General features: G+C 37.2%; 17 protein-coding genes and 1 pseudogene across 26 annotated transcripts; 8 read left to right on the plus strand and 10 right to left on the minus strand.

The window, feature by feature from the left end:
- Positions 1–32,586: 32,586 nt before the first annotated feature.
- On the minus strand, positions 32,587–42,204 carry LOC132145178 (hepatic leukemia factor-like). Its single transcript, XM_059555976.1, has 4 exons — positions 41,213–42,204; positions 37,340–37,771; positions 34,379–34,623; positions 32,587–33,596 (listed from the first exon to the last, which is right to left on the minus strand). The coding sequence occupies exons 1-4, from the start codon at positions 41,403–41,405 to the stop codon at positions 33,381–33,383; spliced, it is 1,086 nt and encodes a 361-aa protein (XP_059411959.1). The 5' UTR covers positions 41,406–42,204; the 3' UTR covers positions 32,587–33,380.
- Positions 42,205–44,759: 2,555 nt separating this feature from the next.
- Positions 44,760–55,846, minus strand: LOC132145179 (uncharacterized). Its single transcript, XM_059555978.1, has 3 exons — positions 54,843–55,846; positions 54,420–54,536; positions 44,760–51,333 (listed from the first exon to the last, which is right to left on the minus strand). The coding sequence occupies exon 3, from the start codon at positions 50,566–50,568 to the stop codon at positions 46,033–46,035; it is 4,536 nt and encodes a 1,511-aa protein (XP_059411961.1). The 5' UTR covers positions 50,569–51,333; positions 54,420–54,536; positions 54,843–55,846; the 3' UTR covers positions 44,760–46,032.
- A 2,491-nt stretch (positions 55,847–58,337) lies between these two features.
- LOC132145180 (protein shisa-6-like) lies at positions 58,338–74,792 on the minus strand. 2 transcript variants are annotated; one of them, XM_059555979.1, is made up of 6 exons: positions 74,060–74,792; positions 67,812–70,953; positions 67,462–67,619; positions 65,851–65,907; positions 63,639–63,824; positions 58,338–60,909 (listed from the first exon to the last, which is right to left on the minus strand). In XM_059555979.1, the coding sequence occupies exons 2-6, from the start codon at positions 68,489–68,491 to the stop codon at positions 60,086–60,088; spliced, it is 1,905 nt and encodes a 634-aa protein (XP_059411962.1). In that variant the 5' UTR covers positions 68,492–70,953; positions 74,060–74,792; the 3' UTR covers positions 58,338–60,085. The 2 variants fall into 2 exon arrangements, with proteins under 2 accessions (XP_059411962.1, XP_059411963.1); XM_059555980.1 differs by lacking the exon at positions 65,851–65,907 and having other exon boundaries at positions 74,060–74,791.
- Positions 74,793–81,924: 7,132 nt separating this feature from the next.
- LOC132145181 (CCR4-NOT transcription complex subunit 3-like) lies at positions 81,925–104,098 on the minus strand. The gene is made up of 18 exons (XM_059555981.1): positions 103,939–104,098; positions 100,958–101,018; positions 100,686–100,753; positions 99,318–99,392; positions 98,948–99,037; positions 98,570–98,698; positions 97,640–97,735; positions 95,843–96,062; positions 95,625–95,749; positions 94,406–94,459; positions 93,423–94,320; positions 90,407–90,512; positions 89,670–89,811; positions 88,482–88,578; positions 88,193–88,391; positions 87,317–87,449; positions 86,971–87,096; positions 81,925–82,341 (listed from the first exon to the last, which is right to left on the minus strand). Exons 2-18 carry the CDS (start codon positions 100,980–100,982, stop codon positions 82,243–82,245), a joined length of 2,682 nt encoding a protein of 893 aa, XP_059411964.1. The 5' UTR covers positions 100,983–101,018; positions 103,939–104,098; the 3' UTR covers positions 81,925–82,242.
- Positions 104,099–105,812: 1,714 nt separating this feature from the next.
- On the minus strand, positions 105,813–117,112 carry LOC132145182 (splicing factor U2AF 65 kDa subunit). Of its 5 annotated transcripts, XM_059555982.1 has the most exons (13): positions 116,610–117,109; positions 115,920–115,940; positions 115,527–115,659; positions 115,140–115,175; positions 113,122–113,228; positions 112,671–112,822; positions 112,335–112,451; positions 112,112–112,250; positions 111,785–111,864; positions 110,846–110,968; positions 110,676–110,762; positions 106,867–107,118; positions 105,813–106,681 (listed from the first exon to the last, which is right to left on the minus strand). In XM_059555982.1, the coding sequence occupies exons 1-13, from the start codon at positions 116,656–116,658 to the stop codon at positions 106,547–106,549; spliced, it is 1,431 nt and encodes a 476-aa protein (XP_059411965.1). In that variant the 5' UTR covers positions 116,659–117,109; the 3' UTR covers positions 105,813–106,546. The 5 variants fall into 5 exon arrangements, with proteins under 5 accessions (XP_059411965.1, XP_059411967.1, XP_059411966.1 ...); XM_059555984.1 differs by lacking the exon at positions 115,140–115,175 and having other exon boundaries at positions 116,610–117,111; XM_059555983.1 differs by lacking the exon at positions 115,920–115,940 and having other exon boundaries at positions 116,610–117,110.
- A 13,109-nt stretch (positions 117,113–130,221) lies between these two features.
- Positions 130,222–135,307, plus strand: LOC132145183 (visinin-like). Its single transcript, XM_059555988.1, has 4 exons — positions 130,222–130,370; positions 131,300–131,687; positions 134,912–135,023; positions 135,123–135,307. Exons 2-4 carry the CDS (start codon positions 131,307–131,309, stop codon positions 135,203–135,205), a joined length of 576 nt encoding a protein of 191 aa, XP_059411971.1. The 5' UTR covers positions 130,222–130,370; positions 131,300–131,306; the 3' UTR covers positions 135,206–135,307.
- Positions 135,308–137,431: 2,124 nt separating this feature from the next.
- On the minus strand, positions 137,432–143,169 carry LOC132145184 (germ cell-specific gene 1-like protein). Of its 3 annotated transcripts, none has more exons than XM_059555991.1 (7): positions 142,708–143,169; positions 142,137–142,360; positions 140,164–140,358; positions 139,530–139,577; positions 138,947–139,105; positions 138,741–138,852; positions 137,432–138,136 (listed from the first exon to the last, which is right to left on the minus strand). In XM_059555991.1, exons 2-7 carry the CDS (start codon positions 142,330–142,332, stop codon positions 137,737–137,739), a joined length of 1,110 nt encoding a protein of 369 aa, XP_059411974.1. In that variant the 5' UTR covers positions 142,333–142,360; positions 142,708–143,169; the 3' UTR covers positions 137,432–137,736. The 3 variants fall into 3 exon arrangements, with proteins under 3 accessions (XP_059411974.1, XP_059411972.1, XP_059411973.1); XM_059555989.1 differs by having other exon boundaries at positions 140,158–140,358; XM_059555990.1 differs by having other exon boundaries at positions 140,158–140,358; positions 142,704–143,169.
- A 2,326-nt stretch (positions 143,170–145,495) lies between these two features.
- On the minus strand, positions 145,496–154,087 carry LOC132145185 (epsin-1-like). 2 transcript variants are annotated; one of them, XM_059555992.1, is made up of 11 exons: positions 153,953–154,087; positions 153,156–153,262; positions 152,445–152,534; positions 151,893–152,048; positions 150,902–151,030; positions 150,701–150,821; positions 149,785–149,951; positions 149,081–149,666; positions 148,589–148,699; positions 146,577–146,729; positions 145,496–146,267 (listed from the first exon to the last, which is right to left on the minus strand). In XM_059555992.1, the coding sequence occupies exons 3-11, from the start codon at positions 152,511–152,513 to the stop codon at positions 145,864–145,866; spliced, it is 1,896 nt and encodes a 631-aa protein (XP_059411975.1). In that variant the 5' UTR covers positions 152,514–152,534; positions 153,156–153,262; positions 153,953–154,087; the 3' UTR covers positions 145,496–145,863. The 2 variants fall into 2 exon arrangements, with proteins under 2 accessions (XP_059411975.1, XP_059411976.1); XM_059555993.1 differs by having other exon boundaries at positions 146,124–146,729.
- A 222-nt stretch (positions 154,088–154,309) lies between these two features.
- LOC132145187 (adaptin ear-binding coat-associated protein 1-like) lies at positions 154,310–158,062 on the plus strand. The gene is made up of 8 exons (XM_059555996.1): positions 154,310–154,623; positions 155,607–155,707; positions 155,813–155,917; positions 156,045–156,126; positions 156,588–156,693; positions 156,872–157,010; positions 157,591–157,684; positions 157,890–158,062. The coding sequence occupies exons 1-8, from the start codon at positions 154,529–154,531 to the stop codon at positions 157,948–157,950; spliced, it is 783 nt and encodes a 260-aa protein (XP_059411979.1). The 5' UTR covers positions 154,310–154,528; the 3' UTR covers positions 157,951–158,062.
- A 6,218-nt stretch (positions 158,063–164,280) lies between these two features.
- On the minus strand, positions 164,281–173,570 carry LOC132145186 (serine/threonine-protein kinase SBK1-like). Its single transcript, XM_059555994.1, has 4 exons — positions 173,320–173,570; positions 171,608–171,752; positions 171,255–171,457; positions 164,281–165,131 (listed from the first exon to the last, which is right to left on the minus strand). Exons 1-4 carry the CDS (start codon positions 173,323–173,325, stop codon positions 164,463–164,465), a joined length of 1,023 nt encoding a protein of 340 aa, XP_059411977.1. The 5' UTR covers positions 173,326–173,570; the 3' UTR covers positions 164,281–164,462.
- Positions 173,571–175,872: 2,302 nt separating this feature from the next.
- On the minus strand, positions 175,873–178,926 carry LOC132144665 (interleukin-11-like). The gene is made up of 5 exons (XM_059555225.1): positions 178,853–178,926; positions 176,884–177,050; positions 176,662–176,742; positions 176,237–176,395; positions 175,873–176,070 (listed from the first exon to the last, which is right to left on the minus strand). Exons 1-5 carry the CDS (start codon positions 178,857–178,859, stop codon positions 175,891–175,893), a joined length of 594 nt encoding a protein of 197 aa, XP_059411208.1. The 5' UTR covers positions 178,860–178,926; the 3' UTR covers positions 175,873–175,890.
- Positions 178,927–194,297: 15,371 nt separating this feature from the next.
- LOC132144666 (C3a anaphylatoxin chemotactic receptor-like) lies at positions 194,298–197,175 on the plus strand. The gene is made up of 3 exons (XM_059555226.1): positions 194,298–194,495; positions 195,693–196,230; positions 196,617–197,175. The coding sequence occupies exons 2-3, from the start codon at positions 195,694–195,696 to the stop codon at positions 197,127–197,129; spliced, it is 1,050 nt and encodes a 349-aa protein (XP_059411209.1). The 5' UTR covers positions 194,298–194,495; position 195,693; the 3' UTR covers positions 197,130–197,175.
- Positions 197,176–214,551: 17,376 nt separating this feature from the next.
- LOC132144667 (formyl peptide receptor 2-like) lies at positions 214,552–216,675 on the plus strand. The gene is made up of 3 exons (XM_059555227.1): positions 214,552–214,723; positions 215,287–215,812; positions 215,908–216,675. The coding sequence occupies exons 2-3, from the start codon at positions 215,288–215,290 to the stop codon at positions 216,415–216,417; spliced, it is 1,035 nt and encodes a 344-aa protein (XP_059411210.1). The 5' UTR covers positions 214,552–214,723; position 215,287; the 3' UTR covers positions 216,418–216,675.
- Positions 216,676–217,536: 861 nt separating this feature from the next.
- LOC132144668 (C3a anaphylatoxin chemotactic receptor-like) lies at positions 217,537–218,848 on the plus strand (annotated as a pseudogene).
- A 1,882-nt stretch (positions 218,849–220,730) lies between these two features.
- On the plus strand, positions 220,731–222,090 carry LOC132144669 (C3a anaphylatoxin chemotactic receptor-like). Its single transcript, XM_059555228.1, has 2 exons — positions 220,731–221,282; positions 221,387–222,090. Exons 1-2 carry the CDS (start codon positions 220,731–220,733, stop codon positions 221,873–221,875), a joined length of 1,041 nt encoding a protein of 346 aa, XP_059411211.1. The 3' UTR covers positions 221,876–222,090.
- A 16,811-nt stretch (positions 222,091–238,901) lies between these two features.
- LOC132144670 (C3a anaphylatoxin chemotactic receptor-like) lies at positions 238,902–240,050 on the plus strand. Its single transcript, XM_059555229.1, has 2 exons — positions 238,902–239,438; positions 239,534–240,050. The coding sequence occupies exons 1-2, from the start codon at positions 238,902–238,904 to the stop codon at positions 240,017–240,019; spliced, it is 1,023 nt and encodes a 340-aa protein (XP_059411212.1). The 3' UTR covers positions 240,020–240,050.
- A 4,229-nt stretch (positions 240,051–244,279) lies between these two features.
- lim2.4 (lens intrinsic membrane protein 2.4) lies at positions 244,280–248,318 on the minus strand. The gene is made up of 5 exons (XM_059555230.1): positions 248,088–248,318; positions 246,752–246,965; positions 246,159–246,308; positions 245,860–245,994; positions 244,280–244,501 (listed from the first exon to the last, which is right to left on the minus strand). The coding sequence occupies exons 2-5, from the start codon at positions 246,927–246,929 to the stop codon at positions 244,440–244,442; spliced, it is 525 nt and encodes a 174-aa protein (XP_059411213.1). The 5' UTR covers positions 246,930–246,965; positions 248,088–248,318; the 3' UTR covers positions 244,280–244,439.
- Positions 248,319–251,125: 2,807 nt separating this feature from the next.
- Positions 251,126–259,550, plus strand: usf2 (upstream transcription factor 2, c-fos interacting). Of its 2 annotated transcripts, XM_059555997.1 has the most exons (11): positions 251,126–251,574; positions 252,784–252,827; positions 252,921–253,039; positions 254,293–254,409; positions 254,508–254,670; positions 256,345–256,432; positions 256,745–256,789; positions 257,491–257,549; positions 257,888–257,982; positions 258,099–258,227; positions 258,344–259,550. In XM_059555997.1, the coding sequence occupies exons 1-11, from the start codon at positions 251,537–251,539 to the stop codon at positions 258,428–258,430; spliced, it is 984 nt and encodes a 327-aa protein (XP_059411980.1). In that variant the 5' UTR covers positions 251,126–251,536; the 3' UTR covers positions 258,431–259,550. The 2 variants fall into 2 exon arrangements, with proteins under 2 accessions (XP_059411980.1, XP_059411981.1); XM_059555998.1 differs by lacking the exon at positions 256,745–256,789 and having other exon boundaries at positions 251,127–251,574.
- Positions 259,551–265,505: the final 5,955 nt, after the last annotated feature.

Raw genomic sequence — 265,505 nt, forward strand, 5'->3', positions numbered from 1 at the left:
TATACAGTATATATATATATATATATATATATATATGGGCCTATATATATTTGAAGAGTTCATATGCAAAAGCCTCTAAATGCCATCTGAAATTTTCATCTAAAATTAGGATTTTTATCAAGCTCCTATGCTTAGGTTGAGTCATTTTACTTTAATGGCAATGTGCAGATCCTTTTCCAGGCTATTAAAGTGAAATAACTGAACATAAATATTAGGAGCCTGATAAAAATCCTAATTTTAGATGAAAATTTCAGATGGCACTTAGAGGCTTTTGCATCTGAACTCTTCATTTGTATATCTGTTAATCTATCTTTTGGACTGTTTGCAAAACTTACAGTAAAACATTGAAAAAATTTTTTTTAGAAACCTTCAAACAAACCTGTCAAGCCAAAAATTTTCATGACTAACTTTTCTCTTTCTGCAGTTCCTTTCATTTTAATGATGCTTCATTAAACTCAAATTGAGTTTCTGAATCCTGTTGTTCATTTCCTATTCAGAATTTAAAAGCCATTCTCAATTCATCTCTGAACAGCACACAACCCTGGTTTGCCTGTGTGTGTGTGTGTATGTGTGTGTGTGTGTGTGTGTGTGTGTGTGTGTGTGTGTGTGTGTGTGTGTGTGTGTGTGTGTGTGTGTGTGTGCAAGCAAGCAAGGGAGAGACACATGGGCCAAGAGGTGTGTATCTATGTGTTATATTTGTGTGGCAGATTGACAGCATGAGTGTGTGTGCACAAGTGTGACTGAGAGAAGGACTGTGGGTGTTTTTGTGTATTTTGAAAAGCTACACATGATTGTATTTCCACCTGTCTGTATTTGTCCATAAATACTCAGCAGCCTTGAGTTTCCTTCAAATATTAAAAATAGCTCTGATTAATTTAAAAGCGTAGGACTCGCATCCCATTTTTGTATAGTCTAGCCAGTAATTGGAGGACAGGGCAGTGACCTCTGTTGGCAGTAGCGGTATGAGAAACATTTAAATATTTTTATACAGTGCAGACTGAGTCCAAACATGGATACATAAATCAGCGAATATTCGTACAGTCAGCCCAATAACAGTTCTGAGATGAAAGCCCTTGTGTGGCACCAGGAAAAGGGATTATGTAGGACGAACTGTGTAGAACTAATGTGAATATTATGAAAATTGCAGTCTGCTTCCATAAAATCTGTATATAAGGCTTTTCTATCAACTTCCCTGCTATATTATTTTAGCTTGCACCAGAAGTGAATAATTTAGCTATACAGTCCAGTAAGCTCTCTGTATAATTATGAATCATTTATGTCATAATCATTCTTTATAGATACTCATTGAAATATTAGTGGTATAAATGACTCTTTTCTTATTTTTAGTGGCATTGGCTATTAAATACATGTCCATTCATGTGTATCAATATGGCTTGCTCATCTCTGAAGGTTTAAGTCATTACTTCAAGCCAATACCCAATTCAGCACTTTTCCAGGATTGCATTGGAGAACCATGTTATCAGCAGTCTTGCATTCCAGTAGAGAATGAGAGTGCTGTTTCTGTATAAGTTTTCCCCCTTACAAAGTCACTATATGTACAGAGGGGAAAACCCCAAATCAGCACCACTGTCTCTTGATGCATGCAGTCTTTGAGGCTGGGCATAGAGGTTTGGTTTGAGTTGTATATTTAAAGGTATTTTTGCCAACATTATACATAAGATGCCTTTTATTCTGTGGAACACAAAAGGTGTTGTTTTGCAGAATAGCCAAACTGTTTCATACAACAAAAATTAATCAGTGACTGTTTTTGAAAAAACATACCAAGGAAGTCATACTTAGTATAAAATATAGGGAATTTTCTGTTTTGTGTGAACTATTCCTTTAAGGCAAAGTAATATGAAAAGTAATATGCTAAAAAGGTGCATGTGAATACTTCATAGAAAAGTGTGACATTCTTTAATATGTTTAACATTCCTTCAGATCACTTGTATGTGCAATTTAGAATTATTATTTTACACGCTCCAACAGGAAGTATGTGATTTGAGTTACAGTCTCACTACCTATTCATTAGTTTTGATATCTTTTATTAGAAATGGCAGAAATTACTTTTTAAGGCTATTGATTTACTCAAATACAAACAGCTAGGGGGCTTTATTGCTTTGCATGAATCTTGTGCATATTATTTTGTTTACAGTGAGTATATTATTTATGAACCTTGGGATTGCAGTTACAGACAGAATCCCCAGAAGTGGATTTGATTTGGATATTATGGCAGCAGTTGGCAAGTGTGTCCTCTTCATAGATAAAACTTTTACGTGTATTCAGAGTTCTGAGAACAATATTTGATATATTGCCATTTTTACATTAAAGACATATTCAAGGGCTGTCAATGAAAAAACATGATTAACATTATGGTTCAGAGGCAAAAGCTCCTAAGTGCGTTTGAAATTTCCTTCTAAAATTTGCATTTTCCTCAGACTCCTATGTTTATGTTCAGTCATTTCACTTTAATGGAAATTAAAAGAACCTATTCATTCATTGTATATGTATATGGCAACACTTTAGTATAGGGTCCAATTCTCACTAATAAGTAGTTGCTTATTAGCATGCCTATTATTAACATTTATTTATATCTGTTTATTAGTGCTTATAAAGTACATATAATGCATGACATCCATAATCCTACCCAATATCCTAAACTTAACAACTACCTTATAAAGTATTAATAAGCAGCAAATTAGGAGTTAATTAAGGCAAAAGTCATAGTTAATGGTTAGTTAGTGAGAATTGGACCTTAAAATAAAGTTTGACCATATCTATCTATCTATCTATCTATCTATCTATCTATCTATCTATCTATCTATCTATCTATCTATCTATCTATCTATCTATCTATCTATCTATCTATCTATCTATATACAGTACAGACCAAAAGTTTGGACACACCTTCTCATTCAAAGAGTTTTCTTTATTTTCATGACTATGAAAATTGTAGAGTCACACTGAAGGCATCAAGGGCTATTTGACCAAGAAGAAGAGTGATGGGGTGCTGCGCCAGATGACCTGGCCTCCACAGTCACCGGACCTGAACCCAATCAAGATGGTTTAGGGGTGAGCTGGACTGCAGACAGAAGGCAAAAGGGCCAACAAGTGCTAAGCATCTCTCGGGGAACTCCTTCAAGACTGTTGGAAGACCATTTCAGGTGACTACCTCTTGAAGCTCATCAAGAGAATGCCAAGAGTGTGCAAAGCAGTAATCAAAGCAAAAGGTGGCTACTTTGAAGAACCTACAATATGACATATTTTCAGTTGTTTCACACTTTTTTGTTATGTATATAATTCCATATATAATTCCACATGTGTTAATTCATAGTTTTGATGCCTTCAGTGTGAATCTACAATTTTCATTGTCATGAAAATAAAGAAAACCCTTTGAATGAGAAGGTGTGTCCAAACTTTTGGTCTGTACTATATATGTATATATATATATATATATATATATATATATATATATATATATATACACATATATATATATATATATATATATATATATATATATATGGGTCAAAGACGTTAAGATGTCCGCATCAAAAGAAATGTACAAAAGTGATTTTGTGTCCATAGAAAGCACATTAAATGTAAGTAAAATGTCTTTTTGATTTTTGTTGTAAATATGCCTGACAAGCTTGTTACACTGAATGACATTTTACTGGGTGTCTTCTGTAAATCAGGGGAAAATGTATGATATTTATTTTTTGCTCAGAAAAACTAAATTGCAATTAAATAAAACAGAAAACTTTTTGCATTTTGGGGGGGGGGGGGGGGGGGGGGCGGGGGGACTACAACAGTTTAAAACCAGTATTACACTTTTTTTATGCTTAAACACTTTCTCGTCTTTGACCCATATATATATATATATATATATATACACACACACACATTATTTTTCTTTAATTTATGTATCATGAGTGGTACCAAACAGAATAATGAAAGATAATAATTGTTTAAAGATTGCCACTGACCGGCAATCCTGCTATTCACATTTCTATGAATCAGCATTTCTCTCTTGGGTATTTCACTTTGTGTGTGTGTGTGTGTGTGTGTGTGTGTGTGTGTGTGTGTGTGTGTGTGTGTGTGTGTGTGTGTTTGTGTGCGTGTGACACTTGCACTGTGGCTTTGTTCAGTACCATCAGTTTTTAGAAATCACAGAGAACAGAACAATTAAAAATTACTAAATATGTTAACGATGTAAAGGAAAAAAGGATTAACAGTGATTGCAGGTACTGTGCTATGAAGAAATGTTCTGGGTTGATTTTCCACAAGTGGTTTTGAATTATGGATTGCATCAAGTTGTGTTTTAATATTAAAATAAATGTGTGTAAACTTATAATGGAATTTTTCTAAATATCTTAGTCATTCCCATAGCTAAGTTTTTTAAACACTAAGTTACTTCAGTCTTTCTGACCCATCCCCAGCATAAGTTCTTCTCAAGAACTCTTCTTCTCCTCTGTATATTATCTCTGAGAGGCTCTTCAGAGAGTCAGTTTTATGCTCAAGCAACTTCTATTATGGACAGCCAACCAAAACTATCTCTCATTTTCCACACTCCATAACGGCCTCATGTGCATTACATGAACATGAATTCCGGATTTAGTGCATAAAAGTGATTTAGAGGTATGGGATTCAAGTAACACCTTATAGTTGATTGTTGAACAACTTCTCATTCTTGGTTTAGTATATAAACATATAATTTATACCTTTATTTAACTAAAGAAACATCAACTGAACCAAAAATAAATACTCTACACATGTGATGTGTTACAGAAAGCAGTGCCATGGCTGCATCCTTAATTAATTTAAAATGATGCAAACACCATTTATATAATGGTTCTAACCTCTTTTAGCTTTGTGATTGATTTTACAAACAAGGAAGAAAAGTTGTTTTAATTAGAGTTTCAGTTGAGCAAAGGCACATTTTTTTTCTGTGTTTTTTGCACATCCAAACATATTCCCAGAAATGCTCTGACTTGTCACCACCCAAGTGCTAATTACCAATGATCACATTCAATGAGCATAGAAAAAAAGAGCAATCGAGTGCTCTGGTGTAATGAAATTCACCACCGCAGAGAGTGATTTGCCCTGATAATTTGTCTTAGAAAATTAACACGGAACTAGGCAGCCATATTTGTCAAAGGCGCTCACAGCTTTATGCATCAGAGGCAGTCTCAAAGGTCTTGAACCTGTAACTGTATGCTGTAATAGCCTGATGGGCTTCATGATTAGCCCATCGAGCTGAAGACCCAGGCCTGTTCCCTCAGGGAATGCTGCTTAATCTGCCCCTTTCCCTCTGTTTTCTCTATCTCTCTTTCTTTACTTAGAGCAGTGCTCATCTTTATAATGCCGTCTGCTGTGGTTTCTATTAGGAGAGAGCTCATTTAAGTTCATGAGGAAAGTCTTCAGATAAGTATATTCTGAAGAGGAGTTTGTCAAAGGAGAATTAAACTGAAAACCCTGACAGGTGAGTTAGAGAATTAGCATTTCCTTAAAGGAGCCATATTCTATACTTTCATACAATGTTTTTCCATGCATGTAGATCCATCCATCCCTATACAGCATTTTTAATATGCTCATCCTTCTGACATCATAGCTATGATCATTTCTGAATGACCTGTTTTGGCAGCCCAATTTCCATTAATCAGCAGTGTGGACTGGGGAAAGGAGCTTTGCATCATGGATGTTAAAAGTATGAGGTACATTTAAATCTTTTATTTACCTCTTATTTGCTTCATAATGTCTTTAAGCAACACACCACTCAAAGGGTATTTTGTGTATTGAACTGTTGATCACAGAACAATGCCGTTGCTCTATAAAAGTAAATTCCTTGAAATGGTGCTATTACAAGGATGCTTTGCTGTCAAATGTCTAGTCTCCACTCCAGTGTGTTTTGTCAAGCCATATTCAATTCATTATATTGATTACAGTACTTAGGGGAGTGCCAGTTAGTGCCAGAATACCGAAATGAAATAATTCATATTCAAAGCAACAGCCCTTCCCTCAGCTCACCCCTTCAGTGAGAAGTATTTTTCCTCAGAGTCCATTTTAGCATCTGCCAGTGATGCTAAAATATTTATTAATATTTTAAATTATCTTTTATTTTTATATTTTCAGTTTACATTTTCATTTTATTTGCTTTTGTTTTTTTATATAAAGCCATAGTAAACTTTTATTTCAGTTTTAGTTATAGTAGTTATAGTCATTTTAGTACTTTAACTTACTTCAGTTAGCTGCCAAGACAACATTTTTAATTTTCTTTTTGTTGAGTTGTACATCTAATATTTATATAGTATTTTAGTTGAACTTAATTGCCAAACAATTTTAGTTAACAGCACTGCAATAAACTTCGGTATATTTCCAAGTTTTGTGTTTTTTACAGTGAACTTTCCCATTAGGTTTATCTCCAAATGACCATGCTCACCTAAAAATGAAAATTCTGTAATTTACTCACATTTATGTCGGCACCATATTTAAATTGAGAGCGGTGCTCTAGAGCTGCAAGAGATTCTGTGTGAAGGTTCTTAAAAAAATAAATAAATGTGTGTGTGTGTGTGTGTTCTACAGAAAAAACAAAACAAAAAACTACAGCAAAGGGATTTGGGACAACATGAGGTGAGTAGAAAATGACAGAATTTTAATTTTTGAGTGAAATATTCCTTGAAGGCCTGCTCCAACATGTTCCATTGTCATTTTTTACGGTTAGAGTAAACTATCTGCCACAGCCTCCTCTTTTATACGCATGGTTGTTCACATGATTCACAGGATTTTTCTATTGTTGGACACTGTTCGCTCCCAGGCCTTTTCCCCTCATTAATCTTAATTAACATCATGCTGGAAAGGATTCATTAGCATCTACCTCCGTGCACCTGCGATTCAAGTACGTCTCCATCTCCTCGCAGGGCAGACTGGCCGTAGCTGTGTGAGGGGACTGGAACAGAGCAGAACATAATCATGCATGTGTCACCTCCATCTCTCATCTCACAGTCCCCAAGAATGTTTTTCCTCCTCCCGCTCTCTCTCTCACGGAGTCTTTCTCTCTGACAGCTGCTGGAGGCATCCTGTGATTGATGGGTCGATATCCTTTGTCATTATCAGATAACAGCACAGATATCTTGTGAAGAGAGTACAGTGATGGTTTGATGGGAGATCTCGTCACACTCGCAGTGACACATTTTGCGAATGCCAGCCTTGTTCGGCTATTCACGGGGCAACGCTGTAATCAATATCTTATCATCACTCTTTTAAAATTTGATCCTTAAAGTGGGTCATTGGGTAGAGCATTTGAAATACAGCTAAGAAACACATGAGAGCCGTTAGACAGTCATAGACTTGCTGTAGTCGTAAATTAACTGTCAAATGGAGAACTCGCTTTTTAATTCAAGCAAATCTGAGCACCGCTTACAAGCTGCTCCAGAATTTTGTCTGGCAGCTCCAGGGAACTGACCTGCTCAGATGTGCATCAACCTCATACAGTTGCTTATGTATTGCTAGAGGGAATTTCACCTCTGTGGTTTCATTTCCTTCCATAAATCTCAGTACTGTCTTTATCATCTGTGAAGTGACTTGTACAGCAGATTGAAACGGTGGCACAGTGTTTGGATATTTACCGTCCCAAACTACATTAGCTGTCAATGACTAGTCCACTGCATCTCCAACTATTGTCTGATTCCATACTAGTAGCTTGTGCATTATTCACATCTACAATGTTCTCACTGAGGCTTAGTAGTTCTCTCCTCCACAGTGTGATTCTAATTATTTCTCCCATTGATCATAAAATGTTATTGCTTTGAAGTTTCTGCAGAGTCTTACCATATTACTAAGTATCAAATTAAGTCTATAATGTTGACTTTCATTTTGCACCATATTGAGCCAGACAGCTGCAATGCAGCAAACACACTGTAAACATGTCGAATGAATTGCATTAACTGAAAATCAATAGAAATGGACATCATGGGAGAGTGGCTCTCCTCTAGTATGGTCTTTCTTGTAGATTACTCAGGTGTGATTCTAACAGTCCAAAATACAAATTGGACTAGATTAAAAAGCATTAATAGAGAAAGCCTGCTGTCTTGCTGGCGGCAGCGTGCAATCGTTTATTCTTCCCCTGTGAAGATTAGAAATAGATAGGAATGGCATGCAGAGATGTTCTGAACAATACGGAGAGTGGGAGTAATGATGCTTTATTGGGTTTTCTGACATCTTGCAATTCAAAATGATCACAATAAAAACAGCCCTCCAAAACCGGCATGAATCTTAGATGAATTATATCTAAGATTCTTTGATATTGCTATTGCTGTTGCTCTGAGTCTGGAACATCAAGTGCTGACTCACACTTTAAACAAGGCAGCACACTTCATCATGCAATTAATCGTTTGCGTTTTAACACCATATTTTACTTTAAAGGCTACAACAGTTGTTTCGGTTATGTTACAGCTACATCTCTTGCTGTCTCTCACGCCATGTATCCTTAGGCTTCAGTCACACCACTCTCTATACAATCACATGTTTTCAGTCACGGTTTGTAGAGTATGTTGTATTCTCTTTGAACTGCAAAATGTGTGAAGAGCATTGCTAGGAAAAAAACATTGATTCTGCTTCCAGTGTTCAAAAGAGAGTCTACAGAGAGAGAGACGGCTGTGCAGAACAGCCTGTCCTCTTTATGTACAAAAGCACACCTTCCTCTGTCTGGATGGGGTGTCATTGACGCATTACTTACAGCAGGGGGCAGCACTGAACAACATACACTCTTGTGCCGCTCGGTACTCCGGCATTCTATAATAGAGTTTAATTATGCAGAGAATGGTGACGGTTTATAACTCATTCTCTTTTTTCCTCCATCTCTCTCTTCCATCGAATGCATTAATTTCTTCTCGTATCTGGCTTTCTATCCAACATAAGCACAGACATAATTCATGACTTCTTGCATTAACATTTGCACAGCAGATCATTTCCAAATAAATCAATACATACATCCCAGCAGACATTCTTTGCATATATATATATATATATATATATATATATATATATATATATATATATATATATATATCACATTCATTGAACACGCATACACACACATCCTCACTCCTCCTCATCCTCTGTCTGACAGATGGGACAGGCCACTGCCAGCTTGCATTCCCATGAGAGTGGCCAACACTATCTGATAAGAGAGAGCAAAAGAGAGAGAGAGAACAGGAAAAGAGAGTGGTGTGATAGAAGGATATCACAATGACATGTCGGTCTGTAATACAGAGAGACAGAGCAAAAGCATGAGACAGAGGCTTTGGTGATTATATGGTATTTTTCTGACAATACACATGTAAGCATGTGAGAATGATGATAGTTTATCAGCCAGTCTTCACACAGCCAACAAATCAATAGCTGTATCTTTGTTGCATGGTAAATGTGTAGCAAAATGTATAACTGTTAAAAAAAATTAATAAAATGATAAATTATGATGTCCTTAGAAATCTTTGAGGGGAGGTAGGAATGATCTTTTCATTCAGTGTTGTCACAGAGCTGCTTTGGCTGTGATTGTAATGAAACGGGATATTGGAATGTGACATTAAGCTGCAGAATGCTGCATTTGTGCTGATGGGATTTTCAAATTGCATGAGAGCATTTATAGGATTAGCATAATGAGCACCGGTAAATAAATATTCTGAATCAAATCTGATGCAAACAGGCCCAAAACAAAGACAGTTCTTACACACCTGTTATTTGTATTTATTTAATAGCCAGTGTTGTTTTGCCACAGCATGTCAATATATAACTTTTATATAAAAAAAATTTAATAGCTTATCTAATGCATACTTATTTTTTATAATAATTATTTAATAACATTATCTTGAAAAAGAATCATAAGTATTAGTCAAAATTGTAATATTGCAATATATATTTTACATATATATGGAATTAAGTTGTAATTAAAATAAATGTAGTTAAAGATATTCAAAAGTTTGATTTAATAAATTGTATTTTAATTAGATATATAGTATCGCAGTATGCAATATAGAAACTACAGTATATAAAAAATACAATTCTCAATGTAAACAATAGTGTTTGTAGAAAGCATGCAACATATGCACACATACACACACTCAACAAACTCGAAAACTCCCAAACCTATATTATTGAGGGTTTCACTGAAATCCCTTGTTATGTCAAGACAATCCACAGAAAATCTCCTTTACAAAGAGAGATAATGAAGCCCTATAGGTGTGTGGATGTGCTGGACTATAAGTGTGTGTGCTCAATAAAGCTGTGTAAGAAGGGGAAAAACTGCGTTGAGGGTAATGAATGTCTCATATCTCACATCTAACACCTAGAGAGCTCTGTAGCGCTGTGCGAGTGACTTTGTTAAAGGACTCAGTGACCTTTAGCACAGGTCAGTAGTCTTCTACATAAGTTCATATAGATTTCACCTGTCTTTCTGGAAGCAAATAAGTAGCAATGGGCTGAAGGAAATCATTTTCATAACACGGAGCTCAGTAATAAAAACAAAAAAATAAAAATACAAAATCTTTTGGGAAAGACGGCTCTTTAATAATTCATATTTGTTAAATATTTCTACGTTACTACAAAACGTGTGTTTGCTTGCCTGACGTGAGCACTGAATGTGCCTAATGTTTCATCCTATTCATAATATGTCAGCTGCATTATAAGCACATTTTATTGGCCTAGATTACAGAGAAAGAGTGAGAGAGCTGAAGAGAGAAAATAGAAAGGGATTGTGGAGGATTGTGGGAGGCTGCAGGGACTGGCTGTCACTGGTTGAGAAGACATTTGTGGTCTATGTTGTGTGGTTATTGATGTAGTTCCCCAACACCAGGGATCTGCCCACAGCAGGCCTCACGTACTCTATGAGAGCTCTCTCATCATGCTTACATCAGTGTCCCAGGCTTGGAGGGGATACATGCATACCATCAAACACAGACAAACAATGCATGCTCAATTAACTATAGACAAATACACGTGCACACACCTGAGCATACATCACACAATCTCTATGGGTTCAGTTGCTGAGCTAGAGAGTGGAACTATTTGTGTACGTGCACACCTCAAATACACAAAACACTGCTTAAACAGTACATATTGAATGTAGATTTTACATTTTATGTAGATTCCACGTTCACTAGAATTTGAAATCCTAATTTTAGAAGATAGACTGATCAACTTACAAATATTGATCTGATTTTGATTTTAATTACTGGCTTCCACAGTGCTTATTATTGTTGCAATTTATCTTAAAAAAAAACCACAGAGATCATGTTTTCAGGCCATTTTAAGTTTAATTTTCACATGACAAAGCAGTGATATGTAAGTGTCTGCATTGCTTACTTATGCCTTGTCCAAATACCCACACTTGCAGTCTTGGCCACTTGAAAGCACATGTACACAACAGGAAGTAAGTGTGCAAGACTTTCCCAGGTCTTAAAAACGCCAAAGTTCTGTGCCCTTAATGCACACTAAAGCCACACTATCTTGAATACCACTCCGGATGCCCACTTCAATTCTTAGTGTATCCCATAGGCAGATTTTCTGGTTCTAGTCAGAATCCTGGCAGCAGCGTTCTGGGTGAGCTGCAGCTGTCTAATGGTCTTCTTGTGAAGGCCGGTGAGGAGCCCATTACAATAGTCCACCCTGCTGGTGATAAAAGCATGAACAAGTTTTTCCAAGTCTTGGCTGGAAACAAAACATGTAATTCATAGATGTATATTATTCATAGCGTAATGCATCATGTTTTGGAATAAATCGTGAGAGGTCACAGAAACCTTTCCCATTTAAGTTAAATATTACTATAATAATTAGATATTATTACATGTAATTTGGTAGAAAAAGTGTTGCACGTTTTATTCGTGCAAACATGAGTAGTGGTGATATTTAATTTTTAAAACATTTGCAACTGTTTTTTTTTAATCACTTAATTAGAAGCACCACAAATTAAGTTGTGTCATATTATAGGGACTATATCCCTATAGACATTTAGGAATTGATTTTAAAATGCTAAATAAAGTTCTACACACTTGTGGTCTTCATCCTAACTTGGACACTTGGGCCAAATACAGGAAATATGTCATTTAAGTAGTCAAGAGGTCAATTGCAAAGACTGCAAGTGTGGGTATTTGGATAGGTGTCAAACTCAATTCCTGAAGCCCTGCAGACTTTTGTTCCAACCCTACTCCAACACACATGCCATGTAGTTTTCAAATAAGCCTGAAGGAATGGATTATGGTGTTTAATTAGGGTTGGAGCTAAACTTTGCTCCTCCTCCACTGATTCGATGGCTGGATAAAAAGTAACAGTGACAAGCGCTGTGTTTTACCCAAAGTTAAACAGTTTATTAATTATCAGCTACAAAAAGAAAAAAAAGAGCAAACAAACTTGTAAAATATTATAATGGCAGTGCATCAAAATTCAGTGAGGCCCAATGATTTTATATTCTCATCCAATTTTTTGGAGGAGACACTGTTTCCTATGCCGCCTCAGAGGAAACGGCTCTCATTTAAATGTACTGTACTTATAAACTTGGAAATGTGTGTAATTTTTGTTATGCACACAGAATTTTTTTTGTCTCTTATTATGCTCACCAAGGATGCACCAAAAATACAATAAAAGAGGTAATATTGTAAAAAATATTATAACTGTTCAAAATATAGCTATTTTCTATTTTATTTAAAAATGTACTTTATTCATGTAGTGATAATTAAAATACAGTACATGCACTTTCATATTATGGAACAGATCACTTAGAACATTCTGTAAAAATGACTCATTTTGTTTTCCACAAAGAAAACAACATCAAACAGGTGGGGAAATAACAAAAGAGAACTACTGCTTCAACTGTTTGAATTCCAGGCTCAATCAACAGTACTGAAACAATAGAATAATATGAAGTGACAACTCGAACACACAAATGGTTACATGACAGTTCTACTCCTTTTTGAGTTCAATCACTGCTTTTTGTTTGTCCAGAAAGATAGAGAAGGTTGGAAACTGTGCCCTAGTTTATTGAGCACCTAAGCAATAATGTATGATCAGACAGTACCAACAGGAGAAAGAAACTGCTCAGCAGAGAGCAATTCCTTTGATTCCAATTTGCAGTTTCCTTATGATGTTGAAGTGCAATGTCAGGTGTGGGACTCCTAATCACACTCTCTTATTATGTTTACGTTGAACTTGTGCATGTGTTTTATGTAAATGCGTGTTTTTGATGTGTGCACGTCCTCATGCCACAGGACTCCAATTAAACATGGACTCTCAGTGGAGATAATTAGGAAAGATGTTACATCTCAATATAGCCACCAATGAACCACAAATTATCTCTGTACAACACCCTCACAACCAACAACAAGCTCATTTATACACACCAGTGTATACATTCCTCACGGAGAAGTCATTATTTTCACCTTGCTTTGCATTCATTCATCAGTGCTTTATTCTCAAGCTTTCCATGTCAGAATTGTTGGTGCAACAAATTTCAAACAAACTAAAAGTGATGTTTGTATTTGGAACACTGCATAGTTTAAATCTTTAAAAGTCTCTGAAAATCGTTTTTAAAGCATGAATATTTTTATGCTTTGATTGCATTCAAATAATGAGTTACATTTTGAATGGGAATTGAATTACAATAGCAACCACATTTTCCTTGTTCTTTGAAAATAACTGCATGTAAAACTACACAGGGGACTTGTGATGTTGTGTTGCCCAAACCTGATTTGTATACGGTGGAACTCCAAATAAGCAGCATGCACAAATGGGAATTACAAGAACCAGAACTTTAAATTAATTCACCATCTGGCAGCCACAAAATCAAATCCCACTCTCCACAGTTTTTCCTGTGGCTGAGAAAGAACTGATGTGTTTGTCAAAGTGAGGTGATGATAAACAAAATCTTAATAAATACTGCCACTATAGTAATACAGTCGATAGTTCTTTTTCTTGGGGCACAACACATTTTGAAGAGAAGCTGACTCACAAGCTATATCTGCTTTTTTAAGTCCAAATTAGAATCCGAAAACTGTGTGAAAAGTTAGATAGCTTTTTTTTTTTGCTTTGCTTGCAGGACTGTATTACCAATTTGCCTTTCATTCTTGATACTCTGACCTTTCTTTTCACTGACCCTTTACCCCTTTTCTTTTTGCCTTTTTTCAAAGGGAAGGTACAGAGAATGTACCTTCCCCGCAGCAAAATATTTTTTACTTTCTGCCCTCCTCTCTATGGGGTACAGTAGAGCACTGCTCTCAGTAAGTAATAAGAAGCCAAAGTCTGGAACATGAAGCTGGCTTTCTTATATTATGGAGAGGAAAAGAACTGCTGGGGAGAATGACAATATTAATTTGGTAATATATATATATGTGTGTGTGTGTGTGTGTGTGTGGGTGTGTGTGTGTGTGTGTATTCCAAGAGCAAATCAAAATGTTTACTGAAACAAAGACATTGTTATCATATTATTGAATTTTACAGGGGCAATTGTAACACATAAATTATAATAATTTGCTGCATCTTGAAATACCATCAGACCTCAAAATTGTAATATCATTGAAATGTCAATAACAGTATACAGCCAAATACTTGAAGTGAAATAATGCTTATTACAAATTTACAATGTCCTGACATTTACAATTACATGCTTCTCTGTGTTTATCTTATTGGTAGTCAAAGCGGATAGACTACAGAACATGAAGGGGAACAGCATCAGAAAGCAAAGCAGGCTGTTAATACAGACTCCTATCCCACTTGGACCCCAAGGGGTAGCCATGCCTAATCAGAAATGTCTGCTGCATCATCCTGTTGTAACTGATTGCATAAATATCCTCATAATTAAACAGTACTTGAGTGTGGATAATGTATTTCACATACTGAATGTACATTGAATATTATGTTACGTAAGCTTTCTGTTGTCGATCGAACATCATTATTGGTTTTAAACAGGCAATATTCTATGATCCTCATCAGTATTGCCAACTATGCTGAACAGACAGTGGTTTTCCTAAATCATTTGAGAATGTTATTCATCATTTGCTAAGTATTTGTTGTTATAACATAAGTTTGCTCCTTTGCATGCAGATTTTGTTAAAAATATTTCAGGAAATGTTGAAGTCCTTCCAGTGACATTTATTTTTCAAGCTAAAGGTTTGTTTTTTTCAAAAGGTTTGTTTTAAAATGCCACTTCACCCAAATGACTTAAAAAAGAAAGTATAAAAATGTTAATGTCGCTGAAGTGAATATGAAGCTGTTTTCGCAACAGTGCACACAGTGTTTAAAAGATTTGCATAACCCTTTTACGATTAAAATAAAAGGGAACAAAATCAGTGTCATATTAGTTTTGCCATTACTATACTGTCATGGTGGTGCTTTAAACGAGTTTACTTAACAGATCAAGCTTCTCATGGATGATTTTAAGCACGCTGAATGTAAAGGATAGCAGACATGCTCTTTCAGAAGTTTGTTTGTTTGACACTCGAGCCTCCTTTAAATGCCCCATGAGTGAAAATATGATTTAAAATCACTAACCCAAAAATAAGACGGCGAAATTAAGTCACAACTCCAACGTCTAGGCCGGGTCCAAAATCGCATTCTCTCTGAGTAGGTACTTATTTTGACTAAGTAAATTGTGACTATTAAAAAAGTATTGTCTATTTAGTATGAATTGTGTAGTATGCATGTAAAACTGGACAAACTACATTTGTCATGTTGTCAATGACATGACCCTCCAGTGTCAGTTGTATCGCTTCATTACCATTTACAAATCCTTTCCCATGGCCTCATGGGACAGTGAAGTGTCCATCGGCACCAGTAGCCATGGTCGCAAGCTCCACTTAACTACATTGTGACCATAGTTTCTTTTGGGAAACACACCATGTGTCTCCAACCATATAATATTCACAACATCCAGAGAGCATGTAAAAATGATAAGCAGCAACTACTGTGAAAGAATTCTCCTATTATTATTAAATAAACAATTAATTTCAGACCTATAAGAATTTCTTTTTTTTTTATGTTTTTGAAAGAGGTCTGCATTTATTTGATCAAAACCTGTATAAAGTAAAAAAGTAATATTGTGAAATATTATAACAATTCCTAAATAACTGTTTTCTATTTGAATATATTTTAAAATGTAATTTATTCCTGTGATGCAAAGCAGAATTTTCAACATTATTATTATAGTCTTCAGAGTCACATGATCCTTCATAAATCATTCTAATGTGCTGGTTTGATGCACAAGAAACATTTCTTATTTTATATATATTAAAAACAGTTATGCTGATTCATATTTATGTAGAGATGTTGATACATTTTATCCTAGGATATTCTGATGAATACATATATATAGGCTTTTATTTGAAATGTGAATTTGTAACATATATGTTTTACTGTCACTTTTAAACAATTTAAAATATCCTTGCTGCATAGAAGTATTTATTTATTTTTAACAGTAGTGTTTGATTATCATAAGTAATTTGCACTAAATATGTTGACTTAGTTTGTAAGTTACCTGAAAACATGGAGAATAACATTTCATGTTTTTAGGGTACAAACTTGCGAATGTTTTAAACTAAAAACTAAAGAAATGTTTAATTTGATCTTTTGCTGAACCATTCATTGATTTCTTTTCCTAAACAGTAACTAAAACAGCCAATGAACTCGCTTTGGGAACCAAGGAGGATAGGATTTGTCCAGGGGTCGTCAAAACATCATGCAAAACTGTGTCTCCCATGTGAGCACCAAAGCTCAATCCATCTGGAGCACATGCTAATCACTAGACCACGGCGCCAACTAGTGCTTCCTGTTGGCACCTGCGGCATCAAGTGTTGGGTGTGCAGGTGGAGTGAAAGCACTGTAACTTTGCCAACCACTGGCAGTGCTACAGCACTGAGGATGTGCATGCGAGAGAGAAAAAAATTGCGAGTGAGACTGTGACAGTGTGTGTTGTGTTGTGTCTTGGAATGTCAGCAAAGTGCCAAGCTAAAGGACATCATAATTATCACAGGTTAATCATGTCATTTTGACAAGCCTATGATAGCTTTATTCATTAAATGCACTATATCTTACTGAGAGACGACAGGGAGAGAACTGATGTGCTCTGGTACTTATCTTGTCAGTCTATGTTGGGTTGTGTTGACTAGTGTGTGCCTGTGTAAATGTGTGTGCATTTGTGTGTTTGGGCAAGAGAAAGAGAGATAGATACAGTGAGAGGAGAGCTGCATAGTGCTTTAAATGAACAATCAGGCACTGAGCCTTGCTCAGCTACAGCTGCCACCCACACAAACACACTTATGCATTTCTCACTCAGGAACGTTCGGGTCACATGGGGCGCAAAAAAATTCAGATAGTGCTTAATTAAAATGCATGCCGAGATCTCTACAATCACACACCTTACCACATTTCCAGGCAGTCTAACACACACACGTACACACATGCTTTCGCTCATACTGTTGAGCAACAGTGATCAGCTGACAAATATAGCCTCATTACGCCCCTCTCCCGCTCTCTTTGGATCTTATTCTCACATTCTCTCTCTCACACTCTCATATACACACCAGCACACATTCACACAGGGCTCTTCACCTCATCCACCTAGGCAGAGGGAAACAGGCCCTCCCTACTACCATTCTGGTCTCCGTGGCAACAGCCAATCAAGTCATGTCTCTGAACAGGCCTGCCAGTAGAATAAGAGGAGATGAGAAACAGCACGAGGTGGTTGGGAAAGAGACTTTAAAAGAGAGAAATTATTTCGAAGCAACAAGGCAAAACCTGAGGTTGAAGAGCAAAGGTTCTTTTGTAGAACGCGATTGGCCAGTTTATATCTTAAACTCAGTCTGATGTACTGCTGATATGTATATAATACAGCTTATTTCATTAAATGTTTTATTTAATTGAAATAAAAATAAAATTTTACAATTATTATTTTTAATTATTATTTTTCATTTTATTTTTATTTTCTAATTATTATTGCTTTCATTATTTTTAGATAAAAATCATGTAACAACCCATAATTATTCAACTATATTTTTATTTTAAATCTTTCATTATTATTTTTATTAATATTTGTTTTTATTTTGTTAATCATTCAATTGTATATTAAAGGGAATTAAACCAAAATTCCCTTGATCTTTTGAAATATAAGAAGCCACTTGTACTATAAAAAAGTGGTTCTCAACTCCAGTCTTCAAGACCCAATGCGCTGAACATTTGGTTTCTGTGTATCTTGTCTAACACACTCAGTTCAGTTCATGAGAATCTCTCCTAATGAGCTGTCAAATGAAGGAGACATACAAAATGTGCAGACCAATGGTCCCAAGGACTGGAGTTGAGAACCACTGCTTTAAAAACATCCTGTAAGTTTCAGAACTCAAACTTTTTTTGTTAACTTATCTTTTTCTGGAGCGTACAGTGCATGTGACGCAAATTTTGTCATCAGAATAGCAATGGCTGGGCCATTGTTTCACAGTAGAAAATTAAACTTAAGAGACCGAACACAACAACAAAATAGCAGAGACTGCAACAACAACAGACGGCTGCATTGACAAACACTTGTGACTGAGAGGGTATGGGATAGACCAACTTTGGATAAAAAAAAAAGAGCAGACAGTGGACATGGATGAAGCTTTCAAAAGCGCATGTGTTGACTGCCCGCGTTAGTGCACAATATCAAATGGAGTATACTTTGAAAGACTATGTGTTCGATTGTAAGCATACACTAGTGTACACATACAAAAATGAAGTATACTTTGGTCTTTTTTAGAATGGTCTATGCTATGATGTAATAATGTGAATAAGCAATACCTCCGCAGAAAGAAGAGCAATGCCTGCTTCTACATCACTGTTTAGTTGTTAGTGTCTGTTTAGCCCCGCCCACCGATTTGTGGATGTTTACGAGAGAGGTGAACATGCAGATCTACGCAGAAACCAAACAATAAAGATGGCCCAAAAGACAACAAGACACTGTGAAGTGCCAAGTTTTGGAGAAAAAAAAATAGTCTTTGCATTGCCTTCCTTCTGATCCCAACATTCGGAAAGCGTGGATGAATTTTATTTTTAATTAAGATCCAGACCATGCAAGTAAGAACTCTGTCCTTCGTTCACCTAATTTTAGCATGGATTTGTTTACAAACAATGAAAAATTCTACACAGGATTTTAAAAAAAGATTTAAACTTTAAGACGATGCTGTGCTAACTATATTGGATCCGATCACCGCAAGCACTCGTCGCAAATGTAACGCCCCTTTCCATAATCGCGAGATTCATCTTTCAAAATAAATGTAAAGACAGTTAATAATGTCCTTAATTTTACCATCAGTTCAAGCATGAAAAGGGAATAGAGTCGCGTGACAGACACAGTGATGAAGCTCGTATGTGTTTGGAGTACACAAGTCATGGACGGTTAAGACAGCTGACTCAACTGTGTTACCCTGTCTCTCTATCTCTCATAGCGTGTGTGCTCCACATTTGAACAGTCAATAGCAAATACTTAAACTAATAACAAAACATACTTCCAGTAGCTGATTCAGAAGCACCAGATTGTCGCAGCAAAGTCAGAATTACCTCCTCTCCTAGGTTCATGTAATGGCCGTTGCTGTTCTGTTGTTAGTAACCTTAAAGATTCCTAAATGCATCTACTTTCAGAAGGGCAAATAAAATGATACACACAGCATCTCCCTGACATGGCTGCTTCAACACTAACTGATGTTACTGAAACCACGCCTTCTTTCTTTGCGTGAACATTTGGGTGACTTTAGGCACTTATTTCCACATAGTGACGTAGACATGTGGGGGCGTGTTTGAATGAGTCATTTTAGTGGGGCGAGGCAGAGTCTTAACTTAACTTATAAAGAATATCTCTGGGTTTGAGACTCTATAGTCTTTGCAACTTTACATTTACATTACATTTACATTTATTCATTAAGCAGACGCTTTTATTCAAAGCGACTTACAGATGAGGACAGTGGAAGCAATCAAAAACAAAAAAAAACAATGATATATAAGTGCTATAACAATTCTCGGTTAGGTTAACACAGTACACGTAGCATGGGATTTTAAATAATATAATAAATTAAAAGAAAACAGATATAATAAAAAAAGAATAGAGCAAGTGTTAGAGGTATTTACACATACACACACACATACAATTGCATAATAAATGAAAAGAAAATAGAATACAAAAAAATTAGAAATGTGGTTAGATTTTTTTTAAAGAATAGAATTAGAATAGTGAGTGTTAAAGTTAGAGGGTCAAATAAAGATGGAAGAGATGTGTTTTAAGCCGATTCTTGAAGATGGCTAAGGACTCAGCTGCCCGGATTGAGTTGGGGAGGTCATTCCACCAGGAGGGAACATTTAATTTAAAAGTCCGTAAAAGTGACTTTGTGCTTCTTTGGGATGGCACAATCAAGCGACGTTCACTTGCAGAACGCAAGCTTCTAGAGGGCACATAAGTCTGAAGTAACAAATTTAGGTAAATGGGTGCAGAGCCAGTGGTAGTTTTGTAGGCAAACATCAATGCCTTGAATTTTATGCGAGCAGCTATTGGAAGCCAGTGCAAATTGATTAACAGAGGTGTGACGTGTATTCTTTTTGGCTCATTAAAAATTAATCTTGCTGCCGCATTCTGAATTAATTGTAAAGGTTTGATAGAATTGGCTGGAAGACCTGCCAAGAGGGCATTGCAATAGTCCAGCCTGGACAGAAAAAGAGCTTGAACAAGGAGTTGTGCAGCATGTTCCGAAAGAAAGGGCTTGATCTTCTTGATGTTGAATAAAGCAAATCTGCAGGATCAGACCGTTTTAGCAATGTGGTCAGAGAAAGTCAGCTGATCATCAATCATAACTCCAAGGCTTCTAGCTGTTTTTGAAGGAGTTATAGTTTATGTGCCTAACTTGATGGTGAAATTGTGATGAAACGATGGGTTTGCTGGAATCACAAGCAGTTCTTTCTCTGCAAGGTTGAGTTGAAGGTGATGGTCCATCATCCATGAAGAACTGTCTGTTAGACAAGCTGAGATGCGAATAGCTACCGTCGGATCATCAGGATGGAATGAGAGATAGAGTTGTGAGAGTGTCATCAGCATAGCAGTGGTATGAAAAGCCATGTTTCTGAATGACAGAACCTAATAATGCCATGTAGACAGAGAAGTGAAGTGGTCCAAGAACTGAGCCCTGAGGCACCCCAGTAGTTAGATGTTGTGACTTGGACACCTCACCTCTCCAAGATACTTTGAAGGACCTATCTGATAGGTAAGACTCAAACCATTGAAGTGTGGTTCCTGAGATGCCTTTTGCCAGTAGGGTTGATAGTAGGATCTGGTGGTTAACTTTACACATCGTCTTCATGCACCTAAAGCTTGTTACACTCCAAAGAGAAAGGAAAAAATGAAATCGCATCATATGACCAGGGTTGCCAACTCTCACGCATCTGGCGTGACACTCACGCTTTCAGCATCAATCTCATACTAAAGTCCAACCGTGAGTGTCACGCCAGATGCGTGAGAGTTGGCAACCCTGTATGACCCCTTTAATGAAAAACACGCTAGGGCTAGGGGGGTTGCTATTCGATTGCTAAGGTGATTTAAGTGGTTTTAATATATTTCTGTGTGGTTGTTCATTGGCCTAAATTAAAAGTATGTGAGCCTAATATGATATTCTGATATACGACAGTATATCAGAAACAATAGCTTCTGTTAATCTGTGCTTACATCTTCAAAATGTCAAGATTTCTGCTCATTACTCTGCCTAGCCGATATATTGTTTTATCATTAATTTGCCCAGTCACAGTTCACAGAGTCTTACAGTTGTGGCTCTTTCTCACTCATGACCCGTGCATGGCTACCCTAGAAATGTGCCTTTTTCTCTAGGTTATTTGAAGGATAGAGGCTTTAGTATTGAGCTGAATATGCTTATACTTTCTGTTGCCGGTGCTCTAGAGACGCTGACTGAATAAATCTAGAAGAAGCAGATTTTTCAGGGAGTTTTTTTCTCCTGTTTGCCATGCAATTTGTTTCAGCCGCAAGCAAGAGGCCTTGTTGTTTGACCAGAGCTTCTTTAGTGAAGACAGACTCTGTAGCATTAGTGGTCGGTCTCTTGAGAGGCCTTTAATAAATCAAATAAAAATAAATCAAATAAAAAGAGAGCTGAAAAGGGTCATGAAACAATATAAAGTGTGATATTCTCATCGGATATGGGAAATGTGAAGGTCACGTTGAGCGGCGCAAAGCCAGGAGGTCATCGAGACCTCAAGGACAACTGGTGCGTGTAAGAAAAATACCTTTTTCCCAAGAGCGAGATGCAATGCAAGATTTATGACTGTGGTGACGAGGCATAATAAACATCACACGTGCTCCATCAAGTGCTGCCAGTATTGCGGCATTGTCATGCCCCTCCTCACCCGCTCCTGCTGAGATCTTGGACCTGGGCCGGCAACTAAATTTGGCAGCAAGCCATCAAATAATATTGAGTAAAAATTACATTCGACTCAAGTGTTTTAATATGGCATCAAAACAATAGTTTAATACAGATTTTTTTTCTTCCATGAATTAGAATGCATCATTTCATTTTAAATGTTTCATTTTGGCCTTTCTGAGCAAAAAAAGAATGACTATCATACATCTTACATTTTTTTTACAGAAAAAAATGTCATACAGTGTAGCAATAGTTTTTATAACCAAACATCAGCCATGTTTAGAACAAGAATCATTAGATGACATTGATTGCAATAGTATTTACACAATAGCAATAGTTTATTCATAATTATTTGCTTCTCCCCAATTCCTGTTCTTTCATCATTTAAATTTTCCTTTCTAAAGTAGCCTACTCAGAAAGTCTTCCAGTTCCGTAGACATTCACACATAGATCATTAGTCATTAGTCAGGTGGCTATATAGCTTTTGACAGCTGGATTTACAAAAATCATTTCAGGTTGCATACAGTGAAATATTTCAAATGATTCAGTACACGAGTCGTTTTGAAAAGTCAGTTATTATGAAATCACATGCTTGAAGTGCACGCAGACAGCTGAGCTCTGCTTGAAGGTTACACTCAAATCCAATAAAAGGACTAAATCTGCTTTCTTCATGTCGCTTGAGAGATTATCTGTTATAATATTGAAAATTAGATGGTATCAAGCAGACACTATGACTCAAACATGGTCGGTTGGTCACATTGTGAAACAACTTTGAAGACAACAATCTCTAGCTCTGTTTTCCCGAGCTCTCTTGCAATGACCGTGGAGTCCTAACAGCCCACTGTTACCAAGCAGTTGCTAAGGAGACAGGAATTTGAGGCAGAGAACCAGGATGAGGTGTGAGATGGAAAGAGAGATGAAGTAACAGAAAGAGAGGGAGGCAGGGTGAAAATTAATAAGTAGACTTGTATAGATTGCAGGAAGGGTATTTGAAGGTCTTACATATGGTTTCTATTGATTTAATTTCTAATGAATAGGACTTTTCAATCATTCCTGTCTCTTGTACATACAAAAGCATACATATAATCAATTATGCTTCCACACCAACGAAGGCCTAAATATGTTCACAATCATCTGCCCATAATAAAAATCTTCATGCTGTTTAGATTTGGCCTTCTGTGTGAAAATCTGTCTCCTTTGGGATCCATTTGAGCTGTTTAGATGTTTCACTGCAAGTCAAAACTATTATCTGTCAAGCCTGCACATTACTTACAGTGAGGGTTAGTAATTTAGAACCAGTTTCTTCCTCAGAGCAGTAGTGGAACCAGTGATTTTCATGACATTAATAGTTCTCGAATGCCTGTGTTCTTTTGCCAATGAAAAGATGGTAAAATACTCTGACAGTGTTTACTAAACTGCTACTGAATCTGCAGCGCCACAGCAAAAGAAAGGATGCGTTGTGAGCTTGTAGTTTGAATTTAATATGGTGAAAGAGAAAGACTACATGCATTGAAATAATAAAAAGACAATAAATAGGCATCCTCCTTTTGCATTCCCTTATGAAAAATAATTGTGCTATTAGTATACTTCTTTTAAACTAGAAATATGAAAGTATGCTTTTAGCTTTAATGTACTTCTCAGAAATGGGCTTTATGTACTCCTCAGAAATATACTTAAAATGACATTTAAGTATACTTGACTTATACTTACAAAAATTCTAAATATATTTGAGCTATTCTCCTAGAATCTGTGTTTTCATTATTACACTATAAAACTACTAAACTAGTAGTTTACTGAGACTATATTTCAAAGTGTACAAAGTACTTAATTTGTAAACTATCAGTAAACCTATAAATTCACTTTTAGAATAATTACAGTACAAACTACAAACATAGAGGTAAACTAGTTGTGTACTCAAAGTTACTACGGTCATACTTAAAGTATACTTAAAAGTATACTTTTATATACTAGAAAGTGGGCCCATTTAGTCCCAATGAGTATTGAAACAGTACACTTACAAGTATACTACTAGAACACTGATATTTGTATACTTGCTACATAAAGTATACTTAAAAATATTCTTGAACTTTACTTAAGTAAAATAAACTTGAAATATACTACTTTTTGGTAGTATTTCAAACAGTCGCCACTGGATGAAACAGCAAACACATGGCGTTAAGGTTGAGTCCGATTCACATTCTTTTTAAGCTCATTAAAAAGAACTGGCTCATAAGAGTCTTTCTTTATAATTGATTCATTACGAGCCTTTTTTATGAATCGAATAGCACTGTTTTGCAGTGGTATACACTGGCACGGCACCAACATACCTAAACTCACTGGTTAAATCTTATGTGCCCTCCAGAAGTTTGCGCTCTGCAAGTGAACGACGCCTTGTGGTGCCATCCCAAAGAAGTTCAAAATCACTCTCACGGACCTTTTCCTGGACTGTGCCGAGCTGGTGGAATGACCTCCCAATCTCAATTCGTACAGCTGAATCTTTACTCATTTTTAAGAAACATCTAAAGGCTCATCTTTTTCGCCTGCACTTAACCAACTAATACTAGCACTTTTCCTTTTCTTGTCTTTTCAAAAAAAAAAAAACTGGCAATGCGTCCTATACTAGACTAACTGAGACTTGTCGTGGCACTTGTATACATACTGTAGTTGTTCTCTTGTTGACCTGACTGCTTCTATTGTTCTCATTTGTAAGTCGCTTTGGATAAAAGCGTCTGCTAAATGATTAAATGTAAATTGTCTTTACCTGCTGTAAAGTCGTCCGAAACTTCATGTGCAATAAAGATGTCACTTTAAAAGTATAGAAGACTTTTCCAAGTTGTTTCATAAAAATAAAAATAAACATTCACCTCATCCGGCGCTCTTTTTTCTTTTCTGTCTCATAAAGTACCATATTTTCGATTTGAGAAACAGCTTTAAATTATTCAATGTTTGAGTGGACTTTTCGAATAAATCAAACTGAATAGTATACAATTTCAGACTAGTGATGGGTCATGCGTAAAAGATGCGGCTCTGAGAGCCGATGCTTTGTAGTGAATCAGAAGAGCCGGCTCGCATCGAGTGAGAGCCGGATCCCAGCTTTTTTCCTTTGGCTGCTTACCTCAAGGCAGAACTTTGTTTTGATTGGTCAGCAATCGCATCGCGGCCAATCAGATGTGAGTATATGGGATCATACCATTATGTACAAACAAAGAGGGGGGTGAAGTGAAGCGGTACTCCACTGCAAGTTAACGATTCGTAACAACGTTAATGGAGAGGAGACTGTGTATTGTGGAAACATCGGTTCCTTCAGAGAGAATCTTCTCAAAAATAGGGCAGATAATCACAGAAAAAAGAAATAGGATCAGTCCATCAAAGCGGAGGCATCTGATTTTTTTGAATGCCAATCTTCACTGAGGACATTAATACTGTTTGCTGGAGTTTGGTTCTAGCTCTGTGGATTGATTTGCTGTTTTGTTGTTAATTTGTGCAATAAAATGTTTGATTAAAATATTAAACAAAAGAATGGTTTTGTAGCAAAATAAATGCACAAAATTAGGCAATTATAAGGATTCTCATAAAAACACTGCACATGAATGAGTTTTCAACAAACAAACCATTAATTTTGGCAAAGTTATGGTAAAATAAAGGCCTACAAAAAATCCTAAATTAAGAGCCATTCAGGAGTCGAAAGAGCCGGCTCTTCTTTGGGAGCTGAGCCAAAAGAGCCGGCTCTCTGAAAAGAGCCGAACTTCCCATCACTATTTCTAAACAGCTGACTGAAAACTGGTGAAATGTTATTAGGTAAATTATTCTAAGAATGAATATATATTGATAGACATGGAATTATCCATATATATATATTTCACTGGGGCTCGCATCTTTTATCTTGTACATCGATATTCAAGTTGTGCACGGGCAGAAACTGTTAACAGAACCGAACGTCATTAGGTTCCGGTTTTTAATAGGTTTAAAATGTTATAAGACTAATGTCCTATCATATAACAACGTGTAGTTATATATCCGGAACAGAGTTTCGTTGCAATATATGGTATTATAATAAAACGATTGAAAAGAATTAGAAGAAGAAGAAAAACGATTTTGTTTACCTCACCCAGAAATGTGCTAGTTAAAGGGATAGATCATCTAAAATCTGTCATCATTTATTTATCCTCGTGTTGTTACAAATCTGACGTTTTCTCTTCTGTGGAACACAACATAAATATATTTAAAAGAATGTGATTGACTTAAAAAAAAAAAAAGAAAGAAAAAAGAAAGAAAAAAAGACATAGGAAAGGAAGCATTTCTCAAATGCTCCACAAAATGATGAATGTTCATTTTTGTACAAACTACCTCTTTAATATTCTGTCTTTTTCAATGACTGTGGACTCTTACCATAAAGCAATTTAAATACAACTCATATTCCTCCTCATTAATGGAGAACCAACATCTTTTTTCCATAAGATGATTCAAAACATCAACACAAGAGGCCTGAACTTCACTACCATCTTCAGGTAAGCAGAAGCTTGTTAGGACCAGCCTGTTCTGGGATATCATTGTAATCTCATTGTAAGGTCCTCAGACTGTCAGGGGCCTCCAAAGCCTCAGGCCTGAGACTGGAAACTGCCAAAGTAAGATGAGCAGCAGGGCTTCTGGTGCATATGCAACAAACTGACAACTACAGCCCCCGGCCTATTGGCGAATACAGTGTAAGATGACCACTATGGCTCCTTGGCAGACCAGCATGAGCTGGTCTCTGTTTACTATTTTTAGTTGTCTAATGTTAGCCTACCCAAACACTCATTTTTATCCGCATATCACTACAACCACAAGATCCAACAAAGCTTTTTCCTCAAATCTAGCTGCTCAACAGCACTGACTCATCACCTCCCCCAACCTCCCACCTGAAAAGTCTACTAGGCACTGAAAGGCATACATATGTGTATGAAATTACAATACCGACCTCAGTGTAAAAATTCTCCCTTCAACACTGCAAAAAAGCACTATACTGAGAACTAAATTTCATATTAATGTCCCATTTATTGCTGCCCACTCCTGGTAATGTTCTATTTACATTTACTGTTTAATGTTGCCTATATTATGCTAAATGTTCATAATGGAGAAAGTACATTTTGTTTAGTCTCCAATGCAGCAGAGGAGAGCAGTAATAAACTTTGACTCGAGTCGGTGATCCAATTCGAAGTCTAGACTGTTTCAATACATCTGTTAAATTGATTTGTACAGACATCGTTTTTCATACATATCCCTACCTTAATTAAAAGATGCAACTAGAGTCACAGTTATGGAAGCATATGGGTAGCGATATTCAATTTGGAATGTAATATGCAAAATGACAATGCAATATGTAAACTGGCAATGCAATTCTGTATTTACATTTACATTTTCCAATACATGTGTGCAACGTTTGGTACAAAATGAAAATGAAAAATAAATTACATAAGTTTAATTTGCCATTTCATACACCAGTTTTAATATGTAAAATGAATACTAATTTTAACGCTTTATAAGTTGCAAAATGAAAATGAAAATGTATTACAGAAATGATTAGATATGTCTAACATGTTCAAGCAAAAACTGTGGCAAAATTATCATTTAAATGCTATTTTTCTTAAATGCATTAACACTCACAGTCAAGACACTTACGATTGCATTTTCATTCAGTGTCCCGCAATGAATGTAGCAAAATTCAATGTGCACATTGAAAATGCATTCCGAGCCGATCACGTGTCCGCCCCCTCGCGCTATGTCAATCACTGCGTGAACAAGGCGGGGCTTGCAGAAGGTCTCAGACTCAAATCTCAAGAAGATGATTCAAGTGAGAGAACATGGACAAGACCGTTGGTCCGTGTACGTTTTGATCATTTCGGTTTATGGCTTCAATATTTCATTCGCACTTGAGGGCGGCGCTGAAGCGCTCCTTTCATCTGATTGGTCGAATCGCTCCACCTTCAGCACAGTCTTTTCATTCATTCAGGCAGAATAAGAGTCAGTGCGAGTGAAGCACTGTAATGTCTGAAACCACCGCTCACTGTTAATTAGCATAATATTTGAATCCGATGATGCTGGCCACATAATTCGTGCTGCTGCGACTTGCAAGAGACCCTGTTAAATTTTTTCTAGGATATAGTATTGTATAAATATTGTCCCACTGATAAAAAACAGTGCAAATAGTTCTGTCTCCTTGGATAACAGTGAAGTGGAAATAAATATAGTTAAATTTATGAAATAAAATTAAATAGGATTTTTTTGGGAAGGTAAGTCTGGCCAGTTATACAGCAACACAAGTCAGACGAGTCTGAAGATCTGAGCTGAATTTGGTGAAACATTAAAGTTCTAGTCTGTGTCAATTACTCTCATAGTAAATAATAATAATAATGTTACCCGTATTTTTCGGTATTAGTTGCATCAGTCCAAAAATACGTCATGACGAGGAAAGAAACATATATAAGTTGCATTTATTCAGAACCAAGAGAAAACATTACCGTCTACAGCCGCGAGAGGGCGCTCTGGGGTAGGCTACAGGAGCACTGAGCAGCACAGCATTTTACTATTTTTATTTTAGAAATGTAACAATATTAATTTTTACAATTATTTATTAATGTCACACACACATACCTAGTGCCTTATGACTTAATAGATGAGAGTGGTAAATGTTACAGACATGGAACTGTTCAGTCTATTATTGATTTTTATTTCCACTTCACTTTTTTCCAAAGAGACAGAACTATTTGCACTGTATTTATCATTGGGACAATATTCATACAATACTACAACCTAGAAATAATTTGCAGGTCTCAGCAGCACGAATTATGTGCCCAGCTACATCTGATTCAAATATTATGCTAATTACCAGTGAGCGGTGGTTTCAGACATTACAGTGCTTCGCTCGCACTGACTCTTATTCTGCCTGAAAGAATGAAAAGACTGTGCTGAAGGTGGAGCGATTCGACCAATCAGATGAAAGCAGCGTTTCAGCTCCGCCCAGCAGTGTGAATGAATTATTGAAGCCATAAACCGAAATGATCAAAACGTACACGGACCAACGGTCTCGTCCATGTTCTCTCACTTGAATCCTCTTCTTGAGATTTGAGTCTCTGACCTTCTGCAAGCCCCGCCTTGTTCACGCAGTGATTGACATAGCGCGAGGGGGCGGAGACGTGATCGGCTCGGAATGCATTTTCAATGTGCACATTTAATTTTGCTACATTCATTGCGGGACACTGAATGAAAATACAATCGTAAGTGTCTTGACTGTGAGTGTTAATGCATTTAAGAAAAATAGCATTTAAATGATAATTTTGCCACAGTTTTTTTCTTGAACATGTTATACATATCTAATCATTTCTGTAATACATTTTAATTTTGCAACTTATAAAGCGTTAAAATGAGTTTTCATTTTACATATTAAAACTGGTATATGAAATGGCAAATGAAAATTATGTAATTTCATTTTCATTTTGCACCAAACGTTGCCCAAATGTATTGGAAAATGTAAATGTAAATACAGAAATGCATTGTCACTCTACATATTGCATTGTCATTTTGCATATTACATCCCAAATTGAATATTGCTACCCATACGCGTCCATACACAGTGAGACGTTTCAGTAAGCGAAAACATTTCACTCTACAATTTAAAGCTTTTCACCTGCAGTCTGTTGAAGGCTACTTGGGAGAATGGATGCTATATTTGAATGCTTCTCAGAGATGAAGACGAGAAAGGTCATACTTCATGTGACCTTTTGGAGCGTTTTGGATTGGAACATGTTCAAACTTTCACCTACAGTTTAAGATACATCTATGAGAAGACTTAAGAGCATAATAGCCGTGTATTGACACAAGCATTCAGTGTGCAAGGCCAAACAGATGCCATGCAAGCAGGCTAAATGAGCCTTTTGCATGCCTGAAACTGGTTTGGATAGTTGGCTGATGGGGTGTGTGACACAGATGCTGTTAACCTTTATTCAATTAGCTTAGAGACTGACAATAACAGCGAGTAAACAAAACGCACAAGCAAGGGCTGAGCTGCTATTTCACTTCTATCAACATTCAGAGTCAGAGTTTGGCATAATGTTCTGGTTTACCAGTGGTTTATAACAAATCAGTATCTGATCAGATTCCAAGGCACTCATTCAAAATGGCCTATTTACAAATGATTTTGCTTTCAACCATCAATTCTGAAATAAATTGGTATTTACAGCACAAGGGATTCATTGTCAGTGAACAGGGGTAATTATTTATTGGTGTTTTGGGGGGAAACAAGCCAGACCACATTTCCCAGCATCCCTATAGGCAGGAACAGTAGACATTACCAAGTGATGTTTGGTAGTGGTGAGATTCATAGTTCATAACAGTCACAAACAGGGAGCTGTTCATAAACCACATGTGGAAAGGGGAAAAAATGATGAATACAATACCCGCAATATCATTTAGCAGCACACCATCACTGCAAAAGTGACGACAGGCTACCAATGCCCATGAAAGAGTATGTGCACACAGTTACATAGAAAAATAGCACTGTCAAAAGTTTTTTAAGCTCTTTAAGGTTTCAACCTTCACTTGCTTTAAGCTTCTTTTAAACAAACTGTACGTCTTTGAAATGTCATCAAAAAGTAGCGAGTCAAAGGTAGTAGAAGAAGAAGTTCTGTCAAGAGAAAGGAACAGTCAATCTATTAGTTGTTTGTTTCAGGTTCTATCAAATCCATACACACAAGGACAAGATTATGCCCCCCCCCCATTGCACTTGAGGCCTTGCACAGTCTCAGTGGATGGTTCCAACAGTGAACGGGCTCGACTGAGTAATTCAAGATGGTCTTGCAGTTACAAGGGAGGTAAGAGAGCAATACATTTCCTTTGAAAAGTAAGTTGAAATGCTGAAAAGAAACGTGAGAATTATAACCATAACAACAGCAATGATAATGCAAGCAATCATATAATAATAGAGCAACAAGCTTAAAAAGGAAAAGACATTTAATTCCTATCTGTAAAGTAATTAAGTTGTATATCCAGCACTGTTTTTTTTGTCCATTTCTTTTTTTAACAGAATCTTCTTCCAAAAATAGTCGATAGTGCACTATTCATTTCTGTGGAATTATACAGCCACCATTAACTGGCTTCAAAAGATTGGACAACAATCAAGCAAACAAAGCCACAGTATCGCTGATCAGTGTGGCGAGTTTTTTATAGTCATCCCAGACACCTGAGAAAACGGATAAGAAATCAGATCTGTCTTTTTTTATCTGAAAGATACTACATTTATATATTCAAGTTATGCAAATTACATCTATAATCACATATTCAAGCATATACTCATGTACACACATATATCTAGTGAGAGAATAGTTTCATATTTAATATACAATATAATATTGTACTTTGTATGGTACAGTAGTATTAGGGTGCATTTGGGGGGGGTTAATTTTGAGGAAATGTATAGATATACTCATGTAGGTCTATATATATATATATATATATATATATATATATATATATATACACACGATCCCTCATACAATGATCAATAATCATAAGAAATCATAATAGAGCAAAGGTTATAGGCAAACAGGTTATAACTGTGCGTCTGGGTCAAGAGACTGGGTGAGCACCATATAAAATGACAGTCATAAACAAGAAGAGTGTTTTTTCCTGCGGTGGAAAAATATGTAAGCATGCGCCAGCATGCAACCCACTTGCTGCCGACTCGACCTGGGTGAGAAATGCCAAACCAGTACCAATCACAACGTCAAAAGCTCGAGGAACAGAGAAAGAAAGAGAAAGGATATTGCTGTGCTGTGTACACACATATACATATAAACATGCTGGCCATGAAATCCCACGTCCAGTTTGTGTTCAAAAGAGTGTCTGTGTGCATGTGGACATATTTGCTTTAACATTAAAATCTATACACAGAAAAATCTTTTACACATTTCGTGACTCCCGAGACATAGTGACAGGATGTAATGCCATCTTTCTCTCTCTCTCTCTCTTTCTCTGTGTCTCTCTCACCTCAGGATAAAAAAACAAACACACACACTGAATTTGAAGAAAAGGAATCAAAGATACCAAAACAAGTGCTTGAACAAATCCATGATGAAAAATGTGAAACTATACAGTTTTCATGTTTGCTATTTTTAGTTTCTCATCAGATCCTTTTCTTTTCCTGACCAGCCTGACTGTCCCTGATGTTGAAAATATATCTTTTAAAGATAACGATCCTGACTTTCGGTCCAGCTCCCCGCAACATCCCACCCATATATAAAATATACAAAAAAGATTATTTCCAAAATCTCATCGCCTGCCTGCTTCTGCAAGTATAAAAATATACAGTTTTCCTATGTCAAAATCTCTTTTGTGCTCTCGCCGCCATCCGCGTTCCTCCTCCGCCTCTTCATCTACTCTATTATAGCTGACCCTAACAGTTCAAAAATATACAATGTGTTTTTTGTCATAGAAAAAAATTACATCTCTACCACCTCCTGTATAGTTCTCTCTCTGAGAAAATCATCCCGTTATAGAAAGAGGATGTTCACAAGGGCTACGTGACATTATAAATGATCTGCCTTTATGGTCCGTGAGTATTTAAGAGAGATTGGATTGCACATCCTCAGTCAAGGTTTGTGGTGTATCATAGGAAAAGAGCCGATGCTTATGAACTGCGCTTGTGCTTACAGTCCAGGTAGACCTTGTGCACATCCCTCACGCTGGGGCTGTTCAACTTTGAACCACAATTTTCAAGTATTTGTTTCAACCAAGCACCACACCAGCTAATTCAAAAACTATCCCTGCTCGTCCGGAAAGAAATGTAAATCAGTGAACAGAGTACCGTGGTGCTTATCTGAAGCAAACGCTATGAGAAAATGCCATTCCAGGATGAGTTGAACAGCCCTTGAAACGCTATTTCAAAATCAGTAATTGTGTCTTTCTCTTCTGTCTGTTCTTTGTTTCTTTTCTTCATAAGTCTCCGTGGCGGCTCTCGTATTTGCTGATGATGTTGCGACAGCGGCCCAGCTCTTTCCGCATATCAGCGACCTCCTGTCGAAGGGCAGCGTTCTCCCGTTCCAGGAACGCCGCTCGGAATGAAATCTGGTTCTCCTTCAGTCGGCGGGCATCGCGAGAACGCTTTGCTGCTTCGTTGTTTTTGTAGCGTCGGCTCCAGTACTTGTCATCCTTTGGAGGTAAAAAATGGGGAAAAGGGTCAGATCATAATTACGGATACATGATATATGAGTACCATAGGGTTTATTAGACAATATGCATTTTTTTAATCATATCAGTTGATATTCGATATTTAATTGCGCATGCTAATTTCCTCCAATTTTTACATTTAGATTAGCTTTATTGTCATGCTCACATTTATGTACACAAAAATTATTAATTTAATAATTACACGGTTAAAAGTAATCCTCATAAAATTATTTTTCTACTATACATCAATAAATTCATACATAATTCCACTTCACATTTATTCATTCACATTTAAACACTTTTTGTGTGTGTGTGTTCTATTATTAATTTATTGACACAAAATTTTATAAAATGTTAACATTGGCCATTTACCTGTTATTTACCATAATATTAATAATTACTGGCTTCATATCAATTGAAATATCAGCTAGAATGTTAATATCGGCATAGCAGCATGATAAGCAATCAAGTTTATCTGGAATTTGGAAAACAATCATCTATCTATCTATCAATCTATCTATTGTAATCAGTATTAATCAGAATAACAGCGACTTATTCACGCACAGAACCATAAAGATATAATGTTAATAACAATATGGTTGGAGTTTTTTTATAAAATGGACTTTTAGGATGCTGATTAAATCAGTATTATCCTTTAGAAGTTTTTATAATATTTAACTTCTATTGATTATTCATAGATGCTTGCCAGCAGCATAATAAGAAATTTGGAAAACAATCTCTAAAATTGAAATGATCTGTAGTACCTTCAGATCATCTGGCACCAGCATTTTGCGAGCCTTCTTGATCATGGGCTGAGGCTTCAGCTCATCCTCTGTGAAGCGATGCCTGCGTGGGTCGAACGCCTCCTGGCCTGGCACACTGGACAGGGCGAGGTCAGCAGGGTCAGGATCAAAGTTCACCATGACATCAGCCACATTGGTGGGCGGCACCACCGGCGGAGGTGGGCAGGAGGGGCTCGGAGAAGGGTCAGGTGGTACAGTTTGAGCCCCTGTTGAAAAAATAAAAGAAGTTTCAGGAAAAAATAGTCTCTCACATGTCGCAGACCACATGTTATCAGACAGATGAAAACACCACGCGTCTGGGCTAAAAGCAAAGAGGATTATGAACAATACAAGTGTATGCTCCCTGCCTAGATGCAGTGGCCTGTTTTGGCCACAAGGTTGCGCCAAAAGCCAACGTGGATTCTTGCCAATTTCAGCAGCTGGCAGGCAAGTTCGACAAGACAACCTGCAGTTTCAATTCATGTTATAAACATCCAGAGAAACACGATAAAGCTTACCCTGAAAACGCTCACAATTTGTTCACGGCCGAGATCGTTTAAATTCATTCGGCATGGTTTTCCAGCACTTTACAGCACTTAGCTTACTTCTCATATATTCTTCCTGTTTTTAGTGTCAAATATGCTTTTAGAGCAGCTGATTTAACGCTGCAATTGGAAGGCGAGCACTTGACGTTAATGATGATACATTAGCTGTAATGACAGTTTCTGCTTTAGTGCTTCTGAGCCGCTGCTTTAAATTGTTCCAGAGGAACTTCTTACACAGATATAACGTATTTTTGGATAAACACATACAATTAAGAGCTAATTATAAGCGAGTAGCATTTGCTGTTGTATGCACCTTTAAACATAGCCTGTAAACGTTGAAATAAGATAATTATGTTTATTTCAACAAAAGAACAATCCGGCTTCAGACTTAAAACCGCTCTCTAAAGCTCAATTTTCTCATGTAAACATAATCAAATTCTTTGTAATTTAATAATGAGCTTCTAAGGAGGCCTGCCAAAGTTTGTTTTCCATTCATTAAGACAACGCACAAAGACCAACACAAAGTGATATAGGAAGATCGTTACGTACAGCACGCTCCCAGCAAACCGACGTTTTGTTCAGTTCCTGTACTAATCCTCGTCTATCTGAAATCTAGCAAGGGAAAAAAAGTGTTTTTTCTCATGAGCATGTACAAGACCAGCTGTCCTTTGGGCCTCTTCCTTTCTATGCGGGAGAAGACATAAACAAGAGACACAGCTGTGTGCACAATTCACATAGTACAAGCTATTCAAACACACACAATGACATACAGTTCACATTGCCATACAAAGGAAAGCCCATCTATCTATTTATCTATTATCATCTATCATTTTATTATCTATCATTTTATCGTTCTATCGTTTTAACATTCTATATCATTCTATAATTCTATATATCATTTATTTTATACAAAAACAAAGCTGCAAATGTTGTCTGTCATCTTTCTGATCCTATCATTCTTTTTATCGTTCTATGATTCTATAAATTGTTCTGTCGTTTTATACAGACAAACAAAATGCAATCTATCTATCTATCGATCTATCTAGTTTTACAATTCTATCTATCTAACTATACATCTGTCTCTCTATCTATTTGTTTATATTTGCAAAGTAAAACCTAATGTAATCTCTGTCTCTCTCTGATTCGATCATCGATCTATCTATACAAAGGCAAACACAATGCAGTCTATCTCTCTCGTTTTATGTCTGTCTATCTATCTGTACACACAAGTTAATGCACTTTAAATATTCAATTATAACTATATGTATATGTATATTATTATTATCATTGGCACCACACATATCAATACACAGCACACACAACTTGATCTGTTTCAGATGTCCAAACACAATCAAACATTTGTTTTACCATGAAGAAATTACAAATACCCGGCAAATGCATACATATCTTTTAAAGCATATATCTTTTAAGCTTTCTCTTTCTATCCCTTCTGCCCCTCCTTCTCCTCCCCTGTCCGTTCTTTCCCTTCAGTCTCTCTTTCCATTGCTCTCTGCATCAGCACGTGACAAGTCTACTGCACATGGCCCCAATGTGTGAGAGAGCGGGAGGGAGGGGGAGCGAGAGAGAGAGAGAGAGAGAGATTTCAGAACATGCAATAGAAATGCACCCAGCGTCCTGTCTCTCCCTCTTTCTGTGCAGCATTTTGAAAATTCAAATGGATCTTTCTGTAAATAGTATACAGTGCAGAATTCAATTTGACAATGTCCAAAACTACAGGCATATTGGAAGTATTGCACTATGTTCAATCACTAATGCCATTACGTTGTTAGGTAGGATTTATTTTATATTTATATTATATATTTATTATATTTATTCATTTAGCAGACGCCAAACCGACTTACATTGCATTAAGGCTAACAATTTTTCCTAACATGTATTTTCTGGGATTCGAACCCCCAACCTCACGCTTGCTAACGCAATGCTCTACCACTTGAGCTACAGAAACACATTTTGTTTGATAAAGCTAAATTTGTTGCTTCCCCAAATATTAGATGAGGTTATTATCTGCTCTGATTATTATGCTGTAAGGAAACATTTACACTCTACAAACACACTCTCACACACAGCTGTGCCCTTAAAGCTTCAAAGCCTGCATTACCCTGGGCTTCAGATGCCAACCGTTTTAGACATCCCATCATGCCTCACTGCAGTCTACACGAGTTGCTGAAACTATCCTGTTCATGTTCACACCAATTCACACACAAAAATACACCAAAACAGTGGTGGAATCTAAATAAAGTTGTCGTACCGACACACACTAATCAATCTGCGGTATACAACTATTTAAGTCAGTTCATTAAAAAGACAGTATGCGACAACTAAACCATTAGCAAGCTATTATGATTCCTCAAAAAAATTGAGTAAAAAATATTCTTACCATGCAGACACTCTGGACCTCCCAGCAGTCCAGGACCCTGCGGCACGTCCAGACCCAGTAAAGAGGATGATGAAGACGATGAGGAGAGGGAAGAGATGGAGGAGGCGGAGGAAGAGCAGGGCGGAGAGGAAGAAGGTGGGCACTGGGAACTCTGGCAGGGTACGGCCGATTGCGTGCTCTGGGAAGGGACCTGAGCGGCCGTACTGCAGGTGTTTCCCGACGGCATGCACCCCATCCCATTCTCCGTCAAGAACTCCTCCAGGTCCATGTACTGTAGCTGGAACAGGCCGCCGTCACACGGCAACGTACGCTCCCATAGCAATGGGCCGAGGAAGGCGGACTGGTTAGTGGAACGCAGGGCGCCGTTCCCACCATTCATGCCCCCAACTCCACCCAATGAATCCTCATCAGATTCCAGAGGTTTGTCTTTATCTGAGTGTGGCAAAAAAAACAATAATCCATCAAATATGTTCTCTTTTTTATTTTATCATAAATAAATTAGCATATAAGATTCAGGATTTTTAAAGGTACACTATGCAACTTTTGGAGCTCTAGTGGTTAATTAACAAAACTGCATGTGTCTTGTGAAAGAATAGTCTGAATATAAATATAGGCATTCTGTAGTGATGAAGGATAAGACAAAAACATTGTTTGGAAGATTGCTTAATGTACTTGTATAAATTTTGTAAACTTTAACAAAAATTACACATTATTTTAATAGTAATTAATCATTTTACTGTTTTAGTGTTTATCAGCTTTTATCATTATTTCCATGTTTTAATCAAAATATTTATTACTTTTTTGTTTATTTTATTCACCACTAATAATTTATTTTAATTGTGCACAAACAATTATCAGTAGTTTAAGCTTAAGTTAACAACAACACTGCTGGATAATATGGAATACTTAATTCTGCATGCTCATGTCTATTATTTTTACTTTAAGATAATTACATTATCTTCGCCATCATCTAAAACTAACTTAAAGTCCATCTTTAAAACACTTATTATTTAATAATACTGTTGAATGTAATCTTAAGCAATCTCAAGATTATTATCCTTTTAACATAGTGTACATTATAATGTTTGGGGGGCGAAATTCACTTGTAGCATTTATAATAATAGTCTTTTTAGTGCTTTATTTTTTTATTTATGTAGATAAAACAGTATATCATTTTAATTGGAAGTAGTTTGATTGTGGAAAATAAAAATGGCTCCACGATCTGCTTTTGAAGAAATATCGTAACATCATGCTGTAGCGTACATTCTATCAACTGCAGTTCTGGCACCTCTGTCTCAGTTTACTGTACAATGCCACATGCATTGTACAGTATACTCAGCGGTAGAGTTACTCTCACAGGACACTGCTCTTATTGGCAATCACAAAAGTACATTATTTGCATGTGCTTTAAAGCCTTGTCAGTTTCATTCACGTGCTGGTCTGACGAGAGCATTTTTCTGAGCAAGTAAAACTGAAGCGCAAGCACTTAAAAAACTGTCAAACAGTGGCTGATTACTGAACTAAGTTATCTTTTGCACCAATACTGTCAAATCACACAAGGTTTACATATAGACAGATGTCTAAAATGACAAAATTAAACATACACACTGCACAGACATACAGACATACAGACTTAACATACTGTCTTTAAAGGGATAGTTCACCCTAAAATGAATTTCCTGTCATTATTTACTCACTCACATGTTGTCCCAAACCTGTATTATTATTTTTTCTTGTGTTGAACACAAAATAAAATATTTTGAAGAATGTTGATAACCAAACAGTTGCTGGTCCACATTGAAATTCATAGCAAGAAAAAAAATACTATGGAAGTCACTGTGGACCAGCAACTGTTTGGCTTTCCATGTTCCTCAAAATAGCATTTATGTTCAGAAGAAGAAAGAAACTCATTCAGGTTTAAGGGAAGTCGTGGCCTAGTGGTTAGAGAGTGTGTTCACGGGTGTGTTCACAGTGTGTGTGGGTGTGTGTTCACAGTGTGTGTGTTCACTGCTCTGTGTGTGTGCACTTTGGATGGGTTAAATGCAGAGCACAAATTCTGGGTATGGGTCACCATACTTGGCTGAATGTCATTTCACTTTAAACAGCTTTTGAGTAAATGGTGGTATAGAAATAAAACACTATGACAAAATTGATAGACATATGACAGTGTTTTGGGGGGGGGGGACTATTCCTTTAGCGTTAATAAAACACAAAGAGAAAAATCACTGACTATTCTTGATTGAAGAACTTTAATACAGTTGCTTTAGGAATCAAGTCTATATAAGTGTTTTATTTTTAGATTTGTTCATTCAGTTTCTTGAATGCTCCTGCTAAATACACAATATTGTACCTGAAAATAAATCCCTGTTTGTTTTATTTGCATGTCGTGTGTAGTTCTAATGTGTATCTTTGTTCTTATTTTTTAATTACAAAGATAAAATAATGTCAAAGATTTTTATCTTCGCCCACTTTGGCCTAAATATCTGCCATTCTTTTTTCTTTTCTTTTGTTACCTTAAAAGTCTTTGTATTTATAAAAGGGAAATTAATGCTCAGACAACTTACAAAGTAGTAGAACCAACATGACAAAGAATCGTGATAAAATCGTGAATCGTGATATTTCTTAAAAAAAAAAAAACAATTGTGATATGATATTTTTCTCCTATCACCCACCCCTTATTGGACGTTTATCGGTTTTCAACCATAACATTAAAATAATAAACAGTTGTAATATTAGTGCATCTCAACATATTTCCACAAATAAACATGGCGCCCATGCATACAGGCGTACAGTGTGCTTAATGAATAAACAAATTTCACGAGAACACGACCCTTGAACTGCTGGAGTATCACAGCTGCAATGAGCTTAGAAACACACAATGGCATGCACACGGATGGAATGCCATGGGCCAAGATGGAAGTCTCTTTCTCTCTGCCCATCGCTCAGATGAGAGATGAGCGATATGGGGGGCTGGGTGGGTGGGATGGTGGATCTGGCTGGCAAATGAGAGTGCTGCATGAGTGCTTCTGAGGAAAGCTGGGAGCTGAGCTGTCATCTCCAGCACAGGGGCTTTTGAAGACAGAGCTGGGGAATATGCGCTGCATGATGATAGCTGGGAAAAAGCTGTGTTTTTCTTTACAACAATGGGAAGTGGAGGAATGTTCAAGAGGCCGCAACAAATAAACTGGAAGAGGGAAACAATGGTAACAAATGGAAAGAGAAAGAGGATATTGATGGAGAGTGGGATTTTTCAACAAAGCACAGCAGCAAAGATGTCACTACACTGGAAAAAACTATTTTTTTTAATTTGTAATTAAGGAACAAACAAATACAATTTGATAATACAACACTGGACTTTTACTAAAAGTGCTGTCACAGTATTCATCCTCCTCTTCCTGATTACTTTTAACCTTTCTAAACCTGAACTGACGTGTATTATCCACAAGAGCGCGCATCTGAGCAAACAGTATTGTGTACATCCGTATTAAGACAACACCTCAATGCATTTTAGGATGGCATCCCTTTAATGGCAGCCATGGGAGCTTCAGAAATCCCTTTAAGAGAGGGGAGAGGCACTTAATTTTTTTAATTTATAATGAACCCGTCAATTCACATAATTTGTCAACGATTTAGCCATTAAGTCGAGGAAACAGCCTGACTGAGTGAAGAATGGAAGATGTTTCCTGGTTGCATAGAACTGAGGTAGACCAGCCTAGAGCTTGTGAGGCACCAAAAGTTATATTGCTCTTACCTATTGATGATTTACCTACACTATAAACTAAAATTATATTGTGGATAACAGATTATTTTAACAGAGACACTATTTAAGAGGTTGTAAGAGTGGATTATTGGGTGAGATAGAGAGAGAGTCACCTTTCATCTCAGCACAGCAGTCTTTCACTCTCTGGTCCCCTTTAATAGGCAGCTGTAGAAGAGATTTCAGACTGGCCATGGAATTATTCAGGTGGCCATTGGTGGTGGTACCTGCAGGGTTAGCAGGACCGAGCTGTGGACTGGTCCCTGGGGGAAGGTCAGCTGGCAATAGCTGAGAAATTGGCCTGGACATTCCTCAGTGTAACACCTAGTCCAGGTTTAACCAGTTAATAACTTTTCAGATCACTGGACAGTTGAGCTGGATGACTGAATCAAGTGTTTCAATCAAAAGTAGAAATGTACAAAAACACAAGAGTTTGGCAGTTGAGCGAACCGGGGTAGGTGTTTGAAAGTTAATGAGCATTTAAATTCGAATTCAAAGCCCTAATGCGTTCCCACTAGGAATCTGAAGTGAACTGGCGTTCTGTTTGGTCCGCTCAAGTGAGAAAGATGCAGGAGTTGTACTTCATCCTCTTCAAACGCGCTGGCTCCCTTTAAAAAATATTCTGCTGATTGTTTGGCGTTCAGTTCAGCTCATTTGTCGACGTATGTCATCGTATTAAACTGGTGCTCCTCGCGTCCAGGACAGAAATATTCCCCGAAAAAACGAATGAGTTGAATTAGACGGGCGTCCATGGAGGCAGAAACACCACTGAGTCCCACAGTCGGCAGGAAACTGCGAGTAAACTATAATATCAGACTGAATCGAATCAAGAGAGAGCTGGAAAAAACTCCCTGTGCAAATAAAAAAATGGGTCCTCTCTTCAGAATATAATAAACAATTAAACGTGAGCGGTGAGATGGCTGTTATTATTCCTCTGCCCTCTTTGTTGCTTTCCTCTCTCGTTATTATTTTTTTAGCTAACCTCCGCAACCTCTATCTTTCTTTCTCTTTTTCCCTCTCTTTCTTCAGGCACTCGGTAAAGCGAGCGCTTGGTATCGTAGCAAGAGTCAGCTGGAACGTACACGGGCAGCGCTCGTGACATCACCTCTCACGGGGGAACGGCACTGAAGGGCGGGGCTATCATTATTCATGATACACACCTCCTCGATCTACGCCCACGATATAATAAACGAGCCGCTCTGACCAATAGAAAGTGGCCCTGTTCACATATTAATGTCAGACCACCCCTGTTTTTCACTAACCTCTTCTGTGCCGTGTCATTTTCACAGATCGAACTAATTTGAACGGGAGGCTATGCATCCAAACAACAGCAAAAGGACGAAGGACAAAGTTCGATATAATACATATGCATGTCAATGTCAAAAATGAATTTAAAAAAGTGGCTGGTTTTTATAAATGTATTCTTTGTTATTTATGGTGGCGTCTTATATATATTTGCAGCATTCTCAACAAAAATCTCGATTTCGTTACTAGAAATGCATTACTTTGCTTCCTTTTTCATTGAACAATATTAATCATACGAATGAGTTTTCATATATGCACTAAAAATGTCAGTTACTTTTAAATCGGACTTTGAATTGATGACGCTATTCATAATAAATGTGTATTTAAGAATCATATTTGTAACTATGACAGCGTCATGTCATTTATCTTTATATGCGCTAAAGTTGCCTTGCAAGATCTGCTGGGCTGCAGAGATGCGTGTACAGTGGCAACGTTGTCTATGAGAACGTGCTTGCGAATATGTGTAAACACACAAGATCAAAATCATTAGACGCAAAAGCCTGTTATCGGAATTTCAATAACATCCGTCTGGCCCATCCAAGTTCAAACTGCGACTGCTTTTTCTAATCCTCAACATATTCATTCATCTCTTTTTTGTTAGAATAAGTCAAAAACGTGAGCATGTCTCTTTGGCCGACACAAATGTACCTTAAGGACAGCACTAGACCTCGTAGCACGCACATGGCTCAGGCACGCGCGATCGCTACCTGCCGGCGGCCTCTCCTTCACGCGATTGGTCTAAAGTAGGTCAGTATCTGCCCTTCGCCAGATCCGATTGGACAAAACTAGGCCAGTCGCTCCTCCCAGAGTTCTCCCCATGCTAGTGCCGCGTGAGATGGGAGTAAAACAACACGCAAAGGCGGCTTGGTGAGATCTTTGTGGATTAGTGCCGGTGTTCTGTCGATTTGTGCTGCCTTGTCGAAAAATGCTACCTCCCATTAAAACCAATGGTAGCATAATTCGATAGCGAAAAGTGTTACCTATCAGATTTTGCTTCATGCATGATATTAATAAGGTGTGAGGCTTTATTAACATGTACACCTACCCCAACCCTAAACCTACCCTTACAGTATGATAAATACAGTGTTGGTAGCATAATCTGATAGGTAGCATTATTTGTCAGAACACCGGCAACTCTTGTCAGACGCAGAGATCAAATGGAATCTGCCTTTGCGTGTATAAAAATTTTAACAAATACGAAGAAGGTTCCATCCATGGGGATTCTTTTGCACAGACTGCAGTTTCTGACCACACAGCTGATAGGTTTAATATGCACAATATAAAGTGTGTGAAATTATGATGATATCCATTTAAAATAATATTAAAACATCTGATCCTTATAAAATTGTGTGCACGTAAGGGCAAGATGTAAAAAAAATCTGGATCTGATTTAAAACTGCATAGTAAACAAGATAGTAACATATATATGAGTGAAGCCCCATAACTTTTGACAAGTTCATTTCCATGGCTTTCATTCTTTAATGATTCAGTGTTTGCAGAGTCACGAAGAACCTAGAAATATGAGATAATTTTGAAATGACTTTTTTTAGGCCTAAAAACAGCACTAATTTATTTATCGATGTACATTTCTATCACTTCACCTGAAATTGCTGATAAATCCAGGTTTTCTTTTACCAGGAAACCTGTATATGTAATATGTAAAGGAGAACAGTTCTAAACAAAACAATAATACAAAGGCTGTTACAGTAAGTTTAAATCAGACAATTCCTTCTACTTGTGTACAGAAAATATTAGTACAACGTAACAGATTTGGAAACAAATTAACTTAATATATGCGATCCTGAAGGGGGGGGGGGGGCACAGAATTGTTGGTATGGTGCATGATTCTGTTCAGCATTCTGCACTGCACAAGCCTTGCAAAGCAAAACGAGTTGATTTGATTTCGGAGGCCTCTCAGAGAACATTACTGCCACCTAGAGGACTTTGTTTGCAACTTGCAGTTTCATGTTAATTTCAATTAAGGTCATGTGAGACGATTTCCTGTATTGAACTCATTAAACTTTTGCTTGGAGAAACCCGAGAGAGAAAGCAAGTGAACAGACGGTTGTGTTCCTCTGACACAACAAACTAAAGTACCCTTAAGGGCATTCTTCCCTACACCTCTAATTGTGTAAGTCACTGCATAGTGCATGTGCCAACACATGTGAGAAGTAAACAGCATCATCCAGCAGAACTAGGCACCATGGCACCAGGTGCATAACACCTGGTCGTATCCTCTCATTTGATGTTTAGAAATCATTGAACTTTCAAGCCATAAATAACCAATTAACCCAATCTGCTAACCGTCACGAAGAGGCAAAACTCTGCTTCTCATAAACATTCAGAAGAAACAGTCTGTACATTTTCTCTTTTTTATTTGCTTTCTGAGAAACTCAACATTTCTGTTGACTCAGAAAAAGAAACAAGTTGTTTAGTATTTATATTTTGTATTTTAGTTTACTGAGAGGAAAACATTGGGACAGTAGAGCTAAGTAAAGTATTGAGAATGAATACAATAGTGTTGGGAAAGCTGGGCTAAACTGTGGTTTGGGTTTAACAGATCAAAGGGGCAGGGAACAGAAATCACACCGATACATATATTCCCCACATATTACAATGACAGCCCCTGCCACAAACCCACCCACCCCTAAAATAGTAAAAATTATATATATAAAAAAAAAAGTATACTTTGAATAATAAAAAAAGAAAGAACACAATTGTTACATAAAATATAATACGCATTGTACAATACAGACTGGCTATTCATCGCTCCTGCTAGCCAATCCCACAAACAAAGACATTAACACTTGCCATAGAAACACCTGCAAAGGTTTCTTTACATATTTCTTAAAAAAAAAAAAAAAAACAGATGACATTAGGAACACAGGAACATGGCATTAGCAACACCATTCTGTCCCCTCCGCATCAGCTCTGCAGAATATTTTGCACATTTTGACAGTTTCACTGCAGCGAGTCCTCTTTGAGACACTGTTCAATTCAACAATGGAGTGCCATAATTGAGGTTGTTCATAGGGAATACACACACTATGTACTTGATTCTCTTCCCAAAGCCAGTAACTTTCAGTTCCAGGTCAAACATTTGCATTTTAACATGAAGACAGCAAAAGTGGGAAAACAAAACACAACACCTCAATGAACAAAAAAGCCATGTATAATTGATAGTAAACAAAGGCTATACCGTTAAGCTCTGAAAACTGGGGGGAAACTAGTTTAGAGAATAGATTGTTACTGTTCAAATTAGTACACTTTCACTTGTATGCATCCATCATTGCAGCACAAATAAAGTTACGAAAATACATAATGAATGCATTTTTAGAGGATAGAGATGCTACCATTACAACAAATGTGCTACCAAAAAACAGTTCCAAAATCTAGAATATTCTTCCCCTTTGGAGAAACCGTGTTAGAGATCCATGTTGATAATGGATGGTTCTGTAGGTACAGGCTTGTTTTCACATCAACTGAGTCTTTTATTTTTCAGAGGCACTCCCTTGGTTATAATCTGACCACGGTTAAGGAGTTGAATGTGTGGCAATTAACACCAAAGTTCTCTATGCCTACTTTCACGTAATCCTTGCCTCCAAATCATCAGTTTTAGATGTCAATTTACTTAGTGCCTGTAACCTGTCACAACTGTTGATCTTTCAGTCTGGTCCTCTGCCTTCTGAACATTAGTCCCCTTTATTGACATTTTGATTCCTCTACTGACATGTCGACAAGCAAATTTGTGGCGCAGCAGGAGAGTGCCATTCCAGAATCGAGAGGGACATCGAGAGCAAGAGAACGCCTCTTGAGACAGGTGGTGGGCCCGATGACGGAGAGCTGTCAGTAGCCTTCGAGAACGTTTTCCACAGACTATGCAGCGCAGGCGAGTCTGATGGCCATGTTTTCTTGGCGGATGCCTGGTCACACGATGCACTGAAAGAGTTATGCGGCTTGAAAAAGTGGTAAGGGGACAGACAGGGCAAGAGTATGACTTTAAGGGAACGATGAGAGACTGCAGGCCTCTAATCCTTAACCGTCCCACACGCCATGTGCCTCCACCTACATTTAAACCAGGCCCTCCTCCAGTAAACTTGGCCCATTTCAGCTGAGCTATCCACTTCTTCCTCTTTAGCTGCTGCTGAAGCCTGCACTTCTTTCGTTTTAAATACATATGCCTCCTGGCAATTTCATAAGCACTGAATCCAGCAATCAATTGCATGCTCCTAGCCAGTTTATATTTTTTCTTTTTTTTTTTCTTCTTCCTCTGGGTGCCATCTGCCTGGGCCTGAGGGCTTTGCTGCAGATGTTGAGATTGCATCGAAAAGGGGTGCTGTTGGTGGTGGGGTTGAGAGTGCTGGGGTGGTGAAATGTGGATATGAGATGGAGTGGAATGAACAGTGTTACTTGGAACCCCTGAATAAATTAGCTGCTTCCCGTTGATTGGTTGCTGAAGCTGGAGGGGACCCATAGTGGGGTTTGAGTAGTGCAGATGTTGGGGGTGTGAAGTCACATTTGAACTGTGATGTCCTGATTCTGGAGTGTAGAACAGCGGAGAATAGCCAGCAGGCTGAGGATGCTGCGTGAGAGCAATAGTTGAATGGGGCTGTTGTACTCCATGACTTCCACTTTCAGGTGTTATATGAAGGAGTGCATTGGTTGCAGCCTCACTCTCTGAGATAGATGGGGTAGTTCCAATAGATTCACTTCCTGTTGGTTGTGTCGTTGGCCCAGTACGAGTCAAACCATGTTGAGATAATCTATGTCTGGTCAGGCTGTTGGAGTAGGAAAACTCCTTACCGCACACTTCACACGAAAACAATTTCTCCCCTCCGTGTTCGTGAATGGCTTGGTGATGGGCAGTCAGGTGGAAGTGATGGCGGAAAGATTTCCAGCAAATCTCACATGTATATAGTTTTGGAGAGGGTTGGTTGCTTGTGGTAGCATTAGATCCTTGAACTTTATCCTGAGAATAGGAGTAATAAGCACCAGGGTTGGTCTGATTGGTTTGATCGGGTTGATCTTGATTAGCCGGTGCCCCTTGATTTGCAGCAGACTTGGTTTTACTCCGCCTTGGCTTGAAATCTCCCCGTAGATGCAGCTTTTCATGCCTTTTCAGACTCTGTGCATATCCAAAATCTTTTCCACAAAGGGTGCATTTGTAGTTCTTCTCCCCCGAGTGAACAGTCTGATGTTTGGTAAGGTGAAATGGCTCCCGGAAATCTTTACCACAGATGTCACAATGAAATGGCTTTTCCCCTGTATGCACACGTTCATGCCGTCGTAAGGTCTCACGTCTGCTAAAGCCCCGCCCACAAACAGTGCATAAATAAGGCCTTTCAGAACCATCTCCAGCAGCACCATTGCTTCTCCGACGTTTCACTCCTTCTCCTGGAGCCCCACCAGGTCTCGGCTCTCTTTTCTGTCTGGGTTTCCGTGGCCGCTTGGGTTTGGCATTAGGATTGTTGGCATTCTGTGAGTTAGGTTGCTGCTGTTGGGTGGGGTGAGATAAAGGTATCATTGAACCACTCAGGCATTCTTCATTACCACCATTTCCTGCGGATGTAGATGAAGAGGCCCCCATAGACCCGAAACCAAGCCCTCCTAGCAGTCCTCCGATAATGTCTCTCCGTTCCTCTCGTCCCCCAGTATTGTTCATCTCAGCAGGCAAGACAGAGGCAGCGGCAGCTGCAGCAATGGCAGACATGGCACTACTGGTGACTTCATCCTCAGAGTCATCCAAAAGAGAGGAGAGAGGCAGATGAGACTGCGGTTGGTGATGATGCTGCTGATTTTGAGGGTGTGGATGAAGTGTGGGGGCTAAAGGAGCTTTTCTGAGGGCCGGACTCGACATGCTGTTGCCACAGGAGTCTCCAGAGTAGGATGATGGGTTGGCCTGTTGACGACGATAGTCATCGACTCTGTAGGAAGTTTGGTAAGGATCTCTTGAATATTCAGGATTATACTTCTCTTCTGTTTTGCCCACAGGGTTTTGATTAACACTTCTTCCCTGTGAATACATACTGTCACAAGACATCGCTGCTGTGCTATCCTCATTTTTGCAAAATACCAATTCTTTTGTGTCATCCATTTGTCCCCCTGGAAAGTCACTTTCAACCTTGCCCTCTACTGAACTTATTGAGCTACCATCGCTGCTTCTAGATCTCCTCCCTGGCTTGCCACAGTTACCTGATGCAGCATGGTTAAGCAAAGAAGTGCTCTCTCTAAAGCAGCGGCCACAAGCAGGGCAGCGGTAGGGCTTATCTTCGTGAATTTTCTCATGCCGAGTGAGAGATTCTCTGCGGTTGAATGAACGCTCACAGACGGAGCAGGCATATGGACGAGCTCCAGAGTGGATAACGCCATGCTGAAGGAGGTGCCCTCTCTTCTTGAACCCCTTTCCACATTCATTGCAACAGTATGACTTATCTGGACTTGAGCAAGCGGAAGACATGGGGTCTGTATTCTCATGCTGATGGTGAGCATTTTGCGAAATTCCATCTTGTGTTGAGTGGGGAAGATCTGGCTGATGCTGATGACTTGGGTTTGTGTTTGTGCTGCTGTTGGGACCACCACCATCTTCTTCATGACAGCGTATGTGTCGGCGAAGGCTTGGAAGATGGGAAAATGTCTTGCCACACTCTCCACAATGAAAGAGATGCTCTTGCTCTGACTGTGTGATATTGGGAGTCATTGATTGCTGATTTTCAGGCTTGGGGTTTTGAGAGATGTTTGATACCAGCACGGAAGCAGAATTTGAAGATGGGGCAGAGGAAGAAGAGGAGGAGACAGTTGAAGAAGTGGAGGACGGTGTTGTCGAGGAGAGGATGGAGGAGGGGTCACCACCAAGACCCCTCATACCAACCCCTCCACCTCCTCCCACAAGACTAGAGGACCCATCATGACCATGTGCCCCAGAGCTGGCATGGCAGTTAGCGCTGCTTGTACTGCTGCTACTGTTATTCTCTGACTTCCTCTGGGGCAGGTAGCCAGCCATGGCTTTCTTTCTCCTGCTGCCACTACCTCCACTTCCTCCAGCCCCAGATCCACTATCTCCTTTCCCATCATCTTTTGGTACTGAGAGATGGAGTGGAAGTGGCAAAGGCAGGCCTGCTTCTTGTTGCATTAGAGAAGCTAGCTGATTAGATGAAAGAACAGGAATACCTTGGAAATCAAAACCACCAAGAGGTGAAGGTTGGGGGGCAGGGTGTAGAGGATGGTGTGGATGCGCATGGCTGTGAGGGTGGGACAACCCATGAGGTGGCAGCTGCTGCTGCTGTTGCTGGGGCTGGGGAGTTGGATGGCCATGGGTGTGGGAAGGATGGAGGGCTGTAGGAGGAGCAAGACCTGTATTTGAATCTGCAAGGCCAAGATGATTATGGGGACCCTGCTGAACTAGAAACTGTTCTAAACTGGCATTTGTTGGCACTCCAGAAAACAGGTATTGGTTTGCAGCGAGCATGCAACTGAACTGCTGGTGTAAACTTCTAGCATCAGACTGGGCTCCGACTAATCCAGCCACTGAGCTACTACTGCTGGGGGGATTATTAGAAGTGGTGGTTGAACTCGAAGGGGAGGGTGATGACGAGGATGGCCCAGGAGATTGCTGAGGAACAGAGAGGCCAGGGTGCAAGGGTGGTGGCGGTGGCGCTGATGTTACAACTCCTCCAATTACCCCAGAACCTCCTCCAGTACTTCCTCCAGCAAAATCGAAACGCCCCATTCCTGAGTGAAGCTGCTCCTGTGCTAGCACAGCCTCAGCAGGGTGAAATGTGCGTAGGAACTGTGGATAGCCAGAGGCAGAACTGCCACTCCCGCTGCTGCCGCTCATCTTGCTTGATTTACGTGTGCTTTGTGAAGATGAGGATTGAGTTTGTTGTGGAAGAGGTGGAGGGGGTGCACTCATTTTGGCAAATAAGGATGAAGAATCCGCAAATGCATTACTTCTAGATCCTTGAAGGGAACCAAGGCCAAGCCCAGACAGGAGACCACCAGATGCTTCACTCTGTTGTTGCTGCTGCTGTTGAAGCTGCTGCTGGTGCTGAAGTTGGACCTGTTGTTGGTGCTGCAGCTGTCTTTCCAGCCCCAGTCCTTTGAACTGGTGAGCCTGGTGTCCACTAAGCATTTCTAGAATGTCCATAGGGTACTTTCCAAACTGGAACATCTCCCTCTCACTGTTGAGGGGTGTTCCAAGGATTTTTTGTCCTTGTTCACTTGTTACTGCAGAAAAGTGGACAATGTTGTCTAACCTAAAAGATGTGCAGAAAAAAAAATCTTCAAAGCTTTAAAGTAATCTGCTAGCAGCTCTAGTTTTTACAAAGAAATGCCTGTGTGGGAGTAATGTGTCTGATTTTATGACTGTCCATCCCAAACAAAGTTTTGGATATAGTAGTGGGCCACTACATGTGATAAAACTTTGGAAGTCTTGGATTAAATAATCATCTATAAATATAAAAAAGGGTAAAGGTTGTTTACAGTATCATGCAATAAACACAGGTCTGCATTACTCTTTCAAAATTACTATATCTACAGTTAAAACAGGTAAAAACATGTCTACTAATATCATATGAAAATTTGCTTCACAAAATGTATTTCACTAAAAAGAAAACCATTTAGTGTTGAAAGCCACTTAAAACTGAAGCAACGAGGGAATGTCTTTCTTTCTTGATATTGGTGTATTCCTTTGACAACTCCTGAATAATATGGTCCCACTTTTTGATTTCCTCAGTAATGTCTTCATTCAACAAGAAAATTCTGGTGAGCAACTTTTTTTTTTCAATTGTTCCAAGTTGGAGTGAAAAGGTGAAAGGTCAGATAGTCCACAGGGTGTATCCAACCTCGGTCTAGAACACCTCAGCTGGAAGACCACAAACAGCACAGTGGTATGACCAAGTTCTTCCTCCTCTCTGCCGTGGGCACCCTGTCAGACCTGATTTAAACAAAAGAGATCAACAATAGTAAGAAGATTTTTAATCAAAGGACAAATATTTCAGAAGAATATCAAGAGATGAAGACATGAGAAGCAATGACTCACAAAGCAAATGCAAAACATAACTTTCCTACCATTTCTTTAACATAACTTTCTACCACACAATAAATCCTAAAGACAAAAGACATAAAACAAAAAGATAAGACAAATTATATTAGAAAGAATTTTAGAACTCTAATGTAAAAAACAAAAAAAGAAACCTGAAGTAATTTTACTTTTGTACAACAATACCGAAATTACTAAAAAACAAACAAACAACGGCAACAAAAAACCTTACAGAAGCGTTTACTTAATAGAAAAATGTTTAACACTGCATAACCAGTGTTTTAATTTAATGTTTCAATTAACACATTAATATTTACCTACTTTACATTTATGCATTTAGCAGATGCTTTTATCCAAAGTGACTTACAGTGAATTCAGGCTATACATATATTTTTATTTTTTTCAGTATGCGTGTTCCCTTGGAATTAAACCCACGACCTTTTGCGCTGCTAACACAATGCTCTATCACTGAGCCACAGGAACACAGATTACTTACAGGAGCATGCTCAATGTAATTTTTCATTAATTCAATATTATTTTCCAGCGATGTTGAAAAGTATGGAAAGGTATGGAATAACAGAATTTCACTGGCATTTACGGGTGCAACGGATTATAGAGACTGTTAAGTTTAACCATCACAGAGTGACAGTTTATCATTTGAATGTTTTGTCTTGCCAGTTTATACATTCAAACAATTTTAACTTGTGCGCTGTTTTTTGTGCGCTTAGAAGCGTGCACATGCAGAAAGAGACACTGCATGAACACAGAATTGATTCCTCTTTCACATACACAAAAGTTATGATTAAAATACCAGTTTTGGCAAGTATCCTAGTAAACACAGTCGGCTGTCTTCAGTGAATGTAAACATCTGAGAAAGAAACCGGATGTCTGTCAGTATTTGGTCCGTGCATTTGGTCTAAAAGAGACAGCAGCCAATAAATACCTGCTTCCGTCTGCTAATCAAATAACACCACAGCTTATCAAAGATTAATCTCCATTTAACTTATGCAGTGAGCACTATTGTGTTATTTTACACTGAATTATTAAATTTCTGCACCAGAATACTAGCTTTCACTAAAATGTTATTTTATTTTTTTTGGTGGTCCAAAAAATTATCCAATCCGTGACTCAAAATCGGTAATCTGATCTGAACCGTGATTTTTATTATTCATTGCACCACTACTAGCATTGGTATCAACTTCTGCATTTTAATGACCTTAAAATAATATTGAGAGAAAACAAACCATAAACAGCTGACATCTAAGAGACAATTCTTTCACAATTTTAAATATTAGTATGAGGCTAATAACTTCATCTGTGTTTCAAAATAGCACTGCTATGACATGCAAACGTTATTCATGGATAACGTGCACACTGTAACTGAAAAAACAAGTAAATAAAAAGCACCTACATTAATATAAACGGTTCACATTCATTCACACATACCTGTAAAGAATGTAAGGTAACTGAGCTACTGTAACTGTTTGAAAAGACAGTTCTTATACTCAGTGTAAACAGAAAGCATAAATTTTACACTTTTCTAAGTTATTACTTTCTTTTGAACTTTCTATTCAAGGAATCTAAATTAGTCCTTCTAGGTTTCAAAAGGAAATAAGCTGCATCTATTTAAAAGACCACTAGTTGTTTTACTCAGTGTAAACAAATGTCACCAAATTAGTCACAAGCTCATGCATACCTAAAAATAAAAATGAAACTTTAATTATTTAGTTAAATAAAGTAATGTTATCATATAACATGCCTTGTAACAATTATATATTCTTTTTTTTTGTTGCTGTGTATGTTTTTGCTAGTATCACAACAAGACTTCAGTATAGTAATACTGAGATTACATTTGAGGGCTAAGCCAAATAACATGTTAACAAATTAAAATCAGTATGGTTATCAGGTGCACCTAGGTCTGAGATTAACTGTACAACCCGTTGTCGGATATGCAAGCTTTGTTATAAATGACAAGCTAAATGTATTCTAATCAACTACATAGTAAGATTTTTTCAAAATATACAATTAAGAACTAAGCAAATAAGAATCATTATAAATCAATAAATAAACTGTCCATATTCATACATTCCAAACAAAGTGGTCCTTAAAAATTCTAATAAGGACTTGATTTTGATAGATATTATATTTGTCAAAAGAAACTTTAAGTGACCACTGCTTGTTTTACTCAATGTACAAAAGCAGCCAAACTTGCACAGCAAGTTCTTTATTAAATAAACTAATAAATGAATGTCAACAGTGACCCAATTTACCTTGCATTGATTTCTAAAGACTGGTAGATAGAAATATACTGATGTAAAATCCACACCAGCCAGAACAGTTTGAAACATTCACCCATACGTTCCAATACAAACTGGTCATTACGAGTCCTTAAACCTGTCAATATCAAATGCTTATATCTGCACGAATCAAATCCTTCTTATAGTCAAAAGAAACTGAGCTGAAACTACTTAAAAATACCAATGGTTGTTTTATTCAATGTAAACAAAGGTGACCAAATTCACACTTGTACAGCAATTTATGTATGTATCAAACAAACAAATGGCTGCCATTTACATGAATTCACGTTGAATAAATATATAATTTTAATGTATATTGTAAATATAAAGAAAAACAGACAGTTAAATACTGTGCTATATTTTATATATATATATATATATATATATATATATATATATATATATATATATATATATATATATATATATATATATCCTAAAATATGACAATCAAATTTTTATACTTGTCAAATGTAACTGAAATGTACCAATAACTCCAATAAGAGAACATGCTTGGAAAAGTAATCAATAATCAGCAATTCACTGAAAAAACAAAACAAAAAAACCATAAAAATCAGGAGCCCAGCAGAGAAAATAAAATGATGACACAATGTCAACATAAAAGACAAAGGCAAAATCTCCACGCAACTACAATTAATTTCCATTGTATAACTGCAAACTTACCAAAGGCTCTGCAGGTTGAAGGAACAGCGCCGATTGTTCTCTCGGATGGTTGTGTGGACTGTGAAGGGGGATGAGGGAGAGGGGGAAAGACGAATTCCCTTTTTCAATCACATCCCTCTATGGCACAGCAAAAAGTTTCAAAATAAAAAAATTACAGCAAATCAAAGCTGTTAAATGTACAAACAACTTGGTGTTATCATGCACTAACTTAGCTAAATGTGCGCATGCTACTCGTTGCGTAGAGAATAACAACATGACAGAAAAACAGAAACATAAACAAGAAAGTGACTGTGAGTGCAGACAGCCGTCAGATTGATTCAGCCTATCAGCCCACTTCACTCGGCTAGCCTCTTAGCTAGCGAAATAAAGACGTCGTACCCTTTTACACTGCAACAGATGTATTTAAAAGCTTTAATATCCCACCTGCTCGTGAACGGAGAAAGTCCTCTCGAAGAGCAATGTGTGAAAATAATAAAGCTAAAAAGGGCGCCGAAAGCGTAGATGTGCACAAAGGCGGTTTCCGATTTCAGGTTAGCAGGTCATTTTTCCTCATCCCGTGGAAAAACACTCTCGCAGGCCTCTCCATCGCTTTCGATCCGTTAAACAAACCCCAATTTCCGCTGACTGCGCTCGCTAACGCTCAACCTCGCGCGAGATCGCTCTCATCCAAAGATTTCGACCGAAACTGGACTTCCAATCCGTTTTCCGCTGATTTCCTTTTTTTTTTTTTTTTTTGCGGATTATGGTCGGCCAAATATTTTCCGCCCCGTGTCAATTTTTAGTGCCCCCTTCTTCCTTTGGGTACTTCTGTTCGCCTCACAGTGGTCGTTTCCGGGCAGTGATACAAGTTCCGGGTGGTGTTACATGTTAAAACGTCCGATATTGTCCTGCTTAGCGCACTGAAATCAGTTTGTGACATAGTGGGGGCAAAAGAAGCGTTTGCATTCGATAATGTATTTGAGTTTATTAAGGTAGTATGATAGAGACATGGTGCGTCACTTAGTTTCAATAACGATAACACCCGAACCTTGTATTTGACGGCATTAAGTACATTAAGTAGTCGTAAAGCTACAGGGTTAGTAAACCAGCGTCTAAAAGCGCCAAAAACCAATGGCGTGCGGCACGTTCTAAATATTCCACTGCTGTGTGACGTAACACATTCTCAAAACGCACAATTCACGAACATCCTGCGCGAGACTCAAAAATATCACATTTCATCTCTCTCGCGCTGCGCGTTGACTGATAAAAAATAGGCAGTCGGGACAGCTGTTCCGCGCATATGCGAGCCAAATTAATTAGACGTTATTTCACGTTGCGAGAGAACGACAGAGAGAGAGAGAGAGAGAACGCGCGCAGCATTTTAAGACGGCACATATATTTTGGAAAGGATGCAGGGCACAGCACCTCTCTGAAGCCATTTTACCAACATGCCGCCGTCTCTCCCCCCACCCTACCCGAACATAAGGTCCTCGCCCACCCTGCCCCTCAAAATGGCGAATGTCGGTGATGCCTCGTCCGTCTCCCTCAGGAACCATTTAAGAACCTGAAACGGCCCATTTTAGACCAATAAATACAAAACAGAACATTATACTGCAAAAAAAGGATTTGATGTCAAATAGAAATATAATGTAGCCTACACCATAGCAATTTAACCTAAATAAAAAAGCTAGGTTTAAACAACATTTTAGACCACTAAATATAAAGAAAATTAAAAAGATGAGTGAGTGCAAGTGAATGAAAAGCTGAGATTTATGGCAAGCCTATGTAAATATGCAGAACCCACTTTGAACCTTTAGACAATAAATCAACCACTACATTCTTCTCTCTCTTTCATCGTTAATATAAACCATCCACACATTCTAACCCCAAGTCATATAGATGTCAAACTTTGCTAACTGAGTTGGCTGTTTTACCCAATGTAAAAAAATAATAATAATACTCACATAATATATTGAGATATGGGCTAAAAATCCCAAAACATATGGAGAGTGGGGACGATTGCAACATGGCTTATTTCTTCAAATCAGGAGTGATTAATCCTGGATGAAATCAGGCACATTTGACCATTCCTTCTACAAATAATAATTTTCATAGTAAAAAGGTATTTTTTTAATAATCAGATTTTTTGTCATACTGTTTGCGTGAAGCATTGTAAAAACATATGATTTATATCTGTGTTTTCTTAGCTTCTAATAGGCATAGATAGCATGTGTCAAAGATGTGTCAAGATAATACACCAAGTTTTGTCACAGCTGTCAGTGTCGCCACACATTGTTGCAACCGTCCCAACATGCTGTCCGTTACCACAACACTGATGTAAAAGCTTGCCATAACATTACAGAATTGTAATTTTATGGATTCATAAAGAACCCCTTTTAATAGTTAGGTATTATTCCTTTTTATTTAAAAACTTAACTTGGACTTATTTCAAAAGCGGACTCAAGTCAATTCCATGAAATGGTAGATTTGTCTAATTTGAATTTAAAAATGTAAGACTGACTTCCAATTGGTTAACTCCTAGTTGGTCAAACTAGTTCTTAGGCTATTATTAAATTTCAGTGTCTTGATTCTCATTAATATTTTGTAGTTCAAATGTATTGTAATAATTAACCAAGACATGGTTGTTATTTTAAAAGACCCCCTCCCCCCCATTTACTATTCTTTGTTTTTATACAGCCAATTTCACTTATTAAAGACCATGTCTACAAAGAAAATTAAGAAATTGCAAAATGATATATAAGAATGGTTTTAATTACATGTTAATGAATGTTGCAACTGCCCCTGTGGACTGTTGCAACTGTCTCCTGTTGTGGGGTCAGTTGCAACATTTGACTCTGTCTATTCAAGTATAAAATGTATGTATATAATCATATGTGCACGTGTTAAAGCAATGCGGGTGAGTAGCTGACTGATGTGGCTTCATTGTATTAAAATTCTGGCTTTCTAATGCAAACAGTCTCTTAGAAACTAAAACAAATGCAAAAAGTGTTGCAACTGTCCCCACTCTCCCCTAAACACAAACCAACATAATTAATAATTAATGAGAAAAAGTACACCAATCTTTCTTAATGATGAGGATTTTATTTAAAAATAATAATAAAGTTTTTGCTGTAAATATTTTATGCATGGCATTTTGGCATTTTCTCCCCAAAAATTTACAACAATGTTTATGTATTTCATGGGGAAAAACAAAAAATAAAATAAAGAATAAATAAAAACATATATATATATAAAGACACTAAATACTCTTGTGGTTATTTTGTTTTCCATAACTTTGGTGAATGCAGCAATGGAAAAAAAAATTCTTTATTTTTGTTTCTTTATTTTTTGTATTCTATTTTTTTGGATTTTTTTTATTTTTTGCATTCAGAGAGACAATCACTTAAAAAGAAAATAATATTTTGGGTTTTCTGAAATGCACATTCTCTGACTTCACACAAAGCAAAAGTCAGATAAATTGCGAGATAAAGCATTCCAAAATAGACACTGAAGTACACACAAGCACACAAATACAGACACACAAACTGGACACATACACACCTTGACATCAGAAGTCAGCAATATGACATCATCAACACTGGCTTTGACATCTTCATGCGTTTTGTCTTTTCACTATGATTGCATCTGTTTTTTTGTCGAGTTACAAAGGTTAGAATCCACTAGAAACTCAAATATAAACAGAAAAAGGAAACAAAAACAATTTCTAAAGTCACAGTGGAAAAAAACAAAACAATATGTTTATAATCAAGAATATGAATAATATTGATGAATATATATTTATATATATGCACAGAAATTGGCATGTGTACACATTTGACATTCGGGATTTAATTATATATATATATATATATATATATATATATATATATATATATATATATATATATATATATATATATATATATATATATATATATATATATATATATATATATAAAACCTTTTTCAATGCTTTTAAATTGAGTTAAAGTTACAGTAATGAAAGCTTAAACATTGCTGACTGATCTAAAATACTATATTATGGCCCAATAATTTTGCTCAGCCAGGTTGGTCTCAGACATTCCACCACAACAGTGTCCATTTGATGTGGAGAATGCTGAAAAACTGAAATTGCAAACAAAAAATACATTTTTCTTGAATATAGTATAGATAAACAAGACACCTTTTAATCCTAAATCCTAACTCATCGGTTAGATAATAATGTATCCTACAGTGAAAAAGACTGTTTGAAGTAGCTTTGCAGATTTTGTTCTATTTTTCTGTTTTGTACACTCATTGGCACGTAGCCTCGGGAAAAGATAAAAAGCCGTCAGAACACGGAAGCACAGACACAAATGAAGAAGTTTCAGAATAGCCCTTGGATTATATTGTCCATTGTATAACCAACCCTTTCCCCTCAATACAACAGCTTGAGTAGCAAATTAAGTGTGAAGAGTATGCTGTCTTATTTGACATTACCGCATGCCCATGAATAAATCTCAGCTCTTAACGCTTATAAATAACAGAACAACCGTAATAACTCCAGCTGTTCTCTGATTAGTCAAACATGCAAGAAAGAGGCATGACTTCTATCAGATTTCAATGGCTGAATTCATTTTCCAAATGTCTGTCTGCTCAAGCATTTTTAGTTCAGACTTGATTTCCCCATCTATCTGACAGCCTTTTGATCATATCATAAATAAGCCTAAATTTGATCCACAATGCAAAAAAAATCAAACTGACAAGTATTCATGTCAGCTTTGATTCAGTCTCAGTATACGAGGCTAAAAATCTCTGATCATCAGTATAACACCCGTCTCCCAATGAAGATGTTTTCCTCCATTATACTCCATATGAATAAGCTCTAATATGGCTGATAGCGTTTGGACTAATATTAACAGTGCAGACTAAAGAGTCAGGTCACAAAACGAGTGACATTTTTCAAGTCCTCAAGTTCTTCTCTGTGACGAATTACCAGTGTTTTCTTCACTTGTTGGCAAACTGCTTAACGTGCACAGTAATCCATTCCCAAGTCAAGTCAGATCTGATTTGAGAAAGGTCAAATCATAGTTTCCGTGAGGTAATTCAGTGTACTATTGGACACTTGTCAGTTTCATCCAGTTTATCTCATTGTTCCCTTAGTTGAATGATGACTGTGATGCACCTCTTTGAGAATAACACTTTGCATTGAATGAAGCCAAATATTCAGAGGCAAGGTCAACTGTATGATTGGATTCAGGAAAAATAAATTAACCCCTAAACCAACTGGCTTTTACATCAGCTTAAATGTACTAAATAGAGAAAACTTGGCCTATTCTAGTAATGAACCTTTTCTTTTTTGCATCTCCTCAGATCATGTCTAAATAGAGCCATTGAGACACTACATATTACTCCCAGGTCAGAGGAGACCTGGGCCCTTCTTTACATTCCTATTTATGGAGAATTTGCCAATTTAGGGATCAACAGAATCACTTATACTATGGTTTTTACATCCCTCTTTCTCGCAATAGCAACACACTGTGTATTCCATTCATTTGGGCCTGATTTCTGACCCCTTTCTTACTTACTTCCTCCTTTCCGTTCTTCAGCCTTCTTTACACTCCATCGTCTTCCCTCTCTTCGGCTTGCGCAATCACACCTGATCTATCCATTGTCTCCTTAACATCTTTTTTTTTTTTTTTTTGCGCTCACACGGTTACTTCGTTCTTGCTCCCCGTCCTCAGCGCCTGACCTCCACCCCCTGCACTCCCTCCCCCACCTCCTCCGGGAAGGAAATGCAGCTGTTCGATGGTGTTCTGGCGTTTCGTGGCGAAGGCCATCCGGCGAGCGCTGTGCGCCATCGCTCCGGGCCCTCCTCCGGAGCCGTGGACCTCACCCCATCCCAAAGTCCCGACCCCGTGGCCAGAGGACATGGTGGCGACTATGTGGTCCTGCTCACGGCCAGAGGTAGGGTGCGAATTCATTTTGATCATGTGATGGCGGTCGAGCGAGGGCGTCACGCACACGTTTTGCTGCGATTGCGCTTTCTGGTGGTGCGTGAGACGGGACATGGTGGGCACCATCCCGCCATAATCACCCATCATTCGCTCCTCCAGGCGGTCTGGAGAGACCAAGAGGCGTTCATGAGACTTGCGTAAAGTCTGAGTGTTGGAGCTCTTGCTGGTGGTCATGGGTTTGAAGTACTGTTGCTGCTGGTTCTTGGAGAGGCGTGAGAGAGTGTTCCCCTCCCCCAGCGCCAGAAGCTGGTCTTGGGACATCACCCGGCGAGGTGGTTTACTCATCATGTCAAACGTGGAGATGTACTGTGTCTGGGGTAGAGGGTAGGGGTTGGGGGTGGAAGTGGGCATGTGGATGCGCGTACGGGATGTGTTTAGCGGGAGGGTACCCCGGGCACCCAGTGTGAAGTCACCACCCCAAGGAAGGTGGTGCTGGGAGGAGTGAAAGCTGGGAGGAGCATTATCTGGCCGTCGCTTGGAGCTGTAATATCCAGAATATTCATCCAAGTTTTTCTCTGTAGTAAGGAAATATGAAAATGAGTATCTTTCATAAATTTGACCCATTACTCCAGTCATTAACAAGCATTTTGGTGATCAAATCACATTTGACTGCATTAAAATGATGCAATGTGACTGAATTTGGAAGTTGTCTGGCATAGATGTTAATCACATTTAATGACGGTGTAACATGCAAATGTGTTTGACACATTCAGCTATGCAAGTAATTTTATAATTCTAAAAATAATTGCTAAAAATGCTGCATTGCACATTTTTTGGTAAAACCCCACAATTAGACTCAGTTCGTTAACAGATTAGGCCTTATATAGCATTAGGCCTTATGAGCTAAAAATGAACAATACTTTTACAGCATTTATTAATGGTGGTTAATGCTAATTTTATATTTCTATACTTAATATTTAATATTAATAAAGCATATAATTAAATATTGACAAAGAATATATTAATATACAGGTGGTGGTCATATAATTAGAATAATCATCAAAAAGTTGATTTCACTAATTCCATTCAAAAAGTGAAACTTGTATATTATATTCAGTCATTACACACAGACTGATATATTTAAAATGTTTATTTCTTTTCATTTTGATGATTATAACTGACAAATAAGGAAAATCCCAAATTCAGTATCTCAGAAAATTTGAATTGTGAAAAGGTTCAATATTGAAGACACCTGGTGCCACACTCTAATCAGCTAATTAACTCAAAACACCTGCAAAGGCCTTTAAATGGTCTCTCAGTCTAGTTCTGTAGGCTACACAATCATGGGGAAGACTGCTGACTTGACAATTGTCCAAAATACGACCATTGGCACCTTACACAAGGAGGGCAAGACACAAAAGGTCATTGCAAAAGAGGCTGGCTGTTCACAGAGCTCTGTGTCCAAGCACATTAATAGAGAGGCGAAGGGAAGGAAAAGATGTGGTAAAAAAAGTGTACAAGCAATAGGGATAACCGCACCCTGGAGAGGATTGTGAAAGAAAACCTATTCAAAAATGTGGGGGAGATTCACAAAGAGTGGACTGCAGCTGGAGTCAGTGCTTCAAGAACCACTACACACAGACGTATGCAAGACATGGGTTTCAGCTGTCCCATTCTTTGTGTCAAGCCACTCTTGAACAACAGACAGTGTCAGAAGCGTCTAAAGACAAAAGGACTGGACTGCTGCTGAGTGTTCCAAAGTTATGTTCTCTGATGAAAGTAAATTTTGCATTTCCTTTGGAAATCAGGGTCCCAGAGTCTGTAGGAAGAGAGGAGAGGCACACAATCCACGTTGCTTGAGGTCCAGTGTAAAGTTTCCACAGTCAGTGATGGTTTGCGGTTCCATGTCATCTGCTGTTGTTGGTCCACTGTGTTTTCTGAAGTCCAAGGTCAACGCAGCCGTATACAAGGAAGTTTTAGAGCACTTCATGCTTCCTGCTGCTGACCAACTTTAGGGAGATGCAGATTTAATTTTCCCAAAGGACTTGGCACCTGCACACAGTGCCAAAGCTACCAGTACCTGGTTTAAGGATCATGGTATCCCTCTTCTTAATTGGCCAGCAAACACGCCTGACCTTAACCCCATAGAAAATCTATGGGGTATTTTGAAGAGGAAGATGCGATATGCCAGACCCAACAATGCAGAAGAGCTGAAGGCCACTATCAGAGCAACCTGGACTCTCATAACACCTGAGCAGTGCCACAGACTGATCGACTCCATGCCACGCCGCACTGCTGCAGTAATTCAGGCAAAAGGAGCCCCAACTAAGTATTGAGTGCAGTACATGCTCATACTTTTCATGTTAATACTCATCAGTTGGCCAAGATTTCTAAAATTTCTTTCTTTGTATTGGTCTTAAGTTATATTCTATTTTTCTGAGATACTGAATTTGGGATTTTTCTTAGTTGTAAGTTATAATCATCAAAATTAAAAGAAATAAACATTTGAAATATATCAGTCTGTGTGTAATGGATGAATATAATATACAAGTTTCACTTTTTGAATGGAATTAGTGAAATAAATAAACTTTTTGATGATATTCTAATTATATGACCAGCACCTGTAATACCTTAATATTTTAATAACAAAGAACAAGGATATATTAATGAATTATTTGAAACTAGATGCAGTAAAAAAATAAAAAAAATTATGGTCATGACACTAAATGCGTTATCTTTAGTTAATATCTAAAAACTTATTTATTTAAACAAACTACAGAGTTCATAAAGAAAGGAACAGCATGAGACGATGGAAATTCTGAACAATCCATTACTGTTTATTAAATTAATTTAACTTAATATTTAACTGACATAATTTCAGTTTAACATAACCTCTTTTGTATTTTGTATGTGGAGATTTGCATTTTGTGTGGTAAAGTGAGATCACACCATCCAATCACACTCAGATTGAATGTGTAAAATGTAATCTAGCTAAAATATACATATATAATATCTAATATACAAATGCTAGGTAAATAGAGGTTAATCTTGACCCTTTTTAAAAAGCCATTTTATTTAAATAAATTTTTGTCGTAGTAATTTCCAAATTCTTTCGATTATAGTTTTTAAGTGTTAATTGAATAGGAATATGATCAATTAAAATATTTCCCATTCATACTGATAAAATTAAACATGCAAAAACTACAACAGTAGCGGCTGACCCCATGCTACACTCCCTCACAGACACCCTCTGAGTAGTAGCAGATCTGAAATTACACACTCTCTTTTTCAGACGCACACTCACCTAGCCTCTTGAGGGAGCTGTAGCGGTTGAGCTCTGGTTTCATGACAGTCTCGTATGATGGAGGTAGCTGGGCGAGGTTGTGGAAGGAGTGAGAGAAGGAGGGGTGATAGCCAGAATTATTGTGCTTGCTGGACAGCAGTGTTCCTGTTGAGGCCAGCTGGGTGTTGTTCATGCGTGGAACTCGCTCTAGGAGAGGAGAACAAAAGACAATAAGACAAACACCAACAACTATGTGTTCAAAACATATCGATCTGGGTCGAATGTAGAATATGGGTAACTGGAACACTGAAGCTGCATCCTGAGTCTCTAAATGACAATGGCAGAATCACTTAGACTACAGTGGAACTGGAACGTTTGTGGAGAGATGTGTGACTAGAATATTGTCTTATTTGTTGTTTACTAAAATTTAAAACCCTTAATCCTTATATAATGATAACATCCTTTTTTTTTCTTTTTTTTTTAATGATCATATTTTAGATATTTTATTATGTTGTTTGTTCTCTCTTATAATGTATTTATGTATTAATGTACAGTAGTTTTGTTATATTATGTGTTACCACCATGGGAAGTGCAATTTTAAATTAATTTATAAGTAATTTGCAGTACACATACTACAGAGAGAGTCCCCCCCCCGGAGCTACCTTGGGTTAAGCACTTCAGATTAAACGTAGTCAAGGGTACAGTGGTCACAGGGGAACTCAGCAGCTCTCCAGTTGATAGATCATCCTTGCTGAGATTTGAACTTAAGTACCTTGGAGTTAGCAGTCCAGTTCAGTTCACCAGCCCCAATTCACCATGGCATGCAACATTTGCTATTTTGACTCATGGAGTCAAAGGCTTTTCAAAACTGTTATGATTCTCACATATATGTTACAAAATATAGTATACAAATGTGACCATGGACCACAAAACTATTCATAAGGGTTCATTCTTGAAATTGAAATTTTAAGATTTACATCATCTGAAAGCTGATTAAATAAGCGTCCTATGGTTTGTTAGGATATTACAATATTTGGCTGAGATACAACTATTTAAAAATCTGGAATCTAAAGGGGCACAGAAATAAAAAATATTGGGTCTAAATAAAGTCCTTAGCAATACATTACTAATCAAAAATAAAGTTTTATGTATTTACTATAGGGAATGTAAAAAAAAACTTCATGGAACATGATCTTTACTTAATATCCTAGTGATTATTGGGAAAACGATATCGATAATTTTTATCCATACAATGTATTATTGGCTATTGCTACAAATATACCCCAGCAACTTATGACTGGTTTTATGCTCCAGGGTCACAAACATCATATAGTACATAATATTATATGCTATATTTAATATTATGTATATACAGTAAATAAATAAAAAAATAAATAAATAAAAAAAACAGGAAGAACCCCCAAAAAACTAAATTATAATTGAAGTGTTAAAAAACTAAATTCCTCTTTTGGTTTTTACGATTTTCTTTCCACCACCCACACTAACAGGCAAAATAATTTTAAGGAAATAATTCTGTCTATCTGGGATGTGAGCCATTTAGAAACTGAAATGAGAATACATTTTAAGTTAGAATTCAATTTCTTAGTATGAATTTGAATTGAGTTAGCATTTCAAGAAATTAAATAATTCAACTTAAAAAAAAGTAAAGGGTCTTGACAGATCATAGATAGACAGAATGATAGAATGACAGAACGATAGATAGAACGATAGATAGATAGATAGATAGATAGACAGACAGACAGACAGACAGACAGATAGATAGATAGATAGATAGATAGAGAGAGAGAGAGAGAGAGAGAGAGAGAGAGAAAGGAAGGTGGAATCCAGAACATCTATATGTTTTTCTCCCAATCTATTGGTTAATTATAATATTCATGTACTTAAGATAAATATAAATGAATAACATACATAAACATGAAGAAAAGACACTTTTTTTCTTCATGATTTTGGCATTATGCTTCTAGGCATGCCAGCACATTTACTGAAGCTTTGGTGACTGGTGCAAACATTGCTGGGTGCAGGACAAACAGCAGGAAAATAGCTCAGGGTGGCGACAGAGTGGGAGGGCATGAACAAACACACTCGAACCAACGAGACCAAGCCAAAACATAGGCAGTGACAAATACACACAGACAAATCTGAAGCTTTTTTTTTACTGGTGCTCTCACACAAGCAACACATTTGCACACTCTGCCTAAGCTCCTTGGCTTACCGATAGTAGCTGTGTGTTTAGGACTGGACCCAGTCTGGCCAAAACTGTGTTTCCCAGCTGCAAGAGAGCAGAGTGAACACTGATCCACTCCCAGGTGCAAAATGCAAGGCCTCTTAGCATGTTTAATATCTCTTAAAAATGGTTTTCAGTGGCCTGCACCCCAATTTTTTTCACAAAATATCTATCAGTACTGCAAGTGAAAAACACGATGCAAAAATAACAGTCCAGTTATAATGGATGAAACCGTCTAGAATGCAAGCACTTATGTAAGTGATGCATTTTTCTTGCTTTTACCACATTGCTTGCTTGCAGTGCAGTCATATTTCAATTTCAATATTGGTGATATTCTTACAACTGATTGGTGCCACTAAAAGACTCTCCTCACTGATTGGACAGACCGCCTGCAGCACATTTAAAAAGTATGTGTTCTGTTAGCAACTGCAGCCAAACATTGAAACTTGAGAGTGAAAACAGAAATATCATGAAAAGATGGTCTCAACCATAAAAAGAACATCAACTGTGAAATTAGTGATAAATAGCACAAACAATGAAGGGTTCATCCCCATAATATTATTAATTTTATACATTTAGTACATTTTTACCTTTGGTATCCACAGTTTTAAATATTTGGTTACATAATTTAGATTAATTAAAGTGATTTTCTTCTTGCATATGAATTATTAAACAAAACATTTGGAAAGTATTGATGAATTTTATGAATATATATATATACACACCCACACACACACACACAATGTTCAAAATGATTTATTAAGCAAGGATGGAGTAAATTATTCAAAAGTTATAGTAAATTAATTTATAATGTTGTTACAAAAGATTTATATTTCAAATAAATGATGTTCTTTTAAACTTTATATTGATCAAAGAATCCTGAAAATATTTATTATGGTTTCTACAAAAATATTAAGATTCTTTCAGCATTGCTGATAATAAGTCTGAAAGATTTCAAATAAATGGAGCCTTGGTGAGAAAAAGAGACTTCTTTCCAGAACATTAAAACTAATCTTTATAGACCCCAAACTTCTGAACGTATAGCGTGAACGTGTTTTGAAGTGTAAACATTTCAATTTAAATTCACTAACGACTTTAGTGACATAGGACATTTAAGACATAGGTCTAATCGTTGGTTACTACGTACACTCCTCAAAACCAGCTGATAAACAACAAACATTATGGCAAGATTTGTATTTGTATTTTATTCACTGGCCGCTGATTACTTCCTAAACGCAGCCCCCGTGCTGCTTACGTTAAGCTTTCCTATTTTGGATGTTATTTGAAAATGCTTTAGCTTTAAAGGTGGAAAACACCTACTCCTTTATTTGTTGCTCTAGTTTCGTGTGGTTACATGGCATCTGAAGCAGAACGAATCTGACTCATTTCTGACACATCCTCTGTTCTACATTACCTCATACACTCAGGCTTGTCGATCTGTCGACAAAATCATGCCTCCAGATTTCATTTCTGCCCAGGTGATTCTATGATTCAAACCCCTCTTTCTCAATATCCATTCCCCTGCTAATGTATATGAGTTGTGCACTTTTAGCTTTTCATTCGTTCTGTAACTCTTATGTGTGGGTGAGATAGACTCACTCCGGTTGTCTTTGCTCTGGAGGACGGGAGTGTAGAAGTTTTTCGACGTCCGCCCCAGCATGCCCTCACTGGAGGTGGCGGTTGTGAGGACCGTGCTGTTGTTCCTCTCTCCTTGCTGGACCGGACTGGACTGGTGACGCAGAATATCCACCAGCGCCCTGAAGAGAGAGAGATAAACAGTAAAAACGCAGGATGAGGGTATGACAGAATCAAAAGGCAAAAGCTGAAAGAGCCTGACATTAAAATCACTGCAGATCTCTTCAGATGGCAGTCACTGATGCAGACTCAGATGTTTACAGCATTGTCTCCTTCCACATCGTGAGCCCGGTCATAATGGGCCTTTCATTTACCTAGGCATGTTGATGTCTCTGTTCCTCGGTCGTCGAGACAGTTTATGGAAGGCCACTTTAACCCCAATGGCCACGGCCATGGTAAACGAGATGACTCCTCCGATGACGTAAGGCGTGTTGTTGCTCTGTTGCTGCAGTGGGTCGAAGTCTGGGTCATGTCGGACTGGGGGCTGGGTGATGGGTCCCGCCGTGATGGCCCAGTCGGGTGAGCGGTAATTAGTGCAGGAGTCTTGATCTAGACGGTTGCGCTGGTGCTCACAGCAGAAGCGATAATGACAGGTGCCGCAGCAGTAAATGTAGGTGCCCTTGGTGCAGTTGAAAGTGTTGTCGAACTGTCCCATCACATCGTAGTAGCCCTGACACACGTCCACGTCCACCAGGCGCCGAGGAGGAGGTGCCACCTGCGCCGCGCCCAGCGGGGGCTTCAGGGCATCGGCCGTCACATTGCGGGGTAGCATAATTTGTGGCAGGGGTCTCAGAGGGACCTCAGCTGCCTCTGGCTCTGCCGCCATGGCTGCTGCCTCCTTGCCCCTCACATCCTGTTGAGGGAACTTGCGGCTGCGTCCTCGCAACAGAAGCAGCACTGGACCCCCGTTCACGGAGGAGCGTTCCGAGGTAATAGTCACTGTAGAGACCACAGGGCCAAACAGGAAGAAAAGCAAGATGGCAGCGGGTGGCATCTTGATACAATGGGCGTTGATTTTATCAAAGATGAAAAAAATGTGAAGCCTTCGTACAAAAGACTTCCGAGGACTACAAAAAGCTGAAGTCTATCAAAAGTTGCAAGTCAGTGTGCCAATATATAAGACATGTAGACAAGTTAATCTCTCTTTCACGTGTGCATACACTAGCATGCAAATTATTTAATATGCAAAGTGCACATCCAAGTGCGGGAGTTCGGGTTAAAGAAAATAAGCACGAGACTCTCAGTTAGGGTGTAAACATATTTCGGAGGAAATTATTAACTAGAATGAGGTAATCTATATATAAGTTTTATGCTTAATGGGTGAGAGCTGGAATGTTTGAAAATTTTGATTTGGCACAAAATTAAGTATTTGTAATCTTCTCAATGAGCAAATTCTATAAAATTAAATGAAAATTAAATGAACAACTATTTGACTCTTTTATTGTAAGCAATTTAGTCGTTATGTATATTTTGCCATTGTAAACCTTTAAAGTTTCACAAAATCATGGGCTTAGCTTTTTCTTAATTAAAGGTGGTTTTGTTTAAGTCTGTGTAACTGAACTGATCTATGGCACTAACAATTTATTCAAGACTCAATCTGACTTCACCTTATGGGCAACATGTAAACATTTCTGTTCAAGTGTAAACCAAATGTTTTCTATTCTGGTTGGCACTTCAGTTGTCGACTCACTAAACAACCGAATAGAAAGAAACAGTTTCTAGTGCTCAGCTATTCCGTGTGACTTGTAAACAATTGTCATCGTCAGTTCCAAGAACTGATATCGTCTTGTAAACAAATCTCAGTTGGTTGCCGCTTTAGGATTTAATTGTCAATGAGAATGTCTTGTGAGACTTACAAGGGTCGTTGAGGTTCTGTTGTGAAGTCCACATAATCAGACTAACAGTGTCAGTGGTACTTCATCTTTTTTCGAGTTTCAGGAGAAAGTCATTGAGGCTAGAGATAAAGGTAGGACGAAGCGATGAGCGAGAAACTATAAAGAGTTCAGAAATGGGGAAGAGCTGATCTTTTCTCTAAAGGCGGCACCACTGGACAAAGGCTCATTACGAAGGCTTTGGAAGAGTGTAGGTCGGTTAGGACACTCAAGAAGTGTAACAAGCAGCAGGTATATATTAGTTCCTGGTTTGGTGACACAAGTCAGGCCAGAAAGGAAGAAGTGTTCAGGAAAGGAAGAGAGGAAATGGAAGGATGGACTGAGTCTAGGTAAAGTGTGTGGGTCTATGTGTGTTGGACCCTCTTGTGTGAGTGTCTCTGCTCTGGATTTAGCTCAACCCAACAGAATAAAACAAACGGGGGCTTGGGCCCAGTTCTGGCAGGACAGCATGGTTGAGCCCACTGAACAGGCATGAACAAGTCAGGATTCATCCGTTAATGTGGAACACGTGAAGATCGTCAAGCAAGCGCACCAAAAGACCTATCCTAAGTGTTAAAGAGCGTCTTTTCAAGTAGTGGGACAACTTCGAACGTCATCCCACAGTCAAGACAGTAAATGCCTCAATGGCTCGCTGGTGAATATGGCAGATTACGGAACGTCAAACCTGGACCACCGTTGAACATGCACACCTCTAAAGATATTCCTGAATATACCCATGCACCTGCTCTTCCCGCCTGACCAAATCCTCGCAGTGATGGCAGAGATCTTGACGTTAATATGGCTATGAGACGTATGGCTTCAGTATCTAAACCCTTCAGAGACTTCTGAGGATTCTGTAGAGGAGGGAGGACCAAACGAGATGGATGACTAAAGAGATCTGATGGAGAGGATGAGTTAAACGGGCCTTAGTGAGAGGAACGGACGACTAATCAACAGAATTAGCAGCAACTCACTTTGGATAGTTTAATGAGGCTTGTGCCAGCCATCCATAAGCCCGTCCAGCCATCGATCAATCGATCAGGATCCAAACTCTCTCAGGCTAATGCATTCGTAACGGCCACTCTTACATAAAGCATGTTTAACCAATAATGCACTGTTTTCCCTATTTTGGGGAGTCAAAGCTGCTTGTTGTTTTTTGACTTGTACTAAGTGATGCACATATAAACTTTCCACCTTGGGAACTGTTACATGCTATTATTTTAAAAAACAAACTAATAGTGAAGGTAAGGTAACAATTGCAAACTAATGTCGGCGAAAATTTAGTTTCAATGGCTTAAATGGATCAATAAAACTGCAAAAATACTAATGAAATAATTTCTTGCTTCTGGTTGGCACGGTTAAGAGTTTGGCACTGGTTTTGGTAGCAAAAAGTCAAAGAGAAAATCTTCAATCTGTGCAAATCAACATCCTTTCAAAAAGCCCCTGGCACACAAAAACAGTGATAGTTCATCTGCTTTAGAAAAGAAGACGACTTGTATTCCTGGCCAGGACTCCAGTCGTTTTCATCCAGGCTGATGGCTCTTCGTCTTGGCTTCAGTTTTCCTTTGCTAGTCTTGGATTTTCTCTGAAAAACAAAAGGAAGTTAAGAATGAATCAAATACCTGATCTGCAATGAGCTAAAATGCCTAACATGATATATCACAAACGGCACAGTGCAAGAACATACAGGAAATTAACAGATGCAATACATATCAAGGTGCATATATTGACAACATCTAAATACATTTTTATGCATTAGTTAAATCCTTTTTTTATGTATTCACAACCCCAACGTCTTATTAGTATTCCTTCTACCACTGATTTTCAAAAATATCACATGCTGTATATGTTTCTTAATACAGCAAACAATATAATAATTAGGCATTAATTTCAGTGGGCAGCACTTCTTCATGTTAATGAAACTTGGAATAATATAGGATGGAATAGGATGATGAATGGAAGAAGATCTTGATATTAAGGAGTTTTAGGCACAATCAGAGCATTGCATTGTCTACAAGTGCCAATTCAGGTCACAACATACAATAATCCTTCTTTAAACATAACTCATCCTCTTAAAATGTAAATTTAGAAATAATAGTTTCACAGGTTTTTTTTTACTCACGTATTGCATTATGTGAAGCAGTAGCTGTATACTGATGCTAGACTTTTTTTTGTTTAAACAAAAGTGAAAATAAATCAAATTAAATAGTGTTGTTTAATGTAATTTACTTTACAGAATTACACATTACTATATAGTTATTTAATATATAAGCCATATTTCTTCCATTTTCCCATTTAAAATAATTATACTGTATAATAAAATAGCTTTGTATACACACCATAACAGTGATATAAAATTACTCGCTCTGTGATAAAAGATTTTGGTTATTATTCTGACACTGACATATCTGACCCTGGACCACAAAACCAGTCATAAGTAGCATGGCTATATTTGCAGCAATAGCCAAAATGACATTGTATGGGTCAAAATTATAGATTTTTCTTTTATGCCAAAATCATCAGGTTATTAAGTAAAGATCATGGTCTATGAAGATATTTTGCACATTTCCTGTCATATATATATATATATATATATATATATATATATATGAAAACTTAATTTTTGATTAGTAGTATGCATTGCTAAGGACTTGTGGTCCAGGGTCACATATACATATTCAACCATGCAATTATGACAATAAAGAAACTATCTAAAATCTATGACAATTATATAAAATTTGTGCATTCAGGTTCAATTACACTTGTATGTTGTTTCTATTCAACAAAACCAAAGTCAACCAAAATCATATGGCTGTGAATCACATCATCCTCCACAATCAACAAGGTGCTAAGCGTATGCAATATGCACAGCATATTTCCTGCATATAGTAGTGCGACCTCAGCTTTCTCACATATTGAGTCATACGTTACAGCAGTGAATAACATTATCATGTTAGCATAGCTGATGCAACACAGTGAATTTTTAACCCTCAATGACAGCACCAGGCTCAAAGTCTGGTACAAAACAGTGAAAAACGCCACTAAAAAGGCTTCTGGGAACATACTGAAGGTTTAATACATTCAAAGAGGTACAGCTTTGGACGAAGGGAGAGAGGAAGCGGGGGTGACACAGCCACAGATGTGTGCCGAGTGGGGGGTTGGCAGGGCCGAGAGAGACCCTATTGAGAGGAGAAGACAGGAAGGATGCAGGGATGGGGGAGGAAGGGTCTTTGGGACCCTTATGGAAGAAGGGACGAGTGGAAAAGAGCAAGGCTACGCACCTTTCAACGGTCCCTCACATGCAGCAACCAAGTGCATCTTATGCCCTTTCGTTTAACAGAGTGCTTTACGCCCACCGAGATGCCTCTTTTCATTTGCCATCGGCAATGCCTTGTGTGGCTAATGATGTGAAGCGGAGAGACAGGGTCCTGGAAGGACGGCCTGCCTCACAGATGTGCTGTACAGCATCTGCACATACTCCTCTGACACACATGCACACTAACTCTCCAAAGTCGGCCTGAGCGAGCCACATTACACGTCTCTCATCCTTCCTTCTCTCTCAAACACTCTTTATTTTTCCCAATCTGTTTGTCAGAGCGTGGGTCGAAAGTGTTCTCTTAGAATAGCTCTGCTGCAGTGAGTGAGATAGAGAGGGATGTGACATAGAGCCGGGCAGATGGATCACCTCGCTTAGCTCGCTCATTTCATCTTCGCTTTGCGGTAAATATCCTACATGCTTCTTCCTATAAGCGAGCACAGTACAGATCTTGGCTCAGCCGACTCTTCCTCTCCATTCCCCACCCCCTTCATCCTCCTCATCATCACCATCAGCTCTGTTTCTCTGACTCAGGAGGATGGGAGGCATCCGTCCCATCCACAAACAGGTGCAGATGACAGATGTCAGGCCAATATGCAGCCCATTACCATTCCAAGCGAGCACACACTGAAATGGGGATGGAGGGATGAAGGTTAGAAAGAGGACAGCAGGCCTTGGGAGACAAAATGAAAGTATTGTAGGATTTAGGAAAAGTGTCTGCAACAAGTCCTAGTGCATAAAAACCTGTGTGCTGGTATTAACAGATGGACATGAACAAAACATCTAATAGTCAACTGATATGTGAAGTATTTGCTTAATTATTGCATTTTGCGAAACTTGAATGCTGGTGTTCACAATGCGCCACAGAAGCCGTTAACAAACATGCTTATTTTTTTTTTTTTTTTTACAGCGAGCACTTTCCATTGACTTCTATTGTTGTTATATTGAGATATTACATTTTCGTTCCCTTAACCCTAAAGTTATCCTTTTAAGATACCTTGTTGCAGCTTTAGGTTTTCGTTTAGCATTATTTAGTCCACAAATCCTGACCCACACACACGCAAACACTACAGCAAGCTACACACACACACACACACACACAGCAGCAGCATCATGGCAGATCTCCGGGAGGAAATTAAAATTCCAGTGGCGGACGACACACGCTGTGCGACACCAATCCCCATGACATGTATCCATTCCCAAATCTTATGTTCGTTATGAATGCTCCCTATTTAGCTCACAAAAATTGATTAACACATAAAAACATAAGCAAAAACCGCAAAGCAAGGGCTATGATGAGAGACCTGTGTGTACGCGCTCCTTGCGCACGTTGCAGCATCAGATGGGAACAAAATGAAGGCACTTCTGTTCTTACCTGCGTGTGTTGCAACAGCTGCCCGCTTCGAATCTGTGGGAAATGATGCGGAGACCGAGGGAAATGAGACTCAATAACCGTTCAAAGTTATTGTTGCCCGTCTCTTGGCTGACAGCAAACTGAATGAGATGATGCAGCACTCGCACTATTCACAGAGATGGGGTCTTGCGCTTCTTTACAGCTCTTGGTTTGGAGAAAAAGACGCAGTTTTGTGGCACTGGCGATGGGAGAGCATCTCATTTAAAGGCGAATAAATCCTGGATGGTCTACAAAAAATGTCAGTTTCAAAATATAATTTTCAGTCATAAAAAGACGAAAGGAATAAGTGGACGTCCAAATACTAGCAAAAATATCGCCCATGCGTAATTTACACTCCAACGACAAAAGAAAACGCACAATACTCCGTGCATCCAGGTAATAATAGGTTCTTTTTCATATAAAACGCTATTGACTAGGCACAGTCTAATCCGTGTGTTGCCAAATAAGCATAAAACAGCTGATTAATTAGACGCGCCCGGTAATATCCGTTTCCCCACTATTTAAATGACCGTATTATTCCGCTTTCAGCACAAATTCAATGGGCTCCACACTCACTAATAGAGATCCACCTCCGCGCCACGGAAACGCAATTGCTCCCACAAAGGTCCGCTTCGCTCCGTTTACATCAGTTGATTGGAGCAAACAGATGCTTGCACGTGGTTTCATTTGCTAAATGTTGGAAATGATCTGCCAATCGCCGGCGCGGTATGAACGCTGAGAACGTCTTTTCTATGCGAGCTGGGTTTTTAGGGAAAATCAACAGACGCTCGTGCGCAGAATGGCACGCGCTCACGAGATTCTAGCGCGCGAGAATTCATAGAACTTCTAAACGCGGGCTAGATTTTAACTTAACGGTGCATGAGCGAAATGAAGAACAGGATGAGTTAAACTAATATAGTTTAGGTCTTCCATTTGTGCGACAGAAATGCATAGGCTCATAGGCGTCGATTTCGGGGGGTCCCCCCCAGATTTCGTCGTGAGTCATTTTGTACCCACCACTTTTTTTTTTTTTTTTGAAAACCTCGAGTTCAATTTAGCCGTTCTGCTGCTGCGCTGGCTAAACGCTTTTCTGTTCATTAAAACTGCAACAACTGTAACATTATTATCTCTATATTACTATCGCGCTTCTTTTTTTTTAAAGAATGTTTTTCAAATGAGTTGACAGCAGGGGCGTTGCTAGGGTCTTGATACATTGGGGGCTTAGCCCAGACCCCCCCACCCCCAGTTTGGTAACTTGGAAGCGTTGAGCATTAAACACTTCTTTTACAGCATTCAGGTGCATTTTTGTAGCATTTTAAATGATAGGTAAAAAGATAGAATGCTTTATTTGTAGAACTGTAACAGCTATTCACTGAAACACAAATAAATAATACATGAATATTAAAAAAATGAATATAAAACTATATATATACTGTGTATATAGATATTTATCTTTCTATATTTATCTATATCTATTTATCTATCTACACACACACACACACACACACATAAATCACTCCAACAGTCTGCTTGTATAAGTCTGGAAAAGGAACTATAGACAGTGCAGGTCCAGTAAAGAGGCCATTCAACAGACAGTAAACACAGGCACTCTGTATAGGTGTCATAAACATAAAAATCACTCGCGCCTGACGCGCTATTCGCGTCCGGTGTGAACGCACCATAGTCACCTGATTTAAAGTTCAATGATATGAATGAAACAATGAATGAGTTGTTGTTAATTCTCCATTTTCACTGTATGTTTCATTAAAAAAACGGCAGCAAAACAGCGATTAAAAGCCGTTTAGCTCGCGTCTCGCGAGATGAGAAAAGTGACATCGGTTGCTATAGGTAGCCTATCAGACAGAAAATTTGATGCTAGCGATGTTAGGATTTCCTAACCTGAAATAAAAAGAATGAAGCAAGATATGATTCCTAAAGTTATTTAGTATCTGCTTCGGTAATACCAATTGGGGAAAATCCTATCTTAGACTCTTTCTGTAATACGGCCCCTGGTATTCTAGCTAGCTATCCATCTGAGGGGAATAACGTTAATTTACACATTGTGTTTCAATCGCCAAATCAGATGTATAGGCTACTTCATCTACATTCTTCACGAGAAACGGATTATGGCACACAAAATGGATTAGTTATAGGCGAAATAGTAAGGTCCCACGTACTTTATATATACAGTACATGTTGTTCTGCATTAATACCACAGTAAGTACAGGGCTATGTACGTTAGACCAGGGTTTGCTAAACCGCCTTCACCGACCTGAGCTTAATGATGAGGGAACGGCGCCAGTAGATAACTCTTCTTGCCTCCTTATTTTACTTTTTAAAAAGTGTCTAATGTCCATAGCTACCACCAGAAGCCACAAACAACAATGATAGTAAGCCCAAAGCTCTTTCTCCTCAGGCGCGCACTCTAAGCTGTAACCATAGTAACTTTGATCTGCTTGAACACATTTTAATCGTCTTTAATACATGATTGATTCCGAAGGATAGATTAAAAGACCCGGTCATTTTTTAAAATAAATACAAATTATTAAAAAAATAATAATAATTATCAATAAAATAAATTTTTTTGAGATCCGGGGCTATAAAAAAAAACGACGCGCCTGGTTGACAGTTTGGAATGGACAGTGAACGAGCGGGAACGAGGCTACCTAGTCTTTGCTGGGATTGGCCAGAATTTCTGGCGAATGTATCATAGACGAGCAAGTCATTTAGCCTTCATACAATATCACAAGGTTGCATCCTAGTGCCATGGACTATAACATATCAAAGTGATAACCTGTAGAACAAATGGATGTTGTTGTACACACAGCATGGGTCTGCAGACCATTGACACAAAGGTAAGACGCGATAACTTATGTTTATTAAGATTTGCTGGTATTATGGCTAGGTCTTGTGCATTTGCACACAAGGGATCGGCTGTTTTAATTCTTCTCTTGCAATTAATGTTACGTTAGACTTCCTTAGCCACCAACTTAATTAGCTAGTTACGGTTTGCCTTCATACAGCAAGTATTGGGGGATATGATTGTTGAGTAGTCAGTATCTTGTTTAATTATTGCTTGAATCTATTGCTGAATTCTGGAATAGTTGTGATGATGATGATGATGATGATGACGAGGAATGGATCAAGTTTTAGTCAAAATGCCTGATGTAGATTGGATGGATGCATGTTGTTGTGAATTGAGAGCAGTCAGATCATGGTGTGATAGTCAATAGTGTTCATCTGTGCTACACGTATTTTTGCTTTTTCAATCTTGATAAAATTTGTAGTGCTTAAGTTGTGTTGTGTGTAGATATGGTAAATTGTACTGGGAATTAAATCAAATTATTACATGGCTTGGTTGAATTCCACTGTAGAATGAAGTCTGTTATTTCAGTCTGTTAAAACAGAGCGTTGCTATGGACGCGGCAGGATTCTAATCGTAGAGACGGAACTATTTTCTTTAGCGGAAGCAATACAATCGTGTTTAAATCAATAAACTCTTTTTTAAATCAATATTTTGTGTCAAATTATTGATTTATTTGGTGGGTAGCCATGTAATAAGCGGGATAATGTAGAGCGAGGCCCGATTTTGGGTTAGATTTTTTCCCCGTTTTCAGTGGTTATAACAAAGCAACATGAAAGAGAAATTTGGTAATCATTGTTTAGGTACATTAAACCACGTCATGGCCATGTCATATTGTCAACATGCTACTTATATGATGATATGAAGCAGATTAGTGGGTCATATATCATATGTCTAATGCTTTGTACGGCTTTCTTCTTCATAAAACGAGTCGGACATCATCACATTTTTGTATACATTTTTATTTATTTATATTAATAAGATACAGGACGTCTTTCAAAACATGACCTGCGCGAAAGAGAAAAAAAAATGCATCATTGTACCCAGCACTTCTGAAAATGCACTTCTGAATGCGTCTCTGTCCCCACCACATTTCAAACCAAACTGACGCCCATGCATAGGCTATAAAAAGTGTTGCGCTGATGGCTGCTGTGGTAACCGCAGCATCCCTTGACGGATCTGGATTGATAGTGAATCTTAAGAACATGTCCTGGTGACCAGGACATGTTCTCAGTTTGGAGTGTAAAAAAAAAAACTGGAAAAAAAAAGAAATTTGAAAAGAAATTATCCTGTTGCATTAATGAAAATTATTTGAATGAAAACAAGAATAAAAATTAGTGACATAAAACGTCAGAAAACATGATAATTAGGGTGGGTGCTGTCTTACAGACTTTTAAAAAATATTTTCATTACAGTGTAATTATATAGTGTTACATTACAGTGTATAATATATTGTTACAGTGTAATTATACGTTTAAGTTCTGAATAATATTAATTAACTACATGGTACTTCTGGTTAGGGTAAGGATTGGGGTTGGCTTGGGGTTACTTGCATGTAATTATGCATAATTAATTGTTATTATAATAGTAAGTACATGTAACATATTTAACAAGGACACCTTAAAAAGTGTAACTTTTTTTTAAATTATTTTTATTAATATTATTTTAAAATTTATTTAATATAATATAAAAATAATTATTATTAATACTATATTAAAATATGGTATTACTATAATTCTATCAAATTATTCTTCCGACAAAATTAAAGAATAAAAAAGCATTGCATATAGGATGTCAACATGTCAATCGTTGACTTCTTTGATCTATTATATTTATGCCGTTTTATCATATTAATTGAGAATTTTCCTAAAGAGGACACAGAATTATTAAACTGAACTCCAATACAGGTGATTAAAATTATTTAAATAAATGTTCACATCTGTTTTTAATATATATTTGATCTAGGTATATTATTACTACCTATATGTTACTAAAGAATGTCTCCTCCTAAGCGATTTAAATAACTGAATTTTGATTGTGAAGTCACTTGGCCTAAAGTGAACGTGTTACCTCTCTCACTATTGGCTTCTGCAGTAACAGAGATGCCATGCTGCATGCATGTGAAATCTTCAGAAGCTGGCACTGGTTACCACACATCATGGAAAAGGCTAGATGGTTTCAGGAGGCGTTCTGGAGGAGACAGCATTGTTCTCAAGTATCATACAGTATTCTGAAGGCAATAGACTTTAGGACATTGGGGTATGAGCATTCCGATCTGCAGTGACGTGAGAGCGAATGTTTGTATTTGGGGCATGACATGACTCCTTGTGTTGCTGGAGGCAATGGTGGGGTCAGTCTTGTCGCTGTGGGAGCTTCACGGTAGTGAACCTGCCAGAAGTGCTTGTAGCCTTCGCACACACATGTAAACACACACAAAGACGCTCTCACACACAGCCAGATGACTCAAACACTCCTGCAGCCACTGGCCCAAACCAAATGAGTCACAGAGCCACACACAAAAATGATCAGACACAAAAACACAGAATCACACGCTCACACATGTGTGAACGGATGAAAAATGTGAAAAACAGGTTCAGGTGTGGGACAAGTTCAAGGATGGTGTTTTGTTAAAGCGGTTCAACACCAAAGTATAAAGAATTTTGGTTGCAACTGAGAGGTTTTGCCAAGCACCAACATGATGTCAGTGCATTGATGTGTTTTACTGAAATATGTCTTTTACACAGTGAATACTATCCCACAAAAAAGCTTGGATTTCTAATGTCATTACATTAGGTAATAAAGTACTAAAAGCATTTATTTCAAAGACACGGCAAACATTTTAAGTAAAACATTTCACAAAAAAGATTAAGTTTGAAATGATAAAACATCAGATTTACTGTTCAAAATGCTAAAGAGAAGTGCATTGGACTGGATTGTGTTAGCATCATACTTTCACTAAAAAAAAAGTATGCATAAAAAGTTCAGATAATATGCTAAAACACAGCTCAGAAAAGCCAAGTTAGTTCTGAGAAAAGCTCTGTTTGTTTGCAGATGACATTTGGTTTGATATTTTACTTTCTAATGTAGTTACATTTTATTGACAAGTCTCCAATATTTCTGGTGCTACTGTAGATCCAAAAGTGTGTAACTCCAATTTGTACTTTACAGTCCAAAAGTTTGGGATGGGTAATATTTGTAAATGTTTTTATAAGTCTCTTATGTTCACAAAGGTTGCATTTTTTTTATCAGAAACACAGTAAACCGTAATATTGTGAAATGTTCTAACAATTATATACAAATAAACATTTTTTAAATCTATTTCAATACATTTTAAATGTCATTTATTCCTGTGATGGCAAAGCTGAAATTTAAGTAATTCCAGAATTTTTGAAACATCATAAATGTCTATACGGTCACTTTTGATGCATTTAATTCATCCTTGCAGACTATAAGTATTAATTTCTTTAAAAAAATATTACTGATCCTAAACTTTTGTATATGTAGTACAGTAGTTTATGCTTTCAGTGACTACAAGGTTCTGGGTAATGAAAAAGCAATGGAATTTTTTTTGGGAATATGGAATTTTTTTTTTTTACATTAAACCAATAACTGCCTTTTTTCTTAATGAGCCAAAGATTTAAGCATTGGCCATCACTGAGCAAAGCACAGACTGAAAGCCAGTCTAGAACAGTGTATGTGAGTGATGTGGAATGACAGATTTCTTCCCTGCACACTGAAGTACCACTGCTTATGCTCCATTTCCTAGTGAGAAACCAGAAACAACCATGAACCAAGAGAAAACACAGATGCTATGACTTTCAACACCTGCCCCTCGCTCTGTTCAATCCTGCAAACAAATACAAGCAAGAAGGATACGAACAGTGAAAAGTCCCAGAGCTGTTGTACAACTGTGTATCAACACTCTCAGAACGACACTCCAGGACCGGAACAAACTGAATCATAATGGGACTAAATTAAAATGATAATCAATTTCTTCACGAGGCAGTCAATAAATGATGTTACTGGAGACGGTCTCATGAGAACAATGTAATTCAAAACACATGCTCGGCGATGATGAAAACCCACAGACACTCTTTTTGAAAAGTAATTCTTTTATTTATATTTTACAGTCTTTACTTTCTTTGCAATGCTTTATTTACTATGTTTTTTTTTTACTCTAGAAAGTGTAATTTTCCATGCTGTTTAAATGGGGGGGGGGGGGGGGGGGGTGTCAACAGAAGGAGAACAAATGTTCTGTACAACACTTTTCCAGTTAGGAAAAATATATATATATAATTCACATTTCTGCTCTCTTCCACACGCTCATCAGGAAAGATAAAGTTTAAGATAAAAACAAGGTTGTGTGCGTGGGCATTTCGTAGGATTTCATAGTTAACGCCCCATTCTTGCTGAATAGTAAAGAAATTTCACAACGGCTGACTTTATTCACCCACTACAGGATTTTCTTATTATTACAATGATTTTGGTGGATGTTCATCTATACAGCTCAAACAAATAAGGGGAACAGAATCCTGGAAAGTTTATGAGTGCCACTTTAAAATTAAACTGTTAAAGGGATACTCCACCCCAAAATGAAAATTGTCAATAATCACTTATCCCCATGTCGTTCCAAACCCTCAAAAGCTACGTTTGTCTTCGGAACACAATTTAAGATATTTTGGATGAAAACTGAATATTAGAGTTTGGAACACGTACTTGCAAGCTTATCTGTATTAATTAAGACTTGCGCTTTGATCAGAGCTAAGACGACGAGGGGGTAACAAGCCAAAAAACAAGCTTGAGAAAACAGAAGCTTTGGTGGACAGGTATGCAAGAAAATTGTGCATAAAAATTTAATCATTTGTTTACTTTATATGAATAATTTTCTACATAACACAACTGTGGTGCAGAGAATCTGTATTAGCTGGCTTTAAGTTATCAATATTATAGCAGTACTATAGGTTAAATAATTCATCCACATTGATTTGTATATGTAATCTTGCTGACAGGTTGAATGTTTTATTTGATCACACGCAACTTCTTTTTTTGGTGCAAAAATGCCTCAAACTTCTCAGAAAAGGGTGATTTAATGGGGTTACTTTTGAATGAGGGCAGAGTCACAAAGGGAGTGGCTGGTGGGTTGGGAGTGGGAGGGGCTCCAGATGCATTATGCACCAGCGAGACATAAAACAGCCTCGCACATGCATCTGGGTCTCTTCCCTGATGAATGAAAGAGAGTGTACATGTGTGTTGATTCAGTCCGGAATGTCGACAGTAGTCCTCCATTCTAGTTGACCATCCGTCACTGGAGGTCCCGGTCTTCAAGGTACCTGTACTCAAATGTAAATCCTTCCTTTTTTCTCTGGCCCCATTTCTCATAGTCAAAGTAAATATATGTCCCCTGTAGAAAGACAGAAATAATCAAAATTAAATTAGTAATTATTAAGTTTTATTGACACATACAGGTGCTGGTCATATAATTAGAATATCATCAAGTTTATTTCACTAATTCCATTCAAAAAGTGCAACTTGTATATTAAATTAATTCATCACACACAGACTGATATATTTCAAATGTTTATTTCTTTTCATTTTGACGATTATAACTGACAACTAAGGAAAATCCAAATTCAGTATCTCAGAAAATTAGAATAGTGTGAAAAGGTTCAATATTGAAGACACCTGGTGCCACACTCTAATGAGCTAAAAACTCAAACTCAACTCAAAACACCTACAAATGCCTTGGGGGTCATGGGGGAAGACTGCTGACATGATAGTTGTCCAAAATACAACAATTGACACCTTGCACAAGGAGGGCAAGACACAAAAGGTCATTGCAAAAGAGGCTGGCTGTTCACAGAGCTCTGTGTCCAAGCACATTAATGGAGAGGCGAAGGGAAGGAAAAGATGTGGTATAAAAAAAAAGTGTACAAGCAATAGGGACAACTTCACCCTGGAGACGATTGTGAAACAAAACCCATTCAAAAATGTGGGGGAGATTCACAAAGAGTGGACTGCAGCTGGAGTCAGTGCTTCAAGAACCACTACACACAGACGTATGCAAGACATGGGTTTCAGCTGTCGCATTCCTTGTGTCAAGCCACTCTTGAACAACAGACAGCGTCAGAAGCGTCTCGCTTCAAAAAGAACTGGACTGCTGCTGAGTGGTCTAAAGTTATGTTCTCTGATGAAAGTACATTTTACAACCCGAATTCCGGAAAAGTTGGGACGTTTTTTAAATTTTAATAAAATGAAAACTAAAAGACTTTCAAATCACATGAGCCAATATTTTATTCACAATAGAACATAGATAACAGCAAATGTTAAAACTGAGAAAGTTTACAATTTTATGCACAAAATGAGCTCATTTCAATTTTGATTTCTGCTACAGGTCTCAAAATAGTTGGGACGGGGCATGTTTACCATGGTGTAGCATCTCCTTTTCTTTTCAAAACAGTTTGAAGCAACTGGGCATTGAGGCTATGAGTTGCTGGAGTTTTGCTGTTGGAATTTGGTCCCATTCTTGCCTTATATAGATTTCCAGCTGCTGAAGAGTTCGTGGTCGTCTTTGACGTATTTTTCGTTTAATGATGCACCAAATGTTCTCTATAGGTGAAAGATCTGGACTGCAGGCAGGCCAGGTTAGCACCCGGACTCTTCTACGACGAAGCCATGCTGTTGTTATAGCTGCAGTATGTGGTTTTGCATTGTCCTGCTGAAATAAACAAGGCCTTCCCTGAAATAGACGTTGTTTGGAGGGAAGCATATGTTGCTCTAAAACCTTTATATACCTTTCAGCATTCACAGAGCCTTCCAAAACATGCAAGCTGTCCATACCGTATGCACTTATGCACCCCCATACCATCAGAGATGCTGGCTTTTGAACTGAACGCTGATAACATGCTGGAAGGTCTCCCTCCTCTTTAGCCCGGAGGACACGGCGTCCGTGATTTCCAACAAGAATGTCAAATTTGGACTCGTCTGACCATAAAACACTATTCCACTTTGAAATAGTCCATTTTAAATGAGCCTTGGCCCACAGGACACAGCGGCTCTTCTGGACCATGTTCACATATGGCTTCCTTTTTGCATGATAGAGCTTTAGTTGGCATCTGCTGATGGCACGGCGGATTGTGTTTACCGACAGTGGTTTCTGAAAGTATTCCTGGGCCCATTTAGTAATGTCATTGACACAATCATGCCAATGAGTGATGCAGTGTCGTCTGAGAGCCCGAAGACCACGGGCATCCAATAAAGGTCTCCGGCCTTGTCCCTTACGCACAGAGATTTCTCCAGTTTCTCTGAATCTTTTGATGATGTTATGCACTGTAGATGATGAGATTTGCAAAGCCTTTGCAATTTGACGTTGAGGAACATTGTTTTTAAAGTTTTCCACAATTTTTTTACGCAGTCTTTCACAGATTGGAGAGCCTCTGCCCATCTTTACTTCTGAGAGACTCTGCTTCTCTAAGACAAAGCTTTTATAGCTAATCATGTTACAGACCTGATATCAATTTACTTAAGCCATTTGTTGCCCCCGTGCCAACTTTTTTGAGACCTGTAGCAGGCATTAAATTTTAAATGAGCTAATTAAGTAGATAAAAGTGTAAAATTTCTCAGTTTAAACATTTGCTACGTTATCTATGTTCTATTGTGAATAAAATATTGGCTCATGTGATTTGAAATTCCTTTAGTTTTCATTTTATTAAAATTTAAAAAATGTCCCAACTTTTCCGGAATTCGGGTTGTACAATTCCTTTGGAAATCAGGGTCCCAGAGTCTGGAGGAAGAGAGGAGAGGCACACAATCCACGTTGCTTGAGGTCCAGTGTAAAGTTTCCACAGTCAGTGATGGTTTGGGGTGCCATGTCATCTGCTGGTGTTGGTCCACTGTGTTTTCTGAGGTCCAAGGTCAAAGCAGCCAGATACCAGGAAGTTTTAGATCACTTCATGCTTCCTGCTGCTGACCAACTTTATTGAGATGCAGATTTCATTTTCCCAAAGGACTTGGCACCTGCACACAGTGCCAAAGCTACCAGTACCTGGTTTAAGGACCATGGTATCACTGTTCTTAATTAACCAGCAAACTCGCCTGACCTTAACCACATAGAAAATCTGCTGGGTATTGGGAAGAGGAAGATGTGATATGCCAGACCCAACAATGCAGAAGAGCTGAAGGCCACTATCAGAGCAACCTGGACTCTCATAACACCTGAGCAGTGCCACAGACTGATCGACTCCATGCCCCATTGCTGCAGTAATTCAGGCAAAAGGAGCCCCAACTAAGTATTGAGTGCAGTACATGCTCATACTTTTCATGTTCATACCTTTTAGTTGGCCAAGATTTCTAAAAATCCTTTCTTTGTATTGGTCTTAAGTAATATTCTAATTTTCTGAGATACTGAATTTGGGATTTTTCTTAGTTAAGAAAGTAAGTTATAATCATCAAAATTAAAAGAAATAAACATTTGAAATATATCAGTCTGTATGTAATCGGTGAATATAATATACAAGTTTCACTTTTTGAATGGAATTAGTGAAATAAATAAACTTTTTGATGATATTCTAATAATATGACGAGCACCTGTATACTACTGTTTAAAAGTTGGGGATTTTTTAATTTATTTTAAAAGTCTCTTTTGCCCACCAAGGCTGCAATTATTTTATAAAAAATACAGTAAAAAAATAATAATATTGTGAAATATTATTGCAATTTACAATAATTCTTTTCGATTGTAATATATTTTACAATATAATTTTTTCCAGTGATGGCAAAACTGATTTTTCAGCACCTATTACTCCAATATTGTGTCACATGATACTTTAGAAATATCAAGACTGAAAACAGTTGTTCTGATCATTATTTTTGTGGAAACCATGATACACTATTTTTAGAATTCTTTAAATTGAATGCTGGTCTTTTGAACTTTCTGTTTTACAATATAAAAGTCTTTACAGTCACTTTTCATTCATTAATTCAGTATCTCTGTGTTACACTCAAAATATTGTGGCCAGGAGGGCTGGACATTATGGCCAAAATTTATATCATGACATATATTTCTTAATTTCGGTCAATATGGTATAATTCCGATATCGATATGAACACTGTTTAACTCAAATATAAATCTTTTGTAACATTACATTAACAAAAGAAAAAATTGAACTCAAAGCTTTTGGAGTAGTGTATGTTACAACACCTTTTTATTCAAAGAATCCTGGAAAAATAAATGTACTCAACTGTTTTAAATATTGATAATCAGCATATTAGAATGATTTCTGAAGGATCACGTGAAATTGAAGACATAGAAATTTAGCAATGATCACAGGAATACATTACATTTTAAAATCTATTCAAATAGAAAGCAATTTTAATAGTAAAAATATTTCTAATAATGCAGAACTTTAAGGCTTAAAATAATTTAAAAAGATGAGTTATAAAAAGATTCAGCCCCCTCACAAGGGTAAAATTAGCTATATAGACCAAAACCACTTTTTGCACCAGGCTATAAACACATTTTTTCCCGCTGTAAAGTTGGGCAGTTTAACATGGGGAGTCTATGGGACTGACTCCCTTCTGGAGCAAGCCTCAAGCGGCCAGTCGATGAATTTTAGTCACTTCCGTGTTGGCTCCACAAGAGAGACCGGAAGGTTGCCGCTTGGATAAAACTAGCAGTTTCCCCAATAATGGCTGTAATCAAATCAGCTCCGCTCATGAATGCTACTTTATCAGATAAAAATGAAAATGTCATCAAAACATTTCTGAAGACAGTCGGTTCCCTTCAGAGATACATTCATATAACACACTCGCGCTGTGTTTTGATTTTGAAACGTGCACTGCTCAGGTTTAATCAACAAAGTCAAATGCCACATATAAATCAATGTATGGGAAACACTGGTAATGTATATTGAAATATCGGATGTGCGTTTAAAAATCATATCACTTATTGATAAAATATTATATGGCGAATCATATTGATATTGATTACTGTCATTTACTTTAGAGTTCCAAGAGTTGTTATAGTGTGACTCACTTGCTCAAACTCGTCAGTGATGGTCTTGGGCTCCTCGTGCCTCTGGAACCACATCATGTACTTGGTGTGGAACCTCCAGGATTGTTTTTTCAAGGCCTTGGCTGCTAGATACTGTGCTTTTGTACCCTAGGGAGTGTAAAGCAACCATTTTTCATTCACCAGACATATGCCCATTAAAAACAGGCTGTAATCTGACTGTAATCCTAAAAATCACACTCTAAGATCTATATTACCACTATCTATCCATCAAATGCAAGCCATATGTGCTTACTAAAGGACAAAACAACCTGTTTGCAGTTACTGAGGCTCCACTGGGGGCGTTAACTGTAAAGACTTGCACACACACCTCTAGGTAGTAAAAGATGAAGAAGAGGGTCTCTGTAGACAGTCTCTGGTAGAACTCCACAGTGTCAGAGTGAGCAGGTGGCATCTGCTGGTGAAAAGGCAGTGTTGGGCAGGGGTTCCTCATCAGGTACTGCCTGTGTGTCCAAAAGAGAGTAAACGATTTAAAAATGATGGATGAAAATACATTCAAAACAAGCCAAATGACCCTGATTATGTGAAATAGTTTAGGGTGAGATAGTATTTTTGTGCGGATTTAATATAGAGTATCAAATAATTCAAATTAAAAAATAAATGCATTTAATTTATTAGATTTTAATACATAAATCAATAAAAAAAAGATTTATTTTATGTACCTCTTAATACATGCAAAAAATAATAATTCAAATAAAAATAATAATATAAGGAAATGTACCAATCAGAACACTTTGATAAATGTGATAAAATGCTGAAATGATTAAATCAGTGAATGAGCCATTGAAGTGACAGGTGGACATTTTTTTTATATAATTTTATATGAATTTATTATTTATTTTTAAATTAATTTATTAAATTGAATTCATTCCCTCCAGTGCCTGTTTTATGAGAGCAGATATTCCATATAATATTATCAAATAAACTGGTAGATTGAAATATTATTGTTTCACTTATTTAATTTTGATTACTAAGGCTCACTAAGTGCCAAATATTTTTAAATTGGAAAGGTACACAAAACCAATGCAAATACTCCTCATTCTACAATGCTTTAGAATAAAACAGATTAAAAAATGATGACAAACTAATGCAAAACATGGTCACATCTCCCAGATTTGGAGGCATGTGACTGGTCACCTGTCAGAATCAGTGAATGCTAAGGAAATGTGTTTGTGTGTGCACTCACCTGATCCTCTCCGAGTCGGACGGGTGAGGCATGTGCATCCAGGTGGACTCCTGCATGGCTTGCTGGTAGAGTTGCTCTTTGGAGAAGGGGACGGGGCCCAGTGGACACACACCCAATGATGGGGGGATGCTCACCTCTGACAGAGCAGACTGAGGAGCTGCAGGAGTGCCTGAAGGGGCCGTGGAGCTGGGGAATATATCTAGAAGAGGATGGAAGAATGAAAGCAGCCAAACAACATAACAAATAGTGCAAGATAAGCTGAGAGTAATGCATACTTGTTGATACTTACCACTTGAGATATGTAGTGCAGACAGCTCTCCTTCTAACCCTGAACCCTGGGCAACCCTCTCTGCCATCGACTTTAAAGAGCTTGGAGGCTCCTGAGGCTGGAGAGAGTGGATAAAAAAAAAAATAAAAAAAAAAAGAAGATCACACTTTGAAACAATGGTCATTTAACAGCTGACTCTAGTGCTCTAGCATGTTCTTAAAACAGTGCCATGGGCAAATAATTAGGGATGATCAACAGTTCCTATGCATAATCTCTTCCAAGAAACAATTATGCATAGAAACAAGGCAGCTTTATAGTGACAACACAGGCAAATCATAAAATTAATAACACACTGGCATATACAGATCATTTAATGGATTTTACAAAAATGCCTAATAGAACCAAGACATAGTTGCATGAATTCAAATTGAAAGTAACCATTGCAGTGTCCACTGCTCCCTATGCACACTGAGCAGGGGAGATATATATATATATATATATATATATATATATATATATATAAAATAACACTAGGTTGCTCTAATCTTTTTCTATTCTATCGGTTTTCTTTTTATTTATTATATTATTTAAAAGCCCTTGCTATGTGTACTGTGTTTAAGCTAACTGAGACTTGTTATAGCACTTATATATCATTGCGCTTTTGTTGTTTTTGATTGCTTCCACTGTCCTCATTTGTAAGTCGCTTTGGATAAAAGAGTCTCTAAATGACTAAATGTAAAATAATAGCTTCCATATATACATTTATATAATACATTAATTTATTTTACACACACATTCTATATGATATGTGAAAAATAAGATATTTAATCTTAACTGTCACTAATACTTTAGTGAGGCTACATTATATTGATCAGTTTCTTTCAAAACCCCCAAACTTTTGAACAATAGCATCTGTCCTTATACAACTAACAACCCAGGCTCTTTATGCTTTTTTCATCACATTTATTTAATCTAAACGTCATGTAGCTTTAAGGTGGTGTGCAATAATTAATGAGTTAATTTCTCTGCCTGTTCCGGTCTAATCTCAGTTTGGCCAATCACATAATGAAATCCAATTTGCTGGGCACTATTGGGCAACAGGAATGTAGACTTTACCTTGAGATGTGCACCCACTCATCAAACAGGTGTAGTGTGATGTAATGACACACAATGTGCTGAGTGTGTATGTGCAAACATTGTGTGACTAACCTTGATGGTGTCAGCAGCCTGTGTGTATGAGTGCGGGCCATTCAGCAGGCTGCCACCACTTGCTTTACTCTCACTGTATGACGGTGAGGGCGAGCTGGGCGGCAGTGTCATCGACCCCAGGAGGCTGGACACACTGTCCTTACTGTTTTGACAGGAGGGAGAAGAGCATTTAGAAAATCAGTTTAATGAGGAATTTAGACGTTTGTTTTCCGGGAAAGTACTTGTACAGTAAGTATACAATACTGATCGTTTCATAGCAGTTTCACATTAATAAACAGGAAAATAAGTGTTAAAGTTGTGAAATTCAATTATGAAACAAACTCAATTTCAGCTGTAAGGCAGCTCTGAAGAAGACAATATCTCAGCTTAATTTAATGTTGATTCAGTTCAGTTCAATAAGATTGTCAATGTTGCAAATTTTAATCAAATTTAATTTAGATATAAAGCAGCTCTACAGAAGACAGTAGTGCCTTCATTTGGCTCAATAGCAGAGACAATATTGTAAAATTCATCAGTTATTAAGCAACATTTCAGCAATAAACGGCTGTACAGAATGCAAAAACACCGTTATCCAGCTCAATTCAGTTCAAATGTGGTTCTCACCCAGTAATGACAGTGCCATTTAATCAACAATATCACTAGTACTAAATATTATTAATTGTCTTTTAAACCTCACAAAGACTTTTCACAGTGTAAGGTTGTTATAAATATGGTTGCCAGGGCATAGCAGTACTCACGGCTGATTCGTTGAGGAGCTTGAGGATGAGGATTGGCTATTCTGTGATTGGCTGGCACTGTTGAGGGCGGTGTCTGACGAGCTGTCTCCTACCACAGCACTATAACCTGGAAGATGTGGGAATATTGAAGTAAATATTTGAAGAAATACAATTTCAGTGTCTTATAATGTTTTAGAACAAATTTATTCAGGGTTTCTACAGGTTTTATAAGAAATTTAAAACATTATAAAAAGCCTTTTTAAGCAAAGAAAATTTCAGGAATAAATAAAAAGTCATTATGTCCTCTATAGACACTTGCATTTAGAGAACATATTGAGTTGTATTAGAAACGCTTTTAACAGATTTCCATTATTTTTTACAGTTCCCCTATTATGCTTTTTCGACTATTACCTTTCATGCACTGTCATGTAGCTGTATGTGAACATAAACCTTCTGAAAAGTCGTGAAGCTGACAGTGCACAACAGATAAAAGTTATAATCTGCCAAAAAAAAAAAAAAAAGGCTCGCAATTGCCTAAAAAAGTCATCAGGAATTTGCATTTCGTTTAGTTTCCGATATGTGCTGTATGCGCTAGACCAATCCAGAGCTCTACGGCTCTGGACCAATCACAAAGGACTGCACCATCTGACCAATCACAGCAGTGAGGGCTCACGGAAAGAAGGGGTTCAGAGAGACTGAATCTTTGAAATGCTTCGCACGAGTCGTTTATGAATCATTTAGAAAGGAGGTAAAATTACATCTATTTTCTGAGAAAAAATTTTTTTGACCTTGCATGCATGTAAACCTGTTTTAGGAGACTCATAAAACAATATTAGCAACCTTAAAAATGGCATAATAGGGGTACTTTTTAAGAGTCAGCTATGAATCATTGAAACGAGTCGTTTTTAAAATGAATCCCAAGCCGTTTTGGTTGACCACAATATGAAACATTAGCATATTGCCCGCCCACTTGTTGGTCTTTTCCAGAGGTGGGTAGAGTACCCAAAAACTGTACTCAAGTAAAAGTAAAAGTACTTCTAGAAATATTTACTCAAGTAAAAGTAAAAGTACTAGTCTTGAATAGTTACTTGAGTAAGAGTAAAAGAGTATCGGATAAAAAATCTACTCAAGTAGTTAGTTACTAGTTACTTTGGGTCATATATACTGTACTGAGCCTATTTTTATTTAGATATATAGATAAAATATATGTAATGTATGTGTGCGTGTATAAATGTATATATTTCATCAGCCTTTACTCCAATTTATGTAATTTATTATAAAACCCTGTCTGTTTACTTAAGTAACAGATATAGGTGTCATGCCATAACATATTTTTAATACGACTGACTTTATATTAAATGTGAATTTAACATTGAAAGTTAATGTGATATAAATATTGCTACTAATCTTTCATTGTTCAGAAAGAGAGCAAATAACATTTACATTATTAAAGATAATTTTCACTGACAGTCTAGATTTCAATCACTCTCAGAAACTCCCATTAAAATCACTGAAACTGTTAACACTGTGAAATCAATATCTTATTTACAGATTCGTACACACATCTGCACTTTGTTGTTCCTGCGAGAGAATTCGCCAGAAAGAGGTATTCAGTCAGTGAGCGAGTGAAGGAAGCACCGGCATTTTAGCGATGACTCATCGGAACACCTCTGATTGGCCAATGCTTTAATAAGCTCAAAAGAATCATGTGTGATTGGTTATAATGCGCAGCGCTGTATAAACGCATCTATCTCTGGCTAAGCGCCAGCAAGCAATCACAGATCTGAATTTAGCAGCTGATAATATGACTCGCTGAACGTACTTGCACAGGTGTGATTGTATTAAAATTAATAAAATCTTAATCGGCTATTTTTTTGTCTTTTGGAAGCTGCATTCAACTCCCCTCTGTTATAAGCCACACACGTACAACAAACTAATGTCACAGTGGTATCGTGTACTGTAATCGAATGTAGCCCAAGTTATTACCTGTTAAACAGTAGACAGCACACGGGTGTTCATCTAATAAGGATCTCCATCGCTAGCAAATAATAGCCTTTGCAGATTTCAATTCAGTGCAGTTCCAGCCACGTTTTCAACGCTCTTTCTGTTCTTAAACGTTACAACTCCGAGTGAACCACTTCAGATGCTCAGCGCGTGCGGCAGGGAACTGAACGACTCATTCAAACTGATTCATGAAGCAATTCACTCGTTTGCCAATTGGTTTGATCAAGCCTTTGAACAGAATTGACTCAAAAGAATGAATCATTCGCGAATGGGCATCGCTCATTGCCCAGAGAAAAGTAGACGGCGCGTTTGGAATAAACTGAAGCATTATAACATTTATTGCATTAAGATAAAGTAACGAGAGGAGCGTAACACAGAGTAACGAAGTAAAAGTACAAATTTTTCCCCAAAAATTTACTCAAGTAAGAGTATAAAGTACCCATCTTTAAATATACTCCGAAAAGTATTCGTTACCCCAAAAAATTACTCAAGTAAATGTAACGAAGTAAATGTAACTCGTTACTACCCACCTCTGGTCTTTTCACATTGGTCTGAATGAAAATGCTAATTTATTCGTTCCCACTAGATGCTGCTTTTGGAGTAGTAAAACTAGTGGTTTCCCTGGTAATGCTGGACACAAAACAGCAGCTGCCAAAAAAAAGTCATGATGAAATGAAAATGAGACCAATCAATCGCAGCAGATTTGTGTCATGTAAAGGAGGGGTTGAAAAAAATAATCATTGAGCGAATTGTTTGGGAGTTGTTGAGCAAACAAGGTAAAAATAAATGCATATTATAAGGATGTAGAGATACTTGTACTGGAATACATGAAAAAAAATACTGAGCATGAAATTCATTTATTGCAAGGCATGCAACATTTAATGCTATGCCTTTATGAATTGTAGACTTTCTGCTCACATTTAAGACCTTTTTTTTTATCCTTAATTTGTGTATGGGCAAATTTATATTTTTAAGACCTGCAGAAACCCTGTTTATTAAATTTTTCCTAACTAGACAGCTATTCTGCACTCACTTGTTCCGCCGTTTTGTTTCGGCCCACTAGGAGGCCGTGGTAGCACAGCATTTCCCACTGCGTTACCAGTCCCAGAGGTTCCCCCGTTCCTTCCGATAACTCCCACGTTGCTCCCTGAGGTCAGTGCGCCTCCCACAGAGCTGGAAGCCACCAAAGGTAAAGGCTCCACAGTGGACTGTGTGAACCCAAGACCCAGAACACCAGTCCCTGAGCCCAAGAGGCTTGTGGAGCCTAGACTTCCGTTAGACCCCACTGAGGTCATGACTCCACTGGAGTTAGTACTGCTAATATTCGCTCCAATCGATGCTGACAGTCCGCTGCCCACACAACCTGCTGCGGCCGCTTGTGCATAAGGTGCCGGGGTGGATCCGCTCAAAAAACCAGTCATGCTGTTCAAGGATGCCGGCATCCCTGAAAGAACCAGACCGGGCATCTGGTTTGTGCCACTAGTCATAGACATCCCCTTCCCAACGCCCAGACTGGAGGAAAGGCCAGTTCCCAATGGAGGTTGGCTCTGCGAGATGGGTGTCAGTGGGCCCAGTGTGCTGGTGTTGGGCGGCGACGTGGAGGTGGATGTTGGGAGTAAGGTACTGTTGCTGGAGGAAGCCGAGTTGGTGTTGGAGAGAGAGGAGACTGAGTTTTTGGGCTGGTGCTGTTGTTGGGATTGTGGTGTTTGTTGCTGGGTTGCTGAACTATAGCTGCCAGAGTTCTGGAGGGGGCCGCCCATGTTGCCTAAGAGGCTGCTGCTCCCTGATGCCGAGCTTATGCTGCTGGCGACAGTCGCCATGGAGATCAAAGCGTTTGAAGAGGCTCCCGAGGATGAGGATGACGATGATGATGACGATGAGGAGGAAGATGAAGATAGAGATAAAGATGGATTTCCATTCTTGATAGGTGACTGCGACAAAACGAAAATATTTTTTTTGAGTTCGGTGTCAGTTCAAAAGGACTATAATATAAGTGACATGGGTTTCTTTTCTCACCTGGCTGATGTCACTGTCTATTGAACGACCTCTTTTCTTATCATCTTCCGAATTCTTATCAGCAGAAATGAAGAGAACATGACATAAAACAAAAGCAAACCAAAACTAATTACTGACTTGCGTTTTTATAAACCATAATCCTAACCATCCACATCTACAGCATTCACACTGAAAATCTAAAAAGTGTTTTGAAGGGTTTTCTTTTAGCATATTTTTACCTTTTTTTTTTTTTTTTTTTGCTTGTCACAGTCCATGAACAAACCAGGGTCCTAAAGTGAACTTCTATATTAACTGTTTTGGACTGCGATCTTGAATTGGGTAAAATACCTGTGAGTTGTTCTAATCGCTGCGCTTCTCCTCCGGTGAACTACTACATTTGCCATGTATTAAATGAGCATCCTTGAAAGCACACAGTCTTCATAAAACATAAATACTTGAATTTACCATCTTAGGTAATATCAATAGTATGACATTTCAGATGCATCCAAAATGACAAAAACATATACATATATTTAATTGTTTGATCAAATTATTGCTAGGGACAGTTTGGCACTCACTGGATATTGGTAGGGACATGTCCCTGGCTTCCCCCTAATTCTACGTCCCATAACAAATTAACAATTAATAAATTAGTTAGAAAATTAATTATATATTTAATTATTTTAAGATTATTTTTTCAAGTCAATTTAATCTTTAAAAATAAGTAAAAAAGTTAAGAGTAATAATTACTCTTAAAAAAGTTAAGAGTAATTATTAGTTTTTAAAGATTAACCAACCAAAAACTAATAAAAAGAAATATAATTTAAATTAGTAAATTATTTCTTTTTTATAGGGGTGCACGATAAATATCGGCCGATAATGAATGCGCAACGTGAATTTGCGTAGCTTGTAAGTTAACAACGGCTCTGTGTAGTAACAGCTGCTCTATGTGAAATCACCCACCTGATGGAATTTACCGCTGATTAGAGAACCGGCTTTACTGAAGAGATACGCATAAATTATCGGCCGATATTTATCGCACAGCCCTAATTTTTTACCAAAATTTTATTTAGGAATCACAACATTACAATGTCCAATATGAGAATATGATATTAACTTGTATTTTTTCTAAAAATGACATTTTACAAATTAAATTATTTGACAGATAACCGATATGATATCGCAAGCTCTGATAATGTTGATTAAACTTAAGTTTTGTCACTGAGGAGGAGATGCTCACCGTAGTGCAAGTAGCTGGAGAAGGAGGTATGGGAGATGACGACGTTGTGGAGGTCGGTGTGGAACTGGAGTGCGGGAAGATGTCATCCTCTGTGTTACCTGGTGATGTTGCAACTAGTGGCTGGGCTACAAAAAAAAAAATATTAAAAACAGTGGAAAAAAAACACAAGTGTTATGATTAAGAACAACAGAATTCTGACATGTGCACCAAATACTTACGCAACTCCTCTAAATCAATGTCATCATAGAGAAACTCATTCTCCTCAAAGTCAGGATCCTGAGAGGAATCAAGGTAGTACTCGACATCATCTTTAATCTTGCGGATGGCATCCACCTGTATCGAGTCATTGTCCAGCATTCTAAGGATGGTTTCCAGCATGAGGATGTGATACCGGTGCCTCTCGATCATTCGTTTCAGTTCCTCGATCCGATCCTGCTTCTGAGTGCACAGCATGAGAAGAATATCTTACTAATGACCTACCAATGTGATTGAGCAGTCATTTTAACAGAACTAGTGAAAGAGCTGACAGGGAACACGATAACAACATTAAAACTTTTTTTTATGGTAATCCCATCATTTTCTGTGGTAAACACCACAGTACATGGTAAATATTATGATAGATTAAAAAGAAAATCATTCAGTACCACACTATTACCAACTGACACCATCAGATTTTTTATTTTATTTATGCAATTCCTAATATTACTTTCTTTTTAAGAATTCAAATATGAACAAAAATGTGTGCTTAGCATCAATAATAGCCAATTAATTTGTGACTTATCTGATCACCCCACAAGTGCCTTGTTTAAGGGGATAAAGGACTCATTCATGATCACCAAACTATTAGGTTAGACTATCCTACATTTTTGGGAGTAATAATCGATGAAAAATTATGTTGGAAGCCACATATACATTATATTAAGGCTAAAATATTCATATCAATTGCTATATGCTATAAAATCAATTACCTATTAATTCAGCAAACATTCTATACGTTGTATTGTTCCTTCAGACTTCCTTACATTACTTACTGTTTGGAGGTATGGGGAAACACTTACAAAACCAACACTGAACCAATATTTATCTTTCAAAAGAGAGCCTTAAGAATTGTAAATAAAACCACCTATAGAGCACCAACTACTCCACTGTTTATTAAATTAAAAGCACTAAAATTCAGAGACATTGTTGACTTCAAAACTGCACAAATTATGTATAAAATAAATAATCAACAGCTATCGAATAGTATTCAAGGGTTGTTTCAAATGAGAGAGAGCAAACATCACTTAAGAGGAACATTTGTATTTAAAAAGAAATCTATAAGAACAAATTCTAAATATCACTGTATCACAACCAAAGGAGTTATTGTATGGTACAGCTGCAGTGAAGAAATTAAATCATGTACAACAATAAGTAATTTTAAAAGACTTTTTAAGCTGAATATATTAAATGAATACGAAAAGGGCTTGAGGTGATAGTATTGTATACAGGTTCATTGGTCTACATGTTAAGTCTAGTATGGAGGTGTTATTATTTGATATGCTATAGATAAATGGAAAAGAAAGAAGAATAAAAAATGGGAATGTGTGTGTATGCATCTGTATCTATGCATGGGTTTATGTGAACAGAAGGTAGGTAGATATAGAGTGTATGTAAAGATGTATATATAAGTGAAGCATCAAATTGTTTTGTATTTAATTAGAGGATAAAAATAGAGAAATGGGGTAGGACCTGAAAAGTTTGTTATGAACTTCTTCCTACTCCTTTTTGAACATGAGAATTTCTAATTTGAATTATTTACAATAATATTGAAAGTTTGTGCTGAGAAGTAAATGACTTAATTTGGCTGTTATTTTAATTTTAAATATGTATGCATGTCTGCATATATATATATATATATTTTTTTTTTTTTTTTATTTACACAAATAACAAATAAACAAACAGAAATACATCAAACAGTTGTATTGTAAAAGATGAAAAAGATAAGAAGAAAGAATAGTGGAGTAAATGTAACTAACCTCTTTGTCTCCTTTCTTCTTCCTGGTCTGCACAGAAAGCGATTCAACCTCGCTCTCAAACTGGTCCACTTGCATGTTTAACGTGTCTATCGTGTTCTAGGAGAACCAAGGTACAAAGCAGAAGGAGATGACATCAGAAAATTGTGCGAAGAGAGCAACAGTTAAGATGAGCGTGTCTTTCTCCAAAAAGCACTGTGCGAATTAAAAGAATGATGGAATGACTTGGATCACCCACATTTACCACTGGCTGACAAATTCTGAGGGACAAAATAGTCATTTTAACAGAAATCCATGCAATTTGGGGCTGATTTAGCCATGCAGTTTTTGCAACAGATTCAAGTTCAAGCTAGTTCCACCGAAATTTTGTGTTATTGTTCAGAACTTACTTTTAACATATTAGTGTAATAATGTCTTATTAAACAAGAAATGAACAGAAAAGATGCAGATTGTAGCATAATTAAATAACAGATACACTGGATTATTTGTTCATGGTATCAATCTTCATCTAAAAGCAATGTCAAATGCATCCACTTCACTGGCAACAAAGAATGCGATCATGATATTTCTTTTGCTTGGGTTCCTGGACCACTATAAGAAGTGGGAGTTCAGCTGCTCTTTTTTTCACTCCTCCCCTGACAGCAGCCGCCTACTATCATCTACATTAAAAACACGGCATTTGGCATCTAAAATGAGCCTAATATTGTAGCATACTGAATCAAGACAACTCCTTCGTATAAGGATAAGAATTTCGGTCAAATCAAACCAAAACAAATCCTAATTTCCTTTATTAAATGGACATTTCTTGTTTTATAGTGAACGATTTATCAGTGCGCATTAGTCCACACATACTTTTCTCCATTACGGAAATCAAATGTATTTGGAACAACTCACATTGACTTTAACCAGAGTGCTTTATGCTTGCGTTCTTACCGCTAGCCACTGGCCGACCTCTTCTTTCTCTTTCTGTGCAGGATCGACTTTCTGAGCAAGGCCGAGTCCTTCTTTAGAATACGCTTTTGTTTTGGTCTCCCGTTCCACAATCTTAAATCGCTCCATTTGCTGTGGGGGAAAAAAAAACTGCATTAGATTAACTATTTATTTTTGGATTACAATATCTTCATCTTACAGTGACCTGTGCATACTTCCCCCACAAAATTACAAAAAGTTCTCATCTCATCTCACCTTACTGAAAACATTACTTATGTGCTTCATCTAAAAAATCATTTAAGATATTTAAAGCATATTAAATCCGGCATTATTTTTTTAGTATCAGGTATTTTTGTTAGATGAAAACAGACATCTACTCACAGTCTCGATGAGTTTGCGATTCTCTACTAGCTGTCTTTTGTCTTTGATCTCACTGGAGGCGACCCATGTCTTAATCTGGTCACGGAGACGCTGCAGAACCAATGCAGACAGAAACAGAAAGAGCATGTAGAAACAAAGAATGAAAGAAAATTTAGCTGGACGCCTGAAATCAGGCGTGCCCAACTCATCCTGTGCCGCCACTCACAGTGGACACGCCACGCATACATGACCCTCAGCGTGGGTAGCGCTTGTCCTCATAGTTACCAATAAAGAAAAACACACCTAGAACACTGAAAATGCTGATGTCTTATAAATAAAAGAAAATGGTTCACCTACAGCATTCAGTTTGTGACCAACAGAAAACTCTCACCTGTAGTTTTTTAATCTCTTTCTTGAGGTCAGATTCATATTTCTCTTTTTGGTTGGTGTTGGCTGCATTATAGAGCTGAAAAAAAAAAAAAAAAAATTCACATAATTTGTGGGCAACATGTTCAAATATATGGCATATATAAAATGTTATTTGACAAATTTGTTTTTTTGTTTAAATACACCACTGTTCAGAACTACTGATCAAGTCTGAGGTCAGTAAGTACAAAAAAAAAGAAAATGACCATTTTATTCAGCATGGATGCATTAAATTGATGCATGAGAAGAAAGGCTTTTATATTATTTCTATTTAAAATAAATGCTGTACTTTTTAACTTTCTGCTCACAGTAAAAGTGTTTTCAACATTGATCCATGGAGAAGATCTATTGTGCACATACTGCATTTTCCTGTGTCTACTCAACTACAGTGTTGAGGACTGTGGATTGTACCCATAAGTACACTACAGTGTTTGCTGAAAAGACATCAAGTTTGTTTTTTTGTTGTTGTTTTTTTTTTTAAATCACACCAGAGGTCCAGGTCTACGTGTCTGAACACTGCTCACATTTACAACAAAAAAAAAGATACATACAATCACATCAATGAGCAGCAGATCAAATATAAATGAGAAAGATGTACAATTAAGTAGGCAGAGTTCTTAAAAGAAGTTCACATTCAAAAATGTCTATTGTCTTCATTGACTACATTTGCTCATCGTGGGAGAGGGACTGTGTTGTGGTTTAAAGTATCTGCTGAGAAGGTTTTTGTTGTGGGTGTGTATTAGTTTGCAAATCTGCTTTGGCGTGTGATTTAGCTGTTTGATTTGTCACACTCTGCAAAATAAAAGGTGGCCACATGGAGTCGTTTTTAATGCAAGCATAGCATTATCGCTTTATATTTGCTATTTGACAATTTCACACTACTCTTCAAAAGTTTGGCTTGGATTTTAAAACTTTCAAAGGCAATCTCTTCTGCTCATCAAGGCTGCATTTATTTAATCAAAAACAGAGTAAGACAGGGCTATTGTAAAATATGATTAAAATAACTTTTCTATTTAACAAATTATTATTTTTTTTTCCTGTGATGCAAAGCAGAATTTTCAGCAGCCATTACTCATCTTCATGGTCACATGAATCCTTCAGAAGTCATTCTTATATGCTGATTCAGTGCTCAAGAAACATTGTCCTAATGTTATCAATGTTGAAATCAGTTGTGCTGCTTAATATTTTTGAGATAATCATCATACTCTCATTTTTCTGAAATTTTTTTCTTTTGAATTTGACATGACATTGTAAAACACTATTCTTAAAAGAAATGGACACCTAATTATACTTAGCATGATATAATGAGCTTTACGCAAAGTGCGTTCCTTACCTTTTTCCAAATGTCCTCAAACTGCTCTACCCCTTCTGCAACTTTTTTCAAACATCTGTCTATTTCACCTGAGGAGAGAAGCAAACCTTGGGTGCATGATGGGACGAGGTGAGAGCAGGCCATATTCTCAGAGACACACACAAATGTGCTTTGATACAGCAAATAACACTAAATAATTTAAGCTACTCATGTAGCATTCTCCTCAAACTAAGCTGCATTGAGATATCATGCATTAAACATATATGGCCCAGAAAAAATGCCCGTTATCATACCTTGAAGTTTTCTTTTATCAGCCATGACTTCTTGACTATGACGTTTTCTTCATGCCTTCTACTGAAAAAGATAGAAGAGAAAATGAGCACCATTGCTGTGCTTAATATGAAATCAGCTGAGTCTCTTACAAATGACTGGATTAGTAAGAAACAAGACTGCCATTATATTGTGCTTCAATGCAATACGTCCAAAAAAAGAACACATGCCTCTCAGACTGATGGTCTGTTTTATAATTACCTTTTTTTTCCGCTGAACTATTAGCGTAATTATTATAATGGCACAGTGACATCATTACAAACATACAAAACAGCTCTTGTGATTGCTGTAGGGATGGTTAGACAGGTTTGTTGTGAATATAAAAACTGGGACTAGCTGTAAAACTACATTAAACTGGAATAAGATCAAATATTTTAACACACTCCACCTTTTCACCTACAGCATCGAAAAAGCATTCTATGCAAATCTGCTACACATGCTACAAATTTTAAGGAAAATACATCCAACGCAAAGGGCAATTTGCCAGTTCTGGCTATCTATAAGTACGAGACCAGCCCTTATTATACAAGAGTTGTGCACAATTTTACAAAAATGTCTTTAAACATCTCCATAATAAATCTAGATCATTGAATTTAGATCATTCTATTGCATTTATTTCAAGTAAATAAATGTAGTAAATAATAAATCATATTTCTCAGCATCAGATACCAATCACGTGCAGACAGGGATGTCTTGTCAAATACTAGCATTCTTAAAGTACGTGTTGGGATGCACACAAGCACACCAGTGTGAAACAAAGATGTGCTATCACAGTCTAAATTTAGCGCATGTATTAATCTATCCTTTGCACATCCCACATAGTACAGACTTGCATTGATGCATGCACGTTATCCATGTTTATTAGATTCAGAAACCTCAAGAGTGTTGCTCAAGCAAGACTTGCTTGTTAAAATAACAGTTCACTCAAAAAAAGACATTTGCTGAAAATGTCCTCTCCCTCTGGCTATCCAAGATGTAGAGGAGTTTGTTTCTTCATCAGGAAAGATTTGGAGAAATTTAGCATGACATCACTAAAGGATCCTTTTCATTCTGATGGCACCCATTGACTGCAGAGTCTAAACAGCTGTTAAAAGCATCACAATGACACACAAGTTCTTCAGTTCATCAATTAAGTTTCTTGTGAAAAGCTGCATTCTTATTAGAAACAAATGTATCATTAATTAACTTTAAACCCGTTCCAGTAGGGAAAAGACCATCTCCTGTGGTCCTCTCATATCAAAATCCACCCACATATTTGTTAAGAACTGTTTTGACTTATAAACCGTGCTTGATCTGTGAATATTTTTCCTCCTAATTCAGACAAGATTACATTTTCACTAGAGATGGAGAAAGGAATTTTAGAGATAGAAGACCAGAAGAAGCCAGAAGAAACAGTTTAAAGTTAAAACATCGTAATGAAGAATTTTTTTATTATAAACACTCACGTTTTCGATTGGATTAATGGGATGTTTTTCTCAGCGGTTTTTGGACTCTAATTCTGACGGCACCCATTCACCGCAAGTGATGTCAGGCTAAATTTATCCAAATGTGTTCCGATTAAAAACAAAAATTGGCCTGAGTGCAAGTACATTTTCAGCAGATACAATTTGGGCCAACTATTTATTTAAGATGAAATTCAATTATGATGCAGAGATTTGAAGAGCTTTATATGAAGGCTGACTTATGTTAGGTTATGTTTCTTCAGTTAATAAACATGGTTTTGATGTAAAGGCACATGACAGCAAAAAAATACTTTGAAGCCTGCATTTCTAAATGATTAACTAGTAGGGCTGCTCCGATCACGATCGGCTGATCGTTATGCGCATCTCGTCAGTGAAGCCGGTTCTCTAAATCAGCGGTAAATTCCATCCGGTGCATGATTTCACATAGAGCAGCTGTTACTACACAGAGCAGTTGTTAACTGAGAAGATGCGCAAATCCACGTTCATTTTCAGCGTTTCTTTGAGCAGCCCTATTAAATAGCCCCTTTATGACCTTTTAATGGACTATCACAGAAAGTCAAAGCTAAGACAAGCTACAGTGCATACAGAAATGGATTTGGTGGTTGATAAAATACCACAAAAAAAAACATGACTAATCCTGCTTCTGGTCAGGGAAAACATGAGATTCAAACACGTTTAAGGGCATGAGACAAATTAGACAACAATGACACACCAAATGACAAATTACATGTTTACAACAGCATAAAAACGATGCATTCCGATTTATATCTAACCATTTTATCAGACAGATTTCTAACTACGTGGAGCAAGACGCATCAGCCACAATGAAGAAATAAATACATGATTTCATGCATCCATACACTCCCATAATGATCAGTTAGTACATGTGTGACTGAAGCTGAACGCTAATAATGCATCAAAATTTGCTATTCATTCATCACCGTCCTGATAATTATATAAAATCATATAAACAGCCTGGATGACAGCTGCAAGCCTCTGACACACTCGCGCGCATCCATTGAGTTCTCGCAACAATGTAGCGCGTGAAAACACAACAGCTGGCAGTTGGGAGAGCTGAGCCTCCTTTAGATATGTAAACAGTTTAATGTAAACCTAAAACCCCGGATCTCACAATCCTGGTGATAACATATAATTTAGAGCAAGCAGGATTTTACTAAATAATATTGTAGGAAAGTGAAACAAGAGACTGCCACTGTTCTTCCCTGCATGTGGCTTCTTTTATATCCTCTTACCCAACTTAATTTGCACGCACTTTACTTTCTCCACGTGCTGAGACACTTGCTATAATATTAACACTTCAGATGAGTTAGAAAGCTCCGTTCCAGCAAGGAGCTCGCGAGCCTGTAGTGAACACGACCGGCTCGAGCTTTTTTTTTTTGGCTAGGATACAAATTGGAAAGGAAAAGAAAAAAAGCTGCACGTAAATAGAGTGACGCTCCCACGCTGCGAGGATGTTTTACCTGATTTTCCTGAGTTTCACTCTTCCTTTTAACAACCCCTTCAGTTCCACCACAATTCCCCAACTTTCCACGCTTTATTTTTATTTCCTATTATTTCTATTCGCTAAACAATCACTTCTCGCATCAAAGATGGCAGCCAGGAACACCTCCTCCGCTGGTGTGCTGGAGGCTTCTGGCCCCGCCCACTGAAACGCCATTGGGTGCCAGCCATCAAATCTTTTCTCTCATTGGATTAGAGAAGCTGTCGATCTACTCGCAGTGCTTGACAGCTTCCGTGCATAGCGACTGATGGTTGGTGTATATAGAGGTTAAAGGTGTACCGGGATGGCTTGAAATTTTACGACCTATTATATAGCCTACTATTCTGTACGTATGTACTGAGCTTCTAATAAAAGAAATCGTAGTTACAGAGTTTGCAAGTTGTAGAATTGAACACGCTGCTCACCATCAGTGCAGTGATGCTTGTATCCAGCTTGCTTGAGAAACTGACGAGATTTAGCAATATAAAAGCTCATGAGACTGGAAAAATCTGAAATAATTTCTAAACATTAGCCTTCATCGTTTAGACCAACATTTGTAGATGCTGCTCAGTTATTCAAAAGCATCAGTCATGACCGTTATACATCTACTATGAAGTCCACAGAACTGAATAAAATGTAAACTCTGTAATACATCAGATCTGCTTTAATAAATGCAAAAATATTTAGTCTGACAGAGAATATTCTAAATATATATTCCAAATATATTTACCTTTAACTTTTTACTGTTATTAATTAGTAGCACACCAGATTCCTCTGACATACAAATTAATCCGTATTTCAAATATTCAACATTGTTATTGTTAAAGCAAAAAAAATGCTAGCTGAAAAAAACCCCCAGAAATGCTAATTTGAAATAAGTTAAAGTACTAAAAAGGAAGTAAAAATAAAGCTATGTTAAAAAAAGGAATAAAAATTACATTAAAAACTCTGAAAAAATTAGCAACTTTCTCAAATAAAATGCTTTTTGCTGCTTTTAAAATGCTTGACCAAAAAAAAAAAAAACTATTCCATTAAAATACTGTTGATTGTAAAAGACATTTACTACTGTTTGCATAAGAAAATCAAGACATTACCAAACTTATTCAATGACTTATTCAACAGAGATTGAGACGGAAACAGACAAATCAACAGTATGCACATAATGGTCCAAGCTGACATAAAAACACAATAGGCCTATTCAGGTTTCTACCAAACACACTTGTGAACACCACAACAAACATGAGTAGAATTAAATGCACAACATAAATCGGCTTCCATCGGAACACACTAGTGCTCAGCAGTGATAAACGATTCAGCTTTACATAGAGAAAGAGAGGAAGAAAGAAGTGTACTTTGGTTCAGATTAAAAAAATCTTCATAAAACCAGTTTAACACAACTACCACAGTCCCTCCGCGTCATTCACTCTGATATCCTAGAACAAGCTAAGAGACTCTGATGAAGCAATCACAAGCAAACAAACTTTGGAAGCTTTGGAAAAGGTAACACTAAATAGCCCTTAAACGAGAAACATTTGGAAATCTGTCATTGATTATAGACACTTGTGGTACATGAGTGTATTATTTCCATTTATTGATTTCAGGTATTAGCATTCACTAAATAGTTAGTTTTATTTTATGAAATCTGCAAATATACAGGTCTGATAGTGCTGTACTATGTAAGAAGTAATAAGCATCTTAAATATTTATAATTAGACCCAAGATGAAGAAAATATTGGTTCAGTTTAAAAAGCAGGCATGTGACCGGCCAAAAATAAAGTACAAAAATTCTACATACAGCTTCTTAACAGAGTAGCATTAAGCGTCTCGCAAATCAATGACAACCAGATGTACAACTGATCATACTTCCAATAGTTTTATTATCAAAAGTGGCCTATTATACTGAGAAGAAAAACATCACACATACAGAAAAGGTGCCACACTGGACAAATGCCATCACCATCTAATAGGTTGGTGATATGTACGGAAGAGACTAAGTTTAAGAACAAAACCAGACAAAAACTGGGACAGTCTAATACCTGGAGATATGAACTGCAAAAAGCTACAAAATGGGAGGGAGACGTGGTGAGTTGGCCAACAGAGAAGACGAATGACTTCGAGAAGGGTCTTTCACAGTGGGATATTCAAATGAGAAATAAAAAGATTAAAAACAAGGTAAGAGACCGAAATATGATGTTTTCATTTGAATTACCTGGCTAATATGAACATTCGGGTGGTTATCAATAGTTACTTCGTCTTCTCTGATGGTCACGATTTTACATTTGTTTCATTATACAATTAAAAAATAGTAATTTTATTGACAGAATAAGTATAACAGAATATCTCCTGCTAATGTTCTTAAAATACAAATGAAAGCAAAAGCCCTCCCATAATTGCTCACAAATCATCTCAGCCAGGAAAAACAAAACAAAAAAACAAACGGAACATTCACCTTTTGGCTTTTTTCTTTAAAGAGTCAAAAAAAAAAAATGTTCCCCCTTTTGTCATCTCTGCCTCAATTTCTCTCTCTTTTTATGAGATATTATCACAAAGCTTCTACTCCTCCATTTTATTTTTCTTGCTCTCTTCCTCTACCAGAAGTCTCGGCGGTGGTAAGCATCTGGATCGCAGTACTTGGTCACCACTACCCGGTTGGCGAACTTTCTCCCCGTTAAGGCTTGCATGGCTTTCTGGGAGTCGAAAACAGATGTGAACTCCACAAAGATCTGGAAAAATAAAACAGTTTGTGAGATGGATTGTGTATGTTTGTGTAGCCCTACCTGATGTTCATTGCTGGAGGGTTCAAAGTCAAAGTGCTTTAATCAGCACCTACGTAAAGACTGAGGAACCACAGAGTTTGACCAAGTCCATAGCCCCCAACCATCACTTGAGCTGCTTTAGTAAAGCTTACCTTGCCGGTTCCAGGGACCTCAAGGCCATCGACAGGCCGGGGAATCTCTATGCTCTTGACCTGGCCATATTTGGAGCACTCTTCTCTGACGTCCTCCACTATCTCCTCGTACTCATCATCGTCCAGGAGCTCCTCTGGAGCCACCATGTTCATCAGGCACAGGACCTCGGTGGGAATACCACCCATCTGCACCATGGGGTTCGTCATCAGCCCAGGCACTTGCAACGTCACTGGAATCTCATTTATACTTGTCTACAAAGGGTCAGTGGAAGAAAAAAAGAAAAAAAGACAGCTTGAGAAAATAAATAAATAAATCTAATTTAAAATAATCTCACTCACTCATCAAGGTTTTTACTAGAAAGTGCTAACTACACTTTGATTAAAGACATTTTTTTTTTTTTGGAACAACATGCACAAATGAGACCAGGAATATAAACACCACCTTTCAAAGGTTTTGGGTCAGTCATTTTTGGAAATTAAAACTTTATTCAGAAGTGCTCAGAAGTGATAGTAAAGACATTATATTGTTATAAATACTTAATGTTTTATTTTTTTTTACTTAAAATATTTTGTAAATTTATTTAGATAAATATTAAGCAGCACATAATATTCAAAATATATTAAGCAGCACATAAGTTTTCAACATTGCTAATAATAAATGTTTCTTGTGCAGCATATCAGCATATTAATGATTTCTAAAAGATAATTTGAAGACACTGAAGACTAGGGATGCACCGGTTGACCGGCCATAAATTGGAACCGGCCGATTTTTGCTTAAAATCTGCGCTCGGCAATCGGCCGGTTTTTGGTCTTTTTTCGGCTGATTTTTCCGGAAGTGCGCTTGCGTGCACAGACTACATTGTAATCGTTCGCTATGTCATTTGTGTGGAAGAGTATTTCGAAATCTGTGCGCAGGACACGGGCAGCCGATCAGTACTGGAAATGCAGAGTTTCATGTCTGAGGCACACATAGCAGGAAGTGAACAGCCGTTGGTGTACGGGCGCACAAATAAGAGCCTTTCCTGTGCACTGAAGCTGCGCGAGCCTATACTGTACCGGTCAGCGTCCCTGAAAACGAGTAGACCGTGAAGAGATGTTCAGCTCAACTTCTCACGTGTTGGATGAGAAACGAAACGGACTAAACTGTGACAAAACTGAAATGTTATTTTTTTAAAGGCGCAATATGTAATTTTTCTGCTTTAAAAATAGCAGATATGTTATATATATTTTTTAGTTGTGTACTTACATTATCCCGAAAGTTTCCACGAACTTTCAAATCCAGAGAAAATTATAGTTTAATTAGAAGACACGGCACGTTTCTTTATTTCCGTTTTGTCGCCCGTCTATGGCGTCATATAAACTTTGACCCCTCTAGTTTATCTAACTTCCTGCGGAACCGCCAAATACAAAGGTGAACAGAAGCAAAGACGAGACGAAGAAGAAAAAGTAGTAGCTAGTCTTGATCGAGACTATTATATTTTATATTTATATTGTTTATATTCGTATTTATACTTCAATCAATAACTTAGTTATGGATCATGATTATGCTTTGCCTGCACGTTCTGTGAAGCGCAAACGTACGGGTGAAATAAATGACCTGAGAAGGTTTTGGGACAAGAGAACAAACAAGACACGGGTAAATATTGGAGTTGCATTTCCAAGATAGAGAGAGCTTCGTGACAAGCTGAAACTACAGAGAGATGTTTGCATTCTAATAAACAGGTATGCATCCATTCAGCTAACTGTATCTATCCGTATATTTTGTGAAACGATGATGTCTTGTGTTAAACGCAGACGGACTAGCTCTCATGTAGAGTATAATGTAAATCTACATGTGTTCTATATCTAGCTGGATAAAGTAGCTTTTTTTAACATATATTGTGTTTTATACATATATTACTACTAGCTAGATGGAATATTGATTTGATAGGGGTCTGATAATACATATATCTCTCCGTTCGAAAAGACGTGATCAAAAAACTATTTTGACGTGTCAAAATACTAGGCTGCTGCTGCTGTAGGTAAAGGGAGACCGCTGATAGACCAGGCTCTTGTCTTCATGACAACAATATCTATACTTCATGTTGAACATAAATATAAAGCCTACTGATAAAGGACACCGTCAACAGTATTGACGGCAAAATAGACGATGTTTGACAGGTGCAATATTTGAAAATCGATAATTATTTATTTATTTTTTAAATTACATTTATATCTGAATTTATGTCAATCTATAGACTTCAAACATCAAAATGTCATGAATTAATATGTATTTGTGTACAAAATTACATATAAACATATTTTCCTATTATATTTTGCCTGGAAACGGTTTCAACACGCGTGCGTGTCGCGTGAAAAATAGGCGTCGGTTCTATTTCTAGCAAGCACGCGTTTTCCTCACACAGGCAGTCTGCAAGCTTTAACCTATTAACATGAGAGCCGAATTAAAAACTGACACGCCACGCAGCTGAGACGCTTGCGCCACGCATCCAGTGTGTCGCCGGCCTCAGTTAAAATGAGTGAGGAATGTGGGGAGCGACAGAGCGCGTGTTCCAATGAACAACGACTCCCATGAGCCTACGCTCTTTCCCGACGTCATCAAAGTACGTCTTATGTTATTATTTTGATTGATGACCCCTGGTGGTCAAAAATTCCATAATGTACGTTTAAATGAGAACTTGCATACACATTTGGAAAGCCAGAAGTAAACGTCAGTTCTGTATAGGATGATTATTTTTTTTACCTTAAAATTACATTTGACTTAATTTGATTTAAAAATCACCTGCTAATTAAAACATTTTAGGGTAATGATTCACATCTATATTTTTTTACTTGAGACAATAAGTTAAAATAAATTTATTTTTTATTGGCTCAAGTAAAAAAATATAGATGTGAATCATTAACCTAATTTTATTTTATTTTTTTTAATTGGATGAATGAAACACTTTGCATCTTTGTTTTATTCGCACCAACATTATTTGATTTTAACATTTTGGAAAATGTATTTATATAGCATACTTATATTTAGTCTCACTGGTAAAGACCTTTTTTTTAATTTAAAACCAAATTTAAAAACTTAAATACTGAATGCTGTTTAAGAAACCTCTTATTGAATGTGTGTTGATTGTGTTGTTTGGATTGTAGAACTATGCAGTTGTTGCCTTTAATTTCACATGGTTACAGTTAATCTTTTCATTTAAGGCCAGTTCTATGTAGTTTCAACCCAATTCAAAAACAAAAGCTAAATGCTGATGTCTGTACCATGTATGTTTGTATTTAATGTAGGCTACTTATTGTGCAGTTACTGCTGTTAGTTTCAGATGGTTACAGTTATTGTTTTCAATCGCCAAAAGCAAGTTTGGCCTATTAAATAACCAATATATTGTTTATGCACACTTTCCTTCTTTCTTGTTTGTTGCTTAAAAGATAAAAAAAAAAATCGTAAATCGGTATCGGCCAGTTTGCTTGTAAAAAAAAATCGGTATCGGGATCAGCCATGAAAAATCATGATCGGTGTATCCCTACTGAAGACTGAAGAGTAATGACAGCTGAAATTCAGCTTTACATTACAGAAAGACATTTAAAAATATAATAGAAAAAAAATTAGATTGAGATGATATTTCACTATTTTCTTTGTATACTGTATTTTTAATCTCATATATATTTAGCCTTAGTGAGCATGAGCCTTTTAAAAAACAAACAAATTTTACTGACCACAAACTTTGAGCAGTAGTGTATTAAGAAATTAAAAAGGGTATATTTTGAACGTATGCTTTAAAACAATATACAAAATAAAACTCCATGCTCACCATTGTGGCATTTTTGGCTCCTACACTTGCCCTCTGAACCAGCAGCTTCTTATCTGCTAACTGCATACCATTCAGTCCTGCAATAGCCTGGAAACAAGTATTAAGAGATTAACTGTTAAAGTGGGCCAAAGGACATTAAAATCCATGGATACCGAACCATGCCAACTCACCTGATCATTAATGTTAACATCCACATATTCACAGAAAGCATAGCCCTTTGAGAGGCCGGTGGCGCTGTCCTTAACCAAATTAAAGGCTTTGAGCGGTCCAAAAGAAGTTAACAACTCTTTAACCTGAGGACATAAAGAAATCAATTCAAATTGTTATATCCACACCAAACATAAGCAGAATAAAACAACAGAAAAAAAGTTTAGTAAAAAAAAACATTAGTAAAGGATGTGTGTGCCAAAAACATTTCATCTTTTCCATTACCATTTTCTGCTGTGAGTTTGCTTGTGTCAAATATGTGTTTCACCTTGTTGTCACAAAACAACCTGTGCCACACAAATAATTGGGTACTTTTTTTTTAATTAACCATTGCTGCACATTTCTCATGTGGGACTGAGAATATACATAACCAAGACAAGCACAATCTGAGCAAAATGTACCACATATTATTGTTAGTTCTTATGGTGTTTAGGAATAATGCAAGCTATCCTACTAGCTCATTTTTTCAATGTAACTCTACCTTACTCTATTTTTTGCAGTTTAGTTCATAGATTCTCAATTTCAACCTTTATGACCCCAAGGTCAAATAATTAACATTACAATTAGGCTACTTTTCATACCCAGGTTCTCTAAAACCAAGGGAACCTTGGCTTTCCAAAGAAAAATACAGTTACTGAGGGGGTGAATTAAAATAAGAAGAAAATATTTTAAAGCATCTTGAGGCCCCCTTGAATATTCCTAAAGCCCCTTAATGGGCCTCAGTTCCTATGGTTAAAAACTACTGGTTTAGATTAAAAATAAAAAACCTTTACAGTAAAAAGCGACTTTATATTTTCACGGTATATTATGCTTTTTATCTAAAAAGACTAATTTGTTAAAATATGCTCTGATACAAAATGCGTGTTATATAGATTTTCTACTAGAAACCATTTGTAACCAACCTGGTCGTCATTGAGATAGTTTGGCAAACCACCAATGAAAAGCTTGTGAATGGAGTCTGGTACAACAGTGGACACCACACCTGTGGAGCAGATGGAGGACAGCCATTAACAGACAACCAACTGGCAGAAGAAAATAACAAAATGAGAGGGTTAATGAAGAGAATAGAAATAATAGCCTGGTAACCGGCTAATTTACTAGGGTCAAGTTTAAATAAAATTAATTCACCTGGAAAAGCAAAAGTAAAACAAACGTATGCTGAAGCTATTTGTAATCAAAAGAAAATGTCATGTTTGTTGTGATCTGAGGGAAATGTAAAGTCTGCCTACCTGGGACATATACACTGGGGTTCTCGCTCATGCCAGGTAACGGCTGATAGTCATGTGGCCGGCGAATCTTTAAACTCTGCGCCTGGAAGATGATCCCATCAAATGCCATGGCCTGCGTGGTCTCATCCACCGATCGGAACTGAAGGAGGAAAACTGTAAGGAACCCAGCTTACCTATTCATTAGCAAGATAAGCCTCTGTCAGTGAACACAGGCATTTCTCACCTCAAGGAAAGCAAAGTTCTTGTCCTGGTTAATCTGGACGGCGAGGACAGCGTTTCCTGGGGCCTGAGTCAGACCGCCGAGTCTCATCTGGGCATTGAAGAAGTCCATCATAGCTTCCTGAGGAAGAAGAATTATAAGTGAGCTTTAACAAATAAGTGAGCAATAAAAAAAGGCATGTACAATCTAAATGTAAAAACAGAGGAAATGAGAATGCATAATTTGATATACAATATGCTTCTGCATATTACATCTAATCATGAAAGTGTCTTTTATGTGGATCTGTTCTCCAAAGCCCTGCAGAGAAATTCTAATATGTGAATAGTGTTCATTTAACACCTCTGTGATGCCAAATGGGATGTTGCCAACGTAAAGTCTGCGAGCCTGGCGAGTCATCTGACTGCCCACTACGGGTACCGGGGTCGGCGTTACTGCCAGGCCGTCTGGCGTCATGGTGGGCAGCAAAGCCGTAGCGGGGATCTGACCAGCAGCTGAGGGAGAGACCGAGAAAATATATATATATCATACTTAGTGATAGGTGTGGGTGATAAGTAAACAAATAATATATATATATATTCTTAAAAATGTTAAGTTGATCATTTATAGCATGAATATAGATAGCAATTTAAAAAATCCTACTAAGAAATAATATAATGTCATTTTAAAAATGTAATTTTTTTAACAGTCATTCAGCTTCAGGTTTCTACACATTTCTGTGAATCTTTGCAACAGGGATCACGCACACCTCTACTCAGGGACACAGGGTTGTGTTTTATGTCATGTCCCTCACCTTGCATGGCCTTGTACTGCATGGGTGTAACATGCTCAAAGCCAGGAGGCGGTACATCCCAATACTTCTTAATTTTCATCTTCTTTTTCTCTCGGTGAGGAGAACGGCTGATTTACAGAAAGGCAGAGACAAAAAGAAAAGTACTGAAGTTAATTAATTTGTATTTAACTGGTTGGTATATTAAATGTTAATTTACATTTACATTACATTACATTTATTCATTAAGCAGACGCTTTTATCCAAAGCGACTTACAGATGAGGACAGTGGAAGCAATCAAAAACAACAAAAAGAGCAATGATATATAAGTGCTATAACAAGTCTCAGTTAGGTTAACACAGTACACCTAGCATGGGATTTTAAATAATATAATATAAAGAAAACAGATAGAATAAAAAAAAGAATAGAGCAAGCTAGTGTTAGAGGTCTTTACACATACAGACACACACATACAATTGCATAGTTAATGAAAAGAAAATAGAATATAAAAAGATTAGAAAGGTAGATTTTTTTTAAAGAATAGAATTAGAATAATAGTGAGTGTTAAAGTTAGAGGGTCAAATAAAGATGAAAGAGATGTGTTTTAAGCCGATTCTTGAAGATGGCTAAGGACTCAGCTGCCCGGATTGAGTTGGGGAGGTCATTCCACCAGGAGGGAACATTTAATTTAAAAGTCCATAAAAGTGACTTTGTGCTTCTTTGGGATGGCACAATCAAGCGACATTCACTTGCAGAACGCAAGCTTCTAGAGGGCACATAAGTCTGAAGTAACAAATTTAGGTAAATGGGTGCAGAGCCAGTGGTAGTTTTGTAGGCAAACATCAATGCCTTGAATTTTATACGAGCAGCTATTGGAAGCCAGTGCAAATTGATAAACAGAGGTGTGACATGTATTCTTTTTGGCTCATTAAAAATTAATCTTGCTGCCGCGTTCTGAATTAATTGTAACGGTTTGATAGAATTGGCTGGAAGACCTGCCAAGAGGGCATTGCAATAGTCCAGCCTGGACAGAACAAGAGCAAGGAGTTGTGCAGCATGTTCCGAAAGAAAGGGCTTGATCTTCTTGATGTTGAATAAAGCAAATCTGCAGGATCGGACCGTTTTAGCAATGTGGTCTGAGAAAGTCAATAATATGATGAGGATTTTTATCTGACAGAGCTAAGATAATATTGTATATTATGCCTTAAAATCCTAGTGAAAATTAGAGAACTCAAAAGCACAAAATGAAAAGAAAAAATAACAACCTACAATTGTTACATAATAATACCACACACAGAGAAGGCTTTTAAAAGAACAATTCACAAATTCAAAATGGCTTAATTTTCTTGCCCTCAGGCCACACAAAATGTAGATGAGTTTGTTTCTTCATTGTAAAATATTTGGTGAAATGTAGCATTGCATCATTTACTCACCACAGAATCCTCTGCAGTGAATGGGTGCCGTCAGAATGAGAGTCCAAACAGCTGATAAAAACCTCACAAGTGGATTATTGTTTACTGTTTGTCTCCATTCAACCAATATCACTTGTACTATTTTTGTTTATAAACAGTGCTTGATCTGTGCATATTTCTCTCATGATTCAGACGAGAAGATACTTTCACTGGGTAAAGCAATATTATGAATAGAGGACTCATATTTTAGCCTGAAGCAATGCTTTTTACTTCACAGGACTTTAATTCAAGGACTAGAGTTGTGTGGATTATTGTGATATTTTTAATCAGCTGTTTGGCCTCTCAGTCTGACGACACCCATTCACTGCAGATGAACCACTAGTGAGTAAGTGGTGCTGTAACACTTTTTCGAAATCAGTTTTGATGATGAAATAAACTCATCTACATATTTTCCAACATGTCCTGAAGGTGAGGATTTTTTTTAATCATATATTAATTTTTGGGTGAACTATTCCTTTAACAGAAATTAAAGTAGTTGTTCATTTGACAAATGCCTTCAAAAAGTCACAACACTTGAATTTGTAATAAAATCTTAAAATAGGGTCAGGTCAGCCCATCTGCAGTATTACCTGACATTTTCTTGGGGATGGTTCTGAGTATGATCACTGAAATGACATTTAAGAACAGGGTTTGACATCCATATAGCTACTTTGCAGTAGCTTAAACCATGTACATAAACAACTGGAAGAGGATTAAGAGCTAGACTAAAGATTTAACTGGGTAACTTGCCTTATTCTTGATTACTGTACACTACTTCAGTTTCACATTCAGAGCATCAAGTGACTCATATTGTAATAAGAGCATCTATGGGGTCAACAATAATATTTTATTCTGCTTGCAAGGCATCAATAACTTGGAAAAAATCAGATGGTCAAATATGTATTTACATCAACAGGCCTAAAGCTCTCACTTTGTGCTGAAACATCCTTATCAATGAGTCTGACAACAACTCGAACCTGCGTCTATGGCGGCGGTCCTTGCTGTCACTGCGGCGTTCCCTACTTCTCCTCTCTCTGCTTCTCCTTTTCCTCTCTCGACTGCGGCTGCGTGATGGGCTGCGTCGCCGGTGACGGTTCTCTTTGTCCCGCTCTGAGACAGAATAAAGACATACATGCAAAACATAAGCATGCAAAAACATGAGACAAAGCTGCAGGTTCCTGAAGCAAACAGAAGGAAAGAAATAGGAAAAAGAAGCAGCCCGATCCAGCTGCAGAATTAAAGAAATAAGAGAGATCTTATACAGCTTTTCAGTTTTCACAGTGAGTATCTGGAGGAAAAAAGGAAGATTAGATGGAAAGGAAGAAGAGAGGTTGTGCATGCTTTTCTGCATCCTATTCTGGGATACCCACCATGACCGTTTAGCCTGTCACCTGTGCAGAAGAGAATGAGAGAGGTTAAGTCAAGTCATTTGAATTTATATAGCACTTTATACAATGCAGATTGTTTCAGAGCAAATTCACAATAAACAGGAAAAGAACAGAACAAATGCTGCGAACTGGATGGAAAGAGGAAGTTATTGTAACCTATAGCAAACATCTTATAAGTCGTTTTGAGCTGTAAAACTGTGCATAAATAAAATAAGTATTGAATCAGTAAATATCAACAATTGTTTATGCATATTTACAGCTTATTAAGTCTCTTTTCTTTATAGGTTAAGAATAAAACAACAATATAGTTCAGGTGTAGAAAAAAAAAAAAAAAAAGTGAAGTGAAGTGACATTCAGCCAAGTATGGTGACCCATACTCAGAATTGTGCTCTGCATTTAACCCATCCGAAATGCACACACACAGAGCAGTGAACACACACTGTGAGCACACACCCGGAGCAGTGGGCAGCTATTTATGCTGCGGCGCCCGGGGAGCAGTTGGGGGTTCGATGCCTTGCTCAAGGGCACCTAAGTCATGGTATTGAATGGGTTTCATTACTGTTTGCATCAATAAGCGACTATTTATACCGACAACAGACGCAGTGTTTAATTTTTACGAGTTTAGCAAGCGAGTACTGTGCAGGGCAGTCAATAATGGACATTCATACTCACCTTGTTTGTTTTCAGAAAGCTGTCTCTCAAATTCATCAAAATCAGACATCCTGGTGTTTTGATCTGAAGCAGAAACACCAGCTAACACGCTCTTTCACTTATAAATAGCTTCCTCAGCCCCACGCAATTTCAAGGGGACGTACTATAAAAATATAGACGTTTTAAAATGTAACACCAGCATACAGAGTTTTCCGAGACACGTAAATTTCGTGCAAAGGGAAATAAGCGCCTTGCTTCGGATGGTTGTTAGCTGCTAATGCTAACTTCAACCGGTGCAGGATGTAGGGAAATAAACGGTTCGCGTCGGCAAAACAGATGATTGAATCGCTTGTATGTAATGATTTGCTCTTTATATATATTCCCTGATAGTCAAATGCTGCTATTTGACATTATTGACTATGCCGAGGTCTAGCTCGTCTCGGCCAAAGAAGCTAACCGCTTTCTCCGCGTTGGCGGATGCGCTGAGCGTTTCTTCACCGCACAAAAGTCACTCTGAACAAGAGCTTTGGCGACGTGCGTCCCCTATAGGCCTGGAGAGAAGCGTTTTTCAATTTCTCTCCACTTATTATTATCTACAAGCCATTTTGTATGGGATTATAATCCCGCCAAATGTATTGCAGTCACAGAGCGAAAAATAACAAGCAAAGATCAAATATTTAAAAACACGTGTAAAATAATAACGCACAAAACCGAGAAACAAATGCAGTTTTTTTAAATAACAAAAAGCGCAGTCATGGATCGAAAAATAATAAGCGTAAATCAAAAATGTAAACGCATTTAAAGTCCACATGAAATCAAAATTGACTATATTTACTTTGTTCGCCTAAATTGATCGTTTTGTGCTGAACAATTCATCCATGCGAGTCAATCCACACAAAAAATTTTTTGGCTTTATAATCTTTAATCAAAATCTGAAAATGCCCCTCCCCTCTGCATTGGAGGACCTTCACTGATGACGTAGGCTTGAGGAATTTGGTGTCTGCTTAATCCGTAACCACGCCCCTCCAACTGACAGTAGACAGGCTGCCTGTGTGTTTGCGAGCATTGACAGCGCGTGAAAGGAGAGATGGTGAGGAGGTGCACTTTTGGTTGTGGAACTCATGGAACACTTTTCCCTTTCCCTAAAATTCACTCGTTACGGTCCAGATGGCTCGATTTTTTTACATTTCGAGGAAGGAGGGATAACAGAGTGCACTGTAAAAAGTTTAAATATTATTTACTCAATTTTATTGGTGAAACATTTTTACACTCAAAAAAATTGAGTAAATTTTAAAGCTGTGAAATCAATGAAATATACTGTATGAATTGAGTAAATGCAAGTAAAAAAATTAAGTAAATCTGAGTAACTGCATCTGGTACATTAACAAATAAAATTGAGTAGAAATAATTGAACATTTAAACATTTAAAAACAATATTTATAAGTAATATTAACTGTTTTTATTAATGAGTAATATTAACTTTTTATTTTCTCTAAACCTTTGTAAAATAGTACTCCTCACAACCACCAGTATACATGACATTGGCCTTTATTGTCAATGAGTACAGCAATACAGCACATTTTACACTGTATACAATATTGCCTACATTTAAACTCATTTAACAAACATTTTATAAGTAAAAATTAAATATTTAAAAATTCAGGTAGCCTAATTCAAGTGTAATTAAATCAACCCAATATCCACCGGATCAGTGCTGGTCCTCGCCTCTGCGGGTGAACTTTGAACTTCATACCGCCGTCCTGCGTTTCACTCACAGCCGATAGATACTGCGAGTGACTGACATAACCTGCCAATAAACAAACAGTGACAGTTCTGAGGACATTTTATCATCCAAATGATAATAATTATATTTATTATCATTAGGAATGAAGTCATGTGTTTATGCAAAGCGTTTCAATCATGCAAAAAGACAGGCGCGACTCTCGTTTAGGTGTCGAATTATGCCTCTGTATGTTGTTTTGCATTAAATATGATTTAAAGCACAGTAAAGATTTTATAGATAAAATAAAACATACGCAAACCTGAATTTCACAGAGGAAATGCACCAAATCTGCGACTTTGAGAGGAGAGCTGTTGTCTGGAGACTGGAGAGTTCAAACTGCCCGCGCTCACTGACTCAACCAACCGTCGAGTTGTCGTCACGTCAGAGAGGTGGGGAGGGGTGCATTGTTTTAATTGAGTAAACTTACTCAAATTTTAAGAGTGTGTTAAATATATTAATAATATTGATTTGAATTAAGTAATATTTTTGTTTCTTGAAACAGATCAGTTTAATTCAACATTCTCAAATATTTTGATAGAAATTTCACAAATATATTAAGTATATTATAAAGAAATAATTGGTTAGTCAAATATTAAATAATTTTATTAAAAACAACTTAAATATATCTGTAAATTTTAGATAAAATGAACTGTTGGATTTTTACTTAATTATTTTGGTATGTTTAACTCAAACAATCAAGTACACGCTATTCAGAGATTTTATTAAGTTAATAAAGTAAAAGATTTCTGTAATATTTACTAAGCCACAGAATTATTTTTTACAGTGAGTGGTCACGGATGTGCTCGAAGCACTTCACGCGCGAATGCTTCAAAAATTGGACAAAACACGAAATGGGGTTTGTGAGATATTTGTCATTAACAGATAACGCTGTCCCGTGTGAACTTGCTCCTGAGCCGCCACGTCCAGGTGACCATTTGAACACTCCGCATGTAACGGCTCAAACATGTAAGGTCTGATTCCCATGACGAAATGATCCTCCGTGTGTTCCTGTTCTTCATCTTACTCCTCCTCCTGCTGCAAACTAAATTGCGGTGATTCAGGTGGCGAGTAATCCTCAACAACCGATTGTAAACTTGCATTTAGATCTGCCTCCATTTTTTGAATTAAACACCTACTTATCTAGATCCAATCAGGTGCTAGTTGGAAAATAAGCCACGCCCACTATTTTCCTCATTTATTATTCCGTTTCTCTCTGAAATACTTCACAACACTGGAGAAAAGTCGTTTGCAACTTCTGTTTCACGGGGACTTTAAAATTCTATTGCACAAAACTGAAACATGAATTCAAAATTTTCCAAATCTCAAACAAAATCAGGTTTCCTGCTCATATGTTATTTTTTGTGTGCTTGCGGTCTTTTCCCCTTTGCTCTTGTTTCCACGTTCTGCACTTGCGTTTCTAAAAGTTGCAGTTTGAGTTTCATATAAATCAGGGCAGGCTTCAGTGTCACTATTGGCCGCAAGTTCTAGATTGACAGCTGCGCCTCTAGCCAATCAGTCCAAAGGGGGAGTTGACGTTACTCCAATGCGACTCCTGGCTGCTTTGGCAGGTGTGTGTGAAGTAAAGGGTGATGGTGACACGGGAGTGGATTTTCAAATCTATTCCGTCCCCCTCCCGCAAAAAACTGGGGGAAAATCCCATTTCCTGGAATGACTCACGATCTCTCCCTCTCCCATGTTGTATTTATTTATTTTTTTCAGACAGAATCTGTCATGTTTATTTAGAGAAGTATAGCCTTGGATTCTTGGAGACCAAACATCGCAACACCCTTTCCAAATCTTGGTTGGCTCTCTCAGTTTAACCATTGCTCTGGGGATGAAACCCTGAGGACAGACTTACAGAATCTACAGAATTCACGCCAAAATTTGGACACAAATCGGGGTCCCCGTCGGAGACCACGTCTGTTGGGAGGCCATGTAAACGAAAGACGTGATCTACGACGGTCAATGCTGTCTCCTTGGCTGAGGGTAATTTGGGCAAGGGAATTAAGTGGGCCGCCTTCGAGAACCAGTCCACCACGGTCAAAACTACCGTGTTGCCCTGGGAGGGCGGTAATAAAATCTAGTGCGATATGGGACCAGGGTCTCGAAGGGACCAGCAGCGGTTGAAGTAACCCATCAGGAGGTTGATTGGAAGTCTTACCAGTGGCGCAAACCGAGCAAGCCAAAACAAAACTGTGAATGTCGTGAGCCATAAGTGGCCACCAGAATCATTGCTTGACCAAAAATTTAGTACGGTTAACTCCTGGATGACAAGCCACATTAGATCAATGCCCCCACTGAATGACGTTGGACCGTAATCCCTCCGGCACAAATAATCGATTCGGTGGGCACCCGGGCGGAGGCGTTACCCCTTCTAAGGCCGTCTTGACCTTCGACTCGACCTCCCATGTGAGTGTGGAGACCACTAATGTCTCAGGTAGAATACACTCGGTAGTAGACGGGCGTTCGGAACGGTCAAAAATGCGTGACAAAGAATCGGGTTTGATGTTCTTGGAACCCGGGCGGTACGAGAGAGTAAAATCAAAACATCTGAAAAAAAGTGCCCACCGAGCCTGCCTGGAGTTCAACCTTTTGGCAGTACTAATGTCTTCTAAATTCTAGTGGTCGGTCCATACTATAAAAGGAACCCCCGAGCCTTCTAACCAGTGGCGCCATTCCTCCAATGCCATCTTGACTGCCAACAATTCTCGGTTACCAATATCATAATTGCGTTCGGCAGGGGATAATCGATATGAAAAAAACGCACACGGGTGCATCTTATCGTCTGAGGGAGAACGTTGGGTCTGAGGGAGAACGGAGGAGCCAGGGATGACCAAGTACTATGGGTGCAAGGGGAGAGTCAAGGATGTAGAATGAGATGATTTCTGAGTGGTTGCCTGATGTGATGATGGTAATGTCTTCTGTGATGTGTGAGATGACCGGCAGTCTCTATCCATTGAGGGCGTGAACCATGATCTGCTGTGTGAGGGGTCTGAGGGGAATTTGAAGTCTGCGTGCGAGTGCATAGTCCATGAAATTACTTTCAGCCCCGGAGTCCAGAAGTGCTTGACAGTCGTGAAGTCGTGCTGACCATCTTAGTCTTACCAGGAGGAGCGTAGATGATGATGAGGTCTTCTCGGCGGAGATCCCACCCGATAGTAACCTCATACGTACTACCGGGCTTGGCCCTTTTACCGGACAGATGTAGGCGTGATGACCGGTCCCCCCGCAGTAGAGGCACAGACCCAGGGACCTCCGCCTCTCCTTCTCCTCCCGGGAAAGCCGAGCTCGCCCTACCTGCATGGGCTCGTGATCGTAGGAGGGGCTGGCCGCGTCCCCGCCGCTGACTCGAACATCCGTATGGGCTCTTGGTGTGGGATTGGTTTACATCGTTCTACTCGTGTCAGTCGTGCATCTACCCTAAGTGCCAGCTCAATGAGCCCATTGAGTGAAGTCGGAAGGTCCAAGGCGTAGATCTCCCTCTGGACGCGGTCAGCCAGCCCATGCAGGAACATGTCCCACTGCGCCTCCTCGTTCCATTGACACTCCACCGCCAGGGTGCGGAACTCGATGGAAAAGTCTGAAACTGATCTCTCTCCTTGACGTAATTCGGCTAGCTTCCTAGCCGCCTCTCTCCTGGCGACGACTCGATCAAAGACCCGCTTCATCTCGGCGGAGAGTGTCTGGAACGAGGCGCAGCATGGATCTTGATTCTCCCACACCGCCGTTCCCCATAATGCCGCCCTCCCAGTGAGCAGTGTCAACACGAACACCACCTTGGTTTGTTCGTTGGAGAAGGTCCTGGGTTGAAGAGAGAAGTGCATATCGCATCGTGTTAAGAAAGCTCTACAGAAATTCGGCTCACCCGAGTAGGTTTCCGGAATAGGAAGGCATGGTTCCGGCTGGGAGGGGGTCTCTGATGGTGTGGTAGGAACGGGTGGTGTGAGCGGCGCAGTGGGGGCTCGCAGTAGCTGTAATTGCTGGGTGAGCTCGGACACCTGCGCCACCAAAACCTGAACAGCACGACCAGTGTCATTAAGATTCCATTCCTGGGAGTCCATCCTTCGATCACTGGCGCTGAGGAACTCTTCCAACGCTGATCCAGCATCCAGTTACTCGCTGCTTCCATGGGTGGTCAGATCGTTCTGTCACGTTCGTATTAAGGACAGGAAGCAGTTGCAAGTAAATGATGTTTATTTAGAGAAGTATAGACAGGCTGGGTTGATGGTGGGTGACGCAGGGACCTCGATGGCAGCACAGACTGGTGAGGAGGTGATTGAGTGCGCAGGTGGGTGATGGTGAGGGATCCGTATGATGACTGGTAATTCCAATAGCGACCGAACAGGAACAAGACACAAACGTAGCTGAGCAGATGGAACACAGACAACATGACATAACATGAGACGAGCAGGAAACTGTGCATTCATGAACCGTGACAGGGGTGGGTTGAGGCTCAGCTTCTGCTTCAGTTTCTTAAATTAAATAAAGATAATTTATCTTTATTTTACAAGACACTACTTTGCACAAGTGTACCTTTTCCTGTCATGCCATGATTGCTCTCCTGACTCTTGTTGGTGAAAATAAATCTGTCAAGTTGGCAGTCCCTCTCCTCCTCCAGATCTTTGATGCGTTTTTGAAGCCAGGAGTTTTTTTCCAGTGAAATACGCAGTTGTGCTCGGAGGCTGGTAAGAACTGCAAGGAAGATTCTGACCTGACTCTGCAGTGCAGAAGCATTTAAACATACTACAGTGTAGACCTCAATTGTGATAATCAAACATGTTACAATGTGGCTGGAGTAAATACCTTCGAAGGTGTGGTCGTTTTGATTATACAACCCAGACTCATCCAGGCTGCTGTCCTCAAAGGGGATGGAAATGTAATACCCATCTTCATTCTTCAAACTTGTCACCAGGAAAAAGACAAATCTGCCTTGGATGGTCACTGGTTTTAGGTCCAAACTGGCTATTTGCTGGTCCAGTGGTAGATCACCTTAAACCTAAATGTTAAGGTCTCTAAACGACCAACACAATTAAAACCTCGCAGAAACTATAATCTGACAATTTAACTTGAGGTTGTGGTCTGTTGATCTTTATGCAAGTAAGAACAACTTTGGTATTGTTAGTAATATTTCAACATGAATATTTACTGGCCTGAAGAAACTGAAATAATCCATATTCATTATCTTTTAGAAAATTATTATATAAGTGATAAGTTCAAATATGATACAACATGTCTTTTTTTTAAGAATGTTTCTTGTACAGCATTTAAATATAATTTTAAGGGACACTAATGAGAGATATAGTGATAACGGATATTTATATAAATTTTATATAAGTAGTCAGTTATACAGTTTTGCCAGATTTACATAAGCTATTAGAATTTTTAATTAGCAAATTTTTGCTCAGCGTGGACCTTTTATATATATATAGTACAGACCAAAAGTTTGGACACACCTTCTCATTCAAGAGTTTTCTTTATTTTCATGACTATGAAAATTGTAGAGTCACACTGAAGGCATCAAGGGCTATTTGACCAAGAAGGAGAGTGATGGGGTGCTGCGCCAGATGACCTGGCCTCCACAGTCACCGGACCTGAACCCAATCGAGATGCTTTAGGGGTGAGCTGGACCGCAGACAGAAGGCAAAAGAGCCAACAAGTGCTAAGCATCTCTCGGCAACCCTCTCGGGGAACTCCTTCAAGACTGTTGGAAGACCATTTCAGGTGACTACCTCTTGGAGCTCATCAAGAGAATGCCAAGCGTGTGCAAAGCAGTAATCAAAGCAAAAGGTGGCTACTTTGAAGAACCTAGAATATGACATATTTTCATTTTTTTAACACTTTTTTGTTATGTATATAATTCCATATATAATTCCACATGTGTTAATTCATAGTTTTGATGCCTTCAGTGTGAATCTACAATTTTCATAGTCATGAAAATAAAGAAAACTCTTTGAATGAGAAGCTGTGTCCAAACTTTTGGTCTGTACTGTATATTGTCAAAGATTTTAAATTGTTTCATTTCAAAGATTTTTTCCATCTATTATCTCATATCATGCTATACCACAGTAAACTAGCAAACAAATAGACTAACTAGAAATCAGCTTCATATCCAAAAACCAACTTCAAACAATATTTCTCAAATAAGATAGGATTTTATCCAGACTTTCTGACCTCTGCAGCTACTCGTGCTTCTTTGAACATCAGTCATAATGATTTCGTTAACATCGATGTGGCTGATATTCACAAATCTACAACAAAACATAAATTCTCTCAAAAGCATGAATCCAACTGATAACTAAACTAAACCGATACAAAACATTAGAGCGAATGCATGACACAGAGCAGGGCATGATGCAATTGATAACCATCAAGGAAGACTAAGTAGTTAATTAGTCATTAACAATAACAAGTAGTTAATTAAACAATAGTTAACTGTGTGCGTCTGTCTCTCCATCTTGTCTAACAGGGGGGCGGATGATTGTTTCATACATTACATGTTTCTGATAACAAGGAAAGAGTGGGTGGTCATAATACGATTTTTAAAAGATCATTATTTTGTGTATTTGGTGTAACAGAATATGTTGGCATGCTTTAATGTTAAAAAAAAACACATAATTTTTTAAAATACTGTACATTATTGGAGCCCCTCTATGCCCCGCCTCTCTCAAATATCTTTTTCTACAAAGTCCCTCCTTCCAACAAGTGCAGTCTGCTCTGATTGGCCAACTGACCCAGTACATTGTGCGCGCTCACGCAAAACTCTGCATTTGAACAGTCAATAGCAAATACTTAAACTAATAAATAAAACATACTGTTCTGTAAGTAATCTTAAAGATTCCTCAATGCATCTTCCAGAAGGCCAAATACAGTTCTTATGTTTTTGCCTAGAGACACACAGCATCTCCCAGACATGGCTGCTTCAACACTAACTGCAGTTATTGAAACCATGCCTTCTTTCTTTGTGTGAACATTTGGGCGGCATTATGCAAATTTTCCACATAATGATGTAGACATGTGGGGGCGTGTTTGAATGAGTCGTTTTAGGGGGGCATGGCAGTGTTAACTTTGATAAAGAATATCTCTTTGGATTTGAGACTTAAGTGTTTGCAACTTTACAGATCTTCATTATGCACCAAGAGCTTGTAACACTCCAAAGAGAAAAGAAAAAATGAAATCGGATCATATGACCCCTTTAAGTTAGCTTTGTAATATTAATTTTCATCAGATCATTCCACTGAACTGCATGCATTTATTAGAGCTAATAAACGTACAAAAAGGAATTAGAAATGGGCTAATCGGATATGTTTTCTAAGTTGTTTGTGCTTTGATTTGAATGAAAGGTATCGGTGTGGTGCGGCTGACACAGAACAACATAAGCTGTTTGAGTTCAGTCAGTGGATACTTTCCAAAATGGTGCTAGGGTGACAGAGGAATTTTTTTATATTTATATTTATTTTTTTATATTTAAAAATATAAATTAGAAATAAATCAGCTCGGCTGTTAGCACCGAGTTACAAGACACATCTTGCGTAACTGCAGCTGCAGTGACACGCAGATTTGATTAATCAATAAGGTGTTTTTTTTTTTTTTTCACAAAGTAGCACATTAACTTTAATCAAAAAATTTTAAATAGTAATTAATTATGTTATGATATTCAAACGGCAATATCTTTTATTGTATGAAAAAAGAAGAAGAAAAAACGTTTTCAGGATTTTATTTACTTTCATTGGTAATTTTGCAAGTAGGCTACAGCTATGATTACACAAGAGACGTTGCAGTACTTCACAATTTGCATTTCAAGTTTATTTTTTATATAATTAAATATTTTATGTAAAATAGATCTGTCCCAATCGATGTCGATGTCTTAAAGGAACAAGAATGATGATATATCAAATTTATGCCAGATAACCTACAATAGTTTCCCCAATTATTGTTACAGCTACTGTACATTTATAATACATCAAGACCATAGTCAAACAGTGTAAGATGATTAATTTGAATGATATGATGACAGAGCAATAACTGTTTTAGCTATTTTCACAGTTAACATGGTAACTGGTTTGAAAGGGCAGCATTCCGGTGGTGTCAAATATCAACATGTCTGGGTGACTCCGGAAACTGCTTCAGACAGGTTTAGTTCATACTTCATACCTGTCGCACCCACGCCTGAAAAGCAAGGAGATATTTAATATGATAAAAAGAAGATACTAGAATAAAGGTCAGTATACTTAATAATGCATTTTAGATCGATAAAGCCCTAACGTCTTCGTGTTTGTGTAATTTTTGTGTGAGGATAAGACTGTCTATTGTTTGAGCGTGTACACTCGCACATGGTCTTTCTGAGCACATATAAAATTTAAAGTAAAGTTAGTGTAAGTTTTGCTGATCGATTTAACGTTTAAAGTTGCTTTACTTTCACATATGTGGCTTCAAGCCCCATATTTTAAGGATGGCCCAACAGAGTTACAAAAGCCTTTTGTAGAAAGTTGTGGATTTGGCTTCATTCTTTTTTTTTTACTGTTTGCATTGTGCATTTTTACACTGTTTTATACATTGTTTATGAATGCATACATTTTTGCTACAAAAACATATTTTACTATCTGTTTGTCCCAAACAGTTAGCATGGCATGTGCTGGTTTGAAACACTGCAAAGTGGCCCTGGGTTTTGCTGTTATTTTTGACATTTTTGGCTTTACGGCCCTGTTTCTGGGGCTCTTTGTGCCACTGGAAATGAAGGGGAGAGATTTTGGGGACCTCCTTGTCTACACTGGGGCTCTTTTGGTACTGATATCTCTTGGCGGTTGGGTCATGTGGTACAGCGGCAACATTGAGGGTTTGCCAACACAGAAGGATCTGAGTGGAATCGGCAATGCTGTGGATCGCTTGGCCCGCAACCTCAGCAGGAAAATATATACACATCATCACAGAGGGCCCTGACTCTTCGGCGGTGATGCTGTTAGCCGATTTATTTCTAATTTCTTTGACTCATTTTTGTGCCTGACAGATTTAAATATGAGATTTAAGGGGGAAAATAGTATTGTTAAATGTAAGTAAACTGCCTGGAAACCAAATCTAACAGATTTTTCAATAACTCTGTTGTACTTTTGTAATATAAAGATTTGAGTTTGTTCCATTACTGTAGCAAGTAATTAAAAACTTTACCAAACAAAATTGTTACAAATGTAGTGTACTGTTGTGCAGTGTTTTATTTTTTTTATTTGATTTTTTTTTTACTAATTTTATTTGCTGTTGTATTTGGCAACTTATGGTCAAGAGCAGTGTTTATTCTCTGTAAAGTTGTAGTTATTATTTTTTCTTTTTATTTATCAAGAAATTGTTGCATCGAACATGTACAAAAAAATGTGTATGATCTTGATTGATATTTGGCAAATTGTCAGTATTGTTTTTTTTTTTTTATTAAATGAACATGTTCACGTGGCTAGATAATTTTGTTCCACCAATCAGAGAATATTTGCAGTACTTCATATGATCTCTAGGTGGAGACAAACGTGAACATTTCATGTTCATATTTTTACATGAATAAAAATGAAATTTTTGACAAATTAAAGTGTTTTTTTTAATAAATGTTAAAAATATGTATCCTTTACATTACTCTTTGCTACAGATGTGACAGTTCTGTACATCAGTTGTGAAATTAGCAAGATTTTTTTTTTTTAGTGTGATAAATATAAAACTGCATTATTGTTGTTTCTTATTGAAATATCTTAAACCTTGAATGTTTAAACACAATGTTTTTCTAAGTAGATCAGCTTTCTTCTCTGCCTCTTCTAAAAGTGCCTCCAGTAAACAAAGAAAGAAGCTTACAGTTAGCCTAAGACTTAAAAAACTGGGCTTTATTTAGCTGTAGGGTCTTTTCCTGTTTTACACTTTATCTCTGAGGGCTTTTCTCATTTTAAGCCATCTAATGGGATTGGAACTTATTAGCACATGTGGTCTAAAAGTGGCACATTCAGTGTGGTACAGACTGGAGTGCGTAAGGGAAATTGGCACTTGATGTGAGAAAAGTAGGCCTATAATGTGGAAAAAGAACAATGTTAGATACAAATACAAATCAATGGAGGTTATGCAATTCTACATCAATAAATTGGTGTCATATAAGAGAAAGCAAAAAGAAGCTAGAAGTAGTTATTTATAAATATGGTGGATCCCAAAGCTCAGATAACCACCTCCTTTCAAAAAGATTAAAATGTGTGAGATTAAACATCTTGAAAATCTTTTGGACAGATTATTATTTACCCCTGTTTTTGAGGCAAACACCTACTGCATGGTATACCACTTTGGAAGGAAACCATGCTTGCTATTATTTATTTCTATATTTCTGTAGGGTGACAAAGGGTAAAAATATTCCATGGTGCTTCTAAATTAATATGAGCTCATGAAAATGGTTTGCACGATAATTCTAACAATTTTAAAATGCTGTTAGACTGGCTTAAGTATTTCACATGAAACTCATTTCATAGAGATTCAGCTATTTTTAACACAGTTTCTATCAATTTGACAAAAAAAAGTTTGTTAATTCTTAATTTAAGACCATAACAATGTGTTTATCAATGCATTCATATTCAACTGCTTGAGTTATTGTAAGAAAAAATGATAAAGGAAACTTTTTATTGAAAGATGATGAACTACAAGCCAACAATTTGTCACTGACTGCATGACAAAAAAAATAATTTAATTTTTCACAAATTCTCTTTTTTTTAAATTAGGTTAAGATATGTTAGCTTACCTTTTCTGTAAAAAGAAAAGAGGTATAGACATTGACTAGAGATTAGGCATTTGTCAAAATAGATTAGGATATAAGCATTCACTGTGTTAAATCTTAGGACATGTTCACTGGTGAGCGTTTACAGTAAATTGACATTATGTTTGGGTCTGCACTTAATCAAGCATATAAAGTGGTAATTATCTGGATACCAGTCATTAAAGACCTGTGCACAGAAACTTGGCTTTCCTGTGATGTCACGTGTTATGGTTCTTTCCCTCCTTGTTCACTCTTTCCAATGTGTTTATTTCAGTGTTCTCTCTCTCTTTATAGATAGAGGGATTGTCTGGGATGGGGACATTATCATGGGCAGGTCAAGGTAGACTAGGGACAGTAAGCTGATCAGAAGAAGACTATCAGGATGTATTTATGACCCAGAGAAAATCCAACACTTAAAAATGTGGAAAAGTGCAGATGCAGTGCAGTGCAGAAATTCAATATTCAAACTGAACCTCTTATTTTTTCCATATATATATATATATATATATATATATATATATATATATATATATATATATATATATATATATATAATGCTGATAATCATGTCATTGCCCAGATAATTTCAAGTGTTTTTTTTTTTAATCAGCTACTGGAAATTTAGAAGTTTTTATTTCAAAAGCCAATAAGGTACATTAAGTTGGTGTACGCCTGGAGGAGAAGACCATTACCACTTAGTTTAATGAGATTTATGAAGATCTGAATGGAAATCCATCTTTAATTGTTGAGATCAACGCACCCATTGGCTGTTTTTTGGAACTACATTTGTATTTAAAAATGAAAGTCTTTGCCATAATGTTGTTTACATAAGACAACAAATTAACAGGCTACAAAATTTGTCGTCATTTTATAATTTTGGTTCTTAAAATCATAAAATAAAGTGTAAAAATCTGGTATTGTGGTAAACAGTTGGATCATATGTTTTAACTCATCCAGGAGTGTGTACTTTATTTTAGTCATGATGTTAGAGCTGTTTAGCTAAAACCCAGAATGTGTCTATAAGTATTATGGAGTTAGTACAGAAAAGAACAGAAGAAAGCAATTGTGCAAAACATGAAATGTAAATCTCGTTCTGGCTGAGCCTTGTGGAATCTTGCTTAATTGACTTAAGTGAGTATGGACAGGTCGCTGCCTCCTTTAACACTGCCTCATTACTCTTCCAAACTCTACCTTGATAACTTCCCTTCCATTCTTCATTCTTGGTCCAAAACCACAGGTAAGCATATTCTTTTCTATACGTGCATACAAATACAAGACTGATTGATTTCTCTCTAGAGCACAAATACTAATGATCCTAGTGATTTTAATCAGAACTCGCATATTTTTTACTGGTTTGCATCATTGTATTAATATACACTGCATTAAACATTTATAAACGCATCCCAGTCAGTGGCTTTACTTTTTTTTCTCTTCTTTTTTTTTTCAGTTGTTTTCTGAGTTTATTCATTAATTTTTTTTATCTATTACTCCTTTTTTTGTTTGAGTTCTGTCAACATTACATAAAACCTTGGAAAAAACCTTTATGAGCCTGTGATATAGGTTGGGCAAAAACATAAACTAAATTGCTTTTTGTTTACTGCAGTTTATTAGGACACTTCCGTAATTTAATGACTTAAAAGGCATAGCCACTGATTATATCAGAGGACATATTTCAGAGGTGAGTTTTTTTTTCTTTCTAAAGAGAGGTACCTTTAAGTCTCATGTCTTCTTTTTTTTCCAATTTTGAAGTATTTTCATATTTTTTCAGCAACACTGACACTAATTTATCAGCGATGGGCGATAAAGAACCACTAAATCCCAATTTGAGAAATGTTATTTTATTAAGTATAATATACAAGACTGGGTCAAGATAGGGAACCATCTATTGATTATTATAAATTATAATAATAATAATAATAAAAGCAACAGAAAATATATGAAACACTTTATGTGCCATATTTCAGGAACACTAAGATGTTTAGTATCGTGGCTTCATTTTAATGACAATTAAAAAAATAATAAAGTTTTTGAAGGGAAATACTTGCTGTGTTAATTTACAGTTTTGACTGGAAACCTTGACTGACTAACACCTTTACTAAGGGCATAATTTCAGACCTTTGTTACTACATCAGTTTCTTCTATCTTCTATACTTCTATCACTCAAAGGGAGGTCATGGGAAATGCACAGAGTGGAGGGATTCCCAGAGAGATCCTGGATGACCTCAGGCTGACCACCAGGTTCTCTGAATCTGACATCACCCAGTGGTATGAAAACTTCCAGAAGCAGTGTCCTACAGGTCGCATCACACTACAGCAGTTTGAGGAGATCTACGCTAAATTCTTCCCTGAAAGTGATGCCAAAGCTTATGCCCAACACGTTTTTCGGTCCTTTGACACCAATGATGATGGGACATTAGACTTTAAAGAGTATGTTGTTGCGCTTCATATGACCTCCTCGGGCAAGTCGACCTTGAAGCTGGAGTGGGCCTTCTCACTGTTTGATGTGGACAAGAATGGTTACGTCACAAAACCTGAAGTAATTGAACTCAGCCAGGTAAGAAAATTATTAGATTTTACATAAATTGTACACAAAAAGTTGCATAAGGAGCTGTTCTCCAACCTAAACCTCCATTCCACCGATTTACTCTATTCTAAATATATCTATCATAGAAATTACTATGAAAATATATCACTATTTAGTTGATAGATTTAGCTTAAAGTGTGTCATTTCTATGCCGCTAAAGTCACCAAACAGAATTGCATAATTCATGATTTCTAACAGGCTTCCTTGAACACACCCCCATCTATATTTGGTCAGACAAACAAATAGCTCCGCCCCCAATACACTGGTTGAATCAATGTTGATTCAATCACAGAATTCTTCACATATAATAGTATTTCAAACTTAATCTTTCTTATTTGTTAATTAAGTTAGCCATGCAAATATGATATGTCACATAATTTACATAAACTCGAGACAGTAAGGATCACAAGTAAAACTGCATGGTGAATTTAGCAAAATATTTAGAAAATTTCCACCATTCACGAATCTACAAAACTAAAGTCTCAAGCTCAAGCTTTTTAAAGGTCAGATTCTGATTGGCTGTCAATGTTTTTTTTTTTTTTAAATTTATCATTCATCAAAATCGTTCTTAAAGTTTTTGCATATTATTGTTTCTGTGTTGTTTTTATTAGTTGTGTTGTGGAGTTCACAATGATTGTGGACTTCACTACAGTATTAAAACTTTAGTTAAAAAACACTTACACCCATTGGGAATACATTATGATTAAACATCATCAATAACATAAACTCTTACAGTTACTGTTGCTCAGCGAAATTTTGCAGGAGAAATCCAACCATTTTCGAGTTTGAAGTGTGGGCTAAAATGTTTCCCACGCAGATTTCGCTTGTGTTCCAGTTGGTCACACATATAGTATTATGATTTTTATTTACCTGATAGATTTTGTTAGCTTGAAGTGTGTCATTTCTGTGCCACCAATGTCACCAAACAGAATTGCATAATTTGTGATTTCAAACTAATTTCCTTGAACACGCCCCCATCTGTCATTGGTCAGACAAATACATGGTGCCGCCCCCAAATATATTGGTTGAGTTCAGAAATCTTCACACATAATAGTATTTCAAACTCAATATTTCTTATTTATTAAGATTTGTGGGTACATGTACAGAAACTTTAGGGAGAATTATTAGGGAGTTTCGAGTGGGGGCTAAAATATTTTAGTATCGGGCTTTGGGTTTTGGGCTCCAGTTGGTCACACAAATTTGCTGTTAATCATCTATTGCTACATTATTGATAATTAACAGTTACCTGCAAAACTGTAGCAAAGTGACTGAATCTTAAGTTTGCCTAGTGGTGGGACACCTCATCTAAGTCATAAGGCACCATGAGTCAGGTCATTTTGACAGTGACGCTTAAAACATAAAGAGAATTGAAAATTAAAGCTGACCTAAGAACAGCGATTAGAAGCATAGAGTGACATCATCCTTAAGCTTGAGCTCTATAAGGACTCATTGCGGAGGGAGGCAGAAGGATTGGGTGGTGGGTACTGAGAGAGAGATAAGCGATTCAATGTGCAATAAGGATTTAAGACCGTGGGCGCAGGGGGATTCAATGACATTTCAACTCTTAAGCCTTCTTCTAAGAAATGGCCGATCAGTTTCCCAGGCAGTAGTGTAAATTGTTGGACAGAGATGTTGTAGTATGAATCAATAAGAATAAATAATATAACTTAGCATCAAGTGATCACTGATTAGCATTCTCAGATGTGCCAAATACTAATTTTGCCTAGTTTATTGGAGTACAAATGGATAGATCACCACAAAATAAAAATTAGTTCGGAATTTACTTTCCTTCTTATCATTCCAAATAAGACTTTCTTTCATGGAACACACAGAGAGAAACTTATCACTGAATAAAGTAAAAATTAATGAGGGTTGTTGAGCTCCAAAAATGATTAAGGTCAACTCACACAAAGAAAATAACTATAATGATAACTACAGTGTCCACACCAATGCATTATAATGTTCTGTTCGTTATAAGTTCACACAGCAGTTTTGTCGTCTGAAACTTTAAATGCTTGAGGTCTTTAAAGTCGTTTGGATTCTGATTGGCTATCAAGGTTTTTATAATCCATTAGTAGGGCAAAAAAATAAATCTGAAAGTAATTCCAATTATATTGTTTCTCTGTGTCGTTATCGTTATAGTTCTTGTATTAAAACATTATGGTTGTAATTACAGTTACAGTTATCGTTCTTGGTGTGAACAGGTCTTATGCACTATATTTCATGTCTTCTGAATTATTTTTGTGTGAACAGACCAAAATTTAAAATGGTTATTGAAACCAATAATGAAATTTCTGTTTCAGGCTAACAAAATTTTCTAATATTTATTAATGGTTACAGTGACTAATGTAATTGAAAGTCTGTTAATTTTAGTCTTTTATTTATTACAGTTTTTTCACCTTGTATGCTTTGAGTTAGAAGTGCATTTCAGACCTTTGTTGTCCTTGTTATCTTGCTAAAACGCTCAAGTAAGATCGACACAACTGGCACCATTTCATCTATTTGTACTGGCCTATTGTTAGGTTACTTCAGTTATATTAGGTTGAGCCGAATCAGCATGCAAACAAATTACCAAACAAGCAATTTAAGCTCTAAAGAAGGAGTAAGACATATACAGCACTGAGACCAAACAGATAGGGAGAGGAGGGAATAAATTTAGCACATAGCCTAAACACAATCCATTAAAACTGAGCTAAGCATGGATTACAGGACAAAATAACAGATTTGGAAATAGGTTTGTGCGTCATGAGATGTTATCCAAAGAATAGGTCCATGTAATGGCCAACAACATCTTCAAAAAATAAAAATAAAAAAACTAAACAAAATCATAGGTATGTCCTGTACAGCAATATGACATCAATTGAACTCTGACTGAACCGAAACAAACATTTTTAATAAAGAATACTACACCTTAACATGCGACATGTTGAGACCCATAAATTATAATTATATAAAAACTATAGAACTCTACAAGGTAAAATGTATTACATGGCCCATTAACAAAGACACATGTGTAATATACAGATTTTGTATTTTGGCTTTCTTTTAGTGGCACAGTAGCCTACTTCAAATTTAAATTGTCACTAAACTATGTGATTCAAATGAAAATTCCGTATAAACTTGCTGAGATTTGGTGAGTTCATTCAGGCTAAAAACAATGTCATTTGATCCTGGTCTCACTCATTTCCCATCAGGCAATTTTCAGTCTCATACCAAAAGCGAAGCAGGCAAATCTTCCCAGTGATGAGAATACGTCAGAGAAGAGGGCAGAGAAACTCTGGGCCATCTTTGACAAAAAGGATAATGGTAAGTAATTGCTAACTTAAGATTCTTATGATTCATTTTTAATCGATATTAGCATATAGAGAAAACATTTACAAAGTAAATTCTCTCTCACACATGCAGAACGAGTCGCAGAGGGAGAGTTCATTGAAGCCGTTCAGTCAAACGAGATTGCTCTGCGGCTCATTCAGTACGATCATAAATGACCCATCATGATCATGTTCATGCAAACAGTGGTTTTGCCATGCTTGACTTCCTGTGCATTGGTTGTATATTAAACGCTTTCATTAAACATGCGCCATCCTTAATTTGTGTGTCGCCATTGTGTTCTGTTAGTTTCACAGGTTTTTATTAAAGCAACTGTAAGGCTTTTCCTTTATACTGAAATATCAGTTCCAAAATCAATCTGAGGTACACTCACATCTAATAATATAAATGGCTTCTCTCTGTTTCCCACATTCCCTTGCTTGACGGCAGCAACAAATGCACATGTAGCTGTCCACTGTAATAGGTTGTTTGCACATGACATCATTGCTGTGGTGCAAAATTCAGCTAGAGGCATGGAAGTGACTTTTATAGGAATTATAAAGGAATCGAGCAAAAACTCAAAATGATTATGTTTTGCGTCATTACATTTACATTTAGTCATTTAGCAGACGCTTTTATCCAAAAAGCGACTTACACATGAGGACAGTGGAAGCAATCAAAAACAACAAAAAGACCAATGATATATAAGTGCTATAACAAGTCTCAGTTAGCTTAAACACAGTACACTTAGCAAAGGGCTTTTAAATAATATAATAAATAAAAAGAAAACAGATAGAATAGAAAAAGAATAGAGCAAACTAGTATTACAGGTCTTATATTGTATAATAATTGAAAATAAAATAGAATACAAAAAGATTAGAAAGTTATCGAAAGATTAGTTCGATTTTTTTTTTTTTTTTTTAAAGAATAGTATTAGGATAGTGAGTGCTAAAGTTAGAGGGTCAAACAAAGATAGAAGAGATAGGTTTTAAGCTGATTCTTGAAGATGCATTATGGATGTTCAAGTCGGTCAGATTGAGAAACCACAAGGATCTTTTCTTGTGTGTGAAAATTTGTTGTTCATAAGGGGGTAAAAGGCAAGAAATTGACTGAAATGCAGGAAAAGTGGCTGGTAACCCCATAGATATGTAACTTATAGGCTATATATCTATGTGTTACCCTGCGTCTGTCTTTCGGGAGGAGCCAAGTCGGAAAATGCTCATGTGTGCAAATGGTTAATATAAGATATAATAATACATTAAGATCAAAGTACCTTCCAAGGAAAGTATTCACTTGGTGACTTTCTTCCATCTCGTCCATTCTGTTTTTCACTTCCTGTCCTCCATCTGAATTTTGCAAGTCTTCAGAATCACGTGATTGCAACAGTGAATTCTTCTCTCTAGGGGACTCCAAAGTCACAAAAATACACAAAACTACATACAGTTGCTTTAAGTAAAAGATGCCTATTTTAAAAATAATTGAAATATTCTATTCTATTCTATTCTATTCTATTCTAGGTTGAGGGTATGTTTGATTTCTGGCATGCATTTGTTGAATTAGAGGTTTGTTTGGCACATAGACCTATCTTACAACTCTATAAGTCTTTTTTTAGATTGCAGTTTGAATTCAGTTGATGAATGTCATTGTTTAGTGTCCTTTTGAAATTTGTTAATTATTCTCTCATATTAAGATATGGTGTCATTTCATTGTATGTTAATCCAAACAATATTCTTATGGTTTATTTTTTACACTATATTACATTGTGTTATTGCAAAACAGTTGTGTAAAGATTTTTTTTTTCTCCAGACAGAATATTACATATTACAAGTTAGTTATTGATTGAAAGGAACATTAAACAGTAACACATGTAATTATGTGTTGTGTATACTCTTACCATAACTTGAATATGTATGCTGTTACATGACCATCACTGAGTGAACATTGGCTTAAAAACATAAAGGAAAAACATTCTCCTCTCTTTGTGATTCTGATTTTCTTTTTTACCATTTCTCATTCTCTCCATCTCTCACTTTATCTCTGTATCCTTCTGGGGAGATTATTCACATAATCTTCTGTCAGGCTTTTGAAAGCATCTGTCTAAAGCTGCGGGTATTCCTGTTTTTCCTGTCTAAAGCTGCTGGTATTTATTTATTTCTTTTTTTGTAATCTGTCCACCGTCTTGTTGTAAATTCAGATTATCTGATATATTGTGCTTGATGATCTTATTGAAAGCTCAAAATATAATAAAGTGAAGAATGATTGTAGATTGACACAACATAGAGAGTCAGACGTGATCCAAACTAAATTGAAAGCGTAAATGTTCTCAGAACTCATGGAGCTAAAACTCTAAATCTAAATCATGTGAACACAAACATATTAGAAGTAAAGAGGACATTTTTTTTTTTTTACTATTATTGTACAAACAGTAAAAGAAACATCAAGACCTACATTTCAAATTGACACAAGGTTCCCACTCTTGCATGTAGGACTAATAAAACTGTAATTTTTTAATAATAAAATTACAGTCCAAAATGACTCACGTCTAGTATGCTGATTACATGAATACATGGATATTTCAACACCTGTGGAGCATGTTAACTTCTTTTTTTGAAGGCCTAACCAAAATATGGATCTAAATTAGAAAATGATATGCATTTAAACATGGTCACTGATACTGTTGATGATGAATGATGTCCTGAAGGTGTTATCCTCAACACATTTCATCATTCCCTTCCCTCTCTAATGCATTCTCCACCTCATCCATTTCTCTCTCACAGTCCTTGCATCCCTCTCTCCCACACCCCCCCACTAGTACCAGTCCATGAGGACTCTTTGCCCCCACCATACCCCCTCCAGACACATCCTCCCCGGGGCTCCATGTTGTGTCGATAAACGCACCCTGCTGGCATTGCTGAACGAGGCGGCTGACGGAGTAGAGGCTCTCACCACCGGTTGTGATGACCTCATCATAGGGCGGCGCATGGCTGGCAGCACGGGCCTCCTCCAGACGGATCCGAGCACGGTGCTTCATCTCAATCAGGGTTTTGGTGTAAGAGTTCAAGGTGAATACAGCTGCTGCCATGCAACAGCTGAAGGAGATCCATGCCATGCTGTGGAAGAAGCACCATTGTTTCAAATGAAGTGACTTAACACTATACCATTCAAAAGTTTGGGGTTGGTAAGATTTTGTAAGGTTTTTGAAATAAGTCTCTTATTTTCACCAAGACTTTATTCATTTAAAAACATTAATATTGTAAAATAGTATTATAATTTACAGTCACTGTTTTATATTTTAATATACTGTAAAATGTAATTTATTCCTATGATGCAAAGCTGGAATTTTTTAACCACTGGGGTAAATAATGTCAGAATAACATTTAATATTTGATCAATTATTTTTTATAAACAGATTAAATATTTATATTTGCAATATATATATATATATATATATATATATATATATATATATATATATATATATATATATATATATATATATATATATATATATATATATATATTTATATATATATATAGTACATTATTAAAATTATTCATTTTAAAAATAAATTATAAACATGATCAAAAGACTGCAGCTTCAAATTCTATAATGAACCCCAGATTATAAATGTTACCCCTGATTTTTGGAGACCACTGTTTATTGTATGCTATTTGAAAAAAATAAAGATGGATTAGAGAAAGATGAAGACTTACGCAAATGACCAGCCATAGTCCCACGTTTGAGGTCTCCAGTCTTTGGGCCCTATGCTGACAGTCATCTGAAATACTGTTGTATACATCATATGTGCCACCATTCCCATCAGACCTGAAATGTAGAAAATATATTGTTCTCCCTATTTGTCTCTGTTAAATACTGATGAAAAAACTTTTTTTTTTTATTAAAGCTAACAGAAACCCACCAGACAGCACGGTACAGATGGCAGCAAAAGCATTGATCTTGAGTGCATACATGTCCTTATTCAGACACAAGAGCAGCAATTCCACCCACATCAGAAGAAAACCCATCGCCAGAAGGCTGATGTATGCAAATTCTGATATCACTGAGAGCCACAGAACTCCTACAGGATATGAAACAGAATCAGGAATGAGCTATTTCATGCCAATTTCTGTATCTATACCTCTTAACCCCATAACTGTCACCGTCCCACCTGTGGGACGCTTGGCGCTCTTTTTTGTTGTTGTCTTTTTCTCTATAAAATCTTTTAGTAAAAAAAATCATAAATTATATATCATTTGAAAGATTAGACTCCCAAGATTCATCCTATGAAAACCATTTTGATATCGGACATTGCGTTACCATGGAAATGGTACTTTAAAATCTAATGGCGGTCACCTCCCCCTTCGTGGTCAGGGTCAAGTGTCATAAAACATAATGCATTACGGCCTTTTTATAATCTTGGCAACAAACATATCATTGGAAGTGCACTTTAATGCATATTTAAAAAATGTGGCGGTGATAGTTAACAGGTTTAAACATCTCACCTTGTGTTTCTCCAGGGGTCAGTTCAATGAAGCTCCGACATTTCTCACCTGTGAAGAATAGGCACAGTCTTTGCCAACTGTTTCTTGAGGAAACATCAATCTATCAATCTAATAATCTATCAATCTATCTATCTATCTATCTATCTATCTATCTATCTATCTATCTATCTATCTATCTATCTATCTATCTATCTATCTATCTATCTATCTATCTATCTCTCTCTCTTTAAAAACAATGATGTGCATTATGTAACTTAAGAAACTTGCAGCCTTGTCCTCTGAGTTGTGTAAGACTGTCTTGTTGTAGCAGCTGTTGAGAACTGGGGTGACCCCATGGCAGTTAAATAAGGAACAGATGTCCAAAGGGACTGAATCAGGACATTAGTATCAAGAACAGCTTTGACAGTTGGCCATATGACAGTAGTTGCTTTATGAGTTAAAAGTGTGCTTTACTCATTTTCTTTGAACCCGAATTGAATTCCATTCATTGGAATTTTATATAAAGTCTCTAGCTAAACAGCTGCAAAATGACTGTCAATAAAAGTGAATTTTGATGATTTATCACTTAACATCATCATTTAAAGCTAACAGATATCAGAAAGAAGTATACTGAAACATTTGCGCTCACCAGCACCGTCATTGTGTTTCTCACAGGACAACCAGAAGCCAGTGTGAAAGTAGCGCTGCATGTATTTGTCTTCACCCGTCTCCCAGATGTAGTGAACTGCATTTGCTAGATTATTGGCTCTCATACGGGCCAGTTCCTCCTCCTGCTTTGGGGATATTGTCACATTGGAGTCTGCTTTCTTGGGGTCTGCTGTTGGGACCTCTGTGGAAAGAGGGAGAATTGAGTGGAGAAGGCTGGAGAACTGAATAAAAGAACAATGAGAAATAAAACGGGATTGATTGAATGCGTCAAATCTATTTTTTACGATTATACAAACACACATACACTCCTATCATTTTTGCTTTTGACTAGAACTGAGCAATGGACACTGATGACTCTGTTTTCCAAGATATCTCTTGTAATTTTGAATCCTTGCAGTAGTGCAGTAGGTTATTTTCAGGGGTAAGCTTCTTCTTTTTTTTTTTTTTACTGTGGTTATGAGTATGAGTTTTAAAGAACACATCTGTCTCTGTGATCAGGCTGCACTCTTTACAATTCTTACTAAATGTTACTCAAGTGTGTTATGCAATGACTAGGACTGGGAGCTTATTCCAATTTCATTAAAAACCAATACCAGAACAGAATGACGTTTCGGTTTTGTTACAGGTTGTGTATTCTGCTGACGCAAGCACAATGTCATACTAAAATTCCCCTGACAGTTTTATTCAACACCGTAACCCAATCATAATTAAAAACCACAGAATAAAAAAATTATTGCGACTTTTTATTTCACAGTTCACAATTTTCTCACAATTGCAAGTTTATGTCTCGCAATTCTTTTTCTCTCAGAATTGCATATCAACTTGTAATGGCAAATTATAAAGTCAGAATTACAAGATATAAACTCAATTCTGAGAACATATCAGACTTTTCTCCTCGGAACTAAACTTAAACTTTTAATTGTGAGTTTATATTTCACAATTCTGAGAAAAAAAGTCATAAATACGAGATGCAAACTTGCAACTGCGAAAAAAAATCTGAATTGCGTGTTAGTATCGAACAATTCTGATTTTATTTCTCACAAAATCATGTGACTTTATATCTCAATAATGAGTTTATATCTCACAATTCTGAGGAAAAAAAGTCAGAATTGTGAGTTTATATGACGCAATTAAAAAAAAGTCAGAATTGTGAGTTTATATGACGCAATTCAAAAAAAAGTCAGAATTGTGAGTTTATATGACGCAATTCAAAAAAAAGTCAGAATTGTGAGTTTATATGACGCAATTAAAAAAAAGTCAGAATTGTGAGTTTATATGACGCAATTCAAAAAAAAGTCAGAATTTTGAGTTTATATGGCGCAATAAAAAACAAAAAATTAAGAATGATGTAAACTCGCAATTGCAAGAAAAAAAGTAAAAAATTGTGAGATAAAAAGGTCACAATTACTTTTTTTTTCTTTTTTTTTGGCAGGAACGAGCTTCCATATAGTAGTGAACAAACAACGTGTTCAGTCCATTTGTATTCCAAGGCAAATGAATCTTGTGAACCAGTTCTTTTAGTGAATCAAAAACATGCTACGCAACCAGTGTAGCTTCATGAATATATGACTCTTGAATGAATGAACAGATTCTTTTTACTGAATCAAACACATACATCATGAACAGGTAAGTACCATTCCCAAACAAAAGGTTCTGATGAGTCGTTTCTTTTTTTTAATGAATCAAGCACATCCAAAATATACAAAATACACACAATTAAAGGAGTTGTAAAGGCATTTCTGGTTCCAAGGAAACCTTCCACCATAAAAAAGTTTCCTTATAGTGAAAAAGTGTTCTTTAGATAATATGTTAATAAAACTAGGAAAAGTTATTTTATTTAAGAACTGTTCACTGAAAGGTTCTTTGGAGAAACCAAAAAAAAGTATGATTCTATGGCTTTGCTGTGAAACCTTCCTTTTGTAATCTTTATTTTAAAAGTGTAGTTACACCACTTCTTACCAGCTGTGTAGGGCTGGCTGTTGTTCTGCCCGCAGTTCTTCATTTTGACCGGTGACAGACAGAGGGGTTTGACCACTTTATGTGTCCCCTCGCACCAGTATGAGGTACAGAAGGCCAAAACAGACAGCGCTAGGGCCAGAGAGGTCAGCGAGAGAGACAGCAAGGACCGATTCCTGCGGGACAAATGCTCCAACATGGTGGACTGATACAGACAGGACCAGATACTGCAATTTACAAAGAAAAGACAACATTCAGATACTAAGAAAGAAGCATTGTGTGCGTATCCATCTACAAATGAAATTAGAGTGAGTAAAGATGGGCCGAGGGAAAGGGAAGAGCAACATAAATGTGGTCAGTTTTGTACGGGAAAGCAAGATTATTAAACCTTAGAAGAAATGATTAAAGTGGCAGACCAGTGTCAAAATGTCACAAGAGAGGGGGGAGTTTACATGAGTGGAAACGACTAGAAATTGAAAAAGCAAAGGCAGAATTAAAGGTCAATGGAAGTGAGAGGATGAGCAGAGGATTTAAAGGAAATAGGACAGATGTGAGCATGTGAAAACACACTTGCCAGTGCCTTAGGTTTCCATATAAAAATGTCTTGGGTGAAAAGCAGAAACAGATCAGTAGGTGTTAAACATGTTCCCTTTGTCTACGACCAACAAATGTGGCCAATACGTCCTCAAAGTCAATGGAGATGAGGCAGATGATCACGAATCTTCATGCTGAACATTCAGAGGTGTTTACGTTCTTCAGCTCAGCACATAGATGAAATTGGTCATGATAAGTCGTGCAGTCAATCAAGAAAGACCATGTTCTTCTCTTTGATTTTGCCCATCTCTCACCTGGTCTCTTTCTTGGAGAGATTTACTCAGATTTTCTGAGAATTCCGTTCTTATTGTATGTCTTAATCACCAACATCCATTTCTTTGTAATCCTTTCTTTGTAATCCTTCATGATCTCTTCATGATCTGTGAGAGAAAGGTACATCTGTCTCTCCTGGTCTGTCAAGAGACCTCCCGACACCTAACCAACAAACCATATTATCAAGACAGAATAAATATTATGAAGTAGGTATTGGAGTCTGATCTAATAATGTAACAATTTACATTTATATTTAAATATATATAATATTTAAAAGAAATATTTCACAAAGATGTTTAAATAATTATGATCACATAAGGAAAAAATAGCATTACATCACAATATTTGCAGATATATGGTGCACTTCTATTTATTGTTATTTTATAAAAAATATTGTTAAAAAGTAAAGGCAAAATGCACACACATAAAAGCTGTCAAATTTATATTACATTTCCTGTAAAATATTTTATGCATTATCAAAAAATACAATTTAGTCAGAAAAAAAGAAATGCAACCCACCTTCAGCTGTAAAGACACTTCACCTCTGTTTCACTTCTATTACTTCACTGTCTCTCACTGTGTTTTCTTTTATTTATTCTCAACCTCGAGTGAATGTTTGTGACAAACCCACCCAGATTTCACTTAATCCGCCCAAGTCCATCTGTTCCTTCGATTCTGCCTCTTTCTATAGTTCCATTTAAATCTCTCTCTCTCTCTCTCTTCGCCTCCAACCAGGTTACATTCATCTCCTCCATGTGGGACTGTTGAATTAAATGGTTATCTTTAGATGTACACAGTGTCAAGTACCCCTAAGCACATGTATTTTGTCCTTTCTATAATCTTAAGAGCTTTACAGATTACATTTTATTGTCCTGGACTGCATCCAAAACTAAGCAATTTAACTACAGAAATGCCTAGAAATGCTTTCTTTCTCATCGGTTAAGGGATACAGTAGCCTAATGGTTAAAAAATATGTACTGTTAATCCAGTTGTTGCAGGTTCAGTGCCAAGAAATGGCATCACGATAATGCAGTTTGCCTGCAGGAAATTGCTCTGAATAATTAGCAATTAAATAAATATTATTTTCTGAAACCTTTGCATCTTTAAGAACACAGCGGAGCATGGGTCTGGACATATATTCCAGCACGGATCCCCCTTCTGTTTAAAACGGAGTAGTGCAATGGCCTAACTCTGCTAGGCTCTTCCTCAAAGTTTTCAGAATTATTGTCTGTGGAAACTGTCAAACATGCGGTTACATAAATAATGAAGCCACTAGAGTGAACACTTTTTAATGATCTTGTCACTTTATTCTTGAATTGTGCACTTTCACAGGTAACACCACAGGCTTACCATAGCTGATTAAATAAATAAATATATTCGTAATAAAAAATAAAACTGTAACTGAACTTACAATTATAGTCAATATTGAAAAGTATGCTTTCTTCATCCATTTCTGAATTCTAATTATGATGATTTTACTTATCTTCCAATACCTTCTTCATTGACAGAACAGCAGTAGAATTCTGACAGAATGGCATAAATATCAGGATCAAAACAAGTCGGAAATAAATAAATAAATATAAACTACACTAATAAAAAATAAATGGAGACAGATCTTAATAACCATTGTTTCATCTTTAGATCAGTATTCAAAGGATTTATCCTTCTCTTCACCAATTGTTAATTTACTGCAGTAAACAACTGACAACAAACATTGTGCATTATTCGTCATTTGCTGCCTTCAGCAGATTTGTTTTGATATTTACCACAGAATAGACCCATTCCAAACCAAACAACATATTCAAACATTTAAAAACAATCAATAAATAAGTAAAAAGCAATGTGGTCGTCAAGTATTAAGACCCTCAAAATTTTCATTCATCCCATACCTCTTCACATGACATAACCAACTAATGCATTAAAAATGTTTTTCTCTTATCATATTAATCACTACAAGCCACATTTAGATTTTCCAGTATGCCTAATTCCATGTGTTATACGCTTACGGAAACGTTTATGGACACTGATGCAATAGAAAGCAAATAAAACAACAACAACAACAAAAACAAATCTATTCAATGCTGGTAATACAAATTAAATGCCAAAGTACATCTGCGTCTCTTACTTGGAGGCTTCCTTGGATACTCAGGTAGGTTTGGGAATAAACGTCTGATTGTTCACTCTTTTTTCCAGAAAAGAATCCAGGAATTCTTTCACTTGTTTATCCAGGAATGTTATCAGAGAAGTATACACTACTGCTCAAAGATCTTTTTGGGGACTCACCAAGGCTGCATTTATTTCATAAAAATAATGTTGAAAACAGATGTGCTGCTTAATATTTTTGTTTTTAATATTTAGTTTTCTTTGAACAGCAAGAAAACTACAACATTCATTTGAAATGAAATAGAGTATTTTATTAATATTTATTTGAAGGAATCTTTTGCATCAATGTAAAAGTCTTTACGGTCACTTTTGATCAATTAAATGCATCCTTGCTGAACAAAAGTATAATATGTATAATACTGACCCCAATCTTTTGAACAGCAGTGTATATCCAAAATCTGCTCTAGTAGATACAGTATGACAGCTTTCCTAATACGTTTAAGAACGACACCTTTATGTATTCTAAAACATCTCCTGCTTCAATTTCTCAGGCCATCATATTGGAAAGGTTGGGTATGCATGCCCCCCCCCCCCCCCCAAAAAAAAAACAAAGTATATTGTTTTATATACTTACAGTATATTGTTGCTCATTAATATTTAAATATTTGCACACACTTATACACACACATAATCAGCTAGGATTGATGAAGTGGATGGGGAAAGGAGAAGGCTAGGGATCAATGGATGCTGAATGGAGAACTCAAAAAATGCTATTGCCTTTCCCAGTCGCCCCAGTTCCAGTGCCCCAAAGCAATGGAGGTCGCTGAAGAACTGGAACTTGTTGGGTAGCCGGTCCTGTGAGGGACATAACAGATAACTCACCAATAAGAGTGCCTGCAGTGCTGGGTTGAAGCATTCTAGTGTTAGGCATGGAAAATCCCATGTTGGACATGGTCAAAGCTGAAAGGCTTGTATTCTGGCTTGGAGACGCCATATGGGCGGCAGGCACACTGAATGCTGTGTTTAGGGTTGACAGGCCACTGGAACAAGGTGACATGGAGTTAAAACCAAAATAATTTGGGTTTGAAGGCTGTGCTGTTGAACCACTTGCATTGGACACGCTGCCGCCCAATGGCCCGGTCATGCCTGCGGCTGGCAAAAATCCTGGGAAGAATGACAGTTGAAATTGCAAACAAAAAGGGATGATGGGTGATGGGGATGAAGGGAGAAGGGAAGTGGATAGCATATAGAAGCAGGGATAAAGAAGGATGAGATGGGATCTACATCAACTACGTACAGGTTATGTTTCACATGACTATATGTACTCTAGGCCTGAAAAACACTGCATCACAAACACTCAAAAATAAACAGATACTATACAGTGCATCTCTCTCTCTCTCTCTCTCTCTCTCTCTCTCTCAGTTGCTCTTATTGTCAATGTCTTCTCTCTCTTTCTCTCTCAGCCCTCCTTACCCGGGGCTTTTTGGATGGGGATGGTATTGAGAGGGGGCTGTTTAGGTTTGGGCTTGACTGACATAAGAGAGTCCAAGTCCACCAATGAAGCACCTTCTCCAAGGAACGACCCCGGCTTTTTGGTCTCCTCAGCAGGTTTTGTAGCAGTGTCACCTATCGATAGTAAAAAACAACAAAAAACAAAAAACTTTGATTAAAAATCTTTTGAAAAAAAGGGAAAAGTACTTGAATTAGCCTTACTTTTGAAAAAAAGTCTGAAGTCAGTAATATTTTTTCTATAAGAACACTTGTATTCAGCAAGGATGCAGTAAATTCATTTAAAGTCACAGTAAAGACATTTATAATGTTACAAAAGATTTTTTATTTAAGATAACTGCTGTTCTTTTAAACTCTCTATTCATAAAAGAATAAAAAAAATGGTTTCCAGAAAAATATTAGGCAGCACAACTGTTTTCAGCATTCATAATAATGTTATTAAGCACCAAATCAGCCTATTAGAAGGATTTCTGAAGGATCATGTGACATTTAATCTAGGGGTAATAAATCCAATTTTTTATATATATATATTTATACTGTACATTTACATACATGCATAGATACATACATAACAATTTTAAACATTTATCTTAAATTGTAATAATATTTCATAATACATATGATGTGTAATAATACAGGTTATAAATAAATAAATAAATAAAAATACCAACCCCAAACTTTTGCAAGGCAGTGTTAACTGTTTATTAGTATAAATTTTTTTTTAAAATAAATGAAGAAATAAAACAAAAACGTTAATCAAAAATTATAAAAGATAAAATATTAAATGTAGAAAACACTACAGAACAAAATTAGACAAAATTAGAACAAAAGAACAGTTTTTGTCTCTATTTTAAGTGCTAGATGTGAAATCTGAAATGGGATAGAGCTCAAAGAGGAATTTTTAACATAGAAAGATATCTTGTTTATAAGGGTTTCAAATACACTCTTCAATAGATTCAAAGATATGAACACTGCAGACTTTGTAAAATCTCAGCAAGTAGATAAGATTGGAGCTTGAGATTTTGAGAAAGTTCCTGCCATTTCAGCTGGTTTGTTACACTAATAAGCTTAAGACTAAGACTAGTTCAAAACTCACCAGGAAAAATAAGATTTGAGACTGCGGAAACAAATAGAAAATGTTTGGAAAACCTGTTTCAATAGTAGGGTACAACGGGGCTAAGGGCGCCTTTGATACTATTTTCCTCTAAACCACTAGATAGCACAAAAACGTGTAAAATTTTTTTTAAATAAATTAACTTTACAAAGCACTTTCTAAAAAATCCACTTTTTAAGATGCATGTGTATATTTGGCTGATTCTTGATGTGATCGTGATTTTTTTAAAATGTTGTAGATTTAAATAGCAAATGAGAATTGCTCAAATTAATGCATTTTTTGAGACAAAAGGTCTTTTCTTAACGATTTTCAGTTTTGTTTAAGATAATTATAGCAACAGTTTTTAAAAAACAAAAGAATATGTAAAAATATGGTATTTGGGGTAAAAAGTGCCCCTGCTGTTGAGGCTAAAGGCACAGTAATTAACATGATAATTAATTGATGGCTGACTTTTTCATTTGTTGACATGACATTGTTAGATTCAGATGGTAAATATCATATATTATGTTGGGTGTCCATATTAGAGATAATCACCATGTTTAGAATGAAATCATATTTAAAAATATGATATTAATCATATCATATAACAAAATACAAATTTGTTGTACTTGTACTACTGTTTCTGTATTTTAAATATATGTTTATATGAACATATTTTAATGACAATATATTTATTGAACAACAATTAATTCCTTTATTTTTCAAAATAAGCAGAAAGTAGTACAAACTCTGCTCAAGTGATTGTTTTGAACAAGTATTAACTTGATACAAGCGTATATATTTTATCTGCAATTAATCATTTTAAGCACAGTGAATAACACATTATTTCTTAAGGTGTGCCTTTAGCCCCGATGTACCCTACCGTTCTCAGAGGAAGCACCCCATGGATCTGATCTGCCTTCATCACCGAAAGGGTCACCAGTTGGAGCTGATGGGGCACCCCAGGGGTCATTTGCAGTAGGGGGTGAAGAAGCTGGGAATAAGTAATACAATGATTAGACAGCAAGTGTGAAAATAAAGTTTTTGACAATGATGCCATCTCAAATGATGTTTCATTCAAGCTGCTATCTATATTTACACTACCATTCAAAAGATTTTGGTCAGTAGGATTTCATAATGGTAAGTCACCAAGATGCATTTTTATAATTTTGTCAATTATTTTAATCAAAATAATTGACCTTTTTGCTAAATAAAAATAAAATCTTTTTAAAAATCTTACTGACCCAACTTTTGCATGACTGGTTAACTTCACCAATGTTGATGTAATTCTCAGTCAGACAATAAAAAGCTTCTTATTAGTGAACACTGAGGTGTGTTGCACTGTCCTGGTTCTTCAGTCCAGTCACTCTCTTACCTGCTGTGCCCCAAGGGTCATTATCTGCTTTTGAACCATCACCAAATGGATCAGATGTAGCTGATGATGCTTCTAATGGTGCCCCCCAGGGGTCAGAGGCTGCAGGTGCTGAATCCTGCACACTATCCGCAGGTGCCCCCCAAGGATCTGACACGGCTGCATCAGAGTCTTTCGCCGTTTCAGATGGGGCCCCCCAAGGATCGTTTGCTGACGGGGCTTTATCCTCTGAAAATCCAGCAGAGTTGCCCCATGGGTCACTGGCAGCAGGTGGAGAACTTTTTTCTGCATTCGAAGATCCTCCCCAAGGATCACTGGAAGCAGGTGGAGAATCATTCTTGGTACTGGCAGATGCTCCCCATGGATCACTGGATGCAGGTGCGGATCCGTTTGTCCCATCAGCAGATCCACCCCAAGGATCATTGGTAGCTTGATAGGATTCCTTCACCTCAGCAGACGGTGCCCCCCAGGGGTCGTTGGTAGCAGGAGCGGATTCGTTGGATGCTTCAGATGGGGCTCCCCAGGGATCAGAGCTGGACGGAGGTGCTGCTTTTTCCCAAAGATCTGGCTCTGTGTCACCCTCCTTTGCCTGAATCCATAAATTTCCATTATATCAGCTTGGAAAGTCGAATAATGGTCAGATAATATGATCTTACTCAATATTACTCTAATTAAGTTTCTCTGAGTACTTGATAAGTCTGTCTCACCCGTCTCTCTGCCTCTTTCCTCTCGGCCTCCAGACGTTTCTGCTCCTCCTTCTTCTTGGCCATAGCGGCGGTCAGGTCGGCCACTGATGGGATGTTGTCCAGGGAGGGCAGCCCTGTATATGGCGGGATCTCTGGCTTTTCTTTTTCTGGTCCAATAGCGGAGGATGCTTAGAGAGCAAAAATTAATAAGTAAAAAAAAAGAACACTACAATTCAAAAGTTTGTGGTGTGAAATTAAAAATATTGAAAAAACATTGCTTTAAAACGATAAAGACATTTAAGGTGTTACAAAATACTTCTATTTCAAATAAATACTGTTCTTATTTCGATTCACCAGAGAATTCTGAAAAAATTGTCTGACAGTTTCCACAAAAATATTTGCAGGATAGCTTTGCCATCACAGCAATAAATTACATTACATTAAATTACATTTTAAGATATATTCAAGTAGAAAGCTACTACTTTAAATTGTAGTAATATTTCACAATATTTCAGCTTTTACTGTATTTTTATTAAAATAAAAAGCATATAAGGCTTCTTTTGAAAAAAAAAAGGTTACAAAAAAAGAAATACAATAGACGTGGGAGGTTATTATAGTTCATATAACTTGTTCATGGTGAATACAAGTTGTGTGTGTTATATTCATGGTGCTTCTTGTGTCCTTTTAAGAGGTTTCCTCTTCACAAGTACCCACTTATGTTATATGGAACAGTCTTGACAAAAATGAGCAATTCATGACTGAATTTTCATTTTTGGGTCCACTGCCTCTTTAATTATATTTAACATGTAAAATGGACACTGAAATGAATTGTAATATTATGTGAACGTTCACTGTATGCAAGACAATAGGTGTGTAAGAAGTCGTAAACAAAGCTCCTTGTCTGTTTTCTGTAATGCTCTTGGTTTGTGAGTCTTACCATTGGGAGTCTTTGTCAGCTTGTCTTTTGTCTTCAAAGCAAAATCTCTCTCCTCTTTCCGCTTTTCCTCATCCTCAATCAGCACCAACACTATCTTAGCCTTTTCTCTCACATTCACTCCCTACAAAAGTGTAAATCCATTAGTGACAATCTGCCATTATTGATGTAATGAGTTTAGAACAATCAAGTATTTCGCAGTACCTGGTCCTTTCCATCCTTGTCTGTGAAGCGAAATTCTGTTAGGGCCTTGATAATGTGAATGTTCTCCTCACACTGTTGAGGGATGCGGTCAGAACCCGTTTTCAACAGATATTCAAGAAGAGTTAAAGACTGTGGAAGAAGAACAAAAGGAAACATGATCTATCAGGTGTACTGACAATTCTTAATAGATAGAAGTTTGGGCTCATTGTTGTTGTTTTTTTACGTTTTTGAGAGAAGTCAAAAACACAGAATGATCAAAAACACCAACTTAAAATATCTGTTTTCAATTTTAATATATTTTAAAATTAATATTAATAATTAATAATTTTCAGCATCCAGTCCTCCGTGTCACATTATTGATCAGAAATCATTTGATGATTTGCTGATCAAGAAACCATGATGTGGTTTATCCAGCATTCTTTTAAGTTTAAAAGCACAGAATTCATTAGAAAAATACAAGTCTTTACTGTGACTTCAGATCAATTTAATGCATCCTTGTTAAATGCATCTTATTTTTCTAAACTTACTGGCCTGGTAATGCCATTTTACCACTTATATTATCTAAATTATGTTTTATTATTCTAGTTTTAAATATTAATAATAACAAATATTAAAGGGTGTTATTAAGGTGTTTTGGGCCATGCCATTCTACGTGATATGTCACTAGCAAACATGAATAAATATAAAGCATAACTAAATCTCTCTTTCTACACCTTTCTCTCAACAAAAGCCATAAGTAAACAACAGAGGAAGAAACATCATGGCAGCGAAGCTGAATGGAAAATCCTGCCTGCACATAACCAAACACCGCAGCGGCTGCAACAATGGACCTGCTGACAGTAAAAAGCCAGCCACTGATCACGAAACATGATCAGCTGTGTAACAGTCACAGAACGATCACTTGCTATAAATATTCAAACAGTCTGAGCAAGCAAAGAATCTGGTTCCTTAAACCTGGAGAGTGTTCTCTTCAGCGCTCTCCTTCACTCACCTTGTACACGTGCCTCCAATTCTTGTCATCATTGAGACGCTTCCAGAGCATGCCCACAATCTCGTTACAGGCCACCACATTGTAGGTTAGATCCGAGATGTCGGCCATCTGGGAGCTTGATGGCCCCCAGGGGTCATTAGAAGTCGCTTCTCGAACCTACACCACGTATCCAACAACTAAAGTTACACTAGGCTATATATGCACTCTATATACAATGAACACAACAGTTCACTATATATATATATATATATACCCTTTATTTCATTGATAAGAGTTTCATAAACATAGATAAAATGTACATCATAAAATGTATTTACAGTGGATTCCACAATTTACTATGCAAAAAGAACATAAGGTCAGGTGACCAAAATGTAGAAAACAACTGTAAGAAATGTTTATTGTCCATGCTGTTTTATATACAAGTTTTAAAAACATAATAGGCAGTATATGGCTGAATAAATCTGATAAATATAAGTGAAAAAGTACTGCATCTGTGTCACCTTGAAAGTAAAGAGAGATAAAATGTGGAATAAAAAAGCAAGTGAAACTTACCTTGACCTCTGCCTCAGAGAAATTCTGGACCAGATTTTTCAGTTGCCGCCGCAGCATTGAGTGAGTCATGATGGTGGTTTTGTCCTAGACCTTTTTAAGAAAGCCATTTTTTGAAAAACTTGCACAAAACTAAAATGCACATTATATTGTACAACAAATATGCTCTTAAATAAAACAGCTTATTTTATAACACATTTCATAATTTTTGTTAGATAACTTTGATAATTAGGAAACAGAGGCTTTATAATATGACATAAGGCACTATTGTTTCTGTTATTTACTCAATTCATAATAGAAGGTATATTTCAGAGCAGTCTTATTTCAGGATATTTATACAATTGTAATATATCTTAACATTTGAATTAGCTTTTAAGATTTTATTTTCATTTTAATTTCAATTTAACATTAATTTTAATTTAGGCAATTTTGCAGTCATTTGTCATTCTTTTGTCATTTGTATTATTGATTTTATTACAATATTTTATTTCTGTTTTAGTTTGAATTATTTTAGTCTATCAAAGTGAAGATGACACAAAATAAGCTTTTTAAAAAATATTTTATTTCAGCAAATTTTTATTTTATTATAGTACTTTTTAAAAATAATTTTAGTTGTACACCTGCTATTATGAATAAGTTATTAATTAAACACACACGTGAACAAAATTAAAAGGATATGCAAAGCCATTAATTTATTTATTTTTCTCCACTTACCTGCTAAATAAAGGATGTAGGAATGGCTGTTGACCGAGTTTCTCAAATTGCTGACATGCACTTCAGTCCATGAGCTTCTCCCTATGGTACCTTTATGACCTATAGATCTTAAATACGAGAAAAAACGCTGTAATATCCAGCTGTTTTAAAAAAAGAGTTCACCCAAACATTCTCACAAGGTTTGTTAAAAAAAAAAAAAAAAAATATATATATATATATATATATATATATATATATATGATACTATCTTGTATTTACAACAGCATCTTATATCTTGTAAAATCAACAGCCAACATCTTTTCAAACAGCATCATCCTGCCATCAAAATACCTCTCTGATTTTATGCTATTTTCAGCAGCAAATCCAGCCTGAGCTGTGAATATTTGGCAAATGTTGATTGATTTATTTAGCAGTAGTGCAGATAGACATCTTACCAATGCTGCAGACACCAAACACCTTTCAATGTGTGCTTGAAAGCATTATATGATCACAATCACTATAACAAACATGAAGATATAGCACTAGTGAGCTGTCATATACAATAAACAGCGACAATGTCGCATCATACAGGTCTGATCGTGCCCTGACTGTAATTTGACACCTGCAAAAGCTGATTTTGGTGAATGAAGAGCCATCGCCTTAAAAACAGCAGAATAATAATGCATGACCATATACTGCGCCTTAGCTAACGTTAAAGGTTTAACGTTACATAGAGCATCTCTCCTATTGTCAGCTCGAAGACAACATTTCTGACTTATGGATACAAAAATATACATAAATGTTTTTAATATACCAACCTTATGGGAGAATGAACGGGAGAAACGATGATAGGCTTTTCTAGATCCTAGCGGAAATTTCCGCTTCCGTTTACGGCTACCTGTCAAAAGACGAACGCAGCCCAAGCCTCTTACTAAATATTCATGAGATGGGAGGGGCGGTTAGCCAGCTGGTTAGTGAATATTTATGAACAGGCGTGGCTTTGTGGAAACCCACAAGGGTAAACAAACCTGCCAGAATTTGTTTTTGCTTTTCATTAAAGCCCTTCGACAATAAATAAGAGACAACAAACGAATTATACATAAATTATGAATTTAAAGGGTTCGTCAAATCTTCTACTTGGGGGACACGAACAGGCGATGAGAAATCCGCTAATCCCAACATCATGGTGGCTAATGCACCGAGCCTGGTTTCCATAACAACGAGTCGATCCATACATCCGCAGATCTGACGACGCGTGATGCGTGATTCTCAAGCGCGTGCCTGAGGCATCGCTGACGTCACTGACGCTCCGGTGTCCGTAGAAGCGGCTGGCCCGCAATAACAAATTGGATGAAGACAGAAATATTACTCCCATCCATTGGAATCAGTTCAAGATGGCGTCCGAGGTGGAATACGAGTCGATTTTGTGCGTGAAACCAGATGTAAATGTTTATCGCATCCCGCCGCGGGCGTCGAATCGCGGATACAGGTGAATTATAGGATGTGCGGGCCTGAGCCCTTGGCTGGTGTCTGTTCTGTCATTTTGCCGCGGCTGTATCAGCACCACACTGCTATTACGAACTTTATTTGATAATAAATAAAGCATTTATGTCACACAGTCAGTGTTTTGTTATTGGTTTAAACACGATAGAAAGAAAAATATCTTGTGATGTCAGATGATTTGTGTGTTTGCGAGCTCACGACTAATAGGAAGAGGTGTAGAATAAGCAGATACATATTTAATGACACTTTCATGTTATTTTCATGCAGTTGAAGTGCATAGAGCATATCTCATTTGGTTTGTAGTATTATTCTGGTTGTACAATATGTTGTTGTGTTAATGTGTTGGTGTGAAATGTGTGGTTTCAGGGTCGTATATGTGGTCCAGTTTATGTAGTGTATAATTAGTCCTAAAAACTCTTGCCCACAGAGAATGTGATACTTCACTGGCACAGATTTAGAGGAGAAATCCCACTTGTATTCCTTCATGAGCAGCTTGAAGGCTTGTGTCAGTTCTGAAAATGTAAATTATATTGCTGGATTTGCCATAAACTGTTGAAAGATGTTAAATGTCTTCTGTTCCCACTGTCTTCTGGTTATTTTCACCAGTCATTTTCTGGATCGTGTCTTCAGGTGAAAATCACCAGAAGGCGGTGGGAATAGAAACCATTAAATCCCTTTCCAGTTATGCCATTTTAATTCAAACTACAAGATTAGAATTAAAAAAAGAAGTCTGCATGAATCATTTACAGTAAGATCAATTACATATTTTGGAAAACGGGTAGGATGAATATTCAAATTAATTATGTGACAGTTAATCACTTTTAAAGAGTGTTTCACTAAACCAGAAAATAATTTGTATTATTTTTGTTGTTAAGGTCATCCAAAATATATTTCCATTTAAAAAAAAACCTGTGAATACCATTTTCATTTGATGGACCTGAAATGACATGTCTGCTGTGATAATGGCAGGGCGGCTGACTGGAAGCTAGACACTCCTGACTGGACAGGCCGTTTGCGCATTACAGCAAAGGGGAAGGTGGCTTATATAAAATTGGAGGACAAAGTCTCAGGTTAGAAAAAAAAAAAATGACCCAAATGTTTGATTGGATGACTCTCAGAGACATCTGTGCAGCAAAAGAAGCTCCTAGTTGTCCTTTTTCTATGATTGTCCTCAGGTGAGCTGTTTGCTCAAGCGCCGATAAATGAATATCCTGGCATTGCTGTGGAGACCGTCAGCGATTCCAGTCGCTATTTTGTTCTCCGAATACAGGATGACAATGGTTAGTGTATAATTTAAAATGACCTTGTTTTAGATACCCTGCCATGATAGAATGTCTTGCAGATAAGTTATACTTCACTTCTGTGTTACAGTTTAGACATGCGTTATCCTTGCTGCCTGTATTTTAGGTCGGAGTGCATTCATTGGTGTTGGTTTTGGAGACCGAGGTGATGCCTTTGATTTCAATGTCTCCCTGCAGGATCATTTCAAGTAAGTCCCCTTCAAAATTCCTGTGAATGTTTATGACTGAAAATGCTTTTGTATTTGTAGTGACATCTTGGATGCTGCTGATATTTTTAGTTAATTTCTTTGGGGCATAATAAGCAATGTTAGTATGTACACTCTTTTAAAAAAAAGGTTTCAAAAGTTTTTTTTTTTTTTTGCAATGATGCCATAGAAGAACCATTTTTTTCCACCCAAAGAACCTTTCAGTGAACAGTTCATGGAAGTGTGGAATGTGAAGAACAATTGACAAAATGGAACAAAATGGGATTTTTTTTTTTTTTTGCTGTAAAGAACCTTTTGTGGAATGGAACATTTCTATGGATGTTAAAGGTTCTTCATGGAACCATCAATGCCAATAAAGAACCTTTAGTTTTTTGTACACTGTGCAGTTAGTATTTTATTTATTTTATTTTATTCCTTAATCTTTCCTTTTCTTTTTCTGTAAGGTGGGTAAAACAGGAGAATGAAATCAAAAGTTCTCAGGGTGCAGACTCAGGACCCAAACTGGACCTAGGCTTCAAAGAGGGACAGACCATCACGCTGAATATCGGGGTAAAACGAAACTAAAACAGCCAAAAACTAATTTTGGAATTGGATTTAAAGAAAATCTGATTATGGCCTTTCTTGCATCTCTACATTTTCATAAGAATATACAGTGATTTGTCATGCCCTCATATTATAAATAATCATGCATTTGTGTTAAATTAGAGAAATATTTCTTTGTATCAAGCAAGGTAAAAAGAGGGACAAGCCCCGCCCTCAGAGCTCAGGAGGCTTGGGGCTCCTCCCTCCACCTCCAGGAGGAAAGATAGCCCCTCCTCCTTCGTCCAATCACAACACAGTACAGCCATCAGGAGGAGCGCAAACAGGTACATCATTTGACATCATTACTGGTTAAATATAAACAAAAGCATCCTCTTTTCTTTGATGCCATGGATTAGATTTACATGTAATATGTAAAGTATACAGTTTCTGACAGTGTTTTTTATTAAAGGAACAATTTACCCATTTACTCCATTTAATGAGTTGAGTTATCGAAACAGATAAGGTAGAAATTCAGCATTGCATCACTTGCTCACCAATGGTTCCTCAGCAATGAATGGGTGCCGTCAGAAGTCCAAACAGCTGATAAAAACCATCACAAATAATCCACAAGTAGTTCACACAACTGCAGTCCACAAATTAACAACTTGCAAAGTGTTTATAAGAAAAAAATATTAATCATCATTGCTTTGCTAAATTTCTCCAAATCTGTTCCAATAAAGTAAAGAGCTCATCTGTAGCCTACATCTTGGATGACCTGTTGGATGACAGTTTTAATTTTTGGTTGAACTATTCCTAATGAATTAACTATTTACAGTTATTATTGTTCATACAAAAATAATTTTAATTACATACTACTTTTATTTTTCTGTTTTTTTTCTTGACCTCACTTTCTTCTACTTTTAGGATGTTTATTAGAACTGGACAGCAGTAACTCTAATACAGTGGTTCAGTCAAACCCCAGCTCTGACCTGTGGGGTGACTTCTCTAGCTCTGCAAGGTAACGTGATTAGTGACCTTGATTCTTGACCATTGAAGTTCCTGTATTCAGATATTACTACAGGTCACTAAATATTGTCATTTAAACTGGTCTTAGACCACTACCAGTATAAGCATTTAAATCTTTCTTTCTTTCTTTCTTTCTTTCTTTCTTTCTTTCTTTCTTTCTTTCTTTCTTTCTTTCTTTCTTTCTTTCTTTCTTTCAGCTCTGTTCCTACTTCAGCACAATGCCAAGAACCCTCTTCTGGGAACTGGGTGCAGTTCTGAAAAAGTTTTATCCTCCTTCATTCCATTATTGTTCCTATTCCTCCATCAAAACTACTGCAATTAATAACATAATGCATAATTGTAGCGGCAAGCTGTATGTCATGCTGCTAATCTTAGCAGAGCACAGAGGCGAGAAATAGGCTATTAGGAATTCTGTTAGGATCAACCAAATGAAATTATGAAAAAGATTGTATAAAAGAGAGGAACATCCCATGGGGGTTATATTTAAAACTTTATGGTAATGTTTTGAAGATTGTTCCAGTATCTTTACATTTGTCCACAAGGTGTTGGATGTGTCCATTTTGTTGTCATGACCTGTATATGTTTGTCTTTGGAGGTTTTGGAGGAGGGAATATAGGTGTTTGAGTGTTTAAAAAAAAAAAAAAAAAAAGGCAGAGATTTTGTTTGAAAGTGTAGAATTTAAGTGAGGCCTGGATATGTTAAGAGCTTAACATCTTGTATGTCATAAGAATATATAAAACCTGTACAGTATTAATATAAAAAAAATACTGACTGAAGGCCACAGTGTTGAAGAATTATGTCCCTCAAATAAAGGGATTATGTCAAGATATTCATTACATATCCATATTGTCATTTACTTAACTAACATAGTAATTTATGTGTTAAACCAAAAATAAAATATACAAAAGAATTACAGCACACATTGCTTCAAATGTGATCATTTTAAATAATATAAAATCTGTGGAATATGATTCTTAAAAAATTAGCATTTGCTCTTGCAGTCTATAAAATATATTTAAGTGCTACAATACTTTATACTTAACTTATGGAATCAAATGCAATCACATTGCTGTTATGGAGAGCCATAGTTTGCTATATAATTAGGATTTGCTATATCAAATGTATGATTTCCTTTTTGGGATATCTAACCTCTTGACGCCAAAGTACTGTACAACAGTTTATTTTTCTGCTTTGTTGCCCTTATAAAATTTTAAAAGTTATTACTATGTTAATGGTGTTTCACCAAAATACCACACTTACTACAGTATCACCCTGTCATGAAATAAATATTCTACTCTTTATTCTATCATGGTCTTAAAGTAGTAACAATAACTGAATACTAATTTGACTTTTACCTTGACATATATATACAATTCTTCTAGAGTTTGTTGAGGGATTTAGTATCTCAGATGTATTCAATATTAAATAATGTTATATGGCACAAGTAAATATATCATATGTTCACGAAATGGTTTTAGCATTGAAACAAGTAGTAGAGATAAGTGAACTCTCTTAGCTTTCTTATCTCTCTTAAATTTCGTGTTAATAGTAATGTTAAAATCATAACCGAGATTGGCTTTTTATTTACTTTGTGAATGTCACTGAATTCGTGAAAACTACTAGATTTGGAAAGTAAATTTAATCACCACAAATATTTGTTAATCTGCCTCGCGTCACCTGATATTTGTGTTTATCAGTTTGTGTTGCAAGATGCTGTGGAGCATGGTAGCTGGTCTAAGATGCTCATGAGTCATGTGCTAGACCTTATTGGACCAGCAACGAATACGTTCCCAGTTTAAGGTTGCTTTTGGAACATGGTGGCCGGTCCTTTAATGGCCAGATCGGACCAGCTTGAAACTGGTCACTAGCTTAAGATGGTTTTTTCAGCAGATGACCTTAGGCCATGTAGCTGGGTCTCACGTCTGTTTCCGTTCATTAGCCTTTATCTAGCTAAATAACATCTTCCTGACTTTTCTAAGCTGCTTTGATTGGTTGCGCAAGAACTACCATCAGCCTGTACTTCTCCGTTTGGCCAGCAAACGTCTCTGTCACACAAGTGCTGACTATTTTCATAAAACATGCACACCTGCTCTTTGTCTGTTGTGATTAATGACCTGTTAATACCCTTTGTAGTTCCCTTAATCTGTGTGATCTAGCTAGTTTTTTTTTTTTTTTTTTACAACATCATTCTGTTTGGCTTAGTTTTTCATTCTTACAAATGTTTGCCTGTACCCTTGACTCTTTTCAGTGGGTTACGGTTTAGATAATTAATTGGATTGCTTTTGAGCTTTGAACTATGACATCTATTAATGGGTTTTGAGATTTTTAACCGTGCAATTGGATCCTGTTTCAGTTGTTGATTGTCATATACAATTTATGAGTGCACCAACACTGGAGAAACTTATTAGTTACTAGGTAGGCCTACCTATTTTTTCTCAACTGCTTTACACACTTTCACAAGCTTAAGGTTGTACTCAATTTCTTTTTGAAATAAGTATGGATTATCATACATGGGTGTAATTAATAAAAAGAAACTAACTAAAAGCAATATAAATATTATAATACACCAGTCTGTCATGAATAATAATTATTTAGTTGGAGGAAATCTTTGTGCAGTTAATTTTAATTTATGGTAATAACATTTAATGTATTGAACAGAACTGAACTAAGTGATTGACTAACAATTTGGTCTGGTTTTCATACAAAACCATCACATGGCTTTAGAACACTTGGAATATGTTGCAAAGAAAGAGACATTGAAAAGAGTGGCCTATATATTATTAAAAATTTCTCATCACTTTGGAACAACATGAGAATGAGCAACAATGATAGAATTTTAATTATTAAGGAAGCAAGTACTTAAATTAATGTTTAATTACAGTATGTGAAGTGAGATTTTGGATCAGTGGGATTTTAAAATGGCCAGAGCTTCAGTGCAATGGTGCAGAAGTAGAAGCCAAGCGATGAACAAAATGTCCTGTCTCATTGTGGTAGTAGGATACAGTGTGAAGATTTGTTTTGAAAAGTTGTGAGGAAATGTTCTTGGCTAATAAATCGGGAGCATGTTTGGGGATCAGCTGTTCACTCGTTGATGCAAGTTTGAATCGGTCCTCATTCAGAAGTCTGAATGTGTGAGTGACGTGTAAACGTGTGTTATTTGGCACCACCCTGTCAACATGTCTCAGATTGTGGACTTGATCTTTCTCTCTCTCTCTCTCTCTCTCTCTCTCACACACACACACACACACACACACACACACACACCTTTGTTCTGCTTAATAGTTGCTTTTATTAGCAAGTTGGACACTTTTGCTGGTGATCAGGGCCGATATCCCAGTGCTATAAATTCATCAAATTTATAGACCGATACTTCTCACATTTACTTACAGATTAATATATGCAAGATGACAGCATACTTTCACACTTGCATAATTGCACATAAATGTGTTTTAATGTAGTATCAAATGAAAGGTCATATAGACAGCAGTTGGAATACTTAGCAGGGCTGTCAAATGATCTTCGTGGATCTTCTCCCTTCATATAATGAGCTATTTCAGTTGTTAATCTCTTAACAAGGTGCCTAAATAACTTCAGATTGAAAGGGCAAAATCTGACACTAGTGTTTTTTTTATGTCTTAATTAAGAAGCCTAGACTGTATTCATGCAGTTTCTTGTGCAAATATTTGCCATTTTAAATGTTTAAAAAAAAAAATTCAAGTTTTCTTTTTCTTTTTTTTCTGGAAAGTCAGGTGAACTTCATTTGTTTACGGTATATCTTTTTTCTTATTTGATATTCCAGACTTTATGCATATTTATGCACAGTTATTTTAATTCTATGTATTTTACAAATATGGTTGTCTTATTTACTCCATAATTTACAATGTTATGTTTTCATGTATCATTTGAAGGAGTCTGAACATAAGCCAAAGACCTATCCGTTACATGTAACTTCACACTTTGTGTGTATGTACAGTGTTGATGAATGGAGGGACAGGTTTGAATGCAGAAGTGTGAGACACTTAAAGATCGTTGAAGACTGTGTGTGTTTGCCGATGCATGTGTATGTGATTTCAAGTGTGCATCTGACAGAGGTGATGATGGCTGAAAGAGTTTTATTAATGGTCTGGGGGTTATTTTTAAATCTAGGACACGTAGTGTCTGAGTGTTTGTATGTGTCTGCATGTCTTCTGCTGAAACTTGAGAGATGTGCTCCTTACTCTTACACTCACAAGTGCTCCACATGAAGATGCCCTTTCATGAGCATAATGTAGGTTGTTAAAAGCATAAATATGATTTTAAGACCGGAGTGAACATTCCAAACTTTATGACGTTAAGCGAATATAAAAACATTTATATAAACAAATAGTTAACCATTCAAAATGTTGGAGAAAACAGATTTTAATGATTCATTGTTGTGTATTAGACCAGACCAAACTGTGATCTTTTGAATCCTTTATTTTGATCAGTTTGACATTTAACATTTCTATAATTTCTATCACAAATTCCCAGCATTTCCCCCATGGACACCTAGGGCATCAAGATCCCCCATATGGGAAATCCTGCTTTCTAATGCATGCGGGAGATCTACCTAAAATACATTTATTATAAATGTGCCCTCGTAATCTTTAATCAAAAACAACAACTTGCTCTCACAACAAAATCTTTTCACTAATTTGTGCACCAGCACTAAGGCAGTAATCTCTCCCATCCAACAACCTGTCACTCACTTGAGATTGCTGCAATTAAGAAACAACGAGCCAACCAATTCCAGATGAATGAAATCAAGTCCTGCCGGCTTTTTATATATTATATATATATATATATATATATATATATATATATATATATAAGAAGTCCATTTGGACTTTAGAAAGTGGAGATGGCAGCAATATTTATTTAGACTCATAAACACAGATATTATTAAGATGCCTGCAGATCTTTAGCTGTCACACTTCAGGATATAGCATTACACTGATCTTTGTAGGAAGCACATTGTTTTGGAGTGTAGTAATGTTGCTGGACTGTGGATGGAGGCCAAAGTTTTTTTAGAAACACTGCCCCTTTTCAATTATATAACCCTTACCAACTCTTCTGAGGTATTCTGAAACCTTTAGGGCCAGATTTACTAAGAGCTTTTACTAGCGCACACCCTCTTTTGCCGTTAAAAAACTATGTTCTGGATTTACTAAAGGGGTGCAGTGGGCAGTTATTTTTGCAACTCACCATATTGCATTTGTAGGAGTTTCCCATTTAGGAGCAAAATTGATGAGATTAAGTGAATCACCCAACACTATTTACTAAGATTGGCGCTAGTCAAGTACTGGTATTTGTGCCATATTCTTAATCCAGATGCTAATTTGTGCTGCTCTTGGTAGTCAGTAGATTTATTAAGACCAGTGGCATTGTAAGAAGATCAACCGCAGATTTTTCCACTCTTGTCCCGCGTTTCCACCTAGATTACCCGGAACATTTGTACCAAGAACTTTTTTCCCAGGAACTTTCCCCCCGCCCAGACTTGTTGCTTTCTGCATTTCCACAGCGGAGTAAAGTACCTGGAAGATTAGGCAAATGGACTGGTGACGTAGGTCTGCACATGTTTCTCAATACAAAGTACGCTGATTTTGGACGTGCATCCTCGGTAGTTCAGACTTTGTGCGTTTGACTCGGGAGTGTGATGTCCGCGGAGACGCAAATCCGGTAATTCTGCAAACAGCAGCGTGCTTGATAACTTCAGTCAGCTCGCCTTGGCTACTGCAATTTTCCTCTCTGTATATTTACAATAAAACGAAATAGGATATCAAATACCACTGCCTCCTTTCGTTTTCATTTACAACATAACAGCTGCAGAAATGTACTTAGTTCAGGGATATGTATGTATATATATATATATATATATATATATATATATATATACTGTATATATACAGCCATTACAATGAAACAAAATATTATATAAATTTGCCTTTTTTTTTTTTTCATTTTAACATAGATTAATTGAATACAGACCAAAGATAACCTCTTAGATTTACCCAAAACTAATTATGTTTTATGTTTAACCACTAAAGAGACATCAAAGCCAGCGGAACATAGCAGAAGGTTTAGCCGAGGTGAGGCTGCTTCTCGGCGGATAGATGATCACTTAGCTCTCGCTCATCGCGTGGAGCTCTCGTCTCCGAGATCGGCAAAACATATTTTTAAATAGGCACTGTCTTTATAAATAAACCACAGATTTGAGTTTTAAACAACTACATTCTCGCCTGAAATACTTTTAAAATTACATTTCATGACACAATAACAGTAATATTTTGAAAATGATCCGAATAAATGGTGGTTGAACTCAACCAATGCTGCGTGAACTCAACCAATCAGCATGTTTAGTGCCCAAGTCCCGCCCCCGATAGTTCCAGAACTTTGACAAAGTACCACCTCGCTAGTAGGGACTTTCTGAGGGGCATTTTTTACCCAGAACTTTATTAAGTTCCTTGTTCCTGCGGTGGAAACGCACCGAGTACCACGCCAAAGTCCCTAGTTCCTGGGTAAAGTTCCTGCGGTGGAAACGCGGCATTGGTAAATCTGGCCCTTAGTGTTTACAGCTAAGATCTAGTGGTCACTTAGGAAAACAAACTCTCAGCTAATAATGCATATATGTAGGATGCACAGCAGGCTTATGATTAAAACTACTATCAGAACTACTTCTAAAAGGTGATAGCAATTGTTCCCACCAGTGAATGACAAACTACTTATCTCGGTCCTGCCTTTCTTTCGATGCATCACCCACTGACATCCTTGTCCAATAGCCAGGCTCCTCCCAGATATCTTTCCACCTCATCTGGCCTGCCACGAAGCCTGAACTGTGGGTGGAGCAGGGACCTAAGAAGACAAGCCGCAAGAGGAGTGAATGCCGCAAACTGTGGTGCCATCTGTTGGAAGTTTTCAGGCTGATCTGATCCTCTCTCCTGTGATGGTGATCCTTCCCAATTGGTCCATTGTAGATAGCATTTATATGCAGTGTTGTCTGAAACAGTCTCAGACCATGGAAGGCTCCCCATTAGCATGGCGTAGATTAGAATGCCTAATGCCCAGCTGTCTGTAGTGGGATCCACAGACACCAACATCCTGTGAGTCTTTCCAGAGTCGCCTTTTTGCTTGTTTCCATTTTTGTCCATCCCCAAGTTACCCAAATGGTTCTCTTGGTTCTTCCATGCCATCTCAGACTCAGGTGTGCAGTAAGGGGAGCTGTACCACACGCATGGTACCCTGGTGCCTTTAGCCTTCACCATGCCAAAATCACCAAGTTTTACCCAAAGACACTCACGGTCACACAGGAAGATGTTTTCCGGCTTGACATCACGGTGGACAAAGCCAAGGGAATGGAGGTGAGAGAGGGCACCGCTGATCTGGGAAGCCACTCCTTGGGCATGGCTCTCTTCAAGACCAACCTGCGATTGAAGAAATCAGTTTAGACAAGAGGTGTCCAGTCCTGCTCCTTGGGTGCCTGGCGTTTAGCTCTAGCCTGCCCCAACACACTTGTCTGAAAGTTTCTAGTAATTCTAAAGACCTTGTTAAGATGGTTGAGGTGTGTTTTATTAGGACTTAAAGAGATGAAAAATGAAAATTTTATGTGTATCTGCTTAGCCCCCAGGGGATCCAAGATGTAGGTGACTTTTTGTCAGTAGAACACAAACTGAGATTATTAACTCTCACTGTTGCAGTCTGTCAGTCCTATAATGTCAGTGGATGGGTATCATGGCTTTGAGCATCATAAAACATACACAAACAAAACCAAATTAAACCCTGTGGCTCTTGATGATACATTGATGTGTAAAGACAGAAAATGTTCGGTCTGGACCACTTGAGAGATAGGTGGCGGTAATGTACTTATGAGTCTGTGGTCCACCGTAAAGCAAGAAAAAGAAGACGACGTCTTGCACAGACTGAAGAAAAAGATGCGAAAGCGCTCAAGACAGTTCAGACAATGCGGTGAAAATCAGAGGTCAAAAAATGATAAATAAATACTGCACAGACTGATCATTCTGTGTCTTTACTCATCAGTGTATCATCACAAGCACCAGGTTTTAATTTGGTTTTGTTTGTGTATGTTTTATGATGCCCAAAGCCTTGATTCCCATCCAGTGACATTATAGGACTGACAGACTACAATGGTTTGAGTTAAAAAAAAATCTCCATTGTGTTCTACTGAAGAAACAAATTCACCTACATCTTGGATACCCTGGGTGTAAGCAGATACACATTTTAGGTTGAACTATCCCTTTAGCTCTGCAGGATTGTGGCCCTACAGGATCAGGACTGGACCATCCTGATGTTTTTAGAATCTAACACTCGTATGCAAGTTCGGTCTTAGAGAGCCTATAGCTGCAGTTTTCAGCTCTGGCCCTTGAGGTCCACTTTTCCCTGCAGAGTTTAGCTCCAGCCTTAATCAAACACACTTGAACAAGCTAATCAATAGTGCTGTAGTCAAGTCCAGCTTTGTCGAGTCCAAGTCAAGTCCAAGACCAGGACTAGTCGAGGCCGAGTCCAAAGAGGTTCGAGCCCAAGTCAAGACCGAGTCCAAATGAGACAAAAAAAGGATCCTCTTCAAGACCACATACTTAACAACTGATAATGTATGTGATGGGAGAGACAGCATGTCTCCTATTCTAAGAAAATAATTGTATTATTATTTGTTATGATCAAAAAGCATGTGCAAAGTAACAACTCTGTAGGACAGGGGTCTCCAAACTATATCCTGGTGGACCAATGCCCTGCAGAGTTTAACTATGGCTGGCCTTAACACACCTATCTGGAAGTTAGGAAGAGAAGAATCAGCCGAGCAACAGAGAAGGACAGCAGTTTGTAAATGTTTTGCCTTGTTTTCTCATTAGACTACTGTGTGATTGTCATTGCTAGGAAAGTTTGGTTTAAATTGTGTGTCTTACCCTGGTAAATATGTGCTGAAAGTGGCGCTTGGTTTTGTGTTTGCCTATTGTGGGACTGCCCAGTTTCGGTCTGCCAAAAAGTGAGGCGTGGCCAAAGCCAGTGAAAGTACTTAATTAGCTGTTTTGGAAGCCCTTGTCAGAAGAAACAGCCGAGAGACTTGGATCAAACCTGAAGACACTGCCACTCCCGCAGCCTTCTCCACTAATTTCACTTGTTCTCACACTCCTCGTACCACTGGGAGGGGTGGAGGTACTGGTCTCCTTATATCAAAGGAATGGAAATTTGATCTTCAGCCATCACCTACAGGTAACGGTTCATTTGAATCACATGTCATTACTGTAACCCACCCTGTTAAAATCCACTTTGTGCTCATTTATTGTCCCCCAGGTCAATTGGGAAACTTCTTGGAGGAGTTGGATGTGCTGCTATCAAACATTTCAGAAGATGGGACTCCTCTTGTGCTGCTTGGTGACTTCAACATCCACCTAGATAAACCCCAGGCTACTGACTTCAAAACTCTGCTCGCCTCATTTGATCTCAAGCCAGTGTCTACTACAGCGACTCACAAATCAGGTAACCAACTGGACCTCATCTACACGCGTTGTTGCTCTGTGGACAACTCTTCAGTTGCTCCACTGCACATCTCAGACCACTTCCTCATTACTGCTAACCTAGTACTTACTCCTGAAGTGGCACACACTCCAACGCATGTCACCTTTCGACGGAACCTACGCTCACTCTCTCCATCTCGCCTATCTTCTGTGGTTTCATCCTCGCTTCCTGCACTCTCTCAGTTTTCAGCTCCGGACACGAACAGTGCTACGGACACTCTTTGCTCCACTTTAACCTCTTGCTTGGACAACTTTTGCCCACTGTCGTCTAGACCAGCACTCACCACCCAGTCTGCCCCCTGGCTGACTGAGGTTCTCCATGAACATCGCTCTAAACTCAGGGCTGCAGAGAGAAAATGGCATAAATCAAGAAACTCTACCGACCTCTGTGTCTATCAGTCTCTCCTCTCTTCCTTTTCTGCAAATGTCTTCACTGCTAAAACGTCCTACTACCACAACAAAATTAACAGCTGTTGTGACACTTGGACACTCTTCAAAACTTTCTCTTCTCTTCTTAATCTGCATCCACCACTTCCTCCATCGACTCTTACAGTGGACGACTTTGCAGTTTTCTTCACAAATAAGACAAGAACCATCAGTGACCAATTCTCCACACCGTAGACTGAGGATAATTTCACAATGACAGATGCACACTCTTTCTCCTCCTTCTCTCCACTCTGAGATGGACGTTTCCAAACTTATCCTGTCCAGTCATCCTACTACTTCAGTTAATTACTGTACCAGGGGGAGTTCCGCAGATTACAGGCCCTGCCGCTTTAAGAGCTGTGTGGGAAAGTAATCTTTCCTATACTCTGCAGCTGTCTTGTGGAATGGTTTATCTTTAAACCTTAAACTGTTGAGCTCTTCCTATTATCATTTTAAATCTTCAATAAAAATTGGTTATTAAACTTATAAAGAGAGGGGGGGGGAGCAAATAGAAATCCTTGAAGTAGTAGGAATACTGTATTGTATGCTTGTGTGTCTGCTTGTATTTTGGGAATTTAGTCCTTATTTCATTTTTTTATTGTGTTTTTTTTGTTTATTTGTATTTTTATGCCCCCTTTCTTCATTGTCCTCAATGTTGTTAGTACATGTACTGTTACTCCTCTTCCATCTTAAGGATCACAATGGAAACAAGCCTATGGGCTTTTTGTGTTTTTATCATTTTGAACACTTCTTGTTGATTGTTGTTGTTCAATAAAGTATTCAATCAATCAATACTTGTCCACTTGATCCGATCCCCACTCACCTCCTTCAAGCGATCTCTTCTTCAGTCATACCTTCACTTACTCATATTATCAACTTCTCTCTTCACTCTAGTACATTTCCCTCAGCATTTAGGCAGGCTCGGGTAAGCCCACTGCTTAAGAAATCATCTCTAAATCCAGCGCTTATAGAAAACTACATACGGGTATCCCTTCTGCCATTCATTGCAAAGACACTTGAGCGAGCTGTGTTCAACCAGCTTTCTATGTTCCTTGTACAGAACAACCTCCTGGACAGCAACCAATCTGGATTCAAAAGTGGCCACTCAACGGAAACTGCCCTGCTATCTGTTACTGAAGCCCTGCGACTGGCAAAAGCAGCTTCAAAATCCTCGGTACTCATCTTACTTGACCAGTCTGCTGCTTTTGACACTGTTAATCACCAGATTTTCCTGTCCACCCTCAGAAAGATGGGCATCTCTGGAACCACACTGCTGTGGTTGAAGTCCTACCTCTCTGATAGATCCTTCAGCGTGTCTTAGAGGGGTGATGTTTCTAAGTCACAACATCTTGCTACTGGGGTTCCTCAAGGCTCAGTACTTGGACCACTTCTCTTCTCCATCTACATGATGTCATTAGGATCTGTCATTCAGAAGCATGGCTTTTCTTATCACTGCTACGCTGATGACACACAACTCTAGTTCTCATTTCAACCAGATGACCCGATGGTAGCTGCTCGCATTTCAGCCTGTCTGAGTGACATTTCTAGCTGGATGAATGACTATCACCTTCAGCTCAACCTTACGAAGACAGAACTCCTGGTGATTCCAGCTCACCCATTGTTTCATCACAACTTCTCTATACAGCTGGGTTCATAAACCATAACTCCTTCCAGGACAGCCAGAAACTTAGGAGTTGCGATGGATCATCAGTTAAGCTTCACAGACCACATTGCTACAACGACCCGGTCCTGCAGATTTTCCCAATACAACGTTAGGAAGATTAGACCTTTTCTATCAGAGCAAGCCATCCAACTTCTTCTCCAAGCTCTTGTTCTCTCCAGTTATCTCCAGGATTACTATTGTAATGCTCTCCTGGCGGGCCTTCCTGCATGTACTATCAAGCCTCTGCAATTGATCCAGAATGCAGCAGCCAGGGTTGTCTTCAATGAGCCAAAAAAAGCTCGCGTTAATCCTCTTCTCATCAGGTTACACTGGCTACCAGTAACCGCTTGCATCACATTCAAGGTACTATTGCTTGCCTACAAGATGACCACTGACACGGCACCAACATACCTAAACTCACTGGTTAAATCTTATGTGCCCTCCAGAAGTTTGCGCTCTGCAAGTGAACGACGCCTTGTGGTGCCATCCCAAAAAAGTTCTAAATCACTTTTTCCTGGACTGTGCCCAGCTGGTGGAATGACCTCCCAATTCGTACAGCTTTTTAAATGAGTTCAAATGAGTCTTTACTCATTTTCAAGAAACATCTAAAGACTCATCTTTTTCGCCAGCACTTAACCAACTAATACTAGCACTTTTCCTTTTCATGTCTTTTATATTTATAAAAAAAAAAAACTTGCTATGCGTTCTGTACTAGACTAACCGAGACTTGTCATGGCACTTGTATACTGTTTTTGTTCTCTTGTTGACCTGACTGCTTAGGTGTAGACGTAAATAAAACAATCTAACAGGTAGAAATTTTAATTAGAAATGTCTAAACTTTTCAGAACGCAGCAAGTGCATCACTGGTCATGTGACAAGAATAAACGAATCGGCTTAATCCTTTCCCATAACAAAAAGCTAAGCCAAGTTGGAGAAACAGCTGATCATAACTGTACAAGGATAGCCATTTTTAAATTCATTCATTAGCAGAGCTACAGCAAGGGATTTTTTATGCTGGAAATCCATTTATCCTTTGCTGAAACATCTGCGTCTTCATGGAGAGCAGGTAATGGTTGCCCTAGCAACAGCAGATGCCACGGGAGTTCAGGCTACAGAGTGCTTTGGAAAAAAGGAGAAAGTGGCGCGCCTAGCGTTTTCCACAAGTTTCCAGTCGCGACATGCAAATGTGGTTTTGTTTTGAAGGATAATTTTTTTTTGTCGGACTTGGTCGAGACCAAAAAGAACATTTGGCGAGTCCAATGACCAAGTCCGAGACAAGTCAGAGTGCAAACACCAACGAGTCCGAGACAAGTCCGAGATGATAGAAAAATGTCTAGAGTCCGAGACCGGACTAGAGTACTACAGTACTAATCAAGGTCTTCAGAATCAGTAAAAAGTTACAAGCAGGTTTGAGCAAAGGTTGTAGCTAAACTGCAAGAAAGTTGACTTTGAGGGCCAGAGTTGAAAACCCCTGGCCTAAAGGCAGGTGAGTGTTTTTTTCAGGGTTGGAGCTAACCTCTACAGGACAGCAGCTCTCTAGTACCGAACTTGCTTACCCCTGATCTAACACAGTAATTTCAGGTCTTGGAGTCTCTTCTAATGATCTTATGAGTTGAATCGGGTGTATTTGTAATGTATAAGAGACATTCAACATTTGCAATAATCGGGATATAGGCTCAGAAACCACTGATTCAAACCTGGGCTGTGTAATCCTGCTCCTTGAGGGCTAGTATCCTGCAGAGTTTAGTTTTGGTTTTTGGTTCCAATGAAACACACCTGATCCAGCTAATCAGGTTTCTTCAGTATTGATAGAAACATCCAGACAAGTGTACTGGGGCAGACTGGATCTAAACCCTGCAGGATGTTAGTCCTCAAGGAGCCATCATCATTAAGAAGTATGAAACTGATGTCAAACTTTTACCAACCTCAGGAACGATGACATCATATAGGTCGCCATAAAGGCAAGGTTGCTGGGCGAACACATAGTGAGTAGGAGTGGAGAAAGCGATGCCTAAAGCTGAGGTAAGTGAGGGGTGGGTGCAGAAGGCCAAAGACAGGTTATATTCCCTCAGAAAGGACAGTAGAGATGTGTCGTCTCTCAGGAAGAATTTAAGGGCCATTGGAGTTCCTAGATTCCATGGAGATTAGGAAGAATAATGGAGATATTGTCAAAAGGAAAGGAAGAAGGAAGTAGTATGCAGTAATCTAGCACAATTCCCAGAAATGCGATTATAGCATGGATAAGATCAGATAAGAGAAAAAAAGCAACATAACTTACCTCTCTTCTTGTGCACTGCTAATTTGACTTTCCCATATGAACCCTCTCCAAGAAGTTTAATAACTTGGAAGTGATCTAAAGGCTCCAATGATTCTAGAGACTGAGCCTTTAAGTGACAGAGCTCATCCAGAAGTCTTGTGGCAGTCTGTAAGAAGCAAAACTAGGGTGTCAGGGTTGCAGATGGACATGACAAACATTCAACAGCTAATGTAATTTGAGGGAGAATTTGCATGCCTCATTTTCCACTTTGTTTCAAAGACACTAAATTAGATGACATTAGATGCAAAAAGTCTTAATTGGCATGGAACCCATGCTTTTTGTTGTTGTTTTCAACCTTTTTGGGGTATGTCAAACAAGGTTTCACTAACTGTCAAATACCACAAAATACCTTGTTTAAAGTAAACAGGATCTGGCTGGATCAAAGATAAACTGCTGGGATCTGTCACTGCATACTATAATAAGGTTGCTACAGCAAAAGGGGGATTTGGGCCTCAGTTCTGAGGATTGGCTATTCTGTCAACACATCTTAACTGTCCCCAGACAGCGTTGCTGAGCTTCATAGGATTAAGTGTTCTGTTCAGTAATAGTATTGGTAACTGATCAACATTTATTCATGTAGCATGTTTGAATGTCATGCATAATTTGTATTTGAACTGGATGTAGTTTCAATATTTTTTTTTGTCTGTTTTTAGACTGTGTAAGCTTTGGTGTCCCTAAAGGAGAAGGTTGCACTCTTTATTAAAGCAGCAGTTCAGGATGATGGGGGACGTGTTGCATAAGAGGGATAAGGTGCACCTGTTGGGCATCAGTTGTGTGAGGACAGACAGCTCGCCAGAAGCTGTGTGTGGTTAACCCCTTGTCAAGAACAGCGATTTGGGCAGCACATAGAAGTTCTTTGGGATTAGTTGTGAATGTTGTAAATCACTGAATTACATAACTTATTCTAAAAACCCTTTCAGGTATGTGCTAGAATTAGTTACAAATGTAGTCTGACCTTATGTTTTGCACATTATAAACTTCGTTAAACCTTATTTTAAGCTCTTCTAGATTGTAGAACTAAATGACCTCCATTTGAAATTTTATTCTAAAATATGCATTCTTATTAGCATTTATTAGATTTTGTAGGTTCAGTAATTTCACTTTAATGGCAATGAATAGGTTCTTTTCATTGCCATTAAAGTGAAATAAATGAACATAAATATAGGAGCCTGTCAAAAAAATTTATTTTAGAAGACAATTTCAGACAGCGCTTAGAGGCTTTTGCATCTGAACTCTTCATATATACCCAATTTGTGTTTTATATCTCGTAATTGCAACTGTTTCTCTTAATTGTGACATTTTCTCATATAGTTTTGCAAATACTTTTTCTCGTTTAAAATTTTTTCACAATTACCTTTTTTAATCTTAATAAAGAACATCTCAAAAAATAACATTATAAAATACATTAATATACAAAACATTATACTATTTCGTAATATAAAATGCTTACTGTATTGTTGATCATATACAGTACATGCCTTGGTGAGTGTAAGAGACTTCTTTCTGAAACACTGAATAATCTTACTAATCTTCTGAATGGCAGTGTACATAATATGGCCTATGGCATCAGCCTGTGTGTTATTTTAAATTACATTGCATGCTATATAAATTATTTTACAATTTGTGTATAATCCATTTAGAAGAGACCTTTTGAAAGAAATGAAAAGACTTACTGTCATGTTCGATGCTGTTGAGGGCTGAAAGTGAATTCAGAGGTGCAGTTCTCTATTGGTCAGTTGTTCCATAAACTGGGTACTGAAAGCTGCAGTTCAAATGGGCAACAGCAGGTCAGCCAGTCATAAATCAATTTACAGATACTGATTATTTTGCTTCTGAGTGCATATCCTGATTTCTACTGAATCTGTCCTCTGCCTTATATAGTTCAATAGTATCTCTGTACTCTCAGTCTCTCATTCTCTCTCTCTCTCTCTCTCTCTTTCTCTCTCTCTCTCTGTCTATCCAAATTTCCCAGTATGCCCACTCACATGGTCTCGTTACCATTACCCCTCCTTTTGAATGTTATGGTGTTCATTGCTGACTGTATGTTTTTGTAGGGTTTGTGTTACAGGCAATTTGTTAGTATACTGGCTATTAACCCCCCAGCCTTTTCTCAGTTCTTCTCTCACATTTTGTACCTTCTACAGCATGTTTATCAAAAACCTTTTGTTTCATTAGGGCTGTTAATGTAACAAAAATTAGAATATCAGATTTAAATGCAGTTGATTTGATCAATCAGCATACTGTATCATGGAAATCGATTGATAGCCCTTTATACTCATGCATCATGGATCTGACAAATGTATTCTGATGCTGGCCAGCATTTCTCTCTGAGTGAGCATGACAAATCCAACAGCTGTGAGAGTGTGGTACACAGAATGCTTATATCGCAGATCTCTCTTTCTGCAGGACGTGCCAAATCCTGACTTTTCAGCTTTTTAAACTCTCTCACACACAGTCATAGGACATATCCTATATCCATATCCTATTCCGTATTCTGCAGAGTTTGGTATTAGTCATCATGACAAAGATTTTGACATTCATGGCTGATTACACTATTACTGGCGATTTTTTAACTGTCTGGATCTAGTTTAGCTCAACTATCTGTGAAAATGCTCAGCCAGACGGGGCAGGAAAATGATTTACAAACCTACAAATAAGTCACACAAGGATTTTTTTTAGGTACAAATATTACAATCCAAATATAACCAATTATGTACAGAACATCAAAAATGATGTGATGACGGTTGGATTGTTTTATTAAAGGTTCAGTTGTTGCTGAAGCAATTCAACAGTTGAAAAAAAAGAAGCTGTGAATGTTTGATGTAAATTCATTTTATTGAAAGAAAAATGACAAAAACAAATAAATAATAAAAAAGTATAAATAAAATAAATATATAGATATATATAAAAAAGTATGAAAAATAAACAACATCCAGGAGAGCATTTACATCCATCTCAATGGGCTTGTAAAGGTAAATCAGAGTGAATTTGGGTGTTTGTTCTCTTCACCTAAAAGATTTTACCAAATAATTATCTGATAATAACACCACAAAATTTCTTCAAACATGTGCTTCAAACAAATCTGTTTTCCAGTCTACATGTAGTCTGATAAATCAATGTAAAAGTTATTTTCAAGGAATGCAAGGCTTCTTTTCCCCCCCCAGTGCTTTTCTGTGATAAGGTGGCACCTTTAATTTAGATTAAACACATAATCACTGGGAATAAATACAATCTGGAGGCAGTGAGTGCATTTCAAGCTACTGTATTTGTAATATGCTTGCAAAAACCCATGGTACAGCAGCAATAACATGTATTTAGCCCTAATGAAACTTTTTGTCATTTGTTTTGCGTTAAATACCCAATTTTATCATCCATTTATCATAGCACTGATAAACATAATAAAAATTCATGTTAAAAAAAGTCTAGGCTTAACACTAACCATTAAACAACTGTATGTAGCTAGCTTTGGTATTTTTGCGATCTTTTAGCCACCTCCAGTTAAATGAGTGGAATTCATTGGTCTAAATTACTGTCGTAATTACAGCGGACAGCAGTGCGTTTGTTTTCTTCCATAAAGCAATCCAGAATTTCGTACCCATTTTCAATAACATACACGCGCAGAACAGTGGAACGCGTGAGAGAGACACAGAAGCCGTTAAGGTTAGTCTTGATCAGAATGAATTATGAAGCTGATATGTCAAGATTAAAAGAACATTCATAGACTAGCTTTAACCACCGAATAGTTTAAATGCCAACCGCACCTAAAGTCTAACCTTAAAATTTGAATTATTCAGTAATGTTGTTCAAAAAGGATGTTGATTCAGGACTTTGAGGTGATATTACTAACTAAAAAAAATCGATAAATAAACAAGAGTGCCCGTCCTGGACTGCATTTAATTATACATCACATTAACCACAGTAAAAGGTTTAAGTGACCTCTATCGGTCATTGTTAGCAACTGCCTGCAGCTGAGTTTTGCATACAAATTCACTTATTGAAATAATATATTTAATATTTTTATAAAGTGCTATTTCCCATTCACTCTCTCTCTCTCTCTATAAAAAATCCTTCATTGTAAACAAAGAACTGTTCAATAAATATTAAATACAAAACTTATAAATAATTACTTAATGAAATAAAAACAACATACATATAGGAAATGTTAACTGGAGAACACTCTCAAAATGAAGGATGACTTACAAAGGCTGGAACGTTCATTCCATCCTATCAAACATTAAGGCAAGTCAGGCGTCATGGAGTTGAGCTGAGAGCTGCTTGTGTTTCAGTTCTCCCAGTGCTCTAATGTACCAGTTGCAAAAGTAGTAAAGTTTGTCAAGAATCTCCACATTGGCCTGGTATGCTTCCCAAGTTGTGTTCAAAGGTGACAGGGAAGGGTGGACCAGCTCAGAGGGGGTGGTCCCAATCTGTAAGAAGGTTTAGAAGATTTCTGTTAAACAAATTCTTAAAGTCTGTCTTCTTGCATCTTGCTTAAGGCATCTCGAAAAAAACGTATGACATCCATTTGAGCAGCTCTTAAGATATTGAAATATTGTTTGATTTCCTCTTGGAGTTGAGTTCAGTGGTTTTTACCTGTATGAGCACCATGTGGCTGATGTCTTCAATACGATGAGCGAGTTTCTTTGTCTTCGAATAATCGCTCCCCATTTCTTCTTGTTTTTGCTGGATCCAGTCAAGATGGAACTTGAAGGATTTAAGACCAGAGTACAGCTGTCCTAATGTACTGCTCACCTGTGGGTCAGAAGGAGCCAGACTCAGAGGTTAAATGTTGTGATCATCTATCTATCTATCTATCTATCTATCTATGCAAACTTGTGGCACTTGTATAAATTTCTTTGTATTTTTGTTCCAGTCGAAGATAAACTTTTTTGGGGGGTTATCAGTAAACAGTCTGGTTTTAATTTTGGATCTTAGTCATAAAAAAATATTCTGTCAAAAAGAAAGTTTAGATGCTTGAAACAGACAGAAAAGCAGACAGAGATATGTGGATGTTCTACCTCGACTGTTTTCAGGTCTGCTGTTTTGTAGTTCAGTGAAGGCAGGGATGTGAGTGATTGCTCAAATTCTTGCATCTCATTCTGAAAAATGTCAAGGATTTTATTAGATAATAGGTTTTTTTTTATTTGCTAAATGTAAATGTGTTATTATGCATGGGACATTTATTCCTAAAATGAATTGGATTACATTTTAATGTACATAGTACATTTACTGGTACTTACCCCAAGCCTTTCTTTAGATACTATTTCCAGCAGCGTACGCATTTCTCTATATAGCCTCTGCAGATCCTTTTTCCCCTCAGTTATATTAGCAGGACGGGCTGTGGTGAAGGTGAAGAGCTCAACGCAAGTCATCAAGATGATGAGGGGAAAGGTGGAATTAGGTAACACTGTCGGCATTAAAACAAGCAGGATTTCTTATTAATGTCATTGGAACAGCTGCTCGGAGTCACAAGTTTTTCAGTGTGGGAGCAAGACAGCTGTTTTACGCTATAAAAACTTGTATCTAAGCAGAGGGATTTGCACAGAGAGCCCCTTTTCTTGGTTTGTAATGGTTACACCAGATGGGATGATTTAGAGAAAGATTTTATCCCACAGGAATCCAGGCATGAAGGACACACATTTGTAACAGTTGCTGAGTTTGTTGTGATCAGTTTCACACTGAATGCGCAAAATTAAGAGAGGTGCTATTTGGATGAAAAGATGCGAGTCAGCATTTTTCCTGATGTAGTGTTTGTGGTGGCTTGCCTAAGTTTTGATGCACACTTTGATGCACACTTGATGCACACCAAACCGGTAAAACTGGTGAAAATGAAAGCAAAGGATTTGAAAAATCCATTAATTTCCAGTTCAGAGTTCTTTCAGGAAATCTGTCTTCCTGATTTCACACATTAGTAAATGAGACATGTATAACCTTCTATTTGTCTATTTAAATATCCTTACATTTTTGTCAACCTGTCTATTTACTTATTTATCTGATTAAAATGCATAGTAAGAATATATACACATTTAGCATGACTATTACAGTGAAAATTAATATATTAGGTCTAATGCAGTTCTTTCTTTTAGCCACTAATAATTGGCCCGTTTGATGTGTGCGCCAGTCTTTATCCACAGCAAACTCAAATGAGCCATGAAGATTGTAGGCCTTCAAATACATGCAGTAGATATGTGATAACTGTGTGATTTAAGCCTATGATAAGCATTAAAAGGAAATGAATGGCTATTTACGCAATTAGCATCCTTTGAAACCTTTCTAAATAGAGAAATTGTTCAGGTCACCACTAACCATTGCGTGCAACCCCTAAAGATAGCATGGTGGCGATCTCCATCAAAACTGTTGTAGGCATGCAAAGGTCACTCGCTTGCAGACATCCTCCGTTTGCACTTGTGGAAAATGATTTTTACGCTGATAGCATCTTTTTGCTTGTTAACACGAATTTGTTGAAATGAACTCATTACTGATGCACTGAGTCAATACGTGTGCATATTTTCTAAGTACAAGTTATCAAGCAAAAGCAATGTAAGCATGTTTACAATCTGAGGTTACAACTCAACACTGCAGCAGCTTTATGAAACCCTAAACTCTTAACCTTGAAGGTTATTTTAGTATTATCTATATATTATCATAGAGTATAACTGAAATCAAATTTTGAAGTTAAATTAAAATTTTACAAATTTGAAAATACATTTAAGTTGATTTATTTATTTTTTACCATTGACCTTAATGTGACTTGTTTTCAAGCACATACAGTAATCATGATTTGGAGAACCAAATAAACTAATTAATAATGAAACTAATTTTGTAATGTCGTTTAAGCATTGAAAAACCTAATCTGAATGTTAGTGTCATTGTGGTTATAACCCTGACTTTCATAATTATAATAAACATACAAAATGTCTTTAAAGATGAACACAATGCATTACGTACATTTTTATTTGTCATAAAAATTAAACAATTCATATCACCAACATCATTGAATTATCTTGAGGTTAACAAGCCAGACTGCTTTACTAGAATTAGTGGTTGTTTTGGTTTCTATTCTGAAAAGACTTTTAAAACTAAATTCATAGACAGCAAAAACACCCACACTATAGACCCACCCTCTACAATGTCCATGTTTGCCCTCACTAAAACACATTCCTATGCCTGTGCTGTAAAGCTGATGTAAAGAATGATAAAAGTACTTACATTTCATGGTAATCCCAAAATCACAAGTGGTAAACACAGTGTACAAACTTGTGTTATCACTCTACTAACATTTGAACTAGTGAAAGGGTTCTCCTTTATATTATGGGCCATGACACACAACTCTGAGTCATTCACATTCAGGAAAAAAAAGTAGACCTACACACCCCCTCTCACTAAACATTATCTTTTTTCTGAAGAACTCAACAGTTTTTGCTATTTCCGCCAACTTGATACCTCAAGACCCTTATGTTTCTAATTTTGGGGTTCTCTTTTGGGGTAATCTCTGGTAATGTATGTAGTAGACTTTATATCCAAGAGATTGTTTTTTTTTTATCACCAAATCTGATACTTGCTACATCGTTTACAAGATTAGGAAGGTTATCTTTTATATATATGTGCAATATATACATATGAGACTACATTCGTATCAGATTACAGTTTGCTATAGGGAGATATGGAGATGAAGGACTGCAATAAGACGCTAATTTATTTATTTGGAAATAGTGATCCTGTCTTTGAAAACCCAGGTACAGGCATTTTTTTTTTTAGATTTACTGTTTTCTATATAAAATCATCCTTCAAAAGGTAAAGAACATTCTGTGAAAATGTAATATTGATATCTTTATACTGACCAAGACCATGTCAAAGATTGAAATCATAGAGAAATTAATGGTTGAAATCAAACTTGGTATAATTAGATTTTGAGACTTGGATTTCACAGAGCGGGTCCCAATTAGGTGCAATTCACAACAGAACATATAGTCATAACACACTCACACGCCAGTCTAGAAGATCTGAAGCCCCCCAACCAACCACTGAGCATTTTCCCCACATTGGTTCGCTTGGCCTCCTCTGACACATCGTGCTAATATTTCCACTCATACTTCAAGGATGCACAAGTGTCTTCATGCCTTAATGCACACACATGCATTCCTTCCCATCCCTCTTTCATTTTCTCCATCACCCACTCCTTCTTATGTCTTCCTTTTTTGTTTGGCCCATGACTGCAAGGCAAAGAGAGACATGTTGATAAGATAAATGTCTGTTTTACACTGTTTGGGGTGATATCCTGTACTTCTTCAGGAAGAGGTGAGAGTAGCCTAGAATCTGGTACTTCCTTATGTAGTGATATGATAGATTAAGCACACCATTTCACACTTGAAACTGGGTCATTTTAAACATCATGTATACAGAATCCAGGCTTATATTGCTTCATGTTTCATACTCGTCACAGTTAACAATTAATCTTGAATAGACTGAGGTTAAGCATTTTATTTGCAGAGGCTATCTGAGGTGTCAGTGTGACACCAATCAGACAAATGCAGCACACCTGTTTACATAACGGCTCTGGCATTGCTCATTTGGGATTTTTATTACTCCTGAATGGTATTTTCAGGCTACAAAGAACACTCCTATGAAAGCGTTTTCTGCTCAAAGGCTGAAACAACTGTTTATACAGCGCGTGGTGTTTCCTTGACTGTCCCAACACGTGAGTATGAGGCTTGCGCTCGAGTAACTGTTGCTATAGCTCTAGTCGTAACATTCAAAATTTTCACTCATTATTAGGCAGTTTTCCATGAACTATAACTGAATCATAGATGACTGTGTATAGATCAGTTCTACAATGCCGTGAGTTAGCCTAATAAAAACACCTGCAATGACATACCGTCAACGTCAAACAACATAAAAAAAGATAAACAAAGAGGGCAGTGGAAATACTAATGATGTATATAATAATAGTGACACTCTCTTCTACCCGGGGTTAACAGAAGGGCTTAAGCCCGTGTTATACTTTCCGCATGAGCAGTCCGGACATGTACACGGACAGCACGGACGCGGGATAGCCTACTTATATTCATACTACCAAAAGCGTACACTGATGTTCTGCAACCAACGTGGAAAAAAAAAACAGAATTATTGAACATCTGGCTCTCGTTATATCTTTTTATTGATGGATTGTACAGGTTTGAGCAGCAACGGGCTTCTTTGAAGCATATGGGATGCACGCAGTCATCCGCTCAGAGATTCCGCGCGCACTCTCCGATGATATTTTACGTCACGCCTACCATAGCGGACTCGTGGACGCGGAAAGTACAACACAGGCTTTAGAATGACGATAACTCGTGGTTTAGTGCAGTGTGAAATTCCTACTTGTATATGTATAAATATCATTCATTAGTATTTTGTTCTTATATTCCCATTAGTAGTATTTAACTGCCCTCTTTATATTTTAATCTATTTGTTTTAATATTTTTAATGTTGTATGACGTCGAGTATCTGCCATCATTGTAGAACTGATCAGCCATGATTCATTTATAGCACATGGGAAAATGTCCAATAATGTATAATTGTGATTAAGTGATTCGTAATGGACTTGGTTGATCTCATGTTTATGATCTCATCTTCGCCGATGCAACAGGTGGAAAATCAATGGATGGAGAACACACCCTAGTGCCCTTCCCAAAACGTGGGGATCATCTGTTACTCACCACAGGATATTCTAATCTTTTGCTGTAGTCATGCACCTCATTGAACGCTTAGAAGCACGTGCTTTGTCCAGGTGAACCATTCTTCTATTCTTCTGCTGCTTCGGAAGTTGCATCATATTTTTTGACACTGGAGCCTTTTCATAGCGCTGGGGCAGGGAGGTGGATTGTTAATGCTCAGTAGGCAGCGGTTCATTGTGTCATAATGGGATTCATTTGCATCAAAAGACAAGCCACATTTAGCCTAAGTGGGTGGATTCTTTGAGGTGTTTAAATTCCTAAGAGGAATGCATGATCAAGCAGAAACAACATCCTTTCCTAATGAACTGATCTGATGCCATCTGATGAACTCGACACTCTTTTTGCTTCTTTCAGCTTTTCCATTATGCCTATGCATAATGACTTGGGTACAACATAAACATGATTTATGAGGACACTTCCTGTGTCCCCATAAAACAAAAGGCTTAAAGAACATACAAAATGGTGTTTTATGAAATTCAAAAATTGCCAGTAGTTTTCTGTAAGGGGTAGGTTTAGGTGTAGTGTGAGAAAGTTACAGTTTATAAAAACCATTACGCCTATGGAGAGTCCCAGAAAAAAACACAAATGCAAGTACTGTGTGTGTGTGTGTGTGTGTGTGTTTGAAAAATAAAATGTATCAAATTAGAATTCATCAGTTGTTTATTGAATTGAGGGAGGAAATCTGTAGTTTCAGCGGAAGTTATGATATTTTAGAAATGAGTATCATACTTTTAGATTTTTGATTATATCTTTATTCTAAATGTATTTTATTATTTATTTACATTTTTTAAAAAAAATGATACTCTTTCTCTCTAGCCCCATTCATTGTAGTTAAATTGCGGGCACTCTGAACATATAGGCTAATCATGTCTTCATATACAATGCAAATTATCTATGATTTTGCTCTAAAAATATGAAAATACTTTATAAACTACCTATCGCAGTATAAAATCAATAAAGCAGGATATTGTGTTACAGACATATATGTATTTGGTCTCCGTTTCATTCTATTCTTTTGAACAAGGAAATATTATACAGAGGTAAAAGCATAGAATTCCCATCAGGATGTTTCTCAGTGAGGCACTGGGCCAGAAGGAAGGGTTAAGATTACAGTCCAAAAACTCCTAGATCTGTGAATGAAGGGGAATCCCATAACAAATCTCAAGGCACAGGATTTCATAACTCACAGTCTTTACTGACCCTAATCTCTTTTGTGGCCTACCACTGTTAGGTTTGGCAAAGCTACAATATTTCCAGTTGAGCAAAGTCAAATTGCGAAAACAGTGAATGACCAGAATGTCCAGCTACTGGTATTTTGTGTGATGGAGGCAAACAAGTCCGGACAGGATAGTTTTAGTCATAGCATAGTCTACTATGACTGCATGTCTCACTACAGCTCACAGAGACAGACTTGCTCTCACACGCACATTGTTCGAGCATGATCCAAGCGTCTGCATTCATCAATGTGTCTAAACCAGGCTCCGGTCATCTGTGACATCATCACAAGACTTCCTGTAGTATGAGCACCACTGTTATTGTTCCATGACCCTTAACCCATTCAAATCTACCGACACCGTGTGACGTGTTGTTACACTTCTACAGCGATATCGTTGACTTGATTGCAAATAAATACACAGACACTATTTAACTGAACAGAGATGACATCACTGAATTCAATGATGAACTGCCTTTAACTATCATTTTTGCATTATTGACACTGTTTTCCTAATGAATGTTGTTCAGTTGCTTTGACGCAATGTATTTTGTTTAAAGCGCTATATAAATAAAGGTGACTTTGACTTTGACTTCCATTCCTTCTTTTATTTCCAAGAACAGACATTTCTTATAAAAAGCCAACATTCAGAGTTGCCAGTCAGCATCTTAAGTTTATGTATTTTCCTTTTTTTTATGTGTATGAATATGAAAAACCTCCCAGTCCACTATAGTTAATAGTTTCCAGGTGTTTATATGCTACCATGTAAGCTGATTGGCTGATGATGAACTGTGATGTTATTTCAAAGAGCTGTACAGAGCAAATGGAATATTTAAAATATTTTAATGACTTTGAAATGCACCCTTTTTTTAACTTCTTAACATGATGCATTCCTCCTTCACCTCCCATGCCTTGTGTCAAAAGTTTGCCACTTTAATCATCTATTTCAAATCATGAATCTTACTTCTTGTAGACGGAAATAAACAAAGACGACCTCTTACTTAAGTGCAATTCACCAGGTACTGTCTGTGAAATAATGACTTTCCTGTGATGCACAAACACACCGACATCATCACAAAGAGCTGACGGGAGGGGAGTGTGATTTTCCGTTTTCGTCACACCTCTGATCTGCTTGCCAATGACTCAACGGAATGTCAAGAATGTTGTAGACGGACAGAGAAAGTGATTAAAGGAGTGACTGAAAGGGAGAGTGAGAAGAAAAAGCTTTATCTCATTTATTTTCCAAAGCATTTATGATTAGATGTCAAATCTTCTACCCACGTAAAATACACAAGCATACATGATACACAATCAAAAGGGAATTAATATTGTGGTGGTGAAAGATGACGATAGATGCTTCTGTACTAACCCAGGGAATTTTGTAACCCACTTTCAATGTCTGTAACTGTGTGTGTGCGTGCAGTTGTTCACAATTATGGCAAATGTTTTGGAAAGTGTTACAACACTTCCTGTCCGCCCAGATATAGTATATTTTTTTCTATGATTTAAACATGATATTTTTAACATGTAGATAAAAAGCTTGTGTGGATATTATGGTGGGGAAATATTTATTTGAACACTTGAAAAAGAAATGAAGGGTCTGTCATTTTTATGGTAGGTTTGTTTAAATGTATAGAGACTACAGAGAATATAGAGAATACAAACCTAAAAATCCATAAAAGTTAGAAAGTATATAAAAGTTAGAAATTGATTTGCATTTCAGTGAGTAAAATAAGTATTTGATACCCAAGCAAAACATGACTTCGTACTTGGTGCAGTTGGTGCAGAAATGCTTGTTTAACTGAGTTCCTCTAACACTGACCAATAGGAACGCATTGATATTACTACTGACTCTCCCTCATAGTCTACAATTACTTTATTATTATTCCTAAAATAGAAGTATACAGAGAATGCACCCTAAATAATCAAATAAATAAAAAATAGGCTACAACCAACTATATTTAATGTATTGTGCCCAAAATCTAATGACCTTACTCATAGCACAGTTTCTAGCCATGCTGCCTATATCTTGGGCTTTATGACAGCTGTACATTTTGGTTATTAGTAGTAAAACATTACCATCTAAAATAGCCCTTTAAAGCATTTAAAACACTAAATTAAAAGTTAAAATCACTGAATTGAAAATGAAAATCAATAATAGAAATCAGCTCTCAGGTCTTGCCCATGCTGGGGGGAGAGGTTGGAATGGAAGATACAGATCGTGTGGGCGGGTGTCTTATACACCTAACAACCTGACATTAGGGAAACTTAAGGTGACAGGACTATTCTGTGTTCCACATTGGCACATAACCAATCTGTGGGAGCCAGAATTCTTGCTGGTTGGTAGGGGATCAAATACTTATTTCACTCAATGAAATTAAAATCAATTTCTAAACTTTATATAATGTGTTTTTCTGGATCTTTTGGTTGATATTTTGTCTTTATCTGTTAAAAATAAACATACCATAAAAATGACAGACCCCCAGATTTCTTTGTAAGTGGGCAAAGTTACAAAATCAGCAGGGGATCAAATAAATATTTCCCTCACTGTATACACTATTATAAAAACATTTAGGTGCCGTTAAGATTTTTTAAAAAAATGTTTTTGATCCAAATGCTCAACAGTACTGCATTTATTTGATCAAAATTACCAAATATTGTATAATATCATACCTTTATTATTTCTGTGATGAAAAAAGCTGAATTTTCAGCAGCCATAATGCCAATATTAAGATTTCTTACAGAAGGCATTCTAATATGCTGATTTCGTGCTCAAGGAACATTTACTACTAATGTTGAAAACAGTTTTTTTTTCTTTAAAGAACAGAAATTTATTTGAAATAGAAATATTTATGTAACATTATAAATGTCCTTGTCACTTTTGATCAATGTAATGCACCCTTGGGGGGTCATGCAGGACTCTGGACAGATTGGAACCTACATCTTTAACCTGAGCACCACAGTATTTTATAGGACACTTCTAGGCCACAACTCCTACTTGGGCTGAGGTTTACCAAAGTTTCTGTTTTCATATTTGTCTTCACTTGTGCTGGCCCTTGTCTGCAGCAAAGAGAAGGATAAATCATATACAAACATAATTTATTATAAAACACTCTACTCAGTGCATGCAGTGCTGATACATAGATAATACGCAGTTCAATAATGAACCAATGTGCAAAAAAGAAAAAAACTCAAACAAGATTATTTTTTAAATGAGAAAATTTGTTTTCTTGCAACATTTTAGCACATATTTGAGGGCAAAAGTTTAACTAACATTAGGATATGACAAATATGCTGACATTTTTGGCATCTTTAATATTGTTTCTAATGAACTTTGGTACTACATCTTGTGTCATCACAATTCATATGAAATCAGGACAAATTTCTCCTCTATTTTGTAAGCACAAAGAAAAAAAATTGCTCATGCAGCATGTCAGCAGAGCATCTAATGATCAGCATATCAGTGTTTAATATGCTTGCACAACTCTTGTTTTCTGAGAAATAATTTCTATCTACTTCCTGTCTCAGGAAATTGATAACCACTTGATAACCAGTCAGTTGATTTAACGGTTGATTGAATTATGTCATGGAAAAAAGTCTCATAGCATCTTAACATGGAATATAACTGCTTCCAGAGTCTTCCAGAGAAAGAAGAAATACAGCTGTGTTTAATGCATCTTTCAAAGTTTACTTGCATGCCAAGATGCACATGCAAGTTCAAATGTTATAAATTATTTTCTAAACATTACTGTAATATATTTGTGATTCTATCATTTAAGTGGGTTTGGAATCTTCATTTTAAGTAAAATGTATGTATGATAAGAGTTAAATAAAAAGATGTGCTTTAAACTAGGTCAATAAACCTGGAGAAATGCCAAACTAATAGCTATGGAAAGCCTCATTAGCCCCTGTTGGTCAATGCTGTAACTACAGCATCAGGTTACAAGTGTCTCTCTAATGGTGGTCATTTGAAATTAGTTGTTTATTCTGATTAATAATTTATTAGAAGTAACATATAAATCACAATACTCTCTAGGAGGTCCTGTGTCAGCAAGGCTACTGCCAATGCTACCGGACAGCTTTACCCAGATATATCAAATAAATAGTTCAAATAAAAATTAGTGGAAAATGTACTCACCCTCAGGCCATCCAAGATGAGTTTGTTTCTTAAGCAGCATGTTTGTAATAAACAAATCCATCATTAAGAAACTCCTTTTAATTCCTTAAAACCTCTTAATGATGAATTTCTTTCTTACAAACACATAGCTTTGCACTTTACAATATGTTAACTGAAGGACTAGAGTTATGTGGATTATTGTAAAGTTTTTATTAGCTGTTAGACTGACGGCACCCATTCACTACAGATGATCCATTGGTGAGCGAGTGATTTAATGCTAAATTTCTCCAAATCTGTTCTGATGAAGATGCCTCATCCCTATGCCAAGGTTTTTTTGTGCTTTTAATTCTTTGTCATGTGTATGTATTTTCTTACTTGGATTTTATTATTTTTATTCACTTTTTGCACTTTGCACTAAGGTTGATTTAAAATGTGCTTTATAAATAAAACTTGGGGTTTAAAAAAAAAAAAATCCACTGCAGTAATGGGAATTAAGAAAAGCGTCAGAAGTCCACATATAATGTATGGTGGAATGGAGCAACCTGAATCAGAAAGAGAAGAAAAAAGCCGTAGCTTATTTCACGTCACTATATTATGACACACACAGACAAATATTATGATATTTACTGGCATACCGCTAAAAGATCACCCAAGGATATACATAACTCAAGTTCACATAAAACACATTGCTTTCCTCATTGCAGTTACAAATGGTCTGAGAATGAACATTTTGAAGGATAGCAAGTTTACAGGCCTAGCTAGGCCTAATTGCCCACTGATACTCTTACGAATGTATTTTGATGTGGTTCTGATGTAGTTTCCGATTTAATTGCTTGTTTAGATCAGGAATTGACTATCTGTCCAGTTACTGCCCCTTATGAAGCCACATCAACACTGCCACCAATTTTTCCAAAGAGTCTGTCTACCATGAATCACCTTCATCATTAGTCAAGCATAGATTAAATCACTGTACTAAAGTAATTATGGGTCAATGACACATAAAGACGTCCAAGATGATGAAAAGAAAGCATACATTAAGCTCCTAGACATGTAAACAAGCAAACAAAAAAAGTTTTGATTTGACGTCAAGGGGTGTGAGCAAATAAAAAGCATATTTTCTTATCCCTTGAATTGAATACAGAAGAGTGTACACACAGTAATTACCCCCCCCCCCCTTTTCTACTCACTGGAATTCTCAATTGCTGCCATTGTGGTTTGGCATGTTGTGTCTTGTTTTTGATATTGAGTAAAATTTTTGTCTAAAGCAGCTGCTTACTATAGAAGCCTGTTTCCGCCAGACTAAATAAAAAATAAAACAAGGTATTTGTGACTTTTTTTTTCTCAGGATGGTGTGATTTAAACTCGCAATTCTGTCTTTTTTCTCAGAATTGTGTGAGATAAACTCGCAATTCAATTGCGACTTATAACACTTATAAGTCAAAATTGTAGGTTATAAAGTCAGAATTGGGCTTCCACAGCCTACTAATAAAATGCAGCTAAAAGAAAAAAAAACTAGAGTCGTGGCCAAAAGTTTTGAGAATTACATAAATATTCGTTTTCAAAAAGTTTGCTGCTAAACTGCTTTTAGATCTTTGTTTCAGTTGTTTCTGTGATGTACTGAAATATAATTACAAGCACTTCATACGTTTCAAAGGCTTTTATCGACAATTACATGACATTTATGCAAAGAGTCAGTATTTGCAGTGTTGGCCCTTCTTTTTCAGGACCTCTGCAATTCGACTGGCCATGCTCTCAATCAACTTCTGGGCCAAATCCTGACTGATAGCAACCCATTCTTTCATAATCACTTCTTGGAGTTTGTCAGAATTAGTGGGTTTTTGTTTGTTCACCCACCTCTTGAGGATTGACCACAAGTTCTCAATGGGATTAAGATCTGGGGAGTTTCCAGGCCATGGACCCAAAATTTCAACATTCTGGTCCCCGAGCCACTTAGTTATCACTTTTGCCTTATGGCACGGTGCTCCATCGTGCTGGAAAATGCATTGTTCTTCACCAAACTGTTGTTGGATTGTTGGAAGAAGTTGCTGTTGGAGGGTGTTTTGGTACCATTCTTTATTCATGGCTGTGTTTTTGGGCAGAATTGTGAGTGAGCCCACTCCCTTGGATGAGAAGCAACCCCACACATGAATGGTGTCAGGATGCTTTACTCTTGGCATGACACAGGACTGATGGTAGCGCTCACCTTTTCTTCTCCGGACAAGCCTTTTTCCAGATGCTCCAAACAATCGGAAAGGGGCTTCATCGGAGAATATGACTTTGCCCCAGTCCTCAGCAGTCCATTCACTATACTTTCTGCAGAAGATCAATCTGTCCCTGATGTTTTTTTTGGAGAGAAGTGGCTTCTTTGCTGCCCTTCTTGACACCAGGCCATCTTCCAGACGTCTTGGCCTCACTGTGCGTGCAGATGCGCTCACACCTGCCTGCTGCCATTCCTGAGCAAGCTCTGCACTGGTGGCACTCCGATCCCGCAGCTGAATCCTCTTTAGGAGACGATCCTGGCGCTTGCTGGACTTTCTTGGATGCCCTGAAGCCTTCTTTACAAGAATTGAACCTCTTTCCTTGAAGTTCTTGATGATCCTATAAATTGTTGATTTAGGTGCAATCTTAGTAGCCACAATATCCTTGCCTGTGAAGCCATTTTTATGCAATGCAATGATGGCTGCACGCGTTTCTTTGCAGGTCACCATGGTTAACAATGGAAGAACAATGATTTCAAGCATCACCCTCCTTTTAACATGTCAAGTCTGCCATTCTAACCCAATCAGCCTGACATAATGATCTCCAGCCTTGTGCTCGTCAACATTGTCACCTGAGTTAACAAGACGATTACTGAAATGATCTCAGCAGGTCCTTTAATGACAGCAATGAAATGCAGTGGAGTATATGCAAATTGCTATTATAAAAACTTAAGCAGCAACTTTTCCAATTTCCAATATTTATGTAATTCTCAAAACATTTGGCCACGACTGTATTTTCTAAATATCGCTACAAAAAAAAGGAAAAAGATTACAGGGTCTCAAATGAATTGTGAATCCTTTAAATGAAACATCGGATGTATGCTTCATATGAGAAAGAGACTGTACTGTACATGTTAGTATTTTAATTATTAAATCAGATCCCTCAGTTTTTATACCACTCATTGAACGAAGGTAGCTTGTTAGCTTGCAAATTCGCCTGAGCTAGTTTCAGCTAACAGAAGTGTATTGACTATTTATGCCCACAGCTACAGGCCTTGATGTTCCATAGATGTTGTAGACCTTGCAGACATACAGGGTCTGAACAGTAGTTCTGGTTATCATTGTTAGAGTCTCTCCTTGATTCTGCAACTCTAGCTTTCCAGATCCACTGTCTCTGTCCCTCTCATAGCGCTGGACTGCAGGGGTTAGCATCACTATGGAATCGCTATTTTGGCCTGTAGCACCGAGGCTATTAGCCCTGCCCGGCCCGAAAGTGGAAAAGCAGCTAATGATTTAATGGTCTTCTGGACCATTGCCAAGTCAGCAGTCTTCCCCATTATTGAAGTTTCAAAAAACAAGAGATACACAATTTATACTGTAGGGATGGTCATTTAATGAAACTCAAATGTAAATATTCTAATATTCTATACTTGAATAAATATTCTAATATTCTATACTGGATATACTGGAATTTTGACTTTCATAAGCTGTATTGAACTTTTTAAATGTTTTACTTTACATGTAATGAATCTAGAAAAGAATACCCCCCCCCCCCCCCCAAAAAAAGAACTTTATAGATATAAAAAGATATATAGGCCTATGTGTTTGGGTGACACTGGAGCACTAAACCATAGCACATGGATATTTGTAGCAATAGCCAACACAACATTGTATGTTTCAATATTATCTTTTTTTTTTTTTATTGCCAAAAATCATTAGAATATAAGTAAAGATCTTGTTCCATGAATATATTTTATACATTTTCTACTGTAAATATATAATTTGGACAACATTAAAGGTGATTTTCTCAGTATTTAGTTTTTTTTGCACCCTTATATTCTAGATTTTGTATCTCGGCCAAATATTGTCCTATCCTAACAAACTATACATCAATGGAAAGCTTATTTTTAGCTCTCAGATGATGTATTATACATCTCAGTTTCAACAGATTGACCTTTATGACTTTTGTCTTATTCTTATGGTTTTGTGGTTTTTGTACTTTATTTCGAAAATAAGTATTACAACCTTGATTGACTGTTATGTATACTCCTTGCTCATGTGTACTTGAGAGGTCCAGGACCCTGAAGTCTGAAGAAAAAATGGTCACCAAATCCAACAGGAAAGTTGTGAAACACAGTGGTGCAATTTTTGTTTGAGATGCTGACAATCAGAGTTCCTTTTAGTAGAGACAACCCTGTTCTTTTTAAACTAAGCACATCTGGCCCTCTGATGTTTTTTCTCAAGTTGCCTCAATAGATTTGTTTATGGAATTTTTGAATGAGTCGGGGATCTAAAACTAACATGGAATTTGAACACAGAAGCCATTTATTGCATCTATTTTCTTAGGCATTTTCTTTTCCCATTCGTCACTGGTAGCACCTGCCTGCATACATAAAAAAACACACAATGAATTTCGCCATACTTCCTCAGCTGATTAAGCGCAGCACATGTTTTTTTAATTTGAAGTATTCAAATGATCTCATTAAGTATGTTTAAGTTTGCAGATATTTTATATAGCCTACAATAACAGAAATCTGAACATTGGATAAAGCTAGGTTCAGAATATTTGTTTATTTTTGTTGATATATTGGAGTTATGTAAGTTTTTAAACACTGCACATTTTCTATTTACATAGGCTATGTTATCCTGCTTACAAATATATTGTTGCTGTATTTTTATTATTAAATTTGAATTAAATTAATGCATTTAGCAGACCCTTTTATCCAAAGCGACTTACAGTGCATTCAGGCTAACTGTTTTTACCTAATGTGTTCCCTGGGAATCGAACCCACAACATTGTGCTGCTCTACCACTTGAGCCACAGAAACATTATAAAATTATTATTATTATTATTATTATTAAACTAACAATTATAAAATATCAAATGCATTTTTGATTATTTTCCTTTTTGAATTGTTTTCTTGTACCGATATTTACTTGACATTGAGTTTAATCTTTTTATTTAAATATGTATTATTATTGTATTAGTCTTCCTTACTAACTTTAATCACACATTTTTGTCAGTTCCGTTATTATTTCTTACATTTGACATTGCGTAAATCAATAAACTGCATAATTGACTATTATCATACATTTATTTTTCTGATTGTCAGGTCACAAATTCTTAAATGTTGTTCTGTAATGCTATATCTCAGCCGTAGGTGGCAGCACAGACCAACATTTTTACATCTTAACACTTTTTTACATCTTAATTTAGACGAGTTCAAAAGATAAAACAATATAAACACTTGAAAACAAAACATCGCAATCGTATTTCAGTGACATGATACTAATAGTTCTAATGCCATAACAAATTGATTTTAGTTAATGTTAATAAGTATTAAATATAAACAGTATTCACCCATTTATATCTAAGGTTAGAGACCACTTCAAATCATTTTAATTTGAACTGATATGTATTTAAAAACTAAATTCATGGGGGATTTGTAACTAGATGTAGGCAAAAACACATAATAAAATATTGACAAAGAGAACCAGACATGCAAATTATATGCAAATATTGGTGTATACAGTGCTTACATGTGAAATATTGCACACATTTATAAAAATCATTATTATTATTAGTAGTAGTAGCAGCAGCAGTATTAGCATTTTTATTCTTTCAAAATTCTGAAAATATGATGTTTTCATTTACAGTTACAATGACTGCTTTATAGACAGGAATGTAATTAGATAAATAATATACTTTAAACTATAACTATAAAATTTGCTAAAAATGTATTCACTTTTAGGCCATCCCAGGTGTGTTTCTTCATATAAACAGATGTGGAGAAATTCTACAGTTTATCACTTGCTCACCAATGGATCCTCTGAATGGGTGCCACCAGAAAAGCTGATAAAAATATCACTGTAATCCACAAGTAATGTAAGTAACCCAGAAGTTTTGTGTTTGTAATAAATTCATCATTAAAGGTGCACTAAGCAAATTTTGCCAAACGATGTAGATATTTGAAAGCATCAAAACAAACATGCCCACACCCCAACAGGACCTCGCCTCAATTTCTTTTTAATTTAAATCTCCGTCCCACATGTATGTACACAACCACAACCAGCTATGATGATCGGGGAAACAAGTGAAGATGACACACAAGCATATTCAAACAAAAGCCAGCACAGATAAGTTGTGAGAAACAAACTGAGAGATGCAAAATCAACATTACTCACCTATCAAGGAGGCAACTAAAAACAACGCAACCTCGGCGTCAGATTCAAGGCCTTCCACTGCTAGAAGGCTGCTCCAATATTTACAAGGGTCCTACCTCTTGCCTGATCATAACCCTTCATTTTAATGTTTTGTTTCTCTGATATTTTCCTCTTTTCTTATCTGCCATCTCTCTCTATCTATAGTCGATCTGCTAATATCCATCCTGTGAACTCAAATTAAACACTATCTTCTCTCTATCATTACAGGACACACCCCCTTACTGCTGATTGGCTACAATTGTGTTTTGGGACTCGTTCCAACACTGTGGTCAAAAATGTTTCTTCATATATTTCTTAGTGCACCTTTAAGTAATTATTAACTTCAAACTGTTGCTTCTGGATAAAATACAATCCTTATCCATAACACGGATTCCTCCAGTGTAAAAGTCTGAATCAGGCAAGAAATATGCACAGATGAAGATCCATTTACAGTACAAGTGAAATCAATCCAAAACAGTAGTTCTAAACCAACTTGATTGTGAATTTTAATGTGAGAGGACAACAGGAGATGGGCTTTTTACAGAAGAAAAAAAAACATTATTAATGATTATGGAGTGGTAATTGGGTCAAAAGTGACAGTTTATTCTGCGCTGTTAGCCTTGTTGGCAGCATGCCGACATATCTTGCTGTTGCATTACTGAGTTCTGAGTCCTGAGTTCAAATCCTGGCTTGAGAACCTTTCCCAGTCCCGCCCCCTTCTCTCTCTCCTACTTTGCTTCCTGTCAGCTCTATGTCCTTCCAATAATAGGCAAAAAATGCCAAAAATAAATCTTAAAAATAGAAGCGAGGGTTTCAAGTTAAAATGCTTTAATTATGCTTTTTCTTTTTTCTTACAAACAGTTTTCCTTTTCACAAGACGTTGTGTTGTGTGTTACTGTGATCCACCATTTTGGTTTCCCATTCTGACGGCACCCATTTATTGTAAAGGGATCCATTGGTGTGCAAATGATTTAATGTTCAATTTCTCCAAATCTGTTGCAATGAAGAAACAACCTCATCTACATCTTGGATGACCTGAGGGTGAGAAATCCCTTTAACAATCCCTTTAACTTCCCCAGAGGCATAATGGAGAAAACACACATATGTATTTATTTTTGTGTGTTTGTTCATCTGTGTCTCCTCCCTCTTCCTGTTTGTCCTCTCTTTGTCTGTAAAGAAGACACTTAATGATCACATGACAAAAAAGGGGAGAAAAGAGTTCAGAGAGAAGGAGAGAACTGGAAATGATGTCAATGAACCCGTCACTTATTTATTTGTCTGTACACTGAACATGACCTAACACTCTTACTCCGTCTCTGCTGGACACATTCACAAATTATTATGCAGTGGTGTTTCCTCAAACACTGATTGTGTTAACTAGTTCTTTGAGCAAACTTTCACTAAGGTAAGAACACCCACAGCAATTCATTATCCAGTTGGTAATTTGCTATATTTTAGATTTTTTACTAAAATTTTGCAATCGATGCTGTGCAATCATTTTATTCCATTTTTTGTGTTATATATACTATACATTTAATATGAGTTTTCAAATATAAGCTGTTAAATTGCCTTTCTCTGTCTTAAATTGTCATGCTTTTTTTGTGTTCTTCTTATTCGTATGTACTACTGCTTTCTGTTTTAACATGAAAGGAGAAACACAACTAACTCTGATGCAAAACAAAAGTTTTTGTTTTTCAAGAAGTATCATTGGGTTTTACATTGAGGAATTAATAACCTTCAATTAACTGTTTTCTTGCCAGGTTTGCACAACATATTTAGTGTGAGTAAATGCTAAATGTAATGGAAATACTACAATAAGATGTTCTGACCTTTCATGATTTAGCAGAGCAATTCAAAAGATATAACTCACATTAGCTTTGCTTTTAAACCAGTTTTATATGCTGCAACCTCTTAGTTGCTAGACAACTCATATTTATCTTACTATATGGTGTCGCTCAAATACGGGCCTGCGATGACACTTATGCTTACTAAATGGCAATGTACCAGAAAAATATTAGCCAACATTGAGTGAAACACATGCACAACACAAGTTTTATGAATTGCTGTCACAAATGTCTGAATCAGGTGCATGAAGATTTTTCTGCAGCTGTGTGCCATTTAAAAGCACTGGTTTCTTTACACTTCTCTATTTTGGTGAAGGTGAAAGGTTCAATATTTTCCCCCTTTTTCCAGACAGATATTTTGAAACAGACTCTGAGTAATAGCTGGGTGGCTTCTGTCATGTGAGAGCCCGATATGTCTCGATCAAACTATATTTAAAATATATATAAATATTTAAATTATAATTTCAAGTGTAATTGATATTTTAATAACCACCCCATAAATACACAAGGAAATGGTCCTGGGTGAATAAGAGGAAGTACATGTAAATGCTTATATTTTTGTGCTCATATTTACTCATTTCTAGTATTGTAGTTCTTGGGAATTATTTGAACATACTTTACACATTACAGATATCATTTTACCTGCATGCACTCCCTGGGAAATTAAACGGTGACCTTGCTAATAATTCCATCTGTGAATCATATAAAATGCTTAATTTGAACGGACATACTGTATAGAATTCTTATTTGTCTCTCAGAATGACTTCCATGCAGCCCCGCTCAGAAATCTCAACCAACCATGAGAAAATTCAAGTGGACATTGATGCCATTATGGATAATGTTACCATTGTCCTCTACACCATTACCATTATCTTCGGCATCACTGGGAACTCTGTGGTCATCTGGGTGGCTGGCAAGCGTCTGAAGCCCAATGTGACTAACGTATGGCTGGTCAATCTTGCCATAGCGGACCTGATCTTCTGCCTTACCCGTATAACTTCGCTCCTCAAAAAGCTTTTCTATGACTACTGGCCTTTTGGACTCTTTCTCTGCAAGTTCAATGGTTTCTTCAAGTACGCCAACATGTTCTGCAGTGTTTTTCTTCTGGCCGTCATCAGTGTGGATCGAGTGCTCTGTGTCTGGTGTCCAGTGTTCACCAGAGAACGACGGACGTTATTTGCAGCTCGTGTGGTCAGTGTGGGAGTTTGGATTGTGGCAGTGATCTTTAGTTCACCGTACTTTGTGTACCGGCAGGTCTATCTTGGTGACAACAACTTGAGCAAGTGCTCACTGGAGGTCAGAACAACTTTGGAATTCTTTATGAATTTAAAAATGGGTTATCAAATAATTATATTCGCATGTACTATAATATTGCATAGGTTGAATCGTTTAATTATATAAGTCATACATTCTAAGCAGAAAAATGGGGAAATATAAAACTTAAGAAAATAATATACTCCCAAAATTAAAATGTTGTCATTATTTAATATAATCACCCTCTTAGCAGAATATACACATCTCGGTTATATATATGGGATTTACAGCCTTCTATAACCCAAAGTCAATTTAAATTTTCATTTCAAATTTTTATGTGAACTGTCCATTTAAACATGAACTTTCTTTTATCATAGTAAATACGAAATAGTTTGTCATCATTCAGAAATCTGATTTACTTTGTGCAGGTGAAAGAAGCATCAAAGGGTGACAATTCAGCAAAAAACGCCTTGTACAGCATTCGCTTCTTATGTGGATTCCTGTTGCCCTTCCTGGTCATCCTAACCTGCTACATTATAGCTGGCATTGGCATACGCAGAACAAGGTTTTCTGGAAAATCGAGGCCTCTCCGGATTCTCGCTGGACTGGTCTGTGCCTTTTTCTTGTGTTGGGGCCCCTACCACTGCCTACTGCTGGCCAAGATGATGGACAAGAAGAGCCAAGCTGTTAAAGTGGGCCTGCCTATTGCTAAGGGATTTGCATATTTCAACAGCTGCATAAACCCGTTGCTGTACTTCTGCATGGGACTGGATGTTAGGCAACGCTTCAGACAAAGCATATCAGGGATTTATCGCAGAGCACTTATGGAAGAAGGCCACACTGTGCAGTCCCAGGAAGGCACTGCAGAAGAAAGCTGTAATTCTATTCCAAAGACTGCAGGGATCATTCGAGACAGACCCGAGGACATGACTAAAGTTTAAAAGAGATACATTTTAATGTCATTTTTGCTATTTTAGCAGTGGGGAAAAATGTGAAAAATCTATCTCTCTTTTTTTTCTGACAATTTTACTACCAGACTGTCTTTAAAATAATCTTGATAATTAAGAACTTATCTGAGGAAGACATAGAATAATAGTGAAATCAACATGTATATATTTGTGAGTGATGTAACATCTCCAGAGTGAGGAAAAGGCTATAAAAAAAAAAAAAATCCCCCCGGACCCCTCACACCCACGCCACTCTCTCTTCAAACTGTTTCCTTCTGCTCCGTGCTACATAGCACTGACCACCAGAACAGCTAGCACAAAAACAGTTTTTTCTCACAGGCTATATTCAGCCTGAACAATTAATCTTTCATAATTTTACATTGTCAATCACAACTAACATAGTTATCTGACATATTATGTTAAACTGCACATTTTGTAACTAACATATCTGCACACTTATAACATATCTCTACATTTATCTAAACAATGACATTTTTTCCCTATACTTCTATTACTGTATGTAGTACTTTTTTATACATTAGTGTTATATTACATTCCCACTGTGTTATTCCTATGTACTGTATGTCTGCACTACGTAAATACTTTCTTCTACACTGGAAGCTCCTGTCAAGTCAAATTCCTTGTGTGTGTAAACATACTTGATAATAAAGCTCTTCTGATTCTGATTCTGAGTGTAATTTTGACACTTTTGCGAAGCAAAATAATACATGCTTTTGTACATTATAAACTTTACAATTGAAAGCAATGATTTTCACAAGTCTGTTTCTGTGACCTCTTAGCATTAATATGTAAACCATGGTTTAGCGGCTATATTTCCTTGCTCAAAAGCCACTAAATTGAGGTCAGGTTCAGAAGCGATTCTAGGACTTTCATTTTAGGGGGGCTCAGCCCCCAATGAGAGTATAATACAAACACACACACACACACACACACACACACACACACACACACAGTACATATATATAGCTAATAAATATTTGACTAATAGTAGTAATGGTATGCTAAATGTATACAGGGTTTTTCCTACATTGAAAAGTTTTTGGCGTCCGCCAAAACGATTTTTTGTCCCGCCAAAGCCATATTTGATCTGTAATAAGCTTTTGTGAGTGAAGCAGGCTACTGAGTGACGGAGAGAACTCGCGCACGCACTCTCCGTCTTCAGTTCTGTCTTTGCTCTCTCCCTCGCATCAAAATCAACTGATCCGAATGGTCGGAAGACCGAATACATGTTTCACGTGGTGCATTCGGAAAATATTTTTGCTGAATTACCGCTGGGTGTGAATTGCAGGCAACCCATGACAAGCATTCCACACATGCAGCTGACATAACTTTAAATAAACGCAAAAAAAAAAGGTTTAAGAGGTTTAGGTTTAGGAGTAGGTGTGTGTGTGGGGGGGGGGGGGGGGGGGGGGGTATAGGTCGTTAGGATTAGGGTATTGGTCGGTTTTACATTTGATTAGTCGGAATTGGGAATAACACCGGTGTGATGAGATGTACTAATATCCGTCTGCTCGGGCATGATTGTTTTAGGCCTGTAATTGATTGATTATTGAGGTAATAGGGGTGGCACGGTTCGCTGAAAAAAAAAAAGTTCGGTTCAACCACACACGGTTCGGCACGCACTTCAACTTAAATCTGACAAAGCATCTGTAATATAATCTGTAATATGGCTTGCTATAAATTGCACGTAAAAAACAGGGTTCAGCTAATAAATGTTTCTGTTGATGCTTGCGCATTCTGGCTTCCCAGACATTAGGCTACAAATGAGAGAAAAAAAAACCCTGGACAAATCATTCACACTTGTTCAACGCGAATGCTGTACATGAGCAGTAATTCATTCCGTCATCACCTGGGTGCTGATATCTGTTTAAACTAAACTCATTTAAGCTTTGTCAGTTTAAACATTTAAGAGCCAGAGGACACGAGCTCGCGCGTGCAGTGTGAAGATTTGTGCGTGAGCTCATCCGAAGCGCGTAAACGCTTGCCTCGGCACGCGCGCACATACAAGCTCTCGCTGAAAAATTGTGTTTAAATGGACAAATTCACACAAAAAATCATGTCAAAATGCCTGTTTTGGTAAGTATCCTGCAGCAGACATAGCCGGCTGAACGTAGGCCACTGTATCAGTGCATTCTCTTCAAGTGACAGTCTTTATATTAATAGAACAGCAACAACAAAGAAATCACTCACTGCTCCTGATTAAAAAGCTTCTGTAACTTTAATAAAGAACAATCTTTAATTTATACAGTCAAATATGCAATGCTGTTTTACATTTGATTACATTATTCAATTTCTGTAGCTAAAAATGAATGTAGGTCTGTAATTTGTGTGAAAATATTTTTGAAGAATTGAAGGATGACTGTTGTCATAATATTTTGTATGCTAGTTGCAATAACCTGAGTATTTCCATTTTGAAGTGTTTGAAATATGTTTTAAAAGGGAAAGTGAAACAGTACATTATAGGCTTAGGCCTGTAATTGACTGATTATTGTGTTTATATACGAGTAATAAGCCTGTGGAAATACTTAATGTTATATTACTGTTAAAAATGTTTAATTATAGTTGGTGACTGACTAACAGGCAACAAGAATGTCAGAGTAGAACTTACATTGTGGCCTTTTTTTTATAATTATTTGCAAGTGGTAGATCTTGGTTTACATTTGGACTTTGGATGTGATCTTAGGCTCGAAAAGGTTGGTGACCACTGGGTTAAAGCAATTGGTCTGCCAGTCAGTGTCTGTATCAGTGTATAACAAATCATTACTTCTTAGAAGAACATAAACATCTGAAATGAGAAAGTAAGTGTGCTTACCCCATTTAGCAAGAGTGTTTAGTAAAATTTAGCATTAATAAATAGGCCTATGACAATGTGTAGTAAATAACCTATAAAATCATTTAAAGTTAGACTGGAGTGAGATGAAACTAGATCAAAGCACAAAGCAAGCTGTTGCTAGCTAGCTGCTAATTTTCTTACATTTTATATGGTAAAAAATTACACTATTACACCTTTTAATGCTACGTTTTTAATGGTACTTTTTAATTGATATGATTATACTAAAATAATTATCAGCTCTATCAAAAAAGGATTTTATCTTTATGAAAGCCAGTCGTGGAAAAATCACAGCTTTTTTGCAAAGAGGGCAAGAAAGGATGACAGTGATCATTTTTTCATTAATAAATAGGATAAGAAAAAAATCACAAACTGTTTCTTTGTATTTATTTTAAATGTAACATTTATTGTCAATATTGGGATCATGTGGGTACTAGGGTACTCTTTGCTGTGTGTGGATAACCATGTCGGTCAGCTACCACCGAAGACCAATTTTGACCCAGTAAAAACCCTGGTATATATCAAACACAATATTCCACTGTACTGCATAGGTATAACATATAACTGGATAAACCAAATACAAGTCTTCATGATCACACACACCTGTTTACTGTACACACCCAGAATGTTACTGTTTGCATTTATAGTACAACCCTTTTTCCTTAGCTCAAGTATGCAAACATTGAAAAATGCACTGGCAAATGTATTACATTAAGTAAAATTTTCAAATGAAAATGGCAACATAAAGTGTGTGTTCATATGTGCTTCATTTTCACTGGAGAAAAAAGCTGTGGTGTGATGAGAGATGAACGCAGTGAAAATTCAAATCTGATGACATTTTCATATGTCTGCTTTAGCACCATTTTTGACGGAATGATGTGTCATTTGAATATTGATTATGATTGGTCGGTTTAGAAACTAAAGGTGTATATATGGCATATTGTGCAAAACTGAAGCATGAAGAAAGATGTACCATTGTATTATACAGAGCATTTTATGAAGCAGTTTATTTTGGTCCTCTTGATTATTTTTATTATTATTTTCTTTTTTGTCTGACTACATCTTAAAAGCCAAATTACATGGGAAAAGAAAGTAATGAATACAAAACGTGAACTTATTTATTTTCCTGTCTGTGGTTTTGGTAATATAAAGTTTCCCACTTTTGAGCTCCTGCTGCCTCTTCTGTGTGATTATTTGGGATTTATTTATTTATTTTTGGATACAAGTGCTATGGGTTTTTAAAACTTTATAGAGATTTTATTCTTGAGTGTTTTTTATTTGAAGATGTTTCTGTTCTATTTTCCTTTTCCTGTCTACTTGAATGACCCGACTGCAGCCTAATGTTAGAAAATGTCCTTTTAAATATTATCTCATAAGCCACCAGGGTTCTGCTTTTTGGGTTTCAAAACTGTAAAAGATGTCAACCACTTTTCAGCCTGGTATTGGAATATAATCTTACTTTATAGTTTTTTTTTTTTTGGTGTTTTTTTTTGTTCTGTTTTTTTTTTTTTTTTTTTTTTTTAACAAGCATAAATGGATTCTGAGAAAATAGCTTAAGTTGTGGTGACAGTTTTAATGGGTGGTGACGGGGAAGTGAAAAAGTGTCACACCAGTCAGAGTAGTGTTTATAACATGAATCCAATTTTCCATTTTCTTCTGAAGTGTCTGTATTTACTACTAATGTTGTTAATAGTGATATGTTGATATCAAGCTGCATCACAAACAATGTGTTTTGACATTGACTTCCGGTTTGTTGGGCAGGTGTGAAGCAGTGTTTTTCAGCTGGTTGTTTGGGGCCCAAAAATAGGTCACTGGTCTGTTTTAGAAGTAAAATGCAGCTTTTATGTTAAGCAGTTAGTAACATGGTTGTGCATGAGATATATCATCAGTCTTAAAAAACATAAAAATCTGACGCACACTGTTAACGAGCTTGTAAATCAAAGTTCTTTTCTTTATGCAAAGTTTGGGCCTTAAAGGGTTAGTTCACCCAGATAGCAAAATTATGTAATTAATAACTTACCCTCATGTTGTTCCAAACCCGTAAGACCTCCGTTTATCTTTGGAACACAGTTTAGGATATTTTAAATTTAGTCCGAGAGCTCTCAGTCCCTCCATTGAAGCTGTGTGTACGGTATACTGTCCATGTCCAGAAAGGTAAGAAAAACATCATCAAAGTAGTCCATGTGACATCAGAGGGTCAGTTAGAATTTTTTAAAGCATCGAAAATACATTTTGGTCCAAAAATAGCAAAACCTACGACTTTATTCAGCATTGTCTTCTCTTCCGTGTCTGTTGTGTGAGAGAGTTCAAAACAAAGCAGACTGGATATCCTGTTCGCGAACGAATCATTCAGTTCACCAAATCGAACTGAATCGTTTTAAACGGTTCGCATCTCTAATACGCATTAATCCACAAATGACTTAAGCTGTTAACTTTTTTAAGTTGAACCAAACCAATATCCCGGAGTAATGCATGCACTCAAACAGTACACTGACTGAACTGCTGTGAAGAGAGAACTGAAGATGAACAACGAGCCGAGCCAGATAAGAAGAATCAAGGAGCTGATGATACTGCGCATGTGTGATTCAGCGTGAAGCAGACTGACACACAGAGCGCATGAACCGAACTGATTCTTTTGGTGATTGATTCTGAACTGATTCTGTGCTAGTGTTATGAGCGCGGGTAAACCGAAGGCTTGAATCAAGGGCAATCATCGCAAATGACGCCATTACGTCGAGCGCAAAAGAACCTGTGAACCGTTTTCTTCAACCGGTTTATTGAATCGAACTGTCCGAAAGAACTACTGGTGATCCGAAAACCGATGCAACCGGTTCTTGAGTCTTTTGTTCGTTATCTGGCTCGGCTCGGTGTTCATCTTCAGTTCTCTCTTCACAGCAGTTCAGTCAGTGTAGTGTTTGAGTGCATGCATTACTCCGGGATATTGGTTTGGTTCAACTTAAAAAAGTTAACAGCTTAAGTCATTTGTGGATTAATGCGTATTAGAGATGCGAACCGTTTAAAACGATTCAGTTCAATTTGGTGAACTGAATGATTCGTTCGTTAACCGGATATCCAGACTGCTTTGTTTTGAACTCTCTCACAACAGACACGGAAGAAAAGACAATGCTGAATAAAGTCATAGTTTTTGCTATTTTTGGACCAAAATTTATTTTCGATGCTTCAAAAAATTCTAACTGACCCTCTGATGTCACATGGACTACTTTGATAATGTTTTTCTTACCTTTCTGGACATGGACAGTATACCGTACACACAGCTTCAGTGGAGGGACTGAGAGCTCTCAGACTAAATCTAAAATATCTTAAACTGTGTTCCAAAGATAAACGGAGGTCTTACGGGTTTGAAACAACATGAGGGTAAGTTATTAATTACATAATTTTGCTATCTGGGTGAACTAACCGTTTAATGTTATTGGGAGCTTCGCATTACACTTTGAACTACATTCCTATTTAAGTCAGTAATTATTTGAATTGGCTTGATTACATACAGTAAGTTTGACTAATTGTGTTAATTTCATACTTCTTTGTAATTATAAAGCCCTTTAATCTGAAACAGCACTGTATAGTGAAACCGAAATACAACTATCAGAAACTCCCTGACAGAAAGTAAAAATGCTCACAGGAAGAAAGAACTTCCGTTTAAGCTTTTTTTGCCCTCTCTGTTGTTTCTTGCATAATATTTCCCTTTGTCCTTCCTTATTTATTTTCTTTAATAGCAATTTTAGAACACTTTTTTTTGTATTTGGTAATAAGTATTTGTACTTTAATATCCTTCAAAATCATACATTTAAAATAATTACTTATTAAATTGATACAAATGTTTGAATAATTGTTATAAAAATTTATAAATTTTTCATTTTTTTATTGCTATTTTTCAGTTGTTTATATATATATATATATATAATCTTTCTATAATCTGTAGAAGTAAGTCACAGAAAATAAAAAACCCTGGTGCATGAAGATGAGACTCAGCTATTTATATATTAGTGGCAAATTTTCCTGGCTATCTTTTATTCACAATGAAAGTAGCCTTCTGTGAAAATCTGAAGAGGAAGTGAATTTTCACAATAGAGTGGTGTGTGGACATTTTAGTTTTTACACTTGCATTTAGTCAACCACCCAAAACCCAAAACAAACACAAAATACAAGTTAAAAACGTTGGGAATTATTTATTTTTTTTAATAAATAGATTTTTAAAAGAAGAAGAAGAGAATCAAAGAAGAAATTTAACCAAGCATTGGTATGTGCTAATTATCAAGTATTTCTATATTAATATAGATATTATGAATTGCATCACAAATTTACTTTTCATATATTAATTTATTATTTGCTCATTTATTCATTTATTCTTAACCTACATTATTTATTTATTCTGTATTACTCAGCTGTGTGTGTCATGTATACGTGAGGATGATTCAGTCCAAGTCTTTCTTCTTTAGCGTGTGTGTGTATTCGTTCAAGGTTGAGACAGAGGTACTTTCTTGGGCCCCTGGTCATTTCTGCAAATTTCTCTTTAAAAATTTTTGCTTGGAAAGCACATCAAAGCCTGAAGGTGTAATTATTTTTGATCCAGATATATCAGGAGACTGGAGCTCATCTAGCTCATCATGCTTATCTTCTAAATGTGTTAAAACCCACATCTGGATGCTTTGCAGACTTACAGCAGTAGAGATGTGCAGTGTAAATAATATCTTTCTAATACCATATGTCACCTGATTAGGCCCAAGGGTAGGGGGCCCTTTTTGCCTAGCTAAGTTTGACCAAGCACTTATCAGATCTTGCCGAAGGTATAAGAAAGGAATGGACTTGTTGAATGGACTGACTTAACCTAAAAAATGTTTTAATTTTTTTTAAGCTAAGTGGTTGCAAACTATTTAGATTTAAAAAAAAAAAAACCTTGTTGAAAGTTAGTCAATGAAATTTGTTTATTTAAATGTAGATACAATTAATTGCTTGCAACCACTTACCTTAAAAAATTTAGTAAACTCAATGAATAATTTTTTTTCAGTGTAGGAGCTTTTCTATACTTCTACACTTCTCTTCGCTTCTACTTCTCCTTTCCTTCTCTCGCATCGTGCATTACATATTAGATGCCTAGCACATCCTATTGATTGTTTGTATTTTAAGGTAAACTTATTTGACTCAAGACCCAGATATAAATATAGTGTTGTATTTTAGTTAGATATATAGACTTATTAAAATGATTGGATTTAATATATTCACTAACACTTAATGTTTCAGTTTTGATTATGATTATTGTATTACTTATTTGCATAATTGAATCTTTAACTACTTAACTTCAACTTTAAGGTATCAAACTAAATTGATAACTTTCCTGCACCAGCACGTCAGTATGGCTGCAGATTTAATTAACCTGTTACTTATTAATGGCTAGCTAGTTTGTTGGTTTGTAGTTACTGATAATCTTTTTTTTAGATAAATTTGAAGTAAAATATTAGTATGAGTTTGTTGAATCCAGTCAACACTAAAGTATAAAGAAATGCACTTTTTTATGTTCTGACAATTTTATTAACTAATAATCATTGATTTTTGTATTTACTTTTTTTTCTTTCTTTTTTTAAGGGTGTCAACTATATTCATGAAAGATATGGCACCTTTTTTTTATTTACTTTTTATTCCACAAATCTCTTAACCACCATCTCTGGCACAGCTGATAAGCATGAAGAACTGAAAGCTGGGGTCAGATTTCCCAACAAGCATGTGCACGCACATCCACAAACACTGACTATTTCTGTCTTTTATATCCTGGAATAAATGAACCCTGGAAAATATCATTTGTTAGATTAGTCATTATTCTTACTTGGGCAAAGATACAAACATGCCCACACATGGAGACTGTTTACCTCCAGCATTAACCACTTGTATCACCCTTGACCACAAGCTTGCACTTGCTTTGCATAATCATACAAAAATAAATTTAAAGACAGAACTGTGGAAAAAAATGAAGCTGTAAACTATCGAGCAAAGGAAAAAAAAACATAAAACCAGTCATAGTCAAAGTCAAAGTCACCTTTATTTATATAGCGCTTTAAACAAAATACATTGCGTCAAAGCAACTGAACAACATTCATTAGGAAAACGGTGTCAATAATGCAAAATGATAGTTAAAGGCAGTTCATCATTGGATTCAGTTATGTCATCTCTGTTCAGTTAAATAGTGTCTGTGCATTTATTTGCAATCAAGTCAACGATGTCGCTGCAGATGAAGTGTCCCCAACTAAGTCATCCAACTAATAAGCAAATTCGCCAACATTTCCACCAGAATGTATTTTGAAATTTGATGATAAACCACTGGCAATGGAACAAGTGATTGTTCGTTCAAATGCATGGCACAAAACAAAAAGTTGTGCAGCTTCCACCACCAGAGGGCCATTGGTTAGGGGAGACTTCACCTCACACTTTCTCAGTTTAGTCTTTATTCCACATATGAGAAAGTAAATCCCTGTGGTAGACACAGCAGATTTTAGAAGAGAAAAATTCATTTTTTAATGTAAAAACAAACAAACAATCAGAGTGGTGTCTCTAAATGTTCAAGTGTTCAAGTTCAGTTTAATTATGTCCAGTGGTGTCAAAAGTATTGGCATTCATTACTCAAGTCGAAGTATAGATACTAGGGTTTAAAAAGACTTTTGTAGAAGTTGAAGTATCAACTCAAGCTTTTTACTCAAGTAAAAGTGTAAAAGTACTGGTTTAAAAAACTACTTAAAGTATAAAAGTAAAAGTAATGTAAGGAAAAAAAAATGCCATTAAGAACAAAAGCTTAGGCCGCGCCACAGGGGCCTATTGTGTACTACCCCTCCTCAAAAAAACATTTTTCTAAAGGCCATAGGCCATAATGACTATAATGTTATATTAAAATGTTCATGTTGAAAAATTTGGGATGCACTAGGCTACCTCTTTCAGCCAAAATGAACGCACTTTAGTACAATGCAGATAGATTAAAGGACTAGAGATATGATGACTAGTTGCCTATAAGTATTGTTATGGTGCAAAAAGTCAAACTTCAGAGGCATGTCATCAATAATCTTTAATGGAATGTAAATGTACATCCAAGCTTAGTTGCAGGAATCTGTGAGGGCAAAGGACAAGAACATTGTCGTACCCAGGGCAGGCTTAGCAACAATAAGCCTTGTATGGTTGTCTATTTACAATAAACATTATAGTGCTGTCAAAATGAATGATTAATCCAAGTGATTAATTAAAAACTAAAAATGAAAAATAACTCAATCCTGATACCTTCTTGATTGATAGCTTCCTGTGTTCGCTACATACTTCTGCTATGTTCAGTGTTCGGGGGGGAACAAGTTACAAAGTTGGCATAGCCTACTTATCACAACATCGTCAATCGCGCCATTAAACACAAACGATAATTTATTAAAACGTCTCGCTACCAAACTACCTACAGTAGCTTAATTTGTGGAGGACGAAGAGAAAGCACCCATTTGGTAAATGAGCCAGTGAGAAATAATAACTTTTAAGTAGGGTCCAGTGCCTTTTCGATACTTTTAAAACGGTACCGGCGCCTAAACGGTACATGAACCGATACTTTAAAAAAAAGAACCGCAAAAAAAAACTATAGATAATATTAAAGAACATTACAAATATTTAAAATAAATCCATAGCTTTCACCTTGGATGCTCTCATCTCCCAAGTTGTGCTTCCCTTAATCTAAGGCTAATACATGTATTTCACAATCTGAGTCATTATTTAATACAAAATCACACATAATGTTTCTACTGTATCTCTGTCACTCACTCTGATATTTAGTTAAGATTAGTGCTGTCTGTCACTGTCTTTAATCAGTTCTGTGAATGACTGTACGTATGCTCATTCTTTATAAAGTAGCAACAATGTCATTTTTAAAATACAGTACTGTGCAAAGGTCTTAGGCACATTAGTATTTTCACCCCAAAAAAGGGTTTTAAGCCAGTTATTTATATCTTTTGCTGTAGTGTGTCAGTAGGAATTAGTTTGCCATTAATTTAAAATCTAGTGCGATTTTGAATGCACAAGCAGTCTGACAACGGCAAAATGAATGTTTGGAAATGTAAACTGATATTTTATACTGACACACTACAGCAAAATATATAAATAACTGGCCGAACACCATTCTTTAAAGTGAAAATAATAACGTGTATAAGACTTTTAAGAAAACTTTACAGTAGATTGGAAACCGGCTCCCTCGTGACCTTTTGTAAACTGTATTTATGACAAAGAACTGCACAGATACAGACATTCTAACAATCTATCGATAAACACATACCTTGTGTCCTCTTGTGTTTAAGTGCGCATGCGCTGCTCCGCTCGCGGTCTGCGGGTTGAAGAGCGCACTGAAAGACGGAGAGGAGACCCGTCTGACGCCGGTCTCATATGAAATGTAAAGGGACTGACTCTGAGGCGATCGGATACCGGTTCCATACCCAACCCTTCTTTTTTAAGAAATATATTTTTTCATAAACGAACCCAAAACTGTTTATGTCCTTGCCTGGAGTGTGATGTGATTTGTGTCATGTGCAGGTGCGATGGATCGCGTACAAACCAATAGGGTGTCGGAATGGTATATGTTTATACTTCTCATCCAACCACATCAAATTCACTCCATCCGGATGGCGCGATTTATCTGGATAGTTTTAATTATTATTATTTTTTTTAATGATGACAAATGAAAACAAGCCGAAACGAACCTATTTTTAAAAAGTCGGCTGAAAAATAATTACTCAAGTATAGATACCCGGAGGCCATTCAGGAGCCCACTGCTGGTCTGGATGCCATTCCAGTCATACCCAAGCTCCTTGCCCTGCCGGCTCTGCCCAAGCTCCCTGCCCTGATGCCGGCACCGCCCCTGCCCAAGTTCCTTGCCCTGATGCCGGCTCTGTCAAAGCTCCTTGCCCTGATGATGTTTCCGCCCTTGATGAGTGCCTTGACAGTTTTGCCCTTGCTATCTGTCGGGGTCCCTGTTCAGCTGGAGCCCTCCTGGTCTCTCCATCTGGTTCCGCCCTGCTGGTCTCCCGGGGTTTCGGTTAGGCCGGAGCCTTGCTGGTCTGTCCCTCTGGCACCACCCTGGTGGTCTGTCGGGGTTTCTGTTAAGCCGGAGCCCTCTTGGTCCCTCCCACTGGTTACGCCCTGGTGGTCTGCCTGGGTTCCTGTTAGGCCAGATCCTCGCTGGCTCGTCCCTCTGGCTCCGCCCTGGTGGTCTGCCTGGGTTCCTGTTAGGCCAGATTCTCGCTGGCTCATCTCTCCGGCTCCACCCTGGCCCACTGCTGGGACTCCTGGACTGCCTGAGCCTCCTTGGCTCAGCCCTCCAGCCCCTCCCTGGTCCCTTTTAATAACTGTTTGGGTTTTCCTGTTGGTTGACTGGGCTCCCTTCCCTCCCTCCCTCCCCTATTTTGTCTGTGTTTTGATTTCCATGTCTTATGTTCTGTTGTGTACCGGGCTGGTGTTGCCATGCCTGTGCTGTCATGATCCTGGCTTGTTTTTGGGGTTCCTCGTTAGGGGCTAGTGTCAGGGTTCTGTCTCTTCAGTCTAGTGTTATTCATGGTTTTGTGACAGAGCCCTGACACTCTCCTCATGTCATTGTTTTCATGTGAGTGCGCGGCTTCGAGACTGCTCGAGCCGTGCGATCTTGTCTGCGTGTCCTGTTTCATGTTGGAGCATGGTGTTCGGATCCTGGCACTCATGTCTGGCTGAGTTTCGGTTTCGTGTCGGGGACCGGACACTTGCGCTCCATGTTCTGTCTTGTTTTGGTAGCATGCGGTCTCCGATAACTCAAGCTGCGTGCTTTCTTGTTCTATTTTGTCTTGTGTTGTTGCACGCAGCTTGGTTTTCGCTGGCTGTGTGCTGTATTGTGTGAACACGTGGCTTATGAGTTTGCTCATTAGCTAGTTCAAGCACATGGCTTGTGATTGGTTTGTTGGCCATGTGCTTGTGTTTTTGTTTTGTGTGAGCACATGGCTTTTGTCTTAGTTCCGATGTGCCATGTGCTCTTGTCAATTGTCTTGACCCCACCCATCATGTTACCTGATTATTGATGTAATTTTCCCCACATGTGTTCCCTCGTTACCCTCCTCATTAGCTCCCTATTTAATGTCCTTGTGTTTGCAGTCTGGTTGCTAGTTAGTTGTCAAATATTTGTCTGTGCACATCGTGCCCCTTTTCAAGATTTGTCTGTTTCCCCTACGGGGTAGTTTTTGTTTGTTAATTTTATTATTAAAGAGCCCTTCTCTCTGCATCATTGAGTCCTCGCCTCATCCCTCTACCTGAACCCTGACAACGTGAGCACAGGGAGGCAAGATAATGTGACGCACTTACGTTATAATATGCTAATTAGCACATGACGTCATCTAGAGACATTTAGCAACTTTTTTTCAGGCGAGGTTTAGCTACTTTCCATTGAAAGAAGTTGGAAACACCGATACACACGTGTATGGTAAAAGGATACAGAGTGAAATTGTACGTTGTTTTTAATTACCTGCTTACATTTAGCTACGTTTTCTTGAGATAATTGAAAGGGGATATTTTGGTTTGCTATGGAAAATACAATAAATGGTTAACTTAGCAAGCTAATCACAACTCTTTATTCTTTGCCAATAATATAATATATCTCTATTATAGGCATATTCTAAAACAATATCAATCCCCATAGAATGTTGTTGTCACTGAAAATTAAATGTCATAGGGTCCCTGTTAATTCTATTACCATTGTATCCTTCAAGTCTTTGAGCAGTTGAGATGGATATTTTCGAAGATAGCAGAGAAAAAGAGAAGCAGCCACAGGAGATTGGAAGGCCAGTTGATTCTGAGGGATCCGGTGTGATTGAGGTCAGTAATGATCTATGTCTAAGGATTGTTTTGTTTTCTTCTAACAATAAGCATTTGTTGGCAGGTCTAGGCACTATGCATAGCCTAAACTTAATTATTTCATTACATTTATTATATATGCTAACCATATTCTGACTAGGACTGAGGCGATTATAATCGTGATTAATCACATCCAAAATAAAAGGTTGTATTCACATAATGTGTGTACTCACACTGTGTATAATATATATATATATATATATATATATATATATATATATATATATATATATATATATATATATATATATATATATATATTTATATACACTCACCTAAAGGATTATTAGGAACACCTGTTCAATTTCTCATTAATGCAATTATCTAATCAACCAATCACATGGCAGTTGCTTCAATGCATTTAGGGGTGTGGTCCTGGTCAAGACAATCTCCTGAACTCCAAACTGAATGTCAGAATGGGAAAGAAAGGTGATTTAAGCAATTTTGAGCATGGCATGGTTGTTGGTGCCAGACGGGCCAGTCTGAGTATTTCACAATCTGCTCAGTTACTGGGATTTTCACTCACAACCATTTCTAGGGTTTACAAAGAATGATGTGAAAAGGGAAAAACATCCAGTATGCGGCAGTCCTGTGGGCGAAAATGCCTTGTTGATGCTAGAGGTCAGAGGAGAATGGGCCGACTGATTCAAGCTGATAGAAGAGCAACTTTGACTGAAATAATCATTCGTTACAACCAAGGTATGCAGCAGAGCATTTGTGAAGCCACAACACGCACAACCTTGAGGCGGATGGGCTACAACAGCAGAAGACCCCACCAGATACCACTCATCTCCACTACAAATAGGAAAAAGAGGCTACAATTTGCACGAGCTCACCAAAATTGGACAGTTGAAGACTGGAAAAATTTTGCCTGGTCTGATGAGTCTCCATTTCTGTTGAGACATTCAGATGGTACAGTCGGAATTTGGCGTTAACAGAATGAGAACATGGATCCATCATGCCTTGTTACCACTTTGCAGGCTGCTGGTGGTGGTGTTATGGTGTGAGGGAAGTTTTCTTAGTGCCAACTGGGCATTGTTTAAATGTCAGGGCCTACCTGAGCATTGTTTCTGACCATGTCCATCCCTTTATGACCACCATGTACCCATCCTCTGATGGCTACTTCCAGCAGGATAATGCACCATGTCACAAAGCTCGAATCATTTCCAATTGGTTTCTTGAACATGACAATGAGTTCACTGTACTAAAATGGCCCCCACAGTCACCAGATCTCAACCCAATAGAGCATCTTTGGGATGTGGTGGAACGGGAGCTTCGTTGCCCTGGATGTGCATCCCACAAATCTCCATCAACTGCAAGATACTATCCTATCAATATGGGCCAACATTTATAAAGAATGCTTTCAGCACCTTGTTGAATCAATGCCACATAGAATTAAGGCAGGTCTGAAGGTGAAAGGGGGTCAAACACAGTATTAGTATAGTCTTCCTAATAATCTTTTAGGTGAGTGTATATACATACACACACACATGCTTCTATGTGAGTGCAAAGATTTTGCAAACGCAAGTTACAAATACCCTGGGGGCTAAGCCCCCCCTGTCTTCCAATCCTAGTGATGTCCCTGCCCTGCAATAAGGCGAATCAACAACTTGCTGACCTGAATGAGATTTATTGTAGATTTGAAACCCCCCACACCCATTCTGAACATCTCCATACACAACCGTTAACACCTCCTGCAATTCCCCTCTCCACCCCTCCTGGACTTCAGGGATGTGTTCTCTCCCCTCTGCTCTTCTCCCTGTACACTAACAACTGCACCTTTAAAGACCCCTCTATCAAGGTCTTGAAGTTTGCAGACAACACTACAGTCATTGGTCTCATCCAGGATGGTGACGAGTCTGCTTACAGACAAGAGTTTGACAAGGCTGTCTGGTGCAGTCTTAACAACCTGGAGGTGAACACACTCAAAACAGTGGAGATGATAGTGGACTTCAGGAGAAACCCTCCTGCACTCCGCCCACTCACCATCATAGACAGCTCTGTTGCTGCAGTGGAGTCATTCAGATTTCTGGGAACCACCATCTCTCAGGACCTGAAGTGGGACAATCACATTGACTCCAATTGAAAAAACAACAACAACAAAGGTTGTACTTCGTTCGCCAGTTGAGGAAGTTTAACCTGCCACAGGAGGTGTTAAAACAGTTCTACTCAGCCGTCATCGAGTCTGTCCTGTAGTGAAGTGAAAGTGACATACAGCCAAGTATGGTGACCCATACTCGGAATTCATGCTCTGCGTTTAACCATCCAAAGTGCGCACACACAAGGAGCAGTGGGCAGCCATTTATGCTGCGGCCCCCGGGGATCAGTTGGGGGTTCAGTATCTTGCTCAGGTACTGAGCACCTCAAGGTATATAGGGTGGAGAGAGTGCTGTACATACACCGCCCCCCACCTACAATTCCTTCCGGCCCGCAGGTCTGCCATCCTCCAGTGTCACCATGGCTGGAGAATCCCTCACCTCTGCCTCCAGCCTCCTCAGCCCGGACTCCACCTCAGCCTGTAGACCCAGTGGCTCCACCTCGGCTCTTAGCTCCCTCTCGTCCCTCCAGCTCCGCCTTGGTCGGGCATCGACATGCCATCGCCCAGGACTCCGCTCCTCTGGCTGCACCTCGTCGCTCCATCCCACTGGCTCCATTGGGCTCCTTGATCTCCACCTCCGCCTTGGTCACGAGAGTCCTCGGTTCCACCCTGCCCCTCGGATCCTCGGCATCCCCCTGGCTCGTTTGCTCTCTGTCTCTGCCTCAGGCTCCTCCACCACCTGCTCCAGCTCCCATTTGTCGGCCTCCTGGAGTCGGTGGCCATTCCTCCTCCATGGCTTCTCCCTCGGTCAGCTCCACCTCGACATTATGACTGTGGTCTGGGTCCAGCTAGGCTTTTCCTGCTCCAAGCTCTTCCTGGCTCCTCTCTGGTTCCTCCCTCCATCGTCTCCTCCCTGTCTGCCGGCCCCGTCCTGGACATCCGTCCTCCTCCTGAGCATCCTCCTTAACCATCTACGGTGCGAGGATACACCTTATGGGATTGGGGCGGTATGTCAGGATTCTCGACTGTCCTGTGTTGTTTTGCCCCTGTTTCTGTTCCCTTATTTTGTCACATTCCTGTCCTTGTTTTGTTAATTAATGTGATGGTCATCCAATGCACCCATGTTTCCCCAACATATCCTGTATTTAAGTCCCTGTCTGTGCAGTCTGTCTCTCTCAGGTCTACTCGTGTACGTGTGTTTGCTCAAGCAAACTTTGTGTGGATTTCCCCTGTGTTCCTAGGATTAAAAACTGTTTACATTTCCTCATGCCTCCTGCGTGCTCCTTCCTACAGTGTACCATGACAATAGGGACAATATGGAATTAGTACTTTAAAAATACATTATTAGCCAACCTAAAGTGTACTTTTAAGCACCTTTTAATAGGGTACTGCCCCAGGAATAGTTTTTTTTCTAATTCTGGTAAAAACGTATTAAATTCCTCAAGCACACAGAGATTTTTCTTACTGTTAAATATATAGCACACACTTTAACAATTTATATGGTTTTGTGATTTCTCTGTACTCAGAAATCTGCACAATTTGATGTGTAGACAAAATGTGCATGTCCCCTCCCTCTTCCTGCCTGTCTTCCTTTGTTGCTAAAGAGCACAGTTTAGAATGACTGAGCAAAAGATTCAGTGAGAAAACCTGTTCAGCATAAAATAATTGAATAGCTGATAGCATTTAAAACTCAAACATAGCCTTGTGCTGAACATATTGACAAGGGATTTTGCAATGCTGTTTATCCTGAGACCTATAGTTTGGGCTGATCATTGCAAAAACGCCTACTGACACTGTGTGCAGGTAAGAACATAATTCATCACCAGATATAGTTAACCATATTGAAAGACCTTTTACAATACAGGATTAAGGACAAGGATTAAATAATATATATTTGTTGCATTAATAATATATAAAATGTTAATGTTTGAATGAAACATATTAAATACGTTTTTAATAATACATTTAATTTTAAATAAAATTAAATATAAATAAAATACATTGATTATTTTGTAAATATATAGGGTGAATGAAATCCTAAATGATCCAAAAAAAAAAAACCCATAAAAACAAGTTTTGATGGTTACCAATGATTTAGCAGGGAAATTCAAAATCTATAGCTGAAATAAATGTTCCTATTATGACTTCTATGTAACTGCTATCAGTTTAATAACCTGTCTCCTCTTGAAATACAACGCTCATCATATTTATCTAATTGTGAGGTGAAGCTCGTGAGACTAGCATGGCAATCGCATTCTTATGATGTACAGATTGTGTAGACGGATCAAAGTTTAGGGAAAGTTGCTGTAGACCTACAGATGAAAAAATTTAAATGTACCTTCTAATGATTTATCTCTTGCTTGTAGAATGTCCTCCAATTTAACTCTTTCCCTTCGCTCCAACTCCAAAATCTCAATGTACCATGAGAAAACGACATTGGACATTGTCTTCTACACCATCATTGTTATCCTCGGAACCACTGGGAACTCTTTGGTCATCTGGGTGGCTGGCTTGCGCATGAAACCCACCGTTACAAATGTTTGGCTGGTCAATCTCGCTGTAGCAGACCTGATCTTCTGCTTGACACGAGCTATTTCTCTCACCAGAAAGCTTTTCTATGACCACTGGCCTTTTGGAGTTTTTCTGTGCAAGTTCAATGCTTTCTTCAAGTATGCCAACATGTTCTGCAGTGTTTTTCTTCTGGCCGTCATCAGTGTGGATCGAGCGCTCTGCGTCTGGTGTCCAGTGTTCACCAGAAAACGACGGACGTTATGTGCCACTCGTGTGGTCAGTTTGGGAGTTTGGATTGTGGCGTTGATGTTCAGCTCACCATACTTTGTGTACCGGCAGGTCCTCCCTGACGAGAACAACTTGAGCTACTGCTCATTCAAGGTCAGAATGGTTTTACAGATTACTGCATGCACAACCTTTCAGTACATTGCATGAAGATTTTATTCAGAATTATGTATTTATAATTTCATTAGCAGGAGGAAGAAGCAGCAGAGGGTGGGATTTCTGCAAAGTATGTCTACTACTGCATTCGTTTCATCTGTGGATTCTTGTTGCCCTTTCTGGTCATCCTTATCTGTTACATACTAGCTGCTGTTAGGATATGCAGAATGCGGCTCTCTGGAAAATCGAGGCCTCTTCGAATTCTTGCTGTATTGGTCTGTGCCTTTTTCTTATGTTGGGCTCCATACCACTTTCTAGGGCTAGTCAAGTTGATGAACAAAGACCACAAGGCAGTGAAAGAAGGATGGACTATGGCTTCAAACTTAGCTTATTTCAACAGCTGTGTGAACCCAGTTCTGTATTTCTGCATGGGACTGGATGTTAGTCAACGCTGCAACCAAAGTTTGTCTGGGATTTTTCAGAGAGCACTTATGGAGGAAGACCAAAGTCTCTCACAGCAAAGTACTAGAGAAGAAAGCTTAAATTTCATTCCAAAGACTGCAAACACTGAGTTAGTCACTAAAGCTGAAGAGATTAATATCTAGATTTATATCTAACAAAATGTAAAGTTAATGCTTGAATATGTAGATGGAGCCTTTATGAAAATATTGCAAAATACTAGTAATTTGTAATATATGTCATGTTTTTTATACAAATGTTTATGTCAATCGTACAATTTTATGATCAGCTATATTTGCTAATTTTAATGTTAATGTTAATTTGTTTATAAACAGGATGACATTGGCCGGAAGAGAAAACGGAAATTACTTGTAGCCTTATATGGGGTAAAGGGCAGGATTGCAGGTTTTTAGACCAGGATTGCAGGTTTTTAGACCAGGATTGCATTTGCATTACGACTAGGGTTCATTTTTATTGTTTATTTTATTCCTGTAATATTTTCCTTTGCAATAAATACACAGTGTATGAAAAAAGGTGTCTGATGCACTATTCATTAGAAAAAAAATCAAGGATTTCAATAGTTCAGTAGTTCAATTTTTTATATCTTCTGTGATTAAATAGTGAATCGAAAAAACCTTAAACCTTTAACTCTTAATGGCATTACTGAGCACACTTTTTGCAGTGATACGGTAATATTAAAGGTTGAGCAATATTGCAAAAAAACAAAGTGAACAGGTACTACATTGCTCAGAAGTGAGACTGCAATATTTCACTGAAAATTCTGTGATTCTGATTATTTAGAAAATATTTTATATCAATTTGCATATTTACCTAACTACTGATATAAGATTTCAAGTAGTCAAGTGATTTGAATATGATTTCCCTGCAGTTTGGAATGAGTTGCCTACCAAATAAACTATGTCATAAAAAGCTGTCTTAAAAGTAAACCTCTATTAAAAAACATTAACTGTGCATAGTAGCTAAGGAACAGATTATTAAATGAATGATTCAGTTCCCTTCAAGACTGATGGTTTACTCTGATTTTGGAAAACGCTGATTTGTACAGGTAAGAATAACAACATCATCTACATCTATAATTCTGTATAGGTTTTGCTATTGCTTTGCAAAGCCAGTGCAATAAATGCTTGTAAGTATCTATGATTTGAATACACATGTGACATAACGAGTGTTAGATAAAAAAATATGAGCACAACAAGATTCTCTTTCACCTGAAACACATTTTGGTTGCATCTTCTTGCAAAATGAGAATTTTGATCTCATTGAGCATTTAAGAAATTTTTAAGAAAACCCGTGAATTAATCTTTAAAATTAGCTTAGAAATTGACATCAAGACAGATCTGTTTTTTTTTTTAAACTGAAATAACATTCAACGATTTATCTCTCGTGATTGTAGAATGAGCTCCAATATAACTCTTCTCCTCCACACCCACTCTGAGGTCTCAAACACTACAGCGGACATTGAGGCCATTATGAATAAGGCTAGTATTGCCTTCCTCAACGTCATTGTTCTCGTCGGCACCACCGGGAACTCTGTGGTCATCTGGGTGGCCGGTTTCCTCATGAAGCCCAATGTCACTAATGTATGGCTGGTCAGTCTCGCCGTAGCAGACCTGATCTTCTGCCTGACACGAGTCATATCACTCATCTCAAGTCTATTCTTTTACCACTGGCCTTTTGGACTTTTTCTCTGCAAGTTCAATGGTTTCTTCAAGTATACTCTGCAATGTTTTTCTTCTGGCTGTCATCAGTGTGGATCGAGCGCTCTGCGTTTGCTATCCAGTGTTCACCAGAGAACGACGGACGTTATTTGCCGCTCGTGTGGTCAGTGTGGGAGTTCAGATTGTGGCAGTGATCTTTAGTTCACCATACTTTGTGTACCAGGAAGTCTTTTCCAGCAAGAACAATTTGAGCCAATGCTCACTGAAGGTCAGAATGACTGCACAAATATATAAATAATCATGTACTCTCTGGAAAATCTAGGCCTCTTCGGATTCTTGCTGTATTGGTCTGTGCCTTTTTCTTATGTTGGGCTCCATACCACTTTATAGGGCTGGTCAAGTTGGTGAATGAAGACGACGTGGCAGTAAAAGTGGGATGGACAATGGTTTCAAATTTAGCCTATTTCAACAGCTGCATTAACCCAGTGCTCTACTTCTGCATGGGACCGGATGTTCATCATCGATGTAACCAAAGTCTGTCTGGGATTTTTTGTAGAGCACTTACAGAGGAAGACCAAAGTCTCTCACAGCAAGGCAATGGCGAAGAAAGCTCCATTCCAAAGACAGCAGACACTGAGTTAGTCACTAAAGTTTCTATTTCTTGCTTGCTCTATTTCTTGGTCCTTCTGAATGCATTGTAGAGCACTTTGGGCCACCCTTGTGGCAGTAGAAATGTGACTAAATAAACTAAACACTCTTTAACAGAATGAAAACTTTATGTACCTCAGTGTCTGGTCTTCTGACTAGCTTTAACCAGTATTTGGAGCCTTTAAGATATTTATGGTAAAATTTAATTGTAGATCATTTGTAATGTTACAGTCTATGTAATCTAACTCAATGTATGTTTATCCAACATTAGGCCCAAATACTTTGTGATGTGTGACATTGATTATGTTCATGTCCAGTAAATAATAAGATTATGTATTTAAGCCCACCTGAGGCAGAAAAAGAAAAAGTTATTATCAGCCTAGAAAACTTACCTGCGCAATAAATGCATGGCTATGCTTAAAGCTTCTGCTGCAATTTATCTTTGTTAGCAATACTGCTGTAGTCAAGACCAAGACCTATGCAAAGCGAGACCTGATACATATCATGGTGCATGAAAATAATGCAAAACAAAACAATATATAAAATTGCATTAGATGTATTTACACAGACTATTTAATTCAGCTCAGGGGTGGCACGAATGCACTTAAAACAATTCTTGAAGCAAGTGACTATTGACTTGAATAGGTTTTTGAATCATTCACTCAGCTAATATTTGGAGAAAACAGCATTCTTCCTCCTTGTCTGATATTGCTCAACTATATGTTCTTCATATAAAAAAACAAAAACTGTCACATCGGATGTCACGTCGGTGAAACTGCATGACAAAAAGGATGTGTGGGATGACAGAATAAAAACTGTCGTCATTGTGAGAGTTTCTTAATGAATTTCTCCAAGTTGGCAGCCCTGATTATGGTACTTAAATGCAAAGCAATTAAAAATAATCCTTACTGGTATATGGAGAAATTTAGATGTAAAGTTAAAAATCCTTAATATATTTTTATTTGAGAAAGACATATATATGATAAATCATGGGAGCCTGTTAAGCAGGAGCGTTTATAACCCTAACAACCCAATTGTTTTTTAAGAACATCAGTCTTTTATTATCACTACATATACAAAACACAGCAACACTTGATCAGAGTAGAAAAAATAGTGAGTTAAAATCTAAAATGAATGATAGGAATCATCAAACACAAGAAGGACTAGGTCTGAACCACATAAACAGCAAGCCGCGATATTCACCTTGTTTCCGCAAAAACCGACCACAGAGAACTTCACAAAGCCAGAATCTATGAAGAACTAGAAAAAAAAACTTTAATCACAGACACCACAGCTAAACTATGAAAAGATGGTGTCACAATAATAAAACCAGAGGAGTAAAAAAAAAAAAACTTTAATCAAATACACCAATGGTAAACTATGAAAAAGATGGTGTCACGAACATAAAACCTTGAACCAAGATGAACTTCAACAATCAGCAGCAGTCAGCTGAGTTGAATATTATCAAATCACTATAGATAGTTTTGGAGAGAAGAGTGAGACTACAATTTGCCTTTAAAACATTTTCCAACCTTAGAATATGTTCATAAAGGGACAAATAGGAAGAGGGAGGTGATATACACAACTGTATATACATATATCTCTCCTCCCCCTTCCTGTTTGTCCTGTTTTTTTTCTTGAGGGGATAAAATGACCAAATAAATTACACTAAAAAGCAGCAATGAGCTCACACTGATGTGATTTCAAAGAACCAGACACTTGTGACTCATTCACCAAGGATTACTGCAGCAGTCAAACTGACTTGTATACAGGTACGAACACTCACATTGATTCATCAATACATTGTTAATAGTAAATGTATGTATGTATACAAACCACCAATTTTACAAGCAAGATGACAAAAGTTGTGTTCATCTTGCAATTCTTACAGGACCGGTAAACCACACTTTGAATACACTTGTGGTCCAATGATCACAATAAGGGTATTTATCTTTTGATATGAATATGAAAATTTGATCACTTCAAGCATTTTAGAAATTCCTGTAGCAACTTAGTCATTGTAGTTGGCTCTCAAACTGACATCATGAACAAACATATATGTTGTTAAACAGAAAAACCGAAGGAACATATATCTATAATACATAATATATATTTATCTGTCTTTATTATAGATGGCCTCAAATACAACTTTTCTCCATAACATCCACTCTGACATCTCAAATCACCATGCAAACACTACAGTGGACACTGGAGACATTGTGAATAAGATCAGTATTGTCCTCCTCATCATCATAATTGTCTTAGGCACCACTGGGAACTCTTTGGTCATCTGGGTGGCTGGCTTGCGTATGAAGCCCAATGTCACTAACGTTTGGCTGGTCAATCTCGCTGTAGCAGACCTGATCTTCTGCTTGACGCGAGCTATTTCTCTCACCAAAAAGTTTTTCTTTAACCACTGGCCTTTTGGAGATTTTCTCTGCAGGTTCACTGGTTTCTTCAAGTACGCCAATATGTTCTGCAGTGTTTTTCTTCTGGCCGTCATCAGTGTGGATCGAGCGCTCTGCGTTTGCCATCCAGTGTTCACCAGAGAACGACGGACGTTATTTGCAGCTCGTGTGGTCAGTGTGGGAGTTTGGATTGTGGCGGTGATCTTTAGTTCACCGTACTTTGTGTACCGGGAAGTCTTTCTCGGCAAGAACAATTTGAGCCAATGCTCACTGAAGGTTACTTTTATGTCTGCATGAATAACCTTGCATATTATTATGTAATCACTATATAATAATATATAAGCAAATATGTACATTTATATTTATAATTTCATTTTCAGGAGAAAGGAGAAGAAGCAGGTGACAATTCAGAAAAGTATATCTACTACTTCATTCGTTTCATCTGTGGATTCTTGTTGCCCTTCCTGGTGATCCTTATCTGTTACATACTAGCTGCTGTTGGGATACGCAGAACGCGACTCTCTGGAAAATCGAGGCCTCTTCGAATTCTTGCTGTATTGGTCTGTGCTTTTTTCTTATGTTGGGCTCCATACCACTTTATAGGGCTGGTCAAGTTGGTGAACAAAGGCAATGAAGCGATAAAAGTGGCACTGGGTATGGCTTCAAAAGTGGCCTATTTCAACAGCTGCATTAACCCAGTTCTGTATTTCTGCATGGGACTGGATGTTCGTCGACACTGCAACCAAAGTTTGTCTGGGATTTTTCACAGAGCACTTATGGAGGAAGACCAAAGTCTCTCACAGGAAGGCACTGGCGAAGAAAGCTCCATTCCAAAGACTGCAAACACTGATTGTGTTACTGTAGTTTAAAGGAACTTTTTACAGGGACGTTTCTTTGATGCATGCATTGTGTCCTCCACAGTTTCCTTTAAAAAGACATCATATATTTACAAGACAAAGACAGAACCAAATAAGAATTTAAATATACCATTATTGATAAATTATTTTCTGGTTTGAATTAAGTTATTTAATCATAATCTTGTCAAACAGCTTTGGAAATGTCAGTCTTTTTCAATACAAATAGATAGGAGCTGTACTTGTTTGCCTACTAAAATTAAATTGTCGAGAAAAGTTACAAATTTCAAGAAAATACAATGTATTAAGATTTTCTTAGCTAATGTCTGTTTTTAATGATTTTGGGGAATTCAGTTTTTTTTATAGTTTTTAAGAGTAAGTGGTCTTCTTCAGAAAAAAAAGGAAGTGAACTTTTCTTTTTGCACCTCACTTGGCAAAACATTTTATTTAAAGAATTGTTCAGATGACGAAGGATCATTTCTATTAATGAAAAGGGTGAAAGCAAGAACATTCTGTGGAAATGAATGTTTGAAAGCACTGATAAACCTAAAGCCCCGATAAGACTAAATATACACAGTGTTTAACACAGGATGTGTCACATTTGCTGACTGTGTATTTGAGCTGGTGTGAAACTGCAAGTCTACTCCTCATGGCCCCATGGAAAGAAAAAAAATGCGTATGAACGGTTGCAAAGAATGGCTGCAACACTAAAAATGAAATTATTGCTAAACAGTTACATATAGACTACTACATGTGCAAGCTCTGCTTTCCAACAGCTCAGACAAGACGTCCTTCAATGCTATTTTAAGCTATTAATCTTTCAGTGTATTTTTGCCATTTTAAGGTATAACATTAAGGTCTAATGGAGGTCCTGATTATTTCTGAGCCAGATCTTTCTGCTGCTTGCTGTTTTTCCTTCTTCAGATTAGTGACTTCCAACCACTCTCATGGATTCATACATTCTGTGGGCACACATGTAAAATATCCCTGCAAAAGACAATTGCCAAATCATAAACATAAAAAAAAACAAATGTGACAATGTTTTTTTGAATATTGACGAAAAATGAAATAATAAGCAATCATGTTTACTTAGTTTTTTGTTTGTTCTAACCATTGGAAGGTCACCATATATTTAATAATTAGAACAGGCACACTTGTATTTTTGTTGTGGTAGTCATAAAGACTGTAAGAGTGATGCATTTTTAATAGGAGTTTGGTCTGCATGTGTGGCAATGGGTGGTCAGGTAGGGGAAATTACCAAAAACAACGGATACAAATCCTGTAATCGACTACACCACCTGGAATATACTGGGAGATAACAGCCACATATAAGGGCACACAGGTTCGTTGCCAAAGGCAGGGTGAGCATGAAGACATAGACAATGTATATAAATTTAGCAATTTATTTAAACAAAACATTATTTTTACCCTTTTTTTTTGTAAACAATCTTAATCAAGCCAGATACACAAATCTATAGTTACAGAAATGACCAGTAAGAGAGAAGTGGCCAGTGGGGGCCTTTTGGATTTTCACCTCAAACCCCTGTAAAGACCTTGTCTCAGACGACCACCGGGACAAGACCACAGGAATCAGAAGATACTTTGCTGCAGCCTGGAATTGAACTGCTGGTTTCGTCTGGTAAGAGGAGAACTGGCCCCACAACTGAGCCTGGTTTCTCCCAAGGTTTTTTCTTTATTCTGTCACGATGGAGTTTTGGTTCCTTGCCGCTGTCGCCTCTGGCTTGCTTAGTTGGGGAAACTTCATTTACAGTGATATCACTGATTTGATTGCAAATGATTGCACAGACACTATATAAACTGAACTGAGCTGAATGATGACGATGACATCACTGAATTCAGTGATGAACTGCCTTTAACTGTCATTTTGCATTGACACACTGTGTTCCTAATTAATGTTGTTCAGTTGCTTTGACACAATCGGTTTTGTTTAAAGCACAATATGTGACTTAACCACCCAGTTGTGAAAGCAAAACAAGTGGTTAAGCACTGCACTCCATGTGGACACTCTAAGAGACTGCAGTACCTGCTTTAAGTTTCTACTCCTAAATGACAACATGGTTAACTGGTACAAACTTCTAGAGACACATTCAAAAGAGACACATACCACAACGGAGCCATCTACTCCGAAAGGAGTCCACATACACAGATCCGACAACTACTTGTACAGTCAAAGAAAAACAAAAATGAGCAGTCATATGCACCAACGAGAGGAGCAAAATGGCTGAACAAGGCCAAATATCTGACTTGCCTCCCAGCTAACGCACACAAAAGTTAATGAATGGCTGCTCATGAATGAATAAAAAAAATGCATCCTGAGTAATCAAATCCTTCCCTTTTTATATTATCAATGGCAACACTGATAAGTTCATAGGATTTAAGCCATGTTAGCCAATCATAAAGGAGTAGCATGACATCAGCCAATCATTGGGCTATACCTTACCCAGCTGCACATCCTGGTTTTATTTATTTATTTTCTGTGACAGAACTTTATCATAAGGTCAATCAAAGTCCTTTCAACCACGTCATATTATCTCCATTCTGCACCATGAGAACATTTCATAACTTTTAACAATTTATTATGTTCTACCATTTACTGTAAACTTACGTAAGCCATTGCAATCCCGAAAGCAACTGTATCTACGTTTTCTACTTCAGTTTCAGGATCATTCTGATGGTACACTGACTTTTAGAACGGCAAATGGTTTGTTTTCCTTTCGGTTTGGCGAGCGGGTGCAGAATTCTGCCCAAAATGTGCAGCAACAAATGCACGTGTACAATCCACTGTAATTAAGACATAAGTGTATTCCACTCGCTTAACTGAAGGGGGCTCTAAAGTCACAAAAATACACAAAACTTTAAATAGCCATCTATGAGGCTCTCTATCACCAGCAAAGAAGGTGATGAACATGTAGAACCACTTGCTCAGGGTTACACTATTGTAGATAGACAAAGCCAGCAGCACAAACAAAGCTGTGTGAAATAAGTGATGGATTGAAAACGGACATAGGAAACAAAGTGCCATCTATATTTTTTACTTTAAGAGTTTAGAGCAAGGGTGTCGAACTGAGTTCCTGGAGGGCCACAGTCCTGCACAGTTTAGATATAACCCTAGTTAAACACACCTGATCCAGCTAATCTAATCATTTAGGTTTATTTTAAAACTACATGAAATGTGTGCTGGAGCAGGGTTAGAACTACTCTGCTGGGCTATGGCTCTCCAGGAACTGAGTTTGACACCCCTAGTTTAGAAATAACTTGAAGAGAGGGTGTGTCATTTCTCAGTTACTTACATACAGATTACCTTCTGTCCTGAAAGGTGTTAACTAGACTTGATCAATGCAAATTCAAATTGATAGTTCCTCTCTTCATTTTGGAGAATGTTTGCCTTGGTCAGGGTGTATAAGTGAAAACTGCAAAAAGCTCAGGGTGATTTTGCAGTCCGAAGCCTGTACTTAGAGTGTATCCACACACTTTTATGCATCTTTCAAAAGTCAGGTATGCATCTTACTCTTAGATTCATGTATTGATTTGATATCTTAGATTTGGCTATGTAATTAGCATAATACATATTTACCTGACTGATAATACATTGTTACATGTAAATGTATTTTGACATAATCAGAGATGTTTGACTCTAATTAATTGTGTTAAGCCAATAACACTGCAAATCTGCATTCAGGTTAGTAATGGACTGAAATGTTTTAGAGCTCCGGCAAACACACTGGCACTAGTCATGTTTACTTAGACTGTAGAGGCTATTGGGTTTTTCCATTTAGAACAACACTGTGTTGTTGACCAACCCAAATTCAGGTCAGCTTCATCCTCTGATTGTTGTAATATTATTTTAAGTGTAAGTGAGAAATTATTATATAAAGTTACATAAAAGAAGTTAAGTTTGTCAACGTGGTTCTATAGTAATAGTAACGGTTATGACCCCGGGTTAGATATAGTCTTACCTTGTTTACAGATCTATGGGGACTAAATAAAAGTATTCTGAAATGAGCTAAGTATTGCACGAGCCATCGAGAATATTAGTCTATACCGGCCAGTACAAGACTCAGAGTGTTATAGGAATAGGACTAATGAGATTCAATATGATTAAAGAGTGAAATAGAATAATCAATAATGTCAGAATAATAATAATAATAAAAAACAAAAACTGGCATTTCAACCTAAATTGATGATCATAATTAAATGGAGTCAATTAGGGTTAAGTTAAAGAACTTTGTGCACTGAAAATATTGCAACATCATGCAACAGTAGGCCTACTAAATTTTAATGAGGTTATGCGTGCCTATGTTCCTTGTTTGGTAAATATTAGCATGATGTATTTAAACCCACTTGAGGCAGAAAGATAAAGTGGATATTATTATCATGCTAACACTGGAAAGGGACACAGGTTTGTCTGCATGAAGATTGTGAACCATATGAATTGGCTTTTTATATGGTTTTAGTTTTGTTATATTGGCCTCTGCAATAAATGCATGACTATGTAAAAAATAAAAATAAAAATAAAAAATACTTTTGTCTACTCACATCACTGGAAATGATAAGTCCAGACAAAATTAAATATATCTATATCTATATGAGCATTATATAAGTTGGCAGTAAAATTCAGTAGTGTTGCATATTTTATTGGTGCAAATTTTGTGCAACATATGCAACAACTATTTATCGCTTAATTAGAAGCACCACAATTACTAAAATGTGTCATCTGTTACAGATACTACTGAACAGATATTTAGAAGCTTATTTTGAAGTGCAAAGTAGTGAAAATCAAAATAAAGCTCTATAAACATTACACTATAAGTGTGTCCCATCAGATTTGCAGTCTTCATGCCCACTTGAACACTTGGTCCAAATACATGAAATACCTCATGTGAGTAAACAAGTGGTAAAGTGCAAAGAGACAATTGTGGGTATTTGTATAGCCCTAATCACTTCCCTTTTACATATGAAGGACATCAAAAGCAAAGCTTTCTTAAAAGTGCATAGATCTCTATTAATTAGATATTGAACATAGAAATATAAAATGATGGAGGGGGAGGGGGGATGTTCTGTTAGCCAAAGTAAGTGACTGGTGACTTAAGGATGATTCATACTTCTGCATCGGACCTACACTGTAGGCATTGCGTCAGTTTTAATCTATACTTCTGCGCATTATTGTCCGTGTCGACGTGCAGTGCACATGCAAACCGCTAGAGAAAAGAAGAACTTTATCAAATCAGAAACACAGAGATGCTGACAATGTAAACACACGCCAACTCTACCACGAGAAACTTAAACAATATAAGAACATCCTAAGAACGAAAAAGAAACAAATTATACAAAATCAGCTAAAGGTAATAGAACAATGTCTAGAATTAAATCGTTTCTGGGAACACTGGAACACACTAAACTAATCTTACCATGCATGAAGAAGAGATGTGTGGATAAACCACTTCTCTTCTTAAGCAATATAAACAGAAACCATGAACAAAACTCACAATGTGTTCTAGAGTAAACCATTAAAGAGTACCAGAACACCCTAGATTATCCCGTTACACTAGCTGAACTGTGCGATAATATACAAAAACTAAAATCCCAAAAAGCATGTGGTATTGATGGCATTCTGAATGAAATGATTAAATGCACAGAACAACAATTCCAACTGACCATTTTTAAACTGTTTAAAATATCATCCTCAGTGCAGGTGTATTTCCCAGGACCTGGAACCAAGGCCTCATCACCTCAATTCATAAAAGCAGAGACAAATTTGACCCTAAAAACTGTCGCGGAATATGTGTAAATAGCATGTGTGTGTGTGTGTGTGTGTGTGTGTGTGTGTGAGTGAGTGGGTGAGATGAGTGTTGTTATGTGTGTATGTGTGTGTGTGTGTGTGTGTGGGGGGGGGGGGGGGGGGTGGCGCAGGGAATAAAAAAATTGCACGTTTATTCAGGATCAATGCACGGACCGTTTATTAATTTCACTAGCTAACTAATAGAACTAATTAGGGGCTGGGTTGAAATCTGTTCTTCAATTTTAATCATGTCTCATTGTTACAGTGATCTCAGTGTTAATCCTAAAAATTGATAGATGCTGTTTTCACTCGATGCATGAACAAAACTTAATGAAACATAATGAATCATGGTTATTTTTGTTTACTTGTCATATGAAACAAAGTGTCAGATTTAAGATTCTGCCAATTGTATCACTAAAGTTAAACAATAAATAAAGGTTTGGTGTTAAATGTAAGGTGAAAGATTATTTAAGTGCCTCAGTACGCAGCAGTGCAGAAATCGATCGTCTCTTTCTCTTTAATTCTAATTACCACAGGAAATAAACATGAACGAACATCTCTTCCTCTTTACTTCTAGTTGCCACAGGAAATAAATATGAACAATCATCTCTTCCTCTTTACTTAGTCACCGTAAAAAGAATTTGTTGAGTCAGCTGAATATATTTTGTTACCCCGCTGCCTAAAATTTTTTTGTTATCTTGACAAAATATTTCTTAAAAAACAACTTCAGATTAGAGTGGAATTAGTCCAGGTAACAAATTTCTTTAAGTTAACTTGACTATTATTTTCTAGTCCAGTCAACTAAATCATGTTGTGTCTGTCAGCTGGGATTTTTTTTTTTTACTTCGATCAATATTCGTAAACAAATGTTACCCCACTGCCTTAAATTTTTAAATAAAGATGACAAAACATTTTTTTATGTAATTTATTTAATGATATAGAGACAACACTTTCATTCACATTTAAATTGAACAAGCAATTAGCTGTCAACACATCAACTGATAATTTTATAAAACAAAATGGCAAAATACAAACACACACACAGGACGTGTGATATATAATAAATAAAATTGGCAAGGGATTGAGAAACAAATAAACATGAACGATCATCTCTTCCTCTTTACTAGGTACCACAGCAAATAAACATGAACGATCATCAGAGGTGTTGAAAGAAACAGAATCACATCTCGTTATCACTCAGAGTTTCAAGACGTCAAACAATGTCCCTGAAAAGCCATTGAGTGAGTATAAACTCAAAACATGTTACTTAACTAGAAAAAAATAAATAAAAAGTGCAATTTTGCTAAATATATGCACTTAGATGACATTATTATTATTATTTTACTTAACCTGTTCTTCAGTATGTAATAATGTAATTTTGTATAAATTAGTCTTAAATAACTAACAACGACATCCACTGTTTAAATGTTTGTATTTCAGCAAACTGGAGACAAAAATAATATCATTAGAAATGTATTTAAAAAATAATAATAATATAAATACAGCTTAACATGCAATTTAAATGTTTCTTTACAAATCACTGTAATAAACTAATGCAGTGGTTTTCATCCTGTGGGCCGCGGCCCCCTAGTGGGTCGCGATGATATTGCAGGTGGGCCGCCAATTACTATTAAAAGAAATAATATATTTCATATATATACATAATTAAATAACAAAAAATAAATAATAAACTGTAACTATGCTTCCGCTATTCGAGCTTGCTGATTGATTGGTTTAAGAATAAACCGCCAATTTATCTTAGATATTTTTGCTGCACAAATTCAAACATGCATAAACGGCTGTCAACGTGTTCCCTCCTGGTGCTTGCTCCGCTGACGGTCTACCCAATCTGGAGCTCTGCCTGGATCTGGTTTTCCCGTTTTGCTGAGCGGTGCCAGCCCGAGTTATTTTCTATTCATTTCCAGTCCATTCTAGGGCTGTGTGATTGATAGAAATCATCATAAAATCATGATTTGAGCGCGATTTCTAAATAGCTTTAGCCTATAGCATGATTTTCCGCGGCCCTGGCCTCCTGTAGTATGCTATCCGATCGAAACAGAATGCAACACGCCTAGCGCGAGAACAGAACAGACTGGGCATGTGCCTAACTCCAGGTTCACACACTGTCTGTGATGCGCCTTTTTTCCGAGCCCATGTTAACAGATCAGAGCGTTCAAACTGCTAGAGATAAAAATGTGCGAGAATAATGAATATCTAGCACATGAGCATAGAGAGTTGTGAGCATAGACAGTAAAATAAATGGACACAGCGACCCCATTGGAACTCAATTGAGACAAGTGAAGCCCATTTTTAGCGATTTTTAGCACTTCCGTTTCTGACGCGCAGACTCAAACTAAGCTTGATGAAGTCAGCAACCTGTCTGACAGATTTAAATCTTCTAGTAGCTGTGCGTGCAAACTGCCATTGTTAATCTTGCAGAGACGGCGAGCTTGAGCGGGGAGTTCTTTGGCGTGAGTGAGCAGGAGTAAGTATTCTGATTAATTATTTTGTATAGTATTTTAAAATGTAACGCCAGGGCTTGTATCTATGGGCTTCTCTCTTGACGTCTCCCCGATTGCCTGCGAGCTTCTCCTCCTGTCTGTACGGTAATTTCTCTACTGTGCGACAGAGAGTCGAGTGGTTATGATGCAATCGTTAGCCTATTTTTACAAAAACTGTTTCTACAGGGCATGGGCGGATCTACAGGGGGGCAAGGGGGGGCAGGTGCCCCAGCTGCCCCCCTAACTTTAATGATCCAAAAACTGTACTTACAAAAACAACCCACCACTATGTCCAATACATTTACCAAAAGTGAACAATTTAATTTTTAATTTTAAATGTATTATTCGCCCTTCCCCCCTGCCCCTCAAATACTTAGTTACGTTCCTGATTCAAACGTGCAGAGCGGCGTTCGCTCAGTCTGGCTCATACACACAGCGAGTCTGCTTCGGTGCGGTGGCCCTGCAACCAGAGACTGACCTGCCCCGGTCAGATCCTCTGAAGGTGAAGTGAGTTTCCCCAGGTGTAGTTTAAACACACGTTTAACTTCGTTACATTTGTAATGAATGTATTGTATGCTAAAGACGATTCAGCATCAGCAAAAACAGCGAGTCTATTACGTTAGGCAAAATCAGAGGTCAAATCGCTCCCTCGTGATTTGTAAGAGCACTCTTCTCTTTGATTAGCCTGATTTTGATTTTAGTAAAGACAAGAACAGCTTAATAAAAAATATAAAATATTGAGGGGCAGCGCTAGGGCTGGGCTAATGGGGCTTAAGCCCCGAAAGTTTTTAGTAAAGCCCCGAATATTTTGTTACCTTGTCTTTCTCACAGAGCAAAACAATTCATCAGAAAAACAAATGTGAATAAGATTACAGCGGCCGCGATTAACTAATCATGAACAGTGCATATTACATTTTTATTTATATTTTTCCCTTTGCATTAAAGGTACTTTTGACGTGCTTTTGCAACGTTGAGCATTGTAGCCAATCACAGACATGTCTGTTGATCACATCGGCCAATCAGAGGCGTTTAAATGAGTCGCTGTGCTGAAGATGTGTTTTGCGCGAGCTCACCGAGTTCACGTTCGCAAACCTGTCATTATTATTGGCAATAAAGTTAAGATGCAGATAAGAGATTCACTTGATATTATTATTGATGCTGCTCTGATGCACTACATTACGCAACGCTCTGTTTGTTGTTAGGAAGACAAAAAGTTCAGCGGTCTAGCTCATCAATGTCAAAATTATTAAATAAGTTAACAAATGCCTGGTAAAATGTAAGTAGATAATTTAATATTTGACTCTTTTACAATAGAAAAGTTCAACTTTATTTATTTATTTATTAAATTTTGCCTTTTTGAATTGAAAATATGCTATAATTTCCTTGATTCATTTATGTAAATTAAAAAAATATATATATTAGTTGCAAATAGTTACAATTATTTCACTAATACAACAAGCCTTTCTTTGTCTTTATTCCCTTAAATCGCTTTAATAATTAATTAATTACTTTAAATAAAAATACCCAATTTTAGTTTGGGCTGTTACGTTACAACCGTTTTTATACAGTCTATGGTTACAACACACAATACAGTGCCAGTTAGGAGATCGATCATTTGATTAGCTAAGCCTAAGCAGTCCTATTAAATTCCTCTCAGATATCACAGCAATGAAACCAGGTTACAACTGGGGAAATAACAAATACAATAGAATTAAGTAGTCTAAACATAACTGGTGTGTGTGTTGTGAATTAAAAAACGTTGTAAATGGTAAAATGGTAAATGGACTGCATTTATATGGCGCTTTCAACAGACCACATGGCCATCCAAAGCGCTTTACAATTTTGCCTCACATTCACCCATTCACACACACATTCACACACCGACTGCGGTGTCAGCCATTCAAGGCGCCATCCAGCTCGTCGGGAGCAGCTGGGGTTAGGTGTCTTGCTCAAGGACACCTCGACACTTGGTCAGGTGGAGCCGGGGATTGAACCACCAACCTTCCGGTTTGTAGACAACCTACATGAAACACTGAGCCACTGCCGCCCTACATTGTTACATCGTTGTAGTGTGTAAGGGCATGATTAAACAATAACTACTGTAGTTTAAAAGTGTTTTTGTGTTTTTTTTAAAAGCAATTCATATATAGGGATTCCATGTACCCCTGCCACCCTGCCAAGACCTCTTGCCACCCCTTTGCCCCCCCATGCAAAATTTTCTAGATCCGCCCCTGCTACAGGGCCATAATGTAACATAGAAGGTAATGGAGCCCTTTATACATTGTCGTGTATCTTTAGAAATAAATAATGGACAAATGGAGTCTTTAAACGCCTCAGATGTAAAGTTATTCGCTGTCAAAGTGACGCCAAAATGAATGGGAGTCAATGGGATGCTAACGCAGGTGAGGTTCTGCTACAAGATGGCGGCACGCGGCCGACTTCACCTTCGGGTCGACTTCCTTCCCGCCTGGTTGTGAGTGCACAGGACACAGTTTAAGAGAGGAGACATGTTTTAAGTGCGCACACTCTCTCCGGATGAGAGCAGCGTGTATCTGAGCAAGCACGTCTGGTTTTGTGACAGAGCAAAGAAAATCTGCGTGCGAACAGAGAGATTTGCGCTCGTGCATTATTTTAATGTGCTTTTGCATTACAATAACGCGCTCTCTCTGCTGCTTCTGCACCGCTTACACATACTGTATTATACACACTGCAAACGTGTGAACCTGTATAATGTATAACAAATCTATTTCAACACCTGAGGCATCGCAACAATTAATGAGCTCTATGAACAATGCATGGCAAAAACAGGATTTATTTATTTATTTTATTTATTTATTTTTTGTCATAAGTCTATAAATGTTGTTACACCTTTACTATAGTGATTATTTTGATTATTTATATGTCTGTTCTAGAGACGTTACAACTTTTTGATAAAGCTCTAATTGGTTTTATTTGGAAATATGTTTCAAATTCATCCTAAATGCATTTATGACTGTCTAGCATATATGTGTGCATCAAATTGTGATAAAAAAAATTTTTTTGTCCATATCGCACAGCTCTAGTTCATCCAATAAATACAGTTAACAATCTAGCTTCTGAGTACTAAGTTATTAACCCAACAATAGCGGGGGCAGTTATTATTTTTTATTTTTTTTGCAGTGGGCCGCGCAAACATATGTGTTTGGTTGTGTGGGCCGCGAGTTGAAAAAGGTTGGGAACCATCAACTGACATGGTTTATTGTATAGTTACAGCATTAGTTAAGTGAGATTTTTAACTCCATTTACTCAAGTAAATCGATGATGTTGTGTTTTTGGGATTTTGCATGTTTGAAAATAAAGACAAATCATCTGCAATCACATCCTGGGGAGCCCAAGTATCTACATCAATGAAGACATGGGGACAATCATTAAAGAATATGTGTTAAGTAGGGAAATGCCGGTATCAAATCTTCATGTTGCAATTAATTGCTAATGCTTTTATCACAGTATAGAAATTAAAAAAAAGGGGTCATAGTACAGTATAACAGATTTAATAACTTTTTTCTTATAACAAAAATAGCTATGCAATAAAGCAATAGAGAAAAATATATCAAGTTAAAAGTTTTACATAGATTAAAGTGCAAAAGAACTATAAGACAAAAACAGTATCACTTTACAATAAGATCTCATTAGTTAACCATTAACATTCACAATGAGCAATAGTTACATTTGCTACAGAGGTTATTAATCTTTTAAAAAAAAATAGTCAAGTCAAGTCACATCGAGCGCAGCGTTAGTTCAGTCAAGCCACGGAGGCAAGGCTGTGAACAGCTGATGCGGTCAGCTGTCAAATTGCTCCAATCACCACCTCTCTCCTATTAGACACGGGACATATATATATATATATATATATATATATATATATATATATATATATATATATATATATATATATATATATATATATATATATATATATATATATATATATATATATATATATATATATATATATATATATATATATATATACGTGGCACTACTGCTCAGTAAGTATGCTCAATGGCTCGCAACCCTCCCTCCCTCCCCATTATAAGCATGAGCACACTACTGCGCACCTTCTGGCTGTCGTCTTGTTTGTTTCAGATCACTAAGGTTTCAAAAAATCTTAGCTGGCATGGACCTCACTGCTGAGAGACACCCATCTTCATAACCAGGCTACAGGATAGACGTGCCACTGCCACATCTACATGATTATCACTGTTTGCTTTAAAGACTTTATTAAAAGTCTTAATTGTTATGTATTTCTAAATTCATGGTTCCAGGGGGTTAATGTTAAAGCTCTTGTATGTTCAGTTATTCTGGGAGCAAGAACCCCCATAAGGAACCATACCGCCATAGATAAATTGTGTTCAATAAACTCAAGTAAACTGCCAAAGTGGTTCCTGTCCGAACTTTGTTTATATAGCAATTTAAACAAAACAGATTGTGTCAAAGCAACTGAACAACATTAATTAGGAAAACAGTGTGTCAATAATGCAAAATGACAGTTAAAGGGAGTTCATCATTGGATCAGTTCATCACTCAATTCAGTTTAAATAGTATATGTGCAATCATTTGCAATAAAGTCAACGATATCACTGTAAATGAAGTGTCCCTAACTAACAAGCCAGAGGCGACAGTGGCTGGGAGCCAAAACTCCATCGGTGACAGAATGGAGAAAAAACCTTGAGAGAAACCAGGCTCAATATAATATAGGCTCAAATACAACTCTTAGTTCAAGTTAGCTCATTAAATGACACAGTGGCAAATGTAGAATTTTTCATTGGAAGTTTATGTTAACTAATGAATTCACTAATGTTAACTAATGAAGAAAAGTGTAATATAAAGTGTGAATGAACAATAAAGAATCAAAACACTTTTAAACAATATCTAGGGCATGTTGTAGTCCAGATTAAAATGAATAAAAAAGTTTGAAAATAAATAGCCCATTAAGTCTTATATTTAAGTATTTAAATATAATATATATAGTATTTTATAATATAATATCTAATATTTAAGTCTTTGGGGCTGTGGTGAACACCATCCACAAAATCTGAATGGCTATTTAAATACGTTTTAGAAAGGAGGGCAGCTGCTTTGTTTATGAGGTTTCCAGGGTAAAGGCTTCATTTTCTGCAGTTTATCGCCATCTGCTGTCAGGGAGTGAATGTGCTTTTATTCAGCACTTCTCTCACGTGTTCCCCATGTGCTTCTCATGTGGGCAAGAAAAGTCATGGCCTAGTGGTTGGATAATTTGACACCTAACCCTAGGGTTGTGAGTTTGAATCTCAGGCCGGCAATACCATGACTTAGGTGCCCTCGAGCAAGGCACCAAACCCTCAACTGTTCCCCGGGCACCACAGCATAAATGGCTGCCCACTGCTCCGGGTGTGTGTTCAAAGTCTGTGTGTGTGCACTTTGGATGGGTTAAATCCAGAGCACGAATTCTGAGTATGGGTCACTATACATGGCTGTACAGTATGCCACATCGCTTTCACTTTTGCTTGTTTACATCAGAGCAGCACACGTGTCTTTTAAGCAGGATACAGGGGTGTTGTGCATTTTGACCAGTTGATGGGAAAAGTATTATTAAAATGCATTCAAATTTCTGAATAATTTGTAATATATACATTTACATTACATTTAATCATTTAGCAGACGCTTTTATCAAAAGCGACATACAAATGAGAACAATAGAAGCAGTCAGGTCAACAAGAGAACAACAACAGTATACAAATGCCATGACAAGTCTCAGTTAGTCTAGTATGGAACGCATAGGTAGGTTTTTTTTTTTTTTTTAATTTATAAAATTAAAAGACAAGAAAAGGAAAAGTGCTAGTGTTAGTTGGTTAAGTGCAGGCGAAAAAGATGAGTCTTTAGCTGTTTCTTGAAAATGAGTAAAGACTCAGCTGTATGAATTGAGATTGGGAGGTCATTCCACCAGCTGGACACAGTCCAGGAAAAGGTCTGTGAGAGTGATTTTGAACTTCTTTGGGATGGTACCACAAGGCGTCGATTGCTTGCAGAGCGCAAACTTCTGGAGGGCACATAAGATTTAACCAATGAGTTTAGGTAAGTTGGTGCCGTGCCAGTGGTCGTCTTGTAGGCTAGCATCAGTACCTTGAATTTGATGCGAGCAGCTACTGGTAGCCAGTGTAACCTGATGAGGAGAGGAGTAACGTGAGCTTTTTAGGCTCATTGAAGACAACCCTCGCTGCTGCATTCTGGATCAATTGCAGAGACTTGACAGTACATGCAGGAAGGCCCGCCAGGAGAGCATTACAATAGTCCAGTCTGGAGAGAACAAGAGCTTGGACAAGAAGTTGGGTTGCTTGCTCTGACAGGAAGGGTCTAATCTTCCTAATGTTGTCATCATCAGGACCGGGTAGTTGTAGCAATGTGGTCTGTGAAGCTTAACTGATGATCCATCACAACTCCTAGGTTTCTAGCTGTCCTCGAAGGAGTAATGGTTGATGAGCCCAGCTGTATAGAGAAGTTGTGATGAAGCAATGGGTTAGCTGGAATCACCAGGAGTTCTGTCTTCGTAAGGTTAAGCTGAAGGTGATGGTCATTCATCCAGCTAGAGATGTCATTCAGACAGGCTGAAATGCGAGCAGCTACCGTCGGGTCATCTGGTTGGAATGAGAGGTAGAGTTGGGTGTCATCAGCGTAGCAGTGATAAGAAAAGCCATGCTTCTGAATGACAGATCCTAATGATGTCATGTAGATGGAGAAGAGAAGTGGTCCAAGTACTGAGCCTTGAGGAACCCCAGTAGCAAGGTGGTGTGACTTTGAAACATCACCCCTCCAAGATACACTGAAGGATCTGTCAGAGAGGTAGGACTTAACCCACAGGAGTGCTGTTCCAGAGATGCCCATCTTTCTGAGGGTGGACAGGAGAATCTGGTGATTAACAGTGTCAAAAGCAGCAGAAAGGTCCAGTAAGATGAGTACCGAGGATTTTGAAGCTGCTCTTGCTAGTCGCAGGCCTTCAGTAACCGAGAGCAGAGCAGTCTCAGTTGAGTGGCCACTTTTGAAGCCAGATTGGTTGCTGTCCAGGAGGTTGTTCTGTACAAGGAACATAGAAAACTGGTTGAACACAGCTCGCGCAAGCGTCTTTGCAATGAATGGAAGAAGGGATACCGGTCTGTAGTTTTGTAGCAAAAAGATTGCCATGATCATAAAATCTGAACAGCAACATAGGTAACTTGAATATTATCAAACCACTATATAATTTTTTAGAGAGAAGAGTGAGAAGTTGATTTCCTCCTCAAACAAACCTAGCAGATGTTTTTAGAGACATACAGACATCATTTAACTTGATACCATTTGCCTTTAATACGTCTTCCAACCTTCTTAGAACATATAAAGTCACCTATATTTATATAGCACTTTTAAAAATAAAGATTGTAACAAAGCAACTGAAAAGCATTAAATAGGAAAACAGTGTGTCAATAATACAAAAATGCATTTCATCACTGGATTTAATGATGCCATCATCCAGCTCAGTTCAGTTTAAATAGTATCTGTGCAATCAAGTTGTGTGAGAAGTGTCCCCAACTAAGCAAGCCAGGGGTGACAGCAGCAAGGAACCAAAACTGCATCGGTGACAGAATGGAGAAAAAACCTTAGTCAGGGAGCCAATTCTCCTTTGACCAGATGAAACCAGCAGTTCAATTCCAGGCTTTTTATTGCTTTTCTGTAGAATAGCATACTTTCTCACCAAGCATATATTATCATATATGTGCATATATGCAGCATATATGTGCATATACACTGCATATAGGTTTCATATATGCACATACATCCACATATAGGTTCTTTCCATGTGGGAAATGCTAGAAAAGAGAGAGTTGTTCTGAGTTTTTGGATGTGCTAAGGAATTGAGAAGATTACTTACAAAGCAGTCTTTTGTGGTATAGAAGTGATGGTTCTACAATACTTGTATCAAGGAGTAGAATTTACAGTTTTAGCTATATGAAGTTTACACAAAACTAGAAAATTATCTGCGATATCATCACTTAGCTGCATAATTTCAACACCATCAACATCAATTTCATAGGGATAAACAGGAAGGGGGAGGAGACAGACACATGTATATATATATTTTGTTTGTGTATGTCTCCTCCCCTTCTGGTTTGTCCCTTTTTTGTCAGAAGAGAACCACCAAAGAACTAGCCACTGACTGATTTATCAAAAAATGACATTTTAGTCACATAAAACTCCAGCTACCTCATTCACAAAGGATTACTGCAGCAGTGTTTCATTTTTGAAAAAAAAAAACAGGTAAGAAAACCCACATCAATACTGGTTAAATAATATATAACATACACCCACACACGTATATATATAAAACACCTTGGAATTAAAGACAATTCGACATTCACACAATGATTTCTGAAATTCTAAATGTTTGTATTCATGATGTTAATGAATAATTCAAAATCTATAAGTATAAACCCTACAAGTTTATGTTTAATTTGAAATACACATTTTGAAAACACTTCATGGTGTAATGTTCACATGGGGGGGTTCTCTTGTCTGATTTTAGATTATGGTGCAACCTTCACGTACAAAATTATGAAAATGTAATCTATTATAGCATTTTTGAGATTCCTATGGGAACTCTTTGTAACTTAGTCTTTCTTGTTGTAAACAAACTACTGATAAACAGACCAACTGAAGTAACATTAATACATTTATCTATCTTGATTGCAGAATGACCTCCAACACAACTCACCTTCCTCATTCTAATCAGCATGTGAATACTAAGGTGGACACTGGAGACACGGTGAATAAGTTCAGCATTGTCATCCTCGCCATCATTGTTATCTTCGGCACCTTTGGGAACTCTTTGGTCATTTGGATGGCCAGCTTCCGTATGAAGCCCAATGTCACTAACGTATGGCTGGTCAATCTCGCTGTAGCAGACCTGATCTTCTGCTTGTCACGAATCACTTCTCTCATCAAACTCATTTTCTATGACCATTGGGCTTTTGGACTCTTTCTCTGCAAGTTTACTGGTTTCTTCAAGTACGCCAATATGTTCTGCAGTGTTTTTCTTCTGGCCGTCATCAGTGTGGATCGAGCGCTCTGCGTTTGCCATCCAGTGTTCACCAGAGAACGACGGACGTTATTTGCAGCTCGTGTGGTCAGTGTGGGAGTTTGGATTGTGGCGGTGATCTTTAGTTCACCGTACTTTGTGTACCGGGAAGTCTTTCCTTACAAGAACAACGTGAGCCAATGCTCGCTGAAGGTTACTGCATGAATCACCTTTCATATTATTATGTAATTAATTATATAATAAAATGTAGCAAATATGTAAATGTGTATTTATAATTTGATTTTCAGGAGAAAGGTGACAATTCAGAAAAGTATATCTACTACTTCATTCGTTTCATCTGTGGATTCTTGTTGCCCTTCCTGGTGATCCTTATCTGTTACATACTAGCTGCTGTTGGGATACGCAGAACGCGACTCTCTGGAAAATCGAGGCCTCTTCGAATTCTTGCTGTATTGGTCTGTGCTTTTTTCTTATGTTGGGCTCCATACCACTTTATAGGGCTGGTCAAGTTGGTCAACAAAGACCATAAGGCAGTAAAAAAAGGATGGACTATGGCTTCACACTTAGCCTATTTCAACAGCTGCATTAACCCAGTTCTGTATTTCTGCATGGGACTGGATGTTCGTCGACGCTGCAACCAAAGTCTGTCTGGCATTTTTCACAGAGCACTTACGGAGGAAGACCAAAGTCTCTCACAACAAGGCACTAAGGAAGAAAGCTTTGATTCCATCCAAAAGAATGCAGATACTGAGTGTGAATCAAAATTTTTATAAAACATTTTATAAGCAAGTTATTAGACGAGATGCGTTTCTTTGCTGCATCCACTGTATACTCTGCTGTTTCAATTAAAAAGATTTTAGATATATTAAAAACAAAGCCACAGCTAAATATGCATAATTAATTTACTGTACCATTATTGTCAGAATATTTTCAGTATTTGTAATATGTTATTTAAACGTAATCTTGTCAAAAAGCTTTGAAAATGTCAGCTTTCACCATACAAATAAATATGAGCTGCTTGTTTGTCTATACATAAATAAAGAATTGTAAAAAAAAGAAAGAAAATTTTCTGAGATTGAGAAAAGTTTACAATTCAGCTGATATAACACATTTTCTCATATATTTTTGAGACAACTATTGTAACCAACAAGTACTGTAACACAAAATTCAATATGAAATTCTTTTTTGCCAAGACAAAATTTGGAGGAACTGTGGTGGTTTGTTGGGTTTTTTAGAAAGTTTTGTAACAGAATACATTAGAAAAAAAGAGGGCATGAATTGCATTTCTAGAGAAAGTGATGAAACACAGTTAGGTGCATATATTCAGTATATGGACACTGACACAATTTTCATAATTCCGACAAGCACAGTCTGCTCTGATTGGCCAACTGACCCAGTGCTTTGTGAATGGCCGAACACGAAATGTAACACCCCTTTCCATAATCACTTCATATTTCCAAATAAATGTAAAAACAGTTAATAATGTCCTTAGTTTTACCATCAGTTCAAGCGTGAAAGGGGAACAGAGTCGGGTGACAGACAGTGATGAAGCTCGTATGTGTTTGCAGTACACAAACCACAGACGGTTAAGACAGCTGACTCCACTGTGTGACCCTGTCTCTCTATCTCTCTCTCTCTCTCTCTCTCTCTCTCTCTCTCTCTCTCTCTTTCTCTCTCTCTCTCTCTCTCTCTCTCTCTCTCTCTCACACATACACACATACGTGCGCACACACACACACACACGCAATGCGCAAAAGTCCTCATTTGAACACTCAGTAGCAAATACTTAAACTAATAACAAAACATATTTACATGATTCAGAAGCGCCAAATTATCATAGCAAAGTCAGAATAACCTCCTCTCCCAGTCTCACAAAACAGTCATCCATAAAATGTGTTGCTGTTTTGTTGTAAGTAATCTTAAAGATTCCTAAATGCATCTACTTTCGGAAGGCCAAATAAAGTGATACACACAGCATCTCCCAGACATGGCTGCTTCAACACTAACTGATGTTACTGAAACCACGCCTTCTTTCTTTACGTGAACATTTGGGCGGCATTGCGCAAATATTTCCACATAGTGATGTAGAGATGTGGGGTGTGGTTTAATGAGCAGTTTTAGGGGGGCAAGGCATAGTCTTAACTTTGATAAAGAATATCTCTTTGGTTTTGAGACTTTAGTCTTTTTTAGTCTTTGCAGCTTGTAACACTCCAAAGAGAAGGGAAAATTTGAAATTGCATCATATGACCTCTTTAAGTCTGGGACTCATGAACATCACCAGTTAAAGGCATGTTCAGTTGGGTTGAAATCTTAAAAGGGGACTGACTTGGCCATTGCAGTATATTTCACTTTTTTTACCTTTAAAATCTCCTGGGCTGCTTTTGCTGTGTGTTTTGGATCATCGTTCATTTGTACTATGAAGCGCCGTTCAGTCAACTTTGCTTCATTTGGCTGAATCTTTGCAGACAGCATATACACTTCAGAATTTTTCCAGCTGCTTCTGTCCTCTGTTACATGATCACTAAACACCAGTAACCCAGAGCCACTGGAAGCCATGCACACTTATGCCATCACACAGCCTGGTTTTCTTCCCATCACTCTGGTACAAGTTGAGCTTAATTTCAGCTGTCCAAAAAATACTTTTCCAGAAGTGGACTGTTTTTTTTAGATGGTTTTTGGCAAAGTCTAATCTGGAGAGGATTCTCCAATCATCCACCACTGTTGTCCTCCATGGATGTCCAGGCTTTTTTATGTTGCTGAGCTCACTGCTGTGTTTTTTTTCTCAGAATGTACCAAACTGTTGATTTGGCCACTTCTAATGTTCCTGCTATCTCTCTAATGGATTTGTTTTGTTTTTGAATCCTAAAAATTGTCTGTTTCACTTGTATAGAGAGATCCTTTGAAAGCTCATCGCGTGATGCAGGTTCACAGCAACAGCTTCCAAATGCCAATGGCACACTTATATATATTCATCATTTAAAATGAGAAACCAAAACATGGATACACGAGATATATGCAGATATGCGAAATGTAAACAAAACAGCTTGCTTACCATTTTGAATATCAGTTATATTTATACCTTTCTTCATTTAAGCGGCTCATGTTTTTATGAAAATATAGCCTACACTTATTGGAAGGTTCATTGTTTCTTTTTATAAAGTCTTATAGTATCTTCTGGATCTTTGACTCTGAATATTTTTGCAAGACTTTCTACACTACACAGGCTACTTCTACTTTCTGTACCTCACTTGGCAAAAAGTTCAGATGAGGAACAACCACCATTTCTATGAATAAAATAGAGAAAGCAAAAACATTCTGAAATGAATATTAGAAAGAGCTGGCATACTAAGCCCTGATAAAACGTAAAAGCTTCAATAAATAAATAAAAATGAAAATGTGATGAGGGTCTCAAAATACTCCCATTTACTGCTATATAAAAATTTAAATCCAACTTCGAGCTTTTTTGCTAAATTTTTCTCACAACTGCTTAACACAGGATGTGCCATACTTGCTGAATATGTATTCGGTATATGTAAGTGTGAAACTGTAAAACAAGTCTGATACTCATGTCTACATGGTGAAAGAAATGCTTTGGAACAGTTGCAAAAATTATGCAACACTAAATGTGAAATTCAATTGCAAAACAGTTACATATAACTACAAGCTCTAACTTCCAACAACAAACACTGAAAAAAATTTTTTTATAAGTCAACTAAAAATACCTTGTCACCCCATTGGCTCAATTTTTTTTTTTTTTTTGGTTATCTTGACAATATATTACTTGTTGAAACAACTTCCCATTATTTCCTAGTCAACCTAAATCAAGTATTGTCAACTGGGATTTTTTTTTTTTTTTTACAAAATGAGTGTACTATACTTCTGTATAATAAAACATGAGCGGAATGCACATGGAAGCACAAAGGTCTGATTCAAAATTTCATTGCACAACATGACCAGACAGAAGGGTAAAAATCTGAAGGATCTTGAAGGTTACCAAACTCTACACCATCATGCAATTTAGTTGCACAAATTTAGTGGTCATTAAACCAGAAACAGGAAAGCAAAAGCACTTGTCATAACATGACAAACTTTAAATGTGCATTCTAAAGTAGTAAAAGGCTAAAAAGAACCTAAAGCTCATTTAACAAAAAACATATGTTTTGTGAAAGAGCTTGCTGTGGAGCACATGAACACATCATAAACATTGGTGGGAGCAGCTGCTCTACGAAGGTTTTGCAGAGCTCCAAAGGTTTATTTCATGTGTTTGGGGCAGTGGATGTTCACTGCATACAGACCCATCAGGAGTACAAATGCCTTGGGGACATCGAACATGTCAGTGATGACAGGATGTGCAAACGAGAGCAATGCAATGTAGGCAATAGGCATAGAGAACATCGGTGATAAGTGACGAACACGGAAGCTTGGAGGAGAGACAGCAAAACAAAATGCCAGTCACGAATTATAAACATAAAATGAGGATTTGTAGCCCTGATAAAACATAAAAAATAATAATAATAAAATGAATAAATAAATAAAAATGTAGTGAGGGTCTCAAAATACACCTATTTACTGCTATATAAAAATTGAAACCCAGCTTTGATCTTTGTTGCTCCATTTTTGCTCACAACTGCTTAACACAGTATGTACCATACTTGCTGAATATGTATTTGAGCTGGTGTGAAACTGTAAAACAAGTCTGTTAGTCATGTCTACAAGGTGAAAGAAATGCTTGGGAACAGTTGCAAAAACGATTCAACACTAAATGTAAAAGTACTGTATATGGCAAAACAGTTATATAACTACATGTACAAGCTCTAACTGCCAACAACGTTAAAAAGACACTCTAAAAATGTGTTTACAGTATGTAAAGTCATAATGTATTGCAATGCTACAATACATTAAGACAGAAATTTCACAGAAACTGATTTGTTGTGGAATTTTATTGAAAAAAAATATGAAAAGTGAAATAAACGCTTGTGAAGACTGGTATTTTTATCTGTGCAGAATTATACAAATATGTGTGCGTGTTTAAAAAAAAAAAAAGAGTCTTTTAATGTGCTCTTAAACTATAAATTTGTCATTGTATTTCTGAAGTTTAAAGTTATCAAACTTATATAACATTAAGGTTTGAGGAAGTTCCTGATGATTTCTGAGCCCAAACTTCCTGCTGCATGCAGTTTTTCCTTCTTCAGGTTAGCGACTTCCAACCACTCTCCTGGATTCATACATTCTGTGGGCACACATGTAAAATATCCCTGCAAAAGACAATTTTCAAATCACAAACATTTAAATAAGTGTTAATGTTTGTACAAGTATCAACAAAAAATTTAATAAATACATGAAAGAATAAACATGTACACGTAACAGCAATTATATTTACTTATCTGTTTTTGTTTGTTCCAAACCATTGGTAGGCCACCATACATTAAAGGGTTAGTTTGCCCCAAAAATGAAAATGATATCATTTATTACTCACCCTTATGCTGTTCCAACCCCTTAAGACCTCTGTTTATCTTCAGAACACAAATTAAGATATTTTTGATGAAATCCGAGAGCTCTCTGGCCTCCATAGACAGCAAGGGTCCAACCACAAACAAGCCACAGAAACATAGCAAGGACATTGTTAAAATAGTCCATGTGACATGAGTGGATGAACCATAATTTTGTGAAGCTATGAGAATATGTTTTGTGCAAAATGAAAACTAAAATATACTTTATTCAAAATTTTTCTCTTTCACGTCACCCTAGAGCACCATTTTGGAGAATGACGCCCTAGGGTGACGCGGAAGAGAAGAATTGTTTGATAACGTTTTCTTTGCGCACAGAAAAGTATTCTCATAGCTTCATATAATTACAGTTGAACCACTGATGTCACATGGACCATTTTAACAATGTCCTTACTACGTTTCTGTGCCTTGATCGTGGTAGTACCCTTAATGTCTATGGAGGATCAGAGAGCTCTTGGATTTCATCAAAATATCTTAATTTGTGTTCCGAAGATGAAAAAGGTCTTACAGGTTTGGAACAACATGAGGGCGAGTAATTAATGATTTAATTTATATTTTTGGGTGAACTATTCCTTTAAATAATAAGAACAGGCACGCTTACATTTTAATGTGCTTTTTAATATGAGTTTGGTCTGCATGCAAATTCTATTTTTATTTTCTGTGACAGAACTTTATGGTGAGGTCAATCAAAGTCCTTTCAACCACATTCTTAGGCATATTATTTCCATTCTTCACCATGATATCATTTCATAACTTTTAGCACTTTATTATGTTCTGTCACTTGAACTTTTGATTCAATGCAATCCCTGTATGTAGGTTTTCTACCTTGAAATATAAGTTAAAAAATTATTCCCATGGTACACTGACTTCTAATAAGGCAAATGGGACTTTTTTTATGCTCCTTCCAAAAGTCTGTTCAGGGAGTACGTAAGTTGCGACAAAAAAATGCAGACTGTTTTATGGTAGCAACAAATGTGTGTACAACTATCCACTGTAATTATGACCGTGTATTCCACTCGCTTAACTGAAAGGGGGTCCAAAGTCACAAAAATTCACAAAAGTAAATACAGTTGCATTAAATATCAATCTATGGGGTTTTCTATCACCTGCAAAGAAGGTCATGAGCATAGCCACCCATCCAAGTATGTAGGACCAGGAGAAGCGCCAGTCTCCGAATCGCTTGCCCAGAAAACTTAGGGTTACACCAGTGTAGATCGACATAGCCAGCATCACAAACAAAGCTGGGTGTAAAAAAAAAAGTGATGGGTTAAAAATGGAGAGAGGAAACGTAGTGTGCAGTGCCATCTATATTTTTAACTTTGAGAACTTTTGAGTTTTTAGTTATATTTAAATGTGCAAAAATGTCACATTCTACAGCTCAATGTGCCTGTGTTTTGTGACTCACTGGAGATGAAAAACATGATTCCTGCTGCAAAGGAACGACTGAATCTCTCAAAGGCAGAAAAATGGGCAAATGAGAGGATGCCTGCCATGATGCCCGCAAAGCATGCCATTCCCGATAGGATCATGAATGCCCTTGTGGCATTCCAGTATGCTGGGGAAACAGACAAGAAACGATCATAAAACAACAGTCAAGATGGCCATGTTCATTCTCTTCTCATCCCAGCCATATCTTGTTGTTTGTCAGATTTTTCTCATGTGATCTTTGAAGAACGGTCTCTGCAGAATCACCTTAAATGAACCAGAGTACAGCTCCTGTAATCTCAGATGCCATCTTATAAGACCAGGGGTACAACTTTGGAACACCTGTTCAGAATATGACTTTGCAAGGCTCAGACAACACAAACCAGAGTGTGGCGCTCTGTATGGCAAAAACATTAAAGCACTGCCATCTACAGGCAAAAATGTTCTAGACGCAAGGTGCCAGATTTCTTGTATAATGCTGTTGAATCTACATGACTTAGAACTTCAAACTGACTTAAAATAGCCATGAATGCATAGACACATAAAAACTGGAGTTTGAATGCATTTTCTTACCTATATTTGCTGTCTGCATGTAGCACTTGTTGGCCATGCAGTACCTCCACAGGCCCTGGTGGGCATAGCTGCCTGAGAGGCGATACTGCATCCAATAGTCTGTCGCTGTGGAAACCACTATTAGGATGTTCCCAATAATGGCACAGAACAGACCACCGCCCATAAAGCTATACATCATGATACACGCTGTGACTGTGCAGGAAGGAGATATACACTAAACAGACAAGGAGAGATGTTTTCATTATACACATAAAGATGCTTATGTGCACACATGAATAAATGTCACAAACGAACTTCCTTCAATAAACTAAAAATATCAATAAAATGTCAAATCAAGCCATTTTTTTTCTCTTCAGATCTGTTAAAATGTCCAGAGATATTTCAACACAATTTTTGTAATTCAACAAATGAAACATATTATATCAAAAATGTATAAATATTAGTATATTAAAATAACTCACTCAATTTAATTACAAAAGCATGCATGTTGTAAAAAAAATTAGCAAATTAGCATTAAAAATTTGGTATTATAAGCAAAATCTATTTTTTTTAAATTGCTTCTCAAGCTATACAGTTTATGCTTGCATAAATAATTTAATTTATCATGCTTCGTCAACTTAAAAATACAGATGTTACAGTTTTTTGCAACTACACAGGAAGGAGATATACACTTTTCATAACTTTTGTTAGGAGGAAAGTTTTTATTTTACACATACAGATGCTTATACTGACTACACATTCATAAATGGCACAAAAATCTTGTAAAACTAATAAAAAGACTGTAAATAATACATTTTATAAAATCAAACCATTTTTCTTTTCAAACTATATATGGCTAAATAAATTTGGCTAAATAAATAAAAATCCATATCTTTTGGCAAAATGTGTAATTTAGTAGATTAAAAATATTATATTTAATTAAATAGTAACATGTATAAATATTAATACATCAAAATTACCCGATTTAGACACAGAAGCATTTGAGCATTTTTAGATAAAATTCCAAAATAGCATTTTGAATTTCGTATTATTTAAACACATTCCACAGGCTTCACAGAAATAGATTTCTTTATAGTTGCATAATTCATTTTGTTCATCAAGTTGCTTCACAAAAGAAGCTTAAAACTACAGATTTTTCACTTTTTCTGTATACTTCAACATATTGAAATTTAGAAGCCTGTCTCATTAAAACATGAGAATTATATAGATATTCCTGGCTAGATAGTCATTAAGAGCGAAAACATTTCTGTTTTCACTGCATTGACATTTCAGTCAATTAACTGAATATTAAGAATTACAGATATATACAAAAAAAAAAAAAGTTTTTATCGCTTACCTTGTTGCTTCTGAGGCAAATCCCTCTTTGCTTATCCTTTGGGGAAAGAGGGAGTGAGAGAGTGGAGAGGGAGAGAGAGATGTTAAGAGGCAAAAGAGAAATAGACAACCTGTGTTGCGGTTTTTGATGATGGTAGCAAAATCCTTTAAATGCTACCTCCTCTGTCCCTGAAACAAATACTTTTGAACTGGTTAGGGCAGGGGCCCTGGTTAGTCTGACTTTTCACTATGTGTATGCATGAGGTCAATGGTCCTCCTTTTGTTTGAAGAGTAGACTGTTCTGTAGCTGTACACATTCAAAGGATTGCTTTGGTACAGCTGTCAATGCAAAATGCTGAGTTGCATGGTTGCTTTGACAGGGGCCACAGTGTAGATAGCCATGGCATACCTATAGTTTAAAGTGCAATAAACTCAGTGTTTCCCATTCGCAAATCAACTTATTAAATCCATTTTTAATAATAGTTCAAACATGAGGGAAAATTCCATTTGGATAAAATTATTATCTGTAAATGTGTTATTGAACCAAGTCAATGCTTCTAAACAAGCTACAGAGAAGCATCATGTGATGTGATAAAAAAGTGTAACTGTATGACTGACAATCACATCTGTTTAATCAAATCACATGACTTCCTTCCTATAAATTTCATTGCTGTATATACAAATGTACCGTTGAGTGAAATTCTTGGGTGCTTGCTTTACAAAAAGCAGTACCTTAGAAATGCTGCAAAATATCTATCCATCCCTATTCTACACTGGCTTATGGGTTCAGCAGCAATTTTGGAGCATAAATTACCAAAATCCATTGTCCTGTTGGAAGGTAAAGCTTCTGCCCAATCTGAGGTTCTGAATGCTCTGGACTGGGTTTTCACTAAGGCTGATCTCAATATTTTGGTGCACTGAGCTTTTTTTTCTACTTTGATGAGTCCCTGAGTCTCTGAAGCTAAAAAACAGCCCCACAGCATGAGGCTGCTACCAGAACTTTTGGGATGATACTCTGCAGGTGATGAGCAGCGCCTGGTTTCACTGCCACCACCGCCATACAGCCCAGATCGGTGGAGTGTTGCAGTGATGTTTGTCCTTTTCTGTAGATTTCTCCACATAGGAATCTTGGAGCTCAACTAGAGAGACCATCAGGTTCATGGTCACCAGCCTAAACAAGGCCCTTCTCCATCAATTGCTCAGTTTGGCCAGGAGGCCAGCTCTAGGAAGAGTCCTGGCTGTTTCAATCTTCTTCCATTAAGGTTCATGGAGGCTATGCTTCTGTGACCCTTCAATGAAGCAGATTTTTTTTCTGAAATCTTCCCCAGATATGTGGCTTTATGCAAACCTGTTTCTGAGCTCTACAGGCAGTTCTTTTGACCTCAGGGCTTGGTTTATGCACTGATATGCATTATCAGCCATTCGACCTTTTATTAAAATGTATGTGCATTTCCAAACCATACCCATTCGATTGAATTTGCAACAGGTTAACTGTCCCAGATAAGGATATGAGTCTTATGCAATGGAGTCATTAATTTTATTTATTCATTTTTTTTTATAAATTTGCAAAGATGTCAAAAAAAATGTCTCACACCATTATGATGTATGGAGTGTAGATTGATATGGAAAAAAGTAATTTAAAGCAGTTTAACATAAGGCAGCAAAATAAAACATGAAAAAGGGGGTACGAATAGAGAGAGAGAGAGAGAACTGAATTAAAATACCTGTCAACAATAGAGACACTGAATTTCTGCATGGTCAACAGGACAGTTTTAGTAGCTAATTCTCCAAAAGCACTTGGTCAAACTTTTATTTTGTACTACAAATGTCAGGTTAAATAAAAACTTGAATCTTTTATTTTTGGTGTTTCAACGAATCCTGAGTGAAAATTGTTTGAAGAAATAAATTGTATTGTAGGGCAGACTAGGCCTACTAGTGACATTGAAAGTATTTTCTATGGGGGTTTTGCCAAACATGTCCAAAATTATACTTGTATCTCGCAAAAGCATCAGATTTTAAGTATTAAGTAACTGGCAAACACACACAAAAAAATGCACATTATTTTAATAATACAAATCGAACCCTTAAGGTGTGAGCTGGATTAACAAATATTGCATGTTAAAATCCATCTTTCCATGCTGTCAAACATATTTGGCTTTATCTGATAATTTAATATTATTGTTGTAATTACTTTAACTTCTCAGACTGTGTACATAAAATATACTGCGTAATTATGACAAGGCTCAAATTAAAAAGATGTTTGCTTAATTTGTCATACAGCACAGCCTCGTGGCAACAGCAGTGCAAGTCATGGTGCAAGTTCAGGAACAGAGTAGTCGAGTACAGTGGAGAAACTACCAACAAAATCTCATATGTTTGTTTTTGAAAGCATGTTACACGTGTATATCGAGTAAATCATTCTGAGCGTCTGTGTAAATGATGTTAGCCAGTTTATTCACATTGGAGATTAACAAACGTCTATTTCCCATCTACTACTCTTGCATTCGTGTCATGTGGTTTGACCAAAAACCCGGATTGGATCGCGGAGGTCACCTGAGGAAAAATCACCACCGTCGTCATACTCGTGATTCCCTGTGTTGATGTGACCGAGGAAAAATCGTTTATTTTGTGCACGTTATATGTTTTGAATTACACACGGACAGATTCTAAATCATGGCGAAAACACAAGGTACGTTGAGTTTTTACGTTCACTCATTTATTAAATGCCGTTTCAAAGCGTCATGCCATTCATAATGAAACTCGCAAGGTTGTAATAGCAATAGGCCAGTTAGATCTCATTTTAACTTCAATTTCCAGTTTAAGCGTTGTGAGCAATAATTTACTCCCTAACGTTACTTGTTCGGTTTCTACCCCTTAAGTTATAACATTACTTGTCAAATACAAGCCGTTTCAGAATACGTACACAACCATTAATGTGTTATTATATTTGTGTGTACCTAAAATGTTTTATTGTTCCTTTATTTCAACCTAAACTGCACTTGAATTAAAATAAGTACTCCACTTCATGTCTTATTAACGGCAGCACTAAAATGTGGCCGTTAGAACGCTCGCGGATGGATACGTAAAGACCGATAGCAAAGCAATATAGCGCGGTTCTCAAATAAGGCGAAAACGTGGTTTTAAAGTACCAAACGCTTCTAAATAAACCGGTAAATAAATTCAGTGTTGACGTATGTGCTAATAGTTTGAAAAGAAGCCACTAAGCGACTCATCAGGTCGAGGACTCGTCTAGACAGAAGGGTGGGAGTGAGTAACATACGCAACAACAACCGGTACACCTTCCGTCTTCCTCCAGAGCGGTCTCCATTTTAACTCCTCGCCCAGCCTGCACCTCACGTGTCCTGGACTGTCTTTCTCACATGACCCGTGTGTTTGTCCCCGTGATCAGCGCTTCCATCTCCCGTATTTCAAGTGTCGCTGAATATCGCATTTTTAAATCCGTTCGCCTTCATGGATATGCTCGAACAGAGCTTGGACACCTCGACGAGGTGAGAGCGCGTCCTTTATGCACGGCCATCCTCAAGGCCCCAGTCAACCATTTTCTGCTCTGTTTTTTTTATAGTAGGGCAGTTAGCAATCATCTTTTAAGTTTATTTTCTGACTTTTATTAAGTTTTGTGCATGCCACTAATACAATAAGTTACACGTCAGATACGAATAGCACGAAGGAAACAACATATCCCAGTCGTTGTAACATCGATGGTCGACATATTTATATCACTATTAGCCTGATTGCTAATTTGGAGATTTTTGTCTGTCCTTGGTGTTTGAAAATAAAACAACAACTCTAAGCCGGTGTACCTTTCCTATTAACAATAGTCTTCAATATTCATATTTTCTGAAATTTAAAAGATGCTGAACTAATGTTCAAGTAGAAATGTCGTGTTTAGTTAGTTACTGTCGGAACAAAAGCTCTTCAGCGATTTTAAGCATTAACATTAAATTCCTTCAACCTGAAAACAAACCCCAGTCTTTTCATCAAGAGTCTTTATATGGTTAGATCTCTGTTTATTTAATCGTTGTTTGTTTGGCGAAATATTTCTATCTGAAGAAAACGTTGCTTTTAGTATTTTTGAATTTTGCAGACCACTTAAAAACTGAACAATTTTTAGTGATGAGAAGGGGGCGTTCACTGTTTGTTGACCAAGTTAAGGAGACAGATCTTGATGATCTAGGTCAGATTTATATCTAAAACATCTTTCTCAAACATTACCCTTTTTAATAGATTTCTAAATAGTTCAAACGCCTCTTTAAATAATTGCATCAATACCGAATGTAGTAGATATGTCCGATTCGTTAACGATTTGTTCTTTGAGTCGGATCTTTTCAATGAATCGATTCGCGATTCTTTCAGAAATCTGTCTGAGAATAAAAAGGAGTTCAATAGCAGTATGACAAAAAAATCTCAAATTGAAAAAATGTAAAAAAAAAAAAAAAAAAATCTAAAGAAATTTTTATTTTATTTTTTTTATAAATGCAAATTATATCCAGGGACTGAAGGACTGAAATACACAATTACATAAACACTATTATTGTAAACAACACTATTATTTTTGAACCAGTGTTTTGAGTTAATCATTTAGCAGAAATGACTGTCAGATTTCCATAACTAGAATCCGTCAAAAGCCTGTATGATCTCTAGAGCTTCCTTTGAGTAGTTTCACAAGTTGACACAGAACATGCTCTTTCTCTGTGCAGCCACGACAAACAGGAAACTGAGGAGGTTGTTCATCTGCAGGAGGGTAAGTAAAAACATGTAGCTCTGAATGATGTGTGCATGCAGTGAATGATGCATATGTCAATATAACGCTGTTGGTTTGTGTTGTGTTTCTCAGGAGAGGGGGTGGGGGCGGAGGAGCAGGCAGCGGTTACCATAGCAAGTGTCCAGCAAGCAGCAGCTTTTGCAGACCACAATGTTCAATACCAGTTCCGGACAGAGAACTCTGGTGGACAGGTCAGTGTGACCTTTGACCTTTCCAGGGTTCAAACTGGGGTCATTCTGTAATAAAACATGACCTGTAGTACTGTGTCTCAGTCACGGCTCTTATGAGAATGCTTTTATGTCTGTATAATGCATTTTTTGTCTGCGAGTGTCATTTTAGAATTCTATATTATTATTATTATCATAATACTATTGAATTCATTATTGTTTATTACTATTAAATAAAAATATGGTAACACTTTATTGTACAGTGACATTGTTACACATGTTATGCGTACTTACTATTATAAAAACAATAAATCATGCATAAAAGCAACCTTATGCCAAACCTTTGTCCTAACCATAAACATATAGTAAGAACATGTAGTTAATAAATATTCATTAGTACTTAAATGTATAATTACACTGTAACAAGGACACCTTAAAATAAAGTGTAACCAAAAATTATTTACATATTTTGTATTATTGTAGTATTTTTATATATAATATTTTTTTCTGTCAAATGAGCTTTAATAGTTATATTTTCTGTTTTGTTTAGTTTAAATTTTAGTAATTTACATTTTTTTTATTTAAAGCGATTTAGCGATTTGTTTTTTAATTCAACTTAAACCAATTTTATTTCAGTTTGTTGCCAAGGCAACATTTCTAATTTTCATTTATTCTTTTTCTGTGTAGGTTTTTCATTTCTATTTAATTTTCATTTAATTCTGTGTCAGTTAACAAAATTGATTTTTAATGTATTTTTTATAGTTAACAATAAGAACAATGCTGTATAAAACAGCAGTTCATAGTCAACAAGAAATAGAAACTGCCTGTATTTACTTTCATAATGCATATTCCTGGTGTTATTGTAAAAGATTCATTGGTGCCTATTATTCCAAAAGAAAAAAAAAATCAGTTTATTCATATTCATTAATAAAAATAAAATATCTTCCTCTGAAACGGCTTTCTCTTTTTGCTGACATTATCAGGATATTGGATGATGCTTAAGCACTAGCCAAATAACTATATAGGGATTATTTTAGCAGGCTTATATTCTACTATGTAATGTCCACTGTTTATTACAATTTGACTTCTGATTATTTTATTTACTGTGGAATATCCTATTTGATTCAGAAATGTCAAACTATGAAAGTAAGTTTCAAATTGGTAATAATTTTTGCTTTAATGTGTTTGTGTTATTTAAAGCCACATAAATAGATTATGCAATTTAAGGATTCAAAACATTCTTAAAAAGTTGACCTTGGTGTTCTGTTCTGGTACAGGTGACGTATCGCGTGGTCCAGGTAACAGAGGACCATTTGGACGCAGCAGGAGATGGAGGAGCGGCAGTCAGTGTAGTGTCCACAGCCTTTGCCGGAGCACAGCAAGCGGTAGCACAGGTGTGTATGGAGAAGACTGAACGGGAGCATGGGGAAAAGCAAAAAATGAATGCAGTGTCAACTTTTCCTGCATGTTTCTTATATTTCTATATCTATAGGCTGTCATCCAGAACCCTTTCAGTAATGGAGGCAGTCCAGCGGGGGAAACAGTGGGGGGGGAGACACGCTTCGCCTACTTCCCAGCAGCAACTGTCAGTGACGGTACAGCTACAGCTGTCTCAGTGCAGGCCACGTCTGATCCGACCCTCACACAGGCCGGAGGTCAGTCTCACATGCTTAAGTCCAAAAACAGTGTTTGACATTGAAACTGAGCATGTTTTATGTTTGGACATGTTCTGCTGGTTTACATGCAATTCAATAAAACAGCGATGCAAATAAGTGGTATTTAGAATAATTGTATGTGAATTGTGATGATAAATTTAGCATTAAATTCTAGAGTGCTCCAAATTGTCAGTGGGAAACATGCATAGTTTTTACAACTGTACCTCTTGTCCTATGGCTGCAGGAGATATTTTTTTAAATAATTTTTTTGGTCAGAAATTATTCAAAATTTGCAAAATCATCCTACCTACTGTAAAACACTCAATATGGCTGGATGCACTTAAATCTGCCATAAGGGTTCTTTTCTGTAACATATTACACATTCTAAAATCGGTGTTCCGTCTGACTAAGGTGTTTACATGCAGAGAGAAATATTGATACGTGTCAATCAGTTTATAATGAAGCTGTTTATAATCTTATGTTGAAAAAATGGTTTAGCATGGATGACGACAAATGTTGTAGGCTTAAAGGAATAGTTCACCCAAAAGTCGTTTACCCACACTAATGTCATTCCAAACCTGTATGAGTTTCTTTCTTATGTTGAACATAAAAGAAGATATTTAGAAAAATGCTAGTAATTAAACCATTGATGGTCCCCATTGATTCCATAGTATTTCTTTCCCTACTGTGAAAGTCAATGGGGACCCACAACTGAGTATTTTTTATTTGGGTGGGGAGTGAATGTACAGCACTCTCTTCACCCTCAATACCTTGAGCAAGGCACCGAACCCACAACTGCTCCCCGGTTCTCCGGCACCGTGCCAGACCTCCGGCGTCTGCCATTTTGGCAGCAAAAAAAAGAAATCTAAATAAAACTGCATTGTTTTACTTTTTCTGATTTAAAAGACAAATATTTTGTCATTTAGAAGTTTCTTAAAGTAGTAATATTCTCTCATTCTAGTGAACCAAGTATGCATTTTGTCTCACCTTGTGAGCTAAGTGTATTATCACACCCCTAGTGTCCCCTAGCTCAAAATTTTCCTAGTGTATGACATAGCTTTCATTCTTCAGGTCAATCATATATTCATGAAAATATATAACAACAATAGTAACTATATTGACAGATAAGTGAGATCTGATTTTAGTCCTTGAAAATAAAAAAAAGTAGTATTTTGCAGTATTTGTGAGAACCCTGTTTTAAGTTACCAGTTCTTGGACAGTTTTAATGGACCATCTTTTTATATTTCCTATTTTATATAAATTTCCTAGTATTTAATTTATCATTGTTTCTTTTGAACAAAACGATTTCAGAAATTTCAAAAATTCTTGAACCCTGTCAAGGACAAAGCTAACTATTAAAAACTTGATATCAAAAGCATCCTAAATGTTACATGTGTTGCCACTATATTGTAGAGTAACCTTTTTTTGTTATTGCTGTTTCAAATATCCCACCATAATCTGCAGTCTGAGCCTGTCAAGGGCTAATGGCAATGGCAGATACGTTACTAGTTAGTTTCAAGTGAAATCAATGTTCTTTTTTTGTGTGCCAAATAAACCCTGTGTTTTTTTTGTTTTTTTTTTGCTTTAACCCCTGAGTATGTTAATCTGATTTCTTTCAAAGTTCATTCATATTGTGTTTTTCAAACATTTCTTCTTTTTCTTCGTTAACCTTAGGTCAGTTTTACGTGATGATGAGTCCACCAGATGTTTTACAGACTGGAACACCACGGACCATCGCCCCTCGTACACACACATACTCTACGTAAGTATGATAATGGGTCAACATCCCTCCTTTTTCCCAGCCTGCACAGCCCAGTTCACCCTTTGATTCCAGTGCTATGTACATAATGATTTGATCCCTTCACGTTCCCCCAAATTAATTTCAGTTTGCAGAACAAGAGTGGAATTTCAAAACAAATCCTGATTAATTTTCCTGCAAAACGCCTCAAATTGAGAGTGTGGCGTTATTTTAAAAATGCAATGATTTCACATATAAATATGCAAAGTATTGTCCAATCAAGTGCAGTCAGAAAAACAACCGAAAAAATTTGTCCCACTTGCCTGCCATCCCCAGAGACCTTGGTGAACATGAGACTCTTCAACACTGCAGTTCAGACTGGTGAGGAAGACCTTTTACATCCCCGCGCCCTTTCAGCTGCCAGCTGTTTGTCTCTAGAGCAGCTGGCTTTTTAAAGGAATTGTTCACCCAAAAATGAAAATTTGCTGAAAATGTACTCGCCCTCAGGCCTGAGAAATTGACATTACTTGCTCACCAAGTAATGTAATCCTGTAATGGATGCTCTGCAGTGAATGGGTGCAATGTTAAATTTCTTCACATCTGTTTCAATAAAAAAACAAACTGCTCTATTATCTTATCGTTGATGACTTGAGGGTGATTAAATTTCCAGCAAATTAACATTTTTGGGTGAACTATTCCTTTAATCCAATACTGTATAAATACTATAGATGTGTTTGCTGGTGTTTGAGTTTTCTTCATGTTCGGAAGACATCAGTTGAATCAATTCCAACCTCTAAAAACCGAAATGAGGAAAATTCAAAGGTTTACATGTTTCTTTTAGGCTAACCTGTTTGTCCAGATTTAATACAATCTTTGGGTAAAATTTAATTGACCTAACCAAAATATATGACTCGATGAACTGTTGTAATACCAGTAAATGGGCTGAAGAAATGTTTGTTTTCCAATAGGCTTCAGTTGTGTTGTGTCATGCAGATTCATTTGGTGTGTTTGGTATTTTAATGGTGCAATACAACAAGCTAACCAAGTGTCTTCTTTTTCTTTTCTCTTTCTTACTTGTGCAGGAAGATTGATGGCCCCCGGGCGCCTCGTGATGAGCGAAGGAGAGCACAGCACAATGAAGGTGAACTAATACATGTCTTTTTAGAGCTCAGATTATGTACAGTTTCAGTGAAAACAAGAAAATATGTACAGAACTGTTATATGATCAGTCACAAATTTAACTGATGTTAAAAGCATTTTTTTTTTTTTTCAGTCAAAATGAAACTAAACTAGAAAAATGTAGAACTGGATCATGGTCCATCAGAAGTTGATTGAATTGTAATGTGGAGTTAAATTGTTGCGGTGGTGGAAGTGGGGTCAATTTGGATTTCATATCGGCTTTGAGTAATTCAGTGTATAGAGAACAGAAGTAGCTCAGTTTGGACTGTCCCTTAATGAGTTTTATTGGTGTTTTTGAAGTGGAAAGGAGAAGAAGAGACAAAATCAACAACTGGATTGTCACGCTGTCTAAAATCATCCCAGACTGCAATATAGACAATACCAAAACAGGAGCAGTAAGTAACTTACATATCAACATATTACAATGTCATATTACCAGATCTTCTGTTCTTGGACCTGTTTTACCTCTTAGATCTGCTAATGTTAATGAACTGCTTGTCCTCCTCTCTAGAGTAAAGGAGGCATCCTGTCTAAAGCGTGCGACTACATTAGAGAACTCCGACAGACTAACCAGAGGTTTCAGGAGAGCTACAAGGAGGTGGAGAGAATACAAGTGGACAATGAGCTACTAAGACAACAGGTATTTTTAATTAAATAAATTAAATCCCAATTGGTAAATTGATGAGATATTTGGTGTTTTACTGACCAAGTCTGATTGGGCACATTGTAATATGTTGATTGTCCATTGTCCTGCAGATTGAAGACCTGAAGAACGACAATGCACTTCTCAGAGCTCAACTACAACAGCATGGCCTGGAAATCAGCGAAACTACATCACAGTGACAAAAAAAACCTTCTCATTAATAAACAGTCTCAAGTGGAGAAATAACCCTCAATGACACACTTGTTCACAACTCATCATAGACTTAAGATGTGCTGCAACTCAAGTAGGGTATGAATGCTTCTTTGATACACAGACACATCCTTCTGACAAGAGACTTTCTGACTATTGTGAAAATAATATCTGCTGTACAAGCACGTTTTGTTTTCTCCCTCACTTTCACGAGAACTCAACAACATGGATTCGGTCTAAATGGAATAACCCTCTTCTTCCAGAAGTGTCCCGCTTGCCATAAGTCTTTGTCTTTAGTTTGAATCTCTGATTTGTGATCCAGTTGTATGCCTCGTGCCTAATGTTCATATTTTGTTTTGTTTGAAACACCTTGTGGGTTTTATTTTGCTACATCGTGCAAATAGTACTACTGTCTCTAACATGACAGAATTTGGTTTTTTTAAGGGTTCTGCGGTATTGTATTTATTAGCTTTCAAGAAATTGCGTAGCAGCAGGTACACAAAACCTTGGCTAATGTTTTTAATTTGATTGTTTTTCTGTCCAGCAGTTTTTCCATATATCAGACTTTGTGAAATGCATTTATCTGACTGATCAGAGACTTGACATTGTGGCACATCAAGAGTAATTTACAGTATAAATTTGCTTAGAAAAGAAACAAAAGTGCATAGAGTATGTTTTCATGTAAAATAGAGATTTATGATATCTAAAACTGCATTACCTATAAATTTCATTTTTCAGAGTCCATTATATTTAATGCACTGTGATTTTAGTGAAGGATGAACAAGTAGCTCAGGGTTTTGAGGTGCAGGAAAATAGCCAAGGCTCTGGAACTCCCCACTAACCTTGTTAACCCTGCATTTTTTTGCCCTTTGGCTTTAACATACTAGAAACATGTACTGTATATATCATGTATTTCAACCAGTTGTTGAATTCCCAGGCAATTAAAATGGAAGATGCACAATAGAAACAAATAGAATTGCTACTGCTAGTAGTGTTCTGGCTTATTTTGTTGAAGCTCATCTTCCATCTTATTTTGTAACAGTCCTAATTTGGGTTAATACATTGATCAACAAAGCTTTGAACAATAAAATCAGAGATGAGTTTTAAAAATGATCAAACACCATTCAATTATAAGAGTATGAGCATTAATATCTCACAGCAATGGGAGTTATAGTTAATAAGCTATGCATAAGGAAACCAAACAGTTTAAAAGCGAACAGATTTATTTTCTTAAACCTTCATGATAGTTTTAGTGTTTGCCATTTTTTTCCCTAGGTTTTAATGCCAGTAGTCGGTGTGGCATCATATTTTATCTTTGACAGGAATGAAAATGATGCTGTGATGATAGTACAGTGTGTTAATGGATTGTACTGTTGTGTAACAACATACCAATTATTCAACTGACAAAACATCTTTCTGAAAAAAAACTAACCAAAAATCTCTAAAACAGTTTTAAAGTTGCGAATATTTTGAACTAGGACCTTAAAACAGTGCCATTATAAAGACTAAGACTGTCCCTCACAGCATTGTTTTTTTTTTGTTTTCTTGTTAAATTCAATATGGGGTCTAACTTGATTAGGGACACTTCAGGACTGTGTTTTTCCCTTCCTCGTCAGATGGGTTTATTGCAACGCTTGTATAATATAACCTCGGGTTACAAAATTATTACTTTTGACTAGCACCCATTCATTTATCTCCACCTGTCTCTAGTTTTGGTTAAAAAAAAAAAAACAGCCTTAAGTTAAATCTCAAGCAATCAGTGATCATAGCAAAGTGCTGAACCAGTAAAACATCAAGAAATGTTTCAACATTTCCACATAGCAATAAAGAGAGTGCACAGATAAACCTTATTAAACAATCCGTCCTCTTCACAGTTTTAATGCTGTACTTGAATGACTGTTGATTGACAGAGTCAAGAACTGTAGTCTAATGCACTGCTGCTTTAAAATCAAATCTTAGAACATTTTTATTCATGTTTGGTTGAATTGAGGAACCCTTCGCATGGCATTCTTACCACTGGTTTGATGACTATACAACAGTTGCTTTGTTTATACCTGGTGACTGTTGATGTTTATGTATATACTTATATAAAAGAGAAACCTAGAGTAACAATGTAGGTTTTTATTTTTGAAAGCAACAAAAGTGCTGAAATAAATTTTAAGGAGTCATATGATGTGATTAAAATTTTCCTTTCTTTTTGGAGTGTTACAATCTCTTGGTGCATAAAGAAGATCTGTAAAGTTTCAAAGACTGAAGTCTCAAATCCAAACAGATATTCTTTATCAAAGTTAAGACTGTCATGCCCCCCTAAAACGACTTGTTAAAACACGCCTCCACATGTCTACATCACTATGTGGAAAGATTTGCAAAACGGTGCTCAAATGTTCACACAAAGTAAGAAGGCGTACCTTTTATTCTTTATGTTGCCACCAGCGCCTTTTCGTGGTGAAGCTGTGTGTTTCATTGTGAAAGCTAAACTACTTTGTTTGACGTTCTGAAAGAGCACAATTATCTGCTTCATTATGCCTAGAGCTGATCCGTACTGGTTGCTGAGGAAATACATCAACTTTGCGCTGTGGATCACCAGATCGGCTTTCACTGTGGACGAAGCAGTGTACAGCCCGGGGTCCTCACGTGTGGTTGCTGCTTCGTCGAATATACGCCGGCCATTTCTCACTCAAGCCTCTGGACATTCCTCACTCTGCAAGGCCAGTCTAGCGCTTCTGATTCACGGTATGTAAGTAGGTTTTTGCCACTAGTGATTCAAATGCGAGTTTTGAGCAGTGCAAAGTAGCACTTGTTTGTCATTTCTCCGATCACAAATGCAGACATCCGTTTTATGTTTACGTGGCGCAATATCTAACGCAGTTCATATGAGGACAGTCTAAGTCATTATAATCAGTTATTATTTTCCCACTGGATGCAACAACTGCCTCGTTTGTTACGGGTTTTATTGTTTTTGTTCTGTCATGCCAGTACTCTGACTGGGAAATGCCTTAACAGTATATGCTGAGGGGCATAACATTTCTGTCAGACGCTTGAAACATTTGACCAATCACAACGCACTGGATAGCTGTCCAATCTGAGCACACCTCGCTTTGTAAAACAACAAGCTTTTAAAAAATCGATGTGTTTCAGAAGACGGGGCATACAGGAGAAACATTAATGTACATTACGTGGAAAATAATGTGTTTTTTGAACCTTTAAACCACATAAACACATTTTATTACACCAAATACACAAAATAATTTTCTTTTTAGCAGCATCATATGACCTCTTTAATTTAAAAAAGTTTTGTTGTCTGTTACGGCTCCAGTACAAACATGAAAAGACACATACAGTATACCTTGACAGCCTTATTTTGTTTCACTGGGTCTCACTGCTAGATCTTTTAGAGGACATCATGATCACATCTCATACAGTTGCTCTCTTTATTGTAAAATGTAATTAGTATCCGTCTAACGTTCTATGAACTATCTAACTGTGCTTAGAGGTCATCACTGAAAAATAGAAAAAAATTGCATGCACTCTCTGTGCTTTCATGTAAGTAGGGCACATTTTGTTCTGCTGAGAAAGTGAGTTAAGTTTCATCTCTCAAGAAAGAGAAACATAAGACACAATATTTTTAAGGCCGGGTTTGATTCCAACCTTTTACATATCACAAAGTTTCAATTCTAGACAATAGAAACCTAGACAAAGCTCTATATATGGTCTGTTCAGGAAGGGGGCTATGACTATATAAGCCCAACATGAAATCAAAAGCCACACAGGCAGAAAGCAGAGGACTGGGTAAGAATAATCTTGTGTTTGATTAGCAGATATTTAATGATAAAGCACTGATTTCATGATGAAGCTATGGGAAATGCTTTGTAGCCTTAATAATTATAAGACAATATGAATTCACTACAGATGTTGTAAAAATAAATTTCTTTTTTTTGAAGGGGGTCTGGTTAGGGGGACCCCCCAAAAGCTTTGACACAATTCGAACACTGTTCATGTCTCATTTATGTTGCTTTTTTCAGTTTTGTGACTTCACAACAAATATCACTGAGTCTGACCTACAGTTAGCTGCAATGACTTCCCAAAACACAGGCAGTTCTGTTTGGAGCCAATGGGAAATAAACCTGTACAAGATCTTCCTGGAATTGGTCGTGTGCTTGGTGGGCGACTCCAGGGCAACGGTATAAGACATGCACGAGACATCGAGGGCCATTTCCTGGTCTTCAACCAGGACCAGGCGAAGTTTGGAAACTGGCTTAGAGACAACAGTGGCGCAAATGCTAAGCAGCAGAGAGACTGTTACAATGGTGTGAAAGAATGGACAAAAAATAATTTGTAAAGAGGTGGGATCATTTGCATCTATCATCCATAATGATATTCATCTAGATTTCTGTTCTATTCTTGAATATATCATCTAATTCTGAAAATGTCTACTCTTAAATTAATTTTATTTCAAATTTCAGGTGAATATCAAATAATCACGTAGTAACAGGAAACATTTCAAACACTGTTTACTTGGAAAATGTTATTTTTGTCATTTCTGTTGCTTGCTTGAGTGTTTTCTGGTGAAGTCTGCTTTTTATATGTTCATGTTCTTTTTTCATAGTCTGTTTCATATTAAATAAAAATAAAAAATCATGAGTACAACCTAATTTGTGTGTATGAGTACATTACCAAATAAGGAGGGATGCAGTGGGGTTTAATGCAAATTATAGGCAAAAGCTTGAAAAGCCTCAGGAGGGATGTGCTTGAGGCTGAACTCCATGGAAAAGACCTACTCGCTGTTACTTTCATTTTTTATTGCTTATAAGTTATTGTCTATTAACAAAGTGATGCCATTACAAATGGTGAATCGTTAAACCTTTGTTAAAAGAAGAATCTTCGAGTAATTTATTTATGAGTAACATTTTCATCCAAGTCTTTCCGCCTCAAATCCAGATCTCAGAGGTAAGAGCAAATGGTTTACATCTGCTAATGAGAATGATGAATGTGCATCAGATAATATATTGAACCGCCCTCACTAAATAAATACAACAGTATGTAGTTATATAAAAGAGAAACCCAGAGTTACAATATGCAGTTTTTTTTCTTTAGAAAGAAAAAAAAGTGCTGAAATAGATTTGAAAAACTCATGCATTTAAATGTCTTATCTTCCACGTTACTATTTCAGCCACACGAAAATATATATATATTCATTGTGACAGCCTTATTGTGTTTCACTGGTTCTCACTACTATCATACAGATCTAGAGGAACTCTATATATGGTCTGTTCACGTAGGCAAAAAAAAAAAAAAAAAATTATGGCCAGGAAACATCTTTGTACAGGTGTGGCTTTTATTTTTCTGCGGAGTATATACAGAGGAAAAGACTGGGTGAGTGTGTAACGAATTATTAAGCATTATTAAGATTTTTACAGATAAAATTCTTGATTTCATTTTGAAGCAGTGGAGGATGCAAGTGGGACTCTTATTTTAATATGCATTCTTCTATCATATGTGTTAATACATTTTCTGTTGCAAAAAATTAGCTTTAAATGCATCCTAAAGGTAAAGCAAAATCAAAAAGTCTCACTTTATCTATTTGTCTTTCCTCTTTACAAAATTATATAAAATGCATGATATATTTCATTATTTAATCATGAATCTTTACAGGTCTTACAAGCTACATGCTAAGCTACAGATACAGTTTTTTCTCTCAGACTTTACAAATTTCACTTTCGATACAGCGAAATGACAACCTCCCAAAAACACAGACGTTTCTGTTCTGAGCCAATGGGGGATAAACTTGTGTATGAGCTTCCTGGAATTGGTCCTGTGCTGGGCGGACGATTACAGAACAGAGGTATAATACGAGCACGGGACGTCCTGGGGCGTTTCCTGGTCCTGAACAAGGATGAGTGGAAGTTTAAGAACTGGCTTAGAGACACATGCGGGGCAAATACCAAGCAGCAGAGGGACTGTTACAACTGTCTAAGAGCATGGACAAGTAATCATTTATAAAGAGAAAAATGATCACAGATTAATCAGATAAACTTATAATGTTGCATATATTTCTCTACACATTTAAGACCATTTGTTGCCTGTGTATGTATGTATCTATCTATTGTCACAGAGTCAACATCGCCAGCTCCAGGTACCTGGAATGCATTATTATTGGGACATTCCTATAGTTTTTTATTTTTATTTTATTTTATGTCCACATGATACAATATAGCATATTTTATAAAATTTTACTCAACTTTCAAATTCAGAATTCAGTATTTGATTGGTACCTAAGAATAATTTTTGAAGGCACGTCCCATCACTAATTCTCATGTCTCAAATCCTGTTTTCTCAATCTTACTTCACACAATACATTTTATTGTGATGCATATTTTTAATGCATAAAACCATTAAATAATGTATCTCAATCTCCAGTCCACCCTGTCGCAGTGGTGCCACTTGCCCTTAAAATATTAAGCCAATGCCCTGAATCATTGCTAAGTGTCATCATTTCCTTGGAGGGAAAGCAACTTCAGTCTTAAACTTCTCTGTATTCCTGTTTTTCAGAAGTCTTCTCTAATAGCATAAAACATTACATGTCCACCATGTTATGTCAATTTATACTGGACATGAAAATGTTTGTTCATATTTTTATACATCTATTAAATATCTTCATAAATGTTAATAATCTTTTGAAATGTTGTTTCTAGTTGGTATTGGGTTTTGTTAGCTTAAAATATTCACCCTGTTACACAATGCATTTTTAAAATGTCTTGTAACAGGATGGAGAATATGGAAGGTGTTTTCTGTGGAAGTTTATCATCATGCTGATTTATAGCCTATACCACGATTTAATCACACAAGACACTTCATCGGTTAAACTTCATTCTATCAGCATGTCTCTAATCATAAAACCACCCGCACACTTAACACTACCAGCTCACTGGAATCCCTGGTCAAAAAAAGTTCTTCATATTATGTGCTAATATTGCGTTTAGGAAAACGTGTTTGTTATAAACCAAGAAAAAAATCACAATCAAATCAAAAACATGACCTATATATAAATACATAGCCCTATATGTG

This window comes from Carassius carassius, chromosome 8 (genome assembly GCF_963082965.1).
Source record: "Carassius carassius chromosome 8, fCarCar2.1, whole genome shotgun sequence".
In the NCBI taxonomy this organism is placed as follows: Eukaryota; Metazoa; Chordata; class Actinopteri; order Cypriniformes; family Cyprinidae; genus Carassius; species Carassius carassius.

Coding starts and splice junctions, on each gene's coding strand:
- LOC132144666 (XM_059555226.1), top strand. CDS start 195,694: ATGACTTCCATGCAGCCCCGCTCAGAAATCTCAACCAACCATGAGAAA. Junction 196,231..196,616: donor TGAGCAAGTGCTCACTGGAG/GTCAGAACAACT, acceptor TACTTTGTGCAG/GTGAAAGAAGCATCAAAGGG.
- LOC132145185 (XM_059555992.1), bottom strand. CDS start 152,513: ATGACTCACTCAATGCTGCGGCGGCAACTGAAAAATCTGGTCCAGAAT. Junction 150,822..150,901: donor ACAAGGATGGAAAGGACCAG/GTACTGCGAAAT, acceptor ACACTTTTGTAG/GGAGTGAATGTGAGAGAAAA. Junction 149,667..149,784: donor GGAAAGAGGCAGAGAGACGG/GTGAGACAGACT, acceptor TTATGGATTCAG/GCAAAGGAGGGTGACACAGA.
- LOC132144669 (XM_059555228.1), top strand. CDS start 220,731: ATGGCCTCAAATACAACTTTTCTCCATAACATCCACTCTGACATCTCA. Junction 221,283..221,386: donor TGAGCCAATGCTCACTGAAG/GTTACTTTTATG, acceptor TTTCATTTTCAG/GAGAAAGGAGAAGAAGCAGG.
- LOC132144670 (XM_059555229.1), top strand. CDS start 238,902: ATGACCTCCAACACAACTCACCTTCCTCATTCTAATCAGCATGTGAAT. Junction 239,439..239,533: donor TGAGCCAATGCTCGCTGAAG/GTTACTGCATGA, acceptor TTTGATTTTCAG/GAGAAAGGTGACAATTCAGA.
- LOC132144665 (XM_059555225.1), bottom strand. Junction 176,396..176,661: donor CAGACCTGAAAACAGTCGAG/GTAGAACATCCA, acceptor TCTGACCCACAG/GTGAGCAGTACATTAGGACA. Junction 176,071..176,236: donor GCCACATGGTGCTCATACAG/GTAAAAACCACT, acceptor ACCTTCTTACAG/ATTGGGACCACCCCCTCTGA.
- LOC132145180 (XM_059555979.1), bottom strand. CDS start 68,491: ATGCCACCCGCTGCCATCTTGCTTTTCTTCCTGTTTGGCCCTGTGGTC. Junction 65,908..67,461: donor CCAGAGCAAAGACAACCGGA/GTGAGTCTATCT, acceptor GCTCTCTTGCAG/CTGGGAAACACAGTTTTGGC. Junction 60,910..63,638: donor CAGCTCCCTCAAGAGGCTAG/GTGAGTGTGCGT, acceptor TCCTTACTACAG/AGAAAAACTTGGATGAATAT.
- LOC132145181 (XM_059555981.1), bottom strand. CDS start 100,982: ATGGCTGATAAAAGAAAACTTCAAG. Junction 90,513..93,422: donor GAAACAAAACGGCGGAACAA/GTGAGTGCAGAA, acceptor CACATCTTCCAG/GTTATAGTGCTGTGGTAGGA. Junction 88,392..88,481: donor TGCACTACATATCTCAAGTG/GTAAGTATCAAC, acceptor ATCCTCTTCTAG/ATATATTCCCCAGCTCCACG.
- LOC132145187 (XM_059555996.1), top strand. CDS start 154,529: ATGGCGTCCGAGGTGGAATACGAGTCGATTTTGTGCGTGAAACCAGAT. Junction 156,694..156,871: donor CCATCACGCTGAATATCGGG/GTAAAACGAAAC, acceptor CTTTGTATCAAG/CAAGGTAAAAAGAGGGACAA. Junction 157,685..157,889: donor GACTTCTCTAGCTCTGCAAG/GTAACGTGATTA, acceptor TCTTTCTTTCAG/CTCTGTTCCTACTTCAGCAC.
- LOC132145182 (XM_059555982.1), bottom strand. CDS start 116,658: ATGTCTGATTTTGATGAATTTGAGAGACAGCTTTCTGAAAACAAACAA. Junction 110,969..111,784: donor ACTATCTCAATGACGACCAG/GTTGGTTACAAA, acceptor TTATGTCCTCAG/GTTAAAGAGTTGTTAACTTC. Junction 107,119..110,675: donor GAGCCAAAAATGCCACAATG/GTGAGCATGGAG, acceptor GACCCTTTGTAG/ACAAGTATAAATGAGATTCC.
- usf2 (XM_059555997.1), top strand. CDS start 251,537: ATGGATATGCTCGAACAGAGCTTGGACACCTCGACGAG. Junction 254,671..256,344: donor GACCCTCACACAGGCCGGAG/GTCAGTCTCACA, acceptor CGTTAACCTTAG/GTCAGTTTTACGTGATGATG. Junction 257,983..258,098: donor ACAATACCAAAACAGGAGCA/GTAAGTAACTTA, acceptor CCTCCTCTCTAG/AGTAAAGGAGGCATCCTGTC.
- LOC132144667 (XM_059555227.1), top strand. CDS start 215,288: ATGTCCTCCAATTTAACTCTTTCCCTTCGCTCCAACTCCAAAATCTCA. Junction 215,813..215,907: donor TGAGCTACTGCTCATTCAAG/GTCAGAATGGTT, acceptor TTTCATTAGCAG/GAGGAAGAAGCAGCAGAGGG.
- LOC132145179 (XM_059555978.1), bottom strand. CDS start 50,568: ATGTTCCAGTTTGGAAAGTACCCTATGGACATTCTAGAAATGCTTAGT.
- LOC132145183 (XM_059555988.1), top strand. CDS start 131,307: ATGGGAAATGCACAGAGTGGAGGGATTCCCAGAGAGATCCTGGATGAC. Junction 131,688..134,911: donor AAGTAATTGAACTCAGCCAG/GTAAGAAAATTA, acceptor ATTTCCCATCAG/GCAATTTTCAGTCTCATACC. Junction 135,024..135,122: donor CTTTGACAAAAAGGATAATG/GTAAGTAATTGC, acceptor TCACACATGCAG/AACGAGTCGCAGAGGGAGAG.
- LOC132145186 (XM_059555994.1), bottom strand. Junction 171,458..171,607: donor AGCAGTGCACAAGAAGAGAG/GTAAGTTATGTT, acceptor CATGGAATCTAG/GAACTCCAATGGCCCTTAAA. Junction 165,132..171,254: donor ATGATGTCATCGTTCCTGAG/GTTGGTAAAAGT, acceptor CTTCAATCGCAG/GTTGGTCTTGAAGAGAGCCA.
- LOC132145178 (XM_059555976.1), bottom strand. CDS start 41,405: ATGTCCAGGCCAATTTCTCAGCTATTGCCAGCTGACCTTCCCCCAGGG. Junction 34,624..37,339: donor AGGTCCAGAGTGTCTGCATG/GTAAGAATATTT, acceptor TTTTTTCAACAG/GGGCTCAAACTGTACCACCT. Junction 33,597..34,378: donor TGGTGCCAGATGATCTGAAG/GTACTACAGATC, acceptor TTACCTCCAAAG/GATGACAAGTACTGGAGCCG.
- LOC132145184 (XM_059555989.1), bottom strand. CDS start 142,332: ATGTTGGAGCATTTGTCCCGCAGGAATCGGTCCTTGCTGTCTCTCTCG. Junction 140,359..142,136: donor CAGCCAGCCCTACACAGCTG/GTAAGAAGTGGT, acceptor CTCTTTCCACAG/AGGTCCCAACAGCAGACCCC. Junction 138,137..138,740: donor GACTATGGCTGGTCATTTGC/GTAAGTCTTCAT, acceptor CTTCTTCCACAG/CATGGCATGGATCTCCTTCA.
- lim2.4 (XM_059555230.1), bottom strand. CDS start 246,929: ATGATGTATAGCTTTATGGGCGGTGGTCTGTTCTGTGCCATTATTGGG. Junction 245,995..246,158: donor AATCATGTTTTTCATCTCCA/GTGAGTCACAAA, acceptor TTTTACACCCAG/CTTTGTTTGTGATGCTGGCT. Junction 244,502..245,859: donor GCTCATGACCTTCTTTGCAG/GTGATAGAAAAC, acceptor TGTCTTTTGCAG/GGATATTTTACATGTGTGCC.